Genomic DNA, 229450 nt, shown 5'->3' with positions numbered 1-229450 from the left:
TGGCTAGATTTTAGTTTGTTCAAATGAATAACCTTGTATTGTTTTCTAACACATAGTGTCAAGTAAAAGTTGAAAGGCAGACTACAAATGATCAGTTTATACAATAGAGTTTACCATAAAATTAAATATCACTTTGATTTCATTTCGTCCCGAGTATTGTTTCCCCTCTTGAAGTGATGTTGTTACTCCAGCATCTTCATTTCTTCAGGGATTTTTATCAAATTTCACACAACAGTTAACAACGATAACATCTTAATTTCGTGTTTCTGGTTCCAATAACACGACAAAGTCACTGTTACTATTTATATAAAATCATCTACCAATTCAGAACAATGTGTTTGTGTTTTAGAGTTCGAAGATCAATATATTATGTATGTACCCCTGGGAGAGTGTTTGTGTAGCCAAAAGAGTGTTTAACATCAAGGTGAATGTGGTGGTAAAATACCTTGTGTACAGCCATTGTGCTGGTTATGGTGCTGGTTATGGTAAACATTATGATATTGAAGGTAACTTTATTATATACACATTTCTACACATCATTATAGACATTTCATCCATTTCAGTAAATAACCAATGATTTACCACTTTCTGGTCATCTGGTCCTCTTTGTAGGTAAATCTTCCATGTTATTCATCTTTTAATGCACCACATCAGCAGGTCATCAATCCCTTGTTATCTATCAACAATTGATCATCAACCCCTTGTTATCTACCACTGCAGTTGATCATCAACCCCTTGTTATCTACCAACAATTGATCATCAACCCCTTGTTATCTATCAACAATTGATCATCAACCCCTTGTTATCTACCACTGCAGTTGATCATCAACCCCTTGTTATCTACCACTGCAGTTGATCATCAACCCCTTGTTATCTACCACTGCAGTTGATCATCAACCCCTTGTTATCTACCACTGCAGTTGATCATCAACCCCTTGTTATCTACCACTGCAGTTGATCATCAACCCCTTGTTATCTACCACTGCAGTTGATCATCAACCCCTTGTTATCTACCACTGCAGTTGATCATCAACCCCTTGTTATCTACCAACAATTGATCAACAACCCCTTGTTATCTACCACTGCAGTTGATCATCAACTTGTTATCTACCACTGCAGTTGATCATCAACCCCTTGTTATCTACCACTGCAGTTGATCATCAACCCCTTGTTATCTACCACTGCAGTTGATCATCAACCCCTTGTTATCTACCACTGCAGTTGATCATCAACCCCTTGTTATCTACCAACAATTGATCATCAACCCCTTGTTATCTACCACTGCAGTTGATCATCAACCCCTTGTTATCTACCACTGCAGTTGATCATCAACCCCTTGTTATCTACCACTGCAGTTGATCATCAACCCCTTGTTATCTACCACTGCAGTTGATCATCAACCCCTTGTTATCTACCACTGCAGTTGATCATCAACCCCTTGTTATCTACCACTGCAGTTGATCATCAACCCCTTGTTATCTACCACTGCAGTTGATCATCAACCCCTTGTTATCTACCACTGCAGTTGATCATCAACCCCTTGTTATCTACCACTGCAGTTGATCATCAACCCCTTGTTATCTACCACTGCAGTTGATCATCAACCCCTTGTTATCTACCACTGCAGTTGATCATCAACCCCTTGTTATCTACCACTGCAGTTGATCATCAACCCCTTGTTATCTACCACTGCAGTTGATCATCAACCCCTTGTTATCTACCACTGCAGTTGATCATCAACCCCTTGTTATCTACCACTGCAGTTGATCATCAACCCCTTGTTATCTACCACTGCAGTTGATCATCAACCCCTTGTTATCTACCACTGCAGTTGATCATCAACCCCTTGTTATCTACCACTGCAGTTGATCATCAACCCCTTGTTATCTACCACTGCAGTTGATCATCAACCCCTTGTTATCTACCACTGCAGTTGATCATCAACCCCTTGTTATCTACCACTGCAGTTGATCATCAACCCCTTGTTATCTACCACTGCAGTTGATCATCAACCCCTTGTTATCTACCACTGCAGTTGATCATCAACCCCTTGTTATCTACCACTGCAGTTGATCATCAACCCCTTGTTATCTACCACTGCAGTTGATCATCAACCCCTTGTTATCTACCACTGCAGTTGATCATCAACCCCTTGTTATCTACCACTGCAGTTGATCATCAACCCCTTGTTATCTACCACTGCAGTTGATCATCAACCCCTTGTTATCTACCACTGCAGTTGATCATCAACCCCTTGTACCACTATTGATACCACCACTGCAGTTGATCATCAACCCCTTGTTATCTACCACTGCAGTTGATCATCAACCCCTTGTTATCTACCACTGCAGTTGATCATCAACCCCTTGTTATCTACCACTGCAGTTGATCATCAACCCCTTGTTATCTACCAACAATTGATCGTCAACCTCTTGTTATCTACCACTGCAGTTGATCATCAACCCCTTGTTATCTACCACTGCAGTTGATCATCAACCCCTTGTTATCTACCACTGCAGTTGATCATCAACCCCTTGTTATCTACCACTGCAGTTGATCATCAACCCCTTGTTATCTACCAACAATTGATCATCAACCCCTTGTTATCTACCAACAATTGATCATCAACCCCTTGTTATCTACCACTGCAATTGATCATCAACCCCTTGTTATCTACCAACAATTGATCATCAACCCCTTGTTATCTACCAACAATTGATCATCAACCCCTTGTTATCTACCAACAATTGATCATCAACCCCTTGTTATCTACCACTGCAATTGATCGTCAACTCCTTGTTATCTACCACTGCAGTTGATCATCAACCCCTTGTTATCTACCAACAATTGATCATCAACCCCTTGTTATCTACCAACAATTGATCATCAACCCCTTGTTATCTACCACTGCAGCTGATCATCAACCCCTTGTTATCTACCAACAATTGATCATCAACCCCTTGTTATCTACCACTGCAGTTGATCATCAACCCCTTGTTATCTACCACTGCAGTTGATCATCAACCCCTTGTTATCTACCACTGCAGTTGATCATCAACCCCTTGTTATCTACCACTGCAGTTGATCATCAACCCCTTGTTATCTACCACTGCAGTTGATCATCAACCCCTTGTTATCTACCACTGCAGTTGATCATCAACCCCTTGTTATCTACCAACAATTGATCATCAACCCCTTGTTATCTACCAACAATTGATCATCAACCCCTTGTTATCTACCACTGCAGTTGATCATCAACCCCTTGTTATCTACCACTGCAGTTGATCATCAACCCCTTGTTATCTACCACTGCAGTTGATCATCAACCCCTTGTTATCTACCACTGCAGTTGATCATCAACCCCTTGTTATCTACCAACAGTTGATCATCAACCCCTTGTTATCTACCACTGCAGTTGATCATCAACCCCTTGTTATCTACCACTGCAATTTGATCATCAACACCTTGTTATCTACCACTGCAGTTGATCATCAACCCCTTGTTATCTACCACTACAGCTGGTCATCAACCCCTTGTGAGGTATCACTACAGTTATCACCACCCCTTGTGACATTGATCATCAACCCCTACAGCTGGTCATCAACCCCTTGTAAGATATCACTACAGCTGGTTGTCAACCCCTTGTGAGATATCACTACAGCTTGTCATCAACCTCTTGTTAGGTATTACTACAGCTGGTCATCAACCCCTTGTGATATATCACTACAACTGGTCATCAACCCCTTGTGAGGTATCACTACAGCTGGTTACCAACCCCTTGTGAGGTATCACTACAGCTGGTCATCAACCCCTTGTGAGGTATCACTACAGCTGGTCACCAACCCCTTGTGAGGTATCACTACAGCTGGTCATCAACCCCTTGTGAGGTATCACTACAGCTGGTCACCAACCCCTTGTGAGGTATCACTACAGCTGGTCACCAACCTCTTGTGAGATATCACTACAGCTGGTCATCAACCCCTTGTAAGATATCACTACAGCTGGTTATCAACCTCTTGTGAGGTATCACTACAGCTGGTCATCAACCCCTTGTGAGGTATCACTACAGCTGGTCGTAAACCTCTTGTTAGGTATCACTACAGCTTGTCATCAACCTCTTGTTAGGTATCACTACAGCTGGTCATCAACCCCTTGTGAGGTATCACTACAGCTGGTCACCAACCCCTTGTGAGGTATCACTACAGCTGGTCACCAACCTCTTGTGAGGTATCACTACAGCTGGTCACCAACCCCTTGTGAGGTATCACTACAGCTGGTCACCAACCCCTTGTGAGGTATCACTACAGCTGTTCAACAATACGTTGAGGTATCACTACAGCTGGTCATCAACCTCTTATTAGGTATCACTACTGCTGGTCACCAACCCGTTGTGAGGTATCACTACAGCTGGTCATCAACCCCTTGTGAGGTATCACTACAGCTGGTTATCAACCTCTTGTGAGGTATCACTATAGCTGGTCATCAACCCCTTGTGAGGTATCACTACAGCTGGTTGTAAACCTCTTGTTAGGTATCACTACAGCTTGTCATCAACCTCTTGTGAGGTATCACTACAGCTGGTCATCAACCCCTTGTGAGGTATCACTACAGCTGGTTATCAACCTCTTGTTAGGTATCACTACAGCTGGTCGTAAACCTCTTGTTAGGTATCACTACAGCTTGTCATCAACCTCTTGTGAGGTATCACTACAGCTGGTCACCAACCCCTTGTGAGATATCACTACAACTGGTCACCAATCCCTTGTGAGGTATCACTACAGCTGTTCAACAATACGTTGAGGTATCACTACAGCTGGTCATCAACCTCTTATTAGGTATCACTACTGCTGGTCACCAACCCGTTGTGAGGTATCACTACAGCTGGTCATCAACCCCTTGTGAGGTATCACTACAGCTGGTTATCAACCTCTTGTGAGGTATCACTATAGCTGGTCATCAACCCCTTGTGAGGTATCACTACAGCTGGTTGTAAACCTCTTGTTAGGTATCACTACAGCTTGTCATCAACCTCTTGTGAGGTATCACTACAGCTGGTCATCAACCCCTTGTGAGGTATCACTACAGCTGGTTATCAACCTCTTGTTAGGTATCACTACAGCTGGTCATCAACCCCTTGTGAGGTATCACTACAGCTGGTTATCAACCTCTTGTTAGGTATCACTACAGCTTGTCATCAATATTTTGTAAGATTACATAACTTGTGTATGTGCCAACACCAGCAATAATTTGTAAATAAGTATAATCAGTTTTATTAATGACATCCACAAATGTTGATATATAGATTTGTAAATTCTAACTTTCAGTGTCTATTCCAGTTTCCAAGATTACAGGAACATGTTGTTTAAAATATGTGTAAGGTTCATGTCCAGAGCATTAATCTTTGATTTTGAGAATACTTCGCTTTTCCAAGTCTTCTATTTCTTTCAGAACAAAAGCTACATTGTATCGCAGTTCATGAAATTTGGCAACAGGAACCTATTAAAAGAAGAAAAAAGAAAGGATGACTGTACAGTTGTCAAGTAAAATACAAACAAGAATACTATGGGCATTATACACCCAATCAACCTTACAGGGCAATACATTTTATTACATAACTGACCTGTGTCTTATACAGTCATATCACAAATATTGTTAGACTCTGCATACTAACACTATTGTAAAGTCATTAAGAAGTTGTGTCTTGATGACCACACATTATTGTCCTGGCAGTGAAAAACATACGGAGTTGAAATATATGAATTATATGGTAAATAGAATCCTATACTTGTCAATGGAACTATGGAATAAATTCAATAATTTGATAAATGTCATGAGCCTTTAGCCGAGTGGCTTATCAAATTATTTAACAATCATATTACATGGACATTCATTTAAGTATAGACATGCAAATGAAACTATAATTTCTCATCAAAATGTCAGAGAAAGCACAACCATATGGAGTAGCAAAGTATACGGATTTTGGAAGAAATTGGTTGAAAACTGATGGGGAGGATCTAGACAACATGAGTATCAGTGAAACTGATAAATGCTCCCTGAAAATGACCTTACAGGACACTATATTTTTCAAAGAGCAATAATTCTATAATTAATGTTGCAGGCCTGAATTCGGTATTCTACGGACATGAAATTTTAACAAAGGACAGTAACTCTGTTATTGGTGGGTTGATACAACAAGTTTTACGATCCTTGCTAAACTGTGGACAAAGTTATGCTCCAGACATGAATGGATGGAGAGACAAGGCGGTGATTATATGCTCCGCCGAAAAGTTTTAGGGAGCATAAAAAGAACACAAGACAATTATTCCAAAACTCATTAAGTCAATGCACCAATAGAAAAATTAGTGCTATAAGATACGTCTAAATCTGATAGAAGAAATTGCCACAGAAAATTATTAAAATGATCTTGGCACCGACCATTGTTGGACAATAATTTGTTCTTTAAAAGCTTGATGTTTACCCTTCTTTCCTCATCTTTCTTCATCTTTCCTCTGAACTTTCCAAATTTCTCTTAAAAAATACTGATAACCAACTTTAACTGTCAAATCCAAGATGGCACAACAACAAGGGAATAAAATGAAATATCAGAAATATACATGGAGTACTTTTCAAGAAATAGTGCCAACAAACTTTCAAGGTCGAAATCCAAAATGGTCACCTGTCAGCCATTTTCACTTTCGATCAGACAAAAAATTCAAGAGACCAAGATGACCATACATATGGAATTTGAGTAAGATCCAAGATTAATGCCTCAAAAAAACAAACTTAGAAACCAAGGGAAAAGATCCCCAATGAAGACCAAACTTCTAAAAAAGTTGTTAGCAGTCGTTTATAGGTTATAACAAATTTAATCACTTTCAATGTTATTTTCAAAGGCCATGATACATCACTTTTAAGATCCCAATATATCTAACTTTAAAGCCCAAACATATTTGAAACTTTAACAGCCTCATTATGCATAACTTTTAATGTGCTGTTTATGCTAACATTGAAGCAATAATTTGGGTTAATTTTACAGCCCTAATATATTGTTATTTTTAACTCCCAACATGGCCTTTTCAATTTTAAAGCACCAATATATTTGAAACCTTTAAAGCTACAATGTACATAACTTTTAATGTTCCATTTACCCTACCCTGAAAGCCCCAATTTGTGCCCCAATATATACATCTTTTAAACCCCCAATGTACATAATGGTAAAGCACAATATACATAACCCATAAGGCTCTAATATAGTACTTGTAAGACCCCAATACACTTTACTTTTAAAGCCAAAAAATATGTAATTTTAAAGGCCCGATACTTGTTACTTTTACCTTTATTTTACTTTAGCTTTGGCTAATTCACTTTTCATATCATGTAACTTTCTCAGAAAAAGTTCCATATTAAATTGATACCAAAACAATGGCTAATCTTTATTTATCTCAGGACATTCAATGAACAAAAACAATTAAAATGGTCCTCACTTCAGATGCAGAGATATGTCAACATCAAAACGCATGCGTGCCAAAATTATAACAAGCCTAAAAGCACACCAGGGCTAACTTCTGTAGTTCACAGACAACATATTAATTCCAAGGGATATCCTTTAGATATGAGTATACTTGAACTTGTTTTCAGCTAATTTATAGTTTATGTGTGTACAAAATTTTAGTTTTTAGCCCAAGTTATTTACTAACAACACATGAAAATACCTTTGTTTGTGAAAGTCATATACATTGTACATTGTAAAAATAACACAGGCATGCTAAATATTAAAAAATATGGAATTACCTCAAAAGTATGTATTTTGCCATCACTAAGGGTCATTTCCATAAGAATACTTGGTTCCAAAACTCTGTTTAAAACACTGAAAAAATAAACAGAAGATATAAATTGGTCAGAAGTCAAGCAGCAGATATAACAGTAACTTTGGTAGATATAACAGTCACACAGTAGATATAACAGTCACACAGTAGATATAACAGTCACAAAGTAGATATAACAGTCACACAGTGGATATAACAGTCACAAAGTAGATATAACAGTCACACAGTGGATATAACAGTCACAAAGTAGATATAACAGTCACACAGTAGATATAACAGTTACACAGTATATATAACAGTAACTGGTAGATATAACAGTCACACAGTAGATATAACAGTCACAAAGTAGATATAACAGTCACACAGTGGATATAACAGTCACAAAGTAGATATAACAGTCACACAGTAGATATAACAGTCACACAGTAGATATAACAGTTACACAGTATATATAACAGTAACTGGTAGATATAACAGTCACACAGTAGATATAACAGTCACAAAGTAGATATAACAGTCACACAGTAGATATAACAATCACAAAGTAGATATAACAGTCACACAGTAGATATAACAGTAACTATGGTAGATATAACAGTCACACAGCAGATATAACAGTCACACAGTAGATATAACAGTTACACAGTAGATATAACAGTAACTATGGTAGATATGACAGTCACACAGTAGATATAACAGTAACTATGGTAGATATAACAGTCACACAGTAGATATAACAGTAACTATGGTAGATATATAAGTCACACATCAGATATAACAGTCACACAGTAGATATAACAGTTACACAGTAGATATAACAGTAGCTATGGTAGATATAACAGTTACACAGTAGATATAACAGTCACACAGTAGATAAAATGAAAATTGAGAAAGATCTATAGAGTAGTCCTCAAGAAATAGTGATAACAATCTTTCGAAGTCAAAATCTAAGATGGCCACCTTTCTGCCAACTTGTGTTTCTGATCAGACTAAAAATCTAACCAGCACAACTAGTAACTAAAGGGAATCTAAATAAGAAATTTAAGAAAGATCCATCTAGTACTTCTCGAGAAATAGCAATAACAATCTTGCAAAGTCAAAATCCAAGAAGGCTGCCTGTTAGCCATTTTATTTTCCTTATCATTATTTCTCAAGAAGTAGTGATAACAAAAATTGTTAGATCAGATGGTAGGCTAAAAAGGAGAGGTAACTCACCTGTAATATGATGTATATGCAATAGCCTGGTCAGAGTATTTGCCCTGTAATATTGGTGTATGTGTGGGAGCCTTGTCTGGGTAATTGCCCTGTAATATTGGTGTATGTGTGGGAGCCTTGTTAGAGAAATGGCCCGGTAATATTGGTGTTTATGTGGGAGCCTTGTCGAAGTAATTGCCCCATAATCTTGGTGTATGTGTGGGAGCCTTGTCAAAGAAATTGCACTGTAATATTGGTGTATGTCCTGCTATATTGCCTTGTGTGTGTTGGAGCCTTGTCAGATGTTCTGCACTGTGATGTATTAACCTACCTTGTAGATATCGCTACATCAACTCTCCATTTCAGACAGCATAACTTAGGCAGTCGAGGTCTCTTCTCCAGACAATGTGCATTAATCTGTGGACCCCTTCAAAAAAATACTTCAAGTCAATGTGAGGTAGCATTCAAAGCAAACATTACAGAACCTGCTTGAATTGATCCACATTCTAGCAAAATGTCAGACAATCGAAATATGATTTAAGGATGGTACCATTCAGAAAACATATATCATACTGATGCAGTTGTTTACATTAATTTACTACCTTTCATTATACATATGACACACTTAGTAATATACAAATAGTGACTTACCTTGAACCAAATATCACACTTGCGAGATCGCTGTGAAACGCTTCAGGTATACTGAAAGGAATTGAACACAACCAATTAAGCATCACTTAATGGGTCAAGAATAAACATAGTGATAAAAGCAAGATGTGATTTGATTACTCGGTTGTTCTGCAGCTCACACAGAGTTGACATGATATAAAGAAGCCATTTTGTTAATTTCTATGATCATAATAAACATTGTATCATTTCTTCACAAAATGAATATTGCATGTGATGAAAATAATATAACCTTTCATCCAAAGTCAATTGGCTATGGAGACGTTGTTTGAACATTTCAACACATCTAACACACACCTTTAATTAATTTGCACAAATTTGGAACATTCAATTCAGAATGCTATAGGCCTAATATCAGTACATTGTACATTGAGCCTCCTGGTTATTACAGAGAGCAGCTGTTTAAAATTGAAGACATCTGACCACTGTTCCCTTGAAAGTTGGTCAAGGTCATTTATTTAAACAAACTAAAAAGCCCTTCAACCAAGCATACTACTTGTTAAATTGAGAAGCATTTTTTTCAAAGACTTTTAACACTTTTGACCCCTGTAACCTTGAAAGTGGGTCAAAGTAATTAATTTCCATGAATATGGTAGCCTGTCCTCCTAGCATACAACTGGCCCAAAATCATGATAAATGGCCTCTTGGTTACTGAGAAGTTATCTAAATAGCTGATCATATTTGATTCTGTGACCTTAAAGATGGGTCAAGATCATTCACTGAACAAATTTGGTGACTTTTGTTCTCTACATGCTACAGCCCAAAAATCATGTCCTGGCATCTTCTGGTTTTCCTAGAAAGTATCTCAAGTTTAAAGCTGACACCTTCCTGGTTGGTGAGCTAACAAATCACTTTACATGAACAAACAGACAGATTAGAAATACTTACTTTAATTCTTTAATGTCCTCCTTGAACATCTGTAAAATCAAAGGCATGCAAATTCTTACTCTCAAATTTCATGATTTTGTTAATTTAAAACAAGGTCAAAGTTCAAATTTCCAACCAAGGGAGATTTGTAAATCCTACATCAAGGGAGATAATGCTAATCCCCCATCTAAACTTTAAAGTGTACCCTGAGAGTAATTTTATATTTAAATATAATGTTAAGAATGCCGTAAAAATAATAATGATGAAAACCCCGTCAAAATCCGTCGCCCCAGTGTCGAGTTATTAAAGCTCAAATTTTCACCTGTCCGCCCAGACCTAATCAGCCGAATCGTCATTTCCGCGGAATCGAGGCTCTTCTACTCGTGACGTCATAAGTTCAACAGAAATGGCAGTCAACATGACTGACAGTGACAACGACACCGCAACTGAGAGCGATTTGAGCATGAGTTTTGAGGAGTCTGATTATGGTGTGAATGATATGTCTGAAGACGGAATCCAGCCCTACCGATTTGAACTGGAATTACAAGACGATGTATCAAGTGAGGAGGAAAATGACCCTTCGAAAAGTGACGATCGCTTGGGCAACATAGATTGGCACGTACTTCACTGGGTCTCACCAGTAGTCGCGATAGTAGTCGAACAGTGAATCGTCGTTTCAAAGAAACAAAATAAAATTGGGTGTGGTTTTGGACTAATTTTACTATCTTCAAGTCTCGATCAACAATTTCTGACGTCGGGAAATCGTGTTTGTGCAAGACCATGCATACATTCACGAGGTGTCGGGAATTTTCTTACCGAAGAAGTTTCGTCCGAGGGGAATTTTTCTTTCCGGGGAATTTTCGTAGCACTATGGATATATATAGATAGGGTGTCAACAACCAACTATAACACCCTCCGCTGTGTTAATAATAAAAATTTGATGTTTTAGAAGTTTAAACAATTATTTGACTGGTTTTTACCCTAGCACTGGTACGTGTCTGTTGTTAGCCGACAGGCGTGTTGCCTCACAGGTGTCACCATCGTTTTTTCCAGCCACAGAGGTGCTAATTACCTAACCTGGCACAGGTGTGATTATGAGTTATGAGCGCTAATTCACCGACCCCTTGTTCACTACCTTAGATATTGCGAAGATGTGAAGTACTTTCACGTAAATAAACAAAGAAATTACCACGGAAAATCCCAAAATAGATCACAATCACATGTAGCACAGTAAAGACAATGTGGCTGCATCAACAAAAGCGTTGAACTTATGACGTCACAGGTTTGGGTGCCCGAAAACAAGGTCAACGCCTCTCAGCCAAAGGTGTGTTTTTCAGAAAAGTCGCAATTTCTCAGTAACGGAACATTCCACGGCATTCGCGTTTTCTGCATAGTGTATTTTATGGGCAGAACTATTTTTCAAGGTCAACATAGCTGACCTCTCAGGGTACACTTTAAATCTAGTTTTAACATTAGGTGTCACACAATAAATGTAACCTCTAGTTTTATCTTAAAAGTAAATTTACCTCTGATTTTATCATAGGCATCACAATGTAAACTTTAAATCTGGTTTTAACATAGGTATTACACAATAAATGTAACCTCTGGTTTTATCATGGTTTTTACACAATAAACCTTACCTCTGGTTTTAACGTTGTGAGAGGCAGTCGAATAGCACGCCTCAGTAGTGAGTATAAACCAGTGTAAACGATACTCAACACTTCCTTGGTGAAAATGTCTTGTTCTAATTCTTTCAGCAGACTACCATCAACTTCTTTTCCTTCCATGGAGGAAACAATCACTGAAAAGAAAAGTGCACAGAGGTCAAATTAAAACAAAGTGACTAAGGGTCAAAGTTTTATAACAACACATTCCTGTTGAGTGCCCTAACAGGAATCCAACTTGGGTCTCTGGCATGATAATCCATGACAATCAACGAAGCTATCCTTGATACTCCAGCGGTTATGACCACTTTTGCTCTCTGTACTCCTGGAACATGTCCTGGCTAAATTGAAGGTCCCATGGGCAACACCTTGTGGACAAGGCTAGAAAACTAGTGTACATCAAAGGAATCTTGAAGTCACACAATGGTATATTATAATGGCTTTGAAGTTGGGCATTGCTCATTTGTTATCTTCAAAAGAAGCGCATCAGCCAGTTTTTTTCTCCTGGAACCAATCAGATTTCTTCACTTGTGCCTTCAAATTTTCCATGACATGTTACAAGGGTGAATAGAAAGGTTGTAATAGTGGACGTAAAACCTGTTAGAATAAAATAAATAAATCCAGGGGTCTAGAGAGCAAAAGTGATCATAACCCATGGAGTATCGAGGATGCAACCGAGCCAAACAAGCATGCTTTCCCACCTGAGTAACAGAAACCATAGTTAAAACTGTGTACACACTGACCTCCTCCTTTCAAAACATAAATGAAGTGAACCCTTCTTATTTTTGTGTAAACTGGAACATACATACGTATAATACATTGTATTATACGTCCCTGATACACACTACTAAACACTCCATATTGTTATACACATACCAGTCTACCCTATTTTGGCATACATGCTGTATCCTATAACACACATACCTGTTTAACTACCTTCCCTATTTTTGCAAATAGATTGATTGACATAGATCCCTATTTTTGTATACTGTAACCAGAGACGCATATAACATATACGACTTTGATTACCTGTCAACCCTCCCTATTTTGCAAGAGCCTTCCCAGTTTCATTATAAATCAATTTTCACATGTGGATTATAAATAATGCTGGAACCTTACATTTATACTGGAGTTTTATACTAAAGTAAGGGTGCACCACTTATAGGGCATGAATTATTGGTAATAAAGACATATTTCGACACACTTTCAGTTCAATTTCGGACAGTGGAGTTGCCGTACCCGTTACATGTCAACATATATTTACAGTCGTTTTAATCATTTTCATCTTACTTTGCAATAATTTTCTAAACGTTTGCTTTTCAATTTTTGCCAAAGGTTTGCTGATGGCTTTGATTTCGGGGGGCACTCGTCCACCATAAAACGGCGATCGGTCTGCAGCTACACTGCCCCCGCTTCCCTTCACTTGGATGATGGACATGGTCAGCTAATCATCAAGTTATTAGTAGAGATTTTCAAAGTTTTTTCCACATATCTCTATCCATCCACAGAATATGTTCAATTATGTGCACTCCATCCACATTATCGTCATTTCTTTTATGTGTAATAGCGAGAAACAAACACTAAAACAATAATTCGTCTGTCATGTGCCTCCCCTCATAACACGGAAGTGACAGTTCAGAGTTCATCCGGAACTAGTCCTAGTAAATATAGGATCGAGTCATGAAAAAGATGATATTTAGGCCTAATTCTTTAAAATATAAACCCCAATGTTTGAAGTCATTATTACATGAAGGAAACAGGTTGTTTTATTGACGAAAATTAAAAATAATTATTTCATCTATTTTATTTGACTAATCAACATTCGCCAATTGTTGGACTGCACTCCTACCAAACGTCAAAATGGCAGACGATCTGAGAAGCAGGTGTTGGATTTATTTGAATTATTAGGAAACACTATTTATAAGTTTATGAAGGCTACTTATTCCCCGTGTGAAACAATCAGTATAATAACAAATCTGTTACTGTTCATATTGTGCATGAAATTATTGATCGAGCAGAAATGGTTGGTTGGGTGGTTGGTTGGTTGACGGTTTTTCGTCTCCGAGATTCCTCCGGTGTGCGGGCATCGTCTCGCCGACAAACGTCAGTGTTCTGGCAACAATTATATAGCTGACATAATTTTGCTAGTCATCATATCAAACGTCGGCGAGAAGGCGAATGGATTACCAAAGATCTTAACAAGAATCTCTGACTACCTTTACCTTCCTCAATATTGTACTGAATCCATACATAAGATTTAACAGCACTTTTAATATGAAAAAGACAAAAATCTGAAAAGAGCGTAGCTTTATCAGAGACGTATATATCACGTATCTATATGTGATATATACGTCTCTGGCTTTATTTAACAGGGAAAGTCTGAAACAATACATAAATGCAGTGTTATACGTTATTTTGCCTTATGTTATCTCTGCTCACAGGACCTACTGGTCCTCTTTAGGCAGCTCAGAAATATCATTTAGCTGTAAATGGTTAGTTCTGCCTCCTGTGACTGGTTCATAATTCACAGCATAGTCTATCCTAAGTGGGTGATTTACCCACTGCTTGTCTAGCCTATTTTTGAATTGGTTTGTTGTATCTGCCTTGATCACGATTTCAAGAAGACTGTTCCATGTGTCTACTATTCTGTAGAAGTTATACTTCCTTATGTCTATGCTGCAATGTTGTTTTATCAATTTCAGTGAGTTTCCCCTGGTATTGCTGGCCATGTTCTGTTTAACCAAAGGAGATGATACTTTATGGTCATATATTCCTTTCATGATCTTGAAAGCTTCTTTCATATCCCCACACATTCTTCTGAATTTCAGTGACGGCAAATTAAGGAGCTTCAAGCATTGTTTATAATCCATGTTTCTCATCTGGGGTAGCATCCGTGTAGCTCTCCTCTGGACATTCTCAGTCATTTCAATATCCTTTTTCTAGTAAGGTGCCTGTACAGAACTCCTATATTCTAAGTAGGATCAAACTAATACTTTGAAAAGTAGGCAGAATGTTCTGTTGTCAAGGTAGATGAAAGTACTACTCGTCAATCCAACAATCTGGTTTGCCTTGCAGGGCTCTTACATCCTATTTTGGGACTGGAGCCCGAGGCCCTTAGAGTTGGGAAAAATGATGGTGTTTTCCTTGGAATTGGGAAAACTTGGGGTCTAAATTGGGAAAAACAGATATTATTTTGCATTGGGAATGGGGCCGAATATCAGCCCCAAATCTGGCAGATCGAGAGCCCTGCCTTGTTTACTTGAGTATGTATATATTATGTATATACAAGTAAAAAGTAGGAGTAATGCAGCATTGATAAAAATCTAAAGTTGATTTAAGAACTTGCTGATTTTTATGCTGTTGTATAGACTGCATTAATGTGTTATCATGTCCATGTAGTTCTGTTAATATGAATAGTGGCAAAGCCATTTGGAGTGAGTGTAGTATTTTAGCTTATGTATTTCATGGCGGGTCAAAAATCAAACATGGCAAATTGATATTTGGCAACAATAATCATATAATTTAAACTTTTCTTCCTTGAATATTGTATTTATTGTGTTACAAACTAGTTCACATACCTGCTAACTTTTTGAAATTTTCATGGGGAAGAAAAGTATGTAAACAACATTATTGACTCGCCTTGATACAAGTTGCATGTCACAACATTTGTAAGAACGTGCGCAGGACAGAACAACATGTAGGGTTTTCCATAAAAGCCGGTCGCCGGCCAATTTGACCGGCTACTTTGATCATTTAGCCGCCTACACCAATCCAGTTCCGTAATAATTTTCCGTACACGACTACACATACACAGCAGGCCAGCCTCCTACTTTCACTACACAGCCTACTACTAACAAAATTATGGAAAACCCTGACATGAGTACAAATTATTTGATTGAAGTTGTTAATTATATGTTTTATTGTTTGGATGAATAAACAATAAAAGGAGAAAGTAGAAATAGATTTATTTGTTGCCATTATAGGAAACTGATATCAGCCTTATTTATACACTTTTTTGAGTCGAAATTCGAATAAGTCAAAATATTTTCCATGGTCCCTTGAATTTCGAGATAAGTAATTTTGACTGTATCTTTTATCAGTGAATGAAATTGTATCTTGTGGTATGTTCAATTAAGAGACCCAAGCACACTCAAATCTTGGCCACAAAGATGTTCGATTTCTTACCATTTCTCCACTGGAGTTATGTTTCTGGTTTAAAGATCACACAATGGTCATTGATAACACACATATGGGAAGGGAGGCAACACTATTTAATGTACCATTTGCAGGTTTTTGCTGCACTCCTAACAATTAATGTAAATCAATACATCTTATAGTCCTAAATGGCTAGCTCTTGATGTTGGACTGATGAAACACTATAAGATATTCCATCAGTTAATTGCCGTCTGGTGTTTAGATGAGGTACGTTTTATAATTAGGCATTAAATGTTTATGATTATGGGAGTCAGAATACAATTACCTTGCAAATTTGTATATTGTGACTTCCCAATCATAATCAATTTTTAACTGATGATCATAACTCACCTAAACAAGCCCCTATGCTCTGTCAGTGCAAATATGCTTCCATAAATTGGTCTTTGACTGATGAAAATGACAGTATACTCATTCAGTCATCAGAATGTTCCAGATAAATTCTAACGGACTATGATTTAAGAATATTGATTGAAGAAAGGGAGATGTTGAAATTGCTCATTGTTCATGCAAAGTGGAGATTTCAGTTTAGTGTAGTAGTTGCTATAGAATTGATTGGATTCCTTGACTACTGGGAAGTGCAGTTGAACAATTATACAACAATATGAACAACAGATTACCCTAAACGAAAAATAACCCACAGAGCAACATCAAATTAAATACTTATATTGCCACAAATGTTTTTCCCAATCATTTGTCATTATCTGGGCTACTGATACATATTCATGAAAGGATCCATTAGAACAAAGGTTATAAGGAATCGTAAGAATGACTACAAATTACAAGTTAACCATACAGATACCTTGATCAGACTGTATGCTGAATGCGGAGACCAAAAGTAATGTTTGAGTGTTGGTTTGCATCAAGGCTAGTTCTCCGCTTCCAAAGTAATGTACTGTATTATGATGTTAATCTGAACTAAAGTTATCATTGGTAATGTTCTGTATTTTTGTTATTTTCTAGAATGATGGGTCAAACAGAAGAACAGAATCAGAGTGTGATGAAGACAATGATTTTATTTAGCATGGCAATGCTGTTCCTCCCAGTATTCTCTTACTTCTTCACTAAAAGTTTTTTCTTTGAAGGTAAGAATCAGTCTTCCACTGGTCGAGTCCACACATTTCAGCATCTTCAGTTCACCTTCATCAGATGGTGGGCTGGTTTGTCTCCCATCCATTCCTACATCACTCTGTAAAACATACTGAGGATGTGCTCATATAAACTAAGACTTTAACAAATAAAGGACAAAGCAACAAAACAACAGAGGGAAAACAGGAAGTTTTACCATGACAAATCATTCTGCAAACTCATGATTTTACCTTGTTGGGTTGTTGCAATAATGCAATGAAGCAATATTTTAGATATTTGGCTAAATCTCAAAACTGTGACAAGCTACAACACCAGATCAGCCACACAATAATGCACTATATAAGTTATATTATATGATCCACCAACTCCTGAATTCTTGACTTGTTAATTGTATACTAATTATTCAGTATGATTTAAAGTGCACCCTAATTTTTGATAGATCTAGCTTCTTCATATTACACAATAAAAGGTCAAGAAAGTGTGGACATTGTAGTTAGCTCCATTTTTCAGATTTTGTAATTTATCTGAAAACATACCATTAACTGAGTGACAATCACCTCAAAATTGGTTGCCAACATTTGTGACATCACAATTTGAACACTGTTAAATCAGCACTATAGACAGATACCCCTATACTTTTATTGTATGTTCAATATGTGAGCTACTTATGTGATATATTGTGTTAACACTTACCCGTGAAGGTTATTTTGATAGACATAATACTGTGTAACTATACTCTTCTTACTTGGCCATGTGTGGTGAGAGTGTGGTGAAATAGTAATCATAATTTGTACAGACATAAACTTCACTGGTTAATGTACTTCAGAACTGTTAGGGATTGATAGGGAATAGTTTATATATTTATCAGAATATATTTATCAATTGGTGATGATGTAACAATCATCCATGAATGTGATTCATCATAAAAGTGTTTGAACTGGAGATATAACAAACACATGTTGACTCAAAAAAATGTTATTTTAGTATCCCAAATGTTAGTCATATGACAAATGGAATACAAGATTTGATTCTTTGAACTACATATGACAGTGGTGCATGAGAGAGAATACCATTAGAATGGATATGTTGATGTAAATCGTTCTATCCTTGGGTGCCATCTTTGTTGATGAAGAATGTTGCAAGGGGCATAACATAATTAATGGTAACATAAGGGGTATGATGTAATTAATGGTAACATCAGGGGTATGACATAATTAATGGTAACATAAGGGGTTTGACATAATTAATGGTGACATTAGGGTATGATGTAATTAATGGTAACATTAGGGGTATGACATAGTTAATGGTAACATTAGGGTATGATGTAATTAATGGTAACATCAGGGGTATGACATAGTTAATGGTAACATTAGGGTATGATGTAATTAATGGTAACATCAGGGGTATGACATAGTTAATGGTAACATTAGGGTATGATGTAATTAATGGTAACATTAGGGGTATGACATAGTTAATGGTAACATTAGGGTATGATGTAATTAATGGTAACATCAAGGGTATGATGTAATTAATGGTAACATAAGGGGTATGACATAGTTAATGGTAACATTAGGGTATGATGTAATTAATGGTTACATTAGGGGTATGATGTAATTAATGGTAACATCAGGGGTATGATGTAATTAATGGTAACATCAGGGGTATGATGTAATTAATGGTAACATTAGGGGTATGACATAGTTAATGGTAACATTAGGGTATGATGTAATTAATGGTAACATCAGGGGTATGATGTAATTAATGGTAACATAAGGGGTATGACATAATGTTAACATTAGGGTATGATGTAGTGGTAACATAAGGGGTATGATGTAATTAATGGTAACATCAGGGGTATGACATAATGGTAACATTAGGGTATGATGTAGTGGTAACATTAGGGGTATGATGTAATTAATGGTAACATTAGGGGTATGATGTAACTAATGTCAACATTAGGAGTATGATGTTTTGATGGTAACATTACGGGTATGATGTAATTGATAGTAACATAAGGGGTATGACATAGTTAATGGTAACATTAGGGGTATGATGTAATTGATAGTAACATAAGGGGTATGACATAATGGTAACATTAGGGTATGATGTAGTGGTAACATTAGGGGTATGATGTAATTAATGGTAACATTAGGGGTATGATGTAACTAATGTCAACATTAGGAGTATGATGTTTTGATGGTAACATTACGGGTATGATGTAATTGATAGTAACATAAGGGGTATGACATAGTTAATGGTAACATTAGGGGTATGATGTAATTGATAGTAACATAAGGGGTATGACATAGTTAATGGTAACATTACGGGTATGATGTAATTGATAGTAACATAAGGGGTATGACATAGTTAATGGTAACATTACGGGTATGATGTAATTGATAGTAACATTAGGGGTATGATGTAATTAATGGTAACAGTAGGGGTATGATGTAATTAATGGTAACATTAGGGGTATGATGTAATTGATGGTAACATAAGGGGTATGACATAATGAAGTAAATACATTGTGCATCGGTTAGATTATTAAAAAGAAAAATATCAACATAATAGTTTGCTAATGTTTTCAGGTGAAGTGGCCATCTTCAGGCAATTGTTAAATGAATGTTACTACCTATAAGGCATCATGTCACTAAATAATACAATGGCATGAAGATTGCCACTAGGCCTGAAAATATTAGCTAACTTCCTTGTTGTTTTTATCTTTTTTATCTGAACTTGCACCCAAAATATTTTTGAGGAGCTTATATTCGCTGCCTTGTCTGTCCATCCATCTTTACGTCCGTCCATCCTTTCATGTCTGCAACATATCTTTAGCAAGGATAATGAAATTTAGTATATAAATTTGTGACACTTGAAAGCTTCTTACCCTGTAACCTTTATATCAAATATTGCCTATCTCAGGTGACCGTCAAGGCTGCTAGGCCTCTTGTAATAAAAATAAAAATTATTACATGAGTATTGTTATATTAAGAGTATTGTTATTATGATAAGAGTTGCAACACACATTATGCACTAGATGTTTTTGCAATAATAATAACTTTTTTTTTATAGGATATTTTGGGATGACGAGTCAGAACAGTTACTTCTATGCAGCTTTTGTCGCTATAACAGTAGTACACATAATATTGGGACTTTTTGTGTATAAGGCATTTACAGAAGGAACTCCGACATCAACTTACAAAACAGACTAGAAAACAGAGTTCCAGCCATCCCAAGGTCGACTTTAAAAAGAGGCTAGAAAACCAAGTTCTGGCCCCAACAAAATCAACTTTTGAAACAGATCAAGGACCTCTGGTTTCAACTATGTCAAATTTCAAAACAGACAAGAAAACTGAATTCCAGTCATGTGTGATTCAGAGTAAAACAGTTGGAGATGAATGATATCAATGATTAAGAAAATTTGCCATTAATTAATGATAGCAATGATAGGGTGCTCTTTGGTTGTCTGCGAGGGAATGTGTGTGGGTGCATGTATGCTTGTATACGGGCTATTATACCAGTATGTGTTATGTACAGGGTACAAAATGAACAAGCATTTGGAAAGTGTTTAGGAAGAAAACCACTTTTGTATTGTATACAGGCCTTAAGTACTTTTTTTCTGTTAATTTAAACCAATAAGGAATTTACATAATTTCAGATATTTCTTAATATTGATAGAACAATGATTAGAAATTACCACTTGTTTAAATGTGAAAATTTCATCTGATGTGGTATTTGATCTTGACCTTTAAGTCATGGTGGTCTATTGTGATCAGCTTTGTCTGGCATCATGCATATGTGAACGTCCAACATTTTTGTTTTCTTCTCAAAAACCCTTGACCAATTTCAATGAAATTTTGCAGAAAGCTTTCCTGGCCCAAGATGAACAAAACAAATGAATAATATTGTCCCCATTCCACAGGGGACTGAGGGTTGGGCCAAAAGGGTCAAAATAACCTAAATTTTAAAAATCTTCTCCTCAACACCCAGGTATGGTAGAATCAAATGCTCTTCATGGATGGAAGCGTCTGAAGATGCTTTACCAAAACGGGTCTCCCATTTCTTCCTGGGAAGGAGGTTAACTTTACTGTAATTTTCATAGCAAAATAGTATTTTTGAGCAGAATGTTGTTTATTCCCCATTAGAAATATCTTTGTAAGAATTATTAGTATAGAATGAAGTTTAATTTAACTATAATTTGCATAGAAAAATTGCATTTTTAAGTATGTTCAGAACCATTGGAAATAACTTTGGAAGAATTATAAGTGTAGGACAGCAGCTTTGATGGTGTGCACCGGCTCACTATCGTCAATATCTTAATTTCTTTTTCATGACATTCGAAAGCTCCTTATCTTTAAATTCAATATTTCTATTTTCAGAAGACTGTCAAGGCAGCTAGGCCTCTTGTTCAATATTGCTTATTGGTACCTTCATACTTTCTTGTGTTTAAACAAAACCAAAATTCATGTGTGGTGAGATATTTTAAATTTAAGTCACTAAAACAAAATATTCATCAATGAAGAATATAATCAGTTTCTATAAATACTGAACACACAGCCAATTATGTAATTGATTAATTACATTAAAAAGTCTGCCTGATTTTAACTGATAATTGATTATGAACTTCAACTGATTTCCCTGGTAGCTGTAAATAATTCTTTTTGATATAGAGTCCGACATCATTTAGTTCTTTATCAAGATAGGAACCAGCAATAAAAGATGGTATAATATGTGATCATGATTTATTGAAGATGAAGGCATAATGTGCTTTCCATATTGTTGTAAAGGATGTTAAAATTGTTTAAAAATAATATACAAATAAAAAAAAGATGAAAATAAAATATGACAGTAGTTGGATTTCTTTTTTTGTTGATAGCTTTTGAAAAGTGTCATGTACTGAACATCCAATCTATCATATGTATCTACTGCATAGTCATCTGACCTGACCTAACCTATATCTATTTGGTGTCTCTTATGCCTCTTCAGCAGTGCATCTACTCTATACATTGCTGATTATTTATTGTCAAGCTGGGCCAGAAGGATCCAAACTTAAATGAGGTCCCTTAGTGGATGGGGTTATGGGTCCTAAACACATGGACCTAATTATTTGTAACTTTCTGTTGGTGAATATTAAGTTATTAGAGGTATGGTGTATATATCATACAGGTGTCATTTTTACCAATTTTAGATCTAACCTCGTTAATGTCCAGGACTTTATTAATAGGCCATGTTAGGTCCACTGTAGATAGTGTAGAGTTTTACCATGTTTCTACAGAAATGAACTTCCTATTTCTTATTTGTCCATATTTTGGAACATAGCTAATTCGTATTTGATTTATGTTGTGACTTCCTAAAAAGCTACAGGTCTAAGGATATGAATGCCATTGAAAGACAACTATGAATATACTTGAGTAGACCTTAAATAAAAATGGCCAAAAAAAATCAAATTTCGAAAATATTCTTACTGCCCAAATATAAGAAACCAACCCTAGGTAAATGTTACCAAGTAAATAGTAACTAGACCATGGGACCTGATGGTTACTAAAGTATTACGGAAACCTATGCAATTTAGCTTGGATATTTGTAGAAAGGCATATGATGTGTTTTGAAGACTATTATAGTTGGTTCCAGTAACTCCAAGGTCTTGATTAGATCTAATCACTGAACTTTCCATGGACTTTTCTTTATAACAGAGACATATAGATAAATCCCCACGCTAATAGCATTTGTTTGTGACATTTCTAGAACTTTTAAGATTTTAGAAAATGAAATAATTGGATCAGTGCACACCAACGACAGATGTATTATTTTTATAAGTATTTATATATTACTGTATCTAAAATGTCGCTGTCCTGGTATTCATTAAAGATTTAGGTATGAGGCCCAGGGGCCGCAACAGTCACCTAAGTGAACTCACATACAGAAACGATTGGAAAGAATGTATAGTAAAAGAGGAGAAAATGAGAAATGCTATTTGTACAGGGACAAAAGAGTTTGACTTTAAGACCTTTCCATTCATGAGGGTATATGATTTTATCATCCATCAAGCTGTTTATTTTTGTGTTTTCAGTTCAGTTCTAAATTTGCAACAGAATACATTAAATATGAAGTTCAGCTGTAACAACTTCAGCCCAACATTTATTTCCGCCCTATTGACCAAGAGGTGATAGTTCCCTGTATATATTAGTTAACCAACATGAGAAGCTGAGCTGTTTAAAAACCACTGTTTTGCTTACCCAAAGGTTCAGTGTGGACTTTGTTATTTATTTTTAGCATCATCAAATATTCAGGATGGCCGCCATGGGCTTTGGCATTATCACTATTTCTTAGACCGGCTGAGGGCATCTTCAACATGTATCATTGGTACTTTGCTGTTTACCTGATACATAAACTTTGAGGCAGCATTTATCTGCTAGTACAAGAACACAATGTACAAATATCCATACAATTACTTCACCAAGAAAATACTTAATGTCAACAAAATCTTAATTCAAAATCAAAATCCAAGGGAAAATATGAACGAAAGAAATATTTACAGAGACCACCTGAAAAGTACAAGGAGAGGAAGTTCTGATGCCTCAGAAGCTTAAGCCTCCTAAACTTCAACAACAACATTTTGATAATTGCCAGTAATGTCATATTCCCGAATGAGAAACAGGTAAACAACAATGAACCGGCATCAATCAAAATCCTGTGTTTCAAAATTTATCTGTCAGTTGTCAACATCTTGTGCAAAAAAGTCGTGATATTTGAAACCAAAGATATTGAATCAACTTCGACTTGCAGGTTTGGGAATTAGGAATGTTGTTATCTAGAAATGGAAAATTTACAATAAGGAAATTGAAATCAAACATATATATTTTTTAATTTATCAAAAGGAAATTAAGCACAAATATCCAAAATGTTGAAACATTAACGACTGTATATTCTGGCTAAAACTTCATCCTACATTTGAATTTTTGATTCTATATTTTTGTTATTTTCCTCCAGAAAATAGTATATTTTATCATAATCTCAATGTTGATCTTTTTCAAAGTCTTGAAGATTCTATTATTCGTTATAAAACAAACCGAAATGCAATTGTCACATGAGACCTGGTATGGGGACAAAGTAAGACCTCATTAATATGATATCAAATGATATAAATATTTTTTATTACAATATTGACAATACAGTCGAAAACGTAGGAATGTTCACGGAAGGAGATTAGAAACATTGTACAAATCTACCAGTATACCTATAGTTAATGGACGTCATCAAGATGAATGATAGAGAAGAAAATTTTACATTTCACAGAAGCAATGGTGCAAGTCTTATTGGTGATTTACTCGTAGACCATGAATATTTGTCACGTGTATGAACGTTTACCTCGGGCGAGTTTAACACTTATTTGATCACCACTAGCTTTTAACCTTGATTGTAGTAAGTTTTAATGTTAATTGACTTGATAAATCATGTACAGATAAAGTTTTCACAAAACTCATAATGGTGTTTTATCAAACGGCCTCATTGATAGAGTGGGGGACCTTAGTGATGCTTGTGACTTGCCTTTCAACACTTAATAAGATGCTGCTAAATGTATCGATATTTTCTGTGGCATTGTCAATGAAGTAGTCTGACCATGTTGTGACGTAAAGGCTGCTAAAGAAGCAAATAATAATCTGACGATAAACCGTGGTTTTAGTAACAGTGTTAACGGAAATACTTCTATTACGAAAAAAAGCTGTGCGTGAACATAATAAATGTAAGTCTGTTGAAAATCACACTTTTCTCATAAGTAAAAAATCTTAGTACTAAAATCTAGAATCTAGTTGGGTTTTTTTCAAATGGGCGAAGTAACTTACCGCAGTCAAATATAGATAGGAAAGATTTTGTACAATATTCCAAGAGTTTGGGAAGGGTTAACAGCAACGATCTCGATGGTTCAGATGTGGTAGCACAAATGAATAATCCACTGTGTTCTAAAAAACATAGATAATCCTTTTACAGAAGACTAAGTACATGTTGCTATTGGTATTTGAAACGAAGTTTTTTTGTTTTTTTTTTTTCATTTTCCTTTCACATAGAATACTCATGAAGCTGAATGTTTTGGCGTAAAACTTCTATTTTCAAAACTTAACAGAAAAGTGCTCTGCTAATATTTGCATGTATCTTATACCCAACACCAAGGAAATATCATACCAAACCTCATATACCACACCAGGGACGTACCTCTTACAAAACACGTTTCTCGTGTCCCACACAAGGGGTCAATCTCATACCCAAACCATTGACATATATCGTGCCCAACACCAGGGATTCATCACATACCTAACATCAGGGACGTACATGTATCAGAGCCATATCTTATACTAAACACCAAGGTCGTATCTTACACCAAACACCAGGGACCAGGGATTTATTAATTGATATAGGGTTTAACGACATTCTTAGTACTTTTATATAACTTTAGTGCATTGACCACATTGCGCACTTTTAGCATTTTAGCGTAGTTTTCGTGCATTAACCATGATACGAAATTCGCGCAAATTTCTTAGATCCAATTTTAAGGCATTTATTCAGCTTTTCTCAATGGATTTTGTTAGAATTATTGATTGATTGAGGTTTTCACGGTAATTAGCGTATTCTCGTGCATTTACCACGTTGCGTAGTTCGCAATGAATTATTGTTTATAAAGATGTTTCTTTGTATATATTGATGTTTTTGAATATGTGTATTTTTTATAGTGTTACTAGCTATTTCCATAGATATACCAGAATTCGTATACCGCTACGATTTTGTAATTCTAATTTTTAGGCATTTATTCATTGTTCAAGCAACTCCATTTTAAAAACAGTTACTTTGAATATATATGTATATATGTTAAACTTCCCCAGATACAGTTACTTTGAATATATATGTATATATGTTAAACTTCCCCAGATACAGTTACTTTGAATATATATGTATATATGATAAACCTCCCCAGATACAGTTACTTTGAATATATATGTTAAACTTCCCCAGATACAGTTACTTTGAATATATATGTATATATGTTAAACTTCCCCAGATACAGTTACTTTGAATATATATGTATATATGATAAACCTCCCCAGATACAGTTACTTTGAATATATATGTATATATGGTAAACCTCCCCAGATACTTTTCTTGTGGCCATTATTTATGTATCCCATCTACATGTGTATAGATTTGATAAATATACACCGTACACTTTTTCGATGACCATCATATATGTATCCTCCTGTATTTTTGATAAATATCCAGCTAGACACTTTTCTGATGACCAACATATATGTACCACACCCACTCTATTATATATGATAAAGTCGCTCTTAAAGTTTGATTCTTCTCAGTCTCCTATTTGTTTACAAAATTGGTTTTTCACTGCAAAGTGATATGATGCAGTTATATTCATTATCGAAGTCTAGTTTATCATATTGTGAATTTGTATTTAAAGGATCTACTATCAGTAACATGCGTGAGTTTTGTACATTCCATTACATAAACATATTAAATTTTTTATATCGAATAATTTCATCACTTTTTTCTGGCTTTTAATTTTCTTGAAATAGTGATCGATTCGTTTTTGTTTTTCTTAAATTTTTACAGAAATATTGACGGGGATAGATTTGTTCTACATCTACGTCACATTTTACTAAAGAACCGATGTTCAACTCGCCAACAGAATCATTTACATTCTTCTAAAGAATCGGGCTTGCGAGGCAGTGTTCTGATCGTTCCGAAGTGATATTTAACTTAAGGGGCTGGTAAGTCACACAAATATGGCTCCGTGACTCTTCCTAACGCTAGGCCTTCTCTGACTCGAAAATGTTCTGACGATGTGTCGGTACGATCTTCATTCGGAAGACGGTTCCAAATCCTGATTCTGTCCAAAGCGTGTGTGTGTTTGATCGCATCGTCTTGAGGCGGAGTGAAAGAGCCATGCTAAGAGACTGTGTGGGGCCGTGGAATGTTCTTATATATTATTAAATTTGATATAGCCCATGCTATTCCATAATAAAGGTTCTCTTTACTATATATTCTTATCCGTATCTATAGACGAGCGTTATCACACCTTCTCCTCATAAATAAAAAAGATCACAAATGGGTCTTTATCGGGCAAGGATGGACAGTCTTGACACGGACCACCGTTTAAAGTCCCGTCCGCTAGACTATATGTTATCGGTAAGTAGTTAGACCATTGATGTTGAAGTTTTACCATTTCTTTGTCCAAGCAGACTCTTTCGACTTGATAAGATAACATTTACACTTTCAATGCAGTTTACTTTCTGAAAAAGCCGGTCCCATTTAGACTTGATGTGATTTTTCCTGTTCTGGTGCTGTAGTACTTTATCATGAATTGCTAAAATTACAAATTGATAACACGAGCGTTATACCGGCACACTGTGATGATTTCGCTTGTTTGTAGTTTACATAGTAAAGGTTTACAGAAGAATCTTGGCGACATAGCTGCCCCATGGGATCTCGTTGCAGTTTTATTCAGGGTTCGTTTGTTTATTATTTACTCTTATAATTACTTACAATTATCGAAGACTGCTTCCTATAATACTTACACCTTTTAGTTGTGATATTTGTCCTTCTTGTCGTGACTATTTTTTGTTATCTAAGTTAGACATTTGATTTATCAATTCAGTGGAAAGTCGATTGGTGATTTTCCAGATTCAGCTTTGATTTCTATTCAGCATGTTTGAACTATTTAGGTGACGATTTAGTCTGCTATTCAGCATGTTTTAACTATTTAGGTGACGATTTAGTCTGCTATTCAGCATGTTTTAACTATTTAGGTGACGATTTAGTCTGCTATTCAGCATGTTTTAACTATTTAGGTGACGATTTAGTCTGCTATTCAGCATGTTTTAACTATTTAGGTGACGATTTAGTCTGCTATTCAGCATGTTTTAACTATTTAGGTGACGATTTAGTCTGCTATTCAGCATGTTTTAACTATTTAGGTGACGATTTATGCTATTCAGCATGTTTTAACTATTTAGGTGACGATTTAGTCTGCTATTCAGCATGTTTTAACTATTTAGGTGACGATTTAGTCTGCTATTCAGCATGTTTTAACTATTTAGGTGACGATTTAGTCTGCTATAACGAATTCTTACTTGAAGTAACACCAGTTGTAACTTCCAGTATATGAATATGTTCGTGTCAAGCTTCAGCGGTATTAAATTGTAAATCTGTTGAGATAAGATGGTGGAAACTCTTTAACAATACAGGGAATAGACAGATTCCAAGTTTATTAATCTTCTGTCGCGTGCAAAAGAAATACTTCGTCAGACTTACAGAGCAGTATCCTAACGTTAAAGGTTTTAGAAGGAACATCGTTGAACTTGTTTGTTTCTAGTCCCTTTTCCCTGGTAATATAACGATGTATGATGTTAAGATTGTTTCGTCAACAAAGAGTTTAACATAACTTTTGTTATGCGAGTTAATCATATACTGAGAGAAACAAACACGGCAAGCAATTCTGCTCAGTGTGTGTAAAAGTGATATTGAAAGTAAAATTGTTGACTAATTCAGATGAGAAAACATTAAAATGATATCTGATTTAAACATACTTTTTATGAAAATACACAAATGTGATCAGACAATTAAAAATGAACACATTAAAAAATGGCAGAAGAATGTTGCTATCGCGTGTACATGTAAACAAGGGTTGTCTCTCCTGAAACGGAATAGTTCTATATATGTTAATGGTTGTTAATTTGATCCCACAGTCTCATTTCTGAATATTTTGTCTTGTCATGAATGATACAAGTAGAGGATATAATCACGCTGTTCATTACAAATCAATATAAGATGTTATCCGATATATCACTAATCAGTTACAAATGTACTGGTTTTTTTCTCTCGAATAATTAATAATTATCAGTGTATCGACATCTCATGAGAGCTTTTATAATTTCATAATTGATGAATTTTCATTTCCAACTATTCGAATAGCTGATAGCGCTGACAAAAATGTTAACCTTTATCACTGTGTGCAATTAGATAATACATTTATGTTTTTGAAAATGTACATCTCTAATTATTTAGATTTGAATCGCATAAAACAAATTTACCCAAATATTTAACAAAATGTCAAGTTATAAAATATAAACAAGAAAAATGAGATGTTTAAAAATATAAGATTAAACAACAAAATCAGGTCACATAAATACCTAGTTACAACATTGTAAAATCGTCTTCATATTCAGAGGTCCGCTAAGCAAAGAGAGGGATGCTATCAACAATGAAAAGTTGCTGCATTTGATTCATTTCTGTATCTTTATCGACAGTTAGAAATATCCATATCACTAAATGAATTAGCCAGCCGACATAAATGACTTTCCCTGTGTGACCAACATATCAACATAACTGGACGGAGATACAATGCGACAGAACAAACAGGGGAATATTTACAACAGTATAGAGACTTCACACAAAATAACATCACTTACAATAAATTATGAATATTCATAAGTAAACCAATAAACATATTCTTTTATTATTCATATGCATAGTCATGATATAGGTCATTAATAGTATAAACCTCATAGCAAAACCTATAAGATAAGTAAACATCAAATTCACACAAGAAAATAAACGATGCTGAACGAAGATGCTTAAGTTAAGATTCATCCATCATGCTTTTTCATGTTAAAAGAAAATTGACATATAAATAATTAATTTCATGATAATCAAGAATTTGATGATGCTGTAGCTTTTAAAGTTTGAAAAGAGCTCGAAGTTGCTATTTTTCCACATCAATTAATTAGATCAATGTTGTTTCATTAAATGTGAATGTAAATGGAATTTTAAAACGCCTCTTTTAAATAACAATTAATTTTAAGATATCTATAACGCAGCAGACACCTTAAAATGATGATAAACGGAACATAGTGAAGTTAGAAATGAGAGGCTTTAACTGTTTCTGGACCAATTGGAACATGTGATAATCCTATGGTAAAACGTAGACATTGGATTATTAATCAGAATATTACCCATGATATTTTGATATACGAACGTTGTTAGACGACTGACAGGAGAATGACACGAAGGAATCGAGTCTATTTGGTATTTGAGCGAATATTTATGAGTTTAGTCAATCACAAGAAAAGGAATCTCGTGTTAGATCCTATAGTCCCTTTTCTGGGCTTGATTTCTCCTCATAATGGCGGATATCATTCTTTCATGAATGACAGTTTCACAAAGCCTACAGATATTGTTCTTTATGTATTTTAAGAGGAGTTGCTTCCCCTACAACGTCACATTTTCTTGTGCAAAGATATCTATTTTAGAACAAATTATTACAACACAAAGGAGGGGAAATTGGGTGTCTGTGTTTTATTGAAACATAATTTTTAACTTGTCTGTCTGTCATGCTTTGAAGTGATAGAAATGCAATTTAATTAAGGTGCCGCCTTTGTTAATATCACATTGCCTGAAAATGCCACATCCCATCCATCTATAGCTAGGAATGTGGTTTTGACAATCAATATGTCTGTCCGCGGACAGGTAAACGGTAACAAAGTTTAGACGAATACCTCATGAGGTAAGACAGGAAAAGTAGGAAAAATAAAATACGATAGAATCATAATCAAAGATTACTCGTTTTATTGATAAATCACTGAATTTACATCATAGACCTACTACATCTTGAACAAATCCTAAAACACAAACTGAAACCTACTTCACGCCTATAGTTCATATATACTGATAGCGAGCATACCGGCCTAAACATCCTGGTAAACATTGCAGCTTTTCGTATCATACAAAAAGTAAAAAACATTCTTACAACACTATCAATACAATCTGTTACAAATCGCTATTGTGCATCTAATCATTGAATTTCAATAGCATCCAGTACAGACTAAAATCTGTATCATGACAACATGTATCCACGGCCATACTTCCCTGTCATTAAATCATCGGTAACGCTTCCCCAAGCAAAAAGGTCGAATTAAAAAATAAACAAACAAAAGAAAATATCGGATAAAACACATAGCCGCAAAGAAAAAAAAAACTTAACAAATGAAGAAATATTTTTTCATTAATTCTTACGATCATTTTGTTTCTCTAATATGTCTTTCTAAAGACAAAACAAGTTTCTCTTATTTCTTAAAACCATCTTCTGGGTTGCAAATATTCTCACTATTTCAGACGGTCCCTGGCATTGTTGAAAAATATTATCATACTGTGCCATCCTTTGTTTAATATCATCTATAGGTGACATATAATCTCCTTCCTTCAAAACATCTCCTTTTGGGTAACAAATGAATTCTCATTAAAATCAAACAAACCAGATGTTTCTATGCCACCTACCTTGGTTTCAAATATTTTCATTCTTTCATATCTTGATTATAAATAATTTCATTACAAAACTTTCAGGGTTACAAATGAATTTACTGCTCTAGAGTCGTTCTCTCCTAAGTATCATCGTCATGGTTACAAACTTACTCAACCCTGCTCTACATGTACCATCACCATGGTTACAAAGCCACACACTCCTTCATACTCTTTATTTGGTTTCAATCTCACGCATATAGTCCCCTTGCTTACACAAATTGTCATGAAGTAATCCGATGTGATGTTATATCAGAATCCTTGATATTTTTCTCGCGGCTTTGAAATTCCTATTGTAGGAGTGATTTCGATTTTAATTAATCCCTGTTGGGTATATTTCTAGTTAGTTTGATGCTGTTGCGCGGATCCGGCTTATCTGGAAGGAGAGCAACATATGCATGTCTCGGTTATATCACAAAAGCGTTTGTAGGTGGGGGATGCTGGAGGCATATAATTACATAATAATGTTGCAGACGACACTTTTTCACGAAAAGTCGATATTCTTGACTGGAAAATGTCATGCCCTTAAAATGATGGTGGTCAATATGTGATGAATGATGTCGGAGTAGTGGCCTAAGAAATATCGATTTAGCTGAGTCGGTTTAATATTTAATATCCGGTAATTGTCGTTAAAAAAATACGTTCCATTGTCATAATAAAATTCAAGCTTCAGTGACCAAGCAGTGTCGGTATGGCAGTCAAATTGTTATACAGTATCTGACAAAGAAAGGAAACTATGTTTTCTCCGCCTGGCAACATCAGATAAACCTCTTCGGAAATTGTTATACCGAAAAATACATAGAATTTTGTATCGACTGTCTGTCTAAAAATAATTCAGTCCTGTACCTTAAAGCGGAGGATGAACGGAGAAAATGTAATATAATATTGATTTCCAATATCTTTGACAGAAGATCCCACACATCATTTCAGTCTATTGTAACGCCCACTTGACCCATTTCACACATCATTTCAGTCTATTATAACGCCCACTTGACAAAACATTCCACACATCATTTCAGTCTATTATAACGCCCACTTGACAGAACATTCCTCACATCATTTCAGTCTATGGTAAAGCCCACTTTACAGAACATTCCACACATCATTTCAGTCTATTATAACGCCCACTTGACAGAACATTCCTCACATCATTTCAGTCTATGGTAAAGCCCACTTTACAGAACATTCCACACATCATTTCAGTCTATTATAACGCCCACTTGACAGAACATTCCACACATCATTTCAATCTATTATAACGCCCACCTGACAGATCATTCCACACATCATTTCAGTCTATGGTAACGCCCACTTGACAGAACATTCCACACATCATTTCACTCTATTATAACGCCAACTTGACAGAACATTCCACACATCATTTCAGTCTAAGGTAACGCCCACTTGACACAACACTCCAAACATCATTTCAGTTTATTATAACGCCCACCTGACAGAACATTCCACACATCATTTCAGTCTGGTAACGCCCACTTGACAGAACATTCCACACATCATTTCAGTCTAAGGTAACGCCCACTTGATAGAACATTCCAAACATCATTTCAGTCTATTATAATGCCCACTTGACAGAACATTCCAAACATCATTTCAATCTATTATAACGCCCACCTGACAGATCATTCCACACATCATTTCAGTCTATGGTAACGCCCACTTGACAGAACATTCCACACATCATTTCAGTCTATTATAACGCCAACTTGACAGAACATTCCACACATCATTTCAGTCTAAGGTAACGCCCACTTGACACAACACTCCAAACATCATTTCAGTCTATTATAACGCCCACCTGACAGAACATTCCACACATCATTTCAGTCTGGTAACGCCCACTTGACAGAACATTCCACACATCATTTCAGTCTATTATAACGCCCACTTGACGGAACATTCCACACATCATTTCAGTCTATGGTAACGCCAACTTGACAGAACATTCCACACATCATTTCAGTCTATTATAACGCCAACTTGACAGAACATTCCACACATCATTTCAGTCTAAGGTAACGCCCACTTGATACAACACTCCAAACATCATTTCAGTCTATTATAACGCCCACCTGACAGAACATTCCACACATCATTTCAGTCTGGTAACGCCCACTTGACAGAACATTCCACACATCATTTCAGTCTATTATAACGCCCACTTGACGGAACATTCCACACATCATTTCAGTCTATGGTAACGCCAACTTGACAGAACATTCCTCACCTCATTTCAGTCTATGGTAACGCCCACTTGACAGAACATTCCACACATCATTTCAATCTATTATAACGCCCACCTGACAGATCATTCCACACATCATTTCAGTCTATGGTAACGCCCACTTGACAGAACATTCCACACATCATTTCACTCTATTATAACGCCAACTTGACACAACATTCCACACATCATTTCAGTCTAAGGTAACGCCCACTTGACACAAAACTCCGAACATCATTTCAGTCTATTATAACGCCCACCTGACAGATCATTCCACACATCATTTCAGTCTATTATAACGCCCACTTGACAGAACATTCTACACATCATTTCAGTCTATGGTAACGCCCACTTGACACAACATTCCACACATCATTTCAGTCTAAGGTAACGCCCACTTGACACAACATTCCACACATCATTTCAGTCTAAGGTAACGCCCACTTGACACAACATTCCAAACATCATTTCAGTCTATTATAACGCCCACTTGACAGAACATTCCACACATCATTTCAGTCTATGGTAACGCCCACTAACAAATATTTCTAAATACAATGTAGCGATCTTTCTTCGCTCCCCTAAGTACCAATCTTAAAGCTGTTTGAGATTACAGGGAAGGACAAGAAACAATCCGAATACAACACTTATTACTTGCTTACGTTTTCATCTTTAGAAGTTGATTGAGAAACAACTAAATTACAGAAATAGAATACATCAGAAGACGGTGGCCACGACTTTTGCCCTCTACACAACAGCAGCAATTATTACGATATCTTTAAATGTCATGATAATGATAGCTGGAAAACTGTTGCCATGAATGAAAACTTGTTAAACTATATTTTGTATTATTGAAATAGTTACATAATTCGTAAATATGGCAGGCCAGACAATTCGTGCAAGTTCGATATCATCGCTGTAAATCACCTATAAATATGGCATCTCTCAAATCTTAAAAAAACCAGCTTCTACACAGTTTTTGCTCATTGATTTGTTTTTGTTTTCACTTGAGGCTGAATTTATCGAAGAGCTTGTCAAATCAGGTCACAAAGACCTTGCAAAGTCGTTTAGTTTCACTTCACGACATATTGACCACGTCCATTGTATATATTAAACAGATATGGAAATCAAAGACACAACAGACCACATCAGCCGCTTACCTCGATCTATTCCTACAATGAAACCAACATGGGCAGCTTTCCATCAAGCTGTACGATAAGCGTGACGATTTCAATTTTTCCGGTTGTGAATTTTTATTTCTAGATAGTAACAACCCTGCATCCAAAACCCTCTGGTGTTGACATGTCGCTGTTGATTCGATATTCAAGGCCTGTTCCTATTGTCATGATTTTCGTGCAAGAAGTCATCAACTGACGGACAAACTCGTAAGACAAGGTTTCAAAAGATGCAGATTAATTAATTATAGGTTTTACAGTCGTCATAGTGATCTCATTGAAAAACACTTTATTTCTTTGTGTGATGTGAAAATGGACGTGTTTGATGCTCGTTAGTTTGCATATTGGTACCGTTGCTGAATACCTTTTTCTCAATGGAAAACGTGACATTGGATTGACTAAGGTTTACATGGCGGGTGTCATCGATGAAACGGAACACGCTTACCCTTACGCGGAACGCCTGGTCTTATTCCCCTTGTGATTTTGCAGGAGTCTCCGTGTAAATCTTTCTTTGGTTCATATTTTGTCCTAGCTTTATTAAATTTGAGTTTGGATTATGATTATGTTGACATGTTGGTATTGTCTTGTTATTTTTTTCTGAGAGTCGTAAGAGGCTTTGACGTTTTGTTCTAATATCCTCACCGTGCCACTATCATATTCCCAGATCTGATGGTAATCATTACGTTGTTTCAATTATCAAACAAAAGAATGATGGCAATTCATTGTCACTGGCCAAACAAATGACATGGAGATTTGGGTGTTCAATAGCTCACGTTGTTCGCCTAAACCTTGCATGCCCAGTTTACATTCTAATGAATAGAGACAAGGTTTTGGCTATCCTTAAGTTCATAAATGATAAATGTCAATATATTATCAGGTTAAGTCAGGGAATGAATGGTCCCTTGTTGTATATTTCAACACATCTGAGTCCCTCATTTTGGCCGATAGCATCAGAGGAGAGACTAAAAATACCAGACAAAAATCATCAATGTTTCAAAAAATATCAACACGATGTCGGTATATTATTGTATGTTTTGGTTTTAAAAGCCAGATTTTGAAGCCCGGTCCCTTTCGGGAAAATATGTTTTTGTTTAAATAGTTTTTATTTTAGTTGAAAGCAAACCGAATTCTGTATTTTCCGTCCGTTATTCTATAAGGACATGAAAGAAAATCGTGGTTCCTGTCAATTAGAAAAAACGACGGCAATTTGTAGAGAACAAAAGAAATATTTTATATATAAACATTTGACATTATTAAAAGGCAGAGTGCAATACTCCGTATAACACTTAAGAGTTCAAAATATTATAGAATATTGAAGCGTTAAATCAGATGCTCCAGAAAGGTAACACACCGACGACGTTAGATATTGAGTCCTGTACAAATATCGAAATGGACATTGCGTTAATGAGAACGAAACCTCTACATACAGTATCAATTGGTTAAACACGGTGGGTGAAATACCGAGGCCATATGTGTGGGACTCTAGAAATCGGCCGAAGGAAACATGAAAATATAAATGTGGATTTAATTCATCTTGTTTAAGTCATAATATTATTCGCTTTCGTCATGTTTAATTCAACGAATTACAAAGTTTATTGAGTTATGGCGCTACTGCATCTCTCCGTCTAGGTTTTGACATTCCTTTCGTCACTGTAGTTTTTCCTCTATCGACCCCTAGGTTTCAAAGTAAAGGTCCTAAGTATCACTGACGAGTCATAAGAGGACGAAACAGCTGCATTATGGTGTTTAATTCATCATCTGAGTTTAATGTAAGCAATTCTAAATTTACAGTGTTTAATTCATCATCTGAGTCTAATGTAAGCAATTCTAAATTTACAGTAGAATTTATTTGGGTTTTTTTATCATTTATTATCGTCCATAAAATTTCTCGTTATTCATATATCTGAGTGTATTATCCACGAATTCAAGTGGCCACGAAAGGGTATTTTTGTACGGAAAACCGCCAAAACAGAGTCCCATGAAAATAAAAGATTGGATAGAACAAGCGTAAACTGAAAACGTTATTTTGGTCTCTGTGTTAATATCTACGTGTATTTATATTAAGGTCGTGATCGAGAAGAGAAACCTATAATTATGTTACTCGAATTGTTATCATTTCAACTCCTGCCCATTACGTGTCATTCATATTGATAGACTCAATGAAACACTCCTAATTGTTTCCTTTAATTTGTATTGATGACTGACATCAATATAGACGAAACTTAATCGGGAAAAGCATGGGTATTTTTTCCCCATTAATTAACCGATTAAACCAGATATGGCTAGACGCCTACCTGGTCTGTCTGCCGCGAAGTAAAGCCGAGTCGCAATAATCGATCACATTGCATCGGATATGAAAGACCAGCGCAGCACAACGAGTTCACAGCGGTTGTAAAACCCTAGACCGCATAACACAGAATCGATCAATACGCGACAGCATAGTGTAGTACTACAGAATAGCTGGCACGGTGCCAACATATCTTGAATCGATCGGTAAAATGTAGCCTTACCAATGCCTGTGTACGTACGTATGGTTTGTTTAGGTTCACTATCGATCGTAGGTCTGTATGTTTGCACAGGAAATACTACTGGAAAGTGAAATGCTCTTTGTAACGACTGCTGCACAATTTTTTTTTTCTCACTGCACATCATAGTAAGCCCTCATATTCAGATTGGGTCTATAGGACAGTTGAGCAAGCGCAGTCTTTTTTCACTGTTGTGGTATTCATAGAGTAGAACGAAATGTTTGTGAATGTGTAGGTGAAGGAGTGTCCCCAGAATGAAGTGAAAGCTATGTACGTCAGCGAAATTACATGAATAAACTTGATGATAGCTTGGGAAACCCGTAATCAAACAACATAATCGGTACTCGTCACAAATCTCAAGTGTCAGACACCATTCATGCTAAAGATCAAATATAACACACATAAAATACATCTGGGACTTGTAGGAAATAATATATCTTGTTATACGACTTAATATATGTTCAGATATAAGAACAACGAACACAAAATACTTGTAAGAAGAAAAACGTGAGATGATAAACTATAGTTAGTACTTGTGACGACATAACACACTAAATCACGTGATAATATACTTTAGTTAGTACTTGTGACGACATAATACACTAAGTCACGTGATGACACACTATAGTTAGTACTTGTGACGACATAACACACTAAGTCACGTGATGACAAACTATAGTTAGTACTTGTGACGACATAACACACTAAGTCACGTGATAACATACTTTAGTTAGTACTTGTGATGACATAATACACTAAGTCACGTGATGACAAACTATAGTTAGTACTTGTGACGACATAATACACTAAGTCACGTGATGACAAACTATAGTTAGTACTTGTGACGACATAATACACTAAGTCACGTGATGACAAACTATAGTTAGTACTTGTGACGACATAATACACTAAGTCACGTGATGACAAACTATAGTTAGTACTTGTGACGACATAACACACTAAGTCACGTGATGACAAACTATAGTTTGTACTTGTGACGACATAACACACTAAGTCACGTGATGACAAACTATAGTTAGTACTTGTGACGACATAACACACTAAGTCACGTGATGACAAACTACAGTTAGTACTTGTGACGACATAATACACTAAGTCACGTGATGACAAACTATAGTTAGTACTTGTGACGACATAATACACTAAGTCACGTGATGACAAACTACAGTTAGTACTTGTGACGACATAATACACTAAGTCACGTGATGACAAACTTAGTACTTGTGATGACATAATTCACTAAGTCATGCGATGCCACACTATAGTTAGTACTTGTGACGACATAACACACTAAGTCACGTGATGACAAACTATAGTTTGTACTTGTGACGACATAACACACTAAGTCACGTGATAACATACTTTAGTTAGTACTTGTGATGACATAATACACTAAGTCACGTGATGACACATTATAGTTAGTACTTGTGACGACATAACACACTAAGTCACGTGATGACAAGCTATAGTTTGTACTTGTGATGACATAACACACTAAGTCACGTGATGACAAACTTAGTACTTGTGATGACATAATTCACTAAGTCATGCGATGACACTATAGTTAGTACTTGTAAGGACACAATACATCATTTAAGCGATTACACACTACTTTTCGAACTGGTGAAAACAACACTTAAAGGCATGTGAGGATCATGAATATATGAAATAAACTGCTCAGTGGGAACATTAAATTCGGAACATGTGTACCTATGTTGAAACAAATCAAAACGAAACCAAATGCTAATAGTCGACGAAGACACGTAATGTGATGATACACTATATTTACTACTTGTGAAGACACGTTACATGGAGTCGTGTAGTGACAAAATACATATAGGTATTTGAGGACACAATATATAAAGTTATGAAAGACAAAAAGCATAAAATCCAATGAGGACACAATACATGAAGTCAATTTAGGACACAATATATAATTTCAAGTCAGGACACTATTGATAAAGTCACGTGAAAACAAAATATATCAAGTCAATTGAGGACACATTATATAAAGTAAATTGAGGTCATAATGGATTAAGGCATGTCCAGACACAATACATCAGGTCAACTGAGGGCACATTACATCAAGTCATGTGGAGACACAGTACATCAAGTCATGTGAGGTCACAATACATCAAGTCATGTGGAATACATCAAGTCATGTGAGGACAAAATACATTAAGTCATGTGGGGACACATTACATTAAGTCATGTGAGGACACAATACATTAAGTCATGTGAAGACACAATACATTAAGTCATGTGAGGACACAATACATTCAGTCATGTGGGGACACAATACATTAAGTTATGTGGGGGACACAACACATCAAGTCATGTGGGGACACAATACATCAACACATGTGAGGACACAATACATCAAGGCATGTGGAATACATCAAGTCATGTGAGGACACAATACATTAAGTCATGTGGGGACACATTACATTAAGTCATGTGAGGGCACAATACATTAAGTCATGTGAGGACACAATACATTCAGTCATGTGGGGACACAATACATTAAGTCATGTGGGGGACACAATACATCAAGTCATGTGGGGACACAATACATCATGTCATGTGGAATACATCAAGTCATGTGAGGACACAATACATTAAGTCATGTGAGGACACATTACATTAAGTCATGTGAGGACACAATACATTAAGTCATGTGGGGACACATTACATTAAGTCATGTGAGGACATAATACATTAAGTCATGTGAAGACACAATACATTAAGTCATGTGGGGACACATTATATTAAGTCATGAGATGGCACAATACATTAAGTCATGTGAGGACACAATACATTCAGTCATGTGGGGACACAATACATTAAGTCATGTGGGGGACACAATACATCAAGTCATGTGGGGACACAATACATCAAGTCATGTGAGGACACAATACATTAAGTCATGTGAGGACACATTAAATCAAGTCATGTGGGGACACAATACATCAAGTCATGTGGGGACACAATACATCAAGTCATGCGGGGACACAATACATCAAGTCATGTGAGGACAATACATCAAGTCATGTGGGGACACAATACATCAAGTCATGTGGAGACACAATACATCAAGTCATACGGGGACACATTACATCAAGTCATGTGGGGACACAATACATTAAGTCATGTGAGGACAATACATCAAGTCATGTGGGGACACAATACATCAAGTCATACGGGGACACAATACATTAAGTCATGTGGGGGACACAATACATCAAGTCATGTGGGGACACAATACATCAAGGAATGTGAGGACACAATACATCAAGTCATGTGGGGACACAATACATCAAGTCATGTGAGGATACAATACATCAATTCATGTGGGGACACATTACATCAAGTCAAGTGAGGACACAATACATTAAGTCATGTGGGGACACAATACATCAAGTCATGTGAGGACACAATACATCAAGTCATGTGGGGACACAATACATCAAGTCATGTGAGGATACAATACATCAATTCATGTGGGGACACAATACATCAAGTCAAGTGAGGACACAATACATAAGTCATGTGAGGACACAATACATCAAGTCATGTGGGGACACAATACATCAAGTCATGTGGGACACAATACATCAAGTCATACGGGGACACATTACATCAAGTCATGTGGGGACACAATACATCAAGTCATGTGGGGACACAATACATCAAGTCATGTGAGGACACAATACATCAAGTCATACGGGGACACATTACATCAAGTCATGTGAGGGCACATTACATTAAGACGTATGGGGACAATACATCAAGTCATGTGAGAACACAATACATCAAGTCATGTGAGGGCACATTACATCAAGTCATACGGGGACACATTACATCAAGTCATGTGAGAACACAATACATCAAGTTATGTGAGAACACAATACATCAAGTCATACGGGGACACATTACATCAAGTCATGTGAGGGCACATTACATTAAGACGTATGGGGACAATACATCAAGTCATGTGAGAACACAATACATCAAGTCATGTGAGAACACAATACATCAAGTCATGTGAGGGCACATTACATCAAGTCATATGGGGACACATTACATCAAGTCATGTGAGAACACAATACATCAAGTCATGTGAGGACACAATACATCAAGTCATGTGAGGGCACATTACATCAAGTCATTTGAGGTTCATGCTTTGTCTACACGTGTACTTACTCTTGAAAAAAATGAAACGACACCAAATTCTAGTACTGATAACACTACGATTGTAGTTTAAATGTTAACCACTTGAAATTATTCTGTATGTATTTGTCAGTAGAAACCATTAATATGATATTTAAATATTGGCCACTTATCAAAACTACAGAAACAAAACTGTTACGTCACTAACAATTAAATCTTCGGATCGTTACATATGTATATATGTGAAATGTTGTTTATATACCTGGCTAATATACAACGTACTGGGGTCCACTGAGACAAAAGCATGGGTTATCGATATATAATCAATCAGGGGAAGTCATCTGTGTGTATTGAATTGCAAAGCATGCAGAATGCTAACAAGAATGTGACATGATCAATGCCAAACTGTACGTGGTCTCCCTAATGGTGTGCGGGACTCTGTGGTTGTATTAATCTTATAATGTAATACCAATACAAACACATATAAACATACACACAAACCATTTAACTAGACCACTACAAACTTCTAATTTAAAATATGCCCATATCTTGAATCTAAATTGAAACTTAACAAGATGTCTGTGGTAAGGCAGAATTCCATGTAAGCACTGAAGCGTATCAGCCCTACCTTACTATCTATACTACTGTAGTGTAGACACACTCGTATAGCTCAATGAATAGTTGTATTTCCGGACATAACAACACCTGAATGGAATAAATTTCTAAACGTTTTCCACCGGTGTGTAGCGTTCAGATATAGGTTAATCAGCTCCCCGCTCAGACGGTAGTGTGTGGTAGCTAGTCCTGGGGCGCGATCGATGGAGGCGTAACGGAATGTAGATTTCTATGGCGTGGTATTGCGAAACAGTTTATATATTTTGTCTCTGCCATACAAGACTGGAAAATTAATATTAGGTTAAATTTTATACCATTTATACGAATATTTCAGAATGTTTATGCGAGGTTGCTGAAATGAGAAACCAGACATTACATGCCTATAATTTTGTTGTTCAAATTGATTTAAATGTCCTTGGAGTATTGAGAATTCATACAACCATAGTGCCATGAAAAACATGAGTCTAACGATATAGAGGTAATCCTAAATATAAAACAAATTATTTGCTAAAAGTGATGACACCGATAAAACTTTGTTTAAAGGAAAAACATGGTGTAGATTTAAAGAAATGTTCTAAACTTTGATTTCATCTTTAAATTTTATTTCATCTTTAACTCCATAAGTGCTTTCCATTGGACAAAACGTCTCTAGTCTGTTTGATATACAAACGAAAATAAGGTTCCCATCAGAACAATTCGGATTAGTGCTACAGAAATTATACAGTAGCCCGAACATTTTCCACGAAGAAGGGTTTATCTCATTATTTTGCCTTACCGCCCAGAAAGTATTACAAACTTTTCAAATAGTTGCAGCAGGTCATTCGGGATCATATGGTTTTAGACTTTTGTTAACTGACATGATTTTTCTGGCAGTATCTTTCTAAACATCTTTGATAGCATATCATATACGCAGTCTGAGAATGGTGTTACTAAGATGTCTGGCCAAGATTTCAAGATGATTGGGGAGCTCGAACCTGCTTCCTGGATTATTTAGTAAATGTTCTTAATTCTGTGAAGTATATACTTAATCTAACAGTTTTGCACATAAAAGAACCTGGGGCTCAAGTGTCTTAATGGTCACCCGAGTCGCAATGGTTCTTGTAACATGTCATCGAAATGCTTTTGTTAAAAAAGTAATATAACTTTTAACTATATTGTACACATAATGCAAATTCCCATGCTAAGGCTTCTAACAAAGTTTGAATTAAAAGAAATTTCACTTAAGATTTGAATTTTTCTATATAAAATTTTCCATCCAGGAACAGTAGAATGCGTCTCAGGTGACCTAAAGATTCAGTACGCAGCTCCGAACAAACGGGCACATCTGTTCCAAAAAGGTACATATTACTTCTCGAATCCTGTAGCATCCTCTACATCTCCCAATATTAGCCCTGTCACGGGCATTGTTTTGAATCTCCGACAAGAATTGATCAGCGTCCTTAGTGCAACAACGGATTTATGCACATATGAATATTGCAATGACCACGTAGAACAGGTGCTTGAAAGACCCGTAACTAAATGGTATTCAGAGCCTGGATAACGTCAGAGTGTTTCATCTCTAGATTAGAACGTTAATTTATGTATAATCGGAAATGTTTACACCATTTTTTAGTTGGAACGAAATTTAAACTGGCAAATTATCTTACTGTCCTCCAAGAAGAAACATTCAAGATTCTTTTTCAGTTAACACAATCTTCTGTTCTGCATTTCGAGAAACAAACCATGTCCATGAAGATAACTCGTATCCCATCAAGAACTTAACACCCTTCTACACCAGCAGCTTTGCTCGAGCATTACCTAGAACTTGACCAAGAGACGATATATCAATATTCTGTATTAGAAGATCTACGATGAATGTTTTCGCCTATTGATGGGTAGTAACGTTGTACTTTCCCCTGTAATAATGTTGAAGAACTTCAGAATACCAGTTACGTTTACTAATTGTCTTCCCTTACTAGATCCAGCTGACTTCTCAAAAATGATTTAATCAGTTGATAATGCCAGTCCTACTTTTAATATCAAAGGTTTGTACATCTATAAAATCAATATTTTTCCAATGCGAAAGACACCACTGGATAACAAAGTTGAGGAAGATGCTGATGTTTGAAAATTCTTTTCCACAGTTTCCACAAATTGTTTTTAAACACTTCCGCAATAGTATAGAATCCTGTTCCTTTCCAGAATTAAATAACATCACAAGACATATTCAAAGGAGTAGATGATTTAATGATATAATAATCAGATGTCACCATACTGGAATTTTTATTATCAATCAATAAATTATATGGATATATACATAAATGATTGATAGCAATAACACACTCGCACTTTTAATACAAAGAGAGTGGTTCAACATTCTCGTGAACCATTTCCTTTAATAACATTTCACAATATATAATACAGGGAGCACTCTCAATTTTGTCTTAATAAACTAAAGAAGCCATGTCATAAAGGTGAAAAACATTGACAACTTCAAAGGATACTTCTTTTTTTTTTTTACAATGACACATTGAACAAATTTTCCACCAATATGTTAATTTGTAGTCTTCCAGAGTTGTCAAGTAATTGTCAGGATATTAAAATTTTCATTTCCATTATTAGTACATGTACACCTGAAAACACGACTGTTATTTTATTGATGCAAATGACTGTCCGTAAACTTCATCACATCAAACATAATTTCTGCAGTGTTCAAACTCTCCTCCTATTTCTTTCTTCTCCTATTTAATTAACAAAACAATCCATTTTTTAGGAAACCTTATCAAACAATATTCTAATGGCTAGTTTGTCATGTTCACTACCTCTTGAGCAACCTTTTAAAATCTTTGGAATTTTCTTATTAATCAATGTATATCTAACATAGTTGAAATGTATGGGTTTTTTTTTTTTTTTTTTATAAAATGACATACAGAGGTGGGGAAAAAGGGAAGTGAAGAGAGGCACTTTCTATGTGGGTAAATAATTAAAGGATGTATAGTGGGCCCCAGTAACAATAAAGGTGACAAGTTACAAGACAGTGCCTCCCACTCCCCCGAAATTCATTCAATAGCACTAACTACATGACATCAATATCAAAATTGATAATACATTGATACAAACTTCAAGCAATAGATATACATCTAATGTAGGAAGATAGGCAACTGGTGAGCATTTGCTTTAACTAAAGTTAGAGAGGTTCAAGCAAGGATTAATAGCTAAGTTTTTAACACAGTGATTGTTCTACTTGGATATGCAAGTAAACTCCAGACTGATTTCTTAAATCAATTAACTACATATATTTAGAACTGATTTGAGAATAATTCATCAAAAACCTTAATACTAAGATGTTTTCATTTTTGGTGCAGCACACATATTTACAGTACATTTTAATAAGGAGATACTAACATTCTTCAATAAAGAGCCCTTTCTGCAAGCACAGTGGAGTCTGCATCATTAAAGCAGTAAAGCATTTCCTACAGGTCCACAACTTTATTTTAAAATAACATTATCAAATCTTAAAATTTAAACAGGTGTAGGCTTCTGAATAATTCAGGGTTAAAAAAAAAAAAAAAGCTTCACGGTTGCATTAAATTTACCCCATAATTACCGGACAAGTTCAGAATAACCATCAACATCAGCTGCATTTCAAGTTCAAGATGTCACTTTATAGTATACATATAATAAACATGACGTAAAGGACTGACAGTATCTTAAAACCTTATATTTCTGATGACCCATCAGTACTACATGTGTCACACTTCTGAGTTATGTGTATTGTTCTCTGACCTCTATTCTTAGAATTTTGAATGCAACATCAATGCAATTGACACAAAATCATATTACTCTTTCTAGACAACCAATAAAATCACATTTTCAGACAATTTTGAGGGCAATGTATATATATATTAAATAATATTTGGACAAGACTTGTGGTATTTGTTTGGTATAAATTGTAAATACAGATGAACTTTAAAATCTTATTTGAATGAAAAGTTTGTGGTACACACTGAACATCTATTACAAATTATAAATACTCAAAAATCAACGTCACAAATCTGGATCTTCCCAACAAGACAATGAAAGACAGTGCTGGAAATACAAATGTTCTTTCTGCAGAAATATCTTTTAAACGAATATTGTTTCATAATCATTTCAACAAGTGATTCATTTGTTAAGTTAACTAATTAGCAATACAACTCCTGTTATTTTGAAAGTGGTAATGCAAATTCTATGAATTTAACGATTTTCTTCCCCAAATTTTTGCAACCTAAAACCTCCCTTGATATTCTGCAGAGAAAAACATTGAATTTCAACCACTTCTAGCTCTATTTATCTGTTGGAAATTAAACCCAGTTTTAGGCTTGCATTGTCATGTGCATTAAATAAAGTTCTTGATAATTCACGAACTTACAGAAAATTAACACATGTACATCATATGGTAGAACTTCACAATGTAAGAAAAATACTAATGAAAAAATTCAAAGATATCAAGTTTCTGGTATTAAACTCTATGAAGCTGTATGCCATATTGGTTCATGTACAAACAAACAACTATACATCAGACTTCCTGTGAGTGCACACAGTGTATTGTAGCTCTATATTCAGTTTCTACATCAGATTTGAATATCAACATATTTTGATTTAGTATCCTCTTGACTGTACAAATGATAGCAAATTACATGAACTCCAGATTATTAGGAAAAATTGTCTCTGCATTTCCCCAAAAGTTACTTTTATTCTTGAATAGTGATCTATTTTTCAATTTGTATGTAACCCATTCCATTTTAAAAAATTAAATAATGATAAAAGTAAAATAGATTTTCTATCAAAATAATTTTTAATCTGAAGAATCACAATTCAGCAATATAGATAATGAAGTCAATTAGCTAATCACCTGCTTTTAAATTGTGCAGATTCTCAAATTTTCTCAGAAACAAACCTACCCAAACAGAACACAATTTCTAGCTTTCTTTAAGCCATATCATCATGCATCTAATAATCCCATCTGAAAGGAAATGACAACATGTGCACAGGTAATAAATCACAAGTATACAACCATCTTTCAAAACAAATAATTATAACAATTTTAACTTACATTCTTACATGAAGTTGACATGTATACAGTATTTATAATTATCAACAAGCAATCCATTTCTTATGGCATCCAGTCATGAAATTTAAATGTACAAGCACTATGTAACACATTTCTTCATATATTATAAATCATTTTATTTTGTGTTGCATCAATATTTTGACTGCAACACAAATCTGTTTCATTCATCTAGATCTTGGACCATTGTTAACCATTTACAAGTTTACACATACAATTCCTTCTTTTGATGAAGGTAATGAAGATTGATATATATACATAAACAGATAAGGCAGTAGAAGAAAATGGAATGCTGCTTACAGCAGATTTTAAATGCAAGACTTCACTGGTACTGTTCACATACAAAGTAGCTATACTTCACAATTAGAAAAATTCACACACACTACTGAACAGTTTACATTGATGACCAGTAGCTATAAAAAGGAATACAAAATGTCTGCACATCTTCAGTTATGAATATCATTTAAAATTTCTGTTTTGGGCGAATGTCTAGAAATATTTTGACTCAATACATTTGATCTCATATTGGATTTCAAATTGTCTGTTGTATTTATGTTGTTCACTGCTTTTTTGGCATTCAACATACATCTGATTGATGTATTTAAATATCAACTAAATGATTAACTTGAAAAAAAACCACGCCTTTTTGTACAATGATTTGAATACTTATATAAAAATTGATTTTAAAATTATTCTAAAAATGCAGCAAGTAGTCTCGTGATTCTACATAGACTTTTATATATCTAATCTGAAGTCATTCTGTTTATCTAGATCACACCAGAACCACTTCTACCCATCTCTGATTATCATTAATTAATTTTTCATTGTTATTGAGGGCAATACAACTTTAGAAGCTATTTTTGATGCATGCACCAATCCGGAGGTGAAGCAAATGACTATATACAATGAGAAATGAAATGATGGTACATGTTGGCAACCTTATACTATGCCTATAATTTCTGAACTATTACACCTGGTCGACAATAGAACTGTGACGCCATATTACCATGCAGAAGGTTCCGCGCAATAGGGAAATTTTTGTGGTAAATTTGGTGTGAACTTGTTGGACTCATGTGCGAAGACTCTTGGTCTTGTTGAACATAGGATAATGGGGAGTCTCTATTGGAACACTCAGATTTGATATCTTCCGAGCCACTGTCCTTCTCACTCTCCTCACTATGTGGAATGATCACCCTTTCTTCACAATGTCTATCCGTTACATCTGGGGGAAGTTGAAGTCCATCACCTTCAAGATGACGGATAGCTTCAACTATTGTTTCTAGGTTTCTGCGCGACATTGATTCAGACATTGGACTTTCGCAATCAGGTTTCACAATGTGTCCATGCCTGTCTTCATTAATTTGATCCATGTAAATCTACAATAAAAAAAATTCTCCTTAAATCAAACTATTTCATATAAACTCGCCAACCCTAAATTTCATAATCAGTAGTATTATGATAAGCTACAACTGAAAATAAATCAATAAATACATCTATGCTGTGGTCTATCAAAACTTCCCCTTTTTATCCACCTCAAAAATGTATGATAAAATTGACAGATTCTCTTGACGGTACGTACACATTAATTAAAATCATAAAATCAAAACTACGTATATATTTTTAAATCAACAAGGTTACAATTCTTGGTGGATTTAGAAATAGGCATCATTACTGCAATACTTTCTTTTTATAATTTTGTTTGATCAAGATTCAATATTTTTCCTCAATCACATCACATACCAAGATACAATTATGCAGATAAACAATTTCCTACAATAATTACCATTTTATCCTTCGTCATTTGAACCTGCATGTTTACTCGAGACGCCAACTGTCTGATCCGTTCTTGTGCTTCCCTTTCCTCAAGTATCATACGGAGTTGACGTTCTTGTTCCAGTTGACATTTTAATTCCATCATTTCCCGTTTTATGTCCTCCACAGCATCATAATCAGCTGATATACCTTCATCAGAAGATTCTGAAATGTACCATCCAAAATACTAGTTTTAGATTCCGGGGTCCACAGTAATCAAATTATATACCATAACAGCATACAATACACAATATCAAAATTTGGTAACCTCAGTCTAGTCCAATGCTAAGGTATTTGTTTAACCTCTCACACAGGAAAGGGTCTTTTATCTCATTTTGGAAAGAAAACTGATCACTTGTGAAGAAAATTTTCAGGAGTGAAATATATATATTTTGAATGGGACCAAATACATGTGAAATTCAGAAACTATTCTTGATTCAATGACAAGTTGACAGTTTTTAGTTCTCATTCATGAGGCATGCCACAATCGGCATTTTGTAAATGTTCTTACCGGTATCCCGCTTCTTCCGCTTTGGAGGAGGTGAATCATGGTAGACACCCTCTTGTAGTCTTTCTCCAGTATCAAAATCACTCAAAATGCGCTTCAAATGGGTATTCTGAGCAATCAATTTGGACTTGTCTTGTTCTAGAGCTTGAATATAATCTGTTGTTTGTTGCAAAATGGCAGCCTGGAGAGAAAAAAAATTGTTTACAATACAAATGCAAAAAACAATAGAAGCATTGACACAATTTTGTCTTTAATATCAAAAATGAATAAGATTAAACAATTCAATGATAAAATGGTATAGCTTTCAATTATTAGTGTTGAAATTGTATCAGAGGACTGAATATATACACACAATATACATACAGTACAGTATGTGTGTTGCCTGTATGTGTATTTAAGCTTCTTAAGTTAGTAGCAGACTGCAGACAGACCAACTTGTTCCCTAGACTGACCTCATCAGGTCATACTCATTAGATGACCCCTGGTCATCACATGATCCAGCTGAGCAGCAGCTTGCCACAATACCAATAATGAACATTGATCGCGATACATGTATGTCTGCATAGTGGTTTTGGAGATTATTTGTGGATCAGGGGATTATGATCAAAGCAGACATGTACCAATACAATGTATATACCACATCCAAGATACTTTGCATACATTGATTGTGATCTTTATAATGATTCACAGATAGTATGACACAACATTGGATGCTTCCCCTTTAGTCTAGACAAGAAGATTAATTTTGCCACTTGGTGCACTAGCCATACTTGGCAACACAGCTAGGGATATTGGCACAATGCCAGATTTTTTGAACTTGAACTGTACACTGATGATCAGCTGATTTTTCTCTGTTTCACAGGTGACCCATCATAAACATAGGTGTTCAAGTCATTTGTAAAAATATTTGTGAAGACCGCAATGATTCAGCAAATTTTAATGAAATCAAATTCAATAATAAAACTCATTATTTTCCAACTTGAGATGTAAAAATATTCTGAGTATATAACTACCTTGCTCAATTTTTCTCCATCATGATGCGGTATTAGCGTCTTAAGAGATTGAAATCCAGCGTTGATGCTCTGCATTCGTCGTCTCTCATTGCTATTTGCAATTTCTCTCCTCATTTTTTTTTCTTTTTCCAGCTGTGGTGGTGGTGATAGAGTTTGGTGTCTAAAAAAAAAAGAGGATAAAAATATTCAAATAAATATCAACTAATACAAAAACAATGAACAAACATTTGATTCAATATACATGAAACATTTTTCTAAAGAGTTTAACATGTTGGGCAAGAATACCTTTAACAGATCTAACAATTGGCTATCTTTTTTAGAAAAAAGCAAGAGGGAGATATCTAACTGAATCAATATTGGGAGAGAAGATCTGATCATACTAGTTGAGCAAAAAGACAATCTGAAGATCACTATCATATACAGTATGCAGACGAGTAATTAAAGGTTTTTAATTGACAGTATTGTAATGATTTGCTACACATGGAAAAAAAATCTTGAAATGAATTATTGCAGAGTTTTGGGCTTGAAAAAAGCTGTTCTGATTCAGTCATCACCATCATCCTAATCTAGACTGGAGTTAGCAATATCAGCTAAGTGGTGAGACTACAATTGCTATGACATTTTCGTCAAACAACCACAAGTAATATTTTGTCAGTGAATAAAAATCCTGTCTTAATGCACGACTGAAACAATTTGTCTTGCGCATACATGTTTACATATAAAATTATGTATCTGGTCAGTGTTGAGTCTAAGTAGCAGTCTCCCTGACTGAAACATGCTTCTTTGGTGAAGTTGTTTCTCTGGAAGAGCCATGGGTTATCATGTTGGAGACCCATCAGATTCGATTCCAATTTGAGCACTTGACAGGAATATGTATTTTCCTTGTCTTTCATTCACAACCCATGACATATAGTTTTGTGCCGATGTGGAAGAACAAGGAGTATATATATTCATGTCATGTACCCTGAAGAGGATCAAACCCAGGCGTCCGGCATGATATTCCACAGTGCTAACCTCTGAGCCAAAGACACGTATCTGTCAGCCGAGTGATAATACTCGACACTTCGTACATGCAAACCCACTCCTTTTCCATTTGAAATTAAAAAAAAAATATAATAAAAATTGATTTAAGAAAAAAAATATATTGATGCGGCTTAAACAAAAACATACGCAAAATATCTTAATTGGGTACCACCTAAATATAGGACTGAACTGCACTTCTGTAACCGAGGCGTTACATTAACAGTCAAGTGCAAATGATTTGATACACGATCACCTGACTGTTAGACACCTCGAGCTTCGAGACGGAAATATACAACCAGATTAAACGAGACTGTTCTATGTGAAGAATTTATCATCAATCAATACATTTTAAAGGTACATAAGATTATTACTTGACAAAATACTACTACAAATGTACACATAATTTCATAGGTCTACTGTAGGCATGCATGACAGAATAGTTTAACTACGCCTACTTTAAAAAATGTTGGCACTTAGCCAATTTTGCGAACCGGCCATATGGAAAAGACGTCGTCTTTGCAAAATGTACCAGACTATGATAAATGATCAAACGTCAAACCAAAAGAAAAAGTATGTTGAAAACCCTATTATTTGAAGCCAGTTAGCAAAATAAACAGAAAAAAATGTTAGAAGAATTGTCTTTGACTTGGTACACGAGGACGAGTTAGCTGCCCTTTGTTTTCATGTGTACCATGTGATCGAGCCGACCGGAGACAACTGCTAAATTTTCATCAAAGTTCACAAAAATAAAGCATTGCTAATGTGAAACTATTGCGCATTACTTAACTACATATAATATTAAATCATATTGTAACAGTTGTGTAAAGGTGTAAATAAAAACAAAGAAATTATTCACGAAACAAGGTGGGTTACTCACAGCTACGATAATGTTTATATTCTGCGAGCGTGAGTACGGAGCGTTACAACTCACCTCCCAAAGTCTGTCGTATAATCCTCTTCTCGGATGCGATAATCCGTTAACATTTTTCTCCTCTCTCCTCCTCTATGATAAACTGACATCTTCGGATAAAACTTCAGTAGTAATAATTCCCAAAATATGTAATATTTACAGTTGTATTCTGAATTTACGATCAGGTTGTCGTAGCCCGAGAAGAATGAGTAATAATTGGCGGGAAACAGCTGTTGGTCGATTCACGACAAGAAGGTAGTGCCCGCGTCGCTCGCCAACATTTCTTCTTAAATGAGTATGGAGCAAAATATTCTCATAGCTGTAAATTAGATTGCAACATGAAACAAAATTATCATCGTATTGTCTTTACAAACAACTATAAAATCGTTACTTTTCACGAAACATGACAGATTATATTTTTACGCGTAATACTACTACTTTCCCAAGCCAATTTACCACTCCGTTGGCAAGACGCGGGAAACAAATCAACAGCTGTTTGGCAGTCGGCCAGAATCAGAAGTAGGGAGAATTCAACATAATTTTGTAAAACATTTTTGTATTTGACTTTACTACAATTCATTTGTTACTAAAACGACAGCCTTGACACCAAAATAATACTAGAAATATACCTAGAACCAAGATTGATAGAATTATAGCCCTAAACTTAGCATTTATTTACATGCTTATAAAGATTATATCAAATTCTTCACTTGAGGCTACTATGTCTGGAATGTAGACTGCTCTATGACATTACCTTATTCGTCGTTCCTAAATATAGTAGTCAATCAGCTGAGCGAGTTCACCCTTACACATTCTTTAGGTCAAGGACATGTTAACCGGCTTCAATGCGTTTGTTTGCAAACAGCAGTGGGGACACAGTCGGTGCATTGGAGGGGGAGTGGTTTTGTTTGGGGCTTGCTTTCATGAGGCGAGATGTGACACAATTTCAAGCATTGCATTGAACGTTAGTGTTTGTTATATAGAAATCTTGTCGAGTTGTAAATTACTAAATCAACTACACGTGTTCATTCACATCATGAGAAAGTGATTTTTACGATTACCATTTGATAATCCGGAAATGACAAGAACATGAGTTCACCGATATTTTAAGTACAAGTGCCCGGATGGTACATATATCTCTGAACAGCCATAACCTAGGCCTGCTCGACATTTTACCGCACGTACAAGTGCCCATTGATTTTTGTTTTAGATGGTTATTTAAACGAAATATCATATATGTGCCGGTTGAAAAATCCGAGGTCCACGGTCATTAAAAATTAATGACCGAACAGCCATAACCTAGGCCTGCTCGACATGACCGCACGCACAGGTGCGTAGGCGTCTACACTTTCAGTGATTTTTCTGGGTGGTGTACAAATACTTACATGTAGCTACAGCTGGAAATTTTTATCGAGCGTATGTAGACTACATATATGACATATGTGCCAATAAGATAACAATATAATATAAAGACATTAGTGAAATCGATCATAATCCATACGGTGACCTAGATATCTTCCTTCTACTAGTGCCTGCATACGTCCTATGTCAATTGCACCTGACGCTGGTTGACCCTAACAAGCCAAGTCTCGTGATCTGATTTTGATTCACACGTCGCCGGAACACTGACGTTCGTCGGTGAGACGATAACCCGAACAATCAATCAATCGGATTTAGATAACACGACATTTAAGCCTCTTTACCCTTCGCATAAATATGATGTTTTTAATACGTATCTATCTATAGATGTTTAAAATTGACAAAACCTCGCTTATCTTATAGATAACTCATTTGGTCTCCATTTCACACATTGTTGACCTTTAAAAATCATCAATAAGTGTTTAAGCTGTTTCACTGTATATCTTTTTAGTATTACATTGAAACACAAGGTTGTGTGGATCAGACGACTTAGGGAGATCTAAGTCGGTGATTTGAAGAACTGATATTGTCAGCACATGTAGGCCTATTACAAATTTAGGAAGTCAGTTGCTTTTACCATAACCGTAGCAAAGACGATTTGGCAAATATGAGCTTCTTAGCATTATACGCTACGAAATTTACATTATGTCGATTTCACAGCTGACTGCTCAAATCCTAGATAGATCAGATATCAATGAATGACTTGTGTATTTATAAGTGAGTGAATTTTGCAAAAATACTCATCAACGATTGGATGAAAACTGGGGTTAGTCCCGGTAAATCGCATCAACGCCCATCGTGACATCCATTAACTTCTCCGGCGTGTACCGACCGTCCTTAAAATCATAATCACAACTAAAAATCGACAAAATTACAATCACACCTCCAAAAAAGCAACACGAATATTCATGGCCAAATCAATGTAACTAATTAAGACTAATTTGAATTAAGAAATTACAGGCAATGATCAGTTATGTTGATCTTACGATTTCCATAATGATGGGGAAATATTTACCCAAAGCCTTTCAGTGGTGTAGAATTAATTACGATGTGTAAATAAATCGTGTATCTAGGACGGCAACCATCCAAACCCTCGTGATAAAGATTGTGCAAGTTTAATGGTAATTAGTATGTTTGAATATTATGTTGTTTTAAACCCAGTTTCAGTTCAAAAACTGTATACTTCCCAAGATTGACCAGTTAAGAAACTAGGTTACAAAAGACGCGCAAAGTCACCCGTTTGGCACATCTGTTCTTGATCTCTTTTTTTTTTCAGTGTCACCGTTTATAAATCTCTCTTCTTGTGTCACTTCCTGCTTAACTTTCACAGCCTTTGATTTCAAATTAATATGTTGGTATTATGTCGCTAGTTCCTTGTTGATAAAAGACACAGTAAATTTTAAAATGTCTAAATATGTAATTACTTATACACTTACTCTATTGAGACTATATATTCTGGCTGTCCTAGACCGAGAGCCCGGCGAGCTTAATGCCATGCTGACACACTTTCCGTTGGGATAAAGGTATTTTGATCAAGTTTGTTCCGAAGCGCCCTTTGGGAAGAATAACCAATTAAGTATAAATGGTGGATTGGCCTCCTAGTGCCAGAGAGGTGGATCCAAAAGGAAAAGTTGAGCAAGTTCTATAACTTACAACTTCTTTTGTAGGTATTTATGAAAAAAAAACCTTAGAGTGAAGGGAAATAGTGAACCTTTGTCCCTGCCAATATAGACAAAATAAAATTTCCTCCGAAGCATCCTTTGGTAGAAGGAACTTTAAACAGTAGATTCCATCCATTCTGAGGGCTTAGTGGCATTATACTATAGAGCAGCTAGATGTCATCTCTGAAATCGATATGTCATAAAGTTATTTTATATACAGTGAAACCTTGCTATTCAGACCACTTTGGGGACAGGACAAAAGTGGTCTTAATAGCGAGGTGGTCTTAATAGTGAGGTGTATCAGATTGGCCGCAAAGAACCGTAACTCTGTTTAAAATAAAGACTTTATATATACCATTAAGTAATGTACATGTATACTAATCAGCAATAATAACTGAGCTGTATAGAAAATGTTGTGAAATGCATGTAAATAAGACAAAATTAGTGAATTGACAAAAGAATATATATGTATATAATCCTTAGTTTATATCATAATATATATTAATTATAAGGTGGTCGTTTGGTGAGGTCTCACTGTAGTCAACACAATACATGTGTTTGTTAATAATGTGTGCCACAGGTTACAGGGAGTGTTCCCTGTTTACCTGTATGCCTATTTATATTGTCCACGTGAGTCCGGTGTTGTCACTCTGCCTGTTCATATCAGTATCTTGTTTGTCCAGTGTGTTCAGACATGTCAAGCGTGGAGTACATGATTGTGTGAGTTTGTACGTGAGAAGGAGCATGTCTACGTGTGGGTGTAAGTGCACATAATAGTCTGTTGGGTCGGCCGCGTTGCATTTTGCCAGGGTGTCAGAAAGACCTACGTTCTTATCTGTTAAAATGTAAGGATTCTGACCACATTTCGTTTCCAATTTATGTAAATTAATAGTGGGCAGAGGGGCTGGGCTAAATATCGGGAACAGATGTGAGAGTTTAAAATATGATAAAACCCAATATGGGGGACAGATATGAGAGTTTAAGATATAGCAGAGCTCAATATGAAAACAGATGTTATAGTTTAAGATATAGTAGAGCTCAATATGAAAACAGATGTTATAGTTTAAGATATAGTAGAGCTCAATATGAAAACAGATGTTATAGTTTAAGATATAGTAGAGCTCAATATGGGGAACAGATGTGAGAGTTTAAGATATAGTAGAGCTCAATATGAAAACAGATGTTATAGTTTAAGATATAGCAGAGCTCAATATGGGGAACAGATGTTATAGTTTAAGATATAGTAGAGCTCAATATGGGGAACAGATGTGAGAGTTTAAGATATAGCAGAGCTCAATATGGGGAACAGATGTGAGAGTTTAAGATATAGTAGAGCTCAATATGGGGAACAGATGTGAGAGTTTAAGATATAGCAGAGCTCAATATGGGGAACAGATGTGAGAGTTTAAGATATAGCAGAGCTCAATATGGGGAACAGATGTGAGAGTTTAAGATATAGCAGAGCTCAATATGGGGAACAGATGTGAGAGTTTATATAGTCAATATGAGAGTTTAAGATATAGCAGAGCTCAATATGGGGAACAGATGTTATAGTTTAAGATATAGTAGAGCTCAATATGGGGAACAGATGTGAGAGTTTAAGATATAGCAGAGCTCAATATGAAAACAGATGTTATAGTTTAAGATATAGCAGAGCTCAATATGAAAACAGATGTTATAGTTTAAGATATAGTAGAGCTCAATATGAAAACAGATGTTATAGTTCAAGATATAGTAGAGCTCAATATGAAAACAGATGTTATAGTTTAAGATATAGTAGAGCTCAATATGAAAACAGATGTTATAGTTTAAGATATAGTAGAGCTCAATATGAAAATAGATGTGAGAGTTTAAGATATAGTAGAGCTCAATATGAAAACAGATGTTATAGTTTAAGATATAGTAGAGCTCAATATGAAAACAGATGTTATAGTTCAAGATATAGTAGAGCTCAATATGAAAACAGATGTGAGAGTTTAAGATATAGTAGGACCCAATATGGGGAACAGATGTGAGAGTTTAAGTTATAGTAGAGCTCAATATGGGGAACAGATGTGAGAGTTTAAGATATAGCAGAGCTCAATATGAAAACAGATGTTATAGTTCAAGATATAGTAGAGCTCAATATGGGGAACAGATGTGAGAGTTTAAGATATAGCAGAGCTCAATATGGGGAACAGATGTGAGAGTTTAAGATATAGCAGAGCTCAATATGAAAACAGATGTTATAGTTTAAGATATAGTAGAGCTCAATATGGGGAACAGATGTGAGAGTTTAAAATATGGTAGGACCCAATATGGAAATAGATGTGAGAGTTTAAAATATGGCAGGACTCAATATGGGGAACAGATGTGAGAGTTTAAGTTATAGTAGAGCTCAATATGGGGACAGATGTGAAAGTTTAAAATATGGTAGTACCCAATATGGGGAACAGATGTGAGAGTTTTAGTTATAGTAGAGCTCAATATGGGGACAGATGTGAGAGGCTAAAATATGGCAGAGCTCAATATGGGAACAGATGTGAGAGGCTAAAATATGGCAGAGCTCAATATGGGAACAGATGTGCGAGTTAAAAATATTGCAGTGCCCAACATGGGTTATTATCATCCGCATGTACAGCTATTACAGAAAAATCAAAATGATTTTAACAATAATTGACGACTTCAGGTTATTTTTGTGAAAAGTCACTTGACAATTAAGACAGATTTCCAAATATAACACTGAATATATATACACAACTATTGAAAGCCGCTCTACATAGAGTTATTATAAAAATTGCATCAGCCTAATTAGTTTTACACATTTGAAAATTAGTTAAAACCAATGAAGAATACAACATATTGACGTCCAGATAAAGTAAGCAATACAATACAGATTTCAGATAGATTAACATGAAAGCGATATGATAATTGACGATTAATCATTGATCTGATTCCCCTTGTAATTGATGTAGGCCACAGATATGCGAACAGACAAAATACAAATGTCACTTGGCTGTTAAAAATACGTGACTGAAATGAAGTTTGTTTAAAGGTGATTTTTTAACACGAAATCTTATCTTTTTTTCAGTTTGACAGGGCACGATCAGGTTAAATACCTCTGTAGACTATCTGATAATAAAAAGGCGAATGTTACTTGTTAGAAGCCATTTGTAGCCTCGCCATTCATGAGAAATGCATCAAAGATGATTCAGTTTCAAACTCGGTAGCACAAGGTCAAAATATGAAAAAGAGAGATACCGTTGTACATTATATGTTCGTTAATGCCATCTGGCATAAACAAAATCCAATCCATGTAATGTCATGTTTTCAAAATAAGAGCTGGGGTCAGTTTACAACGAAACCGCTCTGCATGTTAACCACCATCAAATACGTTTAATTTCATATCCCGCTATGCATTAAAATATTTACAAACATTAAAGAAACCATGATGGTGACTATGACTTTCACATAGTCTGTGTCAATCTTCAACTCTGCAATGCCAGTCATATACTGTCCAATTTGGTTTCGGCAGCTGTCAACATCTGTCAAAGAAGTCGCAATATCGAGAACAATTCCCTGAATATCAAAATTCGGGGATACAGGTATATTACTCTCTTGAAATGGCAACTTCAGAAAAGAAAATTCTAAGGCATGATGCTTAACCTCTTCCTAATCATACAACATGTCGGTAATCTGTCCTTTATTGTACTGGATTTAACATCCTCGCAACAGTCAGTGAGCAAGAATGTCAAAGAGGGAAACCAAGACTGGAAAATCAAGGACCTAAAGAAAGTTGAGATCCCAATTGTTGCAAAGGGAGCATTTGATTTGTTTTGGGATGAAACACAATAATATCCCGCATTCTGCAAAGGGACCACATTTAACCGCCTTTCTACGATCATTTGGGTTCTCCTAACAGGAGACATCTATATCGGAGGAACTATTCCCGAACTGCACTTTCCGTGAGTCCTGTGCGTGTTAGTGAGTGCGGTGTGAGTAGTGATCGGAGTAAGTTGTTGATGTGTATATCGATCTATATCTAGGTTCCAGTTTGCCTACTGCAGTTTTCTCATATCTCTATAACAAAACTCCGCTTTTCCAAATAAGTTTTTACATGTCGCCATTGAATCAACACCAACACGCGGATCTTTAAGATTTCTATTAAACTGATACCTAAGCTTAGTAAATATGAAGCTTGTTGCTTGATGCTAGTTAGAATATGCCTGGTGTCTAGACTTACATGGATGGTGTTGTAAAATGAAGCAGAAGATATGTAAACGCCCAGGACACGCGACCTTACTCTTGTCAGTATGTTTTCAATGTCTCCATACTGCATGTCAATCTCGTTATTCCTTTCATGTTTGATTTTTCTATTTCATAGGTTCATAACACGGTGTAATTATATATTTTTAAATGATTTTTATGATATTCACTCCCTGGTAACTTTCAAAATATTTTGTAGTTCTGTTTAAGATGACTGGTCCTTTGATACAAATCTCTCATCCGCTATATATCATTGTTATAATGTACAATCTATATTGTGTTTTCCTTAAAGATTATTTATAGACAAATACGAAATGACGCACTTCATCGTTCTTCGAATAAATACAAACGGGTAAACATGCTAACACGATTAACATGCTGGCAAGTGTTAATTCTAACGCGTAAAAAATGGACCGAGCGAATAACATTTAATGTTTAGCGTATATCGTTCGTGGTATGGACGGCTTTCCATAGTGATCTGTTTAAGATGCTATTTCAGTAGATAATCACTGCTTCGTCTGTAACATCGATGTGATGTGTATGTTTATAATTTGGTAGTAGATATAGTATAAACGGTTTATACAGTTGTTGGGTCATCTTTGTTTCGGAATGTCCGGCGATGTTTTATTATAATATGTCGTCAATATATAATTTTTCCAAACGACGACTTACTAGTTTTAATGACTTCAAGGGGATTACTAGTTATAATGACTTCTAGGGGATTACTAGTTTTAATGACTTGTATGGGATTACTAGTTTTAATGACTTGTAAGGAATTACTAATTTTAATGACTTGTAAGGAATTACTACTTTTAATGACTTCAAGGGGATTACTAGTTTTATAGACTTCAAGGGGATCACTTGTTTTAATGACTTCTAGGGGATAACTAGTTTTAATGACTTGTATTGGATAACTAGTTTTATAGACTTCAAGGGGATTACTACTTTTAATGACTTCAAGGGGATCACTAGTTTTAATGACTTGTAAGGAATTACTAGTTTTAATGACTTGTATTGGATAACTAGTTTTATAGACTTCAAGGGGATTACTAGTTTTATAGACTTCAAGGGTATTACTAGTTTTATAGACTTCAAGGGCATTACCAGATTTAATGACTTCTAAGGGATGACAGGTTTTATAGACTTCGAGGGAATTTCCAGATTTAATGACTTCTAGGGGATTACTGGTTTTATAGACTTCAAGGGAATTACCAGATTTAATGACTTCTAAGGGATGACAGGTTTTATAGATTTCGAGGGAATTTCCAGATTTAATGACTTCTAGGGGATTACTGGTTTTATAGACTTCAAGGGGATTACTAGTTTTATAGACTTCGAGGGAATTTCCAGATTTAATGACTTCAAGGGGATTACTAGTTTTATAGACTTCGAGGGAATTTCCAGATTTAATGACTTCTAGGGGATTACTGGTTTTATAGACTTCAAGGGGATTACTAGTTTTATAGACTTCGAGGGAATTTCCAGATTTAATGACTTCTAGGGGATTACTGGTTTTTAATGACTTCAAGGGAATTACCAGATTTAATGACTTCAAGGGAATTACCAGATTTAATGACTTCTAGGGGATTACTGGTTTTATAGACTTCAAGGGGATTACTAGTTTTATAGACTTCAAGGGCATTTCTAGTTTTATAGATTTCAAGTGGATTACTGGTTTTATAGACTTCAAGATAATTACCAGATTTAATGACTTCTAGGGGATTACTGGTTTTATAGACTTCAAGAGAATTACCAGATTTAATGACTTCTAGGGGATTACTGGTTTTATAGACTTCAAGGGAATTACCAGATTTAATGACTTCTAGGGGATTACTGGTTTTATAGACTTCAAGGGAATTACCAGATTTAATGACTTCTAGGGGATTACTGGTTTTATAGACTTCAAGGGAATTACCAGATTTAATGACTTCTAGGGGATTACTGGTTTTATAGACTTCTAGGGGATTACTAGTTTTATAGACTTCAAGGGCATTTCTAGTTTTATAGACTTCAAGTGGATTACTGGTTTTATAGACCTCAAGGGAATTACCAGATTTAATGACTTCAAGGGGATTACTGGTTTTATAGACTTCAAGGGAATTACCAGATTTAATGACTTCTAGGGGATTACTGGTTTTATAGACTTCAAGGGAATTACCAGATTTAATGACTTCTAGGGGATTACTGGTTTTATAGACTTCAAGGGGATTACTGGTTTTATAGACTTCGAGGGAATTTCCAGATTTAATGACTTCTAGGGGATTACTGGTTTTATAGACTTCAAGGAGATAACTAGTTTTATAGACTTCTAGGGCATTACTAGTTTTAATTATTATTATTACTCTCTTTATTGCCCCCAAAATGAAGAGTACAGAGAGTATAGAACACGGATACAAAATATTTGGTAACATAAATACATTATAAATATGTATATATAGTTGCACATGCACTTGAAACATCATATTAATTGAATATCATAGAGTATATGGGGTAGAGTTTGCATATACATAGTAAGTTATAGTTTTAATTTCACATGTCAAGTGTATGTCATATGAATAGGGATTCATTTTGAGACGTATAATATGGACAGCATGATGATAAATAAGTATTGGTATACTTGTATAATACAATAATGTGTAAGGTATGCACTAGATGGATAAATTTGTAGGCCCGTATCACACAAGGGTTAGGGAGCCCCTATCAGCAAGGTGTTACAGGCCAACAAATTTACACAAAATTATGTAAATATGTCATACACATACAGTACATCTTCATTTTAACATAATTGATTCATACATTAGGAATAGTAATATTTGCACATTTTGTAAACATACGTGATTGATATTAATCTAAAATCGATCAACTCTTCTTCGCTAATATTGTGGTTAACCTTTCCTCCAATCAATATATGTAGCATTTCGGAGTCTGATAGACAGTGTAAATATACATTAACATTATATCCTTGACTTTAATTATACAGCACCATAGTTGATCTCGCAACCCTGAAGTATAGTTACACTGTAGCACTAAATGTGTTATCGGGTAATGATATAGAAACCCACATTTATGACATAATTCCATTGCCGTCAAGTTTCGAATAGTTACTACTATTTTTATTATATATTGTATATTTTCCGCGTGTTGGGGAAACTGGAGCGCTAGTTTCAATAAGACGTAAGGTTTAAGCTGGTTATGTATTTCAACGAAACTTGAGAAATCAGTATCATCTTTCATACGTTCAATTAAATTATGTTCTTCATATTTCATTACAGAAGTATACATAATAAATTTCCAAATACATTTCTTTGGAAATACTCCAGGTTCAACAAAATCACTGAGATAGTGATACAATGAATATTTTCTCAGTATCCTTACTATGTCAGGAATAAATCCCTGTTGGTACGGTCTACCTAATTCAAACAAAAAGATTCTTGTAATAATTTATAAACTAGCGACATCGTATTCATTCTACACAATCTACCAAAAAATAATAATTTTGTAATGTCAACATATGCCTCAATAGAGGTCCAACCAAGTAGATGTACACACACCCGTTCTTATTCATTTTTCAAACCCATGTATAGATTTAACGATGAAATGTTGTGCTCTTTCTAACATTGATATCTCAGTTTTTGTTAAATTCCAGAGCTCACATCCATAAATGGATGGATACACTTTAAGTTTTATTAATTTTGCTACCGTAAGGGGGTTCAGAGCACAAGGATGAGCCCCAGAACGTATAAGTGCCATCGTGCCTGATCTTAATTTATTGCACGCACGTTTAGAATTTAATGAAATACCCACATGAGTGATTTCGTCAACCTGTGGCATAATACAGTCATAAAGATTAAGATGATTGCACACAATGCAAGTTCTACTATTTGGGTTTGTGAAAGTTTGCTTTTTAAAGCAGAAAAAGAAAATCGCCATTTTCCACTATAATTTTCACATAAAGTTATCCTTTTCTGAAGACTTGTAGAACGTGTACTTACCAGACAGATGTCATCTGCTTGTTTAGGAACATTGACATTTAAATCTACAATTACTGCACCCAAGCCGGAATTCTCTAATTCATTAAGTAAATCGTTTATAAATACTAAATATATTTTGACGGATAACGCCCCTTCTTGTAAAATTCCACGTTCCATCTTGAGCAAAGAGGAGGTTAATCCGTTAAATAAAACACAACTTTCAGCATTTGTATACATACATTCTAGTAACATCCACGTCTTAGCATTCAATCCTAATTTATAAAGGGCCGGTTTCCAAAACGGCCCCTTCTCCGTTGGTGGTGCATTGCCCATGCCGTTGTGGTCACAAATCTATAAAGTATAAAGATTTAGGTCACTTGGTTTGTTTTTTATGGCTCCTCAAAGTTGTACCTTTCAGAAGCTGTCTAAGTGTTGATAAAATGTGCATGTTATGTAAAATATTAATGAAAATCTAATCAAATGATAGTCACCGTAAAGAATACATTCATGGCATGATTGTGACAAAAAATCATGTTTCCATCGCGCCATTTGGCTGTTTTATGGAAGAAACAATCTCAAAAATGCCATTTTCGATGATAACATTTTAGACACAAAAACTGTGATTTTTAGAGAATACACCCTTTTATGGGCGTTGGATGCAAACCAATTTTTATCCTATTAAATAGTACGTAATATGCTATTGATGAGAGGAAAAATCATCAAAATGTAAGTGGTGGAACATTTTCAAATGTTGGGTTGAATTAGCCTATGGTTGAATTGCCGATTTTCGACTTTCTTTAGATAATTAACAAAAAAACGAGAGTATTTGCTCGGTATGTTGAGAATATGTACACAGATATGAAAAAAAGTGAGAGAAACACTTTTTCATAAAAAAATCCAAGATGGCTACTTCACAAGTCCCCGTGGTTGAAGACATTGGCTGACAAATAGACAGAACAACAAACAAAACGTGTTCCTTATAATTTTGATTGTTTTTCACATTTACGGGAGTGTTTATAGCTACGGGCGATTGTATAATACCTATATTTATAAGTTTGGTTAGTCACATGGTAATGGGGATCTTTCATATCGAACCCCAAACATACTTTCGACATATGCACTCCGTTGCCATATAGAAAACTATTTCAAGTTTTGTCGGAATTTCTTTACCTTTGGTTGTAATGGTCGAGGGTTTTCCAGCGTCCTGTAATACCCAAGGTAGTACAAGATACTGGAGATGTGCGCACACATTCCCATCGTTCTCTCTCCAACTGGGCACTGGCAGTAGTAGTCCTTTATTGGGGCCTCAACAACGGGTGAAACGGTGAACCGTATCCAAACGTTATATTTCGTTTGGCTTTTGTGTCGAGAATGTATTTGACACCAGAGAAGGTCTGGGGAGTGCTGGTAAAGCCACACCTCATAGTCTCCGTCATCACTTAAATGTTCGGCGATGTAACCAGGAGCCAGAGATATCTGATACGTTCCACACGTAATGGTTCTTAAGTAATCAAGATCGAGACGGGGAAACAGTACGGAAGATGCATCCATCGTGACAAACTCGGACCTTGTCCGTCTAGATAGATCCGGATCTATCTTGACTCTCTGAGCTAAACCATTTGGTGTTGTCAAACGGTCCTTCATACGTTCAGCCATTAGCCTATCTTTGGCATCTCTCTCTGGAGATCTCTGGTAGATCGGTCCTCTAATACCATTCAGACAGGCTGTGACGGTTCAAAGCAAAGCCTCAATGACATTGATAAAACTGTTAGACACCAATTGCGTTCGGAATAACGTTCAGTGTTTCAGACGACCATGATAGGATTCCACAATCCACCTCGATTTGGTGATAGTTCTGTCAAGATTTGCTTGGACGTCAGAATGTTGACTTTGACCGGGTTTCAGGTATGACGGCATGCTAGCATTGAGGCCAGAGGCTTCGAGAACTGGTAGGACATCTCTAAAACCTCGGTCAACGACAACGTTGTCGTCTGGTTGTAGCCAAGTAACTAGCTTGTCCATGACTTTTTTTGTAATTGTAGCATCGTTTTCGCTGCCAGTGAATGGTCTGGTAAGGCGATGCTCATGAATCTGACATAGTTTCTCATCTTCTGGCCACAGTAGGACATTCTCTGGAGCTTGTGGTCGGAGCTTTTCTGGATATAAATATAGGTGCCATCTAATATGGCAGTGGCTTTATCTCCAAAAAATGCTTCTGAAAAGACAGTATTGTGCCCGAGCAATTGTTCTCTTGTCAAGTGAGGAGGTCATTAATGATTTCGGACGATTTTGATGGTAACTGAGATTCCAAGGAACCTCTACCATCAAGGACAACCTCTGTAGACGGATCTAAGTCGTTACCAATAAGGTGAATGGAGCAGACGCGGGATGAGGTGGGACACCACAGTTTGTGTGAATAGATCAGGTGATGTCTTGCACGTTTTGGTAAGACTGATGATTTTGTTCCATTTTTTGGGAAGGTAACAAGACAGAGACAGCATTTTTTGTGTAAAGATGATCCATTCAAAAGATCATGAAGGGTCAGCAACGGCAGGATATGGGACGGGGAGTCGTCTTCTTCCTCTATTTCCTGGTTCTGCTCGGGTTCAGGTTCAGGCTGATTTTTGTTCCGAAGATGCTTCATGTAGCACTTCTGGCAAATAAATGCTTGTTCCTTTGCTGACATCAATCCTTGTTGCACCAGCGTATCTAGGAGCCATTTATATTGTGGACTATTTACATTGCGTGCACTTCTGTTCTTATTGCCACTACGTTTCTTGAAGTATACTTGACACTCTTCTCCAACACATTTACCCTCCATCTTGAAACAATAACGATTGGTTTATGAAGCGTCGATAAAGTAACAAAATAGCAAGCCACCGATGATTGCTGTAAACAGCTAATACTTAGTAGTTTGGTACAATTATGCGAAAATGTGTGATAAATAACGAACAACTAATTACACAAAATAACAAGACAATATAATAAATCACATTCAATACCTCCAAGAAGCGCAGAATTGATTGATTACTTAGAACAAAATAAAGTATTTCATATGGATAATCTATCTATTCGATGTGGCGTGGTCGGCAGGCACAAAGAAAGTGAGACAAGTCAGGGTCCCAACCCTGACAGAGCCACAACGCTTTGGAAATGGGACAATAAAACAAGGAAATTGAGACAAGAATAGCTAGCGTCGAGTGAATGATTTCGTAAACGTATAGACAAAGACAAGAAGATACGGATAAATGTACAAGGCCAGAAAAATTCAGAAGAGGACAGCTTGAGATAGAACAGTATTCATGTATCAGGGTGTCCTCAGTGTAAATCTTTATATCGATACTATTTATTTAGTCGTTACACATCATAAAACTGTCATGAAAATATCCGCTCTGATATTCAATATAAAAGTTTGTATATAATAAGCTATATTATAGGGTTTCAGACAAGGTTGTTACTCATTTCCCCTTTTCTTTCAATTTACAACCACATTCAGGCGGCGATATGAGAACGTTCCATCACATGGAATTAGCTGATTTTTGGTACACATATGAAACAAGTAAAGCTCTATCCGATTTTCTGATGGAAATTTGCATCCAAAACTATATAACGGGAGAAAATTGCAAATTTATGGCATTTTTCTTCATAATTGTGTCTCTGCAAGTGCATTTTCATCCGAGAATATTTTTTTTTTAATGTTTTATGAATAAATACGATGTTTTGGAAATATTTATCAAAAGAAATTTATACTATGTTGCGAATTACAATTTCGAGATAACCTTCTTTTATTTACGAAATATCTTTGATGCTGAAATTGACAACTTTATAAAAATACATTTTCACTGAAATTATAAAATCTGGGTGTCGGAAAGGTGTAAAATTATTTTTCGGAAAAGAAAAAAACAGTAGTTGAGCTAGATAAGAAATTATACGGGGGCAGGCTCCTATGGAGAATTAACATTACTGGAAACAGGCCCTTTGATATAATAACCCACCATGCCAGACAATGTCGAACGCTTTGTTGCTGTCTAAGAAAGCAACATGGACGTTGGAACCGTACTCGATGTTATGACTAATACATTCCTGAAGACTGAATGATGTGCATAAACTATACAAATTATTTTATTACGCATTCTGTTGTCTATTTGGAAACAAATTTGAATTCAAAACTGTTTGAATTCTTTGTGATAAAACCATTTCGAACATTTTAAATAAGACAGGTAATAATATAATTCCCCTATAACTGTTGGGATCTTCCTTCTTTTTACCTTGACCTTTGTACAACGTTATAATTGTACCTTTTTCCAGTCTTTAGGAAAGAATTCATTCTTTATAACATTATTAAACGAGGTGGAAATACATTAAAACAGTGGTGACTCACCATGTTTGATATGTTCATAAACTATACCATCCCAACGGCTTTATACAGTTGTTCGGACATCTTTATTTCTGACTCTCCGGCGATGCTGTATTGAAATATGTCGTCAATATGTAATTTCTCCAAACGACGACTTCAAAGGGATTACTAGTTTCAATGATTTCTAGGGGATTACTAGTTTTAATGACTTCAAGGGGGTTACTAGTTTTAATGACTTGTATGTTATTGCTAGTTTTAATGACTTCGAGGGGGTTACTAGTTTTAATTACTTTTAGGAGATTACTAGTTTTAATGTCTTGTAAGGAATTACTAGTTTTAATGACTTGTAAGGAATTACCAGTTTTAATGTCTTCAAGGGGTTTACTAGTTTTATAGACTTCAAGGGCATTACTAGTTTTAATGACTTGTAGGGGTTTACTAGTTTTAATTACTTCAAGGGGTTTACTAGTTTTAATGACTTGTAGGGGATTACTAGTTTTAATTACTTCTAGGCAATTACTAGTTTTAATTACTTTCAGGGGATTACTAGTTTCAATGACTTGTAGGGGATTACCAGTTTTAATTACTTACTTCCACAAAACAGGAACTTTTGGTTGCATAATTTAATCATCGAAATTATTCGTCTTTTTTATCCCAACCGCAGACGTGATTTCTGTCAAATCAGTGGTGTTCTTACTCTTTAAATATTATGGAAACCTTACAGCTTACAATGTTATGAATTAGTCCTTGTGGGTTTCAGTCTTGTGTGTGGATTTTCTGTTGAGGGTTGAGCTGCACTGCCAACAGAATGGCTGATATTGGCATTTCATATTATTGTTTAGTTACATAATACATCACTGTCTAGATATATCGTGGTTCATACAGCTGGTCTTGGACGAAATCCTCTATAGTGTTTATAACCGGGGGAGTTTCAAGTGTCAAAGTAGTATAATTAGTGTCTTCTACTTCAAGCTACTGTTCGTCACCATGGGTGACGGCCATGATTTGGTGGTACAAATTGTTCACTTGTTAACATAATGTGACACGGAGTATCATGTTATTGTTTCCAGGCTATGGCATTTCTGTTAGGCAGCACTATAACATAACTCCGAGCACTACTTAAGCCATGTTTTCCTGACATCTAATATCTGTCTCGTTCATCGACGACGGCCCAAAATGCTCAAAGCTTGGTTAGAATCAATCATTGGATAAAGATGATATAAAAGGAGAGCATTATTGATTATTTCTCAACTCGAGACTTATTGAGACCGTTCAGAATGATATTTTAAAGTCATTTTTTCTTTGAATTTCCTTTCTTCAGTGATTACTAGTTGACTGTTACCAAACGTTGGGTAGTCTTGTTTTTGAAACCGATGCAAGGCTGATACTATAAAATCAAGGGGCCGTAAAGCATTATCCCCCGCACCAGCTGTTGGTAAAGCATACTTATATATATATATATATACCTGTATAACAATATGTGACGTCACTCAATTACCATCTGTACCATTACTATCACCTGAAGATCTAATACAGTGAAAGACCCATTGCAAAATGTAATGTCTTCATTTGTCAATTATCAACCAAACACACACATATAGTAAGAGTTTGTATCTTGATGTAGATCTTGTGTGTTTGACTGCTGATATTTGAAAACTACTTGGTATTGCCAGTTAACAAATTTATGCACTCTATAAGCTCTGGTGTAATACAAGAAGTCACAAGAAAGCGAAAACTTTGATGGTAACAGAAACTGAAAAAGATAGAAAATAAGATGTCCTCAAATAGCAAAAGGCACAACTAGGACACTAACTTAATATATACAGCAAGTTTTGTGAAGTTGACACGAACTGTTTTGAAGTTAAAGCCCGGAAAAGTCCTCGGGCGGACGGACGGACTGAGCCCAACATAATATACTCCGCTAACGCGTCTCGTGGGGGGATAATAAGCAGATAGAACGTATGTCTGAATTATTTACACATCCTATCTAGCTCGTAGATGGACGTAAACCCAAACAGAAGGATTGTGCGGCCTAAACATGGGGGCCTGTGTAGTTTATGAGATATTATTTACAGATGTGTTATTGACTATCCTTTAAGTTGCTTCCCACATTCGTGGTTGATATATTAAATTCGAGGGCGATCTTTTATTAAATTCCTGGGCTATTTTATTATACTCTGGATTGATATGACGTCCCTAAACTAATAAACGTGATTTATGAATAAGATATTCCGAATCCAATTATCTGAATTACATTATTTCCGATCGTCGCGACTTTTTTAATGATGCGATAACTTTGGTCTACTTAGACATTCATTTCCTTCGATATTTTTTTAACTAGTGGCCGTCTGACGGTGAAGGGGAGATAACTCTTTAAAGAAATAATTCAATAAAACTCGATCGTATTTTATTGACTGTCCCGTTTTTTACAAGATAGATCAATCAGCCTCCAGCTTTGTTGCATTTAAGGAACATTTCCCTGGATAGTTCTTTTCGAAGTAAAAAGAGTTTTTTCACAAGGTACATTTGTTGCTTTGACATATACAATATGTTTATATTGACAGCAACAACAACCACGTCAATCATTACAGGTTGTGCTTCAGTAACATCTTAGGTTCAGATGGAAAGGTGATATCTTAGATCTTGACTGATTTTGTTTTAACGATAAAGAAATATCAGAGCGTTTTTTGAAAACAGGCAGTTCTCATTTTTTTCTTATTATCTAGAGTGAACTTCACACTCTCAGTGTTTCGATAAACGATTATTTTGGTGGAATCTAAATACACGTAACAATTGGATGGCGTTGTCTTTTCGTCCACCAGTCTGTGCACCCGAACCTGTTAAAAGAAAACTCATTAGCCTTTATCATTAGGCGTTGCTTTCGCCCTCCCCGAGAGCAATTATTAGGAGAGCCATTGCTCCTTACTTTGCACATCATCGCATTTTATTTTCTTGTCCAAAGATATTTCATTTCTCAGTTTTTACTAATCTCATTGAAACTTGTAGGCTTTATTTACACGACAAAAAGTTACATTTGGCTATTCAGCTCTCTGGTTAGAATTTTTTCATAAGAGTTACTTCTCTTCGTTTTTCATTCAGCTGAGATTTCAATATAATTCATCCCTAACTTTTCTCCTCGCCAAAGTTTAACCAATAAGTAGGAGTTGTCGCCCTTGGTTTCTCCCGCGATATGCTTCACTGGACGTGATACACTGACAAGAGACGCTCAAGTATAAACGAATAAGAACACTAATAACTCGTTTAAAAATTTATTTATTTAAATTATCATCATTTCTCAAATCTTTTGCTCATCAACATGTTTTTTTATGAATTAATGCCATTTGATATAAACAGAGTTACATAATGCAATAATAACAATCCATATTTGCAATTTATGCGAGAAAAAAACATATAAATCACAACACTACTTGAACTAGCGACTATTGTATTATGTACAGATAAAATGTAGCATGTAGTTACTATTATGATCATATACCCGATATTTCCCTGTGTAATGCCCGCAGATGATACTAGAAATAAAAGTTTCACAAATCAGCCATACTGATATTTGCGTTGGTAATTAAAAAATAAAACTTAAAGACTTAAATTTCAAAACTCCCGTGTGAAGCTCTGGTCAACCGATGCCCGCGGGCTACATGATTGGTCAGTAAAAATGAATTCAGAACGTTATCTGGTTATACAGTACAGGCAATACGCAGAAAATTACGGTGACAATTTGAGAAGTCAAATTTTAAAAACAGTAAGTTGATATGTCAGTACTAAAAAATACACCCGCTGCTTATGATGAATTTGACATATGCTGCCTTACCAAACACATCATTTTCTCTCTTTTTCTGACTTTTGATTTTATGCCCAGTTCTTTCATTTTTGTTTTTAATTCCTCTACTGACAGGTTCTCAATCTCTGTGTCTGTGTTACGATACAATGTGGCTGCTTCTTTAATTTGTTCAGTTATATTTTTTCGTTTTTGTTGCCTAATTGCTATGATTTCACTCTCCCAATAATGTAATTTTCTTTTCACATAAGAACGTTTTATTCTTTGACAGTTTTCACCTTTCAGTTGTTCTACTCTCTTTCTAACTTTTAATGCATCAACAGTTGCATCGTGTTTGTTCGTACGTGATTGGTGTACCCCTTTACACACACTTGAAAATATTTTGCAATGATGTACTTCTACACATTTAGTTACATAATATATGAAAGGTTATTTGTCCGTAAAACTAAATCCTACAGAATTGTACGTGTTTTATTCATATATTCTAGTTTAAACGACAAAAGGTTCAACTGCGGAAATAAAGACCAGTCTCTCATGAGGGACGAACTTCACAGTTGGGGTCATTTTGCCATTCACGACGAAAATATTTTTCATTATTAACTTTCCCTGTAATCTAACTGGAAATGACAGTTGAAGACCGTTTCCCTTACAGTTGGTTTTATAGTACCAGTTTTCAGGCAATGGTAACTTAGCGAAATCATTTTTGTTCACCAAAACAATTTTCTACTCCGAAACAATATCTGAACACATCCAACTGAAATGGTATTACGGTTTTGCAATTTCTCGTTGATAACCGCTGTTGAACGGCATTCTCGAAAGCACTGGCTGAAGCTTCTAATCTTTCGTGACTAATAACAGGCGAAGCGTAAGTTTCTACTATGTCTGATGGGATGTGATTCTCTGGTTCCCATGTACTTTCGGCTATGTTGTAATCAAACCATTTCACAAGAAATATGGGGCCATCCTGTAAGAAAGATTAATTAAGTTAAGCGGTTGTGGCATCATATAAATGTTGGTGTCAATTTTAAGATAAAACAAGACACACCCAAAATTAATCCACAATATTATCGAAACAACATTCTTTTATTCTTTTATTACCGTAGGCCTTCCAGCCTAGCAGTCACAAAAACAATATAAACAAATTACAGCATGGCGTAACATACATATATAGAGAATGACATATAATATCCATGTATTTCATACTTAATATTTTATGTGATTATTACTTAATATCTAATTTTGTGTTTCTTAACTTAGTTACCTCATATATGAACTTTCCTCGAGAACACAATTCCCTAATACTTTCAACTCTCAATAACTGAACCAATTTAAAAACAGATGGCCTATTCCAGTAATAACGTTTGATACATTTTCCCCTTAAATCTCTATACCTGTTGCATTTAAAAATATAATCCTCCACCTGTCCGGTATTACACATTACAAAAACGTCTTTGTCTTGGGGTATTATGATATCGACCAGATTCAATAGTTAAACAATGTGTCGACAAACGTATCTTAGTGAGACAAGTTCTAGATTTGTTTGGAATATATTTAGTAAGATAAAAAGGTCAGGTGACACTATCCACAATATGTTTATATATATTCGACGATGACTCTAGTATTGTTGGGCTTGATAAAAAAATCTCTGCTTTATTTCAGGCAAAATATTGTCTGCATAAGTTGCATACTTTTTTTGGTGTACCCATACATATCCGAAACCAAGTAACAAAATTTCATTTTTCAAGTTAATTCTCCGGAGTTTCCTCCCTTAGTTTTCGATTGGCATTGATAAAATTTAGTAGTCTAGAGTTTACTATAATGATGATAACGGTAATTGTGTCTTCTCAGTGGCGAGTTACTCAGTTATTCATTGGTAATAATCTATAGACGTTGTTTTTGGATAGTGTTATATTTTATTTTGATGTGGAACTGGAACATGTTATTCCATTCCAAGACGTACATCTGCTCTCTACTCACCACTAAGGACCACAGGGAACCCATCGTATTTTTATTGTTTTTGTTTTGTTTTTGTGGTTTTTTTAGTAATCTATCCAGAACTTTTCAAAATATGGTGATAACAAAGTGTAATTTGCGAAATTCGATATGGCCGTCTGTCGGACACCGTATTTTCCGGTTAATCTAACAACGGACAGTTCACAATTAGGGACCAAGGGTCATATACAAAATTTGATAAAGATCCATGGTCAGTACTCTTGTTAAGAAATATACATAGCGAGCATTTGACGGACGGACGACCAACCATGGACAGAAGGCGATTTGAAGAGCCGGTCGTGGTGTACCAGAAATTCAGAAAAGAAAGAAAATCAATGATTTGTCTTAGGAATCAGCTTCGTATGTATCGAGATAAGTTAAGAAGTTTAATAGCGGTTTAACAATATCTGATGACAAAACTGTAAAAACAAAGCAATAACACAAAAAGTTATGTCCTAAGATGTCGGTTTTCTGTGGTCAGCAGATTTGTCTCTGAAAGACACGAGACCTCAGTCTGCACTATGATGGATTGCCCTAGAAAAGCATTTAGCCTTCAGTATCTGTGTGCCTGTCTAAAGAGTGACTGCGTTCCTGGCATTACCCTCTCCTAGCGCGTGACCTAGATGAGAAGGGACGCTACTCTAGTTCGATTTCCGTCAATAATAAACTTCGCAGATCAGCTGATCGTGAACTAGGTAAGCTACAAGGAGCTAAACAATAACTTTCCACTGAATCTGCCCGTGAAGTTGGCGGGAATCTAACTGGTGGTATGTATGTGTTATTAAATGCGATTATCCTTCATACCTCTAGGTAAGAATGCTATGATAGCCTGGGGTCATTATATTAATAATTAGTCATCACTGTCAGGCTAATGTTGTCAATCACAGCTGAGTTACACTGCCCATTTTCAATGCTGCACAGCTAGTGGATCAGCGCCATATTGTATCATGATCATTTAAAATTAGTTTCACCAAATGTATAAAGTAGCAGCGTTCCTTAATTTACCTGATTAGGCAAGCTGTTTAATCAATTTTTAATTGTTCAAAAATAATACCCCGCATAGAATTGTCTAGAACAAACTTGTAATAAGCAGTACGTGATAAGCATAAACTTGACTGATTAAATCAAGGCCGAAACGGAATGTTACAGGGGTTTCAAATATATATTGGAATAACATTTACATTTCAAAACGAAATCACCAGGTAGATAGCCTTAACTGCTATGTTGGGTGTGTCTCTGGATGCGAATATTTTAACATTCCTACAGTGCATTTTGCTTTTTTAGGGATTTACCAGTAACACTTAACTGTTCACACTCGGGCTTTGTACTTGTATCTTTTATTTTGAAATTTTAATGTTCTTGATAATTTATGTAAAATATATGTATATAGTAATTAAGTGATTATTTATCATATTTTGATTGATTGATTATCGCTCAGTAATTCATATATGTTAATTAGTATTAATATAAAATTGTGTATAAATGAGTAAGAATTAAGGTATTGAAAATAAAAAGAATGCTTATAAACTTGAAAAGAATAAATATGATAATGACTGTAACATGGTGTATTGTACATAATTTGTATTTCCTTGTTAATATTTGTTCCCTAAGGTTTTATTAATATAATGCAATATCAATATTGTCTATGTCACATGACAGCCATGTGATCCGAATGTACAATGTATGTTATCACTACTTGTATACCAATGATATTTATTATTATTAATTGTTATAATCATATTATATTTTACTGATAGGCTCAGTATATATTACCATTGAGTGCGTAATTTAGATAAAAGATTTAAAGTTTATTCACGGAATAAAATGAACTGCATCAACCAATCATATTTCAGTGATATGATATAGTGAATTCTTTGATAAAAACAATGAAGCTCTGTCTAATTTTCATACAAGTTAATTGTTTGATATGGTGAAGCTTTCCATTTTTGGGTAAAAAAAGTAGAAGGTTTTTAACAATGATATACAATATATATTCAGGGTTTTCCATAAGAGTTGGTTGCTGGCCAATTTGACTGGCTACTTTGATCATTTGGCTGCCTACACCAATCCAGTTCCGTAATAATGTTCCGTACACGACTACACGTACATGGCTGGCCAGCCTCCTACTTTCACTAAAGTAACATTTAGTATATAGCATGGACCCACAATACAGAGAGATAAGAAACTGCCTTTGTAACACTATAGTGAGAAAATCAAGTTTACTAGCCTTGCTGTGTTTATAAACCATTTTTCTCCAAGAATACATGACTAATCTTTTCCAAATAAACAGTAGTACAAAGCTTAATAATTTGTAAAGTGACTTTTGTGACAGATAATTTCAATCAAGTTTTGATATTTATAGAACAAAAGACAATCTAAAATTACTTATATCTTGTAAACTACTTTCAAGTCCAAAACAAGAAGCAAATCATCGTCAGATAGCTTGCATTAAAAAAGTCAGTAATTTTCCAATTGATTCATAGTGTCAGTTTTGTGAAACATTACCTTTAATTCATAAGTATGATTTTGTTATGAAAAGGAAATTCAGTTATCAATGGTCAACAAAATAGCTGTGATCAGACTGGTCAGTATTAGCCCCTACAAAGAAGTAAAAAAAAATTTGGTTGGCATTCTGCTAAAGTTTTATGTTTTTGGACCTTGATGCATTTCATAATGATGAAAGACACACAGATTTTCCTGTTAGGATAAGTATAAACACTTTGTATAAAAGTTACTGAAATAAAGGTCGTACATTATTTCATCCTCATAACAAATAATCTCAGCACATCCCCACCTAATCTATCCCAGAGTGCATTGCAGTACCCCAATAGTGTTATTGTGACTGTTAAGGAACAGCAACTCTGGCAGAATTAAAAAAAAAAAAATTTGCAAGCTAATTTAAGTTTATGTAAAAACAAATGACCACAAATACTAGAGCTTTCTTTACAAGTCTCTTGAGAAATACTGTAAAACTCTAGAGAAATTTTGAATTGCCCTTGTATGTCATGATATGGACATGGTTAATGGGTAAATTTAGCGGATTATTGGCCAGAAGTTGCGGGTTATTTGTCAATGACAGTATAAGTCTATGTTGTAGCCAAGCTCTTAATGTAACGATACCCATGGTTATATCATTCAACACTCAGATTTATTTTTCAGCATCACCCGAATTATTTGCGTTAAATGTTTTCATGAAGTTCAAACTATTGAGCACACTATGTAGTTTTATTTACCTATGACTCTCATAAAGAAGTTGAAATGTGATAGTAAAATCTGTTGTTTGTTGATTTGTAGACAAGGCCTTTTTTTCAGGTAAAAAATGAAGTTAACATATCATTGTGAGTATGATGATAGCCTCATGGTGTTGGAGAGATGATCGTTCCTTGATACCCTGTTGTGGACGCACTAGACATGGCATCCGACGATAACCTGGACTATCCTGAGGTGGCAATAGATCCAGTATATGCCACTGTTACCAGCAATGTGTCGGGGTTCAGCACCGATTCCCTGGATCCAAGCTGGATGGAAGACATGGGCTTCAGTGGAGGGGTCATCCAGTTTGTGTATGATGAGGCTAGTGTTCAAAAGGTAATCATTTAGTGTATTTTTCTGATAGATTTTTCAATGATTTTGTTACTTTTGTAACTTATGTGACATTCTCCCTTCCGGACAAATGAATTGTTAAGACTGTGAAGTAAGCAGTAAGTTTATGATGGAAATACTTTTCATTTCATATGTGACAATGTAAAATTTGCACTGCTAAAAGTCAAAAGATTTCCATGAATATCAAATATTGTGACTGAATTTTTGAATTGGTGGCTAACAAATTACTAGTTTTAACATTTGCTTGAGTCTGGTGACTTTTTAAACACAAATGTCTGAGTCATGGACATATTCTTCTTACAGGGACATTTTGAGAAACTGATAAATCTCTTTCAGTTAAGACTTTAAAGTCCTAATAACTTAAAATATCATGAAATGACCTTATGTGACAGCAAGTTCAATTGTTTTGTTTGTTTTGTAGGCCAATGCTGGTCTGTATGTAAGTGTCCCGGAAGCTGCTGATGCTGATGATGTAGCTACTTACATGGCCAAAGTATGGAAGAAGAGAACACCAAATATTATCTTGTCCCTCATTACAAGCAACAGGCATTACAAACACTGGAAAGACCAGGATTTGGTTCATGATTTTCAGACTGGCATCATCACGGTACTGCAGGAAAAAAGTCTCAGATTGATAACTTTTAGGGAATTTTACAAAATAACCTAGAAAGATAGTGGACTTATTTTTTATTTTTTAGGATTTTTAAAGAATTTAATTCATTAAAAACATACAGATATATGTTATTTTTATTTGAAATGTACATGCTATGGTTTTCCTTTTCTATTCTTTTTTTTCTAAATCTGACTTATGCTGTTACAGCTATACATTTCAGGAACAAAATAAATAAATATTCATCATAATTTTTTTACTAATTTATCTGACTCCATTTGTTTAGTGAATTGTAAATCAGTATAAAATCAATGCTTTACTTAAGATTCATGTTTTGATTATCTGTTACAAAATATACATTTTTTGAATAGATCTTTCTGTTTATGTTTATGAATACAATTCAAACGTTGTGCTTATAGTCTCCATTAAGTTTGAATTTGAACTATCATAAAAAGAACTTGTATTAAGCTGTGATATCAATTAACAAAATAAAGTAAAAGTAAACAGAAAACTCCGTGGTATCCTGCTGGATATTCTTCAATATCATAGCAGATTTTGTAAAAAGTTTTTCAGTATAATCAATAACATGCACATATATATTGAAAGAAAACCATTGAAGTTCCTGATGCTATATGTATCCAGTAATTTTACTTCAATCCTAATTTTTTTATACGTTTGTAGGCAGCCAATACCACAGAGATGTGGATATTAACTAATGGGTTTGATGGAGGAATCACAAAAATTTTAGGAGATGCCTTCAAGGAGGAGAAACAACGACGTAAAATTCCGAGCCTGACCAAAATGTCCATGAAATTTGTGAATAACCAAAAGCAAGAAAGCCTTCCCAAGCTGACTGTGATAGGGGTAGTGCCTAAATGTCTTCTTTCCTACAACTCAAAAATTGATTCTGCAGTAAGTACCAAAGTGTATCTTGTTGATCCTGCAATAGGTTTTATCATATTTACGAATCTTTGAATCTCATGTGCTGGAGTTGTTAAAATGGACTGTAACTGTCAACAACATTCTGCAAGATTTCAAGACAGATGACGACAGTGCAGTAACAAGATATGTGTCTGAAAATTGAAAAGTAAAATCTTTCAACTTTGATATACTTGTGGTATCAATTTTCCATTGATATACTACCTAAGGACCCTACCTACATATTGAAAGGGTGTTGGCTCTTTTCCCCATTTTTAGTACGTAGGAATATGTTTTAAAGTTCACACTGGTCATATATCTAATGAAGGTGATAGTGTAGTCATCAAAACATCACATATAATTCTCTAACTGATTGTGATAAAAAAAATTTCTATTCAATTCCTGAAGATTGATTTGATATAGAGTGTTACATATTAATGTATATATGAAGACTTGACAGTATATCATGTACATTTATGAGTTGTCCATGGTGTAAAATACAGAGCAACAGCTTTTTCTTTAGTTCTTTTATAGAAAAGGGATAGTTTGGTCACTGATGGAGTAGGTCCTTGTCAAATATCTGGCCCAACATTATAGCCATTAGAGTTTCTGTAACATGGTGTTCATATGGTAAACTCCATATCTTCACAGCCCACAGCATGTATACCCCCACCTGTGTATGGAGATGATGAGAGTTGTAAATTGATTGGTTTTTCAGGAAGGTCCTGTGAACATCCAAAATAAAGGCCAGAAGCCCTTGTCAGACAAACAGGAGCTCAATTCTGACCACACCCACTACATTATGCTGGAGGGTGTCACTGACCTACGTGAGCTTGAAAATTTCCGAATCAAACTTGAGGAGCGGTTTCTTACACCAGTAGGAAGACCAAAACGATATAGGAAAATCACCAATCTGAGTGACTCAGTATTAAGTAAGTTCTCTACCAATCTGAGTGACTCAGTATTAAGTAAGTTCTATACCAATCTGAGTGACGCAGTATTAAGTAAGTTCTATACCAATATGAGTGACTCAGTTTTAAGTAAGTTCTATACCAATCTGAGTGACTCAGTATTAATTAAGCTCTATAACAATCTGAGTGACACAGTTTTAAGTAAGTTCTATACCAATCTGAGTGACTCAGTATTAAGTAAGTTCGATACCAATCTGAGTGACTCAGTATTAAGTACGTTCTATACTGGTACTGCAAATATAATCAAATTTTAGCCCAATATCATTTGTGAACAGATATATATAATGACAAAACTACATACATTGTATTCACAATGTTTGCTATAAATGTATAAATGACCTACAGAAAATACAATTAGCACAATTATATTTTAGTGCAATATCTGTAGTCAGAAAACTGCTAAAATACGCTTCCCATTAAGACACATGTAAGCTGTACATTTACAGTATCGTATGGTGTAATTATAATTATTTGTAGTGATGGTCTGATGATATGATAGTACATGTAGAAAATTTCACTCCTGTATCTATTTTTGTCCCTTTAGGATAATAGTTCATTTTCACCCATTTTCATCGCTAAAATGCATATGAAATATTTTAGCTGTAAATTAAAACTTCAGCACATCTTTTGTTTCAACCCTTTTGACAAAAGGTGTCAAATGGATGCAAATCAAATCAGAGCAATAGTTTTCCATAAGTCATAATGAATTTATCTAAAGAGGAAATGTCAAATAGCAGAAATATGATGTTTTACCCTTAATTACTTTCACACTGTATATTTTCTCCGTAAAACACAAATAGATTATATCTGGAATATAGGTATCACTAGGTATCACTAAGTATCACTAGGTATCACTAGGTATCACTAGGTATCACTAGGTATCACTAGGTATCACTAGGTATCACTAAGTATCACTAGGTATCACTAGGTATCACTAAGTATCACTAGGTATCACTAGGTATCACTAGGTATCACTAAGTATCACTAGGTATCACTAGGTATCACTAGGTATCACTAGGTATCACTAGGTATCACTAGGTATCACTAAGTATCACTAGGTATCACTAAGTATCATTAGATATCACTAGGTATCACTAGGTATCACTAAGTATCACTAGGTATCACTAGGTATCACTAGGTATCACTAGGTATCACTAGGTATCACTAAGTATCACTAGGTATCACTAGGTATCATTAGGTATCACTAGGTATCACTAGGTATCACTAGGTATCACTAGGTATCACTAAGTATCACTAGGTATCACTAGGTATCACTAGGTATCACTAGGTATCACTAAGTATCACTAGGTATCACTAGGTATCACTAAGTATCACTAGGTATCACTAAGTATCACTAAGTATCACTAAGTATCACTAGGTATCACTAGGTATCACTAGGTATCACTAGGTATCACTAGGTATCACTAGGTATCACTAGGTATCACTAGGTATCACTAAGTATCACTAGGTATCACTAGGTATCACTAGGTATCACTAGGTATCACTAGGTATCACTAGGTATCACTAGGTATCACTAGGTATCACTAAGTGTCACTAGGTATCACTAGGTATCACTAAGTATCACTAGGTATCACTAGGTATCACTAGGTATCACTAAGTATCACTAGGTATCACTAGGTATCACTAGGTATCACCAGGTATCACTAAGTGTCACTAGGTATCACTAGGTATCACTAGGTATCACTGACAAGTCTGAATGATTTCTTAATTCATCAACTTTAGACTGGCAACAAAAAGGTTGACAGAACTTCAGAATACTTCAGACTAGCTGCTCACTAAAATATTGTAGAAGTAAGTACCTTTTACAGTCAATAGAACAATAGAAAATTTATTTACAAAGAAGTTATTGGATGTTAAAAAAAAGTTTTCTAAGAAGTACTGAATATCAAACTAAAGTGATTGTAACTTAAAATTTCAATATTAATGATTTAGATGTGGGAGAGTCTGTTCCGGATGACCTACAGATTATCAGTAGTACATGTACGCCGATGGTTGGCCTACTGGTTCAGGGTGGCCCTTTAGAGATGGACCATGTGGCAGAACTGTTGAAGAGGAATGTACCTGTTGTAGTCATGAAAGGGACAGGACTTGCAGCTGACCTTATTTCCTTTGCTTATCTTGAAATTCAAGAAAGGTAACTCCTTGCTGAAATGACTGATATAAAATGACAGTTTTTTGAGGGTCTGTTTCACAAGATTAATAGATATTTTAGAATTTCACAATGGGAAGCTGTTTTAAGATGATACTGGATACTTTAAACATGAAGCTGGTATTTCATTTTTCTTAAGAGTGGTGAACATTGAGAGCTAATGTACTAATAGGTTCCCCTGCAGCAATTATAGCTATTTGATGACTCCTCAATAACAATTTGTTGAATTTGAAACTGTAAGTACATTAACAAACTGGTCCACATACAACCCATGTAATCAAAAATATATGTAGAAACAAATATTGACGTATGGTACACATATCTTATGATTTATGGATAAGAACATGCTAACCACCAAGTTATGTTCAATGTTTGATTAGAGCAAAAGAATACAAAGTAATTGAATTTAATTATAAACTTATGAAATTTCACAGAAAAAACAACTTCTCACGATGAGGTAAGAACCATGCTATTTGGGAAGAGAAATCAAAGTTTAAAGTGACTTTGAGTATGTCCTTTAATAAAGATACATTCTTTATCATAATGTGAATGATATTTCAGGTTTGCTTATAAAACGTAACGAATACCCTTTTACAAATACAAGGTCAAGGTCACTGTTTCTTCATCTCTTAAGATGCGTTGTAGGTAAAATATTTAACATTTTACCTACTTTTGTATGTATTAGTCTTTTAAAGACAACCTTTGAGAGGGATGAAAAATATTGCTTTAGATTCAAGCCTTTTTGTATACCATTGATAAAGTAGTCTTTTCAGTCATTGAGGAAAGCTTGGACTATCAATGGTACCAGCAATATGCCATATCCTTTTACTTTTACTGGTGGTTGGTTGATGCTGTGCATGATATATTCACCTTTTACCAGGATAGCTTGTGTTTTATTTCCCCCCAAAATCATCAATGAAAGATCTATTTCCTGAATTTTCATTTATTTTGTAGGTAACCTGAGACAAAGTCTCTAGTGACCTATTGTGATCTCCTTTTGTCCGGCGTCATGTGTAGTAAACAATTGAAATTTTCGACTTTTTCTAAATAACCAAAGGCCCTGGGTGCTGATATTGGGTCTGTAGTATGCAGGGGTGGAGGGCTACCAATTTTGTTTAGATAAATGACCTTGACCCTTTTTAAGGTCACAGGGGTTCGAATGTGTTTAAATGACTTCTCAATAAACAAAAGGAACTGGATGCTGATATTTAGCCAGTAGCATGATGGATAAAGTGCTACCAAGTCTGTTCATGTTATTGTCCTTGGCCTACTTTCAAGGTCAAAGATGTCAAATATGTCAAAAGCTTTAAATGAATTCTCAATAATCAAAAGACCAAAAGTGCTGATATTTAGCCTGTAGCATGTTGGTATGAAGGGCTACTAAGTTTGTTCATGTTGTTGACCTTAACCCACTTTAAGGTAATAGATATGAAATATGTCAAAATATTTAAACAACTTCTTCACATTAATCTAAAGGCCCAGGGTGCTGATATTAGGCCTGTCATATGCTGGTATAAAGGGCTGCTATGTTTGTTCATATTGTTGACCTTGACCCACTTTCAAGGTCACATGTATAAAGCATGTCAAAATCTTTAAACAACTTCTCCTCAATAACCCCGAGGCCCAAGGTCATGATATTGCACCAGTAGCATTCTTGAATGAAGGGTTATCATGTGTGTTCATATAAATGATATTGACCTTCATTCAGGGTTACAGAGGTCAAATATGCTAAACCTCAATGATAGAGAGTGTTATCAGCTCCGTTTATTTGAAAACTAAGTCTTCAAACTTAGAAACAAGAGAAACTTTGTAAGTATGTATATATCAGTTCTGTTCTGTCTGCCCCAATGCTGGGACTGATGGACAGTCCTAGGACCTGAAGACCTCAGGTGACCGTTAAGGTCGATGGACCTCTTGTTTTGTTTTTTTCATCCATTTTTATTTGGTAGATTATCTTTCTTACAAAGTAAAAGTATATCAAATTTTCAGACTTTAACATTTTTACAAGCTAATGGTATGTCTAGGTGGTTTGTTATTAAAGGAAACATTGGTATTGGTAATGAAATATTAAGAATTATACTCAATACACTGTAGTTAATACATAACAGGTATCTATGCATTGTTTAAATGCTTTTCAATTCATTTCATTCATTTGAGAAAATTTAATATTTGATACCTTTAATCATACCATTTTAAAAAGCTGGCAAGCAAATTACATGTCTTCTTGTAACATTCGTCTGACAGACCCCATGCTGAACATATCGAGTCCTACATCAAACCAGAACTGATCAAAAAGCTGATGAAGTACTTTCCAGCTGAATTCAAAGAAGATGAGATTGCTCGGAACCGGTGTCGGGATAAAATACTGGAGTGTGCTCAGAATGCTCATCAGGTATACCTGTACTGTGAGAATGGACATTTACAATAGGTCAAGTGTTCTGTAACTATCGCAGAAATGTTCATATTATGATACAAATACATTTACAAAAATCCTAGGAATAAACTTAAGATAAAGAAAAAGTTAAATCCTTATGACTGCTTCCTTTTGTCATTCTGTAGGGAGAACAGAAGTTTCTGACCATCCTGCCAACAGGTGGCGCTTCCTCAGACCTTAAGAATCTCGACAAGTACCTACTACTGGCTTTGTTTGAGTGTACGTATCATTATTGTGAATACCATAATGCTTTATATTTTCTTCTTAAACATTCATACAAACTTTCAAAACTGTCAAAAAAGAAATGAGTTCAGGGTGAAAATTTGAAAAAAAAGTAAAGAAACAAACATTCATAATGCATCATCACTTCATGTTGCTGCAATTTTGTTGTCACATAAATTATTTGATGTTAAAATGATTTGGCAGAATTATTAAATCTGTACAGCTCAGGCACTGAAGCGTGGCAGAAAGTTTCAAGAGCAATTCCAGTGTGACCTCAAGTTGACCTTGGATTGGAACAGATGTGACCTTGCTGTGTCCCAAATTTTTCAAAAATATGACTGGGCAAGAATCAAGGTTTGTTTCAAGTGTTTTTAGCAGGTAAACCTGGAGGACAAAACACTGACAAGATCAAAGGTCAACATACAATGCTTTCATTTCTAAATTATATAATGTCCAGAAACTAGGCCTGAAATATACCTACAGTGTCATATGTAGGATTATATCAGCTAAACTGATTGTTATATACATGATCAAATATCACATGTAGGACATGTTGACCTCCACACACCAGAGAAGTCAGTTTGACCCATTGATTTATTCACAACAGAAAAGTAATCACTAAAAAGATGTCTGTACAGAGAGCTTATAATCAAAATAGTTAATTATCGTTAGATTATAAAATCAACAGAAAATAAGACTATCGAAGTAATATAATTGTAACCCAAACAGAAATTTTAGTGAACAGCCTACACACCTGTGTATTTACCCATTACTCTGCATAAAGTTATTTACCGTTCATTTCTGGATTTCCCTATGTGCTATATTTAGACAGTTTGGCTAGGAGTATTCCCACCAATATTGCCTGTCCAAACTGACCACAGGAGAGATTTTTGATGCTAACAATAGGATTAAAAGTCATTAGAACAGCCAGAAATTACATAAATTGGGCAGATTATCCCTGAAACTAGTGGATTTTTCTATTGTAATCCGTGTATTATGACTGGTATTTATATATATATATATATTAGATTAGAAGAGAAAATATATGAAATGTAAAGATACATGGGTTTTCTTTAAGTAAAAACAACCTGCTTGCAGATAACCCATGAGCTGTTTGACCGTGCCTTGTTGAAGAAAGGACGTGAAGATTTTGTCGATCTGTTTCTCTCAAGGGATGCCATTCAAGTCCACAAATATCTCAATCATCGAAAGCTACTGTACTTATTTAACAATCTGGAGAATGAGGAGTTCTTTCTCACTGTCTGTCTTGATGGAGTACTAGCGAAAGCTTCGGTGAGTCTCATACCTGCCACTCAATAGCTATCATTATTCTCACATTATGATGCCACCTCAAGCTCCCGTCCTAGCTTGTCTATAAATACTGGTACCACATTCTGTTAAAATGATTCAACATAGGAAGGGAAAATTCCACCTTTCCATTGTCCATCATTTCGATACAATTTCTTGTATTTTTGAGAAAAAAGTGCTTATCTTTTTATATTGTACTTACACGATATAGCAAATGTGCTATACTTTCTTTACTATCAATAGTTATATACCAGTGCTCAACTATTGAGGAAATATTGTATAATGTAGAAAATTGGCCACATCAATTTTAATACATGTATATTTTATTTTAAATACTTAGTAGACTAGCACTGTAAAGTCAATGATTGTGGATAAATTTTTCTTGAATTGATGGGTACTGTTGATCCATAAACAGTCAAGTCAAAGACATAGATTTTTAAAGTTATTAGATTTTGTGAGTGATTAAAGATTAACATAAACTTCTGGCTGTCACAATTCTTGTGAAAAGGAATAAAATTTATATTCAAATATTATTTCTACTAAATTGTTTTCTTCCATTCTTTCAGTAAAATAGGATGTTTGAGTCATCCATGACTGACATTTCAGTATATTTCACTGTATTCCAGTATTCTGCCTATCCAGTGGACAAGGATTTTGTCATTGGTGATGACTGTGAATTTAACCGGCTACTGTACCGAGTGACCTATCTACAACACCTAGTGTCATCATATGAACTGTCAATGAACTCTGTAGGGTCATACATCACGGATCAAGAGGTCGCAGAGAGGAGGGTAAGTCATGTTACTCTAATGTGGACAAGTTTAACCATAGTGATCAGCTGAATTTTGATTCCTCTCAAGGTATGTGTAAATTGTTAACATTCTTTCTCTCAAAAGAGATAGACAGAACATTCATGATGTCTGTTTTCTTACAGTCAGTTGATGAGCTATTCAATATTCATTATCAATGTATATTCAACGTCATTTAAATAGTTATCTGATCTCACTGTGATCTCTTCAATTATAGGCTCTCAACACATTAGTATTCTGGGCTGCTATAACCTTCAATGCTGAACTGACGAAGGTCCTGTGGAAGAGGACGGAAGACCCCATGGTGATGGCACTTATTGTCAGCATGATCTGGAACAACCTGTCAAAGAATTGGTGCCGTGACCTGGATACCAAGCGCAAAGTTCGGGAATCTGCAATGTATGTGATGTTTAAAGAAAAAGAATTGATCTTCAAATGTTATGAAATTTTCTAATCAGACATCCTGGCAACAACATACTGGTCAGATGAGCAGGGTTGTCAGAATGTACAGATGTTTTCCTAGAAATGGGATTACATTTATTCTATAAGATAAGAAATCTGAATACAATGGGGCCCAAGAGGGGGAAATTAGGCAATATTTTGCTTCTAAAAATGCTACTCCTTCTTAATGACTGGAAAGATTTCAACCAAATTTTGTGTGAAACATTATTGTTGGTCGGTTATCATCTTTTAACTTCAGAAAGTTGATTCAACCCCTAAAGACATTGGGCTTCAAAAGGAGAAGTTAGTCAATAATTTGCTTCAGATTGTTACTCCTCTTTAATGCCAGAGTAAATTTTAACAAGATTTGATCTGATTTGTCTAGTATTGTTCTAGTATTGGAATGATAAAATTGATTTAAGTTTTAATTCCATTTTGTCTGTGTAAATTATTTCATTCTCATTTCTCTTCAGGGTTTTATTTCTAAGTGTGATACAACACTCTTGAAAATCTGGTGCTGAGACTTTGTTTTCAGCATCTAGGAGTGACAGATACTGTTTATCAATTTTTAGGTCATCTGGCCCAAATGGTCTGTAGCCATTGTGCTTTGTCCATCATCGTGCTTCGTTCGTAAACTCTCTCTTTAACCTACTCCTCTTTCATACCTGGGTGGATTTCATCCAAATTTAGTCTGATACATCGTTTGGTGGGGGTCATCATTTCTGAAATTAAGAATTTTGATTTGAACGCAAGGGGGTCAAGGGACGGGGCTCCAAATGGCTAGGTGCTAATAAAAGATTTAAAACACTGCTCTTTCTTTCTGCCTGAGTGGATTTCAACAAGCATTGGCCTGAGTCAGATGACCGTTAAGGCCTGTGGGCCTCTTGTTACATCAAGCAATACATCTGGAGTAATGGCATTTGTGTAGTGCTAGTATAAAGAATATGATTTCTTCTATGTAAACTGTAGAGTAGATGAGCTATTTATTTTTACTGGTGATACTGTAATGTTACTGGTGATACTGTGAAATGTTACTGGTGATACTGTAATACTGGTGACACTGTAATACTGGTGATACTGTAATACTGGTGATACTGTAATGTTACTGGTGATACTGTAATACTGGTGATACTGTAATACTGGTGATACTGTAATACTGGTGATACTGTAATACTGGTGATACTGTAATACTGGTGATACTGTAATACTGGTGATACTGTAATGTTACTGGTGATACTGTAATGTTACTGGTGATACTGTAATACTGGTGATACAGTAATACTGGTGATACTGTAATACTGGTGATACTGTAATGTTACTGGTGATACTGTAATACTGGTGATACTGTAATACTGGTGATACTGTAATGTTACTGGTGATACTGTAATACTGGTGATACTGTAATACTGGTGATACAGTTATATTACTGGTGATATTGTAATACTGGTGATACTGTAATACAGGTGATACTGTAATACTGGTGATACTGTAATAATACTGGTGATATTGTAATACTGGTGATACTGTTACTGGTGATACTGTAATATTGGTGATACTGTAATATTACTGGTGATACTGTAATACTGGTGATACTGTAATGTTACTGGTGATACTGTAATACTGGTGATACTGTAATGTTACTGGTGATACTGTAATACTGGTGATACTGTAATACTGGTGATACTGTAATGTTACTGGTGATACTGTAATGTTACTGGTGATACTGTAATGTTACTGGTGATACTGTAATACTGGTGATACAGTTATATTACTGGTGATATTGTAATACTGGTGATACAGTTATATTACTGGTGATACTGTAATGTTACTGGTGATACTGTAATGTTAGTGGTGATACTGTAATACTGATGATACTGTAATATTACTGGTGATACAGTAATACTGGTGATACTGTAATGTTACTGGTGATACTGTAATGTTACTGGTGATACTGTAATGTTACTGGTGATACTGTAATGTTACTGGTGATACTGTAATACTGGTGATACTGTAATACTGGTGATACTGTAATGTTACTGGTGATACTGTAATGTTACTGGTGATATTGTAATGTTACTGATGAGTTACTGGTGATACTGTAATGTTACTGATGAGTTACTGGTGAAACTGTAATGTTACTGGTGATACTGTAATGTTACTGGTGATACTGTAATACTGTAATGTTACTGGTGATACTGTAATGTTACTGGTGATACTGTAATGTTACTGGTGATACTGTAATACTGGTGATACTGTAATGTTACTGGTGATACAGTTATATTACTGGTGATACTGTAATGTTACTGGTGATACTGTAATGTTACTGGTGATACTGTAATGTTACTGGTGATACTGTAATACTGGTGATACTGTAATGTTACTGGTGATACTGTAATACTGGTGATACTGTAATGTTACTGGTGATACTGTAATACTGGTGATACTGTAATACTGGTGATACTGTAATGTTACTGGTGATACTGTAATGTTACTGGTGATACTGTAATGTTACTGGTGATACTGTAATGTTACTGGTGATACTGTAATGTTACTGGTGATACTGTAATGTTACTGGTGATACTGTAATGTTACTGGTGATACTGTAATACTGGTGATACTGTAATACTGGTGATACTGTAATACTGGTGATACTGTTATACTGGTGATACTGTAATGTTACTGGTGATACTGTAATGTTACTGGTGACACTGTAATGTTACTGGTGACACTGTAATGTTACTGGTGATACTGTAATGTTACTGGTGATACTGTAATACTGTAATGTTACTGGTGATACTGTAATACTGGTGATACTGTAATACTGGTGATACTGTAATATTACTGGTGATACTGTAATACTGGTGATACTGTAATACTGGTGATACTGTAATATTACTGGTGATACTGTAATACTGGTGATACTGTAATACTGGTGATACTGTAATGTTACTGGTGATACTGTAATACTGGTGATACTGTAATGTTACTGGTGATACTGTAATGTTACTGGTGATACTGTAATACTGGTGATACTGTAATGTTACTGGTGATACTGTAATGTTACTGGTGATACTGTAATGTTACTGGTGATACTGTAATACTGGTGATACTGTAATGTTACTGGTGATACTGTAATGTTACTGGTGATACAGTTATATTACTGGTGATACTGTAATGTTACTGGTGATACTGTAATGTTACTGGTGATACTGTGATGTTACTGGTGATACTGTAATACTGTAATGTTACTGGTGATACTGTAATGTTACTGGTGATACAGTTATATTACTGGTGATACTGTAATACTGGTGATACTGTAATACTGGTGATACAGTTATATTACTGGTGATACTGTAATACTGGTGATACTGTAATACTGGTGATACTGTAATACTGGTGATACTGTAATACTGGTGATACTGTAATACTGGTGATACTATAATGTTACTGGTGATACTGTAATACTGGTGATACAGTAATACTGGTGATACTGTAATACTGGTGATACTGTAATGTTACTGGTGATATGGATTAGTTCATAGGCAAAAGTTGACACTCAAAAGAAAGAATCAAATCTAATTAGTGATACTTCATTAGTTTGAAAATAACATGTGTTTTTTTCCTGAATTTTGATTTATTTCTATATTTACGGGTAGAAGAGTTAACTGTAAAATTTCAATGAAAAATAAAGATTATCATTTGTGGAGCTTTTTCAAGATCTGTGGATGTTACATCATAAATACGTTTGTTTGTTTTAAGAAATAATTGTTTGATTGAATCAGTTGATGAGAAAAATGATTAGGTAGAAACTGTATATTTATACCGTAATTTGTATCGTTTGATATCTTCCCTCTTTGAAAACATTCATTACTGGCAGATGTAAATCCAATATACTTTCAGTGCTTTTATTCCCAAAATCATAGCGCTAGTTGTGTTGTTGGAATACCAAATCATTAATGTATTAGTAATTAATAATATTGATGAAATTGGCTAAACATGTTTTTGCAGTTTGCATCTTTTCCAAAATACTATTTATTGTCTGTGTAAGTTACATTGTTTAAGTTACATTGTGTTAGTTACATTGTGTAAGTTACGTTGTGTAAGTTACGTTGTGCAATTTACATTGTGTAAGTTACGTTGTGTAAGATACATGGTGTAAGCTACATTATGTAAGTTACATTGTGTTGTGAGCAGTGTGTTGTGTTGTTATAGATGACTCTGATGATGAGATGCCACCAGATGAGGCAGCCATGTTACAACCATCATCACTACAAGGCGAGAAATGGGTAATGAATAACAGTTTGTTATCATCGGAGATTAATATCAAGTAAAATGATACACGACACACCAAATTCATAAGATAGGGGGAGGATATGTAAATGATTTAGGACAAAGCTAAGATGACTCCCACAGGAATTGATAGTTTCAAAATTTCATCTTTACGTTTATAATTCTTGTGCTGTGTAAACTAGCTGATACGAAAGGAAATAAATCTGTGCTATCAATTTATATTTTTAGTGGCAATCTTATTTTAGTGCATTTCCTGCTCAAAGTGTAGTGCTAAAATATGACTGTGCTGATAGTCAAAATAAGTACGTTTGCAGTATTCTGTTCAATCACTTAACCATTTCTTACCTCATCTTGTGTTCACCAAACTTTCTGAGATAGCATTTATTTAAAAAAGGTACCTGTTTTAGAGCAATTCCATAAAAAGTTCAAGGTCATTAAGTCAAGGTAACTTAAAGATAGATATACAAGGTAATAATGTGATACTACAATACTAGTAGCCTCTGGAATATTGTACCTTAATTTGTCAGTGTAATCAACAGATGATGGGTATATCATGTATCATCTCCTCATGTTCATTTCTAAATGGTTTAGTATATTTCACTACTCTTTTTAAAATTTTCAACAGCAACAAAAGCGCCACAGTGTGAAGTACCAGATGAGAAAGATGTTGTCCTATGGCCGACAAAACCTCAACGTTCCAGTCCACATGCAGTTTTACTACCTGTACAGTGCACCAATAACCAAGTTCTGGATCAGCCAGGTACAATTTGACCTTCAGATATTTCATTATGACCTTCAAAGTACTTACTGGTTAGATACAATGATGATGATATCTCCAATTTACTGACTGAACTGTGATAATTGTTGATCAAAATAGTAACAAAATAGTAATAAATCAATTGATGAAATGATGTGGTCTTTGGCAGTTAGAGAACTGGAGGTTTGTGCAAGGTTGCATCTGAAAAAATTTTCAGAAAAAAGGAGAAAGTCATTATTGATTTAGTCCTTTTTTCCAACTTAATTTGTCATCCTTTTCAGGAATTGAAATTTTTGTGATGATTTTTTAGGTTGTCTGACCCAAAGGGTCGAGATGACCTGTTCTTGTTGCTACTTTAGGCCTTGTCTAATTTCAACCAAATTTGGTCTGAAACATCATTTGGGGTGGGGAATTATTTCTTAAATTCAGAAAGTTGATTTGACCTCTAGAGACTTAGGTGCTGGTTCTCAAATGGGAAAGTTAGTCAATATTTTGCTGCTGAATGCTACTCTTCCTTAATGCTTGGATGGATTTCAACCAAATTTGGTCTGAAACATCACTGAAAGTGGATAATCATTTCTTAAATTCAGAGAGTTGATTTCGACCTCTAGGGACTTGGGGACGGGGCACAAAAAGGGAAATTTAGTCAATGATTTTGCTTCAAAATGCTACTCTTCCTTAATTAATAAGGTTTGTCAGATGACCACCAGCAAATTCTGAGGTTTATTATCCATTCATTGATTGTCAGATGACTGTTAAGGGCTATGGCCCTCTTGTTAGTAAATGATTTATTTAATGGTCTTATCTTTCAGCTGTTCTACATACTGTACCTGACAATCTTCAGTTTAGCTGTTCTGTTTCCCTCCTGTGGTAACCTACATATGGATTTTGTTGTATTTGGCTGGACTTCATTGATATGGGTCGAACTAGTACGTGGTGTTCTAGCAAAGAAAAAGGTAAATATTTGATATCAAAGTATCAAAAACTTGAAAATATAGGATCAGGTGATAGCTGAAATTTCTAAAAGATTAATCTAGCATATACTGTGTCGGAGTTCATATCTATTGTCCCGAAAGCTTGATTCAGATGTTTCAAACCGTCATCAATGTTTTTCTGATTTTCTTCGTTTTTTCATACCTGTATGGACACATATCAAACTAGTTTTATCAAAATTTCATGCTACATGGGCAAACATAGACTACATTTAAAAAACAATAGCATTAAAACTTTGTGAAAGGATAAGTTTTTAGACTACTATTGCAGTCACCTTCATCTGGCATTGTGTGTCCATAAACAATTTAACATTTTCTTCTCAAAACCTCTTGATCCAATTTCATTGAAATTGTGCTGAAACCTTCCCTTGCCTAGGATGAATCAAATTTGTGAATTTTATGGCCCCAGGGTCTCACATTTCCCTGTGGGGAGGGGGTAAAGTTTACTATAGTTTATATAGGAAAACAAGATTGTTGAGCATAAATTGTTTAATTTCCTTTGGAAATATTTCAAACTTGGTTAGAATTATGAGTGAAGAATGACGGCTAAATGGTATGCCCATATTGATCCTGACTGACCCCCAGGGGCTGATGGGTGGTGCCAGAAGTGGTCAAATTGATTCAAATTTTAAAAATCTTCTCAACCTCCAGATATGGTAGAATCAAATGCTCTTCATGGATGGAAGTATCTTAGGTTCTTTATGAAAATTGTGAATTTTATGGTGTAAGGTTTTCAAATTTCCTCGTGGAGAGGTGGTAAAGTTTACTAAAAAGTACATATGCAAAATTGATTTTTGAGCTTTATTTCTTTAATTTCCATTGGAAATATTTCAAATTTAGTTAGAATTATGACTGAAGGATGATGACTTAATAGTATGCATATATTGATCCTGGCTGACCCCCAAGGACTGATAGGCAGGGCTAAAAGGGGACAAACTTAATTGAATTTCAAAAATCTTCTTTCTCAACCTTCAGATATGATAGAATCAAATGCTCTGTATGAGTGGAAGCATCTTAAGGTGCCTAAATTACCAAAATGGGTCTCATATTTCTTCCTCGGGAGGAATATTTTATAAACTTTACGTCACTTAAATTGTCATAGAAAAATTGTATTTTTGAACATTACATTGGTATTTCCCTCTGGAAATAACTTTGTAAGAATTATTAGTATAAGATAACAGTATTGATGGTATGCATGTATTATCATTGGCTTACTATATTCAGTGTCACAATTTCTTTTTCACAACACTTGAAAACTACCCTTTAATCTTTATATTCAATATTGCTTATCTCAGGTGACGGTCAAGGCTGCTAGAACTCTTGTTGTTTCTTAAACTTATAATCTGTTTGCAGAAATACCTGGAGATCAATCTGTTTTGGACCAAGATAGAGATTGGACTGATCGGAATCTTTTTGATTACTTTCTGTCTGGTGCGGATCGTTCCCCACTTTGTCAGCTATATTGACTACATGACCACTAAGTTTGTCATGAGTCTGGGTCTCCTATACTTCTACTACAGAACTCTACAGGTGTTTCTTCCCATCAGTCCTGTCCTTGGTCCGATGCTCATCAACATCCGCAGAATGGTCAGTAACTTGATCTACACTGAAGTCCGACCACAATGACTCATCTTGTTGTCCGCCATTTACTGTATACATATACTTGTCAAATTCTCCAGTCTTCCGCTGGAGCTTCCATTACTGTATATATATATATATATTTGTCAAATTCTCCAGTCTTGTACTGGAGCCTCCAGCTTATTTCAGTCTGGTGAATCTCTAGGTAACATTTTGGAGACTTACTGGAGATGTCGAAATAGAATCTATCATTCTTTACTTAATGTTTTATTCTTGAGTTGATTGCAGTAGATATCAAGTAAGATTCTAATAAGAAGACAGGACTAATTTTCCGAGTAAAATGATGAATGATATCTACTTAGTGAAAGACTTTCAAACAAGAGATCTCCTGTTCTCCTGATTTGACCTTTTGATAGGTATACTCATATACTCATATACTATACAGAAGAATCTGAATTCATAGTATAGAAAACATAGATAGATCTGTCACAGAAGAAATCTATATTACAGTTAAAACATCATTATGTGTAATCTCAGTAGATGTTTTCTGCACCCAAAAGCTTGATGATTGTAGTTTATCAGATTGGAAAACCAGAAAGCAACTGCGTCTGCCAAATCGGAATATTACACAAAGTTGAACAATACGAGTCATTTTGGTTGGACTAAATCATAGAGTAACTTAACATGTCTGTGTTATACTGTATATTTCATATAACCTACAATGTGCCCAGGTGTTGAAAACATTACCTCTGAACCAATGTTAGGTAGAGGGCTTATCACAGGAATGTTAGGTTGTGGGCTTATCACAGGACAACTAATTAGCCTTAGTTAATAACTCTAATCAGTACTGAAGAGTTCCAGTAGAAGAGAGCTTACGAAATGTGGGTTTATTGGTGGATAAATAACCTGAGTTGAATTTGCCAGTGACTGGTATTTCAGTCATGATTCAGGGCCTGACATTAACATTTTTTCTCTCTTGTCCAGTTGTGGATTTTAAAAAAAACCACAAATGTAAAATGCTTGTTAAATGCACTTGTCCAAACTTTTAAGCTAGTATCAGATTTCATTACTTGATCATCTTTCTGATAGGTTGAAGTTCCAATACAACATGAACACAATTTGTCAGCCAAAGAACCAAAATTTTGACAAATTTGACAAAACATACTATACCACCTGGTTCCCTTTCATCATAAGCTAATCTCAGGAACTCTTTAACCAGTTTTGTTGAAATCACCTAACTGTTTTGCTCATACCCCTTTCTAGTTTCTTAATTTATCATCAACAACATTAGCCTTTATGTTTTTTGTTTACTTTTCCCTTATATGCTAAAACCAAACTTTGTTAAAACCATCGTCTTACAGTTTCCAATATAAACAATTTGGCAGTCAACAGTATTCAATGTCACTAAAATGTTTTGAATGAGAAACTGCACTTGAAAACGTAGCTAAGATGTAGATTATATTTGAACACTTCTACTTGCCCCAGGGAAATCAACATCAGGTATCTTGTTAGATTAATCTTTGTTGTAGCCAAAGAGGACATTAATTTTAAAAAGATAATTAAAACAATTGTATTGTGATAATTTGAATGATATAATCTTATTTAATTGACATTTCTAAAACATTTACAACAATGTTTTAAAGCCAACACTCACTTGCCCAGTCACAAAAGGGCTTGTCATGAAGTACTTATCTGTCAGTTTGGTACCAGTAGAATTTTATTACTGCCTTACATAGACTGTCATAAATTAAAGGTAATTATCTATATCAATGCCTTTGCTAGGATTCAAACCTCTGGCTTACTAGTCTGACACTCAACCAATCGAATTAAAGAGAAGTTCTCTCTAGCTGAGCGGTATATTGCAGCTGGTATTTACCAGTGTTACATTCCTAGAAGAAATGTTGAAAAATTTTAATTTATTCTTTATTATCTTAATCAAAATAATCAAATTACTTTACTGAAATCTATGATATTGAAACTAATTTCAGTACAATGGGTTTATATTCATTACTTTTCACAGGATTTCTGATCTTTTTACCCACAATAAAATTCACTTTGTGTATATGTTACAAGATTTATTTATCAGAAACCTTGTTTTATTTGTTTAGGTATACTAGACTTTAGGCATTCCAAGTACCAGTATCAGGTATGGTACAGATAGCTTGAGGCTGCAAATACTTGGAATGTGCTACTTGAACATTTACTGGCATTCTGCCTCAAAGTCGAGTTTTTGAATGAACAGCAAAGAAAAGTTGTGTGCTTTTTATGCAGATAGTCTCAGCTGTTAGAATGCTGTTTTGTTGTTTAAATTAGTTCTGCAACCCATAAGTAGATTCATTAGATGCTATGCAGTCAGTGTTTTAACTAATTAACATCAATGTTTGAATTTTTAAAATAAATGTTAGATATTGTTTTAGATTGGGTTTTACTACTTGTAACTTTTTGATTCAATTGCATCATCATGTAGCAGCATTATACATTATAGGAATGTTAAAATTGATTTCAAGTGAACCAAATTCTTTTATTAGAAATGTTTTTTGGTAAATTATCAATTCAGTTCTTTGACCTAAAAATGATTTTCCTGTATTTATTGATATGATAGTCATGACGTGATTTTGTATCTACACGTCAGCTGGCAGAGCAGGTTGTGTCTACTCAAATTCATGCTTTTGAAAGTTATGACAGATGATTGTTTAATTTAAACATATTTTGATATTGTGACAAGTCTCATTACAGCTTTGAAGTGGCAGTAGGATCAGAAAAATTTGATTTCTCATAAATAATTTGAAATATCTCTGTTACACTATTAGAGACTTGACTTTGTTATCTTACAGATAAAAAAGGATTTTCTGACATGGATGAGGATGTTTGTGATCATCATGGTGTCAGGCGGTGTCACTATCCATGCTGTCCTCTACCCAAACTATCCGTTCACCATGCAGGGCATCAAAAAGGCACTGATACGAGCCTTTTTTGCGATGTTTTTTACACAGATTGATGACCTTGAAGGTAAGACAAATATATTAAAGCTGCTGTATGTACTGTCATTAATTAATTAATAAAATTGCTTCGTCAGAAAGATTTATAGATTGTTAGATAATAAAACTTATCATTTATTGATAACTGATAAAATTGTTCTGTCAAATAGATTTATGGATTGTTAATTACTAAAAATCTGTCAACGGAACAGGGATAGTAAACCCAAAGGACAATTTTCAGGCAAGACATATTGCTGCTAGGAGGATGCAACAATGTTGATAAATCATTACTGTAACAAAAAAAAAAAGAAGAAAAACAAATTTGTAGTGGGTAATTGATCAACATTTAAATTAATGATTTGCATATATGAAAGTTGATATAAAGTCATAATCAAAAGAAAAAGAATCATGATCTATACTGTATAGAAGTAACATGGTTAAATGACTTACAATTTCTTTGTACAAAAACATTTAATTTCATTTGTTGTTTAGACATGTGTTCCCTTGTAACGTTGTTAGTTTATATTAGTGATAATTGATATGTTTATCTTACATAGGAAATGACTCCTGTTCTGACTTGTACAAAAACACCTCTCTGAGCCATTGTAGAGGTAAGTGTGAATACTTTTCTTATTCTTGATTCTCTATTGTACACACGTTCACTTTTAATGATTTATTTTTTTTTTTATTCATTTTTTGGCTGATCTCTTTTGTCTTTGAATGAGACATTTCAAGAGAAGGTGTAAAACAGAAAGACACATGTCCAGCAGAATTCTTTTTCAAAGATTTCTGTCTAGTTAATTAGACAATTCCATTTTTAAATGTTGAAAATGTGTATATCATCCTCAATGCCCAGGAGTTACGATAAGTTGTGCTCTCTGCACCCCTGGAACAAGTCATGGTGAAATTTAAATGACCATGGATGACACGTTGTTGACAATCCGAAAAGACTACCTGGTTGTTAGATCCTTTGATGTACATCCATCAAATGTGGGGGTCACATTATGATATATTGTAATAGCTTTGAAGTTGGGTCTTGCACCTCTGTAATCTTCAAAAGAAGGAGTTCAGCTTGTGATTGGTCAGGTTTTTTCTCCTGTAACCAATGAAATTACTTTGTTTGTACTTTTAATCTTGCCATGACATGTTCCAGGGGTGCAGACAGTGAATAACCCCTGAAGTATCGAAGATGAGTGTATATGGTCTAAATGTGGTTTATTATTATGGAATAATTAAAAGTGTTGGTACTTGTGAAATATTTGTGTGTATTGTTTATCGATGATCTGACGTAACATTTGATTTTTGATTACAGTAACTAAATATTATATTTCAGTGATGAACACAATAGTTTGATATCAAGTGTATTGTCTACTGATGTGTCACAATTTTTCATCGTTTTGGTAAAATTTTTGTTTAATTTTCAGCTATCTCTCCCGATATTTTCTCCAAAAATGCTAGTAAGTACTTTACTGTTTTCTCATAAATCAGCCTGACTCACTGTGTTTGTAAAGAAATCTTAAGTATATACTTTATCATAAATCAGCCTGACTCAGTATCTACAGAGAAAACTTAAGTATACTCTTTATCATAAATCAGCCTGACTCAGTATCTACAGAGAAAACTTAAATATACTCTTCATCATAAATCAGCCTGACTCACTGTGTCTACAGAGAAAACTTAAATATACTCTTTGTCATCCATTTTTACAATACTTTATTTAACAATTAATATATACTTGAGGGATAAAGAGTAATATTTGAAGATGATTTTAGGCAAAACATCAAGTATAATGTTAGATATCTTTAGGTAAGAATGAAGATTAATCCATACAGAATAAACTGCAAAATCAACGATTTGTATCTGGTAAATAATTTAGGAGCTCTGAAAGAATATATAACTCCACAGCCTCAGGAGCCAGAAATTTGTTATGGTAACTATGGTAACTAATTATATACATGTATATGATAATTGTTAACTGTCCTGTCTGTATCTTGATCAGCAATTCCCTCAAACTTTTTATACTTACAATGTAACAGATCAAAACAATTATTTGTCACAAAATCAAATTAAGGTTAAAGCTAGATTTAGACAATATCATTGGTGATATTAACTTGTAGTGTGATATATATACAGGCAGTACCACACGGGATGATGTGAGATCACTGGACTTCTGTCCGTACAGCAGCATGGGCGGCTACCTGGTTGTAATGCAGTACTTTGTCATCACTAAACTAGTTATGATCACTCTACTGTATGCCCTCTTCAGGTAAGTTTAACAGTTGTATAATCCCTATTAAGGTAATATGTGCATAATTTATATCTTGTTGAGGTAAGTTTAACAGTTGTATAATCCCTATAAAGGTAATATGTGCATAATTTATATCTTGTTGAGGTAAGATAAACCCTTATACCTTATTCAGGTTAAATCATAACTCAGGTAAGGCATACAGGTTTGTCTTATTTAATGAGATAAGTTGTAATAATTCCTATTCCATGAAGTCAACACTACATACATATTCTGTATTTAGGTAAGGTGACGAAGGTTTATTCAATAATCATGAAAGGCAGTTTTATTGCATACTCAGACAAGACATACATGCTTATTACATAATATTGAGGTAAGATGAGCAGGTTTAAACTTTATTCAGACAAGTGATAGTAATCTCTATTCCAGTAAGTTGTACATGCATATTCAGGTAAGGTGTAAATAAGTTTTCCTTGTTCAGGTAAACATACAGGTTTATTCCTTATTCAGGTAAGTTATATTAATGCCTATTCCAGTAAGATTCCATATTCAGGTAAGATTAAAAGTATTTCCTGACACTTAATTCTCTATTCACTTATTGACAGGCTTCTAAGCCTACTCTTGTAGATGTATTTTATATCTTAAGGACTTGTAGATAGTTGCTATATGTGACAGTAGGTGTACAAGTAGAGCTGTAACATGGAAAAAAAATGTTTTGATGTTTAGGAAGAAAGAAATTTTGTAGACCAGATTATTATAGTGTTCAATTCCTGTAAATCACTTGTGTTTAGCAATATGTCTATTTTCATCAAATGTGGGTTTGAAATTCAAACATCTGTAGGTGAATGTCTTTTGGAACTGTTGTTGAATTCAAAGCATCAACCTGTATTTGATCATTTCTTTAATAAAAATTCCCACAAAACATTGTTTTGAGCTAAATTTTGATGTAAAGTTTAGAACAAAAAAAAAAAATTACTGATGGTAGTTGTAACTAAATTTGATTTTATTTTTACCTATTTGTAGTGCAACCACAGCCAAAGTAAGGGGAGAGTCGGAGGAGATATGGAAGTTTCAGAAATACAGCCTGATTGTGGACTTTGAGGAACGCCTTCGTCTTCCTCCCCCCCTTAGTTTCTTCAGCTATCTGTGTATGGTGGCTATGGGCCTTTATCACTGTGTACATAGGTGCTGCAATCTCTGTTGCCGAAGGCCACGCGGCTGTTGTCGTTGTACCTGTAAAAAGAAGAAATCACACACAGAAAAGGTAAGATTAGATGTGATACCTCTCTGAAATCTACAACTTCTTAAAGTGTTTTGGCATACTTTCTCTCCTGGTTTAAGCCCATTGTCCATTTCAGGGTAAAAACCATTGAGGGTACATGTATCACATAAGCACACACAGCTCTCTTTTCACTTTCTCTTGACACATAATAGAGGAAGGATTACAGAATCAAACATTCATTCATTTTGAATGAAGATAAATGAAATATCTGGTAATATCCAGGTTTAAAATATTGTTTGAACCCTAATTTTTTGTGATAAGTTTTGATTTGATTGATTTATAGATATAACTGTGATTTAAATGTGATTTTAGGACAGTTCCAAGCTGCGGGTGCTGAAAGTACGGAGAACAGAGGATTATAATTACTGGAGAAGCAGTATAAAGGACCTGATGGACATGGAAGAGCAAGAAAAAGCTGCTCTAGAGAGACCCAAAACACAAAGCAAAAAGTAGGTGTGCTTGATGACAGCGTAAAATTGATGTGACTGGTGAACGTGTCATCAAACATTTTATTAGAGTCAGTATATATTTGTAGTGAGGCTGGGATAGGGCCTATTAATTCAAATGGTTTAAAAGTGTCTTATACAAATCCAGAGAATCTTGGTTTATATTTCAATCTGGCTTGAAGAATTTTCTGTTTACTGTTATATAAGGGCCTGTGACAATCCCTAATGTGCATATAATGTGTGTCTACATGTATGCTTGATACAGAGTTACCTGAATTTGGTTGTTGAATGAATAATGAAGGCTTGAGAAGAAAGAAGCATGAGGTAGCTTAGTGGGTTAGAGCATCTATCAGGAATTAGGATGTCCACGGTTTTAATTTTTGTGGAACCCTGTTGTGATTTACTGGATGAGACTCTCTTCTAAAATATTGTCAAATCAATCTGCCATTTAGAAAGCTACTATATGTTGTAATGATGATCATAAGTCTCAGAGATACCAGTTGGCAAATTTGGGAGATCGCTGGACAAGACAACAACAGTTATTACAAAACTTTACATAGCATTTAATTGAAGGATGAAGATTGCCTGTCAATACTTGATATTATCTCCCCAGTATCGGTGTATTGATGGCTCAGATGGACAAACAGAAGCATTTCAATGGAAAGTTGACAGAGCAGATGGCACGAATGGAACGCAATATTACCACCTGTAACCTGGCGTTGGAGCAAATCAAGCACCTCCTAGATAAACAGCAGGGTAAGAGTTTGAAGGCTATGGAAATCACATCATTTAAAATTCATTCAGCTAAGTAATGAAAACTTTCATCAAGTCATTGAAGTACATATTATTATGTACTGATTACTCCTTATTACGTTTCTGGTAAGTTGAGATTCCTGTTTTCTAGTATTTAGCAGATTTCATCCCATAGTATTTTCAAAATGAATATTTCGTTAAGGAATCAAAGCACTAATTGTAGTATTTTAAAAAATTCCTTTTGTATATTTGTAACAGGACAGAAAAACTTAACTGTAGCCATGAAAAAGGCTGTAGCTCATGTATCCAGTCGTCAGTCCCCTTACCCAGGAACGAAAATACAACGCTTTCCTGTCTTTGACAAATATGTGTCTTGGGACGTAAGTGAAGGACAATAAAATTAGGATGTTGATTTATAAAATATACTTTCTTTAGTATGCATACATCAGGAAGGTTTTATATATTATGGTCAGTTAGAGGTTTTGTGTTGTTTGGCAGCAGATTGATGTACATCAGTTACTTAAATGGATTGAGATGTTTTAAATTCACATGTTATAAAAAGATATGAAGCAAGGATGAAGTTGAGTAAAAACTAGATACATTTCCTACATCACAAAGTCAAATTGAATTGAAAACGTTTTTTATACAGAAGTTGATTAATTTAAAGGGGAAGAGGAACAGATGGGCCTTGGAAAACCATGAAAATATTTACATTTTGCTTGTAACATGTATCCTCAGATAAAGACGTTGTATTGTGTATAAGTAAGATAGTCTCACTTTGAATCGTCTAATTTCCTATATAGTGGAAAGAGTGTTAGTAATGAATCATAATTGCCTTTAAAATTGCAGGTTCCTTACCTAGGGTATGACCCTGTTGTGTACACCTGTCCAATAGAAGAGTTTGTGGAGGCCATTCAATCCCTGGTGGACCCTGACCTCTTGCAGTGAGTTAATCTGTTATATTTATACATTTATGAATGCCTTAAAGTCTCTGTTGATCATCCCCCCTCCCCTCCCCCTCCACGAAAAAAAACCAGGTTTAGTTTTTTAAAAATGGATCTTAAATATCAAATGAAAACTGTAAAGACATGTTCTAGTGGAGATGTGTTTTTGTGCTTTTTCAATGAAAAAATATGAATAATAAGTCTTTATTGACCACAAATAAAAAGCAGCATTAAATCCTTCACAATTGTTACTAACAAAACAGTAATATGCATGTTACAGTTTAAAAAAAAAGGACTGGAAAACTAGCTGTCCCACGTAGGACACAAAGATATGGATCAGTGTTGCATAGCTAATAACACACATAAACTAAACAGAATTGCTGACATTGCAGTAAGCTATTACATCCACCTGACAGAAGTATTCTGTATTGAGGCACTATATTAAATGACATAAAAATTGTTGAAATAAAACATTTTCTTCAATGCTGCAAAAGATATGACTATTTTAGGAAAGAATTGAAATGTTCTTATTTTATTTTTTTATGAGTATTTAGATATAAATAGTGTGGTTCCATCATGGTTTACTCTAACGCTTTGTTAAGAATTTTGAAATATTTTATATTGTGATAATCAACAGGATCAGTCGGACAGCCGAGGAGAAAATACTTAGTCGTGAGGATATACGTGCCCAGTACCAACATAGTGCACTGTATAGCCCGATGTGGAATGTTGCTGCAACATTAAAGATCAACAACGCTTTAGTGGAAATAAATAGGGCCTCCTGGATCACTCAGAACAGCACAGCATGTCGTTATAGTGTTGATAAAACCAATCTACCTATGTATGTACATAAATACACAGTTTTATTATTCTCTGTTTTGTTTCTATAGTCAGTAATTGTTTGTATTTTCCTGGGGTTTTCCTGACCCGGTAAATGATTATCAATTTTGCAGTCTGATACCTATCAATTTAATTAGAAATGAACAAAAATTCTTTCCATTACATATACAAAAAAACCTAAATGCCATGAAAAGCTTACAACAAGATGTGACATGGATATACTGACTATGCCGTTACAGAGTTTATAAGTCATTACAAGTTCAACATTTTGCACTCACAGATTCTGTTTGACTGACCCGTGTATTGATAATATTGTAGAAACCCTATGGGCAGGACTGGTATCAGGGGGCGGGGCAAGTTGTGGCGCTGGGGACCTAACCACAGTGTGCTTGTAGTGCTGTCACGTTGGAAGGAGAAATACAAACCGAAGAGTGACGAGTCATCTGACCGTGACTACATTGTCATCGAGGGGAAACGTGTCCTAGAAATGATTATCATTCAGAGGCTTGATACTGGAGAGTTCACTCTTCCTGGGGTAAGATTGTGTTCTTTCAGAATCTTGACACAAGTTAAAATCATGTTCAGAGGTTTGATACCGGAGAGTTCACTCTGCTTGGGGTAAATTCATGTTTATATTAAGACTTAAAAGTTGGGAAGTTATTTATTCAGGTAGGATTAAGTTCATACAGGGCATTGATACTGGGGAGTTCACTCTAACAAGAGTAAGATCATGTTCATACAAAGGCTTGACACCTAGAAAATCACTTTGCTTTGGGTAATTTCAATTTCCTGTGGAGGCTTGACACCAGGAAGTTAGGTTAATGTTTATACAGAGGATTGATACTGAGGAGTGTGACACTCTACTTGGAGTAAGTTCATCTTTATACATAGGCTTGATATTGGGGAGCTAACTGTGCCCAGGGTAAGGTCAGTTCATGGCAAATGACAAAATGTAATAATCACTTTTCAGGTGTAAATTTTCATAAAGAGACTTGTCAATTAGACAAAGATATATATTGAACTTATGAAAAATGAAATCATGGTTGACATTAAATAAAAGTCACAGTATTCTACACTTTACATATTACATGTAGAGGAACAATTTTTTTTTTACACACTTTGTACAATGTAGTTCCATTAGAACATTGCTGATATTACAGGGAAATGACTATGGTAATATGTCCATGTACAGCGCACTGTGTAAGAGGTTTCAGCAGTTTGTTCTTGACCAGGAAACTACAGCAAAAGAAAATATGACCGAACAAGACATGATCAGTGTGAGTATTGACAATGAAAACTCTTTACAAAAAATCTGAAATTTTTAACATCAATTGTCTGCAGATCTGATTAGTATCTACTTGGATTGATTTAACTTACAGAATATTCATCAATCTGTTTTTGTTGTCTATTGTTTGTCAGTGTGATTGAAAAACACTTCCTAATAAGAAATAAAAATTCCACCTTTCCCTTTAAGCCAGTTGATGTGCTTTTCTGTGCTTTTTTGACAAAAAGGTGCTTGTCTTTGGAATGTGTGCTACTTCAATGTAGGAAATTTTCTGCATTGAGAAGCCCAAAATTGTTTATGTCATAGTTTTAAGGCAATGTAGGAAATTTCCTACCTTTCCTTCGATGAAGTAGAACAAAATCCAAAGGTTAGCACTTTTTTGTCAAAAATGCACAGAATTTCATCCAACTGGCTTAAAAGGGGAGAGAGTTTTCCCTTCTTACTTGGATTCATGTTTTAATGGAAATTTTCTCACCGGGAAAATTACTGTTGTCAGACATGAAGCTTGCCAAGTGTTTGACAGATTGATAATCTTCTTTCCCCCGTAAAAATGCATGAATCCTTCCAGAAAAAGAAAATACATAATCTACTTTAAAGAAGTCATGTGAAGATGTAGAGTGGAATAATTCTCAACTTACCCCCCCCCCCCCCCCCACCCCCCCCCCCCCCCCCCCCCCCCCCCCCCCCCCCCCCCACCCCCCCCCCCCCCACCCCCCCACCCCCCCACCCCCCCCCCCCTCTTAATAATCATTCTATTGGTTGAAAATTTTCTCAAAGTACCAGGGGGAGCCTCTCCTCTTTCAGCTATTTTTACTTTTTTACCCGAGTCTAGATCTTCAACTGAAATCTATTTACAAATTTCTTTATTGTATATTTCAGTTTTTTTCTAAGTACTCTGTACCAGGGTCAAGCCCTAACACAGGGCTGACCTCTGGAGTGATATACAAGGGTTACATTGATGATCCCTCCAACACTGACAATGCCTGGCGTGAGGCGGAGGTCTGGAATCTTCACTACAGGGGAGGCAGTATACTGGATGATATAGTGAAAGAGGTAAGAATTTACCCATATTATAGATATATACTGGATGATATACACAAATGAAATAGATATGATTGTAAATTTAATCTCTCTACAGGGCAAGAAAAATGTAATAGTTTTAATGCAGTGGTTCAGTTTTTTGTTTAACCAAAAACCATAATAAAAAAACATTTATTTCATACTTGAAATTAGGAAAGGGTCTGTAGCTTCAATGAACAATTTTACTTTCAAGGATATCATTTTACATATTTTAGTTGTAAAGTTTTCTTTTATCACAAATTAAAACCAAACAGCACTTATATATTTATAAATAATTACTGTGTAATAGTTTGCAGGGTTCAGTAGGGGACATGTTAGCAATGCACGATATGCTTGTTGAGAAAGCAGATTTCTTTGTGGATTTTGATAAACATGTATTGAGAGGTGGAAGATAAATTTTGAATTCAAAGTTATAGTTTTGGTTGCTCTGTTGCATGAACAGAAAGAGAAGAAATGGAAGGAAGCATCTTCCTACACAAAGTTGTATGGTAACCAGGACATGATAGTGAAGGAGGCTGCGCTCTTACATGGAGCTTACTACTAATCAACAAACTTAAGGATTCCTGCCTGTACCCACCTCTTATCATCATAGTCAGGGAAACATTGATGGCCAAAAGACATTCCCACAGACTGGATGAATCTTCAGAGGAACATCTCTAGTCATTGTTATAATCTCTGATGCTCTTTGTTGTTGCTTCTAGTCTCTGTTGTGTAGTGATTAAGCAGCATTGTCCAGGTATAGATATAAGGATGTAACCTACATTTCAGTGACATGAATCTCATTTCCCAAAAGTGTAATAAGGGAGATAACTAGAATAGCTACATTTTCTGTATATTATGATGGTATGTGTTGTTACACACAAATCAACCATGTGTATTTTAAGGTAGTTTATATCCTCAAAGGCGATTACCCATGTACAAATGAGGAATTCAAAACGGAGATAACTTTCACAGATTACCAATATAATTTGCCAAGTTCCAAACTAAACTATATATAGCAAGCAAGGGAGAAAACTCTTAAACTAACTATAATCAGATATATCTTATACTAATTGCATGCATATTTAGGTAGATAATATTCTCGTAAGATACAACTAGTCACCATTTGGAATGGAATTTTTGCTATAACTAAAAGTGTATGTTTTCTGATCTGTCATCTTATTTATACAAGTACTGCTGCAGTGTGTTTCATATAGTTGAATATGTTGTAATTATACGTATGTCACTCATATCATTGCCTTTTCATGCCAGGTAATCCAAAAGCAACAATGTATTTTTTTGTTTTTAAAGTATGGATATATATTTGTGCTTAAATTAAAATATCATTTGATAAGATCGGTGCTTTAGACAAAAAAAATCACGACTGTATATTTTAAGCCTATGATTATCTTTACTTATGTGTAGATCAGTATATGTGTAAATCACACAGTTGTGAATCTCTTCTATTTTTGCATGTAACAGTATGTGTGTTGGATGTTGGCCTCAGTTGCTCACAGCTTGGTTAGAGTTAACCTGTGGAATTGTTGCCACAGAAAAAATGACTTCCAGAGCTTGAATCTCTTGAACATTTTCATTGACCTCTAATTAACCAAGCTCTGAACAGTAAAGGCCTGGTGTACATATGTATTAGTGACAAATTCTAGCCTTATCATCACAGTGTTACCTCTTCACAGATTTATTTTTCAATGAATTATATATTTTTATTTTTCAATCTACATGATGTCCAGTTATGTAACTTCACAAACAAAAAAGTCAATGTTAAGTTTATGTTAAGAAAATAGAATTTTTGCAACATTTAGGACATTTTTACATGTATATGTATTGAAATGCTTTTTATGACTGTCAGAATCCTTTAGATCTGATAACTAGTCAGAACCACTTTTGTCTCTATCAATGCCTATGTTTACTGGCTTACTTTTAAGGATTTTGTATTATTACTGGAAACAATTATTTTATGCAATTAAGATGGTGTTATTGGATCATGCCCTGTATCAACACATTGTCCTTCAGCTTTACAACTGATGTAAATCTGTTTTTGATATAGGGTGCCTATGTTTCCTACATTCATTTGAGGATATGTAAATCTCATTTATTTTAAAAGTGTTGGTGTTGGAATAAAATCCATAGATATTGTTGCAATAGATAATATGGTGACTCCAATGAGATTATACAGCCCATGTTTCAGTTTTATTTATTTATTGAAACGTATATTCACTAGTGTGAAGAATTAAATTAGGACATGCAGTCAGAAGCTGTTGCATCCAAAGATAGTTCCTATCTTAAATTAGTTTCAGTGAAATACTGTGCATATGGGAAATTTAGTTCAGTTTTGTAGTTGGTGACATATTTAGGCTTTAGAAAAGTGTAATTTTCAATTCGAGTCACTAATCTGACTTGTAAACTTCTGGTTTGTGACATCTGTTGCAGTCCTGTAAGACGTTTCAAATAAAGTTACTGTGTTGCCTTTGTCTACATGATGATATACAGGATCACTTCCATTAAATTTCAACAACAGATGTTTGTACTCGTTGACCTTTTATGTACGTTAGTGATGTGGCTGTATGGCGCAGTGGTAACTCATTTGGCTTTCATCTAGAGTACGATTATATTAAGCTTCTTCAAAACCATTGGGCCTAATTTGTTGGAAATTCGAGATGGAACATCATTATTACATAGATATCTGAATTTATGAAATTGTAGGGCTTCGCCCCAGGGGCCTGATGGTTGGGGCTTTAAAGATCTTCAGTTTTATACAGCATTGCCAGGTATCAAGAGATTAACACAATCCCGATGATGTTTAAATAGTACCTTGGGTCTTTCCCCACATTAAGGGACTTTGTTTCTTTGTATCTAAAACAGTTGAGATCCCCAACCTACAACCACATAAACACAATCATGATTTAGGAATTGGCCCTTGGGGTTTTCCCGACCATGTTGGACTTATATTCTAGAGATCTTGAGATCCGCACCCCATAACCATATATAGCATTACTGGGCATAACCATATATAGCATTGCTGTGCATCAACATATAAAAACAATTATGACATAAGATTTTGCCCTGGAGTTTGGCTCCACCACTGGGAGCTTATTTTCTGGGTTATATCTTTGAAACATTTGTATATATATTACTGCTTTATATCAAGGAATTAACACAATTCAGATGTATGAATTAGCACTAGGGCCTTCCCTCACCCCTAGGGAGTTAATTCATGAGTGATCATTTTAAAACAATTTAGATTTCGACCTCAAACCAAGTACACAGTATTTTGTTATTGCACATCAAGAGATAGACACATTGATGACTTGACCTTGGGGACTGGTCCAATCCCTTAGCCGTTGCCAGGTTTAGTTATAACGTTGTAATATTTGAGATCCCTAAACAATAGCAATGTAGTTTACTATTGCTGGGCACAAAAATCCAGGTGATCAATTTATAGCTCTGCCTGAGGTTTTCAGAAATTGTGCTTTTTATATCAGGAAGGATGTTGAGGTTCTATTTGATATTAGATTGATGAAATAGGTCAAAGATATTTTTTTTAACTTTAATTGATGTTGATTGATTGAAGAACTGGTAAGATTTACTTACTGAAAAAGTACTATAATTAACAAATACCATATTAGCAACTGTTTTCTGACTGCATCAGTCTATATCAGTCTTACATATAGACACCCAGACTCAGGACGAAGAAACTAGTATATTCTAGGGTAATATTGCAAAAAGGAAATGTCAGCTATGAATACGTACTTAATAAAGTGCAATCAATCTACAATGATCGTAATAACATTTAAGTGTCATACTTTCATCATGAAAAGTCCTGAAATAAAAATACATGTTGTACTGCAAAAAATATATATGTTTACAATAGTGCTACATTGGATGGGTGCTAACAGACTTGTCAAGGATAATAATCTGAAATAGATTTTATAATTACACATTACTGTGTTTCAAATAGATCAGTGTGTAACACAGAGAGAATACCATTGATTTTGTAATCAATTTAATGAATAATACTTGATGATCTGCCTAAAGTTGAGAATTTTATCTTATTTTAAACTACCCCATCTGGTTAATGAAATACTTAGTTTTAAATCAGATGACGTTAACATAACGACCACTGTTTTGTTGACTTGTCATTCTGTAACTGAATTTGCTTATCCACTTTTTACAGTATTAATAAATAATGGGTGATCCAACACTCCTAATGTAGAAAAATGCGGCAGTGTCTCCGGGCGGATATTTACAGTATTGTGATATCATAACTTTTTGATAAAATGGTCGCTATTTATAAATGTTGATTATGTCTATTTTGAAAACTTTTGGTTGACTGGTTGACAGGCTATTTTCTACACATTTAATGTTTTTTGGTTTTGATGAAGATATCCTGTTGTTTTCAGTACTGGTATATAACATATATTGTAAAATGTCAGGTTTATGAGTTATTATGTATGAGAATTACCAAGTTTATATTTGTTGGTAATTGGTCTTGTCGTGTTTTGTTATTGTCATCATACACAAAGAATGTTAGTCAGCAAGGAGCACTGCCGGGAAATTATTTGTGGAATGAAATATGTTAATTATTATGCCTGTATTGTTCATAATAAATATATTTATATTCATTCTGTTTGTATGTTTTTTATCCTAGGATGCTTGACTGTCAATTTTGTGCAAATGCATTAAATACAGTAATAACTTAGGAAGGGTCCATATATTGGAACCATGTAGTTTTTAGGTCGCCTGAGCTGAAGGCTCATGGTGACCTATTGCCATCATGATTTGTCTGTCGTCGTGCGTCGTGCGCCGAGCATCGTGCGTTGTTAACTTTTCACATATTCGACTTCTTCTCAAGAACCACTGAATTGATTTTGACCAAACTTGGCACAAAGCATCCCCATGGGAAGCCGCTTCAAGTTTGCGAAGAAAAAGGGCATGGCCCCAATAGGAACTGCAGGAGGGGGAAAAAGGGGGTAAAATTAGGTAAATCTTTAAAAATCTTCTTCTCATGAACCAACTGTTAGATTAAATTCATATTTGATATTTAGGGTCCTTATGGCAAGGTTTACAAAGTTTGCGAATGAAAAAAAAATCGGGTCAAAAACGGCCCCACTAGGGGGCGCTCAAAAGGGTCAAAATTTCAACTTTGACCGATTTCAACCAAATTTGGTAGAAAGCATCCCTTAGTGAAGGACATATGAAATTATGTTGAAAAAAGTGATTATGTCCCCTTTGGGGCCCATAAGGGGTGTAAAGGGGCCATATGTAAAAACCTTCTTTAAATGACTTCTTCTCAAGAAAAATTGGATGGATTTTGACCAAACTTGGCACGAAGCATCCCCATGGGAAGCCGTTTCAAATTTGCGAAGAAAAAGGGTGTGGCCCTAATAGGGACTGCAGGAGGGGGAAAAAGGGGGTAAAATTAGGTAAATCTTTAAAAATCTTCTTCTCATGAACCAACAGTCAGATTAAATTCATATTTGATATTTAGGGTCCTTATGGCAAGGTTTACAAAGTTTGCGAATGAAAAAAAATCGGGTCAAAAACGGCCCCACTAGGGGCGCTCAAAAGGGTCAAAATTTCAACTTTGACCAATTTCAACCAAATTTGGTAGAAAGCATCCCTTAGTGAAGGACATATGAAATTATGTTGAAAAAAGTGATTATGTACCCTTTGGGGCCCATAAGGGGTGTAAAAGGGGCCATATGTAAAAACCTTCATTAAATGACTATTTCTCAAGAACCAGTGGATGGATATTGACCAAACTTGGCACAAAGCATCCGCATGGGAAGCCGCTTCTAGTTTGCGAAGAAAAAGGGTGTTGCCCCAATAGGGGCCCCAGGAGAAGGGAAAAGGGGAAACTTGATACAAATGTTCTACACAAGGTCCTGGCAAGTGTTTTAACTTTTTGGGATGATTCAAAATCCAAAATGGCCACCCTGACCTCTGTTTAGCTAAGACATTTTGAACTTCCTCTCAAGAATCATTGGGTGGGTCATGTTCAAACTTGGTACAGATGTTTTACACATGGTCCTGCACAAGTGTTGTTACATTTTTGCAACATTTTAAAATTCCCAGATTATTGACATATATTCCTCAGGTGACCGTTAAGGCCCCTTGGGCCTCTTGTTTGTCATTATAACTGGTAAGATAAACCTAATTAAGGCTATGGTGATTGGCCAGTAGCATATTGGGATACAGATCTATTTGAATGGAGATGAATTTGTTTTTTTTTTTGTCTGATTAAACAATTACAATCACTGATCACAAACACAGCAATAAACCAGTACACCCGTGTAACATAAACACAGCCATCAACCAGTACACACACGTAACATAAACACAGCCATCAACCAGTACACATGTCTAACATAAACACAGCATTCAACCAGTACACACACATAACATAAACACAGCCATCAACCAGTACACACACGTAACATAAACACAGCCATCAACCAGTACACACACGTAACACAAACACAGCAATAAACCAGTACACCCGTGTAACATAAACACAGCCATCAACCAGTACACACACGTAACATAAACACAGCCATCAACCAGTACACATGTCTAACACAAACACAGCCATCAACCAGTACACATGTCTAACACAAACACAGCAATCAACCAGTACACACATGTAACATAAACACAGCCATCAACCAGTACACACACATAACATAAACACAGCCATCAACCAGTACACACACGTAACACAAACACAGCATTCAACCAGTACACACGTCTAACACAAACACAGCATTCAACCAGTACACACACGTAACATAAACACAGCATTCAACCAGCATAACACAAACACAGCCATCAACCAGTACACACACGTAACACAAACACAGCAATCAACCAGTACACACACGTAACATAAACACAGCATTCAACCAGTACACACACGTAACATAAACACAGCCATCAACCAGTACACATGTCTAACACAAACACAGCAATCAACCAGTACACACACGTAACATAAACACAGCCATCAACCAGTACACATGTCTAACACAAACACAGCCATCAACCAGTACACACACGTAACACAAACACAGCAATCAACCAGTACACACACGTAACATAAACACAGCATTCAACCAGTACACACCCGTAACACAGACACAGCAATCAACCAGTACACACACGTAACATAAATACAGCCATCAACCAGTACACATGTCTAACACAAACACAGCAATCAACCAGTACACACACGTAACACAAACACAGCAATCAACCAGTACACACACGTAACATAAACACAGCATTCAACCAGTACACACACGTAACATAAACACAGCCATCAACCAGTACACACACGTAACACAAACACAGCCATCAACCAGTACACACGTCTAACACAAACACAGCAATCAACCAGTACACACACTAACATAAACACAGCCATCAACCAGTACACATGTCTAACACAAACACAGCAATCAACCAGTACACACACGTAACATAAACACAGCATTCAACCAGTACACACACGTAACACAAACACAGCCATCAACCAGTACACATGTCTAACACAAACACAGCAATCAACCAGTACACACACGTAACATAAACACAGCCATCAACTAGTACACATGTCTAACACAAACACAGCCATCAACCAGTACACACGTCTAACATAAACACAGCCATCAACCAGTACACACACATAACACAAACACAGCATTCAACCAGTACACACGTCTAACACAAACACAGCCATCAACCAGTACACACGTCTAACACAAACACAGCATTCAACCAGTACACACACGTAACATAAACACAGCAATCAACCAGTACACATGTCTAACACAAACACAGCAATCAACCAGTACACACGTCTAACATAAACACAGCATTCAACCAGTACACACACATAACATAAACACAGCCATCAACCAGTACACACACGTAACATAAACACAGCCATCAACCAGTACACACACGTAACACAAACACAGCAATAAACCAGTACACCCGTGTAACATAAACACAGCCATCAACCAGTACACACACGTAACATAAACACAGCCATCAACCAGTACACATGTCTAACACAAACACAGCCATCAACCAGTACACATGTCTAACACAAACACAGCAATCAACCAGTACACACATGTAACATAAACACAGCCATCAACCAGTACACACACATAACATAAACACAGCCATCAACCAGTACACACACGTAACACAAACACAGCAATCAACCAGTACACACATGTAACATAAACACAGCCATCAACCAGTACACACACATAACATAAACACAGCCATCAACCAGTACACACACGTAACACAAACACAGCAATCAACCAGTACACACACGTAACACAAACACAGCATTCAACCAGTACACACACGTAACATAAACACAGCATTCAACCAGTACACACACGTAACATAAACACAGCCATCAACCAGTACACATGTCTAACACAAACACAGCAATCAACCAGTACACACACGTAACATAAACACAGCCATCAACCAGTACACATGTCTAACACAAACACAGCCATCAACCAGTACACACACGTAACACAAACACAGCAATCAACCAGTACACACACGTAACATAAACACAGCATTCAACCAGTACACACCCGTAACACAGACACAGCAATCAACCAGTACACACACGTAACATAAATACAGCCATCAACCAGTACACATGTCTAACACAAACACAGCAATCAACCAGTACACACACGTAACACAAACACAGCAATCAACCAGTACACACACGTAACATAAACACAGCATTCAACCAGTACACACACGTAACATAAACACAGCCATCAACCAGTACACACACGTAACACAAACACAGCCATCAACCAGTACACATGTCTAACACAAACACAGCAATCAACCAGTACACACACTAACATAAACACAGCCATCAACCAGTACACATGTCTAACACAAACACAGCCATCAACCAGTACACACGTCTAACACAAACACAGCATTCAACCAGTACACACACGTAACATAAACACAGCAATCAACCAGTACACATGTCTAACACAAACACAGCAATCAACCAGTACACACGTCTAACATAAACACAGCATTCAACCAGTACACACACATAACATAAACACAGCCATCAACCAGTACACACACGTAACATAAACACAGCCATCAACCAGTACACACACGTAACACAAACACAGCAATAAACCAGTACACCCGTGTAACATAAACACAGCCATCAACCAGTACACACACGTAACATAAACACAGCCATCAACCAGTACACATGTCTAACACAAACACAGCCATCAACCAGTACACATGTCTAACACAAACACAGCAATCAACCAGTACACACATGTAACATAAACACAGCCATCAACCAGTACACACACATAACATAAACACAGCCATCAACCAGTACACACACGTAACACAAACACAGCAATCAACCAGTACACACATGTAACATAAACACAGCCATCAACCAGTACACACACATAACATAAACACAGCCATCAACCAGTACACACACGTAACACAAACACAGCAATCAACCAGTACACACACGTAACACAAACACAGCATTCAACCAGTACACACACGTAACATAAACACAGCATTCAACCAGTACACACACGTAACATAAACACAGCCATCAACCAGTACACATGTCTAACACAAACACAGCAATCAACCAGTACACACACGTAACATAAACACAGCCATCAACCAGTACACATGTCTAACACAAACACAGCCATCAACCAGTACACACACGTAACACAAACACAGCAATCAACCAGTACACACACGTAACATAAACACAGCATTCAACCAGTACACACCCGTAACACAGACACAGCAATCAACCAGTACACACACGTAACATAAATACAGCCATCAACCAGTACACATGTCTAACACAAACACAGCAATCAACCAGTACACACACGTAACACAAACACAGCAATCAACCAGTACACACACGGAACAGAAACACAGCATTCAACCAGTACACACACGTAACATAAACACAGCCATCAACCAGTACACACACGTAACACAAACACAGCCATCAACCAGTACACATGTCTAACACAAACACAGCAATCAACCAGTACACACACTAACATAAACACAGCCATCAACCAGTACACATGTCTAACACAAACACAGCAATCAACCAGTACACACACGTAACATAAACACAGCATTCAACCAGTACACACACGTAACACAAACACAGCCATCAACCAGTACACATGTCTAACACAAACACAGCCATCAACCAGTACACACGTCTAACATAAACACAGCCATCAACCAGTACACACACATAACACAAACACAGCATTCAACCAGTACATTCAACCAGTACACACGTCTAACACAAACACAGCATTCAACCAGTACACACACGTAACATAAACACAGCAATCAACCAGTACACATGTCTAACACAAACACAGCAATCAACCAGTACACACGTCTAACATAAACACAGCATTCAACCAGTACACACACATAACATAAACACAGCCATCAACCAGTACACACACGTAACATAAACACAGCCATCAACCAGTACACACACGTAACACAAACACAGCAATAAACCAGTACACCCGTGTAACATAAACACAGCCATCAACCAGTACACACACGTAACATAAACACAGCCATCAACCAGTACACATGTCTAACACAAACACAGCCATCAACCAGTACACATGTCTAACACAAACACAGCAATCAACCAGTACACACATGTAACATAAACACAGCCATCAACCAGTACACACACATAACATAAACACAGCCATCAACCAGTACACACACGTAACACAAACACAGCATTCAACCAGTACACACGTCTAACACAAACACAGCATTCAACCAGTACACACACGTAACATAAACACAGCATTCAACCAGTACACACACGTAACATAAACACAGCATTCAACCAGTACACACACGTAACATAAACACAGCCATCAACCAGTACACATGTCTAACACAAACACAGCAATCAACCAGTACACACACGTAACATAAACACAGCCATCAACCAGTACACATGTCTAACACAAACACAGCCATCAACCAGTACACACACGTAACACAAACACAGCAATCAACCAGTACACACACGTAACATAAACACAGCATTCAACCAGTACACACCCGTAACACAGACACAGCAATCAACCAGTACACACACGTAACATAAATACAGCCATCAACCAGTACACATGTCTAACACAAACACAGCAATCAACCAGTACACACACGTAACACAAACACAGCAATCAACCAGTACACACACGTAACATAAACACAGCATTCAACCAGTACACACACGTAACATAAACACAGCCATCAACCAGTACACACACGTAACACAAACACAGCCATCAACCAGTACACATGTCTAACACAAACACAGCAATCAACCAGTACACACACTAACATAAACACAGCCATCAACCAGTACACACACGTAACATAAACACAGCATTCAACCAGTACACATGTCTAACACAAACACAGCCATCAACCAGTACACATGTCTAACACAAACACAGCAATCAACCAGTACACACACGTAACACAAACACAGCATTCAACCAGTACACACACGTAACATAAACACAGCATTCAACCAGTACACACACGTAACACAAACACAGCCATCAACCAGTACACATGTCTAACACAAACACAGCCATCAACCAGTACACAAGTCTAACACAAACACAGCAATCAACCAGTACACACGTCTAACACAAACACAGCAATCAACCAGTACACACACGTAACATAAACACAGCCATCAACCAGTACACATGTCTAACACAAACACAGCCATCAACCAGTACACACGTCTAACATAAACACAGCCATCAACCAGTACACACACGTAACATAAACACAGCAATCAACCAGTACACACACGTAACACAAACACAGCATTCAACCAGTACACACACGTAACATAAACACAGCATTCAACCAGTACACACACGTAACACAAACACAGCCATCAACCAGTACACATGTCTAACACAAACACAGCCATCAACCAGTACACACGTCTAACACAAACACAGCAATCAACCAGTACACACGTCTAACACAAACACAGCAATCAACCAGTACACACACGTAACATAAACACAGCCATCAACCAGTACACATGTCTAACACAAACACAGCCATCAACCAGTACACACGTCTAACATAAACACAGCCATCAACCAGTACACACACGTAACATAAACACAGCAATCAACCAGTACACACGTCTAACACAAACACAGCAATCAACCAGTACACACGTCTAACACAAACACAGCAATCAACCAGTACACATGCGTAACATAAACACAGCAATCAACCAATACACACGCATAACACAAACACAGCAATATTAAGATGTTTTCATATCGGAATGGCATTAATGATATGCACGTTACTAAAAAAAATTTTTACGAGAGGAAAATAAACAACCGAAGTTGTACCGGTTCTATATTTTACACAACTAATCACAGGAGGTAACTACTTGGGTTAATGATTCATCTTGGTGTGTATTTTGACATACATTTTGACGTTTGATCCACGTCAAATAAAAACGTTTCTGGGGCCTATCTTCTTTTCTACTAATCATGGGTTCATCTTCGAAAGAGGGTGCAATACCTAATGGTGTCGACGTGTTAATTATTGGCGGGATAAACATCTTGTGAAACTGTCTCGTGCTAGACCAGTGGTATAATCTCGTGTCCCAGTCCTTGTGATTTTACTTCCTGTATACACTGTAGATCATATTTCAGTTCATTCTAGTCTATGGACACAGAACTTATCAAAATCAGAATAAAAAATGAGACAATTCAAAAACTAAAATACATACTTTCATGTTTCTATCTCTCAAACACTTGGTCTAATATATTGGTTACAAAGACATCAGGATCTTCACTCGGCCATGTTTATCTGCATTCTTTAAAAGCAGCTGAATATACCGATCGCATGCGAAATTGGTTGTCTTTCATGACGGAAAGCATTATATTACAAAGTATTAGAAAATACACTTAATTACTATTACTCGTATGTGTTAATGCTTCGTGACACATTGCGAAGACACATTTCTACAAGAGAAACAGACCTTTTTTAAATTGGCGTTTTAACACCTCATTCCATTTTTACTTTATTTGTATTACAAATAATCATGACGTAAATTCTGTGGAAGAGTGAAGCACAAAGTAAGCTGTAAGTGGGGATTTCATTCCTTCAATTTAAAATAAAAACTCAGGAGTTTCATTATTTATTACAATCATGGGTCAATGCCAACAGCTGCAGCATTATCAAAGTGAAGTCCAAGTCACACGAGACATTCCCACTGTGAAAAAGACATCGCCATAGGAAACAAACCCCAATGGTGTCGACATTTTGTATATTTTGGCGGAATAAAAGTCTTGAATCAATTTCTTATTTAAGTAAATGTTGTAACTGATCCTGTTAGATAAATAATGCGCTATTGTTGAGAAACATAATTGCATGGTTTGAACATATCGTTGACTTGGTATCTGAAATTAACAATGAAATATATATCATGTCAGTCTATGCGACACCGGCTGCAATAGACATGGAAATGTTTGTTTCAAGGCAAAGCAAACCGTCATGATACATATTTTAATTATTCAGCTGTCTTTAACATAGAAAACTTGAAAATAGGAACAGAATAAAAAGGAAAATGTCATGTGTCGACCGCTCTGAAACTGTTTATGATGCCAAACTCTTTCAAATTCTCTGTTTCTTTCATAATGTCGTGATTTTATCCACTATCAGTAGTAGTTATCATGACCTTTAAGCAATATTAAAACGTTGATTGTCTTGCTTATTCGAGGCAGTATACAAACAGTGTATTTTGCTATTACTTCGTAATGTAATGCATAACGGAAAAGAATCAGACACACGGTTAAATCTCGAGCGATGGTTCCAACCCATGGATGCCTAAATATGGTATTATCACATGGGAGAGGCAAGTGGCCAATCGCTAAAAGGGTTTCATCACTCAATTGACAGTCTTTTTACTGCATTTTTCTGGCCTCACTTAGCCTGGCCAAGATACCAAAAACTTTCAGAATATGGCGGCTGTGGTAGACACATGGCTCGAAGGCAGGAGAAATCTAGAGTTGTTGATAAAACAATTTGACTTGAGGAGGTTGATTTCCCATCATTAGATCATTTGTACATTAATATTTCGTTAGGTTTATCTAAAACTCATATCATTAGGATAGGATGCATGTTGGGGATACATTTCATTCTTCAATACATACTTTTCTGTAGGTACATCAAGGGTATACAAAGTTTGTTATAAATAATCAAATATCACTCTAGTACTATTATTATTTTTATCATCGTTATTATTACATTCTTACAGGCCCGTCAACACATAAAAGTCATTAGGACCATTACGGTAAAACACAAATTATCCAAAAATAAACAAACTTAAAGGTAACAGACAAATGCTAAAATCTTAAATGGTTATATAATCACAAAAGATTAAAATAGTACGTCATAGTCTATTATATAGACCAACATCTTTCAGATAACCTAGACTTTTACAAATCTCGACCGTTTCAAAAAGGGTCTTTAGACTTGTAACGTTACGATAAAAAAATCTCGAGTAGACAGAAGATCAATGCAGTCCAATAAAAAATGTTTAACGGTGAATGACTCATCACATCCTATACACCGAGGATTATCTTCGCCTTTCAACAAATATGAATGTGTAAGGTATGTATGGCCCATCCGAAGACAAACTTCGCCTCGATGGTTTTCTCTAAAGCATGGAGGCCATTCACCGATGATAGATTTTACGGAGTGCAATTCATTATTGGTATATTGATTCCATTCCTCCTGCCACTGAGCTGTTAAAATCTTATTAAATAGTCTAGGAGTTATATTATCGATATGTTTCTTAATCGAGACATGTAACCATTGATGATGATGGATGAAAGTAGATAAAAACTATATAATGCCTATACTGTATGTCTGTACCTTTTGAAGGATTGATCCTTGTTAATCTTCGACACAGTAAATGTATTGCGTCATAAGTAGTGTTCAACAGAAGCTAATAACTCTTCCTCACGTAAATCTCAAACGTATGGTCAATTGTGAATACTTTCTAGTTCATGCACATCTCCTATACAAACATAAAGAATCGATATTTCACGTTATATCACTATAAACAAATCAAAATTTACCTGCAACCACAATATTGAAACGAAATAAAACAAGTATAAAGCATATTAGTAAATCATACTTAAGAGAAGAAAGTATACGTAGTCTTCCAGATTCTGTATTGTGTTTACTTCTTATTATCAGTCATGTTGCACAACTGGGTTATTATCCGGAAATAAAATTCCGTTACCGTTTCTAATTTATCGTAATTTAGTTTAATTTGTGTACTTCCGGTCATTAAAAGTGAAACGATGAGCTCCAAAAATGCACCCAAGAAGAAAGAAATTCCTTCTGAACCAGCATTTGATCTAGAACAGCAGTTTCTCCTTCGGCTGCCACCGGTAAGATTATTACTTTTGTGTTTATTAGGGGGATTGCTTAACTAACAGGTTGGGCATTATTTCCGATACCATGATCACAATGGTCATGATGGTTGGAAATAGAGACCAATATTTAGCTCTTAGATTCAGTTCTCTGATTCACTCTGCTTAACCCATGTAAATTAGCAATGACATCGGTGATATTTTGGAAAACAGTATACATTTTGTATACAAATGCAACACATCCGTGCTTCACAAATGACTAAAGTATCGGATAGCCAACGCTAGAAATTAACCTTAATCAAGTCCGAATTAAGTCCTCCATTTAATCGCAGGGGTACGTCACACAGTGGCACATAACACACGTCACACAGGGGCACATCACACACGGGCACATCCCCCAGCGAACATCTCAAACATCACACAGTGCCTACCACACAGGCACACATCTCAAACATCACACAGTGCCTACCACACAGGCACACATCTCAAACATCACACAGTGCCTACCACACAGGCACACATCTCAAACATCACACAGTGCCTACCACACAGGCACACATCTCAAACATCACACAGTGCCTACCACACAGGCACACATCTCAAACATCAAACAGTGCCTACCAAACAGGCGCACATTTGATTTAATGACCCAAGATATCAAAATAAAAAAGTGGGGAGCTGACTTTCAGAGAGAAATTGCACATGAAAATCAATTGTGTAACTCTATCCTACTATCCTAAATTACAATTTATATGATTAATGCAAGAAAGCTTTGTAAAGTTTGGCACTAGTCCTATACATTGTGTCCATAAAAGTTGATATGGCTTTGATAGCAATCATAAGATGTTGACAGTGCAAATTTGAAAGCCCTGAAATCAAAGCAAAAGAAAGCATTTTGGTGTATCTTCTCTGAAGATTGATAACATCACTTCAAGATTCAAAACTTAGGCAGAAACGCACTCATTTTTGGAAGTGAATGAGATTGACATTATCCAGTGTATTAGACAAATAATTGGTCCCACTGAAATTGTAACCATGGTAAATTTAAGCTGCAATATACTGTTTGATTGTGAGAACTTTCCTTTAGCTTGATTGGTTGAGCATCAGACTAGTATACCAGAGGTCTCAGGAGAGGTTTAAATTCTGGCGGAGGCAGTGCATTACATAATGATTACTAATACATTGAGGTTCGTGTAGGAGGAGTTCATCTCTGGAGGGGGAGCTAAGTAACCCTTTTGCTTACCACACAAATTTCAGATCCCACACTGCTCGGAAATTGTTCCTCTGACCTCCATCTTTATTAGATCAGTAAGAATCTCGAAAAGTTTACCAACATGCATTTCCAACACCGAAACTTTGCTACAAGGAAAACATCTCTCATTTTCTACAAATTCTAAATATACACTAAAATGTATACTAAAAGCAGAAACAACTTTTGTCTTTTAACGTATGTCTCCTATTTACCTGTTGCCTATAGATATTGTTCTAGAGTGAATTGTTGAATTTAAACTTGAACATCAATGATAATGATATCATACTGTTTCAGGGGATTTCTTTTTAGTTGTGTGACATCTTTTTTTTATTGTATATAATCAGTATAACAGTAACATTGAGTATTTAATGTATATTGTTAATATACAGCTGTATCTCAATGGAACATCATGAATGATGATATTGATGAAAGTGATGTACTATATATTTTTAAAGAAAATAATGTATACATTTTGTAAGTAAAAATCAAAATGATATGGGTTGTTTTTATTGTGTTCATTTCACAGGGACCTGCCATGGCATTGCGAAGGGATGTTCAAGCTGGTTCCCTGACACTGAAGGATAAGTTCAGCATTGAGGTGCAGCCAGATCATAGACACTGTATTGTCAGATATGGAAATGAACTATTGTATGCAAAGGTGAGTGGAAACCTGGTTTGTCTCTTCTACATCTTTTTCTCTTTTCATAATGAGGTTTTTACACTGACTTGTCTTGTAACTTTGATTTGTTTCGTGTTTGGTGTTTTGATTAAGAAATATCTTTAAGATTAAGTATATACCTGTGATTTTAATTGCTTCCCAATAACTTCATAGTAAATCAAAATGTAGTATTCATTATTATGTAATGTTTATTTGCAATAAAATGCTGAATGTCCATTTGTATTTAACTTCAGTGTACAAATCAAGGGTCAATGTTGTGTTTTCCAAGCTGGCCAACATTACAAATTGACAATCTCTTTCCTGGAAAGCATACTTGAAAACATTAATATCTGTTTAATTTACACGCCCGTGCTATCCAACTTTATTATTTATAACGAAGCTCTGCAAATAATGAAGGTGTTTACATTAATTTCTATGAATAATAAATGTTTAAGTATATTTGACTTTTGTTGCTTTTTCAGTTGATGGACCTACCATGTATTATTGAATCATTGAAGACTGTTGATATGAAAACGTTTTATAAAACAGCTGATATTTCTCAGGTGAGTACAACATTCATTCACATTTCACAAAGTTTTAGTATTTTGTTGTAGAAAGTGGTTTTCTTCTGACAAAACATGTTTGCAGGGGAGAGAAAATTGAGCTCTGTCTATCCATGCAAAGGCATTTTCTGAACCAGAGTTCTGAAACTTTTCAAGCTAAGTACACAAAATGTTAACAACCAGCTAGTATTCTAGTAGTGCTTTTGCTATGGAGAAGTTCTCTATTTAAATACTTTTTCTCTTACCATGGAAAAAGAAATGCCAAATCACCAGCTTCAATTGTGTAAAGCATGGCTCAAAGGGTGCCTTTTATGGTGGGGGAGGTTTTTTTTCTTGTTACCGTGGAAAGAGATTAGCCACAAAAAGGCAAAACCACAAATTTCACAGTTTCCAGAGCATAGCAGCAGAATTGTTGAAGGACTACCTGAAACTTTGTATACATTTTAGGAGCTAGCACTCTCTTGGTGCTACTGGAAGAGTGTACAGTTTTTGATACTTTTCTTTTTATGTAGTCTGTTAAAAACAACTTCAATCATTGGCAAAGTCTTCCAATTTTATAATTAGCTGTCTTATTTATATATATATCTCATAATAGGTACAAAAGGTTATTTTTTATGTACTCATTCTTTTTGTGAATGATTCCAAACCATACTCAAAAACCTCAATAATAAAAGATTATCTACATTCACTTGTGGAATGGAGTTAATACCTGCTATTTTAATATTGTAAAAAGTACATGTATATACATCCTCAATATTCCAGGAGTTACAATCAATTTCCTTCTCTGCTTCCCTGGAACATCTCATGGCAAAATTGAAGGTTCCATGTGGGACACCTTTTGGACAAGATGAAATGACTACTTTAATCAAACAAATCTTGAGGTTGCAAAACCGTATATTGTAATAGTTTTGAAGTTGGTGTCACTCCTCTGTAATCTTTAAAAGGAGCGTATCAGGCTGTGAGTGGTTGTTTTTTTTTTCTTGGAACCAAGAAAATGACTTCGCTTGTGCCTTCATGTTAACCATGACATGTTCCAGGGATGCAGAGAGAGCGAAAGTGGTTATAACCCCTGGAGTATTGAAGATGATGTATATGTGATTGTGTGTCTTTCTTTTATAAAGAGTGGCATAGGGGATAATGTCATGCTTTGCGATAACTTGTCTGTATTTATTTAATGACTCACTGTTAATGACTTGTTTACCTCTGATCATTATCTAGGTACTAATATGCAGTAACACTGATGAGGACACCAGTCAAGATGAAAATGAAAGCCCAAAAAAGAAAGAAAAGGACAAAAACAAAAAGTATCATTTTCCACATGGAGGTTTGTTCTATTTTTGTGTATGCAAAACTGATCTGGATTTAATAACATAATATTATGATGAATATTCTGATATGTGTTTTTTGGTTCTATAATCTGAAGATATTATTAATTGAGCAAAAATATTTTTACCAGATGCCAGATTTGGTAAGAATTATTCATTCATTGATAAGCGATACAAAGTGTGTAATAGCAATGTTAAGTGGCCATTTTATAATCTAAGATGGTTGCCATACTTTAAAGTAGCTAGACTCTTTTAAGTTGATCGTGAAAGCAAGAGAAAAATCATGATGGGTCAGCTAACTCCAGCTACGAACTGCTAAAAGTGGATTTTATCTTTACAGTGACCCCTCCACTGAAAAATGTCAGAAAAAGAAGATTTAGAAAAACATTAAAGAAAAAGGTGAGAACTACTGATTTTCTGCTATAAATAAGTATTGAATGTTTGAATTGGTATTTGTCTATAGTTTACTACTAGTAATGTGGAAAAATATGTATATATTTATTGTACAGTACATGGAACAACCAGATATTGAGAAAGAGGTGAAGAGACTGTTCCGTACAGATGCTGAAGCCATTAATGTGAAGTGGGAAATTATTGTTGAGGAGGAAAAACCCACAGCTGATTCTAATGGTCAAGGTCAGACAACAATGGAAGGCTGGGTTGGCGGTCAGTCTGGTCAGTGGGATCAGAACTCAGGAAATCTAGACTATGGAAGTAAGGCCAATACATTAGTTTCTACTTGTCTTATTCTGGTCATGGCCCGTTTTCTTTAATTCAAACCGAGTTTTACCTGCCTTACATTTATTATGAAGTCAGCCATGGAGACAGAAACATAAGCTGTAACTCAAGGTATAAGCTTAATACTGGAAATGAAGTAGTATTTAATGAAAGATGTACCAATGAGTGGCTTTATTACCAGACATGGGCTTATTGTTGGATAAATACAGTAATACCATAAAACTTATGTAATGCGTGCAGGTACTTTTTGGGGCTGAAACTGGTGAAAAAATCTCCCATCTCTTGGAGCCAAGAAATTGATCTCAGAATGTTCAGCAGCTAACATGTCAGACCAATGATAGAAAGTCCAAAACTTGAAAGCTCTCTCTTTGGCATTTTTTCTTTTCATTGACTGACTTTTAATTACTTCCTGTTTAATTATAGAGTAGGAAAAAAAAGCCTAATGCTTTAGTATTTCTCGTTTGTTTTCTTTGACCAATTAACCAAGATTAATTTATCTTACGTACACACAATCACCAGTGTTCAGTGTTGAAATCACAGGCACAAGTCATTATCTACCCATTAATGACCAATCCAGGTAATTATGATCTCCGGAAGTCAAGTTTTCCTTTGTGTCTCATTGTCACATCGTGCTGCGCCTGTTGCATGCTAAGACTACCAGATTTTACCTTGACCAATTTTTAAGGTCACTGGAGTTAAATATGTTGAAGTGTTAAAACAACTTCTTCTCAATAACCAAAAGGCCAAGGGTCTTGATGATAGGCCAGTAGCTTGCTTTTTCAACAAGCAATATGTTTGGAATAATGGCATTTGTTTAGTGCATGTATAAAGATTATGATTTCAAGTTTAAAGAAAATGTCATTATGAACCAACCAATGTCTTATATGTAAGCTGTAGTGTAGTTGAGTAATTTATTTCAGGCCTATATAGGTCTTTCTAGTCAGATGACCCTTAACGCTGGTGGGCCTCTTGTTAACCTGTGTAATTAATCATGATTTTGGAACCTACTAGCTTGCACCACAGATTATCCACCAATATTTAATGTGCCAGTAAAGCATACCATATTTATCCAGCAATAAATCCATGCCAGCTGAGAAGCACACCCACCATCCATATCTGTGTCTGTTCTTTGGAATTGAAAACATGTACTAATTCATTGTTGTGTAATAAGCCCACCCCCTTTCTTGTGTTAGAGTAAAGTTCAATGTTGCATCCCTTGGTGTATTGCAGGATAAGTATAATTAATGATTTGTTAAAGAGAAATACATAGTTACAGGAAAGTAAATAATTTTGTTATATTCATGGTTTGATTCATATTGGATTGTCAGAAAATGTACCCTGTATATAATGCTGGTGATTAGAAAGAACTTTATTTTCTTCAAGTGATTGTATAATGATGAAAGTTTTGTAAGTGAAAGACAATTTAAAAACCTGTTTGATGGAGGACTACTTCAAAATTTTGTGCTGATTATAAAAAAAAAATGTTGAAAAGTTTAAACAGAAAACCTCCATTTATTGAAGAACATACTGAGAAAGGATTGACTAATGAAACTGCTTCATTGTTGTACAGATCTGTTTGGGGAGCTGAGCAGCTCAGATGATGAAGAGGAGGAAGAAGAAGAGGAAGAAGAAGAAGAGGAAAAAGATATCAATATCATGGACAGTGGAGAAGAGGATATCTCTCAGGGAGCCTTCATGCAGGGTGTGTCTGCCTTCACCAACAAGGACGACAGCATGTCACAAGACACAGTAGCAGGAGGTGACGCAGATTCTGGTACATTTCTCTTACAATCTCATTTGATTTGAAATCCTTTGACTTAATATATATATATCTAGTATTTGAACACATCCTGTTTAATATGGATCATTTGAAAGCATGAATGGAGATTTTAGATAAATAAATTAAAACACATACCAGGGTATTTGTTAATAGTAAGACCCCACTGACTCAAACATCCCCTATTTGTTGAACTGGTTGCCTTGACCTGACAATGTCCTTTTTTATTTCTTGTTAGTTAACCTCAGATTCTCAAATGTCCTACATTTCTTTAACTAATTTTTATCACCATCACTTCATGTTTATATGATTCCCCCCCTATTCATGGAACAGCTGCCTCCAACTTCAGTGTAACATTTCCAATTTCTTCAGTGTGTTTGTACAGGTGTCTTCCAGAACCGCAGACAATTACAGGATTAACATTAGTATGATTACATACTTGTACTGCCATCTCTTACGAAATTTCAGTGTTTTTGTTGGAGACACTGCCATTATTTTAACAGAAGTTTGTCTCTGTATAACAAATTGATAGAATGGTGACCAGTTGACTTATAGGTCAGAGGTGTTGATGTGTTGGCTCCCAGGCTTATAGAAGGATAGACACAGCTTTATCAGGGAAATTTTTTCACAGTTGAACTGCAGAGTAAGCTGTCAGAACTAAAACGACAAGTTGAGGAGATTCGTCAAAGACGAAAATCAACAGAGGATCGTCTTGCTAAAACTCAGAGCCCTATATTACAGGTAAACTTTTTCATGTGAGACTTAAGTATCTTTAGGTCATCTGACCCAAAGGGTGGATTTCAAACAGATTTGATCAGAAACATCATTGAGGGTGGAGGATCATTTCTTACATTCAGAAATTTAATTTGGCTCCTAGGAACCTGTGGGATGGGGCTCCAAAAGGGAAGTTAGACAAGGGGGGTGGTTCCCCAAATGGGGAAATAAGACAATATTTTGCTTCAAAACATTACATCTTTTTAATGCTTGAATGGATTTCAGTCAAATTTGGTCTGAAGCATCTGTTTCCTGTGAGACTAATAAAAATCATAAATTGGTAATGTACTCCATATCTCTTTCTTTGGTGATGTCACAACGTATATAAAATGTAGTGCTATGAAATTATGACGTGATAATGGAGGCAACAGGAACCTTCTGCCATTCACAGCTCTGCTAGGTCAGTATTACAGATGTGATAACCCACATTGATGTGATGGTGTTATCACACTGATAACAGGGTAGTTAGCTACTACAAGAGTATCTTACTCAAGTGAAAAACCACTATCTTGATACATATTGTAATGGAAGACAAATACAGACCATGTTTGGTAAGCAGATCTAAGTCAGGTGTACCTAGATGACATAGTGTATAAAAAATTTGTTTTATTTATAGAATATTGGTAGTTATAAAGTTTAATAGTTCAGAAATAATACTTTCATGACCTTAAAAACTTAAAATATTTTTAAATTCGAAATGTTTCTAAATATTTGAAATTATTTAGATAACCTCTTTTAACTGTACAAAGGTTTTGTATATTTCAGCAACGAATACAAGCTATTTTAGACCAAACGATTGAGGAAGAAAATGAGAAAGGACAAGAGGTGAGCATTGATTATGTTGTATCTGCAAGTAATCAAATACAAGCTTGTTCAAACCTATACCTGATCAATGTATATATTTCACTGTCATAAGATTGTACAAATCACTTTTGGACTTTGGTGCATTGTCACTTTTACAAAATATTTTGTCTGTGTAGAGCCTTAACCCTAGGAGGCAACTGGGGAAATCCAAACTGATTGAAAGAAATGTCTAGATTGGAAGTTGTACTAGCCCCATAAGAAAGTACTTATTGGGATGGGAACAATCTCAGATTTTATATGTAAACAATGTATAATATTCTTGGCGTTGAAGAAAGAAGTTTGTGAAAATAGCTGTCCTTGGTTTTGAGAGATGAGGTTTGTTAGTACTATTTCTCTAAAAGTATTAAATCCTGTTTCTCGTGCAATGTTGTCTTGGGTCCCTAAAGCAATCACAATTTTATGCTATTCAGTTGGACAACAGACGGACAAGTATCATTTTAGAAACACCAATAGTTGGTACATACCATAGGATTTGTTGTATTATTTACAGTTGTCTATACAGTCCCTAAGAGGAAGGAGAAAACAAAAATGAAATTGGCTTAAAACTGATGAAGATCATGAGCTATTTTTTAAGGCTTTTTAGGGCTAATAATTAGCCCAGTGCCTAATTGAAATTGTTTCACATTAAAGTGAAATTTCCCAAATTTGTAATTTATTGCTGAAAATTTCCTTTCCAATTCACCAATTTCTAGGTCTCCTGAGACAAAATATGCCATGTATACACAATTTACTAATGCCTGTAGCATGCTAGGATGAAGGGCTACCAAATTTGGTAATATGAATGACATTGACCCACTTTCAAGGGCACAAGTATCAAATGTCTTAAAATGTTTAAACAATTTCTTCTCAATAACTAAAAGGACCAGGGTGCTGTGTAAGGCCTGTAGCAGGCAAGGATGTAGGGCTACCTATTTTGTTAATATGGATGACATTAACTGACTTTCAAGGTCACAGGTATCAATTGTGTTAAAATGTATAAATGACTTCTTCTTGATAACCAAAAAGCCCAGGATGCTGATATTGGATCAACTTTCAAGGTCACAGAGGTCAAATGTGTTGAAATGCTTAAGCAACTTATTCACAATATCCGATTGGCAATGGATAGGACTTGATATTGGGCCTGGAACTTGCTTTTTCAACAAGCAATATGTACGGAGTAATGGCAGTTGTGTAGTGCATGTATAAAGAATATGATTTCAAGTTTGCGGAAAATGTCTTGATAAACCAACAATGTCTTCTGTGTAAGCTGTAGAGTATGTGAGAAATTTAATTCAGGCCTATTTGGCCTCTTTCATGAGTAGGTCTTTCTAGTCAGATAGCCATTAAGGCCAATGGGCCTCTTGATTAACATTTTAAATTTTAATTTTCTGCTTGTCCGAGAGCTACACTTCTTCATATATTTTTGATCACCAAGTTTTACGTATTTGGTTACTTGCTGTATTAGATCGTATATAAATGTAGCAGTTAGATTACGAGTCACCAAGTGATGATTGATTATGTCTAATATCCAGTGCCGTGTATTCAGAGTTAAAAGTATATCTATGATGCTGTGAAGATTATATATTGAGAGTAAACTAGTAGGACATTATCAGTTATCACAAAGTGGCTGTCTGTTTTATCATTTCACACATATATAGCCCAAAAATAACTCTATACAAAACACACATTAACACAATATTCAATTTTAACTGTATGTCAGAACTCGTAAAAGACCTTTAAGTTCCTTCTGTTTTCTTTTTTGACATCTTCCTGCATGGCGTTATTTAACACTGGAAAAATGTCATGAGCTAGATGTGAAGGAACATAACTGTTAAGTGATAAGCAGATAATTATATAGAATTCAGTTTATCATTCTTCGTTTTAACTTGCTATCAGTATTGTTCAAACATAACAATAAAGAGATCATGTCCAGTCACAAGAAGTAAATGAAAGCACAGAGAATCATATAATATTGCAACCATAGTAACTTCTGTTGGTAGTCATGTGATGTGTGAAGCCAATCAGAAAAGTGTTACAAAGATAATTGATATTTATAGTCTGTAGACAGTTTTCTTCAAAACTAAGGTAGCAGGAAACAGTTATTTTGCAGTTTCTGAAACTATTGGTCATGTTTGAGATATACAGGTATAGCAGTTTGGTTATCTAAAAAGTACGTCATTACATGTATATATATTTATAAACTACATAACAGTTACATTAATAGTAGAGGGAAAAAATTTGTGTAAATAAAAAATTTCCTCTGGTTTCTGACATGTGATTGCCATGGTTACCAACTGAAAAAATGCAAAAAATGTGAAAATACTGCTAATTCCAACCTAACACTACAACCTTATAGAAGAAATTTATTTCTGAACACCTTTCTTAATATCAACACAGTTATGGTAACAAAGTACTTACATTTCAGCAAGTTCCAACCTGGAAATCTTAATAACATGACCACATCTAAACACTTTGAAAATTTCACTTTAGATTTTAGACTGGTCAAACACTAATCTCCAACACAAAGCTAAAATATTATTCTGAAAAAAATGAAATCCTACATTGTCCACTTGAACATGACAAGACCAATTTTAGCAAGGATTTATTTTTAAGATTTTAATTAAAACCTTTATAATGGGGTAATCTAATGAACAAAAATATCACCCATGGCCACACATAGAAACTGCGTACTGCTACCTAACATTATGGATACTCCAAGTCTTTCTGTCTCTGTGATTTTTTTACTAGTGGTTTACATGATTGCTTTTGTCAGCAGTTGCAGCAAAATTGCATGCTTTGTCAAAATAACAAATTGAATTTGAAAAATTTCCATCTGTTGAAATTATTTATTAATGTATTTTGCATTTGACATAGTAAAACTGTGTATTATCACCAACAATTCATGAACTATCAGGAACCATTCTTTTTGGAATTGAATTATTTAATTAGCATGCTATATCATAATAAAATGGTTATTGACTTTTTAGGAGGTGAATATTTATGAAGTATTGATCAGGTTAATGCTGACAGTCATGTTATTGCAAATATCAAAGTGATAATGATTTATGCTCCCACCATGAAACAGAGCCCTTGGCCATCATAACATCATTGTTTGGTGTCTGTTCATTTAGCCTCAGATGGATGGAGATATTAAAGTGAAATTTATAGTGCTGTTGTACAGTGAGAATATGCAGATTGCAGCTCATTAATTCACAGCTAGATGTAGATAATAAAATTTGATGTGTAGTTGACAAAATGTACAATGAAAATATAAAGGTCAAGGTGATGTTCGCTAATATTGACTTTTTTTAACAGAGATTTGGTCCGTGGAATCAATTACCTTTCATTTTCTCAGTGGTTTGATAGAAATATTGAATATGAATTTGGAGATTTAGTTGTATTGTTTCCATCAAGTCAGTCTTTAGATAACTTCAGCCATCACCCTGGACATCTGGTACCAGTTACAGACTGACAATTCACAAGTACAAAGACTTCAGAACTGTCACTGGTAGCTTGCTAAGGGTTTTGCATCTAAGATGATAAATCTTTTATATGTACTCACCTCTCAAAATATCAGTAACTGTAAAATATTATGATGAATAAGTATTTCGTATTGAAAATTACAACACTTGATTTGAAATGCATGTCTGCATATGGCATTACATTAAACCTTCAGATGAGGAATATTTCAGTAAGATATCTCTCCTGTAGGAAAAATCCAAAAATGAAGGAATTCCATTTTCTCAATTTCTCACTGTTTGACAAACTTGGAGTTTTCCTTATAGGTAGCTATAGATGTTTTACTGGAATAATCTATCATTTTCAAAGCAAGAGGACCAACCAGTGGTGTGGTTCTTTAATGGACTGACATACGCATGCTTCTGATTGGTTTGTGTTCACTTACCCATAGAAAATATTATGTAAATGAGTTCTTTTTCATAATCTCACACCACACATTGGTTAGCTGCTGTTTAAATTGTTTCAGAGAAAATTGTTAATCTGAGAAAGCTCAACCAGTAACTTTTGACGTAGACATAAGTAAATGAGTTTCTAGTTTCATTGATGAATATCTGAAAAATTTAAATCAAAATCATACTTTTTGATACTATTTAATGTATGATATAGAGATTGAAATCCAACATTTGATCAGTGATCAATATACCATCTATAATATAAAGGGTATGTAGATTTCAGTACATAGTGTAAGAATATGTTTAAATCAATTTAAGGACTTTAGATATAAATGATAATCCACAATTCAGATATTTCTCCTAAAGTGAAATTAAGTGTGTGCATGTTTTTTTGTTGTTTTTTTTTTGTTTTTTTTTTCAAATACTGACATCTGTGAATGTGATTGTGTTTAAAGCATGAACTCAGACTGCTACAGCCAAATGTCACAAAGAAATAGGACTAAATTTGTCACAGAATAACAAATACAAACAAAATCACTTGTCTATAATTAGCATTGTCGGAGATATATTTAGCAACATAATCGCTGCTGCCTAATTCTTAAATATTTCACATACTAATCTGCATATTAATAATTCTTGGAATGTTACCATTATTTGTAATGCATTAGCTAAGTGGGTTCCCTTTATTTATAATGTTCTTTCCATCACAAAAATACAACTTTATCACTGCAGGTCTCGGATGTGGAGGTATTAGATGTATTAGGGATATTAATTTGTTAATAACCAAACCTGTAACAGGAACATAATTGCAATGTACCTTTGATCTCTTTGCTATAAAATAAAAGGAATCACTCCATATTTATAACAACACCATACCTGATAATAATCCAATTAACTTTGATAGAAGTTTCAGAAGAAATCACAGCAGATTTTATAGCATTAATGTCCCATAATAAGCCAATCCCCCTTTGAGATAGGGGACTAGCTTCCTAGGCTTTTTAAAAATTGATCAACTTCAATTCTGGCGTAGCTTCTTCCTGATTGGTCAGATTTCTTTTGTCTGAAGCTAATCAAATTGCTAAACATAAATCTTATAATTTGTTATGAAAAGGCCTAAGATTGCATAGAGCTTAACCTATGGGTTTCAAATGTAGAGTGTTACAATGGCGGTATCTTATCACAGATTAGTTAGTCTCATGGTAACCTATTCTAATACCCTTCATACGGGGTCGTGTGCTGTGCATCCGTAAATGATTTAACACTTCCGACTTCTTCTCAAAACCCCCAGATCCAATTTGAGTGAAATTTTACAGAAATCCTTCCCTGGCCTAAGAAGAACCGAAATTGTGAATTATATGGTCCCCACCCCCCAGGGGCCTGAAAAACTCAGGTTTGGTTTCAAAATTCTTCTTCTCAAGACCCAGATATAGTAGAATCAATTACACTTCATGAATGGAAGCATCTCGAGGTGCTTTACCAATATTGTGAATTTCATGGCCCCAGGGTCTCAAATATCCTCATGGGGAGGGGGTAAAGTGTACTATAGTTTATAGAGGAAAACTAGATTTTTGAGCATAATTTGTTTAATTTACATTGGAAATATTTCAAACTTGGTTAGAATTATGAGTGATGGATGACGGCTTGTTGAACGCTGTCTGAAAGCTTTACTGTCAAAAGATAGGAAACACTTGTTACAGTTATCTACTCCTCACCACAACTACCATCTGCATCACGGAAACAACTTCTTAGTAAGATTTCATTCAAAGTAGTAAAAATAACCCTGCTCCCTGCTGAAAATTTTTGTAGTCAGATAATGGTTAAGGCCTGTGGGTCTCTTGTCTATAATTGACCTGCTTTAGAACTTTTTTTTACAGGAAGCCTTAGTTCTTTTAGTTTTTAACTTTTAGACTTGTGCATGTAAAGTGGTTGTATTTTGAATAGATAACTAGGCACTAATACCTTTCAGGGCCTATTTGTTTTGATATGTAGGTGTAAACTAATAACTAATGGATGGTTTGTCTTAACACCACCAACATAAATGTTTAGAATCAAAACATATATAAGTGTGTACAGAATGCAGTATGACACTTATATATCAAAGTATATAGTAATCACACCATAGATTTTTAGTTATCTTGCAGATAACTCAGGTACAGGTATTTTAGTACAAGTTATCAAGAAAATATTTCATAATTTATAGTATTATATATAATATAATATATAATATGCTATTGTGGTAACACAATTACACACTGCCATCATTTCTGATCTCTTATGCAATAATCAGTTTCTGATTAAGATGCCATCTACATCTATTATCTAAAATGTGCATAATTCAAAAAGAATATAACACAACAGTTTGTTTTGTTTAATGACTGGGCAAAATCTGTTCTAGAACCTGGGTGCCTTTAAGTGAAATATTGAAATCAAAGTTTTTGAGAATTTGATATATAGAGATATAGTAGAGGGTTTTGATCCTTCTGCCTTAATTCTTGGCTTAAAGTTATGGAAAAATGAAAAAGCTGAAATGATGCAGTAATGCTTCCAAATAGAAGAGATAAAAATTTGTCACCCAAAATGTGATTAGAACAAATGTACAGTATTATACAGTAACACTTTACTTTATTTCATGAACTGATAGGTGAAACGAAGGGAGGTAACTTTATCTAATGTACTGATAGGTGAAACGAAGGGAAGTAACTCTATCTCATGTTCTGATAGGTGAAATGAAGGGTAGTAACTTTATCTCATGTACCGATAGGTTAAATAAAGGGAAGTTACTCCGGGAAGTCAGACTGATAAATCTTGTACTAGATAACTGTACAGAAACTTTCACCTGAGTTTGTCTGTTGCATCATTATCATTTGCCCGCCATATCCATAGTGTTGCTGTAGTAGATTTAGTGTTGTCTTGTTGCTTTTTGTGTGTAGGTTAGTTGATGTCTATTTTACTTATCTTTTTTCTATCAGTATGAAATACTATCTTCAATGTTGACGCAGAGCTGAGGTTGGATGAGGATTAATAACGAAGAGGATGTGTTTCCACAGACATTACTGGACAAATGATGAAGGAATATTTCTTTCATAGAATTGTGAACTTATCTGAACATGTGATCAACTTCTCATCACTGTAATCACGGAATACCAGCAGACATCATTATCTTAATGTCTCGTAGATCCCACATACATATTTTCCATTGTGTATCAGACATGACAATTGATATACAGATCATCATTATACTCTACATTAGGAAAATCTGACGACCTCCCGTAAAGGGTCAAATTTAAATGACCTTCAAACCAAACAATCAAAATGCTACTGGCAAAATCTCTTACAATAATAATCGAGTGTCCCTAATCTTGTCCACACAAAGATAGCTGTGCCAATAGCAAACCTGGCTGAAAAATCATGTTTTATTGTAAGCATTGAGTTGATCTGAGTGTGGTCCTAACCACTGTCAGATATTTATAACATAGTGCATAATGATGATCTGTATTTAAACCAGATTGTGGTATAACGTCTTACAACATACAAAATTACAGATGATCAACATAATTTGATTGTTTTTGATTCTGAATGGAAAATGAAATAGTTTAAAATTGATGTTGGATTATAATTTTTGTATTTATATGCTCTTAAGAGGTAAGGGATGTGCGATTGCAAATTATGAATACAAGCATGCAAAAATTCCGTAATCAACAACTTCACTTTGTAAATATTGGAAAATTATAGCTGTCCTGTTATCAAATATACCTGCCCCAGGTATTGTGAAAGTTCAAGAATTTCTTTGATTATGGAAAGAATATGAATATGACATTGGGTCATGTTATGGTATATTCTGTGTGATCTGTACATCAGTCTGTTAACCTTTCCTTGTTAGCTCTCTCTTACCTGTATTTATGATCTGATTTTCATGAAACTTTCTTCAAATATTTCTTACCAAATTAGAACAAGATCGCATTACAGAATTTTGTGATTAATTTTAGCAAAGTTATGTCCTTTTTATTGTCAAATATGGGCAATTCTTTACTGAAGTCTTTTTGAATTTGGCAATGAAATAATGCACATAAAAATTATGTAGCAAGTTTCATTAAAATCAAAGTACTGTATATAGATAACAGTGCGAGAGAGTGGAAAAGGAAAAGGAAATGGACAAAGAACCATACAGTATAAAAATGGAGTTGGGTGAAAAAAAGTATAATATTAATTCAACATCCTTGGCTCTTGTATGCCCAGGCCAAACTTCAAAGTCATTCAAACAGTGAATTTTAACCTTCATGCATTTTCAACACATGCTCACAGTATTGATAGAATTTTAGGTGGGACAGGGGTATGTATCATGCTCAGGGGTATGTATCATGCTCCCACTTGATGTTCTCTTGTTCAATGCATGAAAAAATTACTGCCGAAAATTGCAGTTGTAGCCAAACCTTTAGATCTATAGGTATTTATTTCAGAAATATTACCCAGTAAGATTGGGCAAAATTATGTTTAAGAGTGATCTTGTAGCCTAAATTGGAAACTATTATATTAGGCTATGTTGCTAATTTGTGTGTTTGAAGGATTTGATGCTAATTTGTGTGTATGATTGAATTGTTGCTAATTTGTGTGTATGATTGAATTGATGCTAATTTGTGTGTATGATTGAATTGATGCTAATTTGTGTGTATGATTGAATTGTTGCTAATTTGTGTGTATAAATGATTTATTTATCTTTTACCTGTATGACTGTTGTTTTCATTTGTGTGAATGAATATTACATCTGTATGAATAAATGTTACATTTGTTTGAATAAATGAATGTGTCATCATTTTGAGAACTTATACAATCCCAAAATTAAAAAGGCAAAAGGAGAGACCCAATGGAACATATGTATGAAATTTGAGAGATGTCCATTCATTACTTTATAAGATAGAGGGAGAATACTATTTACTTGGCAAAATCCAAGATGGCATATGAGAAATATCTATACAGTACTTCTTAAGAAATCGTGATAACAAACTTTCAAAATCTAATTCTAAGATGACCGTCTGTCGGCCATTTTGTTTTTCTGATCAGTTGAAAAATCAAATGGATACAACTAGGGACCAAGAGGAAACTAGATATGAAATTTAAGAAAGATCCATCCAATACTTGTGAAGAAATATCGAAAACAAACTTCATTGAAATATAATTCAAGATGGCCGCCTTTCGGCCATTTTGTTTTTCTGATCAGTCCAAAAATTAAATGAGCACACCTAGGGGCCAAAAGAAACCTATGCATGAAATTTGAGAAAGATCTGGACAGCAGTTCTCAAGAAATATTGATAACAAACTTTCAAAGTCAAAATCCAAGATGGCCGCAATCCGGCCATCATGTAATTTTCTGATCACTCCCAAAAATACATGGGCACAACTAGAGACCAAGGGGAACCTACATATGAAATTCAAGAAATAGCGATAACAATCTTCATTGATAAAATCCAAGATGGCTGCATGGAAGCCATTTTTTTTTCTGATCAGTCCTAAAATCATACAGGCAAAACTAGTGACAAAAGGAAACATAAATTTAAGAAAGATTCATCTAGTACTTCTTAAGAAATAGTGATAACAAAATCGTTTACAGACAGACCATGGATGCAGGGAGATTTGAATAGCCCGCCATCATCAGATGGTCCCATCACGATGTAAAACATTTATAAGCTTTATAATTATGTAATATTTCACTGATCTGTTTCCAAATGGTTGAACAATTTATACCATATCAATATATTTACATTTCGTGTTGCATTTGCCTACATGTTGTAAGTACACCAAGCTATGTGAGACTGCATGCTACAATTTACAATGATGAGGTCAGTGTATGAATACAACTGATAGTGTCTCCAATGTAAACAAACATGGCCGCAAGTAACAATAAATAAACAGGGCTTGCATATATACAATTCAATTTTATTTTAAATTTGATTTTAATTCATACTCATGAAACATGAAAACCTCTTTCGAAACAAACATTCGTAAATTTCCTTTCTGACATATGTAAATCAGTCAGTGTTGACAAAAAGAACACATCTCGCTGCCTCCGGACAACGGCCATCTCGATGATCAGGGACACGAGGCTCGGCATACAATGTTTAGGTCCTTTCTCAAAAATAAATCTTCCTTAAATTTCTACACGAGAAATGATTCTTCTGTCAGAAAAAGAGCTTTGAGTACAGCTTTGCCCACTCCCCGGTAGGGAAACTACCGATAAACGGACTGTAGACCTCGCCACTGCCTGTCAAGTCGTCACTCATGATCAACTACGTGTCCGAGATACCCATGAATCACAGATCACAATCTCTGGTACATCGATGACATCAGCCCCAGGATTCTTTGCCAATGCAACATTTAATGGGTGTACAACAATTTTCTGTTTAAAATAGATAACGAAGGGAGAAAATATTGTCATTTTTCCACACTTATGTTATGTCTAGCTGTCCAAAGGTTTCTAAGTAGCTGCGTCACGCCCAATGAACGAATTTCGTAGAAATAACAAAAATTGAAATATTTTATTTTTTAAGTTGAAACATTTAATGTAATTCGACGAAGTAACACATGATTTGTCTAAAATAATATTCAAATTCAAAACAGGGAAATAGTTTTGTTTTGACTATAATACTGCTATCACAGAGTTCCCGAGAATTTCCTGGTCTGTATCACAGGGGCCTGAGAAATAATTACAGTTAAGATGAATATTGACCTATCCTGGTCTGTATCACATGGATCTGAGTATAGTTACAGTTTAGGTGAATGCTGACATATCCTGGTTTGTTTCACAGGGGCCTGAGAATTAGTTACAGTTTAGGTGAATGCTGACATATCCTGGTTTGTTTCACAGGGGCCTGAGAATTAGTTACAGTTTAGGTGAATTTTGACCTATCCTGGTCTGTATCACAGGGGCCTGAGAATTAGTTACAGTTTAGGTGAATGCTGACATATCCTGGTTTGTTTCACAGGGTCTTGAGAATTAGTTACAGTTTAGGTGAATTTTGACCTATCCTTGTTTGTTTCACAGGGGCCTGAGAATAAGTTTAGTGTCTAGTGAATATGGACACATTCTGGTCTGTATCACAGGGTCCTGAGAATTAGTTACAGTTTAGGTGAATTTTGACCTATCCTTCTCTGTTTCACAGGGGCCTGAGAATAAGTTTAGTGTCTAGTGAATATGGACACATTCTGGTCTGTATCACAGGGGCCTGAGAATTAGTTACAGTTTAGGTGAATTTTGACCTATCCTTCTCTGTTTCACAGGGACATGAGGTGTAATTACAGTTTAAGTTAAAATATGTTAAGGTTAAAGCTAAACTGCTTGTACAGCAATCTTTCTTAAACCACTTTCTGAAAGTCTAAAAAAGCTCATTCTTATCTCCCAGAGTTACTTCCCTTCGTTTCACTCGGTATAGCAATAAGCTTGAGAGCCGATGGGGGCCATATCTCCACTTAAAATACCAGTCATGTTTCATATACACACACATATGATGAGTTTTAAGTAGTGATGTAGTTAAGTCGGATATTTAGCAGACCCCCCCCCCCCCCCAACAAATAACACTTACAATTAATGCTGACCGAGATATTCACAAAACCCAATGTCTTCTTTACATTTATATGTGACGACAAAGAGAATCCTTTAATGTTTGGCAAGACGATTCAGATTTGTTCACAAACAGTAATTGTGCATCGTAACGTATGAAAATCAAATAGATAGGCTATGATATTTGGTTATTTCCGTGTACCAAGTATCTCTCCTTAATGAATAGACTCTTACAAACAAATGGATCACTAGTATTTGCTTAGGCAATATTCCTGTAGCCTGAAGACGAGAGTTTTCTTTATAAAGAGCCTACATTCAAACATGTTCTCTTCTGTTTGTCTTTTCTTTCGTCATGCAGTATAAAATGGTTTGTTGTGAAGCATCTGCGTATCAACTTCAAAACCTGAAACTAAGAAGAAAGAGAACATTTGCGCTGTCTTTTAAATCTAAATATAATTACATATATGATGAAACAGTGGTGAATTTATCTCTTCGAGCTGGTTTGTATAATTGTATAACTTTACTATCAAAGTTAAAGCAAAAACAAGAGGTCCACGGGCCTTAACGGTCGTCTGACTACAAAAAACTTTTAGCAGGGAGAAGGGTTATATTTCTATTTTGAATGAAATCTTACTAAAGTCCACCTCACACTGTCAAAGAATAAAACTACGGACGATGCCGATGTATCATTGACAATCGTGGACATGGTAATCGTGGTGGTTCCTGATACAAATCTCCACGATTACTTTGTTCTACGGATTTCCTACGAAGATGTTACGAATATTCACGATGTTTGTACGATTTATGGCGATTGAGCAGACGAATCATTACGATTTGCCCAAGTTGCTACGGTTCTCCACGGATCCGCTACGGTCAGGATACGATCACCCAACGAATACTGACGAGTGCTTCACGATGACGGCCGGACACTATACGGATATCTACGATTACAGCCGAATAATCACGTTTCTCTCACGATTACCCGAAGAATGATTACGGTTGAATTACGAACAACCAAGATAAGTCAAGATCCCTCACGATTTGAGGAAAATTCGATATAAAAGGAACAACGAATTCGCCAAGCAGTCATTCATTTGTGAATTACGTCTTCGGCCTTTGCATTTCATATCCTTGTCTCAGTTATGGCTTGGTCATTCTAGTCACAACTACCTTTGTTGTATAGCAGCTCGGTTCGCAGTCATTCTAGAACATCTTCTCATTGTTCGGGAGTCAACATTAAACTGGTCTTTTTCATTTTGTTACATTGGGTGACCTCCTGTGCTAATTGGTGGCTGGACTGTGCGACGTCCTCCTCCTGGATACTCTCGCCTTCGTTTTCGTCATCGATAAGCGTTTCATGTTCCAGTTGCGGAACGTTTTGAGTACGAGTGGTCTTTTTTTGTCTGTTGTTTTGGGTGCCATATTCCATATCTGTTCTATCAGTGTTGGTCAGATGTCTTCTACTTGAGAAAAAGGGGTGAAGTAGAAGGGTCTCGTGTTATGGTCGGTATTTATAGAACTTCTGTTAACCGTAGTGAATCGTAGGATAATCTTGAAACAATCTTGGCAAATTGTAGACATTGTTAGCGTATACGTAGTAATCCGTATCGAAATCGTATCAAATCGCTATTAACCGTACACGCATCGTCATCATTGTACCGGAAACGTGGTGAAACCGTAGGCCGAACTGTGCTACAACGTGAACTTCCCCACTGAAGAATTCTCAAGAATCACCACGGAAAGCCAAGGATAACCACGAATACTTTCACGATGGACATACGATAACCCACGACTAACTTACGAATTCGCTACGGTAATAATCAAATCGTAGCATCGCCACGATTGTTTTGAACATTTCAAAGCTGTCGTAGCGAATGCCGATTGTCCTACGGACACAAGGTCATATACGATTGCCCAAGGATATCTACGGTGCCGCCACGGTGCTCCTACGGTCTTATCCAAGAATACCCACGATTCGGAAATCGTAGTCATTCGTTGCCGGGATTCTTGACAGTGCGACCTGGGCTTAAGAATCTGTTTTCAATGATACAGATGGTAGTTTTGGTGAGCAGTAGTTAACTGCAACAAGTGTTACCTAATTTTGACAGTGATGTTTTCAGACAGCATTTAACCTTAAATCTGAGTCCGTTTCTTTGCCGAAGACACAACCCTTGTATCAAAAGGGGTTAATCCTGCCTCCTATATATAAGAAATGTGTCCGCCCAAATGATATTACATGAGTAACACATGGAAACCCCGCCTTCTGTCTGCCTCAATTAATTAAGAAATAATTGTGTACTTCCAAAGATGTTTACAAATGTCTGTGGTCTGAACCTTTGTCGCTTCCTTATCTGTTTAATTTTGGCTTTTTAGCCCACCGTCTGATGATAAATCGCTCTACGTCCGTGGTTTGTCCGTCCGTCCGTAAACAATTTTTGCTATTGCTATTTCTTGAGAATTTTTTCAAATGAATATTTCAAATGAAAGTTTCCTTTAGTCCCTAGTTGTGCCAAGTTGATTTTGGGCCTGATCGCAAAAATAAAATGGCCGACAGGCGGCCATCTTAGAATTTAAATTTGAAAGATTGTTATCGCTATTTCTTGAGAACTTCAGCATAGATCTTTCTCAAATATCATGTGTATGCTTTCCTTGCTCCCTAGTTGTGCCTGTTTGATTTTAGTACTGATCAGAAAAAATGGCCCACAAGCGACCATCTTGGATTTTTGGCTTCGAAATTTCTTGACTCTATAGATCTTTCTCAAATTTCATAGTTCGGTTTATTTAGGTCCCTAGTAGTGGTGATTGGATTTTGGTAGTAAAGTTTCTTATTACTATTTCTTCAGATGTATTGAACGGATATCTCAAATTTCATACCTATGTTCCCTTTTATCTCTCCTTGTACTCATTTGATTGTGGGACTGTCAGAAGAAACAAAATGTCTTCTAGACGGCCATTTTGGATTTGGCAGGTAAAGATTATCATCGCTATTTATGTAAAGGAATGTTCATATGTCTTATCAATAAAAGCAAAAACAGAAGAGAAGAGAAAAGAAGGAAAAGATCCAACTTTAAAAGAGCAAATAAAGATCAAACAATGGTGGGCGCCAAGATCCCTCTGGGATCTTTTGTTTTTACACATGATAAGGTCGACAAATAACAGCACTTTGTTGGCTACCTTTCCTTAACATTACCAGGAATATTTAGCTCAATGGAAGTTTAAAATATGTTTTAAAAATGGCAACCATCTTGGATTTCAGACAGACCTAAAAAATTACAACACTTGGTCAGGACCATCTCAGTTTCGTTTCATTAAAGCTGGAGCTCAATCTCAATGGAAGAAGGTTAGAAGAAGTTTAAAATGTTAAAAGTGCACCACAATGGACAAAACACAATGGCTAAAGGTCAACATGACCCTACAGGTCAAATGACCTAAAATTGTAAGAAAATTCTGCAAACATTAGGCAGGTTGACAGGCAGGGAACCAGTTTAATTATAATTGAAAATATAACACATTTCTCATCATTTGCCATATTGCAAGAATGTTAGTGCTTTTTAATGGTTTTATATCATATACATGCTACATCATATATTTTATAGAAACATGAAAAATATATTGGATGACATGTAAGCAGGTGTCTTTTATATATTCATATTATTTTTAATAACACAACATATTTATTAACTTATATTGGAAACAAAGTTGATCATTATAAAGACTCAAGAGTTTATATGAATTATCTACTTGCAAAAAATGAGACATTATTTAAATTTAAGAACTTTCATTCTTTTCATTTTAGTGGATTCAAACTTTAAAATTTCAACAACCAAAATAGATTAATACATATGATATATTGAAATCCTTTGATCAGTAAATTATTGAAATTATTACTTTTTGTTTATGTTCTCCATATACATGTATATATATATATATCTTAAAGCTAGAATTGGTCCTCTTTTACATATTACTGATATGTAAATATAAACATATATCTTTGTAAAGTAAATATAACAATACCTTGTTGTGTGACAAATTTGTAAACTATTGAATAAATACTTATACAAGAGGCTTCAAGGGCCTGTATCACTCAACTGTTTTGTTTCTTTGAACTGAGTAAACCTTGATCAACAACATGGGGCTATTATGAAGTCTCATTATTATTCATAACTTGTCATGTTGATTTACAAACTATCTAGATGAAATTGATAAACCAAATTGTCTAGTGGAGACAGATAAAATTGTCTCAGAGAAATCAGAGATCATTTTAACAGTCCCAACAATGATATATGAAATATCAGTACATATATTAAAGATATTTGAATGACAACCATGAAACAGACGACAGATGTGTGACGCTATGGCAGAATTTATCATATAAACCTTTTGACTTCAGTAAAACTTATCACAAAAAAATCTACCTCAGGCAAATTTCCTATTACCAATTTTGTTATTTCTATAAGCAAATGTTTACCAAAATACATCTTAAATACAATATCAAAATTAGTAGATATGTCTTTTTATTAAAAAGGTTTGCTTTAAGTATATTCTCTTTCATTTGATAATTTCCTAAATCATTTAATCTATCACATACACTGTCTTATATAACACATGTTACAGGAAAATAATTGCATCCGCCCACACAAAAAAGAACTATTAATTGCAGTGACTAATGATTTGAATAAATTCTCCTGGATACTTATATGAACACAGGTTAGAAATGTAAACAGTAGACTTGTTCAAGTAACAAATGCAGATAAGATAATATCGAAATGTTGATGACAGTGTTGTGGAAAACAAACAAATCACTTCAGTAGCGACCAAAATGTGTACAACCAAAATATAGTATATCATTGTGATTGTGGAGTTTTCTTAGTCAGAAAATTTCTGTAATCACTAGTTTATATTCCAATAATGATGTATATGTCTTTGTATGACACTTGTGTACTATGTATATAGCAACCCTATACATATATTTTTATATATATTTTTTTTTTCATATCAAATGTATTGAATATTATACATACTTTGCAACTTCAATTTCTATCATTGTTATTGTGTTATATGTTTTGACAGTTAAAATTCAATTTACATTTGGATTGATCAAGGTGAAAAAATTTATTCAATTAATTCCTTTTAATGATAGTGTTAATTGAAGTTCTGCTTCTGCTTGATAATATCAGTTTCATTTGAAAAAAAATTCTGATGCTGTGATGTGATTTTTGAAAATATATAATTTCTATATCAAATTTTTTTTCTGTGCAAAATATACATATTTACATGACCAAAATACATACTATATACAAACTGTACAAGTATATTACATATCTACAAATTTGGTTCATCTTGGAATGTTGTTACATACAGACATTATAGAGTTTAATATATATATGTATTTGCATAAATATATACTATACATATCATAATATCTTATACAGTACATATTGTTCATCTCAAGTCTCACTATGATAATTTACAACCTTTTGACAATTAGGATAAAAAGTTTCATATTATTTTCTCTCTATAGATATTTTGTAAGCCACATCACAATTGTACAAAATGTTGCATTTTCTGTAATGTTAATGCCAGTTACATCTTGTGTCAACTTACTCCATATTTTCTAACTTGAAAGAATTAAAAAGATACAATTTCCTCATGATGTTGTTTTCTGGAAGTCTAAAAAGGAAAGCACTTGACTAATCAGGAGTGACAACGGATGCTCCAGATGACACGTGTCCGTAAGCATGAGGTGAGCTAAATATGATAAATAAATTGCTGACTATATCTTTAATTCTGTATCAAAGAATGAAGCTATTGGTCAGAAAGAGTATATAAATATAGAAACACTCTGAAATAATAACATAGGCACTTTTTGTTACAGAGTCCAACAATAATTCATTACAAGGTATTGAGTCATGCATTGTTTGGTAAATGGAAGGCTGTTATGAAAAGTTGGTTGTCATGGTGATCATTTCTTCTACATTTAGGGATATTCTGCTGTTGTCACACTTTGCTGAACTTCAATCCAGCTGCAAGCAAGAGAAAAAGTTCATTAATCAAAATGAAACACAGTTTTAAATACAAGCATTGCATTCAAGTGTGAAATAAAATAAAAAATGATTTTACAGAAATTCTAAAAATATCTATTAATACATTAATCATTGCCAATTTTCAAAAGATAAAATTGATAGAGAAATTTATGTTTTGTTGGTTAAAAATTACAAAAATTTACATGAAAAATTACAATTTGTGGAATTCCATTTCTTAAGATTCTTGTTTTTTTATATGACAAGGTACAACAATGACTTGCATTACAAACATAAATTACACCTGTTTCCTTTTTTGTCAGAACAAACCAAAAAAATTAAACCACACACATTTTCACATTAAGAAATTATGGTCATTAAGCGATAAAGATTATTCAGTGTTGAAACTGATATTTGTGAATGTGTAAAATTGTGAAACTTTTATTTTACAAATGTCTGCAAATAATCTTAGGTATTTAAATATATAAAGGGATCTTACAGTTAGGCTATAGAAAACATCTGTCATTTACTATCATATTTTCTTAATTCATATTAGTACATTTAAGCTGTAAATGTGAGCATGCCAATAACATGTTGTGTGCAGAGTATTAAACATATTTACATCATAGAATACAGTCATCAGTTAAGTAAAACATTTAAAACAACTTTTCAGTTTTTTCATCAACTCATGCTCAACTGTCATATTGTTGGTTTGTTATATGGAAACCCATGCTCAAAATGAACTCATATTGGTCTTTTAGTGAAACATGTTAGCAAAACACTAAAACTTCTCAACATCAAAGTAATGAATTGTGTTTCAAGCCAAACCAGTACCACCAGAACATCCCAGAGAGGGTACTAGAATAAAACTGCATGGTATTTGGTTACTGTGTTATTATTGAGATGTTTATCTGGAGGAGTAGACTTTTACAGCGGTCAATTGAAAGGACACATCTCCCTTATATCTTGATTACATAGGAATTCATTCATTCAAAGAGAATGTATTCACAGTCATCTACAGTTCCTTCAAATCATAGCTATGAAGAGTTCCTTTTCTTAATGGTGACTGATTCAAAAGGACTTTCCATAAAAGGATGAAAAATATGTTAAATAATGTTTCAGCATTCCTTGGAAGACAATAGTCCAATTTCTTCTTTAATTAAGTTCATTGCAGTTAAAATAAGTCGAGCTTATTTAGATTTTTCAATGTTTGTTTTACTTGTATCTGATTTGTAAAGATATTGTGGAAGGATTTAAAACTGGACAACAATGGATGTAAGTCAATAATACATACACTTTTTGACCTGAAATCAAGTCTTTAAGCCTGTAAAGTCAACAGAAAGCTTACTATATACATCTGACTGTCACAGTTTGTTCCAGTCTACCTGTGGAGCTAAAACTAAGCAGTCCTGAGTAAACCATGTGATCTCGTTGGATTTATACAGATCTGTAATTGTCTGATCATTCATTTATGAGCATAACAGTCTACATAGGACTTGCCACTCTCGGAAGATAGATAACTCAAATAACATGTTCTTATGTATTTTCAGTCTGATAAATCCTTTTGTAAATTATTTCCAATAAATTCATTGAGGTTTAGAGATAGCACTTTTAATGAATACTTCTGATCAAAATACCATCTTTTGAGACTTAAACATTGTTTACTCCAGTTTTTATATATGTTCGATCCTGAAACACAGTTATTGCTATCTTTAATAACAATTTTTCACAAAGAAGTACCTGAAGTCGAATTAACTGATCTATCATCTTTATAAAATAAACATTAAAAAGTATTGTGAAAAAATGATTAATCTAATGAAAACAATTTGACAAAATTTAATTGTAGACAGCATAATACAACCTCAGGAACACGTTTTGTTACATCTGCTTTAAATACTATCGACCAATTTCAAAAGTTGATGAGCAGACCTAGAATCTGTTGACTATAGTGACATATAAGGAAACATATTCTTAGGCACTTATTAAGGAAACAATAACAAGAGGCCTATGAGCCTTAACGGTCATCTGCCTATAAAGACCTATATATGAAAGAGGCAAAATAGGCTTAAAATAAATAGCTCATCTACTCTACAGTTTACACAGAAGACATTGTTGGTTCATCAAGACATTTTCTGCTAACTCAAAATCCTATTCTTTATACATGCATGTTGAAAAAGCAAATTACAGGCCCATTATCAAGACCCTTGGCCTTTCAGTTATTGAAAAGAAGGGTCAAGATGACTTAAAAGTACAACACATGATATAATCCATTGCTCTGACTAAATTCATTTCAGAACGTAGCACTCCATCATTCTAATTCAAACTGCAAAGAAACAGAATCTGACAGATAGATGGAGTGATGATGGATGGACGAAATAACAGAAATAGCTAGCGTAAACCCAGTCACATCTAAAAGTATGGACAGAAATCTAATACTAACAACATGTAGGATCTAGAAAGCGACTACTTGTGTTTTCATCTTTTTGGATTCATACTGCAATAAAAACAGAAATTTATATTGATAAATCTGGATCAACAGTCAAATCTATCTTAAAAGATTATACATTGTATCAGAAAACTTTAGAGTTAATCACTCGTCAAAAACAGCAGGTTATGTAAAACATCATGTAAGCTACCAAACAAAGCAAACCAAAATATTCCCAGCAGGAAAAAAGCAGAAATTATCAATCAGACTAAACAATGTTGTCACTATAGACTACATACACAGAGATTGCTAGGAATGTCGTCCTCTACGGCTCCGACCTGTAACATATAAATTCTATGGTCTATACCAGTATCGGATTATGCCACTGTCTTTAGTATTACCTCACACTTAGGTCTGGCTTAAAGCAAAATAAATGACACCATGGTTTTCAGTATAACCTAACACTTAGTCTGGTTGATAGCAATATCAGATGATGAACTGGTATTTAGTATGACCTCACACTAGCTCTAGTTTATAGAAACAAGAGGTCCAAAAGGCATATATTGCTCATCTGGATATTTAAGTCAACAAAAGGTTCCCTTTTCCCCAAAGATGCTTCAGACCAAATTCAATTCAAGTCTGCTCAGTTGTTCATGAGTAGTTGCAATATAAAGTAAAAGTTGATAGACACTGGACGACAGAAACTGCAGCTGGCCTAGGTGAGCTAAAAATCAGTGACACCCTGGTCTTTGGTATGACCTCACATAAGTCTAGTCTATAGCAATAATTGATGATGCCCTGGTCTTTGGTATGACTTCACATAAGTCTAGTTTATAGCAATAATTGATGATGCCCTGGTCTTTGGTATGACTTCACATAAGTCTAGTTTATAGCAATAATTGATGATGCCCTGGTCTTTGGTATGACTTCACATAAGTCTAGTCTATAGCAATAATTGATGATGCCCTGGTCTTTGGTATGACTTCACATAAGTCTAGTTTATAGCAATAATTGATGATGCCCTGGTCTTTGGTATGACTTCACATAAGTCTAGTCTATAGCAATAATTGATGATGCCCTGGTCTTTTATATTACTTCAAACTTAGCCTGGTTAAAGCAAAATAAGATGACCTCACAATGCCATGCTCTTCAGTATAACTTCATTTAGTCTTGTCTACTGTTAAGTCATGTGACAACCTAGTCTTATGTCCTCACAATTATACAGATCTAAAGCAAATTCTGGGGGCATCCTTCCTTTAGCATGACCTGACCATTAATTATATCATAGATGACTTGTATACACACCTGACCTAGCTATATCACACCTGGCTTAGATATATCACACCTGACCTAGCTATATCACACCTGGCCTAGCTAAGTCACACCTGGCTTAACTATATCACACCTGACCTAGCTATATCACACCTGACCTAGCTATATCACATCTGACCTAGATATATTACACCTGACCTAGCTATTTCACACCTGACCTAGATATATCACACCTGACCTAGCTATATCACACCTGACCTAGATATATTACACCTGACCTAGCTTTATCACACCTGACCTAGCTGTATCACACCCGACCTTGATATATCACACCTGACCTAGCTATATCACACCTGACCTAGCTATATCACATCTGACCTAGATATATTACACCTGACCTAGCTATTTCACACCTGACCTAGATATATTATACCTGACCTAGCTATATCACACCTGACCTAGATATATTACACCTGACCTAGCTATATCACACCTGACCTAGATATATCATACCTGACCTAGATATATCACACATGACCTAGCTATATCACACCTGACCTAGATATATTACACCTGGCCTAGCTTTATCACACCCGACCTAGATATATCACACCTGGCCTAGATATATCACACCTGACCTAACTATATCACACCAGACCCAGCTTTTATCTAACCAGACCTAGCTTTAATCTAACAAAAGAGCAAGCTTTATAACAATACTGATGTTATCACTGACCTTATATCACACTTTGATATAAATTTTTTGATCCTATATATTCTGAAACACAAAATGAAAAAATATGTCTATGGACAAATGGACTTACACCCTAAGAGACACATTAGACTGTGTCTTTGGACAGACACAATACAGACAAATTAGATTCTATGGGCAGATAGACAGACACACTGAAGCAGATAACATTAGGTCTGCAGACTGACAATGCTAATCATACAAAATAATTCCAACAATGCGTGTCTATTAACTCCTTAACATAGGGCAAAATACTTTGTTTGAATAAACATTTCCAGTGTATACTATATAGGCTGTAGCCCTGATACAACATGGTTCTTCTTTGTCTGACTTTGAATCAGAAAAAAATTGGCGGCAACATGAGACATAATTTATGAAGTAAATTTATTGAGTTGAAAATATCTACAACACCAATGGAGGACATGAACACTACACCAGCTATAATTTCCCGTTGTATAGCGATTTAAAGTACATAGACTATAAATATAAACCAAAAGCAATTGTGTTAGCAGGTGTTAGTTTCTATAGAATGTCCGCTATCGTTATATAAAGTTTGACGGAAAGTGTCAGTAGGCCTAGGCTACAGTAAGGTAATGGACACTACTTAATTAATGATTTAAAGATCATGGAATGGTTGAGTTGGTTATCAAAATTGATGGGAACTAGGACATGGGAACCAAGGAAAATGGCCGCTAAGACACAATAAGTACAATGTTCAGTCATTAAGACTTGGCAGTTAAGAAACATAGCTTTTAAGACATACAATCCCTTAAGTAGCAACTAATACATAACGTTTCGAAAAATAGTCCTATGATGAACAAGATAATAAATAAGAATGTAACAGACACCCAAGAATACTGGGTCATGATAGGTGATTACTTCAGATAGATAGACAGCTGTGTCAACATAGACATGATCAGCTGATCATGAAGACAGATTATCAGATAGATAGACAGCTGTGTCAACGTAGACATGATCAGCTGATCATGAAGACAGATTATCAGATAGATAGACAGCTGTGTCTACGTAGACATGATCAGCTGATCATGAAGACAGATTATCAGAGAGATAGACAGCTGTGTCTATGTAGACATGATCAGCTGATCATGAAGACAGATTATCAGATAGATAGACAGCTGTGTCTATGTAGACATGGTCAGTTGATCATGAAGACAGATTATCAGATAGATAGACAGCTGTGTCAACGTAGACATGATCAGCTGATCATGAAGACAGATTATCAGAGAGATAGACAGCTGTGTCTATGTAGACATGGTCAGTTGATCATGAAGACAGATTATCAGATAGATAGACAGCTGTGTCTATGTAGACATGGTCAGTTGATCATGAAGACAGATTATCAGATAGATAGACAGCTGTGTCTATGTAGACATGGTCAGTTGATCATGAAGACAAATTATCAGATAGATAGACAGCTGTGTCTATGTAGACATGGTCAGTTGATCATGAAGACAAATTATCAGATAGATAGACAGCTGTGTCTATGTAGACATGGTCAGTTGATCATGAAGACAAATTATCAGATAGATAGACAGCTGTGATGTATAGATGTTGTATTCCAACTCCCTGATAACCCATATTGTTCATCAATATCTGATCAGATGAAAGAACTGGATGTTATGAAACTATGTTGTTATTCATGAGATTTCTTGTACAAAATTTTCAAATAAAACCCTGGTGAACTGTGACTTTTGACCTGACCTTTGCCTGTAAGAATCTGATGAAGTATAGAACTTAATACTTTGATAATAAAACATAAATGTGACTTAAATATGTGGAGGGGTTTATGAGGTTCCAGTGAATATTCCTCCGACACCCACTCCCACTCCTTGCTGGCTTGACCCCCTATCCCCCTGTGAAGAACCATTACTTTTTTATGTAAATTTCTAAATCAAACTATCACAATTATTCAGGGCTATTTATTTCAATCAGCATATGGTTGAATAATATATAATCCAAGTAAATATCTCTTGTATAAATCCATGTATATAAACATCGGCTTAGTCAGAACACATACAATATATACATGTGATCTGTCAAACCACCAGTTATACATAACAGCACTTTTTTTTAAAATCCAGACATGGCTGTCAGACTTGTTTATACCTCCAACAGCTGATGTTAAGGAACAATATATCTCCTCTAGAAAATGGTATCAGTTTCTTTAAGTAAACCCCAAAAATACAGGAACATCACGTCTCTGTTGAAAAAGAAAGAAGTTTTTTTTGTTTGTTTCATGTTTGTCACATGTTAAAAAACCACATGGTAATAAAAATCCAGCACAGACACTCAATACCATCCCCAGTAGGACAAGATACCTTCATCGTTACTATAGCAATTCCGACAGTGAAGTTTGTTGACCCGCACTCGTACGTCAGCCCCTTGGGACCCATTGCCTAGGGCAGTGTGACACACACAGCATCGGAAACATTGTACATGGTAATACAAACCGAGGGATTCAATCACCATGGCAGCACCAAAACCTGGGGTATGAATGAAAATTAGTTAATAAACTGAATGAATCCAGTACAATTCTATACACATTCTAAGTAAAAAGTTTTTAGGAACACTGTATTTGGTTATTGTGGAAAAAAATTAATAGATCACCGTTACAAAGAAATAAATTTCACAATAACTTACATTATTGACAAACAGATAATTTTGTTTTGTTTTGTAAAGGGTTTTGTCAAATCTACCCATCAAATCAATGAGGATATTTCATATTACTGTAATTTAAATGAAAAGTCTGTTTAGGATTTCAAACTGCAACCCCTAGCTTACCAGTCTTGCACTCAACTCATCAAATTGAAAAGATCTCTTCAGCCAAGTGGTAAACGGTAGTGAATATTTACCACGGTTGCATATGTAAAAGGTTGTTTAGTTAGAACTGAGATCGAAAAATTACAGAGACGAAAAAAGCAAAAATTACAGAGACGAAAAAAGCAAAAATTTCAAAGACATTTGAAAATATGCCTTACCAAGTTCCTGGCTACAATATGAGCAGGCCTGTTTACCACTGACAGCCATGAACTGCTCTGAAGGATTGAGTGGAGATGAAGGGGACGAGATAGATGATGTTGTTGATGAACTGGAGTTTCGTGTTGGCTTTGGAGGAGCATAGGGATCACCACGGTTTTTGGGGCTCAGACTACTGTAGTTGAAGTTTTGCGGTAATGTTTGAGACATAGCTTTTGTATTCTGTGATGCGGGGATGTACTGGCGATTATCTTGTCCATGATTGTGACTCACATTGCTAGACAATGATCTTGGTTGCGTTAAATTACTTCCCTGTGCATTAATAGATGCCTGTTGCTTTGGCAAGAAGGAATCATCACGCCAGCGATTTACGATTCCGTCGGACCCTGGTTGAATCGCGCCGTGAGAATTTTGATTGGCTGTTGCCTTACGCCGCCGTTCGGCTTCCTCTACTAGCCAGTGTTCGTGTAAATTAGGACTAGATCTATTATTGTCAGATCTTGCTTTTGAAACTGTCTTTAGAGGTTGTGGATCTTCTTTCATCCAGTTACTGGAAGATCGGTACTTTGGTTTAGGAACAGCAGTAAGATTGTGAAGGTCATTTTTGGTTGGTACATCTCTAGAAGTGAAATCTTTTGTTTTCGAAGGTTCAGTGGAGTTGACCTCCATTTCAGGTTTGCGTTGTAGGGGTGTAGCTCTCCTATTCATAGCTAACATATCTTCCCGTGTAAGTTTTTGCCTCGGTGGAGGTTCCTCTTTTTGAGGTGGCCATGTTAGATCGAGTTTTCGAAGTGATTGTTTGCTATCTGTATTTACAGAGGTTGAAAATTGTGACTTTGGGTTATTGTTGTGGTGAGAGATTTTTGTCTCTGGTCTATTTTCTTTCGTTTCCAATTGTTTTTTACGACTGCGTTCTAATTCTTCTCTCTCCTTTTGCATACGTTCTTGTTCTCGTTTAAGTTTTTCTTTTTCTAGTCGTAACATCTCCTAAAATCAGATAAAATAATAATGTTATATCATATTACACAGACATGTTACAGCATCTGAACATAAATATAAAACATCTGTGTTCATCAAAACAAAATGAAAACTGTAAACAACAAAAACAAAAAGAGTGAAAAAATACTTTTTTTTAACTTCCATTTTTAGGCCACTTTCGATTCATCTGAATGACATCAATTTGCATTAAGAAATAAAATAAATTTTTCAGTGTATTTGACACAAGTCATATGATTTCTTCAATACAATTAAGCCATAGATTAGCTCTGTCTTACTCTTAGGAACAGGGTAACCATTGAGCCTAAGATGACCTTTGACTCCTGTGTATGACCCTAGAATGACTTTTGACCCATGACCTTAGTTTTTATGGTTAACTATTGATAAGGCTACATACTGCCTGACTCCTGTATTTGACCCTAGAATGACTTTTGACCCATGGATCTTTGTTTTTATGGTTAACTATTGATAAGGCTACGTACTGCCTGTCTCTGTAACTCCTCCTCCTTTTCTCTAATTCTCCTAGTCTCCTCTTCCTCCCATTGTTTTTTCTCTGCGGCTAAAACCTGCTGTTCCTCCTGTCTAATCAACTCACGCTCTTGTTCAATCATATCTGAAAAAAAAAATAACATTCAAAACATAAGATACAAAAATATCTAAATACTGTACTACAATCTCCAAGAAAGTTTCACAACAATATCCCATTTCATGAGTATACAGATCCAATAGTTTTAATGAGTGCTGATTTGTAATATTCTGTATAGTGTATCAAATAATAGATTTCTTGGAATCATGAAAACCACTGTATTTTTTTAGTTTGCTTTTCCACATTTTATTTGGTAATAAGCTGTTGCTATTTTTTTTCTCAGTGGACTAAATTGTTTCCCATAAATTTTCTAGTCTATCAAATTTGATATTCATATCAAGGATTCAATTTTCACTTAGCATATAAGAAGACTTTCTTTGTTCAAGCCTGAACATAAATGAGCTAAAATGACTTCCCAGCAATCTATAAAGAATTATCTCCCTTTGTTTACTATACTGTAACCTTACCTGGGCTTGCAAATGTTCTTGCTTCTTGCTGTTTGTTGAGACTAACATGGAAGCTGTACTCTGGTAAATTATTATCACTGCAAACAAAATACGAATGTGATATGAGTGTCAAGTCACGTAACTACTGCCCAGTCATTCATATCATTGTTAAACAGAATGACGAACAAATATTTAAATGTCCTGTAATAAGCCCACCCCAAAACCATAAGATAGAGGTATTTTGTTTCCCTTGCTCCAGGAATATATTTGTGGATAAACATGTAATAATAAGATATTACAATATATGTTAGTTTCAATATTTTTCTGTGCGAGAAAATGCCATTACTTTAATAATTGAAGCTTTCAGAGGTATAAGACACTAGTATATTTATAATGAAGACTCTTAATGTACATACTTTTCAGTCATCTGGTTTCTAGGGTCAATCTGAAGCAGCCCTGGGTTATGGGATGAAGCAATTTGAATGGAAGTTTTCTTGGCTTGAGGCTCTGTGTGGTCAGGAATTTCCAGCGTGACTGGTTGACCTACTTGTGTCTTTGGCGGTGGCATCGAGTTATTCTCCTGGTGGTCTAGTTTGATTACCTGCGATTCTACTTCCTGTTCTGTATCATTCTGTAATATAGTCAAAAGATTGTAATAGTTTAAATCTTACAGTAAATTAAGCAATCAGATTTTTGAGGGGTGATTTTATTCACTTAAACTATGTTATTGCAGGAAAATAACGATAAATTTCAACAGTTTTACCTTTTTGTCGATAATGGAAGACTCCCAGGGATAATTAGCACTCAATCTCTTTTCCTCTTTGGGTGATTCAAATGCTGGATAAGCAGAATAGGCTGATTGGGGACGAGGCTTCCTCTGTTGCCAACGCCGAAGGATTGCCGGGGGTCCACCTCCATCATCTTCCTCAACAACTGGAGGAGGAGATGTACTGACAGGAGGGGACGCATGGGGCTCCCACTTATGGCTACTTTTTACCTCTGTAACATCAAGATTTAACATGTCAAAATTTATTTTACTGGCACAATGAATGAAAAATCAGTAAAAACAATCCTTTTCATAAGATTTGCTTCCTTTGGAGAATTGTACTATTTCCAATAAATATAAGTCCTATGATCAGCTGTCCTTAACTGTGATACAATTAATCTATGTTAGGTTTCTCTACCTGGTGGATCATTTTTCTTTACTGTGATTGTTTCCCGAGTGGAAATCGTCACTTCCTGTTTAGGGGTTATTTCTGTTTCTGGTGCTTTCTGCGATGACATCACATCATGTTGGACTGGGCTGCTGAAATCCTTTTCCTTTCTGACAGGTGTAATTGTCTCGTCAACAACATTTCCATTGCCCACAGGACTGGAACTTTTAATGAACTCACCCTGCACAGAAAATCAACATAACAATTAAAGAAGCTTTTTTAATTAGTTGTAAATTAAATTTCTTACCATTACTGTATAAGTTATAAATTTACGCCAAGATAAGTTATCATGTAACCATGCTGTCAACAATAACAATGTATATATGGTTCTATTAAAAGCTGATTTTTATGGTAACACATTACAGCATTGCAATCCTTGGACCCTGATGATAAGAACTCTGACATTATGACCTTGCTGAAATTCATCTTTGCAGTGACCTTGACCTTCATCAACACCTATAGATTGACATTGATAAACTGACCTTTGAACTTGATGATACCCACCTTAATATAATCGTTGACCTTGATGTCATTGTTGTTAGTTTCCTCCTCAAGCCTTGATTTTTCTGTGCTAGAAAAGTAGATCTGAAATAAAAAAAACACCATCTAATTAAATATTTAGATTTACTTATAAAAGATAGATATGCAGATATCTAATTGTGAATTTCAGTACTATACTCATATTCTCGTAACTCATGAGCTCTATACGTAATGTAATCTCTTTCAATAGATTTGTTTACATAAACTAACATTTCTTAGTACGACTACATGTGGACTGTATTTATAATACAAATAGATGTTTGGTATACTGCTATCCTGAAGTATGGAAAACAAAGATTGAAGTAGTTAAACCTGAGAATTAAGAAAACATTACAACTCAACACATCTCAATAAATGATAGAGAAAGTATCAACAAAAGTGGAATATCTGAGGATAAATGTTAATCAAACTGATACAGATAGAATTATTTTAATGAAATAAATATTGCTTGTATTCCAGTAAACAATATTCATTAAAACAGGATATCTTTGATGATGTTTTTTTATGATCACTGATTTACAAAGATTGTCAGATAAGTTAAGTTTTTAAAAAAATATATGCAATTTTCCTTAAAATAAATATTCCTATAAAAACAACAGAAAAAAAACATCAAATGCATTTGATGCTGAAATCACAACCATCTGAATCAGCATACATACGTATTGTGTGACCTGGGTCCCATAAGGGAACAAAGATTGAGTCCGTTTTATCATCACTCCCTAAGTGACTGTCCTGACTATTGTGGAGTGTAGCCTACCTTGCTATCTGAAGGCCCGCTGGGACTTTCTGAAGGAGACTTGAACAATGGAGATGACCTCTGTAGAGGTGACCCTGTCCTGTCCTCTTGGGTAAATGTGTTCCTGGTTGTTACAGGTGACGGATCACTACAAGTTAGTGAAGCTGAGTCTGGTGTACTTCTACTGCCTAGTGGAGAACTTTCTCTAGGTAATAAACCACTGTGCTGGTTCAGTGAGGGTGAACCACTTCTGTAACTGTGCTGGTTCAGTGAGGGTGAACCACTTCTGTAACTGGTCTCTGTGGAAGACGAGTTGATATTCCTGTTTTCAACAGGCGAAGCATTCCGGCGATATGATTCAGGTTTGGCAGCACTTGGGGATTGATTGCGTGTTCTTTGTGATCGTACCGGTGACACGGAACCATAACGGTTTTCTGTCCGAGTGGCACTTCCATATTTGTCCCCTGACAATGGGCTCACATACCCAGTGGGTGACTTGACCCTGGAGTTATGGCCAGTAGAGGAGGTGGAAGACCCTGAAGAGCCACGTGTCCGTGGTGATAGAGCAGACGACAGCTTTGGAATAGGAGATGTTGGGGACTGTGTAATAAAGGCGCTATCCTCCTCCTCATCATATTCATCATCTGAATGGAAGGTATTCACAAATATGTACTGAAAGGATTTTTTATCACATAAAGAGAACCCTACCTTACCTTGATTCACAAAGTCAGTCTTCCTCTACTACCATGTGTTTCCTATAATAAGCCCAGTGGCTGACAAAGGTGCAGAGGAATTCCACTATTACAGATCAATGATAAAGCATATATTTTAGCATTTCAATTGAACGTTTTTTAAATTTTGAAATTCAGAAATGACATTTTAACAAGTAAGATTTATCATAAAAAAAAAACAAACTTCTAACTGAATAACTTCATCCTTCGATCAAATCACACCTAGAAAAATTTGACCGCAATTCAGACCTCCTAAATTGGGTAATAAAGACTGACTACATGACCTTGAACTCTGAACTTCAGTAATCCAAAATCTAATTTAGCTGATGAAGTCATCTCTTGAAATTATCAATAAAATATGTTATGGAATTATCAGAAAATAAATCAATATATCTTTTAAAGATTTGTAAGTGTCCTTAGATCTGTCATTCAGACATGGGTCTTTTGTGTTAAATTGTTATTTAAGATTTAAATAACCCGTCCCTATAAATGTTTACATTAACATCATTTTAGAGAGTTATACCTGTTTGACAGGAGTGAAATGATGAAAATAACAAAAATTCAAAGAATGTAGATAAAAACCTGTGAACCCACTGGAAGTAAATTAGTAAACATCACCTGCTTCTAACAAACAAGCTCCAACTTCAAAAGGTATACACCTGAGAATTGATGATGCTGAACGGATACCATTATCCACTAAAAGTTAAATTCTAATTTTACCCTAGATTCTATTTGTTTGCTTTATGGTCTACTGTATGTCAGGTTTCAGTGATGAAATGTGACCAGCAGCCCATTAAAGGTCTCTTCTGATAGCATATTTAGGTCACCTAACTGCTACAGGTATTGGGTTTCTGTTTGAGATATATAGCCTTATAAACACATCTACAGGCTTTTATCACAGATTACTATGAAACTCTTCAGACTTTGGAGGTAAAGTAAGACATTATTATAGATTATATGGCTGCCAGGAAGCTGACAACACCAGACAAATTCTGTGGTGATGGTTATCTGTTGATAAGGGCATCATATTTTATCATTTTCTGACCATATACTGTAAATCACTCAGATTTCTTCAATACTTTATTTCACTAAACTTTTCAGACATGTTCACGAATACGTGATTTGTCAAATAGTGATCTAGGAATGACTTTAAATTTGTGAATAATAGGTTATTAGATAAATATCAGAAAATAAATCAGCATTGACATCATCAAGAGTTTTCTCCTACAAAAAACCACAAGGGATCTGAATATGTAAAGACTCACTTTAGATATTAACGCGAAAATAAATTCCACAAAAACTATAAGCTATTTACAGTATGTAACATCTGATATCGAATGCAGGAAAGATTTCTAACTTATAACGTATCATAAAAATTGTCCATTTCATTCCCTTTTTAGATAGTACCAATGTAGCATGGTATTGTGAAGCATGGGGAAATGAACCGAGGTTAAAATACATAATGGTGAAATGAACCCTCAATCGATGTTTCTTCACTTAATTTCTTGTTATTTTGTTTAATAAGTTCCTCCAAGCATAACAAAACTAAAAATAACCAGGATAGGGAAATTTAGGAACTGTGTTTCACTTTACCATGGGCTTTACTTTACCATTGAGGGGTCCATTTCACCATAATGGAGAATTGAACCGTGTTTCACTTTACCATGGGCTTTACTTTACCATTGAGGGGTCCATTTCACCATAATGGAGAATTGAACCGTGTTTCACTTTACCATGGGCTTTACTTTACCAAACTACAACGTTATCAAGCACTATAAGTTTAGATGATTGTGACGATCAGAAATGATTTACATTTTGTAACAGATACATATGTAGAGTACAAATCATCTTGTTTAAATATTGACCAATAAAATATTTTCTACAGCATCAAACGCAATATTCCCTTAGTTTTACTGATATAACAAGCTAAGTACAGTGCCTTTCTGTTTAGTTACAGACAGTATCATAACCTTGAACAGATCAGCCTCAGCCAAAGTAGTGCATATGGGTAAATGATTTTTGGTTATTGTTTTTTTTTGTTGGAAAGAATCCTTAAAATTGTCAACTTCAGATTCACCTCAAAACTATCATTTGTATGATTAACCAACAGCAGGTCATTAAAATGTCATTTTTATCTTACAAACTGGACAAGAATTTAACCTCACCTCCATCACTGATACTGCGTTTGACCTTGAGTTCAATCTGACCATGACGGACAGCTTCATCAATCAGTCTCTGGATTTGGGCATGAGCCAGTGAGGAGATGTCTCGTTTATTTATAGCCAGTATCTTATCATTCTGTTGAACTTCACACACATCAGCTGCACTTCCTGTAAACATTTAACAGTCAGCAACAATGAAGAATGAAATCTTCACTATGTCTGCAATCTCAACTTGATGTGAATCTTTTAATGTACATGTATGTTGTAACGTGATACTTCCTGTTAACACAAGCTGAAAGTTTGGCCTTGAGGAACGTTTTGATTTCTTGACCTTTAACACAATAACCTTGCCCTTGACCTTGAATTGATTTAATCATTTTTAGATCTAAGAAAGAAAATAATCACAAATCTAATTGAGACCCTTTGTATTATTGACTTTGTTGTCTTCTAGTTAGATATGAACATAAGACTCCCATACGTACCGAGTGAGACCTTTTGTACTGTGACTGGCTCTCGTTTATCAGCACCGCCTGATATCACAAATCCAAATCCTTTTTTATTGTTTGGTTTCTGACTAATCTTTATTGCTTTTTCCACTGATGCCTGCAAAACAATTGTATATAAAATCTATGGCTCACATAATCATCCCCAATTTTTCAACAATTTTCCAAAATAATGAGCCAGAAATTACATCAGGATAACACTAAACACAGACTGTGATCGCATTATGAATAGTTAAGTCTATAACTTCGTTTCCATAACTGATTTTGAGGTTTTAAATTGGCAAACCATGCATAGCTGCTTTTAAGTTCTATTCCTTCTGCAAAATGAGACCATGGTAACCATGGAAACCATGGAAACCATGCGTAGTTTGGATGATAGCAGTGATTGTCGGTCATGAAAAACAATGGTAACTAAACCATGAGAAACCATGTTGCAGAGTACAGCTGACAAAGTCAATAAGGACAACAAATCAAGAGACAATGCTCTCAAATATTGGTCTTAAAACTTTGATGAAACTTTTAATTAAATTTCTTAAGTCAAATGGTCAAAATTTACTGACCTACACAGAATCAAAAAGTTGACTGGTACATTATACAACTTAAACCTAACATCCCAAATTACAATTTTATATCTGAATCTGTTTTAGAAGTGGAAATTAAACTAAATTTTGATGGAACGATAGAATGACAAACAAAAATTTAATGTAATACAATAATTGCCCCTGACCATGAAACAACCAGGACTTAAAGACTTAAAAAAAAAACACATACACACATGTACAAATTCATATTGTGAACATATTCTGGAGGAAAAAAGTTGTCTTTCAGTTTTCTAGCTGTTTTCTACACTGCATAATGTGACATCAGTATTATAGTGCACTATGGAAAAGATGTGATATAATAATGCAACAAAGTTGAAATTACATGTAAGGATGATTTCAACTGTACTTTAAATCACTTATCTATAAAAATAAAGAAATAAAATTTTTTATAAAACAAGTCTTACGAACCTTAGTTGGCACGGGAACCGTTTTATCTGTAATCCTTGATCTCACAGGTGTTGTCTCTGCTTTATCCTTTGCAGAAAAACTAAAACTAGAACTTGGAAGATCAAAAGATTTTGATAGTCCTGATCTGGAATAATCCTTGTTCATGTCACTAAATTTTTTCACTTTAGAATAATCTACTTTTGCTTCCTCTTCCTTCTGTTCAAAGCTTTTTAACAAATTTGATAATTTTCCAATGGATTTAACAGGAGGACCTGATAATCCTGAGTTCCTTTGTGGTGTAGAGTCTTTCCTCCACGAAGAATCACTATCTAACACACTTTTCCTTGTAGTTGACTTTTCTTTATTTCTACTTTCGTGGACACTGGTGTCCTGTAATCTTTCTGATTCCACAGAGTTATCTTTCTTGTTTGACTCTTCATCACTTGAATCACTAGCAGCCCATGATGCTCTCCTTGTGTCGTCATAATGTATATAGGTACCATCACCACCAAGGGAGCTCTGAAATGAAAAAAAGTATTGTTGTATCATTATTTGCATTAATAAATTAACAAACATGTCACAATCAAAGAATAATTTCCTTATTCTTTGTTAAAAAGCCCCTGTATGCTGGTAAGTACAGCTGAATAAATAACTATAAACTTTATTTCACAACAATTGCGAACAAAGTTTTCAGCTTATATCAATCACTTTCGTTAGCATGAATGTAAGAACATAAGAGGTGTATTGTGGGAGGAAACAAGAGTATTCGGGGACCCCTTACCTTTTCACGTCCGTTCCAGGAACCAAATCCCAGACAGGTAGGTGAAAGGCAAGTACATTACAACTGTGCCAACAAACCACCCACACAGCTTAACCTATTGCTGCATGAAAATCATGAACCAATATTGTTTGATAATACCCCCATCCCCTGAGTAAGATATAGTGTGTGGGCCTCCTGGACTCAGAATACATACGGAGTGACAACTACATTTTCATTTAATTATTTATCAAGTGGTTTAATGATGTCCAATGAGCAAATAGAGAATTGAGGACCTAGAGCAAACATATATATATAGGAAACTAAACTGTACCAAAAATGATGGTGAATCATATCTCCTGTTTAAGCTGGTGCTCAGCCTAACCCCTTCCTCTAATACATATCCTGAGAGGGCCAAACCATTGACTCCAAGTGTCGAGCCTTATTACAGGATATTTAATAATTAGCATTTGTTGGTTATAATTAGACTTTAAGGCAAATGGTTTGGGTGAACTTTTCACCTGATTTACCTATTGCCGAATATAAATACAATAATAAACTTTATTGGATTGATTAGTATCTGTGTAACGAGAGGATGTTCCTTAAATCAACTACATGTTGGTGTTTAATGAGTAGGTATGAATGATTTAACTTAATTACAATTACAGAAACAAACATTAACTAGGTCACAGTTGCCTCAGGATAATCTGAATCCAGTTACTATAAATAGAGCATTAAAACAATCAGATATATTTTATTATACCACATAACAGTGTATTACACCTAGGGGGAGACAATCTGACACATACTGGTCTATCCTTGGATGACAGCATTGGAGCCTTTGTACGTTCACGTGAAGATGCCTCGACTTTGGGAGCTGATATTTTTTCCACTTTTTCCTCTACCGGAGCTGCGCTGGATGGAACCTTTACAGGTGTGAAGAGGTCATCATTATCGTCAACAGGGTAAAAGGACATTGGTTTCTTCAGGAATGTTCCTGTGCTTTTTCTCCTCTCCCTGTTATAATACATTCACAATTATGAAATTTGTAAATTGTAAAATTTCATCTTTATTATGTTGTATATACAGTTATTTATAACTAATGGAAAAAATGCATTCACATTTAATTCTCACTTCAAATGATCTACACTGGTTTATTAGATTTCATTTGCCCAAAGAGAGTACATAAAGGAAATAAGGCTTTAAAATGACATTCTCATTCTGTATAATATACTTCACTCACAAAGAATTTGATTGGTGAATTCTTCTTTTGACAATTATATCTTATTTTATGAAAGTAATCTACATCTCACGTAATAATCAAAAGCAACTTTGAAAGACTAGGAACAGTGAAACAAATGGTTTGAATTCTAATGTAAACAGTATTATAGAAAGTGGATCTGTACACACCTCGACAGACTACAGCAAGTAGACACTGAGTTACTCAATAATTATATCATTATATTGATGGACTACAGAATCAATCAGGCCAGTTGTGTTTACTTTTTCCAGTAGCTAACTTATTGGAAGGACATTTCAGAAACAGGTTTATCAAAGCAATGTATAAATATACCATACTTTACCAAATAAATACACTATATCAGATTTGAAAAAGACCAAATGGTGAAATTTGTAAAATGATCTACAAGGAAAGTTTCCATTTGAAATATGTTAAGCATTAAAATTTGAGTTATAATTGAAAACAAATTCAATTCAAAGAGGAAAAAAATGGAAATTTTAACAATATCACTCTACTTAGTGACTGGGTGTATATGTAAGGCAAACACAATTTCAATTAATAACCTTGTCCTCCTTCCAAGAATGTGCTTACGAGTACAAGTGTACTAATCAGGTGAACAGAAAATTACAATGTCTCAAAAAATTGCCTGAAACAGAGTTATAATGTTCTTAAAACGGCACGGAGTGTCAGGTTTGTGATCAATGATCACCTGTAGCGTTGACACATTCAAGGTCAAACCAAGGTGATTTTTGTTTACCTTTCTTCCACCATCTGTCCGTAGCTTTTCACCTGTCTCTTCTCCTCTTCTTCCTTTACACTTTTGTCTGTTTCCTCGACTCTTTGTAATTGTGCTTCAGATTTTCTCCTTCTTTTATTTCTCCAGTCACTGAAATTCTGTTTCAGACAAAATAATAATTAAACTTCAATAAAATTCATACTATAAACAATCGGTTTGTTCTGTTGAAATCAAGCCCTTAATTATTATGTGAAATCAGTGTTTTTTTGTGAAAATTTGTTGAACAAGACTTTTATGGTTAAAAATAAAACAGAAACAACTTAATCACAACACAAAGATTCAGAGCAGACTGATGCCTGGATATTACACAATATATGTCCATTGTGTTGCTTACCTCTTAACCAGTGAAATACATATGATATAAAGAATATTTTGTTAGCAATATCTTTCATAAGATATGGACTTTCCTGTCATTTTCTAGAGTACCTAATTGTCCAAAATCCCAATCAAGAGCATTTTACATAATAGATCTGTATCAGAATTGCCTAAACAGTAGAGCATAATTTGACAGAAAACATTTCACACTTATTCGTGTCTAGTCTCATGCACAGGAAATCACAACTTACAGAGTCTTGTGTTTCTAATTATAAAATCTTATGTACAAGGACCTCTTCAATTCAAATATCCTCTACTTATGAAATGGTGACTTATTTTTCAATTTGTATTCTGAAATCTTAAAACTTCAGTCTATGGGAGATAACTGCAATAAAAGATTCCAGCAACATTATTCACGGTAGAATTAAGTGGGACATTAATAGTATCTTTATTATGTCTAATTAGAGGAAATGGACAATTTTCTGTCATATGAAACACTTGATATACCTATATAATAACATCCTGAACATAATGCTATAAAATCTGTTGTATACCTGTTATGAACTCTCTTGCACAATTCAAAAAGAAACGTAGTAATTTCTAATAGATTTCCTAAGCAGATAATAACTAACAGTCTACAGCACAAAGAGCAGTAAATAATACAAGCAGCTAAAACCAAACATGAGAACAATATCTGTTATAACATTCTATACTTCAGTTTGTTTTTTTTACCTTTATAGAAAAGTATGAATCAAAACATCAATGGAATAACGAGTTTCAAAAAACTTGCCGGCAATACCGAGAAACTTTTCTGATTAATTCAGTCAAACATATAAACTACATGAATTTTTGTATGTATCAGTCCAACAACTTGGCTACTGCATACTGCCAGTTGTATCAATGAGCTTTCTGACTGGAAAACTTACTTTGGTCAAGTAAATTAGTTTGTATTGGTCTGAAATTGGTCAAGTTAGTGTAAGTTGATTGAAGTAATATATCAATCTATCATATTTCTCAGTAAGAGAATCAACCTAACATATCAGAATACACAATGAGACCACAGTGAGGCAGAAGTTAGTTTTCTGTCTGTCGTGTTCTCACTGCTGCCACCAAATGACAGTCAGCTGATGAACCATAATACATTGATGTTTACTAAACATACACATCATCACCATCTCAGAAAGACTATCTACTTATGGAGAAAAATAAATTCAAAATATAAAGACCTGCATATTCTGCTAAATTTCAATTAAACCATGGCAATTTTCTTAATTCTTCAGTAAAAATTACAAAGACAGCTATATAGAAATACCAAGCAGAAGAGGTAGATAATGTATATTTTCTACCAAGCAGAACATCCAAACAATAGATTTACAGGTGTAACAAATAAATAACAATAGTGTGACTTTGTAAACCAAGCACAACAAACTATAAATGTACATATACTGTTTTAAGCAGTGAAGTGTACGCTGTATCATGCTGTGGCATATTTCTAAATCAAAACCATCAAAACTTGCTACAGGAAGAAAAGGCCACCCACCAATTCTGTTTAAAGATTATTAGTTAATTTCAAGGTTGATAATGCTGTCCATTGTCAGATTGTTGTAACAGTAAATAAGAAGAGATCTTCTGATGAAGACTTTTATAAATTCAAATAGCATTATTGATATTTATCAGTTATTCAGCAAGTTGATTTCCTAATATGTACACAACAGGTGGTGTCAGACTCAAAATGGTGGATGGCCTTCAAGACTGCAGACATATCATCAGTGGGTAACGACGGGGTAAACGTGGTCCAGCAAACTACGACACACCATGGCAGCTAAATGTATGAAACTAGAGGTGAAACAACAGGTCCCAGATTACAACCAGCCTCAAACAGGTCATTGACTTTAAAACACCCGCAGTATATGCAATATTTGTCATCCTTTTCAATATCACTTATGATAATAATATAAACTATTCTTTTTAACATATTTTTCTTGCAGTTAGCCCAGGGTACCAACAGGTAAGAGTGGGCTTATTATCAGATATGGGCTTATTGCTGGATGAATATGGGTTGTTTCACTTTCAGCAATTATTCTTTGATTTTATACTGTAGCAGTTTATTCTGTTGTTTTGATTTCAAAGTAATATTTGAGGCGGGTTGTAAGCATGGGGCTGGATATATACACCAAGTCTAGAAACTCACTGCTTTCCAATCCTCATCCTGATCATTGGCCCATGGCTGAAAGTTAAAAATATTGTCACCTCCATAACTACTGGTGTCAGAACTGCAGGAATGGGGGACAGGACCAACCATTTACCATTCCCAAATAATAAGAAATCCTTCAATGATTTTGTCAGCTACAGTTTTGGTGTGATATATATTTAAGTACAACTAATACACCTGTGTAACTGGAGACATTACCCAATCACTGCACAGACATTATCACTCTGTACCTAGAAAACCTTAAAACTACATCAATATGCCTAGTATTTAGGTAATATAATTCTGTCTAATGTACCTGGAAACCTTAACACCATATAAATATACACAGATTGACATAATTCTGCCTGTGTATCTGGAAACTTCCTCTATATACCGGATAATATGATTCTGCCTGCCTGTGTACCTTTAAACGACATCGATATACCTGATAATATGATTCTGCCTAACTGTGTACCTTTAAACTACATCGATATACCTGATAATATAATTCTGCCTAACTGTGTACCACCTAATGACTACATCAGTAAGTAATTCCTACCAACATTATATATATGGTAAATAAACAGATAAGTTACATGATATGACTTAATCATTCCCACAGGATACCATCACACATTCCTGATGCTGGGAGCGGACAGTAGAATTAAACGGCTTTCCAAAACAGTGTCTAATAGAAAATACCTGCTGAAGACATATATAAGTGATTTCCTGTAGATATCCTCTGACTGTCTTATACAATTAGCAATTGAAGTCTGAGTTCAATTTCATCGCTGTAACTAGCTCTGATTCAATAAAAAAGTTAAAAGTGATGGAATTTTTCTGAAATTATAAATTTGAAAAAAAAAAAAAAAAATACTAATCAAATCATCAAGAAAAAAAAGGATAATTTGGAATTATCATTTCACTTTGCCTGTCCATCTCACATATTTTCCACTGTCTTAGACTTATGAATATTCAGGAACAATGAATAGGTGATGATGTCACACCATCCATGTATGACAAAATGTGCATAATTAATACTGATTGTGTTTATCATGTTGTCTAACAATTCTGATTACCTGACTGACCAAACATATCACAAATCATTTTCATATTAAGATTATTACTAACTAGGATTGGTAAATACAATATTCCATCTGTAGACACTAATAATGTTTGTCTACAACATATACTTACCTTTTGTATCAACAAGGTTTTATGTTATTATGTATTTAAAATTTGTATCCAAACAATTCCAACAAAAGAACATACTAGCATGGTGATCATAAGATCAAGTTAATTCTTGAACCTAAAAATCCTATATACTTCTTCTCACGCTTCTATCAAATTATCATAACTTATGGTAATATTAACATTACAATGTAACAAGGTGTTGTCTCAATTGTGTTCACACCATATTACAAATGAGACTGCAGAGATTGTATCAATATACATTACTTTTCATAAACAAGATGGTCAACACCCATCCTTTACACAAGATTGATTCCACTTCATCCAAAAAATTCTCCAGACAAAAATTGGGAAATATCAATTCATTCCTACAGGAAGACCAAGACTTTAAGGAATTAACTCAATTTCTCATATTGGGCCCAGCCCCTCCTGTCACAGGGGGTTAAGACTTCGCCTTTATACATGATTGATTCTTCTTCACCAAAGAATGCTTGAGACCAAATTCGTGCAATATCAGTTCATTCCTACAGGAGGAGTAGGCTTTTAAAGAATTTACTCTATTTCCACTTTTGGACCCCAACTCTCCTGCCTCAGGGGGCCAATAAACAATATGAACTTGGTTTGTTTTACCCCAAGGATACTTCTAACCAAAATCTATGCAGTTGTTCATATCTAATAGCAAATTTTAGTAAAAAGTTAACAGACAACAGATGGACGATGGATGCTGTGTCATGGCATAAGCTCACAGGTCCTTTGGACCAGGTAAGCAAAAAATATGACTTAAAATTCTATTTGAAATTTATCTAAATCATTTTTCACTTCATAAAAACTGAAATCTTTCAGATATATCAGATAATGATCAAGTACATCCCACAAGAGTAATGTTGAAAAAGTTAACAGAAAATTAAGATCCCATGAAAAAATTCCAGAATGAAGGATTCCATCTCTCACATAAAGGTAATTTACATGATTATTAAATGAATATATGATAAATTTTCCTTTCTTTTCTTATCTCTTTATGTCTCTGTTTGACAGAATAATGAATATTTCAAATAACTGCTGTTTTAGATCATGAATATTCATGTGCCTAGATACTATTTTGGTGGGATGGTTGTTAAAAGTGATGAATACATTAAAACCAAAAATAACTTTTATACAGGAAGCCATATACATGTAGGTATAAATTATGTATTATAGATCCACAAACATGTTAACATCAAATATAATCGAGATATTTAGAAAAGTACTTTTACATTAAGATTTTGAAAATTGTTTAAGTTTTATGTTCATTTTTACATTTATAGAATATTCAGTACTGTGATGTGTAACCCCAATATCAACATACATGAATGTGACAGTTATGTAAATGAAGGTTTTAAAAACTACATATACTTATGGCTAATTAGAGCTAATAATATTATTAAAGGCAAATGATATACAATAATTTGTTAATTAACCACTGGACAAAAAATGCATACAATTTTGCTGAATTATGAAATACATATAACACGTGACATTAGATACAAGTGAAGGGTAGAAACCATTGTGCACAGCTTGATATAATAATATATGCCGGATTTGTTTTATTAATATGTTGGTTTTAAATACTTCAGTAAATTAATACCAGATTATTTATTACAAAAAATCTCAGGAAAATGAAAGAGAAACAAAATTGAGAAACTAAAACCGATTTTTGCTGATTATAATCAGTCCCTAGAACAACTCTAAAAACAATGATATTCCCATAACCTTGACCTTTGACTTAGAAAAAAAGTACACCCATGCATACGACAATATCATATAAAGGTGTTTGTTCGACATTTTCTCATAATTCCACAATAGTTTCTGAAAGTGGACTTAACATGACCTAGCTTTAACAACACAAAGATGATGTTGACCTATCACATTTGACCTTTAAAGACACACCCTTACTGTGGTCTTTGCTTCATGATAATACTTATATGTCCTATATATACACTCAAACAGTTTATTTGAGCCATCAAGGATTTATTTAAAGATGAATATGTTTGATATTCAAAATCACCATTTAAAATACAGTTAAACAGGATAAAGTATTGTGGTGAATGCTCCACGATATTATGTGATGTGAACGAAAGGCCATAACTCTATCATCATGTTTGGCAATAACACCTATTGCAGTTTGTCATCATGATCAAATGTCTTCTGGTTGGAGATGAATATCTGATTTTCTCCTTCCTCACAACAAATATTGTTTTTTCTTGAAACAAATCAGTTTTGACCAGCTTTTTATAAACTTACCCATTACCAAATTACTTAAGTACATCAGGCAGGATGTGCATTAACTGTCATTGTTGATCAATTATGCACTTTTAAATTAATCATCATAAAATTATCAAGAATATATATATATATAGATCTTTTTCCTCTCTTTATAATAAAAAGTGCATAACTCATCATAAATAATTTGGTTGTGTACACATAAAGGAGCACAGTTACTCTGAAAGTCCCTACTAAGTTTATACAACATTAAAAAATACTTAAGTATAATAATCATTACAAATGGAGGCGTATAAGGAGCTGAATCATCCACACAAAAATGAACTGACCATGATGAAAACAGACACCCCTCGGACAAAGTAGTCAAGTCTGTTTGTAGAAAAGACAAGATTTAACAGAATATATCATTGCTTCATTTCAACGTCTTATTGATTCATATCAAAACAAAAGTAGGTCATGACCTGATGTGCTTTAAACTTTCTATTTTTCTACTTTAATTCATTATTCTATGATGGCTTTGAAAAAGCATTAAAAATTAAACCTTTTCCTACACCCCCCCCTCCTCCCCCTCTCCCTTCCCACTTTTTTTTTTCATTTTGTAAATTCACGTTTACTGTTGAATATTGAATACTTTGAATCAAAGATAATTTTCTACACATAAAGCTAAAAACAAGGTGGCAGTGACCCAATTTTGCAATGATTTCAAAACAGATAAAGAAAAGATATTCTGAACATCTTACTTTACCACAATACTACTGTATTTTCCGTGTTATAAATCGCACAAGTATATAAGCCACAGAGCCAATTTTTTTAGCGATTTTTTCGATTTGATCCACATATTAGCCTTACCGGAATATGAGTTGCACCATTTCTTACGTGTGGTAACCATTATTTTCTTGACCAAAGTGCATTGATAAAACAAACAACGGAAGCCAATTTATCAAGATCGTCAGTGAAACATTTAACATAAGTTTGTAAATGAATTATACACAAATAATCCTTCCTTTTATTGATATGTTTCAAAAATGTAAAATAGCAATATTTGAACTCGTCTTCACACAGATATAGGGTCTGACATTACGTATGGTTTACTTAACAGTATCTCCATTGGTGTCTGTACTATTAAATGTAAGCAAGGTCCTTGCATGCTGGCAAAATTCTTATAGTCCCATATTACTCCTTTTAAGTTATATGAATCCATTTTTATCGTAAATAAGCATGTTTACAAGGATTTGACCTATAACCTAATCACCTATGATCCCAGGATGCAACAGGATGTAAACATCTGCTATGGCCTCCGAATCAACCAGGAAAGTTAAGAAGATTTTATTGTGATTCATGCTAAAAGGTATGACTAATTAAATCCACAAGAATGTTATTTTTATATCAAACTTAAAATTCTCCTGTATATGATTGCAAATGCCGTTTGTAGATGATCTATTTCAGTCACAAACATGATGGACAGGTACTCGTAAAAAATCAGTACTGGAGTACTCTTATGTTCCCCTCCCCCCTCCCATTCTGCCAATTTTTTTTCTGTCCACATATAAACCTTATTGGTATATAAGCCATAAGCCACATGCCTAACCTCCAAGGAAAATGCTGTGGCTTATAATCCAGAAAATACAGTATTTATTATGACTTATTAAAATTTTGATCAAATTTAATAGTTTAGCTTGAATGTCTGATTTCATGTTTTTAAATGATTTACCAATTAATATAACAACTTAAATTTTAACAACACTGCTTCATTTTTGAATTAGAAATGTAAATAATAATCCTAATGATTACTTATCAGGGTAAATGTGCTCTAGTGTGTACAGTATAAAAAATAACAAAGATGAAAGAAGTTAATAATACCTGTTCGATAGCCAAAACCGACTAGAGAGCAACAAATGTGTGAGACAGGTAGTGTCATCAAACAGTTAAATTGTGTAAAAACAAGACATAAAAAAGCATGTATATATGATAATCCTGAATTTCTCTGCATTTATCTACACTTCGCAAAGACTAATATTAAATATGTACAATCTACTTAAAATTCATCAATTAAAATTTTTATTGTGAAACAAAAACATGTACGTCTGGATGATTAAAGAGATAAATAAACATGAAGAATGTCTTTAAAATAAAATTCTTTAAAAGCTAATGATGTTTTATCTTTTTGATTGTAAAATATCTATGTAGTATATTTCTGGTTAAAAATGGGGGAGTAGGGGGAAGCAATCTTGTAAAACATTCTTACCGACTGCCACTCCTGTTCGTCGCTCTCATTTTTGGAGCGAACTTTTTTCACTTCTTCAGACATTTTCATTTGCATGCTTGCAACTTTGGCCATGTCGTTGGATGAATTCACTTTAACAAATTGTAAAGGGTTTGCACTAGTGGTGCTGGTTTTCCTCTCGTGTGAGCGAGTAGGGATTGAAACATGTCCATCCATGCTATCCGTGGAAGATGTTCGTGTATGGCTATTTTTGCTCGATAGGTCCGGAGTGCTCTGATACAGCGAGTCATCTTCCGAATTTCTTGCCAGTGAGAAGTCGCCACTTCTATTTATAGATGAGGTACTATCTGCCCTGCGCATTTGTACTCCAGGCATATTTGATTCTTCAAGCGAAAAACTTAACTCTGATTCTCTTGAATTTGACAACGACCCGTACGAGTCATATGCACTATCTCGAACGTGTTTATTGTCGACTGACTGTCTTACACTGTCGTGAATCTCATTGGACCCACATGAACTTGATTGGTCTCCAAACTCACAATTATCTTGTTGGAAGTGGTCCTCTGATATTATGTCTTTGCCATTGTGGTGTACCAGTGGTGTAAATGCACTGAAGTCTAGCTGTGGTCCAGAATAGGTATGATACACACTTTTCCCTAACCAGTAAATTCCAATAGCTACCTGTGAGAAAAGAAATACACTTTTGGTTAATACCATCGTGAATGATCTAAAAAATCATAACACAAGAAATAACAGATTTAAGGAATCCCACATCGGAGATGTGAAAAATGATGTTTTATGTCAAATAAGACAGATTAACAGACAAAGCATGGAATGAGCAGGATTTGTAAGCAAACCATACATATAATAAACCTAGTTCCTTGACCAAAACTTGGCATATGAAATGAACAAAGGGCCATAACTTTGCATTCGGTAGAGCTTATGACTTGAATTCCAGATTCTAGTTGACAAAACTCAATCATCCAAAGAAATGCAACTCAAAACCTGGAAAAGGACAATTTGAAACTCTGGATAAAGGTGAATTGTGTCACCTGTTAAAGTTCAATAGGCCACCATCTTGAGGAATACTCCTGTGTAGGATTAGACATATTTCCACAACCAGGGTGGCAAATACATGGATCATTACTGAAGAGCAAACTTTCAAGTAGGAGTATCAATAACATTCAATAGTTGTTTGAGAAACTTTTAACATTCATCATACAAATTCCACTAAATCAATGACCTAGCTTTGTGTGTTCTTGTTACTCCACCCAAGATAAGTATCTGAATAATGTATATACACATGTGTGCAACTGCCTCCCACCATGTAAATACTGATTGATATTCCTACATACCAAATATATCTAATCCTGTCCAAGGTACAGTGATAAGTACGATAGGAAAGATTTCTGTGTCATCAAATACCCTACCCACATATTTCACTTCATACAACTAAAAATAACTTCCTACTGAACAAAAATTCACACCAGCCATGTGACATATTCAAAAGTGACATCAACAAAATGTTTTAATCAATAATGTGTATTAAACATTCAGTCAAGCTCTTCAAACATCTAACTCCAGGGAGGCACAGCTGCCCATGGTCGATAGTGTGATCCAATGAATGTTCCTGAACTATAGACTATAAACATGAATGAACGACTACAATCACATGAAATGTTGAATTTATTATTGCTATATAAATTACTAGGGCTCAATGGACCAGAAATATCACCTATAAACTATAATAGTAGCAAAAATAAACAAGTGTGAGACAATAATACCAAAAATGATCTTCTTACCTAATTCTCTCAAAAGACTTTTAATGAAAATTTATCAAAACATTGATATCCAATTAAGTGATCAAAGGATGAACTCTATTGGAAACATATTGTTATACATGAGGAAACAAAAATTTCAGTCATAATTCCAGCCAATTACATCTTAAAATTGGTGTATAACTCAGATTGTCCCTAAATTGGGCGTTTTTTTAAGTTAAAGCCATCCTTTTAAGGATTTTAGGATTTCTTCTTTTCAGAAGTCAGTTCCTTTCTGTATGCTCAAGACTGATCGTCCTTTCTTTGATCATTTGGATATTTCCTACCTTCTTTTTCACTGACTTCACCTTAACTCCTCAGAATAAATGACACTTTCAATCACAAGGGTTAAATACCTTTCACTTAGATCAAATGAATCGGTGACTGATACTACTGTATTTTTCACTTCAAAATTTTGATCTGTAAATGACATCAGTATTTACCAACAATCAATCAGGTGGCGTTTATACACGAGTGTGACATCTGGTGTCAAACATCTGACTCGATACTGAACTAGGGTCACGCTATATCGATCACAGATATTCTAAGGCACAAAACAGATCTCACTATTATTGAAAATAAACCAACCCTAAAGCAGCAAACATGACACAAGAAATCTACAATACAATGTAAACAGGATATATTTCAATGTAAAGAAGATAGTTTTAATCTCAGTAACCAATGTTTAATATTTCATTTCATAATGATGTCAGTCAGAAATCTGAAATTTCAGGATGCCTCATGTAAATATTCTGATACAACAAAAATTATCCATCTGTCCTAACACTAGCTACAGTGGATTGGTAAATTGTCCTTAATCCCAAAATGTGATATGATATTCAGAACTGGGTAACTTCATTTTAGCTGTTGCTTAAGCACAACTTCACATAATTTCTGAAGAAGGATGACAGCTAGAAACAATTTTGGCAAACATGAATGTCAAATGTTTCAAAGTAGCTAAAATTCTAAGCTACTGATACGTAATTTTAAAAGATTGATTACCATGTCTGTTTGTGGATTACTTCCCAATTACAATTTACTGAATCGTGAAGTAATTACCAGAAATATCGTGAAGTAGTTACCAGACATATAGTGAAGTAGTTACCAGACATATCGTGAAGTAATTACCAGACATATCGTGAAGTAATTACCAGACATATCGTGAAGTAATTACCAGACATATCGTGAAGTAATTACCAGACATATCGTGAAGTAATTACCAGACATATCGTGAAGTAATTACCAGAAGTAGTTACCAGACATATCGTGAAGTAATTACCAGACATATCGTGAAGTAATTACCAGACATATCGTGAAGTAATTACCAGACATATCGTGAAGTAATTACCAGACATATAGTGAAGTAGTTACCAGACATATCGTGAAGTAATTACCAGACATATCGTGAAGTAGTTACCAGACATATCGTGAAGTAATTACCAGACATATCGAAAAGTTTCTATTTAAGGAAAAATTTCAGAAAAAACCCCTGAATTCAAAACAGTCAAGCTAAGAAATGGTTTATCATCAACAGGTTGTGTTCGATTACAGTTGTGTTATACAACAGCAGTAAAATTGTCTTTTTATAAACAAAATATACAGTAGTAGGAGAAATCTTTTAGTTACGGCATGATGATGGAATTTTTAATAAGTCTGTGTGTGTTTTATGTTCTATGAAAAAAAGAAAACAAGTTTTGAAAATGACACCAAAATGATGCAAAATGCCCCTTGGTTTGACGTCTTCACCTTTGTTTTGAAAGGTCATGACCTCAGGATTTATTCCGAGAGATTAGCAAACACTGTAACATGGCAGGAACACAAATTTTCCCTTTCATGTCCTGTCATTGCCTGAACTATTACGTGTTAGAGACCGTTCAACTGCATCAGTTAAAGGAGGGACTAAAGCATACTGGACACATGTTGTAGGAGGGAATATCTAAAACTAGATCAAGCATGTTTGAAGAGAATTAGTGTATCAAAGCCACATTCAGCCTTGAATAGTAATGAGTTTCCCTTTTATAAATACTAGCATTGCCAAATTCTGTACAGCCACCTGCCTTAAATCTATCGTACGTAAAATCCTAGTTGACATGATAAATTGCCAAAACTGATATTCTCTATAATGTAACATGGCTTTCATTTATAGTGCTGATATTGCCAAAAAATAAGAATGTTTAAGTATTTATTCAAACGTCCTTGTTTATCACTGCTGAAAATCTTCACGGTCCACCCTCATCTCAACAAAATACCTGCTGTACATTTATACCCAAATCAAGGTAAACACGATGTAAGTAAACATTACTAACTACCAAGTTACAGTCTTCTATAATCCTCACTTTCTGGGCTTTTTATTTTTTGTTTTTAATTCGTTTTTTCACTTTACAAAAATTAAAAATTTTTACATGTTTAACTGAGTGCTATTAGCCTAAATTGAAGCATGCAAATTGGTTTTAACACAGCAGGAGACCCAAGAAAACCTGACAGAGCTCTGGTGAGCTCCAAATGAATGTGTGCTTTTCACATTACTAGTCAACTTTCCATTGATTTTTAAAATTTTCATCAAGATCTCCTTCTGGGGGTAATGAAGTCTGATGTGATGCCAATTGTATTGTCCATCATGTTTACTTACATTTCTCACTCGTCGATCAGACTCCTGCTTCAAAATGTGTTCTGAGCTGAAAAACAGAAAAATTCACTTTAGTTTTTTTCTAATAATAAGGTATACTGTATGACTGATGCAGAATTTAAATAATTCATTGTATTGAAATTTACAAAAAGTGTAACAGACATGAGAAACTGTTGATAGAGGCACATCACCTGTTGATTTCAGTAAAACAGAAGTTTACGATGGGCCAGCTAAAAACAGAAATATAATCTGTGGCCACTTTTAGCAATAAACGAGCTATCTATCTATGTGTACCTGATGGATCAGGAACATGTGCGAGTTATCTGGAGGAGTGCATGTGTGAGTTACCTGGTGGCGAACAAATGTGCCTGTTACCTGCTGAAGTACATGTGTAAATTACCTGTTGGAGTACCTGTGTGAATTACCTTGCAGAGAACCTGTGTGAATTACCTTGTAGAGTACCTGTGTAAGTTACCTGGTGGAGTACCTGTGTGAATTACCTTGCAGAGAACCTGCGTAAATTACCTTGCAGAGAACCTGTGTAAATTACCTTGTAGAGTACCGTGTAAATTACCTTATAGAGTACCTGTGTAAATTACCTGATGGAGTACCAGTGTGAATTACCTTGTGGAGTACCTGTGTAAATTACCTGATGGAGTACCTGTGTGAATTACCTTGTGGAGTACCTGTGTAAATTACCTGATGGAGTACCTGTGCCAGATACCTTATGAGTCACCTGATTAGTAAAACTAACCTGTGTGATATACTTGATAAGTTACCTGTTGAGCTATGGGGTAACTTTGAGAGCTACTTGTATGAGCTATTCTGTCATCTGTTCATTGGTGTAACTGTGAGCTTGACTGGTATGAAATATCATGTGAGCAACCAGATTGAGTTTAAGTTATGTGAACTACCTGTAAACAGCTTCAGGTATATGTAAATGAATTACCTAGGAATTGTCTATTTCTGACCTAATTACATGTATATGAGTTTGTATGAGTGACCATGATATATCTGAGCTAACTATGATAAATTCTTAGATGTTCACATATGAGTTATTCAGTCATTGTTGTATCTGATCAAGATGTTACATATGAGCAACTGGTTACCTGTGTCACTCATTCAGACGTTAACCTATGAACTTATGGTTACCTGTGTCACTCATTAAAATGTTAACCTATGAACTTATGGTTACCTGTGTCACTCATTAAGATGTTAACCTATGAACTAACGGTTACCTGTGTCACTCATTAACATGTTAACCTATGAACTAACGGTTACCTGTGTCACTCATTAACATGTTAACCTATGAACTAACGGTTACCTGTGTCACTCATTAACATGTTAACCTATGAACTAATGGTTACCTATGTCTCTCAGTCAGGTGTTTATTTGTGTGTTACCTGTGTGATAATGCTACCAGTATGTCAGAGCTTAAATAAGTAACACATGACATTTATCATTGTGTCAGATACAGCCCAATGTTCATTCATGTTTATTTACACAATGACACATTGTTATAATGTACATTCCAAGGACTACAGCCTCTAAGGTCCAGTCTATTTCAGTTAACATCTGACCTTTTAACATTGTGGTCTGTAATTATCCTCTCAAATATCATATACACACATAAATGATGATGTATCTCTTCTGTAAAACTGACCACACATAAGCTCAGCATAGCAACATATAATATTACTTTTTAAATAAAGTGACGTAGTTTAATTGTCATTTATTAACTTCTGTAAAATCATATGTTTTTGTCACATTCATTTTGTTTAAATCCCTTTTTGTTAACTTTATTTTTTGCTAATTATTGCTGAGTGAGTCTATACTTATATGGATCTTTACAATTCCTGGATATGTAAACTTGTAGAATTGCCTACAAAATCAATGAAAATGTATCACCCACTAAAACTGAAGATTTTGCAGTATATAGAGTCTGGTAGATTCTTTAAAAACCATTCTTTTGAGAATAATTAAGAACTGATTTCCAGTAATGAATAACTGTCATAAACATTAACCTATTAAAACTGAAATCAGCTCTAATTCAATCATCCTAAACACATCTGTATAATTTAATTACACCACAAACAAAATCAGTTTCTAGTATATTTATATATTGAAGTACTTTTAATTATAAATCTGTCATATAAAAAGCTTCTAATTAGATTAAGATTAATTAGAGATATTTCTCACCTGTAGCAAATTAATTACCAAATTTTGATTAACACCTGAAGTACAGCGAGACACTTATAAAATTCCTAATTGATAAAAAATGAGCTATAATTAGTAACAGCTCAGTAAGGATTAACAGAACAAGTGACTACCTGTCCCGTTTATCGTTACTCTCACCTGCCAATAGAACTAATCACATAAACATGTCACTAATGAGTGTTAAACATATCAAACTGGGAAGGAAAAAAAACACAAACTGGAATTTCCATTTCCCAGGGAACATTTTTGTCCTTAATGTACTTGAAAGCATTAATTACAATAAGCGTGTGAATCGGTTTTTCATTTCTATATTATGTCAGAATAACAAGAAAATTTCCTCAAACTTTTCATCTACAGTATATGAGTGGAAGGGGCAAGAAAGTGGAGGGGGTTAGGGGCAGTCAATGGTGATGAGGTGCGGGTGGGAAGTTTATTCTGTGTGTTGAGGATCAAGAGCCTGTATGCTTGTGATTCTGTCTTAATCACATGTGTGGTGATGGTGGGAAAGTGTGTTGTGAGGGATGTGGTGTGGTTGGAGTGTGAAGTTGATGTGTGTGTGTAGGGAGGGGGAGTGTTGATGTGTGTGAGTGTGTTGTGAGGGATGTGGTGGGAGAGTTGACATGTGTGAGTGTGTGTTGTGAGGGATGTGGTGTGGTTGGAGTGTGTGTTGTGAGGAATGTGGTGGGATAGTTGTGTGTGTGAGTGTGTGTAGGGAGGGGAAGAGTTGATGTGTGGGAGTGTGTGTTGTGAGGATGTGGTAGGAGAGTTGATGTTTGTGAGTGTGTGCAGGAAGGGGGACGAGTTTGTGTGAGGTTCTGTGTGGAGGTATGATTTGTTCTTTCTGTCTAGGTGACCATTGTGTACTAGTTGTTGTGGTAGGAGGTAGGGGTAGGGGGTGTGTGGATCGGGTGTGAGAATGTTTGTGTAAAACACAAGTATATTGCATGCAGGTATATTAATCTGTCTACATGTGTATGTCTTTGTAAAGTGACAGGGGAAGAGGGATGGGGTAGGGGGGGTGGGGAGAAAGGAGACTGTGTATGTACATGGGTGGAGGGGGGTGGGGGAGAAGGGGACTGTGTATGTACATGGCGTTGGGTGGGTTTCATTGAGTCTGTGAGACACCTATAATATTAAGTCAAGTGCAAGCACAAGGGGAGACTTGGGCATATAATGATAAAGGGTGAACATGACTGAAGGCGAAATCAATTCTGTTATGAAACAATGTAATTATCGTTCATAACCTATTACCTCATTAACATTTTCTATATATTTGAGTGACTTATCAATTATCTACAGACATCATTAAATCAGTTATGTCATCAAGCTGGGACATTAATAGCCATACACAATTTGAAGCATTTATCATTATGAATACTGATTTCATCAGACAAAAAAATTATGTTAATTTAGAAAGGAATAATCGTCAGTCTTACCTTTAATTACAATAACACCAAACAAGAGAGAAATTTCCATCCGAGAAAATAATCATCATCACAAACAGATTGTAATGACACACGGCCACATACCTTCTCCCAGTCTCAATACCACTATCAGCCCTCAAATGGGTTCTTATAAAGAAATGCAAGTTAAAAATCCAGGACCAATGATAACAAAAACAGCATGTAGGCTTTTACTAAACCTGTTCACAGGTAAACAACGAAGGTATGTTCAATCCTTACTGGTATGGCTAAGTATAGATATGCTAACGAGTCCAGAACAGGTAAGGCCGAGCACAGGTAAGCTGTGCCATAATACATTCTAGCTCGCAAGCCCAATGTCACACTAACTCCCTCTGTTTGGCCCCGGATCAAGTCCAAACAATTGCGGACAATATATAGCAATGAAATAACATAGGAATGTTGATGGATTACTGGGTTGTGCAAACAACTGTCTGCATATCCTCCACCTTCCCCCTGGCTTCCTGTACAGGAGCTGACAATACCACAGTAACAGTGCTTGTTTACACAAATGGTAGAAATTCTTGATTTACCAAGCACATACCGACCTTTTCTCTATCACTAGATACAGAAATTCATTATTATTATACAAAGCGATTGACATCAGCTTAATAAACTGCAGTCCCTACCCTTAGGGTTTTATGATTTCTGTACCCAGTGTAGTGATACCCTGTGATGTACAAGTATGCATAACCTTATTAATAGTACTTGTGTAGAAAATACATCATTATTGGACAGGGTAAGAACAATGACATTAAGGTGTATAATATTGGAGTGAATTCACAACTATATATCACCTATAGCTGTGGATTTATCCCAACATTTCCGTCAGTAAGTCAATTCGAGAAATGAGATTTAGTTAATCCTTACAATAGCCTTTGGCTAAATAGTCTGTATTGTCCTGTTTCACGGTCCAGTATCTGCTTTGTTTCGTTCCACACAGTAAAAAAGAATTCTGTGAATGTATAACATTGTATATTCAATCTGATATAACACACAGGGTAGGCTGACATCAGTCATTATATGCCTGAGAATTTGTTTCACTGGAGTAAACTGACCATTAATTTAAGTCATGTTAGTCAGCAAGGTCACGAAAAAAGATAACATTTTTATAGTCACCTGTATGTGTTTGAATGTTTAACCTTTTGCCAAAATATACATTTAAATTTTAAAGAAAAACAGATTTTGTCAAATTTGACGACATTTGGAACCACCTATAGACTTACAATACATAATGTTCCTGGGAGATTTTGAGTACTGTAACAGCTTAAATTTCGAGTATTTCATTGTTCTTAAAATCTGACAGAATCTGTTTAAAATGGATTTCAATTGTTCGTATTCCACACAAAGGACAAGCGAACCAAAAGAAAAGCATGACAAGCCATATTGCCTTCAAACACCATATAAGTTTGTAAAGAAAATATCTTAAATGTTTTCTTTTGAAAACATTTGTGATACAGAACCATCACGCACAATCTAAACTCGAGCTTGCTGAGAACAGGGAAAAAAGGTGAGAAGTTCAGTAATCTGATGGGCCTTGGTTTCTATGTGTGTACGTATATTCAATAAAAGATCTCAACTGAACAGTAGTAACTAAAATACATTATTTTATCACTACAAACTATCAAATAAAGTTAGGCTTCATTGTTACAAGTAATGTTAGCACCTAATTACACCTTATAGAAAGAGGTGTATAATGATTTAAAGAAAATACATGATATCCAAAATTTAGCTATATGTAAATTATGTAAGTATTATCATGTGAGAACATCAGGTGGCACACTTGTTTGACAATATTAGGTGACACACTTGTTTGACAACATCAGGTGGCACACTTGTTTTATAAGATCAGGTGGCACACTTGTTTGATAAGATCAGGTGGCACTCTTGTTTGATTACATCAGGTGGCTCACTTGTTTGATAATATCAGGTGGCACACTTATTTGATTACATCAGGTGGCACACTTGTTTGATAAGATCAGATGGCACACTTGTTTGATAACATCAGGTGGCACACTTGTTTAATAAGATCAGGTGGCACACTTGTTTGATAAGATCAGGTGGCACACTTGTTTGATAAGATCAGGTGGTACACTTGTTTGATAAGATCAGGTGGCACACTTATTTAATAAGATCAGGTGGTACACTTGTTTGATAAGATCAGGTGGTACACTTGTTTAATAAGATCAGGTGGCACACTTGTTTGATTACATCAGGTGGCACACTTGTTTGATAACATCAAGTAGCATGTTCCATAGTTACATCTTTCCTGTTATGTTCATCAACATGTAACACTGAAGGACAAATTCAGAGAATTTGAGAAAATGATAAAAGAATATTCTTTTGTTTTTATTCAAAATGTTTGTCAGCTAGTGGTCATTCTGTTTTGTGGATTATACAACCAAAATTCAATGATGATCAATCAAAAAGGAAAAAATTAACAACAGGAAACTTGTTGATAAAATTTGAGCAATTACAGAGAAACAGATCAAGACAACAATTTGTTTCCATTTTTTTTATAATACAGCAAATAAAATAAACAGCAATGATAAACTTTGTTAAAATCTAAGAAGTCATTTCATCTTTGCATCAGACTGGAAAAATTATCTTGTACAACTAAAGACCAAAAGGAACCTATGCATGCCCTACATCAGGTATAATCTGCCCCTACCATTTCAAAATTCTGACCCTGAAAGAGGTTACACCTGAAGTTTTTACAACCTGATCTCAACCATTTACAACATAGACATGAAAGTAGGCCACATAAAAAGAATGCGAAATCTTGTAATCAACAGTTTTGTGTACAGAAGAACTTGATGAGGTTTTTGTAACATGCCCGACATTGAGGGTAAAGAAAATGGCATCCTGTTGATACAAGTAGGGAATGTATCAAAACCTTTTTATGAGGAATTTCTTTTATGTATGAAAATCTTATCAAAATGAGTCTTAACTTGCATGCCAGCTTTAGAATAGCAGTAGTCCTAAACGCTACCTTATAATGGTGATCAATGGTCGGACATGTTTTGGGTGATTTCAGATATATATATATATATATTTACAGCTGACTGTACTTAACCATTGTCTCTATACATGTTTAGTATAGCATAGCCTGACATTGTTGATTAAATACCAAACTCTATACAAGTCTATTCTGTTTTTTATCAGTCTAGACCAAGGTTTAGTAGTTTAATTAACAACCGTGCAATTAATTCTTTAACGAGCTATGTTTCCTTTATCTCTCAGATTACAGGACATTTATGTGTCGCCTTAAATTGCTGTTACACTGTACAATATTGTCAGTTTACATGCCAACATTACCAGTATTTATAGTCAATATTTTTTATGTTTTTTTCTATTTTTATGCCACCAGCTCTTGTTTTACCTTTCAAAACTTAGAAACATGGTACATGGAAAAATTGGTTTTTTTTGTGTTTTGTTTTTTATTTGCTTTTTTTCCTTAATGGCAAAGCAAACAGCAAGCCGTTTCTTTTGTTTTTATTTTATTTTCTCTTTTCAGCAAGAAATATTGATTTAAAGGCACACCAAACCTCAGTTGTCTTAATATTTCTACCTATCAGACTCCAGGTATCACTATCTACTGCCTTACCAATTTTGACTTCATTTTTGAATCACTCTGTTTTTGTACCGAAAATGTTGACAAATGTCTACATACTGCAGTCAAATTTTTTTCTACAGTATTGAAACTAAGTTATAATATGACAATATGCCACTGGAACAGTCAATAAACACTTTATCATTAATTAGTGACAAACTATTGTTGCCATTTGATGTTGAAATACACAGTTACAAGTTTTACAAAACCAATTTTTCTTAAAGAACCAAATTTATTGGGAATGTTTTATAAATGTTAAACACTAACGTTATTGTAATAATTAAGTCTCCCATGGAATTTCTTCAAATGAGACATATAATATCCACGGAAGTCTGTATCGATTCATGATCAGCATCTTGGAAATTTAATCAGAGGATTGGTCTAGACATTTTGCCATAGTGCATTAGTCATTTTTTTATATCAGGTCAGATGTTTTAATATCTACTTCTATCTTTGAAGATGTTTAAGAAGTAGTGTTTTTTATATCACCTCTAAATTTAAATAATATTTAAATTAAGTTTAAATTTACTTTAATGATGACATCACATTTTAACACTTTTTTATCTTTCATTACCTATATAAATTTTATTTCTGAATCATATCCATCTGCATATAATTACTTACCAAGAAGTCAAGGTAAGATGTGATAGAATTGTAGACGAATATTAAACCAGTAGATATAATTAATGTTGTGGCCACTGTAGGTATGATCTACGAACTAACAACTTTGCCTTGCCAGATCATGATTACTGATTAATGACAAATATATATACCTACAAAAAGTATTGATCCATTCCCCACAGGCAGGTGAATACACCCTAATAAATATATCATTGATATGCCTATCTTCATGATTAAGCTATAGCTACCTAGGGCCTCCTGTGGTAGGACAGTAACATATTTGTTAAGTGTCGTTATATCTACATGTACTTTGTGAACTGCTAGATTAATTATAAAGCTTGGAGATTTATAATAGCTAAATCTGAATGAATGTCTAAATCCACGAAAAAAAATGTACTGCTGTTCAAAAGAATCTTGTATTTATAGAATGAAAACAATCACTAAAAAAATATACTCTACTCATCGCAAGTTCTCTGAAAAATCAGGGAAAAACACATTACTGTTTGCAAAGAAATTGAACCCCAATCTCAAGCATGATAGCCAGCTGATCAACCAATTGAACTAAAGAGACACACTGTTTCATCAGCTGATGGAGCCAGTATTTAACAGACTATAAACCCCACAACAGAAACAGACAGAGAATTTGAACTCCTTATAAGGACTTGGTATCACCAATAAAAAAGCACACATTCTCCTCCCAATCCACCAACCCTCCAACTCCCCGACCCCCAACTCCCCGACCCCCGACTCCCTAACCTAAGCCTTTAATTGTGTTCCACACATGACAATTCAAAATGGTCAGTTACTGGGGTGGCACTATAATGGGACTGAGAAGAAAAGTGAATTAAGTTGTGACTCTGGTTTCTCTGACCTTCAGACAGGTGTTACCCAGTCAGATACCTGCCCAATTCCACAATAACGCTATATACAGGAATCGGTTTATAATATCCAACAAAAAACGCAAGATTATACTGGTGCCGAACAAAGCACACTGTAAGGAGTTGATAGCATGCAACAAAAAATTTTTGTTATGTAATATTTTGTTGTTAATTGTGGTTAATTTGTGTCGGTTGGGGCGTCACTACTTCCAGGTATACAATCTACCACTTGTGGTAAGTGGATAGTATGTTTAGCCTTCCCTACAGTGTCTGCAATTGAACAGACCAGAATGAGTCACTACTTTTTGAGGTATATGTATGTATTACTGTACAATTCAAGTGACTTAAAGTTATATCAGCTAAGAAGAATAGTTTGACAGTTGAATTATAAAAAAATCCTCCCTCAGGCACATATCTTTCCAAACAGAAGAAGAATTCTCATTCTTATTATCCTACTATTCTTTACCAAATATCTTTTCACTCGAAGAGCTGAAAAATCATCACACATGTTTTAAACTGTTTTTCTACTAATCCTGTGGAAATAAAACAGAAACATTTAAGCACATAATAGAATCTTACGAGCCTTAAAAACTCACCACAAGTATTATATCCGAGAATCTTTTCACAATACGAAAATATTCGATCACAAATCCACACTAAGGTTTAATCCTCCAAAGCACACAACTTGACTAAACATTGTCCATTCTCTGATGAACCATGGTCATTCCCTACCACTTTGTTTGTTTGGAGCCTATAATCGAGCTGTTTAGCTGTTTGTCACAGCCCCGAACTCTGGTGTCCTCCCAGATCCTAACACGTCCTGTTAGGTAATGGGGCTCTGACTGATTGGTTACAGGTAACTTGACGGAGGTACAGGTAACTCCAGACAGACTTCCAACAGGCAATTCAACAGCTTTAAACAGAATGCACACACAATCCCGTTGAACATATATGAATCATACACTTGTAAATTACCTGAAAAGAATGCCAGGTACACAGCTACTCCAATATCCTATGATGAGGTTATGTCAGCTAACTATCGTTATAATACTGGTGTATTCTGCTACAGTCACACAAAGCCACAAATACTCAATATTATCCTATTTACTTTTCACATTCCATGTGTTTTCTTTTTGTTGTTAAAAAGAAACGAAATCTGGACTCGTGTATTCTCCGAGCTGTGTATTGCGAGGAATCCAGATCACATTGCATATATATGTCTATTATTGATACCTGTATTGGACTGGGGGCTCCCAAGGGAGCTTTGGAATGTCTCACATATGTATGTCTATACACAGATATGTAACTACATAGGTCTAATGAAGATTTACCATGTCAGGTCACGCTTGACTGAACACATAACACCATAACCAGCCATATAGCCTATAAGCTGACTCAATATTTTCTGTAGATAGTAAAGCATGTATATATATATATATATATATATGATGATGGCAAATTGCCTATTCATTGTTATGTTTTCCTGATCATTGATGCTTAGTTCACGTAAATAACATTAAATTTTTTATAAATTTTGTATCTTTGCTCATTAATCAAATTAACAGACAATTATATTGCCTACGTTAAATATATCTTATAATTTCTGAATTATTTCACTTTAAATTTTGGAAATTATTTCGTATAGACCTTAAATAACATAAAAATTATTTTTTTAAAAGAAAAAATTGTACATATTCCTTTGCTGAACTGATCTACAACTATATAGACACCAGTATGTACTACATAAAAATGTTCATACAGCCTATTCCTGAATCAATCTGAAAATTAATTTCTAAATAATTTGTTATATTTGTTATGAAATCAGTATGATTACAGACTAATTAGGGTTATTTTTTAACTTGAACCAATCAGAGGTATTCTCTTACCCATCCTAATTAAGCTTGATTACAATCCCTTCAATGAAATCACACAACTGGTTTTTAGAGCAAGTAAATTATAACAATGAACTTAACCTTGACCTTTGATTTTTGAAATATGAATTATCCAGGGAATACTATTTTAGCTGACCTATGTAGGGACTTTATCAAAATCCCTTATGAAATGAAGTTGTTAATTTTGAAGAAGGGATGTGATGTAACAAGAAAACAAATGACATTACATAACAAAAGTTGACAACTAAATCCAACAGATGTGTTTGTAACATTTCATGATCTCAAATAAAATGGCAAGATCACAAAGTAAACTCCAAAGTGAGTCTGATTTAAACTCAAGACATACCAAATTGTACTTTAAGTTATCAATTACAGAAATTTGGTAAATGTATACACTTACAGTAAAACTTCTATGAATGGAACTTTGATGATTCAAATTTCTCGATGTATCAAAGTTATGGTCTTTTTGGTCTCTGGACCAATAACAACCTATACATGAAACATTTATGCAGTATTTCTCAAGAAATAGCAATAACAAACTCGCAAATTCAAAATCCAAGATTACCATCTGTCAACCATTTTGTTTTCCTTATCAGACAAAAAATATAACTGGCACAACTAGGGACCCAGCAGAACCTGCATATGAAAGTTCAGAAAGATCCATAGGGTATTTCTCAAGAAATAGCAATAACAAACTTGCAAATAAAAAATCCAAGATGGCCAACTCTCAGCCATTTTGTTTTTCTGATCAGGCCTAAAATTAAATGGGAACAACTAGAGACCAAGAGAACCTACATATGAAATTTCAGACAGATCCATTCAGTCCTTTTCAAGAAATAGTGATAACAAACTTCATTGAAAAATCCAAGATGGCTGCCTGTCAGCCATTTTGTTTTTCTGATCAGTCCTGAAATCCAACAGGCACAACTAGGGACCAAGGGAAACCGACACATATGCAATTTGAGAAAGATCCATCCAGTACTTCTCACGAGATATCAATAACAAAAATCATTTAGGGACGGACAGACGGGTGACGGATCACAGATGAAGGGAGATTTGAATAGCCCAATATCTGATAATGGTGGGCTAAAAAACTGGATGTAATGTAAAGTAGAGGTGACATTGGAGTCGTCCATGTTAGTGGAGACAATCTTTCTCATTTCTAAACCCATAAATTGTAGAAAAGGTTTTACTCTGCTTTTGGACTTTCAGCGAGCAAGCCCTTTTCCCCATTTATGGTAGATGAAGGGAAGTAACCCAAATATATCGATTGATTAGTTTAACTCGCCGAGTCAGCACAGGTTAATCAGGGCAGCATCACTGAGAGTCCTGATGGTCTGCGGTGAATTGATGATTGTGTATTTTTCGTGACAAAGTCACGTAACACACATCATCAAGAACCACGGTGACACTGCTTTCAAGGATCCGGATAGTGATTTATCACCGCGATCTGTCACCCAAACACATTCTTTGTTGCGGAGGCAAAATGAAAATGTCTGAATTGCTATGACAAGTACTGTATGTCAATCTTCACCTTAACCTAAAGGGAAAAACATTAAAGCTGATGATTCGATTAATTGTTGGGAGCATCTGATACATCACTTCACCCAAGGTCAGTCATAAGCCATCAGGACATTCTTTTAAGTCTGGTCTACTCAGTTTGAATGACGGTCACATCGCCATAACCCAAGGCACTCTATAAACATATACAGATATAAATATATTGTATGGCTACACCTATAACATACGTCCTTTCTCATATCTCAATCTTCAGCCATTTTACTATCAATTTGATCACCTCTTAGTCATCAATCAGACCGGCACACGAAGATGTGTTTTATTGGTCAATGATAAAATTGTTTAGATTAACACTGTACAACGCCTATACTGAACTGTAACACAGATCTAGTAACTGATCCTTCTTTTAAAATCTGACAAAGGCAGCGGAGTTTTCTGTAAATGTTTTAAATCCCAGATTTAATCAATTTTAATGATTAAAATCAGAAAAACAGAAAGAATGGCTACCATATACAATTTCATTTAAAAACATTTTTGCTCCAAACATATCATATACTAACTGGAGATTGGACAGAAACTAATCCTTGCACCTCCTTATCCAAACTTATGGGTTAGGGATAAACTACACATCTTTCTGAATACATGTTATAACATTATACACTATAATGCCTCTCTGACATCCCTAGTGTTGGGACACTGGCTGAAAATCACAATCAACCATTAGTAAGAATCAGCTGACACGACACAATTTTACCGCTTATCCTTACAGTATGTTACCTATATAACTGGAATGCGAGAAGTATTTTGATCTTGTTCGGTCATTTCCTTGTATCTATTAAAATATGACAATAATTTGAATGTGAATTTTAATATAGACTATATTCTGTATTGACTAGCACTGAGGAATTCCACATTCTATAATGCCCTTTAGCCACCTTCTGATTTTCGATCATCTTGTGCTAAGCGTCTGCCTTGTTGGCCATGTCAGCAGTGACTTTGCCTTGGGCATGTTGCGTGGCAAAACACGGAAGGCACCATTCGCATATATTTTACCAATGATCGCTTGTGCTCAATCAAAAAAAATCTGGAAATAAAAGCATTTATAAGCAAAAAATAGCCCATCACTAGGCATTCCTGAGTCTTTTGGCCCAGTTCTTTTATCAAAAGATGGAGACAGTAAACCTGAAACATAACAAACCTTTTGACTAAATGTCTGCTTTATTTAGTCTAAACATATATATATGTTTCAGACTAAATGTTATACCTCTTTCATCCCACCTCCTCCTAGGAATGTAAAATCAGACAATTTTTGTGGATTTTTCAAAAAATCACTTTTTTGTGGACCCGTGATTTCATATGGATATCTCAGTAAATCAACTTATGCTAATTCTAACAGTTTGTTGACATATCAATTTGTTGATTGAGTGAACCTATAAATTATGATTGAAAATAAAACCCCAGTGAAAATTTATTATTTAATGATCATTTTATGGGGAAGAAGATGAGAGTTCTTAATGAAAAACCTTCCATAAGGTTGCTAAGCAACATCACTGGCACTTTGCTACTATAATATGCTATAATATGACTAAATTTCATTGCATTATTTCACATTGAAATCATGTTTCCTGTTGACAAAGTTTCATATGCCTGCACTGACAAAACCTTTCAAGTGGAAACTGTTAATCTGAATATGTGTATATAAAGTCTATTCTTCATATCAATACTTTTAGTAAATCCATCCTCTTGTGTTTTTAAATTTTTTTTATTTACAGCCAAATACAATCAACTGATACCCAAAGTTTCAAAACAACCAATGAAAAAAATAAAACATGACATCAATTAATATCTCTAGCAAAGGGGCATAACTCATTGTACAAATAGCAATATACAAATCCCAACAGGTTATTATATTGATAATGGAAGTGCATATATAAAAACACGGGTCTCTGGAGATGCATTTTTTTACATCGAGACTATTGTGTCTATATAGACCCAACATGTAAACAAAGATGCGAAAATTATGGTGATTTGTACGCTAAACAAGAGACCTAGAGGAATCTTGTCATCAATCATTGCTTGATTTTTATTTGTTCTTTGAAAGTTTGATCTTTCTCTTTTTTTCTGAATTTGCTCTTAATGATAAGAAATTTGAACATTCCTTTTCAGAAATAGCAATGTTAATCTTTTCCTGCCAAATCCAAGACGGTCGTCTGAAAGTCATTTGGGTTACTTTTTTATTAGTCCAAAAATCAAACGAACTCAAGAAGAGACCGAAGGAAACATACGGATGAAATATCAGAGATTCATTCAGTAGTTCCCAAGAAATTTGGATAATAATCTTTATCAGGCGAAATCCAAAATGGCTGCCTATCAACCATTTTATTGTTTTGATCAATAAAAACCAAAAATTCCAAAATCATACAGGCACAACTAGGGACAATGAGGAACCTATACATAAAATTTGAGAAAAAGATCTTTGTTGTAGTACTCAAGAAATAGTGATAACAGACTCTTTAAGACAAAATCCAAGATGGCCACCTGTCCGCCATTTTGTTTTTCTGATCAGTCCCAAAATCAAACAGGCAGAACCAGGGACCAAGGCAAACCTACATCTGAAAGATCCATCCAGTACTTCTCAAGAAATAACGAAAACAAAAATTGTTTACGGACGGGCCATGGACCACTGATGTACGGAGATTTTAATAGCTCACCATCTGATGATGGCTGACTAAAAATAAAAGGATATAATACCCTTTATTGGTGTCTTATAGTTACCATTTGTTGAGAACAAATGACTATGTGAATATTATAAAACTGGCACTGAATTTTAAAAAATTTCAATTCATGCAGTTTTTCATGCTTATTTTTAATACCTCACACCTCGAATTGTCAATTGATTATTTCAGTTAAACTTTAAATCAATATTAATATATAGAATGTTTACAAATACAAGATAACATAACAGCTTTGGTTTTAGTTAGATTATAATGATCAAAAGATTCATTTGAAAAGAACATGATTTTGTAAAACTAAGACATGATCTGTACATTTATAATCAATATTAAATCCTTGTGTTTCCTTATACAACCTTGTCAGGAATGTTGTTTATAAAACCGCAGGTATTTCCAACGTCAGTATTCTGATCACGAGAGTACTTCCTATTTGTTTAGCCATTGGGTCTTCAAGGAGAGCTCATAAAATAAATAAACACATTTTCACCAATGACGTGCTTTTACATTTAAATTATGACAAATTACTCTCCCCCTATTTTCTGATGTAAACATGACGTGTTTTGCATGCTGGTTACTCATGCAATCAACCTTCACTTAGCTGTTACAGGTGAATGATTTAATATGTCGTTATCAGACATACCTTTATAATGAGTCTAGTGTGAATTAAAACATGAATTACTAATTAATATAATCATTCTCTTCTTTCATATATCTAAATTTTAACTCATCAAATATTTAAGGTAGACAGGTCCCTCTGATGTATTGTCTCTCTGACAATGGAGAGTTCTAAATTGTATCCACATTTTTTCTGATGCTAAGTAAAGAATTATAAGTGAGGAAACATATTTTTCATTTATTTCAATTTCATGAAAAATATTTCTGCAGAGAGGATTTTAACCCTGAACATTTTTCCTTAGCAAACATTTCTTCCTTGAAGAGATTTGAACTTTGACTCTCTTCAAAATTATTGACTGCAACATTACATATCTATTGCATTTATGCAGCAATAACCCCATGTCTAATAATAAGCCCACCCACATATATTGCAATTTTATCAAAAAATGCCAGCTGATGCTACATTGTTCTTACCCTGTAATAAGCCCATCCATATACATTATTGTTCAGGTATGTTTATGCATTATCCTGTGATAAGCCCATCCCTGACTTCAACTCAGTTTGCACGTAAGTCCTTTGGGCTTAATGCAATGGAAAAATTTTAAAAACTTTTCCCCCCCTGAAAAGGTCACAACAATTATAAATACCTTAAAATAAGGAAACTATATTAAGCAGGAAATCAAAGGCTTTATACATAGAACAAATGAAACGAGACACCAGGAAAAAAAAACCTGCATAGATCCTGCATTCTTGTTTAAAACTTAATCTGCATATTATCAATCATTTGAATCATTATGACATTTTGAAATCAGAATAATTTAGAGAAAGGCATGTATGTAATAATAAGCAATGAATATTTCTTGACATCTTAACAAGGTGTTGTACATCATTAGGAATACCTCTGTAATTGACTGCTCATTTATTACAAGATCATATCAAACACCAAAAAGAACCAGACAAAATTAATTAATTACAGCAGGTCTCAATGTGTCATATTGTGATGGGTTTGTGATACGGCAGATGGCATGCAATCAAAAAACAAGCCTCAGAGATGGACATTTTAACAATTTCACCTGACACCAAATAACACATCATAAACTGCTCTTTCTTAAGGTGTCTCGATGGTATACTTGTATATTTAATACAAGGAATAACAAAGGAGTTTTTAAGATCAATTATGTCTAAACTTCAGGTAAAAATTCAAGGGTAAAGGATATCTAACTGGGGCATTTTTATAAGGAAAAACATCTTTCTGAATGATTACCTGTTATATTGTCTATCAACATATGTTACCAGTGTTATATTGTCTATCAACATTTGTTACCAGTGTTATATTGTCTATCAACATATGTTACCAGTGTTATATTGTCTATCAACATATGTTACCAGTGTTATATTGTCTATCAACATTTGTTACCAGTGTTATATTGTCTATCAACATATGTTACCAGTGTTATATTGTCTATCAACATATGTTACCAGTGTTATATTGTCTATCAACATTTGTTACCAGTGTTATATTGTCTATCAACATATGTTACCAGTGTTATATTGTCTATCAACATATGTTACCAGTGTTATATTGTCTACAAATATGTTACCAAATATTGCAATAATTTGTTACTGTTATATTGTCTATCAACATATGTTACCAGTGTTATATTGTCTATCAACATATGTTATGTTATACTATCAAATTCTCTCTGTTATATTGTCTATCAACATTGTTACCAGTGTTATATTGTCATCAACATATGTTTTTATATTGTCTATAACTCCTATCAACATATGTTACCAGTGTTATATTGTCTATCAACATATGTTACCAGTGTTATATTGTCTATCAACATATGTTACCAGTGTTATATTGTCTATCAACATTTGTTACCAGTGTTATATTGTCTATCAACATATGTTACCAGTGTTATATTGTCTATCAACATTTGTTACCAGTGTTATATTGTCTACAACATTTGTTACCAGTGTTATATTGTCTATCAAATTATGAGTGTTATATTGAAACAGTTTTTGTTTATATTGTCTATCAACATATGTTACCAGTGTTATATTGTCTATCAACATTTGTTACCAGTGTTATATTGTCTATCAACATATGTTACCAGTGTTATATTGTCTATCAACATTTGTTACCAGTGTTATATTGTCTATCAACATTTGTTACCAGTGTTATATTGTCTATCAACATATGTTACCAGTGTTATATTGTCTATCAACATTTGTTACCAGTGTTATATTGTCTATCAACATATGTTATTAGTGGTAAATTGTCTATCAACATATGTTATTAGTGTTATATTGTCTATCAACATATGTTACCAGTGGTATATTGTCTATCAACATTTGTTATTAGTATTATATTGTCTATCAACATTTGTTATTAGTTTTATATTGTCTATCAACATTTGTTATTAGTATTATATTGTCTATCAACATTTGTTACCAGTGTTATATTGTCTATCAACATTTGTTACCAGTGTTATATTGTCTATCAACATTTGTTATTAGTATATCAAATAACAGTATTACTCTACAAAAGAATTTCTATAGAAGTTTCAAACACTGAATTCATGATCTGACTGTAACAAACAAGAGTATCGGTGACACTGATGAACTCTTCCTGAAAATTACTTTAATGGACACAAAATTTAAACAAAGGGCAATAATTCTGTAATTAAGAAGTTTTAGGCCTTGAATATGATATACTGCAAATTCTCTCTGTATGACCAATGTATACACCAAGTTTTAATAACTCCTAATTCATGCACACTACACTCCTGCTGTGATCTATCTACCTACAAGGTTTTATGTTGATACGTCATACAGCTTTTTTGTGATATACTGCGGACAAAATTATGATGAATGAAGGAAGTTTTTGTTTTATATCCATTACTTGAACTGATAAACAGTGTGAGATCGTTTCTTCTACAAATTATCAAGTGAATTCTGGAAACACAAAATTCTGGAATTTGACAATACAGTGTACATGGCATTGTAGATATAAGTATTCAAATGACTTTTACTAATTACCAAACAAAGTTTGATTTCTAAATCAAATAGGAAAAGGTTTAAGAATGTGGACTTTCTCCATGGACATTAAGGTCACTTCTTGTGTGTATATGTAAATTTTACCCCCTTCCCCTATGGGACATGTGAGACCCTGGGTTCATGAAATTTACAATTTTGGCAAAGCATCTATAGGCTTTTTCTATCCATGAAGAGTACTTGATTCAACCATACCTTGGATTTGAGAAGAAGATTTTTGAAATTTCTATCAATTTGACCCATTTTTGACTCTGCCCCTCAGGCCCCTGGGAGTTGGGGACCATATACTTTACAATTTTGGTGTGCCTTAAGTCATGAAAGATTTTTGTAAAATTTCATTAAAATCAGTTCAGGAGTTTTCCAGAAGAAGTTGAAAATGTTAAAAGTTTACAATGCACAACAAAAGGGAACAGACTTTGTCTCAGGTGACCTAAAAATAAATCACCTACGAACATTCATGATTTTACAAGACTTCTTGTGTTAACTACGGTATTGAGGTCATCATGCAACTAAAGCTGTATCAGTTGTATGTTATGCTTAAATTGGGGCATACCTATACAATCATTTGCAGTGAGGACTTAGAAGTCATTAGCATTTTCAATGTGTGAATTATAAAAATGAATCCTTAAAAAATTATTTCTATCATTCCATTTCATTTCTAGTTTTTTATTTATTTTCCCTTTTTTTTTGAAAGTATATCAGGTAACATTTTTTGCATCAAAAGCTGACTAGGCTTCTTTAATTGTGGCACAGATCTCTGATCTTCTAATCTGGTAATCTTAAAATCAACAAATAAAAAAATATTCATGTTATTCAGTTCATAACAATTACCTTCTATATTCTACACAAAAATATTAGTTTTTTCTGCAAATATTTCTCTACAAACTAATTTTTAGAATTTGAGTAGGACAGCATCACTTATACTGAGACCAAGAACTGTTAGTTTAACATCAAAATGTGGTAATGTTAATGATATTTTCATAACTGATTTAAACAGAAAGTAAAATAAACTATCTCGTCAAATGAAATTGAGACTCTGAAGAAGATGTTATATAAAATGTTCACACTTCTACACAAATCTTTGAACCAGAAATTAAAGGTTTTTTAAATAGATGATACAAAGATCACAAATTTTACTGAAACATTACTAGACCTAAATAGCATATTAAACTGAATTACACTGCTGACAAAGGGGCCAACCTGAAGACAAACATTACCATGTAGACCCTGTAGGTTAATGATTTAGTGGTTTAGATTTACAATATTGTTCTCGTCAATCACTTAATCATCAAATATTGATTGGTCATTTAATCTCCAAAAATGAGTGCCGATCTCTCAGGATCGTTACATTCTATGATTTCCAAGAGACAAGAAAGAAATATTGCACATATAAGGTGATTACAGGAACAATGTTTCAAATAGATCCTGCCAAGATCAACATCAAAATGACATTTTTGTATATAAAAGAAATATTCACTATATCTTAAGTATTTTGATTGCTTTGCCAAATCATAACATCAATGACAGTTCATGTTGTATGCGCAGTGGAAATCCCATTTGTTGATATTGCTAGGACAAAATTTCATGCTCACAGAGCATACCATATTTTCGAGGTTATAAGCCTCGGCTGTTTTCCTTGGCAGTCAGGCATGCAGCTTATACGCAGGTGTGGTTTATGTGTGGATGAAAAAAAAATCGGCAAGTAAAAAAAAACAAAACTAAATGAAGCATACTGTCTGGACATCGGTTCAAGACTGTTATGTATTTCCGAACCGCCATTTTGTCGAAGTGTATCACAAGCACTATTGACCTGCGTGACCTTGTACCCTGATAACTTTGGTAGCTGTAACAATTCATCCGTCCAGAAAGACATAAAAAATTGTGATTTAAACCAAGGATACCAGTGCACCAGTATGAGACATCAGTACCATTGTCTAGAGCCGTCATTTGCAATCATATACAGGATGATTTTAAGATTGATATAACAATAACATTCCCATGGATTTAATTAATCATATCTTTTAATATAAATCACAATAACGTCTTCTGAACTTTCATGGTGGCTTCAGAAGCCATAGCGGAAGTAAATGATAACCTGTTGCATCCTGGGATCAATAGGTCATTGGGTCAAATTCTAGAACAACCACCATGCTTCTTTACAATGAGAATGGCTTCCTGTAAATTACATGAAATAATATGAGACTATAAGAATTTTGTCAGCATGCAAGGGCCTTAGCTAATTTTTAATAGTACAGACACCGATGGAGATATTGTTTAGTAAACTGTACATAATGTCTGGCCCTATTTCTGTGTGTAGACAACCTTTGGAGATTTTATAATTGCTATTTCACATTTTTGAAACATGTCAATGAAATAAAGGATTATCTGTGTGTGATTCCTTTACAAACTTACATTAAATGTTCACATGGACAATCTTGATAAATTGGCTTCTGTTGTCTGTTATATCAATGAACTTTGGTCAACATATTGGTGTCCTCATCATAAGAAAGGTGTGGCTTATATTCCGGTATGTCTTATATGTCGATCAAATAAAAAAATCACTAAAAACCAGTCCTGCGACTTATACTCATAGTTTACAGACTGGTTTACAGGCTGGTTTACAGGCTGGTTTACAGGCTGGTTTACAGACTGGTTTACAGACTGGTTTACAGGCTGGTTTACAGGCTGGTTTACAGACTGGTTTACAGGCTGGTTTACAGGCTGGTTTACAGACTGGTTTACAGACTGGTTTACAGGCTGGTTTACAGGCTGGTTTACAGGCTGGTTTACAGGCTGGTTTACAGGTTTACAGACTGGTTTACAGACTGGTTTACAGGCCCGAAAATATGGTAAATATGAAAGAAAAATAACTGTAACAAATTAAAATTGTAATAGGCATGGTTGCATTGATCTTTAAGGGGAAAAATCAAACAAATCCATATTATGTAATAGGCAAATAACACACACTACGAAGGAAGATAAATGAAACAAAAATCACACTGTGCATTACAGCAATAATGGTTATGTCACATATTCTTTCACTGGATAATTTTCAGGATCTAAACCCTCAATATACTTATAAATTGCCAAAGCGTTGCCATGACAATCATTCTGACCCTAGCCCATATGATGGCTATCTTGCCTGTTAAGAGAGTTGATTGTCCACTTCATTTTTTGAAGGAAGGAGGGGGGGGGAGAAATATCTAAATCTCTTGTTAAATGAGATAAAGTATCATTTTACAGTAACCCCTCTTTTAGTCATACTTGTCAAGGAATTAGTAAATGGTTAGTGTCAATACTGTGACGGAGAAAAGTTACCAGGTTAATATAATTAAGATAAATAGGAAAATTTAAATGTAGATGAAAAATGCTTGATATCAAGGTTAATTACCCTGAGGAAGCTTACTACAGGTTGATCTTTAGACAATACCATGCCTTAAACCACAACAGTGCAAACTGCCCAAACAAAACCCCACATCTCATGATAAATTCATGACTAAAAACTTTGTGGCTACATGTACAATATAAAACAACAAGTTTCGAATTACCCACATCAAAGGAAGGTACATTCAGTTTTCATGATGGTGAATTTTTTGTTTGTTTGTTGCGATCATGATTGATGTCATAAAATGTTTTTAAAAGGAAACAGATATACTTGAGGCTTACCAGTCAATAACAGTACAACCCAGGTAATGTTCTTAAAACCCTATTACCCTAGGTACTCACTTTGTTGTTCCTAGCGATATTACTACTGTGTTTAGCCATTTTTTCCCCCCAAATTTTCACAAATTATCACCACTAAATCAAGCACTGTTGCAGTAAATAAACTGTCTTTAAAACTTTGGGAAATTTAAAATAAAAACTGAAGTTGTACTAATGCTCAAAGACATAAAAGCCTTCGACTTCCAGTGTTTTGACCTATTCATTGGGTATTAAGCCCGCCCATATCCATATAGCATGTTGTTAGGGTAGCAATGTCATGTAATAAACATACCCCCGTACTCTGAGATAAGTCAACAGTTATGCATTGCACCCTTCCCTCACATCCATCCTGCCAAGCTTATCGCAGTAAAGATAAACATGCATATAAACAAGTATTAAAATATACATAGAATTTAGGTATTAACGCCCCCGGCCCTACTAAAGGATATACCGCATATCATGATATTTTCGCCGTTGTACCACTATACACAAATTTGCCTCATATTCATTTAATCCTCTGAGGAAAATATACAAGGATTAACATAAAAAGTGTAACATAGTTTCACTCCATTTAAAATATACCCTCCCTTTTCATGCATAAAAAGGAAAAAAGTTCAACTGTGGTGAAAATTTCCCAGTATACAGTATACTGTTTACCTAAAAGGACCAGGGTTACTTTTTAGGTTGAAAATTAGGTTGAAAATGGTAAACAGCTAGATTAGCCACACTTGGAATTTGTTTGAACGTAATATTACACCAAGAAATTCCTGAAACAGAAAACAGTCCTTGACATTCAGTGTTATAATAATCTGTTGTAATGCTTATTATCATGTAATGACAACTTTGAAAGCAACCAGACAAAGAATCCATGCACATCCCCAGCGGTCTGTTTTACACTCAACACCGCTAGACCTTGTAAATTGTTCTGCATGATCATCGGAATCTCAATTATTTAATTATCAAACAAATCTCGTATTTAAAGCCTATCACAAGCCACAGTGTGTCTGATAGATGACATGATGTTTAAAGTAATTCAATTTCACAATAGATAGATTTAATGTCCTTCACGCAGTCATACAAAACAGAAATAAATAATTGTATCCTTTGACGTTTAAATATTTTTCATTGTAATAATAGATATTTCAATTGCTGCTTTGTAAATTTTGATAAACATAATCTTTTCAAGTGACAAAAGCCCAATTTACATTGTAAAGCCATTCAGTGACCCATTTGGCATTAAACATGACTATTTAAGTCTTCACCATGAAAAGCTTCATAAATTCCCTTCAATATGTTCATCACTTCATTAAGTTTATTATTTATCTCAACACCTCCTTATCCTTAATATTTCTATCCCTCACTACAATATAAAATCTCTCTTAATATTTGAAAAAAAATGTTTAACAATTTTCAAAATAAATTCAGCCATATACATAATGAAATAACACAAAAATTAAACTGCAGACCATGAAATTTCAGTCGTTGGTAATCGAGTTGTGATGAGGAAGAATTTCACGTAAAAATATCAGTCTACTAGTAATGTTAAAATCAAAGACTTAAAATCTTCACTGCTCTTTTAATTACCATTCTACGGGTATCTATTGAATGAGTTTGTGAGTACCATCATATTAAAACCAGTAGCTTTAAGTAATATACAACCATAATTCCTGTTCAAAAAATCTTTAATAAGAAAAGGAGATATCTTGAAAATTTCTTCTGGCAGCTCTTTATAACATAGTAAATCTCCAAACCAGTAAACAGGTTCAAAATGGTGAAAAGGTAAACAATTATCACCATCAAACTGAAGAACGAAAGACTGCATAACTTGAAAGGGCATGAACTCTCTATTTACTAGACCCCCTCATGGTTGATCAATAACATAAAGAATTTACATAAATTTTCCGTACCAAATATCGTTCAGTATAAAGTACCATCTGACCTACAAAGTCTTCTAATGTATTGTTGATGGATTCAAATTCTACAGAAACTATTTGATTAAAGTTTTTGTTCCTAATCTACGTTACACATCCTTCAGATCTTTCCCGTAATTAATCAACAAGAGAGGAGAGAGCATGGAAATGAAGGTCTTGTACAGGTCTTTGATAAACTCGTTTGTACACCTGGACACTGAAAAATGTGCTGACCCTACCCAATGTCCGGTCTTGATAAGGAACAAAACGCTACGGACATTCTCTTCTACCATGTGTATAATCTAGAGGCAAGGTTATAATAGGCGACAACATAAATCAAATGCTATCCTATGAATATTTCACAATAATTTGGCTTAAGGATGTATGCTACCTTAGTGTATTATGTACATTCCTTCAAAAGGCGTTACACATTAAAACTCCATAAAATATCAACTGACCTTAGATTCTGACTTTGCTGATCAATGATGAAATAGTCAAAGATAAACAAGAAACCAGTATTTATAAGATTTCACTATTTCTGATATTATTACAAATTATCAATTATTTTTAAGATTATCTGCTTGTTTGCTAGGTTTACTGCCCTGTAATACAGCCAGAGTCATTTTGAGGTAGAGGTCTTGTTGCAGTAGTTGGTCCTTCTTCAATGAACAACATACGGAAGACCCATTGCATGTTGTCAAAAGCAATAAGGGTATAATGTCTTGCCCAAGGACACAACCATGTAAGTACAGACAAGTCTCTGTTTCTCAGCTTCATGAAAAACACAAACTGCCTCAGCCAGGATCCAGAATCAAACCATGTACCTCAGATCTTCACATTAGTGTATGTAGGTCTAGGCTCTGACTGAGATATCCTGATACCAAACCAATCCAGATGTAGTGTACATGTTTTATTTGTATATTTGTGAGTTGCTCTTTCTAAACACAGGAAAAGAATTAAACAAGTACAGTTTCCTTTGAATAGCATAACCTCTCTCCTGAGGTAGAAGTAGAACAACAAACATGCACAAAAGGCCTGTAACATGTACATGTTCCCTGGTTCTAAACGTAACAGTGAAAATAAATTTGAGAATAGTGACATTAACTTATGCATTGAAGTTTGTTTTGGAATTGACTTCTACAATTTTCATGAAGAATCTGTTTAGCCAATTTGTCAACATAGAATTTTTTATAATTATACTCAACTCCAAAGAACAAGCGATCACGACATCAATTTAGTCAAATCACGTCATTCAAAAATAAGTTTAGATTTTAAAATTTAAAAAAAGTCGACCTAAGCTCAAATATGAAGAGTTAAAACTGGCTCAGAGAAATAAAATTCAAGGAAACCATCTTGGGTTTCTTTGTTGACCTAAATAATCTTCTCGTATTGAACTTGTAAAATACCTGATTACCAATAACATTGCCTGAATGATAAGTTTCATAATAATTAAATTCAATCTAGTCTGAAAATATATAAGTTTACTAAGTATTATTATTTTTCTCCTGTTTTTTTTTTTTTGCATTTAAGTATTTTCACTTTTGTGTTGATTGACAATGGTTACTTCTATCTTCTCCCTGTATTATATCATAAATCAGACCTCCTGTTGACAGATGGTACTTTTAACAAAGCTTGTTATCTGTCAAGGCAATCTTGACTAAGGTTAATAATTCATTCATTAAGCGTGATCTTTTAAAAACCATTTCCTGGTTGATATGTAAAATGAACAGTAAAAGCACTTTGAAGACATGCCTATGCGATGAGTCTTTTCAGCACACCCCGTACATGTACACAAATAAAAGTCAGGAGAATGTGCATGGTGACGTAAGTCAACTTTACAGGAATGTGCGATCATCTTAAATCTTTTGAAAAGTTCACTGTCGCAAGTTCAATAAAAAGACACTTGTTTTTCTGACTTCAAATCTTAGTGTGGGCAAATGAAATATGTTAACTGCCTGTGTCCTGGTGGAAATTTATTTGCGGTAAACTATGTACCTTGACTGTGACGAGATCGGTGCAGACTTGAAATATAATTGGAAGTTGATTATTAGCATATACATCAACAAAGAAGATAAATGTATCTTTTTATCCTGCCTGCATGCATCAATAACTAAATTCAGTCAAGACTAAAACTTATGGTTGGATAATACCACATATTCTTAATGGGATTTTATTTTCTGCATACTAATGACGACAAAATACTTAATATCCTGTCCTTGTCTGCATGAAATTAAATCTTTTCAGGTAAAACATGCATGAAAACTGCCTCAGTAACTTTGGAGGAATAGCCTTTTAACCTTGTGAATATATCTCGCTATGATAACACTAAACTATCACCATGGTTACCTGATTATATTTCAATCAGGCATAGAATATCACCACAGCTACACTAAACAATCACCAATATATATCATAGCATGATTCTAATCAATTTCAATAATTCTTTTCAGACTTGGAACTATCACCATGACTATCTTGTCTTGTTTTCATTCAGCAACGAAACTATCAACATGGCTACCTAATAATTGATTTATCTGGAAAAATAACCATTATCATGGTTACATAGTCACTGTTTTAGTCTGGCAATAGAACCATCACCATGGTTACCCAGTCATCGTTCTAAATCAGCAATATAACCTTCATGATGGTGATAACTATCACCATGGTTACCCAGTCATCATTCTAATTCTAATACAACCATCATGATGATTACCAAATCATTTGGTTTTGATTTGAATATAGAACCACCACCATCGTTACCTTGTAACTGTTTTTAAGATCTAGGTTAATCACATGACACTGTAGGAAAAGTTCCTGTGAAATGATCACCAAATCACCATTTTTCTTCAGAGAACTACCCGAAATAGTAGATCCAATTACAACTGATTCAGAATATCAAATTGTCAGTCTGATACTATAAAACATGTCTGGTGATTATGTTAAGGTAATAAATCATTCACAAGGTTGTCTGATCTTTTTTCACTTTATCAATGAACAGGAGAGAGTCTTTTGATTTAAAAAAAAAATGCCAATGTCTTGAAATCAGATCTCGAAATAGCAGTAATGCTTTTCTGTATCTTTGTCCCTCCATTCTGTAGTCACCATGGCGATGTCAACACCAGATAAGCAGGTATAATTAATGTAAAACCACTAGTATCTGCGATGTAACATGATCAAAAGACTTTAAGACACTTCTGTAATCAATTCAGTATCTGCTTTAAAAAAATTTCCCATTGATAACATAAAGTAGAGATTTGTGTTTTATAAAACTGCCAACAGTAACAAGGCAGAGTTATATACCTTGTTGCTTAGCTCAATGCCTCTTTGAAATCTTTCAGAAAAAGATTATGATTGACCTCAAAACCTTTTATGTTTCCTGTTTTTGTTGGATATTTTTGCCAGGAAAGTCCAAATTGCATTTTTTTAAAGTCAAAGATTTAGAAGGTTTTCATAACATTCTTCAGGAAGATCAGAACAGCATGATGAGCTTTAGTCATTTAGGACTTGATATTGGTACCTTCAAAATCACTGAATTTGTTACATTTAAGTGTTATTTTGATGGTGAGTGCAGAACAGATCAAAGCCAATAGCCCTGCACTACACACTTGATATTCTATGCCATTCAAACATGTTTTTACTTTGCATTTCAAAATATGTATCATATGTAAGTGTGTCCGAATCAAATTTATCAAAACCAACTCAGTAAACCTAAACCTGACTTTAACACTCAAGGCTAAACATTACTCCTTTAAAACTATTGAATTTTTTTCTGGGAGACTTTTACAATGTTCAATGGCTGTAACACAATCACTCTCTGATACAAACTCTCCAGGTCTTTTGTCCACTAGTGTCAGGAGACTTAAAAAAGCCAAAATGAACATTCCTGAAATTTCTTCAAATCCATTCACTTGTACTAAATATAGTCATTTTCTAAGATTGTGTGTGAAACTGCTCTCGCCCTCAATATCTATATGATAACAAGGAAAGTTCATCAGCAGTATTTTTGCATGTTAACTTTCAGAAAGATGAAAACAAGAGGTCCATGGGCCTTTGCGGTTGTCTGACTATAAAGACCTATATATGAAAGAGGCCAAATAGGCCTTAAATAAATTGCTCAACTTCTCTACAGCTTACACAGAAGACATTGTTGGTTCGTCAAGACATTTTCTGCAAACTTGACATCATATTCTTTATACATGCATTACACAATTACCATTACTCAGAATGTATTGCTTGTTGAAAAAGCAAGCTACAGGCCGAATAACAAGACCCTTGGCCTTTCGGTTATTGAGAAGAAGTTGCTTAAGCATTTCAACAAATTTGACTCCTGTTACCTTGAAAGTTGGTCCAATATCAGCACTCTGGGCCTTTTGGTTATTGAGAAAAAGCCATTTAAAGATTTTAACATATTTGACCCCTGTGACCTTGAATGTTGGTCCAATATCAGCACTCTGGGCCTTTTGGTTATTGAGAAAAAGCCATTTAAAGATTTTAACATATTTGACCCCTGTGACCTTTCAAGCAGATAATTGTCATTCCTATTAATTAAGAGTTGAATCAACTTTCTGAATTGAAGAAATGATTTCCCAATGTCCATGATATTCTGGACTAAATCTAGTTGAAGTTCATCCAAGCATTAAGAAAGAGTAGCATTTTGAAGCAAAATATTGACTAACATTCCTATTTTTGGCCCTGCCCCCAAGTCCCTAGGGGTCAAATAAATTTTCTGAAGACCAAAAATGATTCTCTAATCTCAATGATGCATCTGACAAATTTGGTTCAAATCCATCCAGGTAGGAAAGAGGAATCAGACTTTAAAGAAAAACTTTACACACGACTCACGGCGGACTGCGCACGATGACGATTAAAAATATTGGTTAAGAACTCCAAACTACTCATGTAGAATGAAACCAGTGGGGTTTACATTGCAGACTAAGCCTGCAGAAAAATACTGATAGTTAGTTTCTTGATTTATATATTCAAATGATTCAAACACCTGGACTGTGATAAACAGGAAAAGTCAACGTTAGAAATTTAAACAAATTTTAAATTTGTAGTTTCATCCTTCTCTCACATGTCTGAAAGTACAATTGTCAGTCATTGATACACTGTGCATCAATTATATCCTTCTCTTTTCCAAAATAATTGGTTGTCAAGGTAACATAAACTTTGTATAGCAATGCACCTTCTGACATATTGTATTTACATGTGTACAATTGTACATGTTATTGGTTGATTACAATATACTGAACTTTGACCTTTTACACTGGTCTGTGCATCAAAGTCAAACCTTTTTTTCCCAAGGTGACAATCCCTGAATCAACATCTGATAACGTCCCAACACTGGCCGCCGTAGACATACAATTAGCGATTCCCAGAGTATGGCGCTGATAAACTGATCCTTGGGAGATGTTTAATTATTCATACATTTATCGTTTGTTTTAGGAGAAGAAAGATTTCATGGATTTAAACGGGGGAATACAATGTAATCAACATAAGATAATCAATTTCTCATCTTTCTTCCAACATTCTACTTCTACTATGAACAGTATCATCATAGGGCTAAAGAATATTGGTAAAACTAAACTAACTTTTCAAGTCCCAGCATATGTTTGTTGGCTACAACACTGTTGATATTAATAGTAAAACCAGTATCTATCAACCACAATCTCTGACAGAGAAGACAGTTGCTAAAGACTTACACAGATATTTCTATAAACAGTAAAAGTGACCTTGATCCGAGACAAAATCTATGAAAAGATTTTCTGTAAATGAAAAAAAAGGAGAAGATAAACACTTTCTTTAAATTGTGTTACACAAGGAGTGACCTTGACCTTGACACTAGAACATTTTCTCTTACTAAGTTGCTCACACCAACACAAGCTTGATCATATCACCAACACAAGAAAAGCTGGACCTGTTCCTGTATCTACATTAGCATGCATTTATATATAAAGTAAAATATTCCAAAATTAATCAGAATATATAAAAATGGTTTGCTAAAATCGACGAGAATGACTCAAGTGGCAGCAAAATCAACAAGAATGTCTCAAATGACAGTTGTTTCAACACGAGATATTAGAGAACTCACTCTGATATAGCCCGCTGGGATAGATCTTCTAGGTCTGTGCAGTCGAACAGGTGAGCCTCAGTCAATTGAAAGCTGTTCCTGCACGTCTGCAGGTAAACATTAATGTTGTCCTGGTGAAAAAAAAAAAGAGAAAATTTATGTCGTATGTTGGCTTTTTTAAAACCGGTCGCGGAATACTTAACTGGTATAATGTAGTCTTGGTCACAATGATGCATATCTGTGTTATCTATACACGTATCACATTTGGGTAATATATATAAAATTCTACAGTATGTATAACAATAATGTTGGGATTGTACACATCCTAATCACAATACAACATCGATTAAGATATTCAATAATTTCATATATCTATAATGTTACAATACTTTTTATGGCTAATATCATAAGTAATAATGGGAAATAATTTAACATTTCATACATCTATAATCTAGCAACACTCATGTTATTGGGACAAAAGTTTATGTTTAGCTACTAAAGTTGTGACATAAAACTTAACATTATCAAATGAGTTTGCCACAAACGGCTGCTACAAGTTGAACAGCTGTCGACTACGTTTAGTGACAACTGTCTTGCTAGTATCATGCAAACACACATTTTCCTAAAGATCACATCTGCAGAGACAAGAGAACTACCTCTCCTGGTTTGCCAGTTCTAAAGAAAAATGCAGGTACATAGTATAAGACAAATCAGTCTGACAGAACTGGCAACAGTCTATAATTTAAACATGTACATACCTGGTAGGTTCAACATAAACATCAATATTTAATACATAATTCCAAGGAACAACTTAGATAATACCAGCCCTAAGATTAATCAGAAAACTTTGGTGGGGATCTGAGATGTTTCAGTCAAGTCTCTTAATCTGTTGTGTTTTAATATTTAAGACTGTTGATCACGTTTTATTTCTGAATACTGCATGTAACAAACTGAAAGCTACTTATGGTTTTTCTTTTTTTCTGTAATCATATGTTTTCTGTAGAAAAATGGCTATGTATCTGAAATGCAAAAGGGGGCAACACATTGGCTCAGTTGGAAGAACATTGGCAAGACACTTAAATCTATGCAATGGGGCCTCCTGTATGCTATTCTGTGATGCAATCGCCACCTATACCCCCCCCCCCCCCTGCCCCCCACCCCCCCCCCCCCCCCCCCCACCCCACCCCGCCATAATGCCCTTGTTAATATCAACATTACAATGCACATGAGATGTGACATCTACTGTTATACTGAAACCCTGTTGAATTGTCACCCCTGTTTATAGCGCCATAAATGGCACAGTACAGAGGGTGGCAGTAGAATTGGGGAATATTGTATATCAAATAAATAAAAATTCAAGCATAAAGTCACTTATCATTTATATATAAGTTTTATTTGATAATTACTTTAATAAGATATTTATCAATTATTTATTACTGGAGAGCTTATAAAGCAGGCAGAGTTGAACACACTTTAAATATAATTCCCCTTTGTGATGACTAGATCATATCAAACACAGATTCAATGTCTTGTAATTACACAGTATAACAAACCAATCTCCTATTTCCCTGACAAACTGTATATAATGTTATGACGATGGACGTATTTCCTCTAAAACAAACATCCTCATTTTTATCGAGATCAAGTAAGCGGCAGAGAATAACAACAACTCAAAACAGATAAACCTCATTTCATGTCAATCTAAAACAACCTCAACACTGGAAACCCAAAAGGGATGAAAGGGGAACACCTGGAGTCTTCACAATAACAACATCCACCACACCAACAACATACAAAAAATCAAAATGGGAACACCTGGAGTCTTCACAATAACAACATCCAACACACCAGCAACACCAAAACCTAAACAGGGAACACTTGGAGTCTTCAAAATAACAACATCCACCACACCAACAACATACAAAAAATCAAAATGGGAACATCTGGAGTCTTCACACCAGCAACATCGAAAACCCAAACAGGGAACATCTGGAGTCTTCAAAATAACAACATCCACCACACCAACAACATACAAAAAATCAAAATGGGAACACCTGGAGTCTTCACACCAGCAACATCGAAAACACAAACAGGGAACACCTGGAGTCTTCACACCAGCAACATCGAAAACCCAAACAGGGAACACCTGGAGTCTTCACACCAGCAACATCGAAAACCCAAACAGGGAACACCTGGAGTCTTCACACCAGCAACATCGAAAACTCAAACAGGGAACACCTGGAGTCTTCACACCAGCAACATCGAAAACCCAAACAGGGAACATCAGGAGTCTTCAAAATAACAATATCCACCACACCAACAACATACAAAAAAACAAAACAGGGAACACCTGGAGTCTTCACACCAGCAACATCCAACACACCAGCAACACCAAAACCCAAACAGGGAACACCTGGAGTCTTCATACCACAACTAGCAACATCAAAACCCAAACAGGGAACACCTGGAGTCTTCATACCAGCAACATTGAAAACCCAAACAGGGAACACCTGGAGTCTTCATACCAGTAACACCGAAAACCCAAACAGGAAACACCTGGAGGCTTCATACCAGCAACATCAAAACTCAAACAGGGAACACCTGGAGTCTTCACACCAGCAACACCGAAAACCCAAATAGGGAACACCTGGAGTCTTCAAAATAACAACATCCACCACACCAACAACATACAAAAAATCAAAATGGGAACACCTGGAGTCTTCACACCAGCAACATCCAACACACCAGCAACACCAAAACCCAAACAGGGAACACCTGGAGTCTTCACAACAACAACATCCAACACACCAGCAACACCAAAACCCAAACAGGGAACACCTGGTGTCTTCACAATAACAACATCCACCACACCAACAACATACAAAAAATCAAAATGGGAACACATGGAGTCTTCACACTAGCAACATCCAACACACCAGCAACACCAAAACCCAAACAGGGAACACCTGGAGTCTTCATACCACAAACAGCAACATCAAAACCCAAACAGGGAACACCTGGAGTCTTCATACCAGCAACATTGAAACAGCGACATCAAAACTCAAACAGGGAACGCCTGGAGTCTTCACACCAGCAACACCGAAAACCCAAAAGGGAACACCTGGTAGGAGTTTACATACCAGCACATACCTCCATTTTTTTTTTTTTAACATTCTGATAGAATAGTGTCAAAACAGCTCACATTTGCAAGTTATTAATAGATCTAGTTTCAATATTATCTTAACAGTATGGTTCGACTAGGTGTAACACATCTTTAAACTGTCAGGTACATGTAATGAATTTCAGTCCATATGATGAACTGCCACCTGCAGGAGCCATATTCATATAAGCTTCAATTCTCTGCTCTCAGCGATACACTTGTGACATTCCAATATCATTTATATACCTGTGTATACAGGTATGCAATGGATCAGGTGTCAATCATGATTAGCTCTCAATATTATCTATATACCTGTGTGTACAGGTACGGTCAAATCAGGTGTCAATCAGCTTTAAATTAAGCAAACATAGTTACTGTATGGAAAAGTTGGTGTAGAGCTACAGTAATCTCTGGATGGTGGGCTTATTTACATTTTTTCAAATTGTATGTTACCTTCTGTTTTTCATACTTATATTGATTGCTATTTTTTTCCTTCCTTAATATGGATATGACAAATGTAACAATCTAAGCTTTTCAAATAAATAGGTAGGCAGTATGTCTGTGATCATTCTAAAACATAAAGATAATAAACAAGAGATCCCAGAGGGATCTTGGCGCCCACCATTTGAGGATCTTTTTTCAGTTCTTGAAGATTTGTTTATTTTTTTTGTTTGTTACAGGTGTTGCAAATGTTCATGAACTGGTCTTCATTGAATATACTCAATGATGGCACAAGATATTTTTATTAAGCACCTATTAGCAAATATCATTTGAAAGTATTATTAGATAGCAGTCAGTTACAGGTGGATAATGGACAATATGCTTGTGCTGTATTACTGTCGACATCCAAGATGGCTGCCTGTGGGCCACCTTGATTTCAAATCAGTCCAAAAAAGGTACAATGCACAACTAGGGACCAAGGGAAACCAATATCTATGAAATATCAGAAGGATCCATCCAGTACTTCCACAAATATAGCAGTAACAAGATTTTACTCTCAAAATCCAAGATGGCTGCCTGTCAGCCATCTTGATTTCTGATCAGTCCAAAAAGGTATAATGCACAACTTGGAACCAAAGGGAACCTGCATATGAAATTTGAGAAAGATCCATCCAGTACTTTCCAAGAAATAGCGATAACAAACTTTTACATTCAAAATCCAAGATGGCCGCCTGTCTGCCATCTTGAATTCGAATCAGTCCAAAAAAGGTACAATGCACAACTAGGGACCAAGGGGAAACTGCATATGAAATTTGAGAAAGATCCATCCAGTACTTTCCAAGAAATAGCGGTAACAAACTTTTACATCCAAAATCCAAGATGGCCACCTGTCTGCCATCTTGAATTCGAATCAGTCCAAAAAAGGTACAATGCACAACTAGGGACCAAGGGGAACCTGCATATGAAATTTGAGAAAGATCCATCCAGTACTTTTCAAGAAATAGCAGTAACAAACTTTTACATCCAAAATCCAAGATGGCCACCTGTTGGCCATCTTGAATTCGAATCAGTCCAAAAAAGGTACAATGTACAACTAGGAACTAAGGGGAAACTGCATATGAAATTTGAGAAAGATCCATCCAGTACTTTCCAAGAAATAGCAGTAACAAACTTTTACTTCCAAAATCAAAGATGGCTGCCTGTCAGCCAAAAAGGTACAATGCACAACTAGGGACCAAGGGGAAACTGCAAATGAAATTTGAGGAAGATCCATCCAGTGCTTGCTCAGAAATAGCGGTAACAAACTTTTACTTCCAAAACCCAAGATGGCCACCTGTCGGCCATCTTGAATTCGAATCAGTCCAAAAAAGGTACAATGCACAACTAGGGACCAAGGGAAAACTGCATATGAAATTTGAGAAAGATCCATCCAGTACTTTTCCAGAAATAGCGGTAACAAGAATTGTTTACGGACGGATGGACGGACGGACGACGGACCACCGACGCAGGGCGATTTGAATAACCCACCATCTATTAGATAGATGGTGGGCTAATAAATGTAAATTTGTGAGTTAATTCTAAGCAAAAAATATAGATATACTGCACCAGAATATGATCAATTTCATTTTTTTTCTTATTCCTGCCATTTTTTTTTCGTCACATATAAGCTGCACACCCTGATTGCCAAGAGAAAAAGCCACAACTTATAATCTGGAAAACATCGTAGATATATTTTTATAGTTTTTAACAGCTTCTACCTGTCATTGTCTTATTTTCCTTTTTAGAACCTGCCCTAAAGTCACTAGTGGTCGAATAAAAATTTCTGAATTTAAGAAATGATTCCCGACTATCAATGATGATTCAGACCAAATTTTTGTTGAAATACATTAAAGCATTAAAAAGTAGTAGTGTTTTGAAGCAAAATATGGTCTTATTTTCCCTTTTGGAGCCCCGCCCCCAAGTCCCTAGTGGTCGAATCAAATTTCTAATAAAATAATTGCCTACCCTAACTGATAAATCAGGCAAAAGCTTGTTGAAATCTACCTAAGCAGAAAGGAGGGGTAGAGTTTTTAATCTAATTTCGGAACCTCCCCCTTTTGACCCCCACATCCCTCAACCCCTAGGGGTTGAATCAAAATTCTGAATTTCAGAAATGATTATCCTCATCCAATGATGCATCAGACCAAATTTAGTTAAATCCATCCAGGTATGAAAGAAGAGTACGCTAGGGTTTAAAGAAAAGCGAATGGCGGACATTGCACAACGACAGACAAAGCGCAATGGCAAGAGGTCATCTGGGACCTTTGGGTCAGATGAACTGACAAAAATCCCAAGAAATGTTTGATAATTATGATAATACCATTTACTAACAATATTGCTCATAATACACCATTTTAATAGTGAACTATTTCTATACTGTAACACCAGTGTAATACCTCCACTGATATTACAGGTCCTTAAACAGGTAATTCAAGAAATTATATTCTATAAATAACGAAAGTCTCATTTCATGTGGAGCCAGTCTACGGATATATAGCGATAAATAAATCACTTACCTGGAACAAATATCCTTACATATATATATATATTTCACATGGACAGATTTGAGAGATAGCATTCATCAGACACCCCAGACAAAATAAAGAAAGTTTAAAGCACAGCGTGGTCTAGCTGGTTCCTGTCCACCGACAGTAACAGGGTAGCAATACTATTATAACACACTGTGTATTCAGACTTATTCTCGTTATTGATTAGTCAGGTATGTGTATGATCTAATGTCTTGTCACTAGCCGGGGCAGGTAAATTCCCTTTAAATACCGCCATCACCTGAACAAACAACCACCTTGGTAAATACACTCGGGTGGTAAATACCCTAAAAAACAAACATCAAACTATGCAATCTCTTTTCTAATTCATTAGTACTTAAGTCAGGCCTCTCAAGCTTTTATAATCTCTACAGTTCTCAACTATACAGAAATTCCTCAGATTGAATCAGGCAATTGAAACCATTAAATCACTCATTGGGTTTATTAAAAAAATGAAATCAAAAATTTAATATCAAGATGCTTTAATTTACTGAAACAAATTAAACACTACTGATATACATTATCAAAATGGTAATTAATATTTCATCATATTGAACTTTTTGAAAAACATGATTATTTCAAGATCAAGTTCAAGTACTGCTGTATGTTACATATATATATATTCCTAAATCAATTTTGATAATCAAAAATTTGGAAATACATATAATACGGGTAGAACATATATCTCCTTATGAGCTGAGCAATGAGTAAGTTCTAAAAACAAAATCCTTACTGGCTACAAGATGAAACCTAAATACAAGCTATTAATCAATCATAACATCCCCTCCTCCACCTACCCTTCTGTGATTAGATTTACAAAACATGAATAGAGTTATAACTGTTCAAATATGAATTTTTATTCATGAATCTAGAATAATATTCTATTCAAAATTCATGAACATTTACCATAACAAAAATCGAAAAGAGGAATGCTGTACATTGCCCTGTAAAGTAGGGAGAGCTTTCACTGTGTATTTTGTAAATTAAAACCTTGTAAGTGAGAAAGTGGGTTGATGTAAGTTGTGCCTATTTACCCTGACCCCCGATTAAAGTCACTGACACTTTCTGCTACAAGAATTAATTTCAATTTTTATTGTGATTTCAAGCACAAGCTAATCTTCATCTTACACTGTAACACATCAATTCTGGATCAGACCATCCTGACAAATATTCTGTCAAGTGCAGCTAATAACAAGGTCCCACTACATATACATACAAACCAAAATGTCAACACTAACAAAGTCCCTATACACATACACACAAACCAGTGTCCTCACTAACAAAGTCCCTATACACATACACACAAACCAGTGTCCTCACTAACAAGGTCCCACTACACATACACACAAACCAGCGTCCTCACTAACAAGATCCCACTACACATACACACAAACCAGTGTCCTCACTAACAAGGTCCCACTACATATACATACAAACCAGTGTCCTCACTAACAAGGTCCCTATACACATACACACAAACCAGTGTCCTCACTAACAAAGTCCCTATACACATACACACAAACCAGTGTCCTCACTACCAAGGTCCCAATACACATACACACAAACCAAAGTGTCCTCACTAACAAGGTCCCACTACACATACATACAAACCAAAGTGTCCTCACTAACAAGGTCCCACTACACATACACACAAACCTAAATGTCCTCACTAACAAGGTCCCACTACACATACACACAAACCAGTGTCCTCACTAACAAGGTCCCACTACACATACACACAAACTAAAGTGTCCATACTAACAAGGTCCAACTACACATTCACACAAACCAGTGTCCTCACTAACAAAGTCCCTATACACATACACACAAACCAGTGTCCTCACTAACAAGGTCCCACTACACATACACACAAAACAGTGTCTTCACTAACAAGGTCCCACTACACATACACACAAGCCTAAATGTCCTCACTAACAAGGTCCCACTACACATACACACAAACCAGTGTCCTCACTAACAAGGTCCCACTACACATACACACAAACCAGTGTCCTCACTAACAAGGTCCCACTACACATACACACAAACCAAAGTGTCCTCACTAACAAGGTCCCACTACACATACACACAAACCAGTGTCCTCACTAACAAGGTCCCACTACACATACACACAAACCAGTGTCCTCACTAACAAGGTCCCACTACACATACACACAAACCAGTGTCCTCACTAACAAGGTCCCACTACACATACACACAAACCAAAGTGTCCTCACTAACAAGGTCCCACTACACATACACACAAACCTAAATGTCCTCACTAACAAGGTACCAGGACACATAAACACAAACAAAAGTGTTTAGCTATAAATAAGTATAAAACAGGTTTTCTTTCACTTCAGTCTTTATTGAAACACTCTGATGGGAGGCTTTAATTATTTTTCATAACACTGACTTTTTAAGTTTGATCAAAGAGAATATTTCATGAACAAGGAATAAATGAGATAATTGGTCTCATTTAGAACAGAAATGAATGATCACCACAAAAATGTGCCTTGTCAGAAGTATTGATTCCCTTAACAGTTCCTTGCTGACTGTAATTATTTTTCTTAAAACAGCACCTGGTCTGTTTCTACCAGTTACTATTAAATGTCTCTGGTGTACTAAAAACAAACGTAGACTGTAAGGAAATTAAGACGAGTGTCTACACCACTGACCCCAAACTGTTGTCTAACTTTGAAGAACAAAGACAGGAAGGATATATTACGTCCTGAATACAACTGTTCTATGATTTGTTTCAATGGATTTGAACTTTGACCTCACCTGACTTTGACCTTACAGTAAATGTATGTCTAGCTAAAAAATGTGTTTGAGAAAAGCCATCGACTATGGTATCAAGTAACATTACTATGATTCTTTTGGGTAAGAAATATCATAAATGTTCTAGGTAGGCAAAACATTATCTTAATCTTCACCTTATTTATCATCTTCAACTTTGAATAAGTGTTCTAAAAATATATATCAGTAAATACTTCTGCTTTAGAAAGTGTCAATGAAAAATATACTCATGACTAGACGGATCCTTTTAAATTGTACATTGTAATGATTACATAAGTGGACAGATATCAAATTCAATGACATCACATGAAAGCTACACCATATATCAAATACATAAATAATGTTAAAATCTGGTCATGTGAAATTAAAATGATTTTGAAAGTTTTAATAAAATTGAGGTGTACATGAAATAAATATGAACAGGAATTTTATAAGGTTGAAACACATTAACTACAGACACATACAGCATCATAGCTGCAATCATGTTTTCAAACACTTTGTCCATGTTTTGCATGATACTCACTCTGATAGTTTCCATCAATATATATATACAGTAATTATCTTATTTGTTATTTTTGTTCATAAATAAATCGTCAAATCCTTTTTGTGTCAGTTCTGAGCACCAGATAATCCTGACAAACAATGATGGTTGCCCCACAGAATCTTCAATTTTTTCAATAGAAAATGAAACTTGAATATCCTATAGCTATGTAATGTACACACACCCAACTCTGGACATTTATATTTTTTGTATATATTAAACATGGGTACAATTTCTAAAAGAAATTCAAATCAATGTGTAAGTGTTCATCAGTTATCTCCCTTCTTATCTATACATTTATAACACCAACCCATTGTCAATGGATGTGATACTATAGTATATAACACCAATACAGTTTTGCACCGACTGCTAGATTTGAAATAAATAGAGACCAAGTGATTTCTGTTGTAATACATCAATTTAGCCTTCATAAAAAATTTGTAATTTTTTTTTCTGTTCTCTAATAAATTATCCTCAACAATACTTAAAACTGTATAAACACAAGGGGAAGTAACTCCTATCAGAATTGAATTATATTTTGTGTTGTTACAAGGGAGATAACTCCTATCAGAATGTAATCACATGCATCATTGTCAATCTATTACCGACTTCAGTTCATTCATATGCTTTCATTTCTTCATGTTTTATAACACATACATAGTACACATTCAAAACAACACAGAGAAATAGTTTTTTTTCACATCTGAACATCTAAATTTGAAAATATTGTAGCCCTGACATTATTGTTAATTTATCAAACCCATAAAATGTATAGTAACAGTTCTATCTAGTCTTCCAGTAACTCAAATAGAACCCAACAGAGCTTGATTATAATGATTAGCTTTTACAGGGAACACAATGTTTATCTTCCTTGATGAAGTGCTCTGGTTCTCATCCTTCAGTCTTCAATTCTATTGTCTAATCTTTTATCAATTAACGTACACTATAATTAAAACTGTATAATCCAGCAGTCCAAATGATTCATAATCTAACTTTCAGAAATCATGTTCTTGTTTAAGTCAATGATGAAGGTTGTAGACAGTCCTACACTTAAAGAAACCTATAAGGATATTAATCCAAATACAACCCAGGTAATCTTGTCACTGTTTCCAAACAGTGGGAACCAAAAAACTTGTTACCTTTGAGACAGATGTGTGTCATCCATTTGTTCACCAATCGCATTATTAGAAATGAATAGGGACCAGGTGTTTTTTGTTGTAATACATCAGTATAGCCTTCGTAAAATATTTTATTGTTGCTTATTGGCGATTCCGATTACATGGACAGTAAAATAATACCATACAAATATATAAGGTTTTAACAACACATCAATACCTTCTCTGATAACACAACACCTCCCACCTCCTCCCCCACCTCCTCAAAAACAGGTAGTCAAATTCATGGAAACAAAATAAAGTTTCAAAAAGTGAAGTTTAAAGGTAGTAATTATGCTAGTCATATTGACACAGATGGGACTGGCAATGGAACAAACTGCAGTAATGGATACACCTTGTTACACACAAAAAACCAACACAATATTAAGTAGAGGACATATAGAGTTTCACAAAACTTTCTGATGTAATAAATACATTTTGTACTAGTGTATGTCATTCAAAAACAGGACATCTGGTGAATAACAGTCCCCGACACAATGTTAAATTGCATGCCAAGAATGCACAGATGATGACTATGTACACAATGTAATACTATGGACACAGAATGTGTGACAGGTTAAGGTAGATAGAGCAGTATGGGCATTACTTGTTACAAATAAATCAGTTAGATGTTACATGTGTATGTGGTGCTGTATTACTATAGTAGCTCTGTTTACTAACAACATGTTGATGGTATAAATGTGAATGAATTCACCAACATCCATCTTGTTTCACAAACAAGTATGCTTTTCCTTCAGTACAAGTGAACCCAATAGATGTGCCCAAAGTAACTCATGTATGAAGTAAGAAGTTCCAGTGACAAGTAGTGTAGGAGATTAGTCCCAAACATTTTCTCTGATCTAACTAGATCAAAGGACAAAGGTAAGGTCAAAGTGACCTACTTTTGGCACACATACACATCCTCAACCTAAAAGTAGTGCAAGTCCCTACAAGATCAAGTGTGGGAAGGACATCAAAGGTCAAAAAGACCTACTTCTGGTAACTGACATACTGCATCAACTAGGGGTATGGGTAGAGGATGAAGGGTATTAGAATATGTCACCATGAGACTTGTCTCAGATGACCTAATAAAAAACTTACTAGCCACACATCTCTAATTGTTTTAATACAAGTTGTCAGTTACCCTGCCCCTTCCCCACCCCCTTTCCCCCCCCCCCCCCCCCAAAAAAAATTATTTTTTTATTCCTTGGAATATTTTGTGATAGGACAACTTATAACCATCAAAGACTTACCAGTCCTGCTATTGGTCCTGGAAGCTTGTTGATCCGTTTGATAACACCTGGTTTTATTGTGTTCAGTAATCTGAAAGAAAAAAGGTCAATTTAACAAATCTGACAAAAACTAGTACATATATATATAGCACATATATATAGTATATTTATTGTCAATTGATCATGATAGCCATGGTTTCAGTATGCAATATTTATGGATACAGTTTTAGGACGTTAACATATCATCAAGGCCCTGAGTCCCCCACCCCTCTAGGCCCCCCAAAGACAAATCAAAATCAGATATCAAGTTAAATCATATGTTTGTGATTTAAATGGCGATGTTTCAGTAAGATGTGGATAAAATAATTCTTCTTAATCTGCTGCCCAGCAGGTGGACCACAGACAATTATAAAACATCAGGGCCCATGTAGTAGACAAGTCTGTAATTTATATAATTTATAATTAATCTATACCAATAGAAAACTTTAAAATGATTGCCCTGAACTTAAGTAAAACTATATCTACTCATATATAATCCATCAATTTCAAAGAATATTGCAAACTTAAAAGATTTCAAACTTTTTTCAACCACCAACCACAAATTCAAGAAATTTTAACAGCACATACATGAACAAATACTGTTTTTTGGAAAAATAGTAGTTTTCAACGAGGAAATATATTGATAAGAAACTCCAAAGTAAAAAATATATACATTATATTCTGTAGATACATAAGCAAAATATGTTACATTACAAACCTATATATTCCTTTCTAATTTATTGTACACAAGAGGTCCTCATTTATTTAAACAAAATTTATTCAATAGTTAAACAATATTACTCAAACATCATATCTGAGTTAGGATAACAAGTTTGAAGATTTGTAATAAAAAATACAATTCCTTTCCCAAAGTAACACTAGGACTTACTCGCATAACAGTACACCATTTTCCAGGGATTTCCTAAAGTCATCTGGATACTGGAACTTCTTCCTTGTTACAGCCTGTAAATAAAGGATACGTCATAGAGGAGTGCAAACTGTCTACAAATAGTGATATATATATATACATATCTTAACTTGTCAAAATGATCAGTAAAAATGATCACAGTAAGGCTTGTTTTTATTCATGGTATTGACATGTTTTTGGGCTTCTATTTTATTTTTTTTATATAAAACTAACTAATACAGGTCCTATGGTTTCTGTTAATCAAAAACGAAACTACCAAGAGAAATTTCATTTGTCCTTGTACAGCACAGCTTGTGTTTTTGTAGGGACATGTCATCCATTTTAATCTTGGATCAAAAGCTTGTCCACTATATGTACTCATGACTTGGATTAACAGAAGTCCGGCCAAAAGACACCTAATTAAGGTGTATGCTATATAATCTGATGGTCACCTGCTTAATGGTCAGTATATGGTCATATATCTCAACAAGAGGTCCAATAGGCATGTAGCACTCACCTGGTATACATTTACCAGCCAAATGAAAAGAAGTCATTTAAATGACAAATTTTACCCCTGTGACCTTGAATATAAGTCAAAGTCATTTTTTATTTTATTTTTTGCAAACTTTGTTGGGCTTCATCCTGGGAACATACCAGTGACTGACGACACATGCTACATCACAGCATAAGTTCACATGGACCTTCGGGTCAAGTGAGTTAAGAAAAAATTCAGGAGTACATACTTTTACACAAGATCTACTTGGCTAGCAAAACTCTATATTCTTTCCCACCTCAAAGTTAACTTCATAAGACAGCAGACATTGTTGGTAAGTTTAATCTGGCTTAAATTATCATTGGAAGAGTAAAAGAAATCTTCAAACATTTCACCCAAGTGTGACCCTGGTGTATATATATGTACATATACTTGACCACCGCTGTCACTGACCAAACAAAGACTTGGGTCTTTTTAAAGCCATCACCCAAATACTCAGAACGATTTATTTTTAAAGTTTATTGTTAAAAGAGCTTCTAGCTATATATCCTAACCTGAAATCGGGAAAGAAATCTCAAGGACTTGGGAAATTCTGTTCAATAGTTCTAACACAAAAGGGTGTTAGACTTTCACCTATAAAAATATTTTATTACAGGTTTGGTAGTCTACAGTTGTAATCGTTGTTTCTACCTTACAATCTAATATGTGTATTCCCACTTCTACAGGTGTCCGATAGTTTTAAACCACGAATAAATAGTACAGATTTAGACAAATATCTAATTACCAATTTCACAATGTCAAGTGACAAGTGTTGACTCCACCATTCAATTACTATAGGGTAAACTTTTGGAGGACCAAGTACAATTCTTGTTCAGACTGTTACTCATATTGCAAATGTAGTAGGAAATTAGGTTGTGACTAAGGGGATCTTTCTTCAAACTTTATGTACATGAAAATATTCATCCACACTTATCTAAAGGTATTGACTTTGACTATAAAAGTACAGGTTGTACTGTCGAAAATCTTTCTAACTAGTGAAAGATTTAAAGTAGCCAATGCTGTTTGATCAGTGTGTGCGAGAAGTCAGAAAGCTTACAGAAACACAATAATTTGAGCAGGAATATGGCAAGGACACCATAAGTCCATCAGCCCTACATTCTGAACAGCTATCTATGTGTCAAAAAGGGACAGCTGGGTGGTATTGGAAGCTAATAAAATGGGCAGGGTGGCAAGGTAAATGGTGAAGTGCGATTTTCAGTTTTGAAAATGGGGACAAGGTACTGTGCCTTGCTATTTTATTCCTGATACACTGAACACTGATGTACAATGTTATCCTTATGGAACTAAAATATGTTTTAGGCAATATGATACTATTTATTTGTCCTTTTTGGCATATTTGACCTTTGACCTGGAGGTAGAATTTAGTGTGACTTTTGTTATTACCTTGTAAACCTATTAGAAATAAATATGAAATTATTAATTCTTTGACAAAACTTTGGAAACATATACCAGTAAGAGAATATTTTGAACTTGGCCTTGAAGGGAAAGGACATGGTGACCACCCAGCTACAACAGCATGAAATGCAGACCTATATTATATACTTTTAAATTTAATTTTTATACCTTTGATTTTTGTTATATATTTTTTTAAAGGAAACAGTATTTCATATGTTGATGGTTTTATCTATTATTTTTCTATAATACTATCAATGCAACACGATGCTTTTAACAACTTTTTTATTATTAGATTTGCATGCATGCATTATTCACATTGGAGACCTGGATGATAGTACAAAATGTACGAAGCTTAACAGACTAGCGAGAATCTACATCCCAAAATTTGACTTTTGGATACAGATACAAAAATCGATCTATAATAATATATTTTAAATAAGTAACCACTGCAATCAGTGAGAAAATCTACATTGTACTATTCTGCCATTAAAACCATCTTCTACATAACTATCCCGACAGAGGGTCAAGGTCAATATTCACCTCCACACACTGGCGTATTTCCCTGCAGTACCTCACTTTGATTCATGCAGTAGGTATGACTGATTGGGACAAATAGTAAGCATATACATTGATATGTCAATTTACGGCAAATTGTTCTTATCTTGTAATTTCCATTTACTGAAATAGATAAATAACTGCAGGGGCACATATAAAATTCTATACTAAGTAATGCTTTGTACACCTGTTTAGTGCTAGGTAAATATACTTATATAATGCTGTATACTTATATATACATGTAAGTTACTAGTGTATATACCTAAACTTAAATAAATGTAAAAAAGTTCTGCTTCAATATGTTTTAAAACTTTCCCAGACAATAAATCTATACTGAGTCATTTTTAGGTCTAAATCGACAGAAAAAAATGTTTCCAGTTCTCTAGATAATAGATTTTGTCTCTCGATAATAAATGGGTAGGTTTCTTTTGAAACCAGTCCTAGCTCAAAAATGACGAAGAATTACACGGAAGAAAATGTACTTATACTTGAATACATCTACACATTATCTGTGGTATGTTATCTCTGAAAAAGAGACCTACGGCTTTATAATAGTTGTATACACTCCAGCCCAAAAACTGAACGAGTAATGGACCAGACAAACACAATATCATCACTTTACTTGGTCAGGGCAATAGAAGGATATTTTCTTAATAAGTTCATAGTCAAAATCTGTTACTGAAAACTTTCAAATATAACTTTCAAAATTATGAAAAAAATTACAAAAATATTTGCTTATTATGATAAATATGACCCTGACAATGCTTTGCCCTTTGCAGTATCTATCAATGAAATCCCTAAAAGGATATAATGAATATCCCTTATTGTAAAATAACATAATATTCCAGTTCAAGCATTCTTCAATAGTTTAATTAAGACCTTTATATTTGGAGATTGTCAAATATATGAAGAAAAATGCCAGTATCTATACTCCTGTCATGTAAAAAGCCAAATTAGATTTCCACTTGTCGCTACTGTGTAACCCACTTTTGTCAGGAAACCTGTTCATTACCCATTGTAGTAAAAAGTTCCTGTGACATATTTTGAATCTTTTGTCATTAAGGAAAACATGATTTTATATGTTCCTTTAAAAACTTCATGTGAAAAGATGTCTAGTAGATAGCTGAAATACATTTACATCGTACAAGGGCATATACAATTATAATACCAGCTGTACCTTATAACTACATAATAAATTGATCAATGTTTGGTAAATAATATATAAACACGTATTGGTTTGGCCCTGGCAGGTATCAACAATCCAAACGCCTGCTTTCCACTTTCTATTACGTAAGAGGAACGACGTATTTAAATATACAGTAAATATTATGCCAAAACGTGCACGTGTATACATGCCTTGTTTAACATGTCAACAAATCGACATCTGTTTACAAATATGCCCGAGATGTGCGCCCTAACGATCGAACAGATAAAGCCATGCCAGATTTTGATTTGATCTTGTCTAAATATAGATAAACTATGTCAACAAACAATGGGGTCAGGCTTAAAAGTCAACTAACTACCTAGTAAAGAGGGTGTGTCTGAATAACTACTTGTAAGTACCAGGGATATACAGTACATCAGAAACCATTCCAAACTTACGCTAATCCAGCGTTCTGTTTCATGTAAAGCTAACTCCGTGAAAAAGTCCTCCTCTTCTTCCTGTCGCATACGTAAGTCCCATGCATCATCGTCGTTTTGTTCTTCACTCGCCATTTTGTGAGCGAACGAACCCCTGTCCGAGGTCCACAGGTAACTGCGTCCCTGTGTAGGTTAATAACGAATATATTATGTGTTACGGTCGGTGAGCCCAGTCGGCGAGTTGTTCACTAGCCTGTGGCGAAGTTTTCACTCCGGAACCCAGTAAAAGGACTGAGGACATGCTACCTATGTACTGAGTACATATTTCAGTGTAACACCATCCATCATCACCTAATCTAGCGCTGGTCCAACCGTTATTATCCAACTACACACTACACCTGTCCGACTCTCATATCACACCAAATCAAATACCCACCCGAACGACTGTCAGGTGAAAGTTATGTTAGTGTCAAGTTCCTACTTTCAAACTCTTGGAAAAACAAAATACATTGTACTTGATGATTGTTTAGGAAAAGGGTGAATTTGATATGTTGTTTGAAAATTATCAAATTGTTGTATTTTTACAAAATTCATCCACCCAATCTTGCACTGGATAAAATTGTTGAAATATTTGTTTTAAATATGTGTTTAGTGATCTTTGTCAAGTAAATAATAAGGAAACAGAAATATATATTTACTAAAAAAGTTGGTGAAAAAATCTGAAATGTTCGCAGAACAGCAAATATGCACAACGATTTACTCCAAACAGCGATTGGAGAGATAAAATAGCGGCCCCGACCGTTATTGGAACAATTATCACATTAGTGGACGTTGGCGAGAGATCGTACTGACATAATGTGTGCTGTAATGTTGCCCTCAAGGCCTTGCCCATCACCACTAGACTACCGACATCTCCATAAAATCCAAAAATCGATGAAATGCGGACAAAATATCAACAAATGAAAAATACCGGAGGATAAGACCAGATGTTCGGAAGAGTTAACATCTTCTACTTCATCTAGGCTAATTGAAGTAATGTCAAGTTTTTAAATTTAATGAAAATCAGAAAAAAATATAACATTGTTCAAAATACTTCCAACACCATTTCACACAGGGAAATATATTACGTCTAAATGAGATCACAATGACCACCAGAAAACTTTTCGCAAATTATCATCCTGCATCTCTTAAAACTTGTCAATTTATCTGTCAATGTTTGTTTTGAAACTAACGCGGGATACGTGTAGTAGTCTAGCAAAGCGGAGAAAACAAATCATATAAAAATGACGTATAAAACACTTATAAAAGGGAGAATGTTCATCAATATTGATCGAAACTCGGAATTTTTTAGAAATCCACATTCCATGCCTATCATATTAAGACTGTCCTGAACTAATCGAGGCAGAAATACAACATTATTGACACGGATTCATCTGGAATCAACAACGTAAGTTGTCTGATGATATTTTTGTTGTGTAGTGACTGAACACGTTGGATAATGCTCAGATAAGTAATTACTTTGCGTCCAGTCTAACCATAGTTATATAGACCTTAATTGACCCAGATTTCAGCACACAGACATAGCTGCACACCGAGGAATTCGTCAGCATTGTCTCGCAGTTACAGTGAGCGAAAGGTGTATAATATTTATTCTGTTGTAATTTGACTCGTGTTTTCCTTGAAGGTAATTTACTTACGATAATTTTGGTATCAAAAAGTGGGAAAAAACTGATCGAATCCCGGCGACTTTTCCGAGGATGATATAAAATCCCTCCTCCCCCAGCTGAAACATTGTTACATGCCCCTGTGGTCAAAGCCATATCATTCCTTTATGAAAACTTTAAACTCGGAATAGACAAAAGCAAGAAAACATGTATATTGAATCCACACGCATATAAAAGATGTAAGGCCACGACCAGAGACAGAAGTCCCTACCTACATAATATGCGTGACCACGTCCAAAGCCTATTCTTTAAAGTGCTTCGCAGTATAGACTGAGAAAATTCCTCAACCAGTATAGCGAGACGGACGTTTGGGAATTATATGTATGTAGTTAGGAAATTAAAAGAAAACG

The 229450-nt window shown here is 34.9% G+C and overlaps 6 protein-coding genes across 7 annotated transcripts; 3 read left to right on the top strand and 3 right to left on the bottom strand.

The window, feature by feature from the left end:
- Positions 1-5254: 5254 nt before the first annotated feature.
- LOC132545159 (COMM domain-containing protein 5-like) lies at positions 5255-13849 on the bottom strand. The gene is made up of 7 exons (XM_060208836.1): positions 13529-13849; positions 12215-12375; positions 10596-10624; positions 9672-9722; positions 9352-9447; positions 7792-7867; positions 5255-5496 (listed from the first exon to the last, which is right to left on the bottom strand). The coding sequence occupies exons 1-7, from the start codon at positions 13674-13676 to the stop codon at positions 5395-5397; spliced, it is 663 nt and encodes a 220-aa protein (XP_060064819.1). The 5' UTR covers positions 13677-13849; the 3' UTR covers positions 5255-5394.
- Positions 13850-14044: 195 nt separating this feature from the next.
- LOC132545140 (vacuolar ATPase assembly integral membrane protein VMA21-like) lies at positions 14045-22374 on the top strand. Its single transcript, XM_060208814.1, has 3 exons — positions 14045-14121; positions 17414-17535; positions 20612-22374. The coding sequence occupies exons 1-3, from the start codon at positions 14099-14101 to the stop codon at positions 20749-20751; spliced, it is 285 nt and encodes a 94-aa protein (XP_060064797.1). The 5' UTR covers positions 14045-14098; the 3' UTR covers positions 20752-22374.
- Positions 22375-44850: 22476 nt separating this feature from the next.
- Positions 44851-53160, bottom strand: LOC132545133 (transcription factor AP-4-like). The gene is made up of 5 exons (XM_060208807.1): positions 53022-53160; positions 51068-51227; positions 50058-50235; positions 49518-49711; positions 44851-49110 (listed from the first exon to the last, which is right to left on the bottom strand). The coding sequence occupies exons 1-5, from the start codon at positions 53108-53110 to the stop codon at positions 48685-48687; spliced, it is 1047 nt and encodes a 348-aa protein (XP_060064790.1). The 5' UTR covers positions 53111-53160; the 3' UTR covers positions 44851-48684.
- A 24618-nt stretch (positions 53161-77778) lies between these two features.
- Positions 77779-108942, top strand: LOC132545194 (transient receptor potential cation channel subfamily M member-like 2). Its single transcript, XM_060208870.1, has 30 exons — positions 77779-78029; positions 78466-78651; positions 79336-79566; positions 80291-80504; positions 82497-82698; positions 84958-85105; positions 85273-85366; positions 85593-85723; positions 86468-86662; positions 87304-87468; positions 87704-87885; positions 88500-88516; positions 92140-92213; positions 92843-92977; positions 93787-93930; positions 95320-95553; positions 98379-98553; positions 99080-99133; positions 99947-99979; positions 100656-100788; positions 101791-102031; positions 102362-102498; positions 103109-103251; positions 103507-103628; positions 104098-104192; positions 104830-105033; positions 105351-105567; positions 106193-106309; positions 107197-107370; positions 107840-108942. Exons 1-30 carry the CDS (start codon positions 77853-77855, stop codon positions 107939-107941), a joined length of 4476 nt encoding a protein of 1491 aa, XP_060064853.1. The 5' UTR covers positions 77779-77852; the 3' UTR covers positions 107942-108942.
- A 13952-nt stretch (positions 108943-122894) lies between these two features.
- On the top strand, positions 122895-139532 carry LOC132545146 (transcription initiation factor TFIID subunit 7-like). Of its 2 annotated transcripts, none has more exons than XM_060208821.1 (10): positions 122895-122984; positions 124745-124876; positions 125359-125439; positions 126658-126763; positions 127105-127163; positions 127274-127478; positions 129073-129261; positions 129911-130020; positions 130819-130878; positions 137777-139532. In XM_060208821.1, the coding sequence occupies exons 1-10, from the start codon at positions 122895-122897 to the stop codon at positions 137810-137812; spliced, it is 1068 nt and encodes a 355-aa protein (XP_060064804.1). In that variant the 3' UTR covers positions 137813-139532. The 2 variants fall into 2 exon arrangements, with proteins under 2 accessions (XP_060064804.1, XP_060064803.1); XM_060208820.1 differs by having other exon boundaries at positions 129073-129276.
- An 8644-nt stretch (positions 139533-148176) lies between these two features.
- On the bottom strand, positions 148177-227511 carry LOC132545173 (LIM and calponin homology domains-containing protein 1-like). The gene is made up of 22 exons (XM_060208849.1): positions 227398-227511; positions 223275-223348; positions 222368-222437; positions 210456-210565; positions 180147-180192; positions 175722-176381; positions 170027-170062; positions 167482-167618; positions 166294-166501; positions 164749-165246; positions 163718-163838; positions 163239-163403; positions 160364-160986; positions 159571-159651; positions 159037-159247; positions 158616-158851; positions 158269-158483; positions 157874-157950; positions 157303-157433; positions 155827-156811; positions 155167-155331; positions 148177-148382 (listed from the first exon to the last, which is right to left on the bottom strand). The coding sequence occupies exons 1-22, from the start codon at positions 227509-227511 to the stop codon at positions 148357-148359; spliced, it is 4989 nt and encodes a 1662-aa protein (XP_060064832.1). The 3' UTR covers positions 148177-148356.
- Between the last annotated feature and the right edge of the window lie 1939 nt (positions 227512-229450).

This window comes from Ylistrum balloti, unplaced genomic scaffold, assembly GCF_031769215.1.
Source record: "Ylistrum balloti isolate Yb309-2 unplaced genomic scaffold, AGI_CSIRO_Ybal_v1 Utg369830, whole genome shotgun sequence".
NCBI classification, from domain to species: domain Eukaryota; kingdom Metazoa; phylum Mollusca; class Bivalvia; order Pectinida; family Pectinidae; genus Ylistrum; species Ylistrum balloti.
Note: the sequence above shows the minus strand (reverse complement) of the source record. Positions and strands in the feature narration are given on the sequence as shown.

What these genes read in the sequence shown, in the direction of transcription:
- LOC132545133 (XM_060208807.1), bottom strand. Translation starts at nt 53,110, where the DNA reads ATGTCAGTTTATCATAGAGGAGGAGAGAGGAGAAAAATGTTAACGGAT. An exon ending in TATACGACAGACTTTGGGAG is followed by an intron (nt 51,228 to 53,021) that starts GTGAGTTGTAAC and finishes TTTTTTTTTTAG; the next exon opens with ACACCAAACTCTATCACCAC. An exon ending in AAATGACGAAGGATAAAATG is followed by an intron (nt 49,111 to 49,517) that starts GTAATTATTGTA and finishes TTTTTATTGTAG; the next exon opens with ATTTACATGGATCAAATTAA.
- LOC132545146 (XM_060208820.1), top strand. Translation starts at nt 122,895, where the DNA reads ATGAGCTCCAAAAATGCACCCAAGAAGAAAGAAATTCCTTCTGAACCA. An exon ending in AAACAGCTGATATTTCTCAG is followed by an intron (nt 125,440 to 126,657) that starts GTGAGTACAACA and finishes ATCATTATCTAG; the next exon opens with GTACTAATATGCAGTAACAC. An exon ending in CTCAGAGCCCTATATTACAG is followed by an intron (nt 130,021 to 130,818) that starts GTAAACTTTTTC and finishes TGTATATTTCAG; the next exon opens with CAACGAATACAAGCTATTTT.
- LOC132545194 (XM_060208870.1), top strand. Translation starts at nt 77,853, where the DNA reads ATGGCATCCGACGATAACCTGGACTATCCTGAGGTGGCAATAGATCCA. An exon ending in TTCAGACTGGCATCATCACG is followed by an intron (nt 78,652 to 79,335) that starts GTACTGCAGGAA and finishes ATACGTTTGTAG; the next exon opens with GCAGCCAATACCACAGAGAT. An exon ending in GTGGACCCTGACCTCTTGCA is followed by an intron (nt 104,193 to 104,829) that starts GTGAGTTAATCT and finishes GATAATCAACAG; the next exon opens with GATCAGTCGGACAGCCGAGG.
- LOC132545173 (XM_060208849.1), bottom strand. Translation starts at nt 227,511, where the DNA reads ATGGCGAGTGAAGAACAAAACGACGATGATGCATGGGACTTACGTATG. An exon ending in ACGCAGTATCAGTGATGGAG is followed by an intron (nt 160,987 to 163,238) that starts GTGAGGTTAAAT and finishes CCTTCCATTCAG; the next exon opens with ATGATGAATATGATGAGGAG. An exon ending in AAGAACATTTGCAAGCCCAG is followed by an intron (nt 157,434 to 157,873) that starts GTAAGGTTACAG and finishes TTTTTTTTTCAG; the next exon opens with ATATGATTGAACAAGAGCGT.
- LOC132545140 (XM_060208814.1), top strand. Translation starts at nt 14,099, where the DNA reads ATGGCAGACGATCTGAGAAGCAG. An exon ending in GCAGACGATCTGAGAAGCAG is followed by an intron (nt 14,122 to 17,413) that starts GTGTTGGATTTA and finishes GTTATTTTCTAG; the next exon opens with AATGATGGGTCAAACAGAAG. An exon ending in TAAAAGTTTTTTCTTTGAAG is followed by an intron (nt 17,536 to 20,611) that starts GTAAGAATCAGT and finishes TTTTTTTTATAG; the next exon opens with GATATTTTGGGATGACGAGT.
- LOC132545159 (XM_060208836.1), bottom strand. Translation starts at nt 13,676, where the DNA reads ATGTCCATCATCCAAGTGAAGGGAAGCGGGGGCAGTGTAGCTGCAGAC. An exon ending in GTTTAGAAAATTATTGCAAA is followed by an intron (nt 12,376 to 13,528) that starts GTAAGATGAAAA and finishes TTTTCTTTTCAG; the next exon opens with TGATTGTTTCCTCCATGGAA. An exon ending in GATGTAGCGATATCTACAAG is followed by an intron (nt 7,868 to 9,351) that starts GTAGGTTAATAC and finishes TTATTTTTTCAG; the next exon opens with TGTTTTAAACAGAGTTTTGG.